The 285,516-nt window shown below is 46.2% G+C and overlaps 7 protein-coding genes, 2 non-coding genes and 1 pseudogene across 40 annotated transcripts; 2 read left to right on the forward strand and 8 right to left on the reverse strand.

The window, feature by feature from the left end:
- Positions 1–43,852: 43,852 nt before the first annotated feature.
- RBPMS2 (RNA binding protein, mRNA processing factor 2) lies at positions 43,853–91,317 on the forward strand. Of its 5 annotated transcripts, none has more exons than XR_009558525.2 (9): positions 43,853–44,334; positions 76,169–76,246; positions 77,139–77,177; positions 78,143–78,205; positions 79,390–79,540; positions 80,490–80,635; positions 83,359–83,589; positions 87,855–87,922; positions 89,946–91,317. XR_009558525.2 is itself a non-coding variant. In XM_035131079.3 (8 exons), exons 1-7 carry the CDS (start codon positions 44,281–44,283, stop codon positions 87,915–87,917), a joined length of 594 nt encoding a protein of 197 aa, XP_034986970.1. In that variant the 5' UTR covers positions 43,853–44,280; the 3' UTR covers positions 87,918–87,922; positions 89,946–91,317. The 5 variants fall into 5 exon arrangements, 1 of the variants encoding a protein (XP_034986970.1); XR_015946922.1 differs by having other exon boundaries at positions 83,415–83,589; XR_015946923.1 differs by having other exon boundaries at positions 83,415–83,584.
- Positions 91,318–98,249: 6,932 nt separating this feature from the next.
- Positions 98,250–108,490, reverse strand: LOC118093172 (uncharacterized). Of its 7 annotated transcripts, XM_088657403.1 has the most exons (7): positions 108,353–108,490; positions 103,978–104,494; positions 103,669–103,795; positions 102,952–103,034; positions 102,561–102,687; positions 99,726–100,922; positions 98,250–99,464 (listed from the first exon to the last, which is right to left on the reverse strand). In XM_088657403.1, exons 2-7 carry the CDS (start codon positions 104,392–104,394, stop codon positions 99,448–99,450), a joined length of 1,968 nt encoding a protein of 655 aa, XP_088513529.1. In that variant the 5' UTR covers positions 104,395–104,494; positions 108,353–108,490; the 3' UTR covers positions 98,250–99,447. The 7 variants fall into 7 exon arrangements, with proteins under 7 accessions (XP_088513529.1, XP_088513530.1, XP_034987956.2 ...); XM_088657404.1 differs by lacking the exon at positions 98,250–99,464 and having other exon boundaries at positions 99,614–100,919; positions 103,684–103,795; XM_035132065.3 differs by lacking the exon at positions 98,250–99,464 and having other exon boundaries at positions 99,614–100,922; positions 103,684–103,795.
- Positions 108,491–111,330: 2,840 nt separating this feature from the next.
- LOC118092990 (protein ZBED8) lies at positions 111,331–128,086 on the reverse strand. Of its 2 annotated transcripts, XM_088657400.1 has the most exons (8): positions 127,739–128,086; positions 125,629–126,139; positions 125,291–125,408; positions 124,139–124,221; positions 123,403–123,529; positions 122,768–122,974; positions 112,959–113,007; positions 111,331–112,794 (listed from the first exon to the last, which is right to left on the reverse strand). In XM_088657400.1, exons 2-8 carry the CDS (start codon positions 126,058–126,060, stop codon positions 112,128–112,130), a joined length of 1,683 nt encoding a protein of 560 aa, XP_088513526.1. In that variant the 5' UTR covers positions 126,061–126,139; positions 127,739–128,086; the 3' UTR covers positions 111,331–112,127. The 2 variants fall into 2 exon arrangements, with proteins under 2 accessions (XP_088513526.1, XP_034987574.1); XM_035131683.3 differs by lacking the exons at positions 111,331–112,794; positions 112,959–113,007 and adding an exon at positions 115,649–122,028.
- A 2,158-nt stretch (positions 128,087–130,244) lies between these two features.
- Positions 130,245–135,837, reverse strand: RPS17 (ribosomal protein S17). The gene is made up of 5 exons (XM_035132100.3): positions 135,804–135,837; positions 134,119–134,270; positions 133,637–133,742; positions 130,825–130,890; positions 130,245–130,371 (listed from the first exon to the last, which is right to left on the reverse strand). The coding sequence occupies exons 1-5, from the start codon at positions 135,804–135,806 to the stop codon at positions 130,291–130,293; spliced, it is 408 nt and encodes a 135-aa protein (XP_034987991.1). The 5' UTR covers positions 135,807–135,837; the 3' UTR covers positions 130,245–130,290.
- On the reverse strand, positions 132,625–132,758 carry LOC118093328 (small nucleolar RNA SNORA71). The gene has a single exon (XR_004693619.1). It is a non-coding gene; the product is annotated as a small nucleolar RNA SNORA71 (small nucleolar RNA).
- Positions 133,882–134,013, reverse strand: LOC118093329 (small nucleolar RNA SNORA71). The gene has a single exon (XR_004693620.1). It is a non-coding gene; the product is annotated as a small nucleolar RNA SNORA71 (small nucleolar RNA).
- Positions 135,838–137,969: 2,132 nt separating the features above from the next.
- On the reverse strand, positions 137,970–143,850 carry LOC148683629 (uncharacterized). 2 transcript variants are annotated; one of them, XM_088657406.1, is made up of 5 exons: positions 143,698–143,850; positions 142,572–142,652; positions 141,636–141,754; positions 140,823–140,994; positions 137,970–139,265 (listed from the first exon to the last, which is right to left on the reverse strand). In XM_088657406.1, exons 1-5 carry the CDS (start codon positions 143,788–143,790, stop codon positions 138,747–138,749), a joined length of 984 nt encoding a protein of 327 aa, XP_088513532.1. In that variant the 5' UTR covers positions 143,791–143,850; the 3' UTR covers positions 137,970–138,746. The 2 variants fall into 2 exon arrangements, with proteins under 2 accessions (XP_088513532.1, XP_088513531.1); XM_088657405.1 differs by having other exon boundaries at positions 140,811–140,994.
- A 4,360-nt stretch (positions 143,851–148,210) lies between these two features.
- Positions 148,211–199,666, reverse strand: CPEB1 (cytoplasmic polyadenylation element binding protein 1). Of its 13 annotated transcripts, none has more exons than XM_088657415.1 (12): positions 199,510–199,666; positions 195,569–195,746; positions 187,535–187,723; positions 166,617–166,831; positions 163,581–163,827; positions 163,354–163,467; positions 158,770–158,859; positions 156,943–157,079; positions 154,763–154,961; positions 153,052–153,146; positions 151,473–151,553; positions 148,211–149,598 (listed from the first exon to the last, which is right to left on the reverse strand). In XM_088657415.1, the coding sequence occupies exons 2-12, from the start codon at positions 195,642–195,644 to the stop codon at positions 149,488–149,490; spliced, it is 1,554 nt and encodes a 517-aa protein (XP_088513541.1). In that variant the 5' UTR covers positions 195,645–195,746; positions 199,510–199,666; the 3' UTR covers positions 148,211–149,487. The 13 variants fall into 13 exon arrangements, with proteins under 13 accessions (XP_088513541.1, XP_088513540.1, XP_034988009.2 ...); XM_088657414.1 differs by having other exon boundaries at positions 158,755–158,859; positions 199,510–199,642; XM_035132118.3 differs by having other exon boundaries at positions 199,436–199,637.
- Positions 175,491–175,587, forward strand: LOC118093327 (U6 spliceosomal RNA; annotated as a pseudogene).
- A 7,281-nt stretch (positions 199,667–206,947) lies between the features above and the next one.
- Positions 206,948–268,775, reverse strand: AP3B2 (adaptor related protein complex 3 subunit beta 2). Of its 8 annotated transcripts, none has more exons than XM_088656608.1 (29): positions 268,315–268,552; positions 252,444–252,519; positions 250,886–250,960; positions 249,147–249,242; positions 247,311–247,471; positions 246,543–246,609; positions 245,266–245,448; positions 241,081–241,257; positions 239,151–239,248; positions 237,947–238,001; positions 237,599–237,670; positions 237,425–237,487; positions 235,605–235,737; positions 235,038–235,147; positions 234,735–234,911; positions 232,350–232,536; positions 231,613–231,731; positions 230,410–230,466; positions 228,450–228,561; positions 226,480–226,690; positions 225,033–225,204; positions 224,578–224,653; positions 219,433–219,539; positions 217,725–217,956; positions 216,388–216,472; positions 214,233–214,330; positions 213,504–213,527; positions 209,350–209,488; positions 206,948–207,550 (listed from the first exon to the last, which is right to left on the reverse strand). In XM_088656608.1, exons 1-29 carry the CDS (start codon positions 268,425–268,427, stop codon positions 207,400–207,402), a joined length of 3,426 nt encoding a protein of 1,141 aa, XP_088512734.1. In that variant the 5' UTR covers positions 268,428–268,552; the 3' UTR covers positions 206,948–207,399. The 8 variants fall into 8 exon arrangements, with proteins under 8 accessions (XP_088512734.1, XP_088512730.1, XP_088512735.1 ...); XM_088656604.1 differs by lacking the exon at positions 268,315–268,552 and adding an exon at positions 256,171–256,651; XM_088656609.1 differs by lacking the exon at positions 230,410–230,466 and having other exon boundaries at positions 268,315–268,748.
- Between the last annotated feature and the right edge of the window lie 16,741 nt (positions 268,776–285,516).

Here is a 285,516-nt window from a genome sequence, read left to right on the forward strand (position 1 = left end):
TAATTTTGCTTATTACAAATATTTGTAACCCCCTATATGGATGGCATGGCATAAAATGAATAGACGATGCAATGGTGGAAATACTGGAAAGTGTGGGATAACACTTGCTTTGATACAAGGCCATTTCTTTTGGAAGACAAGCTGGATTACACATACTGTAACTTGGAGAGTGAATCAGGGCCTCTTTACTTCATCTTAAAGTCTGGAGCAGTTCTTAGGGTAGGAGGTGTTTTTCCAGATGAATGTGGCTTCATTAAGAGACTCGGGCTGTGACCCCCATGTATCTCAATCTGTCCATACTTTTCCACTGCCCTCCCTCTCTCACCCAGCTTATCTAGGGAACTGAACCATCTCATGGCTATTGGTGGAGCCCCGTTGTGGTCTAAACCACTGAACCTCTTGGGCTTGCTGATTCGAAGATTGGCGGTTTGAATCCGTTTGACGGGGTAAGCTCCTGTTGCTCTGCCCCAGCTTCTGGGAGCCTAGCAGTTTGAAAGCACGCCAGTGCAAGTAGATAAATAGGTACCACTGCGGCAGAAAAGTAAACAGCATTTCCGTGCGCTTTGGTTTCCACCACGGGGTTCCATTGCGCCAGAAGCATTTTAGTCCTGCTGGCCACATGACCCGGAAAGCTGTCTGTGGACAAATGCCGGCTCCCTCGGCCTGAAAGAGAGATGAACGCCGCAACCCCATAGTCAGACTTAACCATCATCTAGGGGTCACTTTCCTTAAATTTTTTTTTTAAAAAAAACCTTTTATACATTCAAAGCAATATCATGCCACTTCAAACATTCATGGTTTCCCCCCAAGAATTATGGGTGAGGCCTGTAATTTGTTAAGGGTGCTAAGAGTTGTTAGAAGACCCCTCTTCCCCTCACAAAGCTACCATTCCCAGAGCAATTTATCAATCAATCCTTCTTCCTAGGGAACTCTGGGAATGGTAACACTATGAGGGGAATAGGGCTCTCCTAACGACTGGACCTAATGGTCAGGGGTCCCTTTACCTTTTTTAACACCTCTCAGCACCCTCAACAAACTACAGCTCCCAGAATTCTTTGGGGGAAGTGTCAGTGAGAGAGAATATATCCCCTAAGCTAGCCTGCTGCTCTAGGGCACAGTGAAGGCTGCTGTTCCATCACAAGGCTGTGGGGAGGAATTAGACTCAGTGTACCTTTAAACCAAAATCTATTAATTCACACTTTCTGAAGAAATACTCAAATTGAAACACAGCCATCTTTTGAAATCTGCACTTACCCAATTTTTGCAAATCCAGTTCCCCAACCAGTGTTTACAAAAATGCATCTATTAGGGGAAAGTGTGCATAAAATATACAACAATCCATTTTATTCGGGGGGAATGGCTTTCAAAAATATGTACATTTAGTAAAAACTGTGTATAAAAAATGGGTTTGTTGGGAGAAATCTGCACTAAAATGCTGATGATCTTTCATGAGGATCTTTTTTTTAATTACAAATTGCTGCAAAATGTGCAGAACTGAATTTAAGATGGGAAAAAAATGAGAAACAGAGAGCAATAAAACTTACAGATCTTCCTGTCCCTAATCCATCTCTATCTGTCCCTATCAGCCCAGGTGGCTTCTGTACCTAGAATGGGGACACCCACCCACACATACATACCATTATCTACTTTGGTTTAGATCAGAGGCAGATTTAGGGTAGCGCAACCGGTTTGATCACACTGGATGCAAAGCCTTGGAGGCACCCTAGGAGATGCCACAACTATTATTTAGAGTGTGAGAGATCAAGGTTGCTGCTGGAATTTGAGACCCCAAGGTCTGCCACTGGAGGTGTGGAACCTTTATGCCTTAGGGCAGGGGTAGGCAACCTAAGGCCCATGGGCCACAAGAGGCCCATGGGGGTCGTTTAACTGGGCCCCGAGCCGCTCCCGAACTGAGCCGCCCGCTCGGCAAGTCCCCGCGCGCTGCACTAGACTGGCGCAGCGCAGTGCGGGGACTCGCTTCCGCGGCACCGAAAACCGCGTCTGCACAGACGCAGGAAATCTGGAGAGCGTGCAATCCGGTCCATGGAGGGATCTCCGCTGGAGTGAACCGGCCCAGGTGAGGTAAACCTTGCTGACCCCTGCCTTAGGGTCAACTGTGGCTCTCTAAGTCTTGCTCCCCAAGCCACACCCACTCTTCCAGGCCACGCCCCTCAACAGCACCTTGCTTCCAATCATCCTTGAGGATTTTTGCCAGGCAGAAATGTGTCCTTGAACTCTGATAATTCTGCTTCCTTGTGTGGATAGAGAATACAGGGTGTGCATATGAGAGAGAGGGTGTGTGTGCATACCCTCCAACATTTCTCCAATGAAAATAGGGACGACCTATTCCATAATATTAATTTCATTATTTTTACCCCAGCCATCTGATTGGGTTGCCCCAGCCACTCTGGGCGGCTTCCAACAGATATAAAAACATAATAAATCAGAGCTGCTTTCAGATGGCTCAGGAATCAGATAGTTCCATACCCTCTAACATTTCTCTGATGAAAATAGAATGTTCTAACTGGAACATTCCTGGATCAAATCAGAAACCGGGGCGGCTTCTTCTGTAAATCTGGGACTGTCCCTGGAAAATAGGGACACTTGAAGAGTCTCTCTGTGTTTGTTGAAACTACCCTACTGTAGCCTACTAAGGTAAAATTTGCATTCTCCTCTGCCCACTTTTGTCTCTGGCCCCAAACACCATGGGAACACTGCCTAGAAGGGAGCATGGCACTCTGGTGAAAAAAATAATGTTCCAATCCCTGTCCCTGCTTTAGGCAGCAAATGTCTTGTTTCAGCTCCAAAGAGAAATGGTTGCGCTTGTGGATCTTAGTTTGGAAGAAGAGCAAAAGGCAGCATGTGCCTCTCCCCCCCCCCTTCTGCCTTGGACCCAGCATCACATCCCATCATCTCAACTTGAGCAGAGACCGGAGAGCCTGCTCAATATTTCATGACGCGTCTCCTGGCGGCCTTCGTAAGTCACATTCCCTCTCCCTGCCACTCTGCATTTCTTTCCATGCCCTTGCTCCTCTCGGCAGCAGGAGAACCAGGGAGGGGGTGGTTGGAGGCTGTGCGCCCACGTACCTTTAAAGCACATTCCTCCTCCATCCGCCCAGAGAATCCCAGGAACGTTGTTGATCCCTCAAAGAACTACATTTCCCAGCAACCTTGGCAAACTATTGTTCCCAGGAATGGGGGGGGGGTGTACGCATTTGCTTGCTTGGGATGTGCTTCAAAGGTTTGTTGTGTACACAGCCACAGTTTAACAAGGATGGAGCTCTATGAATATTAGGAGTAGACCGCTCCCCCCCCACGCCTCCCTTGTTAAGATACTGTACTAGCATTTTTCAACAACGGGGCTGGGTTGGAAGTTAGATCAGAACAGGGGTCAGCAAACTTTTTCAGCAGGGAGCCTGTCCACTGTCTCTCAGACCTGGGGGGGGGGGACTATATTTTTTTTGGGGGGATGAACAAATTCATATGCCCCACAAATACAGTCATACCTCGGTTTAAGTACGCTTTGGCTTGAGTACTTTCAGTTTAAGTACTCTGTGGACCTGTCTGGAACAGATTAATCCACTTTCCATTACTTTCAATGGGAAAGGTCGCTTCAGGGTAAGTACACTTCGGGTTAAGTACAGACTTCCGGAACCAATTGTGTACTTAAACCGAGGTACCACTGTAACCTAGAGATGCATTTTAAATAAAAGGACACATTCTACTCATGTAAAAACACGCTGATTCCCGGACCGTCCATGGGCCAGATTTAGAAGGCGATTGGGCCAGATCCGGCCCCCCGGCCTTAGTTTGCCTCCCCTTGGATCAGAACCTACTGGTAGATCACTGGGTGATCTGTTGCGGATAGGTAAGGTTCTCTGACTCCGACAACTAAAAGCTTTCCCCCACCCCACCCCCAAAATTAGGCTGCTCGGGGAAAATTAGGAACATAGATAGCTTCTGTATACTGAGTCAGATCATGGCTGCATCTAGGTGAGTACTGCCTACCCCATGTGTGGGGAACTTCTGGCTTGTGGGCCAATTTGGCCTGGGATGCCATTTTCTCCAAACCACCCCCACTTGCCCCCATCCCCCAAATGTCATATATGATGTTGTTATAAGAAATTTAAGGTCTTAGATATGTAATAAATGTTCATAAATGTACCAAGCAAACACGTACATAAATATATAAACCACATGTCTGAAACCCCACAGAAAAAGTCCTGAAACCATTTTGTCCCTCCCAAATTGACCTCAAATATTTCTCTGCAAGGTCGAAGGAAAATGGAAAAGCCTCCCCATTGTCTTTTTGTTCACAAATCCTGTCTTAAGGGTATGTCTGTGTATGAATAGGGTGAGCCTGTGACCTGGCTCAGGAACTAAGTATTTATCATTACAAAAAGACTGGCCAGGCTCCCCAGGTAATCCAGTCAAGTGACCATTAACAGGTAACCTGCCAGACAGGAGATAAACACTCAGATTTCTGTTGTAGACCACCTTTTCTGTGATGTAAGTATGATGTATCTGGGGGTGGTCTTGGACTCCAGGGCGGGCAATTTAAAATGTCTCTATTAGGGCTTGCATACCTTTGTTCTGGGTCCTCCTCCTCTCTCCTGTGTGGGTGGGGGGGGAGCACCCTGTTGCAACAGCTTTAATAAAGATCAGGCTTACTAGCTGCTTTGCTTCTCAATATTCTCTGGCTGGCCTCTGTTATTTTCTCCTACCAATGGAGAACCTACAAAGGACTCTATAAGGGCTCTTGTGTACCCCATAAGGGAATAAGGGCCGATTTTGTTTACAACAATGTCAGGTGTAGGGCAGGTAGAGACTTGACTGCACTGCACAGCTGATCACAGCAGAAAGGAGTGTTGAAGTCACTGCTGGATCAAGCCTCCTAAGATCAGCTTTGCAACCAAGTTCTGCGAGGGGTAGGCTGCAGTTGCAAGGATTTTTTTATGAGGGAAGCCATGTGCTTTAAATGTATAGCGTGTACAGAGCTAGAATGTTGACCTGTTGGGAAAACAATCCAGGTACAGCAAATGTCCCATATGTTACTTGCAAAGCAGCCATAGTTAACCAACCAGTTTTTCAGAATTCCTTAAAGAAAGTGGAGTTTGCAGTCCATATTTTCAAGGATGGGTTGTTGTTTTTTTGCCTCTGAAGCAGCCAACCAAGGATTTAATCACCAGTCATTAAGACAAATATAGTGGATTACGTAGGCATACCAAGATAATGAGGTTTGTTATTTTGATGGCATCCATCATCTTGATGAGGTCAACATAGTGATGAGCAACCCACAGGACAGTGGCACCATAGTTCTTTAACCACAGAGGATTATGAATCAAACAGAACGATCCACGTACACTTACTGCTCACTTTGCCACAAAAATTACACACCCACCCTGATATGCATCTGGGATGTTATGTATCCTATATTATAGTCCTGTATTTGAATGAGTCCTGCCTGGTCCAACTCAGCTTTAAAGATAAAGCATCCTAAAAAGGAGAACCAGAAACTTGAAGTTGTCCAGAGAATGAACAGGCACACAGTTCACCTCTTTGCAGTTTCCTCCACTACAGTGAGATATATTGCATTACTATTGAGATTCTAGCAATTAGTTCTAAAATTGCATCTCTGCATCTACACTTTTTATGCAAGCTGGTGTCTCCTTTTGCCTTCTTCCTTGGCAATGTGGTGTAACCCACTGGAGTCATTGCAACAGACTGAAGCTGCTCCAGCCTCAACCAGCAGAGGGGAGCAATGCATTTGTCCCTACTGTACTTAGATCACTGATGGATGGGTAAAGAAGGCTGAGTTCTGTTTGGATGTGGAAGCCAGGCACTAAAAAGTGCTTTTGAATCAAGTATGATTTGCTTTTAAAAATATGAAACACAGAAGACTTGATGATGATATATAAGAGACTATAACAAAACAGAGCGAAACATCAGACATGTCTTTGACATCTGACATCTTTGACATCTGACAGGAGGGCGTTCCACAAGGCGGGGCGCCACTACCAAGAAGGCCCTCTGCCTGGTTCTCTGTAACTTCACTTCTCACACTGGGGGGAACTGCCAAAAGGCCCTCAGAACTGGACCTCAGTGTCCAGGCTGAACAATGGGGGTGTGTGGTTGATGCTCCTTCAGGTATATAGGGCTTTGTCCATTTAGGACTTTAACAGTTAGCATCAACACTTTGAATTGTGCTCAAAAATGTCCTGGGAGCCAGTGTAGTTCTTTTAGGACTGGCATATGTGTGTATACTAGTTTAGCTGTGGTATTTAATAGACTTATCGAATCATAGAGTTGGAAAAGTACCCCTAAGTGTCATCTAGTCCAACCCCCTGCAATGCAAGAATCTCAACTAAAGCATCCATGACAGACGGCCATCCAACCTCTACTTAAAAACGTCCAATGAAGGAGAGTCCACAACCTCCTGAGGGAGACCATTCCACTGTCAAACGCCTCTTACTGTCAGAAAGTTCTTCCTGGTGTTTAGTCGGAATCTCCTTTTTGCAACTTGAAGCCATTGGTCCAAGTCCTACCCTCCAGAGCAAGAGAAAACAAGCTTGCTCCATCATCTATGTGACAGCCCTTGAGATATTTGAAGATGGCTATCATATCTCCTCCCAGTCTGCTCTTTTCCAAGCTAAACATACCCAGCTCCTCATAAGTCTTGGTTTCCAGACCCTTGATCATCTGACATTTGTGCTACGTACACCCAAAAAGACATCAGAGGAGTCATAAAAACCCTTTGGTGCAATTTTTGGAGAGGGCAGCTTATCTCCATAAATTGCATCTACTTGCTGTAGAAAGTGCTTGGAATAATAACCACATTTAAAAATTTAATTTTGGTGGTGGGATCCTTCTTTGACAGACAATGCTTCAGGAACATAGGAAGCTACCTTAGATAATTGATCCATCTAGCTCAGTATTGTCTACAAAGATGGGCATCAAATCTCCAGAGTTGAAGTTATTTAGCTATATTACTTATAACTATAACATTTAATCATATTTCTTTTTAATAAAAATAGGTGTTTGTAAGTCATTCCACTGCCTTTGCACTCACTTACCAGAACACTGGAAGGTAGTGTTGTGGATCAAGCATTACCAAGTTTGGAGTTTTTGCCTATGGTTCCATTCCTGTCCCATTTTTCTTGCAAATTTCTTTTGTTCTAAATAAAATGGAGATGGGGAGAATAGCATATGCAAATTTTATCCACACCTGTGTCTTCTCTTTTTGCAATGAACATACGGGAATCAACCCTAGCTGCCAATCACTTCCTTTAAAGTAGCGTAAACTTACTGGCTTGAGGAGGATGAGGTCCTGCCCTGTCCCATAATCCCACTGCAGCAACCCTTGTTAAACATTACTTTCTTGTGTGGGAATAACATTTGGATTTGCTTGTGTTTTTGTTTCCTGCTTCCTATGCCATTCATTAACTTACAATCACATGCCTGGAAAGACAGGCTCTATGCCACCAGGCTAACCAAAGGTACTGTCTGCTTCCGTATGCAGAGGTCATAATCCTGGCACAGAGATACCTGTGGGCAAGTTAGCACCGTTCCTGTTGTAATCTGGTGCTGTAATTGCTGCCAGTAACAAAAGACCTGCATCCAGAAGATGAGGACACCATCCTGGGAGGCTCCCTAAGGTCAAATCACCAAGTGGTCACTTTGCAATGCTTTGCCTGGGATGTTTACTGCCTGTCTGCCTTCTAGCTCACCTGTAGCCAACTTCTGTGCCACTTTGGTCTCTAAGCTCTGGGGTCTTTACAGACTCTGGGTACCGCTTTTGGAGGATCACAAGCAGGGCGTCCCAGAAGCATTTGGTTGGCAAGAATCCTAGACAAGGCAGGCGTTTGGTTTGATCCAAGTCCAACTATGTAGTTTGTGGGGAGATCGCAATAAAGAACACAGCGGGAGACAGAATGTGGATCCAGAAGGTTGCCCAGAATGAAAGCAGGCGCCCCCTTTTATTGTAAAGTTTCAGAACTGTCAATGATTAACTAGAGGTACATTCTTCATCCAATGACAATTGGTCAAGCCCCAAAGAGGTGGTGTTCTTGCATAGGTCACATCCTGCCAACACCCCAAAAACCCACCATAAGGCAAGTCCCTGTTTCTCACGTTCACCATGATCATGCCTCTGTCACCTGCCCACTCCTCAAACATCCCCCTCCTCTCTAACTCGTGATCCTTGGGGTTTTTCCACCACTCTGCCATTCTCTCATTGTCTTTCTCCTCACCTGGGTCTGACCCTTCAGGTTTGGACTAGCCTCCCCTGTTCTAACCTGCTCTAACTGGTTCCATCAGGATCCTCCCAACTCTGGCCAGTCCAGTAGTGACCTGCTGCCCTCTAATGTCCCCCTGACCCAACTTGCAGATGCGTGTTTGTGCATACTGACGTACAGGAAGGTTTGCCAGCACTGTATGTTGTGTTTGATAGCTGAGGGTTTTGATAGCTAGCTTTTTATCTGATGCGGTTTGCCGACATCAATCTAAAATAACTGCTACAGTAGTTACATTATGTCCAAATATAGAAGAATAAATAGTATTATACATGCCCCAGTCTCCAGGTGGTAAGAGATCTCAGGTGTTCCAGTACGTACTTGGGGTTGGGGTTCCTATAACCTCCAACATTTCTCCAATGAAAATAGGGGTGTCCTATTCCATTATTATTATTATTATTATTATTATTATTATTATTATTATTATTATTATTACTACTACTACTACTACCACCACAGTGGTACTTTGGTTCTCAAATGCCTTGGTTAACGCCAAAAACCCAGAAGTAAGTGTTCCAGTTTTTGAATGATTTCAGAAGCCGAACGTCCGATGTGGTTGTCAGCTATTGTTTCCGGTGCGCCTGCACCAATCAGAATCTGCACCTTGCTTTTCAAATGTTTCGGAAGTCAAACAGACTTCAGGAACGGATTAAGTTTGGCACTTTTGTTTTTGCTATTTATTTTGCATTTTTGTTTTTGAGGCTTTTTCGGTAAATTTGTTTTTGTCACTGTGTGGATCCCAGTTCAGCTACTGATTGATTGATTGATTGATTGATTGTGTGACTGCGGAAATGGATAAAAGCCCCCCCATCCAAACAATGACTATCATCAGTGCAGGTAAGAAAATTTTTTAATTTTTATCATCTACAACACTGTCTTATTTATTTTATAATACAGTACATTGATTATTGCTTTCATTTTATGGATCAATGGTCTCAATAGGTAGGAAAATCCATGTTAAATTGCTGTTTTACGGGTTGCTTTTAAAAGTCTGGAATGGATTAATCCGTTTTGCATTACTTTCTATTAAAAAGTGTGCCTTGGTTTTTGAACGTTTTGGTTTTGGAACAGACTTCCAGAATAGATTAAGTTTGAGAACCAAGGTACCACTGTATTATTATTCTATTTATACCCCACCCATCTGACTGGGTTGCCCCGGCCACTCTGGGCAGCTTCCAACATACATAAAAACATAATAAGACATTAAAGATTTTTTTTAAAAAACTTCCCTATACTGTATAGGATTGCCTTCAGATGGCTTGGGGGTTGGAGAACTCCATACCTTCCAACATTTCTCCAATGAAAATAGGGGTGTCTTATTCCAGGATCAATTCAGAAACTGGGACGGCTTCTGTAAATCCGGGACTGTCCCTGGAAATCAGCCTTTTCTGTGATCTAAGTTTTATTTACAAAAATTTATCAACTGAGAATAAGATGGGACAGTTCACTTCATTAACACTCATACAGATCGTGCTCCCCACTCCCCCAGGTTTCTCGGAATGAGTCCTAATGCCATACTCCTGGATCCAGCACTGAAACTCTCTTGTCTCTTTCAGTGGTGCCAACTTGAATAAAATATTGTGGGGGCCCAGGTAAGCCTCGGCCCACATAGTCACATGATGCAGTGCACACACCCCATTTGAATGGGAATGCAAATGAACTTTGTGATGGGCTGGCCCTCTCAAATATTTTATTGTGGGGGTCGAAGTCCCCATGGCTCCTATGGTCTTTTTCCAGCTTCAGCCCCTGAAATGACTGTCCTATGGTTTCTTTCAGACACGGGCCTCTTGCAGTTTATCACCTCCAGCCAGTCTCCAACTATTCGTTTCTGTGCCAACTCATTGCACCAGCTTACATTACAAAGCAGATATGCAACAGACCTGGCTAGGCTATTGACTTAAGATTGATTTGACCTCTTTAGCAGTCTCTTTTTTTCTCCAGCATCTAGTGTTGCAGTTGAAGAACCCGCAGCACTGATTATTGTGCATATGTAATTCAACATCACCCTTGGACATCTTCCATTCCTTTTGATCGAGTGAATGACTTTCAGAAGTTGCTGGATCCGTGTGCAAAATCACTGATTTGCAACTGTCAGCCTTCACAATGAAGAAGTGCTGGCTCCACCTACTGAGGCTGCCCGCTGGATCCGGAGAGGGCTTTCTGTTCCAATTGAGCCCTCCTTCAGCAAGAAGGACTTCCCTGAACTCTGGCCTCTCCAGACTGATATTTGAGCTCCACTCTTACGGAGTTTGCAGCCCAAGCCCTGCACAGAACTCTCTAGGTTGTCACTGAAGCCTCACCTCCACACTGCTCAGGCTGTTGCATAAAATAGAACAGGTGTGGTTCTATATTATTGGCCATTCTTGGATCTTGAATTCTGGCTTGCTCCTTCATCCTGCCTCCTGGTTCATCCTTTGGTCCTGATTACTACTGACTTTGTCCCACAGTTCACACCACTGACAATGTCCCAGCCTGGTCAATGGCATCCCACTAATGTGCATGTTTCCTTAAGATGATATCAGTGGCTACTTTTATTGTTGCAGGTACACATCAAACCCCTGTGTTTATAGAAGGAGAAAGATTTTGATTGCTAGAGGCTTGAGGAAAAACAAATGAGTTGGCCAATGCATTCTTGACAAATGTAGTACAGCAGGAAAACAGTTGCAAAAGGCATTAGAGTACAAATTGATGATGATGATGATTTTTAAAAAATAAATGTTTTAAAATGTCACAAAATGGTACACAAGGGGTGCAGGTGTTATGGGTCAGAAGACATTTCTGACTGTCTTCTGACCCATAAGACATTCAAGTGCAACTGGAGCTTTGTTGTTGCTGTTGTTTAGTCGTTTAGTTGTGTCCAACTCTTTGTGACCCCATGGACCAGAGCACACCAGGCACTCCTGTCTTCCACTGCCTCCTGCAGTTTGGTCACTCATGTTGGTGGCTTCAAGAACACTGTCCAACCATCTCATCCTCTGTCGTCCCCTTCTCCTTGTGCCCTCCATCTTTCCCAACATCAGGGTCTTTTCCAGGGAGTCTTCTCTTCTCATGAGGTGGCCAAAGTATTGGAGCCTCAACTTCAGGATCTATCCTTCCAGTGAGCATTCAGGGCTGATTTCCTTCAGAATGGATAGGTTTGATCTTCTTGCAGTCCATGGGACTCTCAAGAGTCTCCTCCAGCACCATAATTCAAAAGCATCAATTCTTTGGTGATCAGCCTTCTTTATGGTCCAGCTCTCACTTCCATACATCACTACAGGGAAAACCATACCTTTAACTATACGGACCTTTGTTGGCAAGGTGATGTCTCTGCTTTTTAAGATGCTGTCTAGGTTTGTCATTGCTTTTTCCCCAAGAAGCAGGCGTCTTTTAATTTCGTGACTGCTGTCACCATCTGCAGTGATCATGGAACCCAAGAAAGATCACGGAACCCAAGAAACTGGAGCTTTAGGTTTGCACAATTAAAGTGGATTGAAATCCTCCATTGCCCACTTTTAAATCCACTTTTTAAAAAGAGAACAAGACTTTTTGCAGTTAGGAAAGTGCCAGGGAAATGCACTGAAAAGTGAAATGAACTGATGATTAATGGGATGATGTATAAACACCTCACAAGCAAATAATGAATGATCCTGCAAACAAAACAGATTGAATGCTCATTAAAGACAAGACATAGTCTGACCCCTGAATAAGATATGTATAAGCAGATGCTCAATAAACAGATAATCTGCGGGACTTATTGGATTGTGTTATTTGTTATCCATGATGTTACAGGCACTGTCCAGCACCTGCCCACAATGTTCATGCAACCACATTCCACACAATTCTCAACAGGTGTAGAATTTTTTTTTGATAGTTTGAGCACCAGGAAAATGCGATATTCCCAAATCAGAAGGGCTTCCTTGAGTGTAGACTAGTTCGTCTTTTTCCCTGCAACAAATGAGAAACAATTCTGTGTGTTTCACTTTGTCTGAAAAGGCCCTTTTTTCTTTTTCTTTTATATATATATATACTTTTCATCCCCTTTTTAAAATGCCTAAGCACCGATAAGAAGCCTCAGAAGGTACTTCGGCGACAAGCTTAAGGATTAACTTACGCAGGCTGTGCAATGATCTTTCACTCAGAGAGCAAGTCCTGGGGCTGGTAGGCAAGTGAAGAGGGTGAGCCTGGAAAGGTAGGAGGCCTGTTCCTTTAACTGTACCAGCTGGAGAAAATTCCAGGCTCTGGGAATGCAGCTTTCGCTCAGTGAGGCGAAGGAGCTGGGAGCAGGGTCTAAGTGCTTTGTGGCTGCTGGATGCTGATGGGATGTGATGGCTGCAGCCAGGCGTGCAGGTGGAGATTGCACTCGGCTGCTGCCTCTGGGATGGGGGTGGGGAGAGGTGAGCCTCAAAAAGCAGTGGAGATGGCAGATGCTACAGAGGGAATGGCAGCATTCTCTGGCAGGCACCTGCAAAGGGCACCTGCTCCTTCCCCTCTGGCAGCAGCCAAATGAGGGCTTTGCAGGCCATTGTTCATCGGCTGGAAGGGAGAGGGGAGAAATTCTATTAAGGTTTGCTTTTAAATGCAAACCTGCTAAATTTGCACATTCCAAAAACATGCAGACTGAAAAATCCTTTGAAATGTGGCCTTCTCCAAATGTTGCAGTGCAGTGTCCCAGTTTTGTAATGCATACAAAAATGCACATGCTAGGGTAAAGTGTGCATAAAAAGTCATATATTAGTGGAAACAGCAGGCAAACCTGTATTATATTATGGGATATTGTTGTGTGCACAACACACATTTTAATCACATGACTTGGTGCCCTCAGTCAATGAGAACACCTGGTTCCTCCTTTCCTCAAGATAAAGCCTCTTGTGAGGAAGTGGGAACTGTAACTTACCCAGCCACAAGAAGCTACAATCGCCAGCGCCTTTAACAAACTACAGTTCCCAGGATTCTTGGAGCTGAGGTCAAGTGTTTGAACTGTATGGTGCGTATGCAGTCTTTCTTTGGACTTTTCCAAGACCCAAGCAGAAGAAACAGAGGGCTGTGACCCAACAGCTCAGTCAGTAGAGCATGAGACTGTTGATCTCAGGGTTGTGGGTTCGAGTCCAACATTGGGCAAAAGATTCCTGCATTGCAGGGGGTTGGGCTAGATGGCCCTTTGTGGCACCTCCCAACTCTACAGTTCTATGAAACCAATGTTAGGCTTACAGAGCAGACCTACTGGCGTTAATGAGGCTATGTTTGTCACTTCCATTAATCTAAATGGGCCTGAGTAGGCCTGACATTAGCTGCAACCCAGGTTCTCTACCTTAGCATGGAGAGACACAGCACCTTTCATTGGCTGCTGCTCTGAAAGTGCTGCATCCTCCATACGCCAGCTGAGGAACCAAGGGTGCACAAAGGCAATATCTGAGCTGCAACCTCCAGTGGATTTGCAAGGTGCTTTGCTTTGTGCTGTGTCTTCTAGTCAGAGCCAGGCTGAAGGAGAGGACAAAAAAGAGGTGACTCCCATGTGGTGAGCTAGAGATTGTCTTGCAGCAGCAACAGCAGCAGCAGCAGCAGCAGCACTCTAAACCAGCCCCGTCTGTGAAATCAGCCATCCCAGCGAGCCTAGGGACCCCACCCCACTCCCTCCTGCAGAAGGACTAAATCAATCATTTCAGTCCTCCTGTTCTGCCAATAGGGATGGAAGAACCAGTGAAGGCAGTGAATGTCCTGTGTGAGTGCCTGGAGGCGGTTGGAGGATGGATGGCGGCTAACAGATTGAGGTTGAATCCTGACAAGACAGAAGTACTGTTTTTGGGGGACAGGGGGCGGGCGGGTGGGTGGGACTCCCTGGTCCTGAATGGGATAACTGTGCCCCTGAAGGACCAGGTGTGCAGCCTGGGAGTCATTTTGGACTCACAGCTGTCCATGGAGTCACAGGTTAATTCTGTGTCCAGGGCGGCTGTCTACCAGCTCCATCTAGTACACAGGCTGAGACCCTACCTGCCTGCAGACTGTCTCACCATAGTGGTGCATGCTCTAATTATCTCCCGCTTGGACTACTGCAATGCGCTCTACGTGGGGCTACCTTTGAAGGTGACCCGGAAATTGCAATTAATCCAGAATGCGGCAGCTAGACTGGTGGCTGGGAGCGGCCGCCGAGACCACATAACACCGGTCCTAAGAGACCTACATTGGCTCCCAGTACGTTTCCGAGCACAATTCAAAGTGTTGGTGCTGACCTTTAAAGCCCTAAACGGCCTCGGTCCTATATACCTGAAGGAGTGTCTCCACCCCCATCGTTCTGCCCGGACACTGAGATCCAGTGCCGAGGGCCTTCTGGTGGTTCCCTCAGTGCGAGAAGCAAAGCTACAGGGAACCAGGCAGAGGGCCTTCTTGGTAGTGGCGCCCGCCCTGTGGAACGCCCTCCCATCGGAGGTCAAGGAGATAAACAACTACCTGACATTTAGAAAATACCTAAAGGCAGCCCTGTTTAGGGAAGTTTTTAATCTGTGATATTTGATGTATTTTAATGTTTGTTGGAAGCAGCCCAGAGTGGTGGGGGAAACCCAGCCAGATGGTCAGGGTATAAATTAATAATAATAATAATAATAATAATAATAGAAATTGGATCCAGGTTGTATTTAAGGGTGAATTTATCTAGTCTACATTTTCAAGAAGAAGAAGAATGTGAATCAAAATACAGCTATACCTGTATTTCAGAATTCACCCCTCTCTGAATTTTGAGTTCTCCAGCCAAGAAATGAGTGCAAAAATGCATATGCTCATGTTAAGCATGCATATAAGCATATCTATTATTGAAAACAGCATACCAAAATGTGGGGAAGGTTACACTGGTCAGAACTGCTTGCAAAAATAAATGTGTTTTCTAAGGCAAATTCACACTAAAAGGCTGGTGAACTTTCACAGGGACTTGCAAAAAAACCAATAATTTGCAAATGGCTGCGGCAAGGCAGAGAACGGAATTTAGAAAAATGAGAAACCGAGAAAATCTGTAATTGACAGATTTGTCCAGCTATAGCTACCAGGCAGCAGTGAGCTTCAGCCGTGTGGAACTGGCTTCATGCACTGATTAAATGAGACCCCCACAATTCCTACTTTCCCCATGATAAGCCCCTGGAGAGGAATTGGAGCAGATCCACTGCTGTACCAGCACAGTTGAGGGGATGCTGAGGGCCCATCAGCCATTGACAGGAGAGCTGAGACAATGCAGGCATGGCTGAAGTGAGAAGCGGGCCTTTTATGGAAAGGAAGGCCCTGGCAGGAACCTTTATCTGCCCCTGTCCCCCAGGGAATGCAGCCCACTCCGCTTTCTGCTGCTGCCAGATAGGGCTATAGAGATGGCCCCTGGAACTTCCTTTCTCCTCAGCTGCCTGCAGCAACTGTGTAGTCAAACAGGGAGAGGGACTCGGCCTCTGCTGAACTCTGGGGCCTGCAGGAATATTTTTGGGGCAGCAGCAGGTTGGCAAAGTAAATACTCTGAATAAATAAATAAACAAACACAACTTTTATCAGATAACTTTTATAACATTCATTGGATTGTTTTCTATGGGGCAGCGATCACATTTTCACCAGGGAAGACCTGAAGGAAAGACTTAGAGCCCCACACGGACTGGGGCTCCATTGTTGGGTGTATTCTGCAACGCATTCTTGAAGCAATAATTCTGCATTAGCGGAGGATTGATTCTGCTTTACTTCGTTCTGGGATGCTTCCCCATTGCAACCCCATTATTGCTGTCCGGCAGGGCTATAGCGCAATGAAAACAAGGGAAAAAATGAACTGGAACATTTGTGAGTGTAAAAAGTTACAGAAATTCAGCAGGAAGTTGCAGGGCGTGGTGTAGATACATTTTATGAATCTACATAAAATGGTGGCGCTGTGGGTTAAACCACTGAGCCTAGGGCTTGCTGATCAGAAGGTCGGTGGTTCGAATCCCTGTGACGGGGTGAGCTCCCGTTGCTTGGTCCCAGCTCCTGCCAACCTAGCAGTTCGAAAGCACGTCAAAAATGCAAGTAGATAAATAGGAACCACTACAGCGGGAAGGTAAACGGCATTTCCATGTGCTGCTCTGGTTTGCCAGAAGCGGCTTTGTCATGCTGGCCACATGACCTGGAAGCTATACGCCGGCTCCCTTGGCCAATAATGCGAGATGAGCGCGCAACCCTAGAGTCGGTCACGACTGGACCTAATGGTCAGGGGTCCCTTTACCTTTTTAAGAAAAGAAATTCAGGGGCGAGGGCAGCTGCTTGCCTTGACACACACATAGCAGACTCTCCAACTGTCCCTATTTTCCAGGGACAGTCCTGGATATACAGAAGCTGTCCTGGTTTCTGATTTGTTCCTGGAATGTGGCTTCTAGAAGCTGTCAGCATATAACAGCGACCACAGCCCAGGAAACGGCTTCAACTAGGCGGCTAAACCAGGCTAGGGTAGCCAATGAGTCTCAAACCTCGGTGAGTTAGGAACTTCTCCTGAATGCAAAGACAGGCTCTGGCAGATCGAGCGGACAAGACCAATAGTGTGTCCAGTGGTCAAGAAGGCAGTTTCTGCATGTGCTGTAGAGGGAAAGGAGGTGTAGATGGGTGTCAGGAAACAATGGAGTGCACTTCAGGGGGTGAGGTCAAACTGCTGCATTAGCAACACCAAAGTGACCTCCCTGGGGCACAAGCCTGGGCGGGCAGGGTGTTTGAAGGTCCAGGGGTGCCCAGACAACAAGGCTTCATAGATGTGGTCCAAAGAATAAAAGGAGCACTGAAATATACTCGGAGTCGAGCAAGCACCAATATAAACAAAGCTGACATCAAGCCCTACATATATTAAGGAAAACAGAAACATCGTCACCTACTCTCACCCCCATCTACCCTCCCATCCCCTTTCCACCTCGTTTCCCCTCTTTCTTCTTAGTGTCTTAACAAATGAAACGGATTTGCAAAAATGATACATGTTAAAATATGAGTGACACTGCACACACCTTTGTAATTCAAGAAATCTTTAATAAAAATATTTTTTTAAAAAAAGATGTGGTCCAAAGGAAAACAGAGCAATACCTTTGGCATACGCTTGGCTGCAGGAGTTACCAGAAAGAGGTGTACAAGGTGCCATCCAACCATCTTATGGACTTCATTCTGGATTTGTGTAGGGTTTACAGTTTACACCTTAGCTTTTTCTTCTCTCTAAGATAACCCACAAGGCAGCAGAGGTTTGCAATCAGAGTTTTCCTGATTGCAAGGTTCACGAGCCCCACAGCCCCTCACCACATGCAGAAACCGCCTTCTTGAACCCACTGTTGGTCTCATTCACTCAGTCCACCGGAGCATGGAAGATAGAATGCTCATCTAGCAAAAGGGTATTTGTTCTGATCTAGCAGTGTTTATCTTAAGTGATGCTCTCAGATGCCCCTGTTGCCAAAGAACCTGCATCACACCACGTTAGACTGCTCATCTAGCCCCTGTATTGCTTTCTCTGACTGGTAGCAGCTTTCCAGGGTCTCAGTGAGAGTCGCTTCTCCACCACCTGCCTGTCTGAACCTTTTAACTGGAGATGTCAGGGACTTTCTGCGTGTAAAGCGTGTGGTCCATTAGTGAGCTATGAGCCCTTCTCCTGCTAAGGCAATCCTCCCCAAATTATGAACAAGCAAAACCACATCAAGTCCGGAAGCATGAAACACACCGCCCCCCCCCCAAACAAAAACCTTTTATGGTATATGGGGCATGCATATGCCCAACTCAAAACGCATGGAGCAGTGTTGAAAGTGTGATAGTGGAATAACTGCCCCCAGTACTGTCATGACCACAAACCATTATGAATGCACAAGAGAAAGGACATCGGGAGGTGCCCCCCAAGTGTGGAAGCCCCAAACAGGGAGGCAGCAACATCACCTTCCAGCCATTTTAGGCACACAGCAGAATGAAGGAATCCTAGGCTGTGTTGGCTGTGGTGGGAAGTTTAATCTTGGTGAATGTTCAGGTTGCATTTGCGAGAAGAAGCCTTTGCATCATCTGGCTGGATTTGCAGAGATATGTGGCTTGTGAAATATTCATCGTATCTCTCTACTCGGGACATGAAATGGCTCTAAATTACTCTAAATATTTCATTGTCGGGGCCGGGGATACAATCTCATCACTTGAGGGCTGACACGCAAAAGCAGTGTGCGATGTGTGTGTCCTAAAGGCATAAGCTATATTGGCTGCCTCAGAACGGCCTCAGCCTCTCTTGTGCAGTTGGGCATGGGTAAGCTGAGATTCTTATGGGAGAAGACAGGGGCATTATGGGAGAATTTGGTGAGGAGGGAGCACCTGCCAGGTGTTGTAGAAGGCCAGGCACCTTTCCCTTTCACCATTCTCCTTCTCTCCATAGTCTCATCTTTTCAAACTCCATCCTTTCATTTCCTCCTCCTCCCCCTCCCCTCCTCCCTCATCTCTCCCCTCGCCCAGTGCCGAGCAGCTCTTGTTAACGCGTTGTGAAAGGAACATTCCTGGACCCATGTCTTGTTGAAAGCAATTCTCCACCACATTAAATGTGTAGGATCTGCAAGATGCCCTGAACAACCAAGTTTATTTCCAGGGCTGAGGAGGGCCAACACGCTGTGCTTAACAGTGACTGCAGCACGATCTCTGGGTTTATACAAGCCATACATTTAAATCCTCACAAGAATCCTGAGAACTGAGGTTTGATAAGGGTGCTGGGAATTGTAGCTCTGTGAGGGGTGAACTGCAGCTCCCAGGATTCTTGGTGTGTGGTTGGATGTGCTTTAAATATATGGTGTGTATGCAGCCTAAGGCTGTGATCCTAACCCCATTTCTGTGAGATTAAGCCAGGCTTCCTCAACCTCGGCCCTCCAGATGTTTTTGGCCTACAACTCCCATGATCCCTAGCTAGCAGGAGGTGATGGAAATTGTAGTCTCAAAACACCTGGAGGGCCGAGGTTGAGGAAGCCCTACTGAATTCTATAGGACTTATTTCTGAGTAGACATTGTTAGGATTTGTGTATTTTATTTCCTCTAGAGCAGTGGTTCCCAACAGGTGGTCCGGGGACCCCCAGGGGTCCGCGAGCTATGCCAGAGGGGTCTGCAAGATGCTATTAGAATAAAAAATATATTAAATATATTTCGTATGATAACAGATATTTTGTTTTGGCCGCTTCCTGCATGAGCAGAGTCTAGCGCAAAACTAGAATTAGATAGAGGCAGTAGTTCTGCTGTATGCCGTTAGGTGGTGCTTTACAAACACTACTGTTTTGCAAAGAGGCAGCGCACGCATTCTACTAACGCTCACCTCCCCAAGATGCTTTGCGCGCGTCGGCTTCATTTGTGCGCTACTGCGCAGGTACACTGTCTTCTCCATTCCCCTCCCTCCTCCCTGGCGCACGCTGCCTCTTTGCAAAACTCTTAATTTGGCTCTCACTTTTTAATTTTAGGATTAGGAATTAATGGGGGTCCTTGTCACAATAGCGGCTCGATGAGGGGTCCTCAAGAAAATTTTGTTGGGAACCCCTGCTCTAGAGCAGGGGTGGGGACTCTGGGTCTAGGGATGGATGGATGTATCAATTTCTGATTCCCTCTGTTTCTCATTTTTACAAACCTTAAATTCAGTTCTCCACATTTCCACCATTAGATTAGGGGATACAGCTCTGAAAAAAAAAGATATTGGGCAAAACTGCATGTTAACACCTGTATGTTAGGAGAAATTTCCCTTAAAATGCTGATATATTTTCAATGATGTATCAGTGGTATTTGACACCTGTAAAAGTAGCAAAAATGTATAGAACTGCTTCTAATGTTTGCTGGAAATGTAAGGAGAAAAAAGGCACCTTCTACCATATGTTTTGGATGTGCAAGATAACTAAAGCATTCTGGGAAATGATTTACAATGAGTTGAAAAAAATGTTTAAAATGGAATAATGTGATTGAGGCCTGCAGCACTTTCTCAAAACTTGTCCAGAAATGTTGTCAGCCCCTCATCTACACCAGTGTCCCTCAACTTTGGGTCCCCAGATGATGCTGTACTACAATTCCCATCCTCCCCAGCCAGCTTAGTCAATAGTCAAGGATGATAGGAGTTGTAGTCTAGCAACAAGTTTGAGAAGCACAGCTCTGCACTGACTGGCAGAGTCTTTCCTATATCTCAGGTGGGAGTCCTTCCGAGCCCTACCTGAAGATGCTAGAGATTGAACCCGAGACCAGCTGCTCTGTCACTGAGTTTCTGTCCACTGGGCTGCAGTCACCAACAAATAAATTAAAACTCATTGGATAAGGTGGTTTTTTAATGTGTCATGTTATGTGACAGACATAACTATAGGAGGATCTACTTTGGGATCTGGTTTTTGCTTCTAGTGGGTCCTTTGGTTAGTTTAGCCCAAGGTTTCCCAAACCAGGGTCTCTAGCTGTTTTTGGACTACAATTCCCATCATCCCTGACCACTGGTCCTGCTAGCTAGGGATGATGGGAGTTGTAGTCCAAAAACAGCTGGAGCCCCTGGTTTGGGAAACCCTGGTTTAGCCTCAAGGTTTAGGAACAAGTTAAGCACAAACTCATACCTGCCATTGAGCAAACAGCTGTGTCTTTTCCTTCTTGTAAGAAGTTGGCAAGGCTGCCACCCTAGACAGGAGCTGGCAGTCTGTTTTGCAGGGCAGGAAAGTCCTAACAGGTTAAGGCCAAGAGAAAACTTTTCCTAGCCTAGTAAGGCTCTGGCTTGCTCTGTGAGTTCCCCCAACGCAGGCTCCCTCCCTAGAGACCTGGGCTGCTGCTGCGCTCTCCCTTCTGTCTCTTGGGCTTTACTATTTAAGGCAAATCTCTCCAGGCTCTCAACCCATCTCCATCCTTCTTTTTAAAAATAACTTGCTGGGAATAAACAGCTCAGAGCACAAGTCTATAAATCAGGTATTCCCAGGCTGCACCCAGCCAAAGCACAAGGAAAAAGTGGGGAGCAATGGTCTCCAAAACGAGAAAGGATACCCATGCTTCCACCAGTCCTAATTAGGATTGTCTTAACTGGACAGGTAAAGCCAGTTCAATGGCTATACTTCTATGTTGGGTGAGGTTTTGCCTGTTGAATTTCTGCCTGTTCCATGGCACTTAAATGCCCAGCTGGCCTAGCTGCAGGGCAGTGGGGGGCAGGGGCAGGCCAGTTCTAAATTGGGTTGGGATTCACTTAGGACTGACCTCATCCATTTTATTTCTGGGCCATGGGCACATTTGAGTTTTGGAGTGAGCACCATGGATGCCCCTCCCCTCTGGTTGTCACTGTCCTGAATTACACCCACCTGAAGATCACACCCGCCACTTACCCAAAGGATCTGGGTAAGATTTGGATCTAGCGGAATTATTATGAACCTTTAAAAGCCCACAGAGCTGGAAGAGGAAGTGGGGAAAGAGCATCCCTTTCCCAGCTTCCTCCTTCACCTCTAGGCATTTTCCAGAAAAGGAAAAGGCAGCCACTCTCACCGCTTCGTGACAAAAGAGGCAAGTGCAGGCTACTCCTAGGCTCCTTGGGCACTAGGGAAAGGCCTCGTGGACTTTCCACGTTGGTGACCCCTGGCGTAGGGTGAGAGCTCAACTCAGAACACAGATTGGGTTTCTTGGGTTTCTCCATTGTGACGAGCAGGTTTACATATCACCAGACAGCAGCCATTACATTATGTCTGTGACAGAGCGGGGAAGAGAAGGGAAGCAGGGCCATTAGCTTGGTGGAAATGCATGATTATATGCATTTCCATGAGAAACCCCTGAAAAATCCCCTTTCCCCTGGTTGTGCCCCAAGAATAAGCCCCACATGGTGTAGGAAATGGTTAGAAGAGCTGGTTGTGGGAACAGGGGTGGGGAGGAGGAAAGGATCAGCACCCACTTTCTGCCCTGTGTTTTTTTCACCTTCAATACCGGTAACTCATTTCCCAACTTTATACCATCTTGGCTTGGCCCAAGTCCTAAGTTACACAAGCGCTTATTGTATCTTTACTTACTATCTTGATTACAAGAAGCTCCCATGTTGTGCTCATAATAACCCTGTGAGGTATAGTTACAGGTAGGTAGCCGTGTTGGTCTGAGTCGAAGCAAAATAAAAAAATTCCTTCAGTAGCACCTTAAAGACCAACTAAGTTTTTATTTTGGTATGAGCTTTCGTGTGCATGCACAGTTCTTCAGATACACTTGAAACAGAAGTCAGTCCCTTATGTATATACAGAGGGTGGGGGTGGGTGGGAATGGGTGATGGGCTGATGGGAGTGGTAAACCTGTAGATGGCTGTTAACGACTGCTGATGACTGCAATTGGTCCTGCGGGGGAAAAGCAAGGGCTGAGGCGCTAAAGAAAGCTTGATCATGCATAATGAGATAAGAATCCAATGTCTTTGTTCATCCCAGGTGGCTCCATGGTTTTAAGCTTGGTAATGAGTTCCAATTCAGAAACTTCTCTTTCCAGTCTGTTCCTGTGAGGTATGTCAGGCTGAAAAATGGAGACCGATTCAAGCTTCATGGCTGAGCAGGGAGCTGAACCTGGGTCTGCCAGCTCTACTCTGATTTTCTAACCATTGCACCACATTGATTCATCATGTTAGACCAGGGTTGAGTAACCTAGGTGGTTCTCCAGATGTTGCTGGACTTCCAACTCCTACCAGATTAAACCAGCTACAGGTAGGTAGCCGTGTTGGTCTGACGTAGTCAAACCAAAATTTAAAAAAATCCTTCCAGTAGCACCTTAGAGACCAACTAAGTTTGTCACGAAAGTTCATACCTATGACAAACTTAGTTGGTCTCTAAGGTGCTACTGGAAGGATTTTTTATATATACATTGTTCAGATTAAACCAGCACACCCAATGGCAAGGGATGATGGGAGCTGCAGGCCAGCACTGTCTGGAGGTCCACAGGTTCTGCACTCCTGAGTTAAACCCTCAGAGGCAAGTGGTGGCAGTTGCACACTGTCATGGACTGGTTGGACAGAAGAATGATGGGAAGAACCAGCTGAGGAACCACCAAGGGAAGAAGACTCAGAGCTCGGGGAGTGGTGGTGGGATGATGATGAGTGGTCAGAGGGAGAAGACTGGGAAGAGGAGATGTCAGAAGCTGAAGGGGTAACAGAGCTTAGTGAGCAGGGAGAGTCTGTGGCAGAGAGAAGTCCAGAATCAGAGGCAGAAGCTGAAGCAGGAGCATGGGGTGAGAGAGGTCAAAAGGCAGTAATGAATTAGGCTGGTAAAAAAATCACAGGTGTCTCTCCTTCCTGCTGCGACAAGCTCGCCTCACCCCTGGTCTTCCAGAACCAGAAGAGACATGAAAAAGGTGGAGGAAAGTTAGGTTAAACACAGGCACAATCTCTGCTTGCTTGGAAAAGGGGGGAGGGGGGACTTAGATGGCTGTGAGGAGGTGAGGTCTTTCAGTCTTGGCAACTAATTTTCATGGAGTAAGACCACTGGGAGTGAGCTGCTCTGCTCAATAGGCGGCCTGACACACAACCAAGTCTGTGGCAATTGTGTTTTTGCTAAGAGTTAACTTCAATTCTGAACTGTGTGATTACTGACCTGCACGCTCCTGTGACACATGCCTAGGATACAGCCACATAAACCTTTGCAGCCAGTATAAACAACATTTGCCTCTACAAGAGTGCCCTTGGAATGAACTCCCTGGTGGAACAGAGATAGAAAACCTGGGTGGAATCTAGACACCCATTAAAAAAAACCACTGTGAAAATGCTTTTTAAAAAACGTTTTGAAAAAAATATATTGAATTTGCCATAGCTCACCATCGCCATCTAGTGTCACATTTGTATAAGGCACTTTACAACACACACAAAAATTTTATTTGAAGCTGTATAGCTGAGTCCCTGGTGTCAGAATTGATAAGCCACATGGAGGAAAGTTCATTCAGCAGGACGCGAAGCCCATGTGGGTTTTCAGTTCTGACATCATGCTTCCCACATGTTTTCTTTCACTCTCTCGGGAACCAATCTGAGAGCATTCTCATAGAGGAGAAGATTTTATTGGAAAAGACCTGAGCCTCTAGAACCATCACCCACGACATTGTGTCGTGCTCTCCCTGCCCCAAACAATGGGAGGTTCCAAGCAGCCTTGGCAGGTCTGTTTCCTTTGGAGGAATGAGATCACTGGGAAACGGATGCTGGTTTTATAAGCATCTGTTTATTTATTAATGTATGGATTGGACAGGCATGACAGGGGCACAGAAAGCAGCTCAGAGGGAAGATGGTGCAAGGCCTGAACAAGTCCCCTGTTTGCACCATGACTCAGCCACAGGTAGCTGCTGTGCGGGAATCAAAGCCAGAAAACAAGCCAGGAAGCGGGAAATGCTTCACTGCCCAGACCAGGGGTGAGTACATATTGGGAGATAATGTGCATTGGATGCTGGGTGCAGGCACCTTTTCGGGGTGCTGACTGTATACCAAACCTCATCCCTATCCAACCCTATTTGCCAATCTAAAGTGCCTTCTGCTGGGACAGTTATAATCTGTTTCATGCTAAGAATGCACTTCTCAAGCATCTGCCGCAAACATGTGTACACACAGAGAGTGCTTTCTCAAGTCACCTCCTATTGGGAGAGGCCTGCTGCCATGGCAGGGCTGTGCCACGCCCCCCTCACCATGTTTAACATCTATGTGAAAGAAATAGGTAAAACAGGAAGCAGTGCAGTAACTTAGCCACCCCTTTATATATATATGTATATCATCTGTATATCAACACACTAGTTTCCAGCCACAATCTTTGGAAAACTGTTTCTTAGCCAGTTCTTGATCCATAAGAGGACTCAAGGATGCATTCAGATGTGCAGATTATTGCATTAGTTTTTCTGATTATGATGCTGGTGCTTCTGTCCCAGATTCTAATGTTCCTTTTGCACTGCATTACATGTTGCACTATGGAACTGTGGCTTTTTGAGCAATATACTCCCATGTCTAGCTAAATTTTAAATCTGAAAATAGTTTTTTTTTTCCTGCAAGCAAATAACATGGAAATTAGCACTTAACTTCCGATAGATTTCCAGAAGTGGCTTTCATATCATGTGAAAGATCACATAAAATGTGAACAACCATCAGGTGAAGGAATGTTTGGGAAATGGAATAAAGTGTTTGTCTGAATGCAGCCTAAACCTGTACAGAGACAACAAATTCAGCTAACTGGGTCCTGGTGTTCATAACTGGTGTTCCTTGAACGCCCCAGCAAAATAGGATATGTGATGGATGGAAGCATTTGTAGCCAACAACCAAGCCTTCTTCTTGGTTGAAAACCAGCCTTCACAAGCTCAAGTAGCCCAACCTTTGACTGGAAATCTGGATCTTCAGAGTCAGTTGCAGGCTGCCTAAACTGTAGCAGCTGTTCTTGCACTGCCCCCACCCTGGCAAAAGATGCTCATTCAGTCTCCCTGAAATGTTCTCGAGTTTTCTGGCTCAATGGTGGATTTACATGAACCTGTGACCTGGAGACTTTGTATTCAGTGGAGCCCAGGTATGGTTATTTAATTCTCCTCCTCAAAGATGCTGCAGTAAAGTGGATCACACCTAATCTTCTTCTTGGTTACTGGCCTTCCTTGAGGAGCTAAAGCAGGTGTTTTGGGACCCCCAGAAAATAGAAGCCAACCACTGCATCTAGTGAGCTCGCCAACCAACAGGGCTGGTATTACACTGCGCCAGGGCCTTCTGTCTATGTGCACAGGATTTAGAGTGGAATGAGACTGGCCTTGCTGATCAGTGTCAGGATCCCATCAGAGATGGGTTAGCCTGGCTGGACATATCTTACCAGACTTAATTAATTGCCATCTATGCATTGTGCCACAACTGCACTGTAATGGGTCTGATAGTTCCATCAGGACTTGGCAGCAGAGGAACAGGGGGAGCAGAGGCTGGAAGGCTGGCACTCAGAGATGGCGGTCCCCCCCTTGTGATTCTAGATGTTGGAGAGGGGGAAGCAGATCTGCCATCCATCTCTCCTGCGGGAGGCCTTTCTCCAGACAGGTGAGGAGCTGGAGGTGGCAGCAGCAGAGCTGGAGGCGGAGGGGCAGGACACAGTCTTGTCACTAAGGACCAGGTGCTGCCTTTGTGAGTGGGATCAGACACACACACCCAGTTGGAGCTTGGCAGGAAGAGCATGTCAACTGTTGAGACATCTTCGCAGCTTCCATTCAATTCTGAACCTCTAGCCTTACTCGTGTACCTTGGAATCAAGACTTCTGGACCTTGTGCTTGCTGCTGAGCCTGTACCGCTATTAGCCTGAGTAAAGATCTCTGGCTGACTTTCAAGTGTGACCCACTGTCATTGGGTTTGGGGATAGGAACATCACACACACGTGTGACATGTATCCCGGGCCAACAATTAGGGTCGATAAAAATCCATTTTAGCTTCCCTTCAAGCCTAACGGAGGGGCTGATCTTCCTGGTGACTGCAGTTGGGAACACAAGAGTTAACTGTTGCTCCCCAGCTACAATCTCCAGGATGATTACACAAACACACACACAGCACAAGAATTAGGCTTGGGAAAAGCCTTCTATCATAACCAGCAGAAGCTTCATTGGAGCCTAATTGCAGTGTGTGTGTGCTTTTGTGTGTGTGTGTGTGTGTGTGTGTGTGTGTGTGTGTGTGTGTGTGTGATGCAACAGTAGAGTTTGTGGCATAGCTGTCAAGCTCTCCCTTTCTTAAAGGGAAATTCCCTTATGCTGAATAGGCTTCCTTGCGAGAAAAGGGAAAACTTGACAGCTATAGTTTGTGGTGGAGGGCACAACTGGGGAAGGGTGAGTAAGTAAGAGTGTAAATCCTTCCCTCTTAAATTGCCCCTAAACAGCAATCAGGCATGAGAACAGCCTCTACTTCAAGCCTAGCTTCAGCACAGAGGGAGTTGCAGTCAGGACCCTCTGAGCACTGGGGAAGGCAGGCACCAGTCACTAGCCATCCCATAGTCTATGCCAGCCTTTGTCAAACTGCTGCCCTCCAGATGTTTAGACTACAACTCCTATCAGATGCCCCCAGCCAGCACAACTGTCCGAAACATCTGGAGGGAGCCACGTTTGCAAAGCCTGGTCTAAACCGATACTGCCCTGTGGCTGCCTCTTGGTCCAGAGAGAGCACCTGCCCTCTGCAGCAGTTTTTGGGGTCCAACATATTCTCATCAAAGCCCCATCTCCTCCTCCCCACCTGGCTTAATCTCTCTGCTTATCCCTACCCCCAACCACCCCGGTTCCTCTTAGTGGGATTTCTAGGACAACCTCTTCCAGAACGATGGCTCGTTTCGCTCTCATCTCCCCCAATTTGTTAATCCCCTTGTTAGCCACATGACTGAGGTGAGGCCTTCAAAGTTCAAAAGGATACTGTACGGTGTCCATTACGGATCGGATTGCATCTCTTCAAGAGAATCGTGAACTTCTCCAAGGCGAGCACAGGAGGAGGGAGCCTGGCAACCAACTTCAGACACCCCTATTCTAGACTGACGCATAGAGAGGGGCCTGATGGATGGAGTTGGGGCCCATTACGTGGGGTTCAGGGTGTAGGGGAGCCATTTGGCCTGAAGCTGGAAGGGGACCACAAATTTTGACACTTGTTAATTTTTTGGCATTTGATAAGTTTCCCAACTTGCTTTTTTTTTTGCTCACAAGACCAAAATGTGTGACACACTCTGTCAGCTTAAGAGTTTCAAATTTAAGGAAAAAAGAAATGTGATTTAGTAACCGGCATAATATTTGTTGACTGATATAGATTTTGTCCTGTTAAAGACTTCATGTTCATAAATATTAATAAAAATATATTGGTTCTCATGGCACAAGATTAGACCATGATGGATGTGTCCTCTCCTATCAGCTGATTATATAAACAAAGCTCTTGCCCTTTTTTTGTTTCATGTGTCTTTTTATGGCTATGGACCTTTCTGGACCAATACTGGACACACATGCATAAACAGAGTATCCCGTGAGTGTGAGAGCTATAAGCTATAAGCATGCAGAGGGAACTCTATGCAACATCCTGACTTCGGAAGCCCCCCATGGTTGAGAATTCATAAGAACAATGTAAGAACATCTAAGGAGAGTCCTGGTGGATCAGGCCAATGGTCCTTCTGGTCATTCATCCTCTTCTTAGAATGGCCAACCAAATACCAATGCGAATTTACACTCAGCTCTGGTTGGGCTGAGTTCCAGCATTTTGGTGTGTGTTTGATATGCTTGCTTGGTTCTACCGAAATTTGTCTGCAGTGAAGAATCATTATTGTACTAATAATTATTCATATGCTGCCCATCTGACTGGGTTGCTCCACCCACTCTTGGAGGCTTCCGACAAAGCCACAGTAAAACACCAAACATTAAAAACTTCCCTAAACTTGCTATTTTCCTATTATTGACGTCCTACATTGTTTATTTGCTACTAATTTTTTTATTAATCATCTGCCACACACATCTCAAGGTGATGTACAAATTGCAAAATACTGTAAGTAAACAAATAGCTTTAACAACAGTTAAATGTCATACAAAAAAATAACAGCAGATACATTTAAGAAAAATACAAAACCGATATCCCTTTGACAGAGACCTTCTCACCTAGCTGGGAAAACATGTGTCTTCTGTTGTTTCTGGAAAACACAGGAAGTGAGGTTCTTATATTTACATTTCTCCAGAATTTCCATAACCCTCTGACAGTAACTCTAAGCGCCCTTATTAATGTGACTGAAATAGTTTGCGATAGATTTATATAATGTAACATGTAATGGTATTCTGTATTCTCAGTGTTTGAGTGGAATTCCCTCTCTGCAGGCTGAGGTCTCATGGTTTCCTGATATTCACTGGAGCAAACTGTGAAGAGAAGTAGGGGTGTCTACAGACCCATGTGTCAATGTGACCACGGGCAGAGTTTGTGATCCCACTCTTTGGTTGTCTTTAGCAGTGCTGCACTATGTCATTTTAGACTCTGGGCTTAATGGTTTTACAGGCCTCTCCTTTAGATAGTAATGGGTATTCGTTTGCTTCAAAAGGCAGCTAGCTCTACAACATTTGGGGGCCCTCCTGCCTAGTGAGAGCCTGGAGCCCCCTGGAAAGTCCTACCCCAACAGTAGAGATGGGCAAATCTGTCAGTCTCGGTTTCTCTCGGTTTCTCATTTTTTCCAATCTTAAATCCAGTTCTCATTTCTCAAGCATCAGCTTGCGGTTTATTTATTTTTAAGGTCCTCGTGAGATTTTACCAGCGTTTTACTGAAATTTTCTCTGAACTTGCACATATTTGCATGCATTTTTGTCTAATGCACACATTTCTAAAAACGTTTTCCCTATTATAATGCATTTTGTATCTTATTGTCACGAATATATGCATTTTTATGCACACTTGGTGTGTGCATTTTTTTCCTGTACTTGCAATTTAGTTAAAGAACTGGATTGCAAAATCTGGAGAAGTGCAAATGTCCATGTGATTTAGGTAGGATAGTCAGATTTTTAACTGAACCCGGTTCCTTTCCCACCTCACCCCTACCTGATAGCACCTCTGGGCTAGGAAGCTGGCACAAAGTGTGAGGCTGCCAAAGAGAAGCATTCATTAATCTTTCCATGGCATGAAACCCAGAGGGAACAGAGGTGGAGACTCAACCTTGATGAATATGCTACAATGCTAGCCAGGACGGAGTCTGTGGGAGGCGGAGAAGGACAGATCTGGAGATCATCAGCTCCACATTGTCACCACAGAAGTGCTATGTGATGAAGTGGAGGCTCATGTTATCAGAGAGTAACCGCTAATAGCATGGCTGTCAGGGCAGGAAGGAATGCCGCCAAGTGGTACCAGGACCAAGAAGCTCCCCCTGCCATTTATAGAGGCAACCAGTTTCCTATATAAGCCTTTCGGCTAGGGTTTCCTCTCTTATGAAATGAGCTTTGGGCCCCTGTGCGATATTATCTCGGTTTGTTAAGGGTGCTAGGAACTGTAGCTCAGTAAGGGGTAAACTACAGTTCCCAAGATTCTTGGGCAGCGGGAAGCCATGACTGTCAAAGTGGCATAAATGTGTTTTACATGTATGGTGCAGATATGACTATGCAGAACAGTGGAGTTCTGACTTTTGGTCCCCCGCATTCCCTGCTCCCTCTAACTTTGACTCCCTGGTCTGTATAGTATAGTCCACTCCCCTTCCCTGGGGGGGGGGCGATGTTGCGGATTGGCATCCAGGACCCCCCCCCCCGGTGACTCAACTGGAGGGTGGAGTGATGCCATCTCCGGCCGTCCAATTGGCACGGCTTGGGGCATGCCCACAGGCTGTTTAAGGTTAGGCATTGGATATAAGCCTTTGTTTATAGGAGGGGAGGTTGTAGGCTCCACCTGCCCCTCCTTGATAAGGGTATCCTGTTAAAGGGATCCAGGGGTGTGGAACCTGTCCGGAGCCTGGTTGTGGGCTAGGACCATGCCGCGACCCATCGGGGACCCTGGAAGTGCCCCAATTTGATGTATGTCCCCCTACTGGTGGTTTACCCTTAGTGTGACTCCCTGCAGATGGGCAGGAGTCGGGATATAGCCTGGTTTCACCCAATGCCTAAGCCAAACCGCTCACATCTGTAACCAATAAAGTTGTGGCCTATTTTAGCCCATGAACCTAAAATATTTGTGTCCATGTGTGTTTATTATAAGGGAACTACGGGCCCCTGGGCCATGTCATGCAATTTGTGCTTGTCTATACAAGGGACCCAGGTGGCGCTGTGGTTAAACCACTAAGCCTAGGGCTTGCTGATCAGAAGGTCGGTGGTTCGAATCCCTGCGACGGGGTGAGCTCCCATTGCTTGGTCCCAGCTCCTGCCAACCTAGCAGTTCGGAAGCACGTCAAAATGCAAGTAGATAAATAGGAACGGCTACAGCGGGAAGGTAAACGGCGTTTCAGTGTGCTGCTCTGGTTCGCTGGCCACATGACCTGGAAGCTATACGCCGGCTCCCTCGGCCAATAATGCGAGATGAGCGCGCAACCCCAGAGTCGGTCACGACTGGACCTAATGGTCAGGGGTCCCTTTACCTTTACCTTTATACAATTCACCCTAGTATATGTGGCTCAGCAGGTACATTAAACAATTGGCTCTTCCCCCTTTAACCACCATTTTCCACATGGCTCTAGCTGATATTTTGAAGTTCTCATAAAAAGGAAAGTAGATCCTGCAAACCTCAATTCTTCTCATGCCTACATTAGATCACACATTCCAGCTACCAATGTTGCTCTTACGTTCATTGTAACAGATGCAGGAAATCTAAGAAAGAAAGAAAGAAAGAAAGAAAGAAAGAAAGAAAGAAAGAAAGAAAGAAAGAAAGAAAGAAAGAAAGAAAGAAAGAACATCTTAAGCATCACAGTTGTGAAAACACCCTAAGACATGGCCTAGGGCACTTCCAGAAGACCTGCTTATTGAGCATCCATTTGTTTGCAGAGAGATTCAATGACGTTGGCTGTTTAATTATTTGTGATTTGTTTGCAGGGAGGTTAGATGATATCACACCAAAGCAAGTGTTATCCCACCATTCCCACTGCATTTCTCACCACTTTCCTTATCACAGTAGAGTGCTGTACAGTATTTTGAGAAAGTGGGTTTGTTGTGCAAAAACTCCCGACAAACAATAATTGTGCAACCTGAATTTCTGGTGTGTGATTGAACCCCAACACCTGAAAACAGTGGTGGTTTGGAAACATCCGTAATAAATCCCAAGCCTCCTTTCAGCCATCAGTATCACTAACATGAATTCATTTTCCAATGCAGAGTTTGCATTGGCCGGCTGTGGGAAAGCACCTGGGATGCTGAATGCTGCCCTGGTCTCAAGACAGAATGAAGGAGCACCTTAGCAAAACTGTTAGTCTTTTTTTCTACCAAATATCAAGGATAGTAGTCGGAAGTGAGAATTTTCTAGTGGAAAAATCAGATGGAAGTCAGATTTCCCACATCTTAATTGCTCTTTTCCCGCATCTTACTGCTCTCTCTGGAGAGGGAGAAGGAATAATATCCCCTGGTTTTCTACAAGGTTTCCTGTGAGAAAAAGCATTTTATGATGGGAAACATCTAAAGGGGATTCCACTCCCCCTTTCCTCGACCTTTCCGTAACAAGAGTCTTCCCACTCCCACTCCAGACCAGCATTAGAAATGCCGTCCTTTCCTCCTCCTTGCTTTCTCAGCCAAAGTGCTGCTGGAGAGAGATTAAGGGAGCTTCTTCAGGTTCTACCCTAGGTGAGCAAGCTGCAAAATGTCATCAGGAGGAGGTCTGAGGGAAGACAGCCGTGTCTGCAAACACTCAAAACATGTCTGAGATGTGTGTGTATGGGGAGAGGGGCAGTTGGTGTGGAAGGGAGCTGTTGCTGGTTCTGCTCTTGCTGGTTCCACCTACTTTAAAGAGAGAGAGAGAGAGAAATGCTTACGGTTCTCATCCAAAGGTCACCTACTTGGAAGTACGGTAAGTCCCACTGAAACCAGTAGGACTTACTTCAGAGGAGGGATGAACGGATCTGTCCATTTTGGTTCTCTTCATTTCCCAGTCCTTAAATTCTGCAGCATTTTAAATTGAAAAAGAACATCTTCACAAAGATTCTTCCGTGTTTCAGTGTGAATATTCCCTAACAAACACCTCCTTGTATGCAGTTTTGACCAATGTACACAGTTTTTTCAAGCAGTTTCCCCTAGTATATTGCATTCCTGGGTACTATTTTCACTAATATCTTCATTTTTATGCACATTCCCCAAATAAATGCATTTTGGTAAATACTGTTTGGTTGGAGAGCTGCATTGCAAAATTGGGGCAAGTGTGAATTTCAGGGACGGCTGTGTTTCGCTTGGCATATCGTTTTGAAAAGTGCAAATATGACAGGTCCGGACTTAACTGCAAACTGAATTGAATTTCACCTCCATTCCCAACACTGGCCGCAACCTGAGAGCCACTGGGTGCAGAAATTCCCTCTTAAGCTACCATAAGCCATGAGAGCAGCATATCTATTCTAAACAAATGCTGCTGCTATCAGGAAGAGCTTGAAATACCCATAAAAGCAGATTTGTGTGATGCCTTAAAGTATCTGAGATAAGCCACTTCTTCCTGGCTTAAAATTGGCCTCCAAGGAAGGTGAATGGAAGGGTTTGTGGGGGCTGAAATTTTTAGCAAAACAGTCAGTAAAATCCCAGAGGTAAAGAAATATGTAACTGAAGCATGGACTCAGATGGGCATTTAGGCTTCCCCCCTGCTTTTTGCTGAGCTTGCAAGGGGGAAAAGTACTCCCTGACCATGTGCAGAGTGCACCCCCTCACCATGTCATTGCACTTGGCCTCCATCCACACAGAGGGTCAGCTCTAGATAACACTGGCCCCCAGCAGCCCCCCTCCCCTGCTGCCCATGATTTTAAGTTTGTCTTCAAATTAGGAATATTATTTGTTTGTGTAGCTGAAGCCATTACAATACATACACACACACACACACACACACACACACACACACACACAACCAGTGCTTTTTTCTTTAAAATGTTTAGGGGTACTCTCCTTTTGAGTCAAGCAAACCATCATGTTATAGTTCAAATCGGGGGAAATAAATACAGCAAATGGACAAAAGTGCAAAGATTCACAAAATGTTTAGGGGTGTGCGTACTCCTGCGTCCCCCCCCCCCGAAAAAAGCACTGCATAAAACAAAATACATTACACAGTTAAAATAATTATTAAGACCAGGCATTCTGTCAGATAATGGTTTGCTCCCCTGAAGAATTTAACTTATCATCCCCACAAACTTTTCTCCTTAAGACTGCTGGTCTAAAGGCAAAACAAGCCACCAGGAAAGAGAAAATGGTTATTATTGGGAATATTCTTGGCTCAAATGGTCATGAGCTGATCCAGTTTGATTTAACTAGACTGACAGCTGGAACCAGAACTGCAGCTGAAGCATTTGATTTTTTAAAAAATTATCGGGTTTCATTAAACTAGCGGCGTTGCTTAATGAGGTAAGTTGAGCTAGAGAGAATCCAGTGGTTTTAAATGCTGGAGGTGATTGGAATGTCTGGGTTATGTCCAAATTAGTCATACTCAGAGTAGACTCACTGAAATTAATAAGCACACCTAACTTAGGTCTGCTCTGAGTAAACACTTATTGAACACAAACCACTATGCTTAATATACATACACTTGAAAAACACATTTTATAGAACTAACCTGAAAACACAAATAAAATATCTGAGGTCATATTGTAGCAAAAATGGAGCGGCGATTTTAAACACACACACACACAGAGTGCCACAAATGAATGAGTTTGGAAATTAGCCTAAATTCCATCTGCCCTATGCATTTAAAGCGATATCATGCCGCTTTAAACAGTCATGGCTTTCCCCGGAGAATCCTGGGAACTGCTGTTTGCTAAGGGTGCTGAGAGACCCCCATTCCCCTCACATAGCCACAGTTTCCTGAATGGTCTAACAATCAGTCCCTCTCCCTAAGGAACTCTGGAAATTGTAGCTCTGTGGGAGGGAAATGAAGCTGACAGTGGTTGACAAGTAAGAGTGGAAGAATGGGAAGAACCAGTAACCATATAGCCATTGAAGGGTTAACTCGGACATAGGATGACCATTGGGCCATCTAGCTCAATGCTGTTTGCTCTGACTGGCAGCGGCTCTGCAGTGGTTTAAAGCTGGGAGTTTCACTTTGATTACTCGGAGCCTTCTCTTGTTTTCACCCTGAACTCTCGAAATCATCATCAGCATTTTCCAAGGGGTGACAGCAAAAAAAATAGATGTTTGCAAACTGAGTGTTAACTTTGGTCGGATTTGTATTGCAGAACATCAGGCCTGAATGCTGGCATCTCTAGGGTTGAGTAGCTCCACACACAAAAAACAAACAAAAACCGAAACAAACAAAAAACAGGGTAAGTGTGCAACATTTTTCTGCCTAAATAGATTTGAGCATGGCTTCCCTCCTACACAGGCAGCCCCCAGTAGCTCTTCTGGCCTAACCTCTTGCTCCTTCCTCTCTCTGCTGCAATTTGTTTGTTGAGCTGTTTGCCTGCCTGACTGCTTGCCCTTCCACCTTCCCAGACATACAAAAAACATCCTCTCTGACCCTCACTCTGAGTTGTCTATACAGTACTGCACTAGGCTTGTGTGGATCTGCTGTGCAAGACTGCAAACACTGTCTTCCTTCTAGAAGCAAACCCCAGCTCCTGATTCTGTCTGGATTCAGTTCACCCAAGGCCCCGATCAGAGGAGTCCAGGCGACCTATTTATTGAGTCTCCATTGTGATTTGCTTGCACAAAGCTTATGCGGAGCTTAGATTAAATTAGTCTTCATTGAGCATTCATTTTGACTTGTTTGCTGTGTTGATCCTGATTTGCTTGTGGGATATTCATACGTCTTCACGTTCGTTCGTTCATCCCATACTTTTTCGTGCATTTCCCTGCCACTTTCCAAACTGCAAACATCTGATATTTTTGTAAAGTGGATTTGTTGTCGTAAAATTCATTTAAATGTCACAAATTGACAGTATGCATTTGAATTCTGGTCCCAAACACCCCCAAGGACTAGACTGCACTAGCCTCCGTATGCATAGTAAGGGACTCCATGTAAGTGTGTCATGCAGGCATGCCCAGAGAAACACTGTGACAGCACTGTGCTGTGCTCTTTTCCCAAGAAGAAATGGGGTGGGGGTGGGGGGTTAAGGCTGTGCAAAGGCCCGTCTGGAATGGAACATTCAGCTTTGGGGCTGGGCTGTGGCCAGTCTGTGCTGTATTTCCCAAAGGAGGATATCCTGCTCCTGTCACCGGGACCCATCTGGCAGGTGCAATATACACAACATGTTAGGATGTGCCGTCATCTCCCAAAGCAGGAATAAAGAGTTCAGGTAACAATTCGTTGTGTGTGTGTGTGTGTGTTATGCACAGTTCAATCATTCCACAAAATAAGCGAGTGAAATGTGACAGCTATCCCTAGCTACTAGCCCTGGAAAAGTGGTGATAGGGGGTCATCAAATTCTGCAGGTACAGGGGACCTCTGGTCCTCCAGATGTTGCTGGACTACAACTCCCATCATCCTTGGCCACCATCCTGCTTGCTGGGGCTGTTGGGGAATGCAACATCTGGAGGGCCAAGTTTCCCCACATCTGATGTACTGGAAAGTTCTTCTGTGAAATCAACATGAGTTGTGTTCTTGCGCAGTTGTGCTCTTGGGACAGTTGTGTTCTTGCACAGCTCCTCTTCATTTCTAAGACTTGCATGCTGGATAATTTTCTGCTCGATTATTATGCCCTAACACTTAATTCAAGCCAAGCCTGAGCTTCATCAACTTCCAGCACCGATGCTCATCTTTGGCACACACTTTGGGGGGTTTTTACAGATGTGGTTTTACAGTGTGGATCAGTCCCCAGTATTTCTTTTCTCTCTAAATAAAATAATCCCCAGAGCTGCCAATTTGGCACACGGCAGAAAACAAAAGACAGTGTGACAAAAGGCAGTACAGGAAAAAGAATGAGAAACCAGGAATTAATATTAAGCAGAATTTTTAAGGGACCCAGGTGGCGCTGTGGGTTAAACCACAGTGTCTAGGGCTTGCTGATCAGAAGGTCGGCGGTTCGAATCCCTGCGACGGGGTGAGCTCCCGTTGCTCGGTCCCAGCTCCTGCCCACCTAGCAGTTCGAAAGCACATCAAAGTGCAAGTAGATAAATAGGGACCGCTACAGCGGGAAGGTAAACGGTGTTTCCGTGTGCTGCTCTGGTTCGCCAGAAGCAGCTTTGTCATGCTGGCCACATGACCCAGAAGCTGTCTGCGGACAAACGCCGGCTCCCTTGGCCTATTGAGCGAGATGAACGCCGCAACCCCAGAGTCGGACACGACTGGACCTGATGGTCAGGGGGCCCTTTACCTTTAGCATTTTTTTTAACAACAACAACAACTGGGTATTGTGTGTGTATATGTGCACCTTTTGTCATTTTTGTGGTTAATTTATTTGTATGAGTGCACACTTGTGAGTTCTTTCGTGTGAAGGCTTGGATGGATTACTTTCAGTGCATGACGACAACCACATAAAAATATGTGGTAATGCCAGAATTCTAAGCCATCACGTGCGAATGTCAGTGTGTCTGTATTATCTGCCTATGGTTATATACTGTGACAATGAGCAAAAGTGATCTTCCTCAGCTTCAGCATCCCACCAGCTTTCTCTGCTAGATTGGGCACTGGGTAGGCCAGGCAGCATTCTTCAGAGCGTTGTGCATGAAATTTGGCTCAGGAATCCTTCTGTTGCTGACTGTTACTGCATAATCATTCATTTTATTTTATTTAACAAAATGTGTATGCCACTTATAACTGTAAATAAAAGCACTAAGCAGTTTCTTGTACTCATATTAAAATTTTAGGAAACTTGTTGGACTCAGCGTTATGAGATTCAAAACGAACAAGAAGTCCTCACATACAGGGCATATACGATCTGCGGAACTCCCTGTTACAGGATGCAGTGACTGATTGCCATAATTATAAATGGTGGTTTGTTTGTTTGTTTTAAAGAGAGAAGTACACACAGCACAAAGCAATACATAGTGTAACAATAGCTGTATTCTCTGTTTTATTGAATTTGTATGCAGTTATTTTCCTGCATTTTCAATTAAAAGAAAAAAAGAAAAGGGGAGGAACAGGACTGAAAGGTGAAAGAATGTTATACAGAAAACCAAATTAAAATTTAAAAAGAGAAGTAAAGTTATCAGTTCAAAGGAGTTCTATTATAGCTACCAACAAAGACTATTAATTAGGGTTCACATTCACTGGTTCCAGTGGTCCGAGGTAGGGAACCTATTTCCCCACCAGATGTTTCTGGACACCAACATCTAAACTCCCTGACAATGGCTATACTCGCTGATGGGAGATGCTGCCGGCATTCAGAGGTCAGAGGTCTCACACCGCTGCAACGAATTCTCGTGTGTAGATAAATGTGCATTGGTTCAGTGTAACATTTTAAGGGAATGTAGCCTTTAAAGGTAAAGGGACCCCTGACCATTAGGTCCAGTCGTGACCAACTCTGGGGTTGTGGCGCTCATCTCGCTTTATTGGCCGAGGGAGCCGGTGTCATGTGGCCAGCATGACTTCTGGCGAACCAGAGCAGCACATGGAAACGCTGTTTACCTTCCCGCCGGAGCGGTACCTATTTATCTACTTGAACTCTGACGTGCTTTCGAACTGCTAGGAGGGCAGGAGCTGGGACCGAATAACGGGAGCTCACCCCGTCGCGGGGATTCAAACCCCCGACCTTCTGATCGGCAAGCCCTAGGCTCTGTGGTTTAACCCACAGCACCCCACACCTGCCTGTTTGAGCCTTGAAACAGCAAGGAATATAAGCATGACCCTGTGAGTTGTTATATATTCCTACGCCCTGAGACACAAGGCAAGATGGACTGGATCTCTGCTTTCCCACATAGTATAAGGGGTAACAAGCCCAGATTTGTGCCAGAATCAATGCAGACTTAACAGGGACATCTAGTAATGACAGCACATAGCTAGATGAGAAATCTTCATCCACACAATCAAACGCCTCTCTGGTCTCATTTAGGTTTTGTGCTGGGGAGCGAAAGGCAGGACCAGGGTAGGGGAGGAAAATTAATGGTGGGTTCATTCGGGTCTGGATTCCCTGAGAAGATACCTGTACGCTGGTTGCTTTCTGGGAAGGGGGTAATAGGAATGGGCAGTGGTGAAATTTGTATCCTGTGTTTTGTGGCAGCAAAGAGGCCTCCCCCCGCCCCAGTGAAAAAAACCCTCCTCCTCAAACAAGCAGGAAGAGGAATGGAGCACCTCTCACAAACTCCTTTACATGGGTGAGAGATGTGGACCAGAGGGATGCTGAGCAGACAAGCACCTCCACACAAGTAGTCGTGTCCTGTCCCCCCTGATATTTGTCCTTTTGTCCTGAAATCTAAAGCATGGGGGAAAGCTCCCACCAGCACTGCAGAAATGCATTTTACCCCATCTGTGGATGCAGGGCCAGACCAAGACATTGTGCCACCTGAGGCAAACCACAAAAACGGCACACACACACCCTGCCAGGGAAGAAGCAGAGAGTGAAGGAACAAGCGGGGATCAAATCAACTTTACCCAGCAACTGAACAGGGAATCAAAGGCCGTCACAGGGGGAAAGGGGCCCACTCAGAAGAATCACACCAGGTGGGTGCCAGAGCGCAGCAGGCCCCACCATTTCCTCTCCAGGGGTGGGGAGACCAGCTGTACAGTACTGCCTCCTATTCACCAAGAGGCAGCTGTGAAGGCAGCATAGGGGGTTTCCAAGGAGAGTGGGCAAAGGGGCAATGCGTCCCTTGGAGGCCGAATCAGCCTCCCTTGTGGGTCCTGCCACCCGAGGCCATCGCCTCACCTTGCCTCAAGGGGGGGCAGCCCTCTGTGAATGCTATTCAGTGCTAGTCCTACTCAGAGTAGAACCGCTGAAGGTAGGTTCTAACTAACTTAGGTTCATTCGTTCCAAAGGGTCTGGTCTGAGTAGGACTTAGATCTGAGTCCCTACAGCCCCCCACCCCCGCAGGTAATACGTTTCCAGACAGCAGCAGGAAATTAGGTACTAAAGTTGAATCTACAGGTAGTCTAGTTTCCCTCCTGCCAACACACACAAACAGGGCTGGGTTTGGTTTGATGAGGCCCTAAGCTACTGAAGGTAATGGGGCCCTTTATATGTCCAGCTGTCCTTTGTCAACAACAAATTGTCACTGTTTTTTGTGTTGAATATATGCTATATGGCAGGGGCCAGCAAACTTTTTCAGCAGGGGGACGGTCCACTGTCCCTCAGACCTTGTGGGGGGCTGGACTATATTTGGGGGGGGGATGAAAGAATTCCTATGCCCCACAAATAACCCAGAGATGCATTTTAAATAAAAGGACTCATTCTACTCATGTAAAAACATGCTGATTCCCGGACCGTCCGCGGGCCAGATTTAGAAGGCGATTGAGCCGCATCCAGCCCCCGGGCCTTAGTTTGGGGACCCCTGCTATATGGTAATTTATGGACCTAATAGGTATCTAAAGCCATTTGCACATAACAAAATATGTATTCTATCAAGTAATTGTTGAACTGAAATACAATTAAGTGTATTAATAGTGAAATACAATTAAGAAGAAGTATATTAATAGTGAAATAATTATTAAGCTCTAACTTAAAATGATTTTCTATTCATAACAAACTAATAATGCAAACACATGCAACCATTCCACGCAGAATGTAGGCACCCTATATATTGAAATGAGCAAACCAGTGATATTTTAGGGAGCAGGCTAGCAGACAGGGCCCATTACTTACATCATAGGAGCCTACACAACACAAAACACTGTTGCTGTATGTAGGTTTTTTATCTTATCTTTTGGAAATGTACATCCATGGTTTTTTCCCTTTATTTTTTTTTGGGGGGGGTGCCAAGAGAGTGGGCCCCTAAGGTATAGCTTGTTTAGTTTATACGTAAATCTGGCATTGCACACAAACCTTGGGAAGGGAAAAAAACCTGGGTCCTCCACATGTTTACTCAGACGTAAACTTCACTGTGTTCATCGTGGCTTAAGCTGCGGTAAGTTTTGCATACCATGGCAGCGACCTTCTCGCCTGTTTACCCGCCCGGCCCCCCGTCAAGCAAACGTCGGTTGGGACGGGACACACACATTCCACAAAAAATAGACGAAAGAACGGAGAGGGAAACTTTGAAAATTCTAATACATCCCTTTAAGCGGGTGAGGAGGTGGATGGAGAAATAAAATTGTATCCAGGAAGATAAATATATCGCGATCCTAACGCGTTCATTACGGCCGCAGTAAGTCTTTTCCGACATGCAGCCGACACAGCGAGTCACAATCCTCGCATCCACGTAGCGGTGCTGCATGTGAAACTACGGCAGTGGTTCTGAGCATGTACAGAGTGCCTTTCCCTTTCCGCCCGAGGAACCGCTGCAGGCAGCCACTGACAACAACGAAGCGCCGATGACAAGGCAGAGCATCTGCTTCAGGGAATAAATAGTTCGGCCACTCGGATGGTTCCCCCCCCTTTAACCATTGGTAATGCTGGCTGTGGGGCTGGTGGGAGCAACTGCAGGGCCACCGCTGGTTCCCCAGCCCTGGTTTTCACAAGCAGTCTGCATAAAAGTTATCCAGGCCTGAAGCATGCCAGCCCACGTGTACGTATTTATTATATACGTGTTTATGTGTACGTCTGAAAGCTTTTCCCACGAAGAAAGCAGGAGTCCCTCGCTTTAAAATAGCACTTCATGGGAAAAGCTGGGAGTGCTTGTTGCCATGTTTTCTATGTAAAGTTATTTATTTGCTTTGTTTTCGTGGAGGAACATGCAGACGTCTGCAACCCCCCCCCCCGCGGCCATTTCCGCCGTTGCCTAAAAAGTTGCGACCCAGGAATAGAGCTGTGCTGCTTGATTCTGCTGATTGCATGATTTGCACATCCCAAAAGTTGGGGAAGCGGGTCGCCGTGCGCCTTCCTCAGCCCATGGAGGAATCGGATTCGGCGGCGTGCGGAGCCCTTTCCCACCCACACTCCTATTCCACGCTTCTTCTTCTTCGTCTTTGGCGATCACTCGTAGCCGAGTAAGATTAACATGGACCACTTATTCCACGCAACGCCTCGTTTACTACTGCACTTTCAGAAAAGCCCGAGCCCCCACCCCTAACTCCCTCCCAGGACCCCAACGCACCACCCCGAGCTTCTGCAGTGGCTGGGCTTCATCACACGTCGTCGAGGCAGCTGGGGGGGGGGGGTCGGCCGAGGCTTGATGCATCGCAGGGACCTGAGCAGACGCATCTAAGTAAACGGAACAGGTCAAACGACGAGAAGGGCGGAAGGATGAGCCCCGCCGGAGATCTGGGATTTGGGGGGGCGCTCGGGGGGCGTGGACTGGTTGACCTTCAGCGCCCGCTGTACACTTCCGACGTTTTGGCGTTCTTCTTGTTGTTGTTCCAATTGATTTTTTTAGTGTTTTCAAAAACATATAATTAATTCAAATTTAATACAATTGCAAAAGTTGCCTTTTAATAGTTTTATACTTCTGTTGCATTTATATCCTTCCTTTTTCTCCAAAAAGTTCGAGGCGGCGTACATGTTTCTCCCCCCTACGAGATGGGGTTAGGCTGAAAGGAAGGGCGTGACAGACAACAAAGTCACACACACACACACACACACACACACACACACACACCCCAGCGCGCTTCGTGGCTGAGTGGTGATTTGAACCCTAGGCTCCCCCAGGTTGGATGGCTACCTGTCATGGATTATTTAGTTGAGATTTCTGAGTTGCAGGGACTAGATGACCCTCGGGGTCCCTTGGATTCCCTGATTCTACAAGCTCCCTAAACACAAGTTTGGTCCATGTCGCCTCCGCGCCTCCCACCTCGCCCCTCATTTCGCTGCGGCACTTGGATTGCTCGTGCTCTGGCGGCCCTCGAACAAAACATTGGAGAAAGACGGTGTGCCCCCCCCCCCGCTACGCCCATGTACACACGTGTTGTTGTTGTTGTTGTTGTTAATTTTATGCAGCCTTGTTGCTTTACATTTAAAAGTTCGAATTCTAACATGTACATTAAATACTTCGACGGAATGCACCAATGGAATGCGGGGGAGAAGGGCGCCCTCCAACTTCCTTCCAGGGGGAGTTCTCGGGGCGCCTGTAAATCCACTCTCAAATAGGGTTGTGGAGCGGTTGTCTAAAAATGCCCGCCGGACCCCTGAGAAAGGGCAGTTCTCTGCCTCCACCCCGAAAACCAGAAGAGTCCCTTGTCCCGTCCTGCTCCCTCAGCTCCTACTATCAGAAGCCCAGTGATTTTAATTGAGACATTTAAATACTCTTAGAGAGGGGGAGGGGGCTGCTCTTTAGACGGCACTCGCTTTGCGTTACTTTAAAACGTGTTTTACCGCTGTCGCCTTTTGGGTAGGGCGCGTGTGTTTGTGAATTTCTTCTGTTTGTTCGACTGTGGGGGCGGGGCGTCTTAGACGGTCTGCCCCAAAGCCCTGACGGGCCCTCACTTGGTACGGACTGGCCTTCTACAAAGCGCTTTGCACAGGAGAACGAACTAACTAACTGCCTGCCTGCCTGCCTGCCTGCCCAACTCCTAAGGACCTCGCTCCCCCCCCCCCCATAAAATATTTGACGGGGCTGCCCTCCCAAAGTTGATGTGCCAATCAAACGGTGTGCCTGTGCTGCGTCTTGTGATCGATTATGCGGGGCGGTGCTTACCTGCATCCCCGCCCCCGCATATTGTATTCAAGTTGGCACCCAGGCTACCTGCCCACCTGAGGGGGTCCCCAGCGCTGGGAGTGGGCACTTGGCTCGCCCCCTCGGGGAAAGGAAACTCCTCTCGGGAGATGGGAGGGGCAGAAAGAAAGAAGCGCGCGCGAGCCCTTTAAGAAAGTTCAATCAGGCGAGTTCATCAAAGTTTAAAAAGTTTCGCGGAGGAAGGAGCAAAGGGGGGAGAGAGAGTGAGGGAAGGAGAGGGAAAAATGGACACCCGTCGAGGGCCGAAGAAAGTTTGCAGCCGGCGGCGGCCGGGATTGGCTCGCGAGTTCCCCTGGCGACGGTGATGCAGGGCGAGGGGCTGGGCTGGCTGCCCCGCCCCGCCCCGGCCGGGCGGGCACTCCCTGTGGGTGCGCGCAATTGAAGAGCTGAGGCGAGAAGCGCGGGCTGCGCGGGGCCCGGCAGCAGCTGCAGCTCGTTGGCCCCCTTCGCCGCTCATTGGCCGGCGGCGCGAGCCAGCTGGATGTGAGCCTGGGGCGCGTCAAATAAGCCGCACTTCCCCCCGCGCCCACCTGCACAGCACCAGCGCACGTCGGGACCCCTTCCTTGTCCTCAGACACCCCTCGGGCACCTACCTACCTGCCTCCCCCCTGTCCCCGGCTCGCACCAGGCACCTGCCCCACCTTATCCCCGCTTAAGGCAGACCCTCGCCCTCTCCGCTCCCCTCTGAGGGGAGAATAAAAGGGGGAAGAAGGAGGAGGAGGAGGCGCAAAAGAAAGGAGAAAGGCGAGGCAGCCGCCCAGGACCAGCACGCGAGCCCCCCTGCCTTGCTTTCCTCGGACTTGCCCTGCACCCACCATGAGCAACCTGCCCAAGGAGAATGAGCACAGCAGCAACAGCCTCGAGGAAGAGGTAGGGTCTTTTCGGGGGGAGAGCTCCGTCGGGGATGCGCCTTTCTTTGGGTTGGCCAAGGTCTGCGGGCTCGGAGGGGGGAAAAGGCTGGGCTGTGCATGGTGAGGAGGGCGGCGGGTTTGCCCTGAAGTTTTCCTCTTGTGTGCGTGCTCTTTCCCTGGGCCAGAGAAATTGCCTCTTGCTCCCTTTTTGTGGTTTCTTGACTTTGCGAGCAAAAGGCCTATGGCCGTTTTCTGGGCTGGGTGAAAGTTTGTTTTAAAATGCATCCGCTATGGGAGTGGTGAAACAGGAATGCATCCCTTTTCCCCTAGTCTTCCTAGGGAGGAGTGCTGTTGGTTCTTGAAGCCTCTCCTTTGTGCAGGCAGCTGGTGGTGGCGACTGCTGCCTATGGGTGGCTTTACTGGAAAAAAAATGGAGGGTTTCCGAAAGCCTTCTCCTCCTGTCTGCCACCTCCTTAGTTAACCTGTGGCCTCCTTACTTAACCTGTGGTCCTTCCCTTTAACTAGTAGCAGGAAGCCCAAACCTACTGAGCAAACAGCCTTTGGAGCACCAAACCTGCACTTGCTACTCATAAAACCCTGCAATGCCCGTTAAGACTAGACGCTGCATGGGCGTCTCTGCTGATTTAGAGCTTGGCTTTGGACCTTGGCGTAGCTTGGAAGAAGCAGATGGATGCTTGGCTCTCCTCCTCCTCCTCCACATCTAGGTGTTCCTTGGTTCCTCTTGTGTAGTCACAATCCAGATGCAGTAGCGTATATTTTTAAATTTTATGAACATATTATAACAAAAATTAAAAAGAACATCCCAAACTAACAAAGCAGGTCACTTCTGCGAACTTTAGAAATTTGAGTCATGCCTATATCCAAGTCTTAAATTCCTAGTTTGGAACTGGGGAAACTTTGGAAACAACCATCCTACCTAACATTTTAATTCCAAGCAAAAGGGCCAAGGAATGGCTGTCTGGTACCTTGTGGCTTCTGGACTTGGCTTGCAATGGAGAACCTGTCATTGGCTTCCCTTCTACTTGCTCCCATCTTCCATCCAGTCTTCTCCATTTCTTGTCTGCATCACCACCGCCTTGTGAAGATGACTGTATGTCCTTGACTGGCTATCATAGATCTGAGCAGGTCACACAGACACCTCATTAGGTAGTGCAGGTTCCCTGTGAAAATTCCTTTTTGTGGCACACTCAAGCATTTGTAGTTTTCTATACCTGTTTGTACAAAGTAAGTAGCTGTAGTATGAGCCATATCAAGCCAATTATATATATGTATTAGGACCCGGTTGCCTCCATTTTGCGTGCGTGGCTCTTGAAATGCCAAGAAACATCAATTCCCCTTGGGCTGCTGCAGTCGATTACTTGTCTTCCTCCCCACCCCCACCCCTCTGAAAAATAGCTGTGTAGGTTTCTTGGCGCAGAATGGCGGCCATTCTGGTCCTAAACCCTTCCAAACATTGTAAAAACTGTACATTCTTAGTATGTGCACAGAAGAAATGGGAATAACCTATTGCTAATACAGTACTTTGCTTGTGCCTGCAATCTAAGAAGGTTGGTGGCTCTCCCCCCCCCCCCAAAAAAAACCCCTTATTGAACCTATTATGTGATATGTCTCATTTGGGTTGGCTGCCCTTTGATGTTCTCTCATAGACTAGTTAACCCAGTGTCTTAATTCTATTGAAATAGCTGCATGCTTATATATGGTTTGGAGGGCTCTGGGACCAATTTGCCGGCAAAGCCTCAAAGGTTCATGACAGGCTGCTTCTAACACTTTCTGTATCTTAGCTGCCTTACTTGTGTGTACAGGAGGCAGAAATGCCCCCCTTTGTCCACGGGCAGCAGGTCATTGCTAAGCCTCAAGGTGTTTATGGAGGGCCACAGAACAGTAATATGATGGATTGGGCTGGAGCTTGTTAAAAACATCAGCCAGAATAGTCCATTGCATCTGGGATTGGAGGATGTGCTCAAGCCTTCAGTTTCCATTGTAAATGAACTGGTCTGACTTGGTGGCATGTCCTAGATTAGAACTTGCAAATCACCAAATAAACGCCTGGCAGTTCAGAGGTTTTTTGCTAGGCCAACCATGTAGGAGGCACAATTCTGATTGTATGCATTTTGTGTTAACACCATTTCTAGTTCTGTAGTCTTAGGTACTTTAAAGCAGGGAATGGGCTGGATGGAAATAGTAGCTGCCTGTCCAAAGTCAGCAACTGGCCAATTTCTAGCATATTGCTTAGTGTCTGCTGGTATACTGGGATTCAAGCAAAAAATGTGTAGTAGGTGGATGTTGATGTCATTTTATTTTGCCTTCAGTATATAAAAGATGGCAGCTATGAAATACATGAACTGTACGAACTTAAACAAGTAGCAAAAGTTATAAATATAAATTTATAACTTTTTTTGGCATGAAATAGGTTAAATGAAGTGATGAATAAAATGTGCGGTTATATTATGTCATTGTGGACTTGTCCAGTCATTCAAGTGAGACTTTGGAAAGTTCTCCGTAAATCTGAAGTGGTTTTTGCCTGCCTTCTCCAGTATACAGTATTAAGTGGGCTTTAATCTCATTCAGAAAGGCATTTGTGTATTGCCGTGACTATGCATTAAAATTTAACTTAATCTAGATTGCCATGAGCATGTAGTCCTGCTTTTCAAATTTAACACATTAGAGGGCACAGGGGTTGTAATAAAATTTAAGTGGACCAAATACTTAACCCATCCCTGCAATAAACTTAGCATGTGTGATTCTCTAAGGGAAGGTCTCTGTGTATTTGCATTGCCTGCCAAAGATGCCAGGTTCAATCCCCAGTATCTCTAGGTTGGCCTGGGAAGAGACCCATTTTGAAATCATGGAAAGGCACTGCCAGTTGCTGCAGACAATACTGAGCTTGATGGCAGCTTGCTTTGTTTCTTACATAGTTAATTTTGGGCGGAGAAGGTAGTTGAGCATTCTCAGGCACATTAACAGATCAGAATATGGTATACTGTTATGTGCCCTGTAATCCCCGTTCCTATTGCTAAGAAATTCAGTAGTTCTGATTGAGCTGCTCCTAAAGGTGTGGAATTCAGAGGTCAACATTTATATATTTGAGAATGTTTTTCTGCATTTAAGTACAAAGTATGTTTAAACATACTTAGTGATAGTTTACTTGGCGCAACATACAATCAGGGTTTAACTTGATTTATCTGGAAGGAAAAGTAGTATGAATGTATGACTGATGCTATGATTGAGATCAGTGCTATTTCAATATACGTGCTGTGTGTTCACCATGTTTTATTTATTTTTATTTCACAGGGGGTTCCAAATGCTGTCAAGTATATCGGTAGTAGCTTTTCTGGTTCTCCAATAGTGCAAATTGTGGACAAGTGATGTAGTGTGTAACCGCTGGGGGTTTGTATCTGTAAACTGAGGGGAAACGGATTAGCTAAAGGAGTTCTCCGCAGTTACTGATGAACAAGTGGAATTATGTGGACATGCTCACCAAAGAAGATATTTGTGTGCTTGTTTTCTGAAGTGCACTACAAGTGTATTTACATATACTGGTATGTGGGTCTCATTTCTGGTCGCAAATGTTATGCAGGGACCCTCCCTGCCTGTTGTACTGCATCTTTAAATCCTTCTCCCCCACCTTGCTGCAGAGATTCTGCATCTGTCATTGAAGGCATGCAACTGCCCCTCCCTGGCTATGCAGTTAAATTCTCCAAATGGTGCTGGTCTGACTCTTAACTACATGATGAAATATGGGAAGATTGGCTGTGCCGTCACCCTGCCCTTCTGGTTGGCTGCTGTGGGAGGCAGGGTGCTAGACGGGATCGGCCTCTGGTCTAATGCAGCAATACTCATGTTCTCTGGATGCAAGTGGGAACCTGGTGGCCTCCAGATGTTGTTGGACTCGATTCCTCCCAACCAGTATGGCTAGTAGTCAAAGGTGAGAGGAGTTGTATGGTCCAGTAGGACTGGGAGTGCTACAGTTCCTCACCCCTAGAGTACAGAGGAAGGATATGTTTTTGTTGTTTGTTGTTTTTAATGTGATAGGTGGAAGCCTGGAACTCCAAGAAGCCTTCATGAATAGGGAAGGACTAATTCAGACTTCAGATAACATGGTCACCTTAGATGGAATTGCATGAATAATTCCAGGAAGGGTTGGATGAACCACAATGCTCAATGTTTCAGATAAGGCTGCAATCCAAACCCCACATACCTGGGAGTAAGCACCATTGAATTCAGCAGGACTGACGTCTTTAGGATTATGCCCTAAGGTGTTATAAGGTTGAGGCCCTTCCCTATAAGGCAAGGGTCTCCAGTGGGCAGCAGTGGGCGTGCCATTACCCTCCACACACACACGCATGATGCCCACAGAAGGTCTTTGTAAATACCACTTCAAGAATTCCCAATGCTCAAGAGATTGTTGCTTTTCCTTCTTGCTTGGACTGGCTCAGCTTCTTACACCGAATGTCTCTTTAAGCACACCAACATTTATCTTGATGACTTAAGTGGAAGCCATCAATCCATCTGTCCTGAACAGAGGAGAGTTTCAGAGAGGCTCTCTCTGAAAGTGCCTTTTGCCTGTTCATGGAACAGCTGGTCGTGTGTATGTGTACGGGGGCACAATTTTTTGTTTTGGCAGCCATTTTATATTATGCCACACCTTTTCCCCCACTGCAGCCATTTTGGGGTCTGCTGCTCACTGCCCTTTCTCAAGGTTCCAGATGTCCCCACTGGCCCCCAAATAGTTGGCATCTCCTGCTGTAGTGGGAACACAGTTTTCTATGTAATAGGAAGGTCTTTCTCCCTGTATGTATTGGGGGCAGGGGTGCACCGCTCATAAGGGTGGCTTTCTTCCACCTCATAGTGGAAATGACCTTGTTACACTAGACTTTTTTACACCCTGCAGAGCCAAGTGGGCACACAGAGGTTTATCTGCTATAATGCGAAGCCTAGTGAAACCAATTTGAGGCCTATAATCTGGTTTGGTGGAGCTCCTCCCCCTGGAAAAAGATATACGTACAGTGGAACCTCGGTTTATGAACACCTCGGTTTATGAATTTTCAGTTTATGAACTCTGCGGACCCATCTGGAACGGATTAATTCATTTTCCATTACTTTCAATGGGAAAGTTTGCTTCAGTTTATGAACGCTTCAGTTTATGAACAGACTTCCGGAACCAATTACACCCATGCTTCAGTTTATGAACGCTTCAGTTTAAGTACTCTGCGGACCCGTCTGGAACGGATTAATCCACTTTCCATTACTTTCAATGGGAAAGTTCGCTTCAGTTTATGAACGCTTACTCCGCGGACCGTCTGGAACGGATTAATTCATTTTCCATTACTTTCAATGGGAAAGTTTGCTTCAGTTTATGAACGCTTCAGTTTATGAACAGACTTCCGGAACCAATTGTGTTCATAAACCGAGGTACCACTGTATAATAAACAGTAATACCAAATGATGTTCTGATTGTCCAAATAATACATTCTTAATTGCCCTATACTTACCGTTTGCTGTATTTGCAGCTCTTAAAGGGACTTGGCCAGGTAAATATATATCTATTTTCCATTCTCCCAGGAAACAACAATCTACAAGTGAAACAAACAGTTGGCGAGGGAGCTAAATCCTTTGCCTGTAGAAAAACTCCTTCCATGGAAAGAACTTTGGGGTGGAGGTACCTAGGTTGCTTGTTCTTGCTATACAAAGGTTCTCGGGGAACCTGAAGGACTTCGGGTCAGATCCACACCATACATTTAAAGCACTGACTCCCCCTGCAACAATCCTGGAACCATAGCTCCCACCACCTCCTGCAATTCCCAGTACCTTTAAACTAAAGTTCCCAGGATTCAGGGGGGGGGGTCGTGCGCTTTAAGTGTGTATTGGATGTGCTTTATATGTATGGTGTAGTGGAAATATTGTGGTGTATTATTCATTTTTAAATTTGTTTATAGCCTTATACCCATAGGTCACGGGGTGGTTCACAATTATGGCTTTTGTAGACCAGAGTATCTGATGGAGTGGACTTTAGTACCTTCTACAGATGCCTCTTTATTTATTTCATTATTAATTTCCCACCCTTTGTTTTAAGGTCCCAGGGTGGGTTACAACAATTGAAATACAATATTAAACTCCAAAGCAGTTTGAAATCACAGAAGTAAGGTGGGTACCTGTAGTAGAAGTTTGTAACTTAACAAGTGGAAAGGGCTTTGTCAGCATTGTTAGCCCTGGTTTTGGAATATTATTATTATTATCTTTACTATTTATACCCTCCCTAAATAGGTTTCCCTGGAGGTTGTGTTGCAAACCTTTTGGCCTTGACCAGAAAATCATCTGCACCCACACATGTGAACTTGAAAGTTTTAAGCAGCTTTGTCTGTTATTGTAACTTGTAGTATAATACGAGTCACTGTACTGTACCACCCTGAAATCCTAACTGGAGGATGATGGGTGGTATATAAATGAATCAATTAACGCATCATTTTTATTTGCAAGTCAACATCCTATTGCACCCCGTGCAGCAGTATCTATTGTCCATGAATTTATTGTGGTACAGAATGCCAAGTCTCTAAAAGGAGCCCATAGTATGCTTCCTCCTGTGGAAAAGCTGCTCACTTTTTGCTTTCTACAGGAGGAGGAGAAAGGGAATAGGAGAATTGAGAGAAGGGACTCGTGACTATGAGGGACTGGGGAAAGGGAGAAGACAGCTCTGTCCACTGGGCTGTGTCCTTCCCATTCCAGGAAGATGCTTACACACCAGAAAAGGTTATACCTTCTGAAGTTGGGACAGCGACAGTCTCCCACTGCAGGGAACAGGCAGAAATGGAACCCTCTGTCCGAAAGCACCTCTAGGCATCGTGTCATGGTGACATTTTCTGGTGCATAGGCTGCAGCAGAAGAGTTGCTGGACCCTGAACATCTTTCAAATGCAATGTTGGGGCTAACTTAGAGGCAAGTCTATTGTTTCCAGTTCTTGTGTAGCTAGCAGACATTCAGAAACACAAGTGATGCCACCTCAGGTTTGTAGCCCAACCTCTGTTTAACAAACTCACGGAAGCATACATGGAGCTATCACAGTTCATCGTAGCCAACGTAATGGAGGTTAGTCTTGGCAAGGGTAACCTTCCTATATAGCAGTTTAGGCTGAAATCCTAACCATGCTATCCTGGAATTAAGTCCCATTGAATTCAGTAGGGCAGGGCAACAGGGATAGGAAACCTTTTTCATCCAGAGGGCCGCATTCCTTTCTGGGCAACCTTTTAGGGACCACATGTCTGCTGTGGGTGGGGCCAGAGCCAAAGTGAACTGAGCAACAAATGTGAGTTTTATTTTTGCACAGTGCACTAGATTCTAGACAAACTTGTCCACCCTTTTCTGTTACCCATCCAGACAAGCAAGAAGTAATGTTGAGCAGGGCAAGGGGGGTGCCGCCAGGGGGGTGCCGTGCCTGCTGCAGCGGCACTGTGCCCGCCTGCCGCGGTGAGAAACGGGGCGGGGGCGCCGGAGCGATCATCGCACCACGGCGCCCGGGCACCCGACATGCTTAAGACGGCCCTGATGCTGAGGTCTAATCCTCTTCAAAAACCACCCAAGTTCCAGTGTTACACGAGAGGGAGAAATACTTTTCTCTATCCGCTTCCCCCCTGCCACACATAATTTTAAAAATTTCTATCTTGTTGCCCCTTACTCAAACTTTCCCTAAACTAGAAAGTCCCAGGAGCTGCAACCTTTCCTTATAGGGTGCTGTTCCATCTGCATAGTAAGTGGGTTGCCCTTTTTCTGAACCTTTTCCAACTCTACATTATCCTTTTAGAGGGGTAGAAACCAGAACTGTACAATATAGAGTATTCCAAATGTGACAAATGTAAAACAATAGATTTGTTTAATGGCACTATATCTGCTCAGGGGGAGGGTGGCCTGGGAAGGTTCTGAGGGCGAAATAGAGGGGTTTGGGGGGGCCACATTTTGCCCCCGGATCTGAGATTCCTCTCTCCTGCCCCTGCTAACACAATGCCATTGTTTCTTGGTATAGACCATACTTGTCCTAGGTTCTGACCTCAGTGTGGCTTCCAGCCCTTGGCATGGCTTGATCTCATTGAATATCAGCTAATGCATGATCCCTGTTCTCGGTATACAGCCAGGCTCTGACAAGCCTCTGACTCTTGCCATTTCCCTTCAAAGAGCTCACTGAAGTGTCCTGTTCATGCTGACATGATGTGGATCCAGCCAGATGGGTTGGATTCCGTGTAAAATGAAGCATGTGGCTGGCTGCAGGCTGCTGCTGCAGCAGCAACAGCATACATGATGCTTTTAATGGCATTTAATAATTAAGACCTGGATCCCGTCTGCAAAGAGCTTTCAGCGTTAAACTGCAGTGGTAGGAGACCACCATGCAATGAGGGGAGAAATATAGGCCATGGAAGAAATGAAGGAAGAAAGGAGAGCAAATGCATGTTGTGTCCTTCTAGGCTTTGTTTCAGCTGGGATGAGAGTTTAGGTTTGTGGAAAAGCCACATTTCCAGGAGAGATTTGAAAGGAGGCAGGTGACCTTGGAGCAGGCATCCCCAAACTGTGGCCCTCCAGATGTTTTGGCCTACAACTCCCATGATCCCTAGCTAACAGGACCAGTGGTCAGGGATGATGGGGATTGTAGTCTGAAACATCTGGAGGGCCGAAGTTTGGGGATGCCTGCCTTAGAGTATAAGTGGCATCCCATTATGCTGTGACTCCCAACTCCTTCAGATGCGTATCTTATGGTTGTGTGAAAGGTGGACATGTGCTGAGAACTGGGTGTGATGCAAAGTTCTGCATGCTTCCGCTATGCATAGAGTCAGTGACATCATGGCTTCACCTCAGTGGTGTCGCATGGGGAGGGGGGGACATAGGGGCAGTGTTTTTGAGGGATGCATTTTGCTCCTCGCGCTGCCCTGGCAGCCCCGCGCCAATTTGCAATGGCAGCTGCTTTTTGCTGGTGAGTGAGCCTGCCCGGACCTGGTTCAAGTGGCAGAAAGAAGCCGGGGCTCCCACTCTCTGGCTGCTGCTTTCTCTTTGCTGCAGTAAATGCAATCTAGAGACTACCAACATCATAATTGGATAACATCAGTTTGTTTCATAACGGGTAACACTCCCAGGGCCGATTGGCATGTTCCTTGTTCCAGTTTTGTGGGTACGCGAGTCATCCTTCTGCATACATAGATCAAAAAACGGTGTACGGAATGGTAGCACACAATTGCTAACACCTGCGATTCACTGGAACACACAGATCTCAGGCTGCTGGGAATCTCGTGAGTTCATACTTAAATGTATTGTATTGGAGGCCGGTGGGCTCTACATTTGTGAAACATATATGTAGAGCTTCTATTTTAACCCACTCCTATGCCCCCTCAAAGCTGTCACCCTGAGGCTTCTGGCGGTGCTCCTGGCCACAAGGGTGCTGGCTTTGCTTCCATGTGTGGACGTGGCTGTCCATTCACCAACCGAGCCCCTATGCGCACCCTGGCGTGCACCTCCACCCCAGCTGGGGGATAGGGAGCGCAACACTTGCCTCACCCCAGACGTCGGCAACCTATGCTATGCTGCTGCTTCACCTTTGGGTCATTGTAAGCAGAGGTGTGTGAATCATCCCTCATGGGGTGTATTCACCATTTTAAGTTGCCAGGTTTTGAGCTTGGTTTTGCTGTTGAGTTCCTTGTTAAACCCATGTCAGGGGTAAGGCCTAATTATGCTTGCCGGGCCTCTCCCTATTTGGTCCAAATCAGCTGATTGGCAGTACCTGCCAAATGGTCTGCAATATCTGTTAACCAGCTGATAGTCAGGTGCTGCTAAGTCCCCCACCCCGCAAAGCACCGTCACGTGGAGCGCTTTGAAAGAGACTCTTCAAATGTGGGACAGAACAGTCTTGTGATGTCATGGTGATGTCAGGTGACTGACAGCTAGATAGCCATGCCTCCTGTCAAACGTGGCCCACAAGGGGCAGAGGAGATAACTCTCTGGCTTGATGACCAGTTCCAGTTCCCCACTCTGCTCATAAGGGCAGAAGAGCTGAACCCATGCTCTTTAGAAAAGGAACAAGCTTTGAGCTTGTGAGCACTGTGAGTAGTGACGGTGTGAAGCTATTTTGCGCCCTAGGCAAGGCTAACTGCACCCACCAAGAGAAATTGCTAGCTTCAATTTTCAAAAACAGTTGTCTTGTAGAAAAATATATATCAGAAATGAACAGCTATAAGAAAAAATAAATCTGCATAAAACTGTGCCCCTCAAAGGTCAGAGTACTGTGCCCTTCTGAGATCTGTGCCCTTGGTGGCTGCCCAGTTGGCTTAATGGCAGCACCTGCCCTGTGGGTGAGGTTCTAGCGACCAGTGGCAAAGTTACTTAATTTTAGACTTGGGGCTTTATGGTCAAGCAGTGGGGATGGGGAGCACTCTAGGTTAGGATGTATAAAACTTGCTTCAAAACACTGCTGCATTTGGGTTGAGTGGGGACTGAGACGTCTGCTTCAAAGTGCTTGACCAGGCACGGTCCAGCAGAAGATTCACCTTTTAGCAGGGCCTGAGCACATTCTGAAATTTGGTGTGAAGGGCAGCAGCATCTCAAAATCTCTGCTTTTACTCCTGAAGCGCAATGTCTAGCAGTTATGGTTGAGAAGAGAGGCTTGGAATGTTTCTGGGTGATGGCAGCTGTAGCATCTCAAAAGGGACATCATTGCCTTGCATGCTTGCTCTGCTTGTTTTATGCAGGTCATGGAATTTGGCTTTCTCTTGGCGCAGAATATTATGTAATCTGCGTATGTACTGATGCATTGCGCACAGCTTTGCCTTGGGAAAAGTTAGAAGCCTTGACATAGTGCAGGGTGTTGCATGTTAAGCCCCGCTGCCCAAATTAATTTTACCAGATTCCTCTTTGCTTCAGAACTGTTGGATTTTACCACTACCATAAGTTAAAACACAATGAAAGGAATCCACTGCCCACTTCAGGGAACTCATAGTATGGACAAAGACAACAGGTTGACTTGCAAGAGAGACAATATTCCCCACTCACAATGCTCTTTGGCTTCCAAATGAAAGTGTCTTCTATGGACTTGCTGCCATTTGCTCTGCAAAGCTCAGTATTGTCTGTGTCTATAAACATCTATCTGATTTCTTAACTGCAGATGCTGTGAATTGAATCTGGAACCTTTTACATACTAAGCTCATGCTCTGCTCAGTGCAGAACAGCCATAGCTCCATCATTCATGCATCCCTATATGGACAAGTTGTGGTTTGAAGTTTATACATCATATTGTGTGTGAGAGAGAGAGAGTGGGGGTGGGGGAGATACTTACAATATATTGCAATGAAAGGAGGAGTGGATTACCTAGGGGTGAAGGCTAGTCCAAAGATGCATCTGATGACATCAGTGTTCAAAGGTAGCCAGGCACCAGGCGTGTTTTACTACTGACATGGGTCCAGTTGTAACTACGTGGAGATTTCTCGATGCCAGGATGGCAGCCACAGTTTTAAAACATCTGTCTTAGTCCATAGTTAATACTGTTTCCACTTCCCCTATGTGTGTTTCTCCTTCTTGCCTACTGGAACAAGTGAATTGTTGTAAGAGCAAGCTACCGTCAAGCAATGTAGTTGAGATCATAGAATCATAGCGTTGGGAGAGACCCCCAAGGTCATCTAACCCAACCCCCTGGTGAATACACAATCCATTTTGACGACCATAATCCAGGTTTAAGGTGCCGTTGGGTGCCTAGCTTATATATATGAGTTTCTAACACTGGGTGGCATGATTGTAGCTCAGAGGTTAGAGCAGGCATCCCCAAACAGCGGCCCTCCAGATGTTTTGGCCTACAACTCCCATGATCCTTAGCTAAGAGGACCAGTGGTCAGGGATGATGGGAATTGTAGTCCAAAACATCTGGAGGGCCGAAGTTTGGGGATGCCTGGGTTAGAGCATCTGCTTTGCATGCAGAAGGTATTGAGCTCAATCCACAGCATCTCCAGTTTGGGCTTGGAAAGAACCCCTGGTGAGTCACAGCCAGTCAGTATAGACAGCACTGAGAGAGATGAAGCGATGGTCCGGCTCTGTATAAGGCAGCTTCCTTCCTATGCTCTTCCCATTACCCTGTGCTGTGAGGAAAAGATATATGTGGACCCAATACCTAGATTGGCTCTTGCATCTTGATAGCCATGTATCGACCATGTGCCATTCTTCTAGGCCAAACAGTGGAACGTGAAGTACACAGGCTCCATGGCTAGTCCTTGTTGACCTCTGATGGATGCTTGCTCCTGTTGGTCTACAGTGCTTATCTTTACACTTATAGCTGTTGAGCTGGCTCTCCAGGCATTGCATTCTTGGGATATATTGGTGGCAAATGCCTTCCTGTTATGGGATTGTTGCCTGTTGTATTGCATCTGGAGGACAAGCGTGTTTGTGGGGACCTTCAATGTGTGCCAAATGTGCAGGTGTTCCTAGTGCTTTTTTAAAAAACAAACAAACCATCAACTCTTCATGAGAACAGTTCTAATTGTTCAGACCTCGAATCCATAGGCAAACCATGTTTCAACAGCTTATTGTTTAACCAAACAAATCCATTAAATCAAAAGGTGTGCCTCTTATGACTAGTCGGGTGTTTCCTTTTGTAAGAATGCTAGAACTTAGGAGTTGAGAGAAATTGTTTTCATCGCAGAGATCTCACAACTAACTTTGCAACTGGATCACAATTCTTTGGCTCCAAACTTTGCAACTGGATCACAATTCTAGGCAAGAGCCTAGCTGAAATAATTGCTGTCTGCTTGAAAACAGAGCTTGAATCCACGTTTCCCTGTGGTTTACTAGCAAGGTTGGGAAGGAGAATAGGTATGGGTGAAACCTCTCTCCCTTTATGCCAGACAATAGGTGCACACCTTTCAGATTTGCTGAGAGTTGCTTGTTCATTTTGACTAACTCAAAAGCTGTGTTATATTCACTACAGAGAAGCACCCATTTCTTTTTCAGTGGTTTTTTGTCTGTAACACCACATTCCTTTATCTCGGCTCCCAAAAACCCCTTTCCAAACCCCATCAGTTTAAGCCGAATTAATTGGTATTTTAATCGGGTTATTATTGGGAAAATATTGGAAAACAAATAAATTATTTGTTGGGGTGTGTGTGTCCCAGGTCTTCCATATGGCTTTGAATACAAGAAGAGTCACAATCACATACATTGTAGTTCGTTAAGGGTTGCTGGGAATTGTACCTCTGGGTGAGTAAACTACAGTGTCTAGAATTCTCTGAGAGAAAGATTGTGCTTTGAAGTTATAGTGTAGGCACAGCCCGAGAGCTATTGAGGTTTGGATTTGAATGCAGCTTACTTCAGCATCTTCTGTTCATTCTTGGAAGAGCCATTCTTCATGTTCAAAATCTCCCCTTGTCAGGTCAGTGATTTCCCCCATCCACATTCTGGTTTTAATTGCAATAGCTAGACCTGCTGTGATTTGGAAAAACAAGGATGGTTGTCCAACTTGCCCACCACCTCTGCAGAACTCTGTTTTGCTGCTGTTGCCTAAGGGTGGCGCTGTGGGTTAAACCACTGAGCCCTAGGGATTGCCAATCAGAAGGTCAGCGGTTCGAATCCGCGTGACAGGGTGAGCTCCCATTGCTCAGTCCCAGCTCCTGCCAACCTAGCAGTTCGAAAGTATGTCAAAGTGCAAGTAGATAAATAGGTACCGCTACAGCAGGAAGGTAAACGGCGTTTCCGTGCGCTGCTCTGGTTCACCAGAAGTCGCTTAGTCATGCTGGCCACATGACCCGGAAGCTATACACCGGCTCCCTCAGCCAATAACACGAGATGAGTGCAACAACCCCAGAGTCGGTCACGACTGGACCTAACGGTCAGGGGTCCCTTTACCTCTACATTTTTAAGGCCACATTAATACCGTACATTTCAAGCACTATGATACAGCAGGGGCAGAATTTGCTTCTGAGCTTGGACAAAAATTGGCAAAAAATATTTACTACTTTCACAACAATTGGTTTTTATTTATTATTTTGTGCCCCTCTTGACTCTGTGCCCTGTACAAGGGAACCGCTTGCACCACCCTAAATCTGGCGCTGGGTACAGCTTTAAACAGTCATGGCTTCTCCTAAAGATTTCTGGGAGCTGTGATTTGTTAAGGGTACTGAAATTTGTACAGAGACCCCTATTTCCCTCCACAGAGCTAGAGTTATTTGTGGAGCCTTGACGGTTTAAAGTGGTACCATAATGATTTAAGTGTATTGTGTGAATGTGGCCTTGGTAACAGCAACAGGTGGGCAAGGCTTGAGTGTAAAACATTAACCAAATTAACTGTTTCTTCCTCAACTTGGTGAAGTAAACAAAGCAGAGCCACCCTTGGCCTTGCTTACTAGTTTCAACTTTGAAAAGTCACACCTTACAGGAAGGAATCACCATTAGTCTGGTGATGTGTATGACTGACTCTGAAGCTAATGTATCTTGGGTCAAATCCACAGCATACATTTAAAGCATTTTTATACCACTTTAACACATGGCTCCCTCCCGCCATGTCCTGGGAAATATAGTTTAAGGGTGCCGGGAAACATAAAGTTCTGTGAGGGGCCTCCTAAGAGCTCTCAGCATCCTTAACAAAATACAGTTCCCAGGGATTCTTTGGGGAAAACCATGACTTGCCCTGAACGTGGAATGCTTTAAATCTTTTTTATATTAATAATTGGTACACATACAGAATTTTGTTAACTGGTTTTTATATATAAATGGACTCCTATGGGGAGAAGGGCAGTCTTTAAATTTAATAATAGTTGTAAATTCATGACCTTCCCTAGATACTGGGCTACAGTTCCCATTACCCCCCCCCCCATTGGCCATGCTGGAGGGGGCTATTGGGAGTTACAGTCCAACACCTTTGGAGGACTCAAGGTTGGGAAAGGCTGCAACAGGGCACAGCAAATCCAAACAAGGCACCGCTGACCCGAAATACAAAGCTCTTGGCTTTGGACATGTGGTTTGGCTTGACTAGGAGTGAGGCTCAAATCTGTAATCCAGAGCAGTGAGTGGTCTAACAGCAGCTGGAGACTGGGGTTTAATTTACCCAAAGCCGCCTTACCAGCTGATAGGAGTCTCATCCAAAGGTTCTACATAGTTCAGATGAGTATCTTGCTTTTGCCACTAGCCTCTTGCCCCATTCTAGAATGCAGCTTGGATGCAGGCGCAATATGCAAGCAAGCTTCCATTTGCTCTTATTTTCCTTCCCTCTCCACTTGTCTGCAAATGATGACCATGTATGGAGAAGGCATGAGCCAGAAAGGGCATGTAACTCCCTGCCAAGGGCTCTGTTTAAAACTGATAAAGCCGTATGATCAGAAGTTCCTTCTGTTGTTCCGATGTTCAGTGTAAAAGCACAGCACCCTGGGAGACCCAGCCAATGGGGGCATCTTCTTAAAGCAGTCCCTGTGGGGTAGGTGACACTAACCTGATGGCAAGGCTTGTGCCGATCTCTGGACTCTTTTATTGGAGGGGGGAGAGAATCCCAGAAGGACATCCCTCACTTGATCAGTTTAAGGCAGGGGTAGGCAACCTAAGGCCCGTGGGCCAGATGCGGCCCAATTGCCTTTGCAATCCGGCCCACGGACGGTCCAGGAATCAGTGTGTTTTTACATGAGTAGAATGTGTCCTTTTATTTAAAACTAGCTGACCCGGCCACGCGTTGCTGTGGTTCTTTCCTGTGATCCCCCCCATCACGATCCATGACGTATCCTGCCCCTCCTCCCTCCACCCCAGCTCATCCCTGTGTTTCCGTAGGATACCCTTCCCTCTGTTGTCCCTGGGGAGTGTTGGCCCCTCCCCCTGCATCTCCATACCTTGGCCCCCACCCTCAAAAAGGAACTGTCAGTTTCTGGGTTCCATTTCCCAGTATTTACTTTTGTCTGAGCCCTCTGTTGTCCCCTCCCCCCTGTATCTCCATACATTGGCCCCTGCACACGCATCGTGAACATTTCTATATGTTTAGATTAAGGATCGGGGGTGATGATGTGCCCTGAGACCCAGAGAACTACTTAAAGAATCCCAACCCGGGGAGGGGGGGCAAATAGCGAAGCCCCACAGCCCTGTAGCAACAGACAGGCCCAGACAGAAGGAGGGGGATCATATGGGCCACTTGGCACGGGCCTCCGAATCCAAAGCGGGCCTCGGTCAGCATATTCACAATCAGTAAAATGAAAAAAGTAACAAAAGGGTTAAAAACAGGGACACATTATCTTATCTACCTGGCCCAGGCCTCTGTCTGGCCCTGCAAGGGCCTGGCAACAGAAGGTGTGTTCTAAAGTACCCGAGTTCAGTTCCATAAAAAAACCCAGGAAGTGGCATGGGGAAGGTAGGAAATTGTAAATGGGGGGGGGTGCACTGCAAATATCTGAGGACTTAAACTGGGGAGAGAAAGTGAATGGTTGTTTTTTAAAAATAATAAAAAAAAGACACAGAGGCTTACAATCAGTTGTTTCTCCTAAAATAAGACATACCCATAAAATAAGTCATATTTATTTTTGTCTTGTGGATTTTTTTGCGGTAGTGGTGCTAAATTGTAAAGTAAAAACCCCTTGCCGTGCCCCCAAGTGTGTTGCTGTGGGTTATCCCCCTCCCCAGGCCTAGTGGAGGCCTGTCAGCCTGTCAGGGGCCTAAAACAAAGGCCTAGATAAAATGGCTGCCTTGGTGTATTTCAGTTGCTTGGTTGATGATGTTGTCATTTGGTTTGTGGGTGTGGCTTAGATTTCTCTGGAAGGGAGGGGGTGGAGGAGGGTACTACGCCACTTGAGGGCGCTGTTTGACTTGGTAGAAAAGCAGGTCTGCACCTGGGCAGGTGTGCGATTTGAGGGATTTTTGCCCCCAACAACGCTCTAGGAGTGGCCTGGATCGTTGTGTCAAAATTTCAGGACGATCGGTCAAGCGGTTACGGAGAAAAGTGTCGAACGGAATTTCACGATTTTTACATTTTTATATATATAGATGCATCTCTGAGTTATTTGTGGGGCATAGGAATTCGTTCATCCCCCCGCCCAATATAGTCGGCCCACCACATGGTCTGCCCATGGCTGAAAAAGGTTGCTGACCTTTTAAGGATACACTCTGATGGAGGCAGGAAAATGGTGCTCCCTCTGGAATTTGCTTCCCTGAAGTGACCACTACGAAAACCAGAAGCTGCCTTACGACGATTCAGACCATTGTTCGAAGTAGCTCAATACTGTGCACCCTGCCTGAGACTGGTACTGTACTCAGGTAGGCCAGGGTTTCAGACCAAGGGTCTCTCCCAGGCCTACCTGAAGATGCCCGGGATCAGACATGGGACCTGCAAGGCATGTATCTTAACCCCTTCTTTTATGGTGGACACTTGAGTGCTCTTATCCCTTTATGTGCAGGCAGCCCTCAAAAGGCAAGAGACCTCAGTGCTCCCGGGGTGATCTTACTTCGGCTCCAGATTAATCCCTTTAATCATGTAAATACATTTGGTCAAAGCAGTTTGCTGTATGGGGGTGATCATATAAACAAGCTGCAGCATGTGTAGCTGTGAATTTAAAAAGTGTCTCCTGACCTAAATCCTTTTCATGCTCAAAGTGCAATACAGTGGTACCTCCACTTACGAATAACTCTACTTACGAATGTTTCTACTTACGAACGGAGCTCCGTCCGCCATCTTGGATGTGGTTTAGATAGGATTTTTTCTACTTAAGAATTTTTAGATAGGGTTGCTTCGACTTATGAATTTTTTCTCCCAATGCATTCCTATGGGATTCAACTTACAATTTTTTTTTTGACTTACGAATGTGCGTTCGGAACGCATTAAATTTGTAAGTAGAGGTACCACTGTAGTACTAATGACCGACAATCATGCTGCTTTCCTTTTCTTTAAAAATCTAGGCTGAATTCTGTTCTTGTAGGGTCATCTAAATGGCAGTTTCAACATATAAAGGTTTATTTTCCCCAACCTGCAGACCACCAGATGTTGGGACACCCAACTCCAGTCAGCCCCAGCCAGGTTAACTAATGGTTGGAGCTGACGGGAGTGGTAGTCTCTGATCGCTTCCAGACAACCTGTTTCGTTCAGCGTTCATCTTGATTTGTTGCACAAAATTTGTGGGAAGATTAGATGATGATGAGTCAAGCAAATTCACGCACTTTCCAGTGCATTTCCCTTATTACAAAAAGTTTTGTTTGTGGAGGGCGGGGGGTAATGGTTTGTTGCACAAGAATTTCAAATCTGCTTCAATTGCACAACCTAAATTTCCCAGTGGGATTGTCACTATTTTGGAGTGGGATTCAGTCTTGAGGCACCCAAAGACATCAGGGTGTACTAGGTTGAGTTTGGCTGCTTCCTGGCAAGAGCTTGGCTCTAGACTTCTGCTGGATAACCTTTCCTGGAACTTCCCCTGATCAGCTTATTTTAGGGCAGAATATAAATGCCAGATGGTCTCTGCTAGTTAAAGCTTGCAAGAGTCCTGGGTTTCTGGTAAAGCTCACAAACAGGAAGGGGTTAGCTGAGATACCTCAAGTGTTCATGACTTAATTTTGTAGCTTGCTCCATCCCATCCCAAAGATGGATAATGGCAGTGTCTCTTTTCATAGTGTGTGTCATTTATCAGGAAAATGAGAGGGTGGTCTCCCCCCCACCCTGTGGGTCTGTCCACCAAATGAAGACTTCTGAGTTTAGAGAAGCTTTTGACTTATCAGTACAGCTGATATATATTCATTATCGCCTGGGTTGTTTTTTTATGTGGTGACCTTTTTCAGATTGGTTTTTTTCCTGTATTCCTCTTTTATTTTCCTATGGGTGTGTAAAAGGTAAAGGTAAAGGGACCCCTGACCATTAGGTCCAGTCGTGACCGACTCTGGGGTTGCGCACTCATCTCGCATTATTGGCCGAGGGAGCCGGCGTATAGCTTCCAGTTCATGTGGCCAGCATGACAAAGCCGCTTCTGGCAAACCAGAGCAGCACATGGAAACGCCGTTTACCTTCCCGCTGTAGCGGTTTCTATTTATCTACTTGCATTTTGACGTGCTTTCGAACTGCTAGGTTGGCAGGAGCTGGGACCAAGCAACGGGAGCGCACCCTGTCACAGGGATTCGAACCGCCGACCTTCTGATCAGCAAGCCCTAGGCTCAGTGCTTTAACCCACAGCGCCACCTGGATCCCACCCTATGGGTGTGTACCATACCTTTAAAGCACATCCTTTCCCTCCTGGAATTCTGGACATGGTAGTTTATTAAAGGTTGCTGGGCATTTTAATTAGGTGACAGGCAAACTGCAGTACCCAGAATTATTTGAAGGAAAGAATGTGTGTTTTGAATGTGCTTTAAATGCATAGCATGTGCACAGCCTAAATAAATTGTTTGCTGCCTTGAGTGTCATTGGTGGGAAAACAGGCTATATATTGTAAGAAATCTTCCCCAGTTTTTACAAGATAGGGTTGCCATATTACAAAAAGTGAAAATCCAGACACAACAGTTGTTGAGCTTTTTTGAGCAACATCTAGACTTCGGATTTCGGTTGCTATATATCTGGATTTTCCCACCTGGACACTGCTTCCAATGGCCATATTCCAGCTATGCCCAGGATATTCCAGAGGTGTGGCAACTCTAGGTTATAGCACATCAGCACTACAGGCAGAGGGATGTTTGATGGCATGCTTTTTGATCTAAAAAGAGTTAATAGAAAACTAGCTTGGATAGGAAGCTGGGCTAGAACATTTCCTTTGACGGGGTTGGAGGCAAGTTGCCATGTGAGCTCGCATCTGTATCCTGAAGATGTGAAGCCTGAGCCAGGTAACATATTTACTACCTTAGGAACACAAGAAGGGCTGTTGAGTACAGTGTGCTACTTCAACATACAAAATCTGATAGTTATTTTCATGTTACTTTCCATCTTGCGTTGTATGATTATTGTCTGGGTTGTTCTTTGTTTTCTATACCATTGAGATGCATGTTCCTTTTTCAGTAGGAGATGACTTTATCTTCAGCTTCAAAACTTGAAACTGTCCTCTTTAAAGGGTTGCTCTGTCAAATTCATTATTTGTTAATCATTGTACTTGTCAGTTTTTCTTAAAGCAACTCAAAGTTCTGTTCTGAAAATGAGAAAGGGAGAGCAGAGACCTTGAATTTGCCTATCAGTCACCACTTGGGCAGTAGACTTAGTTTCATCAATTGGCCATGATGACTGGGGTTGACTGGAGTTTAACAGTATCTAGAGAGCATCAGGTCCCCCACTGTTGTTACATAGGACTGGGAAGAAGCATTTTGCTTGTTTGGTGCTTGCTGTGACTTAGATGAGGTGGGCCACCTAATATGATCAGGATAAAGCTCTAAGCTTGACAGAAATCTTGTTAAATCCTGAAAGAAGCTGCTGGTCTTCATATGCGGCATGCAAAATGTTTGCAGAGGTTGGGCTGGGATTTGGTTGAGAATAAAGTAGCATAGGTAGCTTTCAAGGAGCAGCAGGATCTCCTTACCGCAAAGTCAAGACTTGTGCAGCATGGCTGGGGGAACCTGTGGAACCCCAGATCTCATTGAGCTATAACTCCTAAGGGAACAGCTGTGACTCGGTAGTAGAGCATCTGCTTTGCATGCAGAAGGTCCCGGGATCAATCTCCAGAGGGAATTCTGCTTGAGACCCTGGAGAAGCCACTTCAAGTCAGTGTTGACAGTCCTGAGCTAGATGAGCCCTGTGGTCTCATTCAGTATAAGGCCACTTCCTATGTTCCCATCACCTCTGGACAATGGCAATGCTGGCTGTAGCTGGTGGGAGTTATGCCCTCCAGATGTGACAAAACTCACAAATTCCCCATCCCTTGCGTATAAAGGTTATAGAACTCAAGAGCAGAGAAGCTTGGAGCTTCCTCTAAAAAGCTAACAGATCTTCTTAAGCAGCCTAGATCTCTCAAATGCGCAAATAATTGTTCTTGCCGTGGACACAAAAGCCCTGCAGAACATCTGACACACTTAACTAATTTACGTAGCCTGTTCCTGGTTAATCTTTTGAGCATATTTGGACCAAGTTGTGTTGAGCTCTGACAGACAACAAGATGAAGGGTAATATTAGGGCTAAATGTTGCTAATGTCCCGGTATTAACTAACTTTTTATTCTTTTTGGATTAACCAATTCTTTTGCCTTGAGCAACTCACACCTGTGCTGCTATTGCTACTGTTTTGGGATGGGCATAAGCCAATTCATGAGGATAATGATGATGTTCTCTTCTTCCCCCATACCCAGAAAGCACTCATATTGTCTGGTTGCAAAAATATTGTAAAAAAATAATATGGTGACAAATAGGGATGGAAAGATCTGTCCCTTTTGGTTTGTTCAGTTTCTCTCTCATTTTTCCAGTCTTCAGTTCAGTCAGTTCTTCACATTTTGCAGAAGTTTGCAGAATTCTTCATGAAAATTAATCAGCAGTTGACTGCAGCTTTCTCCTAACAAATACATTTTTACGTTGTTGGGTTTTTTTTTACACATTTCGGTAAGCAGTTTCCCGTAATGTATTTTTGCATGTTATTTTAATCAGCGTGCTCGTTTTTATGCACACTTCATCCTAACGTGTGTTTTTTTTAATAAACACACTTCACAATAAAATTTGGCTAAGTGCGAATTTCAAAGGATAGCAGTGTTTTGGTTCACATATTGTTTTAGAAAGTGTGAGTTGAATGGGTTTTGCTTTAAACGAGACTGGAACCAATTTTCTCCCTCATCTCTAGTGACAAAGAAGCAGATGGCTTGGGGAGAGTTGGAGCAACCAACCTCCCTTCCAAGCAACTAAAGACTCGCCCACACTTCCGCTTGACCCGCTGCTTCCCCCCCAGGAAACCCTGCTCTTTGCTGCTGAATCGGAGCAAATATCAATCAGGATTTTTGTACTAAAGAGCAGGTTTTCTGGGGAAAAGTGGCAGGCCAAAGGCAAAACCGCTTGGACCCATGCCTAGAGAAAATGGGACAAGAGGAAAACCACTTGGGACCTGTGCTTCCTAGGCACGAGACAAGCGAAAGTGTGGATGAGCCATGCAGTCACAGCCCCCACCCTAATATATATCTATAACCCCCCCACTTTGACTATTTATCTCTTAATACCCTCTGCTGCAATAATCCAGTCTCTTTATTCTGTTATACAATCCTGCAGGGGAAGTACGTAGCTGAGTGAGTATGAGTTTTAAGAAAGCAAAGGAACACATTGTCTATATGGTTTTACTGTGAGCACTATAGTTGCGCTTCCTGGTGCAAAGTATAAATTCCTGGCACTAGATGCAAGCGGCCCTGGTCATAGGATATCTTGGCCAATGTGCTTCCTGCTCCTCCATGTCAGAGCCAGTGTTGGCCTTAACTTTCCTAGTGGCTTGGAGCACACACTTCCTGTTGCAGTCATAGTGGTTAAGCATGGGTGCTAGAATAGTCTTTCTTCCTTGTAGCGGGAGGAAGTGTTTGAAAGACAAGCTGCATCAAACCATTTCCACCCCCACCTTCCAAGGAGCCAAGGGAGCATGCTGCCGTCTCCTCCCCGCTTTCACTGCTGGATGCCTCATAGCTGGGCATACCTCTTTATGAAACAGCCTCTGCTCCACCAGTGGGGTCCTGCACTCACTCAGGGAGCCCAAAATTGGCATGTTCTCATAGGGTGGCCTTTCTCAAACGTGGCTTCCCAGATGTTGGACTACCACTCTCATGATCCATATAGCCTGCAGGGATGATGGGAGTGGTAGTAGTCCAACATCTGGGAACCCATGGTTGAGAGAGGATGTTCTAGGGCAGACATCCCCAGACTTCGGCCCTCCAGATGTTTTGGACTACAATTCCCATCATCCCTGACCACTGGTCCTCTTAGCTAGGAATCATGGGAGTTGTAGGCCAAAACATCCGGAGGGCCGCAGTTTGGGGATGCCTGTTCTAGGGCAAGTGTGTCCAAACTTTTTTCAAAGAGGGCCATATTTGATGAAGTGAACATGCGTGAGGGCCGACCAAAGTTCTTGAGCTTTTTTTTAGGATTGAAGCTGTTGAGCTTCTTTTGGGGTCCCCCCCCCAAAGTTGTTGAGCTTTTTTTAAGGATTTAATACGATTTTACCCCAGGAAATAAACTGCCACAGGGGCCGGATTTAACCAAACGGCGGGCCACACTTTGGACATGCCTGTTCTAGGGTGTCGAGTGCAGGGGACGGGTGGTTACCTCTGTCTCGGTCTGCCACTCTCAGCCAGAAAGTGTTAAAATGTGATTCATGGCTGGTTGCACAAAAAGCCAAGACTGTTGCAAGTCATAAAGGCAGAATGTGTAGAGTGCAGCATACTTGGCTCCCTGTGCACCAGTAGGAAATATGGGAAGCTGGCCCATAGCAGAGGTGGGGAAAAGCAGATGTATAATCAGTGTCTGCTTTTTCCCTTCCTGTAAGTACCTTTAAGATTGATGCTCAGTACTACTAAATAGGACCATCAATACTGCCGCTGAACCAGGGCATTGTGTATAAGGATCACCTGTCCTGGGTTGGTAAGATCTGTCTGTATAAAACCTGATTTATCTTTCAGATCCTTCAGCATTAAGATCTGGGGGCATAGTTGATGGTTTCCCAGTGGCACTGGCAACCAAACCTGTGAGCTGGAATTTCCCTGCTCCTATCCTGCAGTCCCTCCAAGGAGCCAGTTCTGAACCAGGCTTGACACTTCTCATCAGTCTTGCAGTTCAGTGATATTTCATGGGCTCCATTAGAATCTCTGCTTTAGAGCTGGGCTTGAAAAACCATCATTGGTTATCTGCTGCTGCATATGAACTTGCTCTGCAGAGGAAGATCCTTTGTGTTCATATAGGACACAACTCTGCTGCACGGCGGGGGATAGAAAACATAGGAAGCTGCTTTATTCAGAGTTGGATCATTGTTCCAGCTTGGTAATGTCTACACAGATGGGATCTCCTGGGATTTAGGTGGTTCTGGGCAAGACTCTGGTCTTGAGAGATGCCAGGGGTTGAACCTGTTACTTCAAGTATAAAGCATGTGTTATAGCTCTTGAAAGATGAGCATTATAATTCTTGGTCTGGATATACATACTCCGTAGACCAGGGGTCAGCAAGGTTTACCTCGCCTGGGCCAGTTCGCTCCAGCGGAGATCCTTCCATGGGCCGGACCGTGAGTGCGCGGGGGCCGCGATTTCCGGCGTCTGAGCATGTGCAGATGCGATTTCCGGCACTGCGGAAGCAAGTCCTCACGCCGCGCCAGTTTAGCGCAGTGGGCGGGGACTCGCTGAGTGGGCAGCTCATTTCGGGGGCAGCTCGTGGGCCAGTGAAGAAGAAGAAGAAGAAGAAGAAGAAGAAGAAGAAGAAGAAGAAGAAGAAGAAGGGGGATTTTGGATTTGACATCCCACTTTATCACTACCCGAAGGAGTCTCAAAGCGCTAACAATCTCCTTTCCCTTCTTCCCCCACAACAGACACCCTGTGAGGTGGGTGGGGCTGAGAGACTTCAGAGAAGTGTGACTAGGTCACCCAGCAGCTGCATGTGGAGGAGCAGAGACGCGAACCCAAACCTGGTTTCCCATATTATGAGTCTACCGCTCTTAACCACTACACCACACCGACTCCCGTGGGCCACTTATGGCCCATGGACCTTAGGTTGCCTACCCCTGTTGTAGACACAGCAGCCACTATTTCTCTGCAGCTAGGGAAATGGAGCAGTTTTGTAGAAGCTGCATCTATGCTCTGTTTGGCAGCAGTGGAAAGGCCCTTGGGCCACCTAGAGGCAATTCTTAACATTCACCAGGGGAGTGCTTGCTAGGAGCACTGCCAGATTTGAGGGGCCTCTTGCCCTCTGCATGCTGAACTGCCCTAGTTGCTTTGCTCCCCTCACCACCATAAGCTTACCAGTCAGTGTCAGGTGAAGGGTCCCATTTTCTTGAACCTTTAGAAGGCATCAGGTAGGCCAGAGAAATGAAGATGGTCCAGCCTGCCATTTCATTAAAAGACCCAACTTGTTTGATTAACAGCTAAACAAGCATGTTCCACTCTGATTAAGCAGGACTTAAATGCATCTGCTATTCTCTCCAGGACTGGTAGTTTAGGAATATGCTATTAGCAGCTAATCTTCTTGAAGGTTCCAAATGTTCTCCTTCCTACAACTCCCCCTTCCCCTCCGCAAGTGCTCTTTGTGTGTGTTTTGATATTGCTCAGTGCCTTATAAGTCCTGGTGTTTAAATCTGACTGCTGCAGCACAGCATTCCATCTGGCTAGCGTCAAGGGGCTCCAGCTGCATCTTATCCTGCGTCTCTCGGGATCGACCTGACAGAAGGCTCTGGAGAGCAAAAGATTGCTCTCCGGAGCCTTGATTCGTTGTGACCAGGAATGGCTTATTGCTGGCTGTGCCCAAGCTCTGCCCCAGATAAAACAGGATTGGAGAGTGTGCTGCTTTTGCCTGGTTCCAAGTCTTAAGAAGGTACAACGTCTACATTGTGTTTAACTGATGCTGTCAACTCCCAACAGTTCTTCAGCAAAATGTCTGGTATACCATTCAGTCTGGGTGAGCCATGAGATCCCTTGGCAGTACAGGCTGCCATTTTCTGCCCCCTAGGACATAGGCAACCAGTAAAAACCTCTGTGCTCTACAGCAGGGGACGGGATGGGACGGGACTGGGGACCAGTGGCCATCCAGATGTTGCTAATGCTCCCAGCTCCCATCAGCCCCATGCAGCATGGCCACTGGTCAGGGATGATGGTAGTTGGAGAGTGGCTGCTTTTTATTGGCAGAATCTCCCAGATTTGGTCTGTGGCTTCTTAGTTGACCATAAGCTTAACGTGAGTCAACAGTGTGATGCAGCAGCAAAAAAAGCTGAGGCCCAGGGGTCAGTAAACTTTCAGCAGGGGGCTGTTCCATTGTCCCTCAGACCTTGTGGGGGAGGGGGTGGACTATATTTTTTTGGGGGAAATGAACAAATTCCCATGCCCCACAAATAACACAGAGATACATTTTTTTTAAGCGCACATTCTACTCATGTAAAAACACAGATTCCTGGACCATCTGCGGGCCAGATTTAGAAGGTGATTGGGCTGGATCCAGCCCCCGGGCCTTAGTTTGCCTCCCCATGGCTAAGGCTATTCTAGGCTGCATCAACAGAAGTTTAGTGTCCTCATTAAAGGAAGTAATAGTACAGCGCTATTCAGCCTTAGGCCACACCTGGAGATACTGTGTCGAGTGCTGGACACCACAATTTAAGGAGGATACAGTCATACCTCGGTTTGCGACCCCCTCTGTTTGTGACTGCTTTGGTTTCCGACCACCGCGGACCCGGACGTGTTTACATCCGGGTTCCACGGTGCTCGGATGCGCAGAAGTGCTCTATCGGTGCTTCATGCACGCGCAGAAGCGTGCACCGGGGAGCAACCGATTCGGGGAGCAACCGGCTCCGCGGAATGGATTGCGGTCGCAAACTGAGGTATGACTGTATTGATAAGCTGGAATGGGTGCAGAGGAGGAGGCAACAAAGATGATAAAGGGTCTGGAAACCAAGCCTTAGGAGGAATGGTTGAAGAGTTGGGTATGTTTAGCTTGGAAACAATGAGACTTCGAAGGGCTCAGGGCAGTTTTGAGCAGGTCGCATGCTCTGGCGCTGAGGGGCGGAGATCGCTCCGGCGCCCCCGCCCTCGCAGGGCGCAGCATGGCTTTCGCGCGGCTTTGCTGCGCAGCGCTCTGCCTACCAGCCCCGCACCACCAGGACTCTACCTAGAGCCGGCCCTGGAAGGGCTGTCACATAGAAGTTGGAGCAAGCTTGTTTTCACCTGCTCTGGAGGGCAAATCTGCACCTTCCAAAACAACATGAGAACCAAAACACAGCCACCTTTGGAAATTTTGCACTGATCTGAATTTTGCAATGCAGTTCTCAAACCTAACAGTGTTTATAAAAATGCATATTAGGAGAAAAAGATGCATCAAAAGGGATACATTAGTGAAAATAACATTTGAGAATGTTTTTCAAGTGATTTCCTGTGCAGTCTTGTTATTTTCGCTAATGTATTCCTTTTTATGCACCCTTTTGTTTTTGTTTCTTAGGAGAAATTAAAATGCTGGTAGATTTTCATGAGGGCTTTGTTGCAGAAATGTAGAGAGCTGAATATAAGATTGGAAAAATGAGAAACTGGGAGAATTGAAATTGACAGATCTTTCCATTTCTACTTCCATCCATACCTGGAGATGCTAGGGGTTGAACTTGGGACCTTGAATCTACACGAAAAGCAGATGTTCTACCACTGAGCTGCTCTTGCTTCTACTGCATTGTGATCCTGTTCTTGTATTATTCTACAGATTGTTTCCTAACACTGAGGGAAGATGCAGTAGATGTGTGAGCAGTTGGGCCGATTTAAGCTACTATATTCTTTGATTTTAAAGGCTTATTTTTATTCTGGACCTGGAATCTGCTCTGTGGGACAGGCTACCAGCTCTACAGCGGCCCGTTAAGCCAAGAACACCATGTGTGCCTTTGATGAGACAGAATATGTGCCGCCTCCTGCCTCCCAAAAATAGATTCAACGGTGTAGAAGGTTCAGTTGTATATAATAGATCACTCTTCAATTAGTTTCCAGAGTGTACTTAAAAGTAATTTTAGACTGTGGACTTTTTGCAGGCCCTTCTCTTTAGATGCCAGTGTGTATTGTTACTTCAAAATGTGGCAGGCTAGACCTTCTGGACTTCTGCCCTGATGGCACCACTGCCAAATTTTAAATCCTCTGCACCAGAATTAAAGAATTTCCTTTGCTGCTGCAGCTAACTGTGTGCTGCGCAGAACACAGTAGTAGGTGTTTGTTCCCAGAGGTCTTGGCCTACTTACAGTAACCTCGCGAACCCCCCACTTGTTTCTGACCATCGCAGCCTCACCCCGCTAGCGACACAGCCTAACCTGGGAGTTGCAAGGAAATCGGTGGAAAACAGCAGAGTAGACCCGACTGGTAGATTTAAGTAATGACATTGAAGGCTAGTTTGTAGCTTGTACGAAAGAGACAGTTGTGGCATTGACTACTGCATCAGCTGGGTTCCAGTGTACAGTGCTGCAAATGCATTAAGAAGGGTCCTTGCAGTGCAAAGAGCCTCCATGTGGGGGAATGGAGCGTGTCCTAACCTAGCCTTTTCCCTGAAACGTTACATTTTTATATGCAAGGAATATTTTTATTTGTAGGACTCCTTTGCCTCGAGGTCACTGGCCAAACATACTTACCACCTTGCTGAGAACTAAGCCAAGGTTTTGTCTTGGAAAACAGTGCACCTTTTGCTCTACAAACTCTTTGCAGTACCTTGGCAGATATTGAAGGACATCTCTTTATGCTTAAAGTTTGCTGCTTGAATTGCACTGTGTCTGCTCCGCAATACAGGTTGGGTAACTTTAGAGTCTGACATGGGTGGTCTTGAAGACCCCCATCTAAAGAAGGGAAATGTTTATTACTTTACCCATCCCTGCATTGTTTTGATGGGGGGCTGTTGAGTTGAGTCCTTGGCCAAATCCGTACTGTACATTTGAAGCTCTGTGATACTCCTTTAGCCATCATGGCATCCTCCAAAGAATCCAGGGAACTGTAGTCTGTTATGGGTGCTCTAGAACATGTGTGTGTATAAGAGAGAGAGAGAGAGAGAGAGAGAGCGCATTATTCTGCACATTAATGGCAAACTCCTTCTCCAAGTGTGAATTCTTATGTAACTAAAGTGGCATTGTCCATGCACAAGTAGGAATTGTTAGTCATGTGGCCAGCATGACTAAACCACTTCTGGTGCAACGGAACACCGTGACAAGTGCTAGAGTGCATGGAAACGCTCGGCACCTATATAAATATGGATATTTGTTGTTGTTGTTGTTATTACGACCCCTTGGCTCACTTCCTATGGGGGGAACCATCTACACCACCCTAAATCCAGCACTGATATTGACCTACCAGTACCTTAAGATCTACTTCGGAGGTTCTGTTGAGATGCCAGCCTGTAATAAAAGTTAGGACAATGAAATAGAGATAACAGGGTTTCTTCAGCAGTGTGCTGCAACAATGTAATCCAGTTCCAAGTGAGGTTGGAGAAGCCCCAACTCTCACTAATTTTAAACAGACCTTGGGGTCTTATTAAGAGATATACATTGGGTTGTAGCTAGCTGTTTTACTTGGAGTAGACCCACCAAAATCTATGAAGACTACCTTACAGCTGTTCGTTTCAGTAGGTTTACTCTGAGAAGGAATAGCCCTGGATGTTGTGTTTAATCTCATCTTCCACTGAATGACATGCTGGTCTGTGCACCTTATATGGAAAGAATATTTTAAATATTCTGTTGGGATTTTGTGAATTTGTATGGCATACTGTTTTAAACTTTGAAATTACCTGTCATCTGGAAATGCCAGGGTGGTTTACAAAACATTAAACAAAGTAAATTAATAAAACAGAATTAAAAAGGTACAACACGAAAAGAACTATAAAATTCATTTGGCAAGATGTGCAGCAGGAATTTGGAATAATCATAAAACTTCGGGCAATATGATCAATGCCACCAGTGGCCTGGATAGAATGGTTGTGTGTTAATGATAATTAAATTAAAAACAAAAGGTGGGGAGTCATAAAATGGCACCCACAAGGATTATAGTACAGTACACAGAAAAACCCCACAATGCACCCAAGAGCAAGTCAACTGCAATTCTACTTACAGTTGTCTAGAAACGGAGTTGGGCTCTTGCATCCTTCCTCCTCACTACTGTATAGGAAGAAAGTTGCTGCTGAACTAGGCTGTCTTATGTTAGTTTTAAAGGAGCATCTCCCTGATCTGCCACCTCCGTCTTTCCCTAGAAAGTATGAGGGTTTGGGTTGCACTGTCAAGCAGATGTATTCAAATATGATTCTGTCTTGATTGGTCACTGCTCTTGTTCTAGCAAGTTTGGGCACTGTGGGAATAGAGCATGGGTAGGCAAACTAAGGCCTTGGGGGCCGGATCTGGCCCAATGCCTTCTAAATCCGGCCCGTGAACGGTCTGGGAATCAGCATGTTTTTACATGAGTGGAATGTGTCCTTTTATTTAAAATGCATCTCTGGGTTATTTGTGGGACATAGGAATTCGTTCAATTCCCCCCCCAAAATATAGTCTGGCCCCCCACAAGGTCTGAGGGACAGTGGGCCGGCCCCTGCTGAAAAAGTTTGCTGACCCCTGGAATAGAGCATACCAGACTGAGATTTAGTCTGCAGGACATCTATCACAGGTTACCTCTAAAGAGGCCTGGTGCAGCTGTTTCAGACAAAGGATGCTCATTTCTTCAACATTGCCATCTCCCAGAGAGCAAAGCAAGATTTGTACATGTTGAGCCTAGTTTGTACTAGGTCACTTTAGAGGCCAGGTGCTTTTAATTCAGCATGATCCTTCCGAGCAATCAGGGGGTCAGAAGTAACATGGACAGTATGTGTCATTCTGGATGCCTGAGTTGCCACAAAAACGAAAACTGCTTGGTCATCTAAGGCCAGCTTTGTTTCTGGATCTGGAAATATTGCTGCAATAGGAACTGGTGGTCCCCCCTGAAGGAGGAACAAGTTGTTTTGACAAGATATTGGTGTAATTTGAAGCAAATTTCACTGCTATATCAGGACAGAAATTAAAATAACTAAGTTATCAAACTTGTGGCTCTAGTTTTATTTAAAGTGGGCTTTTATTTATGAAGCACTTCCAGTGAGGCCACCCCAAATCAATTTACAACATAATGAAAACATAGAGAACAGTCATATATAAAAACTGTTAAAACAAATGAACATATAAAAACAGTTTTATAAGGTAATTATATGCATAAAACCAGTTTAAAACAACAGCAGTAAATACATAAAATCAGTTCAAATTCAGAGAAATATCAGCTGGGATAAAGGTTGTTGACCCCTGATTTAGAAGGTTTGTTGAAAGAGGAACGTATTTTTCAGGAACCAAAAGGCAATAGAAAAGGTCCCTGCCTGATGGATGTCTGATATGGGATGCATTTAAGGGCCAAATAATAATTATATTATTCTTTTAAAAAATCTTAATACCCATGAATGACTTTAACAAAATATTTAGTAAGGGAAAGAATTCAGACACTAGTACTTTTTAAAAAACCGGGTTCATTGCTAAGTACAAAAGTGAAAAATCGCATCTAAGGCTTGAAGTTACATTTCTAGTTGACTTTGATTAAACCACATTTCAAAAAAGCCAACTGGCAAACTGCTGCAGAAAATGTTTTACATCTCTCCATCCTCTGCCCAGTTTCAGGGATCTATTGCTCTATATACATATGCAGGTATCTAGTCTATACTGTACAAAAAAACGAAAAACAAACATCTAATCAAATAATCCTACCTGCTCTCCAGCTAGAAATGGGACAGAAATTCAATAACATTTAAGGCAAATTTATCAAATTAAGATTTTGTGAAACAATATGAGAACCAAAACACTGCCGTCCTTCCAAATTTGCACTTTTCCAAATTTTGTTTGAGAATAAGGTGTACTTTGTGATTTGAAAATATGGCTTTCTTGAGCGAAAATTGTGTACAAAAAAATGTGTGTTGGAAGAAATTGACCTGAAAATGCTGAATTTTCATGAGAGCTAAAAAAAAAAATTAAAAAATCAAATTGCTGCAGTAATGTGGAGAACTGAATTGAAGATTTTTTTAAAAAAAATGAGAGAACCAAAACTGACAGATCCTTCCAATTGGACAGTCTCCCAGTCAACAGTGGCTATTAACTCTCTTGAATATTCTTCACAGAATGATTGTATTCCTGGATTTGTCAGTCATATGACTTAGCACTTGAACCTTGGACTGTGACTAATAAGATACCCAGTGATGTGGTACAGTGATCTCTAAACCTGCTTGGCATTGTTCCACCTCTTCTAGGTGCGGACACTTTTTGTCAGTGGCCTTCCTGTGGACATCAAGCCCAGGGAGCTTTACCTGCTTTTCCGGCCATTCAAGGTAAGTAGGAGCACACGCATCCCGACAAGCAATTATGTCCTTAGTCTATTGATATGGCAGCCTTGTGCCTTGTTGGCTATAGAGAAGAATCATAAAGTTGGTTCAAGGTCACCAGGGAGCATGGCTTCAACCCCAGATTCACCACCACCCCTCCAACTCCCAGCCCCCCAAAGTCATAGAATTGGAAGGAGCCTCAGAGCCAATCCAACTCTGATGCAGAAAATACTTCTTGAGCATCCCTGACCAGCTAACAAACCACCTTCCTGGATGAATGGGCCAATGGTCTGATCCAGTGTAGGAATCTCCCTTTGTTCTTAAGTGTGTAGCTGCTATTAGTAGCTAATGGAATTAATATTTGGGGATGGCAACATGCCGGGTTCAGGTAGAACAGGCATCCCCAAACTGCGGCCCTCCAGATGTTTTGGCCTACAACTCCCATGATTCCTAGATAACAGGACCAGTGGTCAGGGAAGATGGGAATTGTAGTCCAAAACATCTGGAGGGCCGAAGTTTGGGGATGCCTGAGGTAGAATGTCCTCTGCCCAGCATTTCTTAGTTAGCTGGCTTTTAGTGGCAGGATTAGGAAAGGGCTCTGCTTGAACCCCTGAAGGAACTGTTGCCAGTCAGACAATATCAGGCTAGATGTAGCAATGACTTGACTCCATATAAAGCAGTTTCATAGGGTGGAAGGGCATAGCCCATCTGTGGTGGGGATGGTGGTGACGGGGCGGAAATGTTTCTAACATAGTAAGTACGTCTTAATGTTAACTCGATTTTCAGGGCTGCAAAAGTATTCCTGGCACTTTGTTTAAGGGCCCTGGCCTGGCCTTGCATCCTTTTCTTTCCCTTTTAAGGAATCCAATAACTAACTTGCTGGCTTCTCTCTTCTCAGGGTTATGAAGGATCGCTGATCAAGCTAACATCAAAACAGGTAATGCCTCCCTCTGTCCTCATTCTGGCAGCTTCCCAGTACTGCCCTTAACTGCTTAAACTGTGGATCAGATGCCCTAATTAGGAAGAGGGAGGGGGGTTGCAACCCTAGGATTACAGTAAAGCGATGAGCAATAGCACACACTCAAATATAGCTAGGGCTGCTTTTATCCCACCTAGAGCCCCTGTCTGAAGGCTGTTCAGTTCTAACTGTGCTGCTTGCACTGGCTGACACTTTCTGATGGTCTGCATATTGCATGTTTTGTGTGTGCCCCTGTACATAGTTTTCCTTTCCCTACAAAAGTGCAGACATTGCTTTATTGTAGAGATAAGGAGACTATGGCTGGAGTCTGGGTATGGCTGGATTCCAGGCTCCCATCAGCCCCAGGGATGATGGAGTCCAGCCCAATGATCTGGAGTGTGCCACAGGCTCCCCATCTCTGCTGCACTAGCTAACAAAAGCACCCACATGTGGCAACAGGGCAAAGCAGCAAACCTTACCTTAAGGTGTCCTTTGTGCTGCTGAATACCCTGTCGGATGCACCCAAAGCTGCCTCCAGTGCAATGAACAAGCTGGGCTCTGGCCTCAGAAACAGCAGGTTCTTCACATCTCCCATCCCTTGGAATGGAAGCTTGGTAGGCTGGAAGGCATAGAACAGGCATCCCCAAACTGCGGCCCTCCAGATGTTTTGGCCTACAACTCCCATGATCCCTAGCTAAGAGGACCAGTGGTCAGGGATGATGGGAATTGTAGTCCAAAACATCTGGAGGGCCGAAGTTTGAGGATGCCTGGCATAGAAGAACTTGCTGGGGCACCAGGTCCCTTGCCAGGCTACCACCTCTGTGAAGGGCACCTGGAAAGGAAACTTCCACCAGCAGCAGCTGTATTCAGCAGTGTGGCTAGATCAGTTAGTTCCAAGCACACATCATGCACATGTTCTTTAAACCATGTGTTCTTTTCCCTAGCCGGTTGGCTTTGTTACCTTCGACAGCCGGTCTGGTGCGGAAGCTGCAAAGAATGCATTGAATGTGAGTATTGAGGACCATGCAGTTCAGGTACTTGCACAGCCCAACAGCCAGAATGACGTGGGCTCAGCACGCAATTCCATCCCATCTCATGTCCGGTAACTTCATTGAAAGAAAGTGCTGGTAGACCTTCAGCTACTTGGGACTCATACCAATAACTATTATAACACATACTTGCAAACTTTGCAAGTTCTCCTTACCATGTGGCAGAATGATGCTCAAAGCAAGCTAATCTGGAGTTGGAGCACTTCAGGGCATTAGTGAGCTGTGTGGGTTAACTGTGCGTTGCACCAGTTAATCCCAGATAACATGGCTGCCATGTGTTTTCTGCCCTTCAAGGCAGGACCGGCCCAAGGCATTTTGGCACCTGAGGCAGACCCCCAAATGGTGCCTCCTCCCCTCCATGAGGGAAGAAGGGGTGAGAGAATATCTACGTTGGGAACGGGGGGGGGGAGGATTGACATCGGGATCTGCTGTGTATGTGGATCCTACCACCTGAGGCAGTTGCCCCACCTTGCCTCATGGGTGGGCCGGCACTGCTTCAAGGGAAAACCTAGGAATCTGTGGCATCTGCTGAGATGCACGGAAAGGTCTTCTTTTCCTGTCTCTCACTTGGAAGCTATTTAATGCAGGACTAGCTTGCGCAGTGGGGTGGAGTCGCAGCAATACCCTCCCAAGAGCAGAGTTGCTTCTGCTTGCCAGGAGGGAGAAGGGACAGGCTTCCATCCTCATAGTCCCAACTTCACTGCCACTTTGTCCCAGGCTGCTGTGGCTCTCTCCCCACCCCCAGCAGGCAAGCAGCTGATGATGAAATGAGCTGGGAGCACAGCTTGCAAGGACCAAACATACACAACCACTCATATGGACCGCAAAGGCCAATTGATGCTCTGTTGTGTGTGCTGCTTGCTGGGAGCCTTCAAAAACTCTTGACGGCAGTCTGAAACATTAGGCTCTGTTCCTGCTACCAATACTGCTACATACGTGGACCCAGCCTGATCCCTGGGAAAGGCACACAGACAACTTCTCCTTCCCAAGCTTTTGCACTGTCAAGAAAGCACATTTTCTGTATTGGTCTTGCACATTTTATGTACCACTCATCAGCCAAATTGTGTTCCAGCGTGGTTTCCAAGAAGATTGACTGCATGGCTTTTATTCCATTCTGTTCTTTCTCTCTTCTGCCACTGCAGGGCATCCGCTTTGACCCGGAGAATCCCCAGACGTTGCGGTTAGAGTTTGCTAAGGCCAACACCAAGATGGCAAAAAGCAAGCTGATGGCCACACCGAATCCCACGAACCTCCACCCTGCCCTGGGAGCACACTTCATTGCACGGGACCCTTGTGAGGAATATTGTGGAGCAGGGGGAGGGGTACAGGCCTGCGCTGGGGGGTTTGGTATCCTAGATCAGCCTTTCCTAACCATGGGTCGCCACATGTTGTGGAACTACAACTCCTGTCGGCCCCAGCCAGCATGGCCCCAGTTGTCTGGGATGATGGGAATCGTAGTCCAACATTATCTGAGTGGTTGGGAAAGGCTGCTTTAGATGATGGTGCAGGCTGCCATTTCCTGCTTTTACTGAGGGTTGCCTCACAAATGGTAGCAAATGTCTTCCCCAAGTGAACGCTGATGGGGTCAGCTGTAGCTCCTTTGGGAAGCAAAACTTTTGTATTAATTGATAATAGCATCTGTATACAAAAAAAAAGGTGTCGAAGGGGCTTAAAACGCAAGGAGGTTAAAATCTATGTATGCCTTGGTATGAATGTGGCAGCTATGCCTATGCACAACTCTCTTGTTTTTGTTGTGTGTTTAAACCCATGTGAAGCAACCCTTAGCAAAACACCTACATCTGCTGCACATGGAGGGGACAGTATCTGAAAGAATTGGAGCCCAACCTCCCAGTGCAGCTGGGCCCAGCTCCCATTAGCCCCACCCAGTGTGACCAGTGATGGAAGCTGGAGTGCAGAAGCACCTGGAAGCAAACAGGCCAGGGGGGACGGCTGCCCTAGATTCATCCCTCGTCTTTGAGTGTGGGGTAGGAGGCACCTGTGTGCACACACCTCTGTGAGATGCTTGAACAGGGCTGTTTGGATGGATGGGTACCACTGGGTGGAAGCCCTTTGGTCCTGAGCTGGACTTATGAGATGTGGAGCAGGTGTGTGTATTTGCATCTTAACCTTGCTGCTCTTTCCGCCAGAGGTGCTGCTGCCCCTACACAACCCAGCCTGCTTGGTTTATTTTCCTCTCTCCATCCATGTCTTGAGTGACGTGCTGTTGCTCCCTCATGTCTAGATGACCTGACTGGAGCAACCCTGATCCCAGCATCTCCAGAGGCATGGGCTCCCTACCCACTCTACACCACGGAGTTAACCCCTGCCATCCCACATGCTGCTTTCACATACCCAGCTGCTGCCGCTGCTGCTGCACTTCATGCTCAGGTGAGTCCATAATGCCGCCACCCCCCCTTTTTTTTGATGAGCAGGAATCTGTCTCCTTCCCCCTCCAGCTCCAACAGAATAGCCTGCACCTTGATCCTGTCGTTGCAACTGCAGGGATATGCAGGACCTGGAGCCTGTTTGGGGTTTGATAAGGTTACTAAATTGCCCTCCGCTGCTCACCCAGACAATACGTACTGGCTTGCTTTGGGAATCAGCGGAGAAGGACCAAGTACCAGGAGAGCCCAATTTGGTGACAGAGGAGCTGTCTCAAAGGAAAAGCTATCCCTTAGAGAATCCTGTACCCTAAGCCCTTCAACTGCTAGTAGTCTACAAGAGTGGCAGATCTGCATTAAAATAGGTGGTCTAGTCCAGGCATCCCCAAACTGCGGCCCTCCAGATGTCCTCGCCTACAACTCCCATGATCCCAAGCTAACAGGACCAGTGGTCAGGGAAGATGGGAATTGTAGTCCAAAACATCTGGAGGGCCGAAGTTTGGGGATGCCTGCTCTAGTCCCTCTCAGTGCAGTGGTAGGGAAGGGGAAGAAGACTTGTGTTGGTCTGCTATGTAGAGTTCATGAAAAGGACCTGGCCTAGAATTTGAAAGCATTGAAGTGAGGAAGATGAGATGCAGATAGAAACACTGAAAGGACTGGGAAGTGTTTTGCTGTGTTGCTGTACTGCTGGAGGCTGTCCCAATAAGGACTACATAGTGCAGAGAGCCAAAGCCCTCTATCTTTGTCCAAGCTAATGGCTTGCATTCGATTGAATTAGTATAGCCTCTTTGATAAAGGGGAAATAGATGTCAGCCTTTTTGCTCTACAGTCTCCCGATGCTCTTGCATTGCCTCCCATAGAATAGCATAGCACCCTGTCTCTTTTCTCCCTCCATAAGGGATCCCAAAATCTAGGGGAATTCTAGAATGCATTGCTTTACACAGGCCAAATCCCCTCCATGTGACTCTTTAATGTGCTTGCGCCTCCCTAGTGTGCAACTCTTTCTGTGTGTGTGATGTTTCTACACCAAGTGTGTCAAAATTTATGATCTCTAATATAATAAATGCATTTGACTACATTGTATGGCTTGTGCAGGCAGTGTGTTCAAAAGTTGAGTGCCTCCTGACTGGGAGAATCCTGTGCCTGATGCAGGATATCAGCCAGGGACAGTGTTGGATGTGATGCTTCGCTACTCCTGCAAAAGGGGGAGCTCAGAACAGTGGTGTTTTCCCCTCACCCCTTCTATCCACTTGGGTAGATCATTTCCCTGGAATGAACCCAGCAACTCGTCCTTTGAAATGAATGAATGTGTTACTCATAAAGCTTTTATAGAGTTAAACATTACTTCGCCCCTCCTTACTAAACAACTGTCAGCACAGCATTCCACCGAATACATGAGACTGGAAGACTAGTGTGTGAATGCTAAGGATGGGAGAAGTTTGCTGACAGCTGTTGGAAGGAAGCCTAACCAGGAGATACTTGCTAAGCCCTTCTGCCTATGTAGTTAAAGCAGCCAGATGAGGTGTTTTGTTGCAGTTCCACGTAACACAACAAGGGTGAATACTGTAGTCTCCCCAAAGTGATGCATCTTTGTTGGGGACAATAAAGACCCTCTCTCTTAAATGCTTGCTCCCATCTCTGGCAGCTTATGGGGCATTTTTCTAACAACTGTATCATCGTCTGTCTTAGTCACAAGTCAAATCCCAGGCAGCCAGGAATCTTATAGTGAATGATGAGATGTTGTTTCAAGACTTACCTGTGTCCGAGCTCTCTATTTTTTTCACCCTGGAGCTTTCCTCACAAAACCCCACTTTTTAGCACTCAATTGGAGCAAATTTCAATTTGGGTTTTCCACAGAGTGCTGTTTGTTCCAGTTGAGCTTTAAAGAGCAGTTTTTTGCAGGGGAAGCTCCAGAGTAAAAAAGTGGGTCACTCAGACATGGAGCTTTAACACACTGACCATGCCTGGAACAAGTGGAGGAAAGTAAAATGCAGTTAAGCCCCATCTAGACACCAGATTGATCCACTTTCTGCTGCCGCTAAGGACAAACACAGCCAATTCGGAAAGAATTTGTCCTTGCACTGAACACATGCACCCTTCCAGTGCAATCGCCATGGAGGCACTTGTAAGTCCTCCCATTCCTTTGCTTTCAGCTCAACCCTAGTCAGAATTGCTCCTGGGCTGTGGGAAAGAGTTATGCAGAGAAGCTGCTTTGTAGAAAGGTACATGAAAAGTGGGAAACTGCCAATGACTACAGACTTGCTGGAGTGTCTCCAGTACCAATGTTTCCCTCTACTAAAACACACCACTTCATTTCTGGGGTGGGAAACCTGTGGCCACATCCCCACAGGTGGTTGTGCTGCAAGTCAAGTCACCCCTGAACATTTGCCTTGCTGGCTGGGGCTGATGGGAGTTTGAGTTCATTAACTTCTGGCAGACCACAGGTTCTCCACTCCCTCCTTAGCCGAATGAACTAACAAATGACAATGCAAGAAATGTTCCTCTGTAGCCCTTCTTGCAGCCCAAGAAGAAAAGAGCCTCTAGACGGGTTGTTCTAGTGGTTTGAACAGAGATGACTACGGATTCTGTGTTGGCCCCCGAATGCTGATTCCACCCACCCCCTTCCCCATCCCACCAAATCTCCTGGCAGGACATTTCTACAATGCTGCAGGTTGTCATGATTAGTGGCAGCTGCCAACAAAATGCCTCTTGCCCCCTTCCCCCCCCAAGGGGCTCCCACAGCGGCCAACTGGTGGTTGAAATGATCCCTCCTTTGATGTCTTCAGTGACCTGCTGCCAGGATGCCTACGCAGGCCAGCCCTGAAGCTCAAGGCTGGCCCTGGAGGTGTGGGACACCATAGTTCTGGCTTGCCCCTGCTAGAGTGGAGTGGCTGTACAACAGCTTCATTCCTAGAAGCCTTTAAGGATGGTGGGTCCCGTCTCTGGAAAAAGGCTGGTAAGGTAAACATCATCTCTCTGCCATTTTGGGCACAACGGGGTTTTCCGCAAGCTTCTTTTTTTTATTATTTTTCTGCCCCCATCTCTTCCTTGGCAAGCCAGTGCATGGGCCTCCACGCTATCCACCCACCAAAAGCCCAGGCAGGATGAAATGCCAGGTATTTCTCTAACCCACCTATTGCCAACTTGGCACACATGACATGGCACCACAGCATGGCACCCCTTGTGTTGAAAGTGGCCCCACTGAGCAGGGATGGATTGGTCCTGCCTGTGGGAGGGGAGGAGCCTCAGCGGGTGGCAGGCCTGCCACACGGTGCTGTTGAGCGGGGTGGGGCTCCCTGCCACCTTTTTGCACTCACCACAGTCACGTGGTGGGAGGGGGGTTGAGATTGTAGTTGTAGCAGCAGCACACACGGATTTAATTTCCCCCGCACAGCCAACTGGTGCACACACACACATCAGTCACGCTATGGACTCTGTCAAGGAAGGGAGGACCCATCCTTGACAGGAGTCCAGAATATCCTTCTTCACACTTTCCAAATGTAAAAAAAATTCTGATTTCCTTTAATATAATTTTGTTCTTTTACTCCTTCACTCCAGTCTGATACGGTTGCTGCCTATGTCATGTCATAGAACTTCATAGGAAAGGGAAGATGTTGGAGAGGGTGGAAGTAGGGTTGGACAAATTGGTTAATTGTGGTTTCTCCTGTTTTTCCAGTCTTAAATCTGAGTTCACATTTCCGCATCAGTGCAATTTTTATATATATATAAAAAGGGAATTTATCCTAATATATACATTTTTAATCCAATTTGCATACTGCACATCTTGAAAACCATTTCCCTTATTAATAATAATAATAATGCATTTTTGTTCATATGTTTTCACAGATACATGTACTCTTGTGCACATTTTACCCCATTTTGTACATGTTGCTTAGCTGAGGAGCTGAATTGCAGACTTCGGAGAAGTGGAAGTTTTGAAGCATTGCTGAATTTCAGTTCCCATATTGTTTCAAGGGAGCATGAGTTACGAAAGTTAGGCTTCAAATGCTAGCTGAACTGAATTCTCTCCCTTCCCTAGGTGGAAATAAGGGCTGCAGTGTTTACTAAACCAAAGGGTTATGGTGATCTGACATGCAGATTTTTGAAACTTCACAGATTTCATAAGAACTCACATTAGAGGATGAGAGCAACAGTCTTATACGACATCTCCCTTTATCATGCGATACCTCTAAAGGTGATGCAGGCATCTTTTTTAAAAAGTGTGCTGCTTCACAGTTGCTTACTCATGTGCAAGTGTGATCAATTGAGTAGAGTCATGTATCCCTCATGATATGGACTGTTAGCCACAGTCCATATGTATCCTGTATCTTCCCTGTCATTGCATATTGAATAATTGTGTTTTGATGTGTGTCCCCCCACCAAGCCAGCTATGGTCCAAATTGAGAAAAAAAACATCTTAGCTGCCTTTTTGAAGCTGGTAATATGTACACAGCCCATATATAGAAGCAGCTGGCTTACTAAAGAGACTCTGGAGAGAACCGCCCATTCCGCCAATGCTCTCAGTCTGGTCAACAGAGATCTCAAAGCAGCCACCAGATACACAATTGTCATCTTAGCACAGACATAGAGCCAGCCTCTTGCCCTTCCATTGGGTTGTATGTGGACCTTGGGCAGCTGCATCTCTCCTGGCAGGATCCTGCAGATCTAGTGACTGGGGGTTTTCTTTCCAGGGTTAAAGAGCACTGCACAGCCCGGCCAGGGAAACTTCCTGTTTCCACTCAGTTGTTGAGCAGAAGGAACAAAACTAATTCCAGATGTGCGGGGGAGATGGATGTAGGAATCTGGGAAATGCTTTAGCTACAGCTTGGGAGTGGTGGGAGTTTGTGGAAGGGCAGAAATACAAAACATGACAATCCTGCTGGCTATCAGGTGGGAGAACTAAATGCAACTTTTAACTTACAGGGAAGGATAATGGTAAGAAAAAATTGAGGTTGGCAGGCTTGCTGCAGAGCAAGCCATACTGACAGACTGTGCAGATGTTGGAGGGAGTAAGAAGTCCAGTCCCCCAGATGTTAATATTGGCAGCAGATTTTTCATATAAATTATAGTGTATCTGGTAGTACCAGTACAAAGGTGTGTTAATCCTCCTGAACAACTTTTATATTACATCACATCCACAATGTATATTTGAAGCACTCTTACATCACTCTTAACTGTTATGGCTTCCCCTGAAGAAACCTAGGAACTGTAGTTGTTGAGGGTAGTGGGAATTGTAGTTCTGTGGGGGGGGGGGTCACCCAAGTCTTGACACCCATAACAGACTTCAGTTCCCAGGATTCTTTGGGGGAAGCCATTATTGTTACAGTGGGTATAATTTAAGAGTACTTAAAATGTATGTTGTGGATATAGCCTAAGTTGCGAAAGGTCTTTAAGCAGAGGCTGCTGAATGCTCTAGCTCTGGATTCCTAGCGTTAAAATGGGAGTTGGACCTTCAAGGACTCCCCTGCAACTGCATTATTGGGTGGAGCACATATATTACTAATTATATTCACATTGGTCTTACTATTATGCCTTAGGAGGAGGGCAAAGGTCCAATTGCAACTGCCTTCATGAATCCTCAAAGGTCTGTTCCTCTTGGTTCCTGTGCAGTGATAAATTCCATTTGCTTTAGCTTGGGGATGGGCAACATGCGGCCGCTCAGATGTCCTAGGCTGCCCCAGCTATCATGGCCCAATTGTCAGGGATGATGGGAATTGTAATCCGGCAATGACTGGATGCCCACAGGTCCCCCATTGTTGCTTTTTCAGGTCATGGTTGTTGGGTTACTTCTGGACCAAACGCTGCTGCAGCAGTCCAGATGTTACCTCTTCTCCCCTGTTAAGTTGCCCTAGTCCCAAAACTTCTCAGCATTTTGCAGGTGTCAAAATAGGGGCTCATGTACATTTGATACCTCACTATTCTCACACAAAGGGTCCCTGCGCACAAGCCTCGCACACTACCGCACATTTTCAGGCTCCTTTTTCTGCTTGCTTTATTTTTTTACTCTGAAGCAGCCTCCTCTGCACCGAATTCTGGAGTAGGTGTGTCTCGTGTGCAAGAGAAGGCTATCTGCAACAGTTTAGTCATTGTAATAAACGTTGTAAGTTTTTTTTTTATTTTGTTTTTTAACAGAACTTTAAAAACCACCACATCTTACTCTACCAGTGGTTGTACTTGTAAAATAGCTGCAACTTGAAATGTGGCTGGTCATGTTGACTAGGTGGTTAAGTTGTTTGGGAAGCAGGAGAGGTTGGAAGGGATCTATTTTTAAAATCTCAAATAGGAACATTTATTTACCAGAGACTTGGTTCCAGACGAGAAGAACCAGCTCTGATAAATGTGGACAGTTGGAGCATGTGATGGTTGTGATGGCAAGGAACAGCCAAGGAGTAAAACATCATCTGGGACCCAGGTGGAGCTGTGGTTAAACCACTGAGCCTAGGGCTTGCTGATCAGAAGGTCGGCGGTTCGAATCCCTGTGACGGGGTGAGCTCCCGTTGCTTGGTCCCAGCTCCTGCCAACCTAGCAGTTCGAAAGCACGTCAAAATGCAAGTAGATAAATAGGAACCGCTACAGCGGGAAGGTAAACAGCATTTCCGTGTGCCGCTCTGGTTTGCCAGAAGCGGCTTTGTCATGCTGGCCACATGACCTGGAAGCTATACGCTGGCTCCCTCGGCCAATAATGCGAGATGAGCGCGCAACCCCAGAGTCGGTCACGACTGGACCTAATGGTCAGGGGTCCCTTTACCTTTAAAGCATCATTGCAGAGTTGTAATATGGGGCAGGAAAGTGGCACGTGAGTTGTAGGGTGACTCTTAAGACAGCCATTGTTGCCACTATGTCATTTTTGTGGCAAAATCTACAGCCCTGCCGGTCATTCATCAAACGTGGCCTCCAAGGCATAAACTTCCCTAGAACTAGGAGTTGAGAAAAGATGTATCAGTTGCCTTGGAGGGGTAGGAGCAGAGAAGACATTATGGGACCTTACTAATGTTACAGGCTTAGCAAGCTTGAGTATGTCTCCCTGTGTCAATTATTCAGAAGGTTGAAGGGAGCAATACATGCTGCCAGAAAAGAGTGGCAGTCCTGTTTTCCAGAGGATCTTGAGGAATAATGAGCAACCTAAGAGAAGTAGCTTACGTAGAGTTTTTGGGAGCACTACTTTACCTGCCTTGGATGCACTGACATTTTCCCCTCCTCTATCATACTCTGTCATTCTCTTCTAGATGCGCTGGTATCCTCCCTCTGAAGCTACCCAGCAAGGATGGAAGTCTCGTCAGTTCTGTTAGTTTTAGTGAGTATCTGGCTTGGATGACTTGGCTCAAAATCTCATATTAGAAAGTGGGGATCGGATAGTTGGACACCCCGTATAATGAACTTTGTTAGATAAACCAGACACTGGGCATAACAGTTTTAAATTGGCAGCAGAGCCGGCCCTACTATTAGGCCGAGTGAGTGAGGCTGCTGCCTCAGGTGGTAGATGCATGGAAATATATGGTGCAGGAGACAGGGAGACATGGAATCAACCAACAAGTCAAATACATTCTCTTGAGCTGGTGACAGTAATGCAGCCTGGCCAGCCTCCTCCCATTGTCAGACAATTGGGAAAAGCCCCCAACAATGCAAGCAAGCAGAGACAGCTCGTCAGAGCTACACTTCCAGAGCTACACTACAGCCTTAATGTAACTCTGGAATTGGAGGGTTACATATTATTGCCCACACATGGGAATACCAGTGAAAGCAAGACTCCCGCATGGCAGGTCCCACTGCCCCCCTTCAGTCATAATGTTCAGAAGCACCTGTCATGTGAACAATGTGATTAATGCTGGCTGATGTTGCAGGTGCTTCTAGATGTTATGGCATGAAGTGGGAGAGGTGGCACACTCCCTGGTTAGGGGGGTATTGTCTTTTTCTTACTGTGTTATCTATTTTGTTTATGTTGCAAACCACCGTGTGATCCTTGGATGAAGGGCGGTATATAAATTTACTAAATAGCGACAATAGTAATGTTACTCTTTAGGTTAGACCAGGCACCCCCAAACTTCGGCCCTCCAGATGTTTTGGACTACAATTCCCATCATCCCTGACCACTGGTCCTGTAAGCTAGGGATCATAGGAGTTGTAGGCCAAAACATCTGGAGGGCCGCAGTTTGGGGATGCCTGGGGTAGACCCTTGGGGTCTGGGGTAGAGGATTCTGTCCTGGTTACAGTGTTTGAAGTAAGGTTCAACTGCTGGTCTTCAGTAGGTAAAATGGATGAGGTAGGAGCCTTTTGTCTGCCCTAATAATAAATAAATAAATAAATAAATAAATAAATAAATAAATAAAATTATTTGTATCCCACCCTCCCTGGTGAAAGCCGGGCTCAGAGCGGCTAACAAGTAAAAATAGCACAGTGTACATAAAATCACACAATTAATTAAAATACATTCTAAAATCAATTCAGAATCAAATTAATGGCAGCCATTGGGTTACAGTTCTATGAGGATTACAGAAGGAGAGAGGGGGTCAGACTGTGCTTTGTCCAAAGGCCTGGCAGAAGAGCTCTGTCTTGCAGGCCCTGCAGAAAGATGCCAAGTCCCGCAGGGCTCTAGTCTCTTGTGATAGAGCATTCCACCAGATCGGGGCCACGGCCAAAAAAGCCCTGGCTCTGGTCGAGGCCAGCCTAACCTCCCTGTGGCTCGGGATCTCCAAGATGTTTTTATTTGAAGACCGTAAGGTCCTCCATGGGACATACCAGGAGAGGTGGTCCCATAGGTATGAGGGTCCTAGGCTGTATAGGGCATTAAAGGTTAAAACCACCACCTTAAACCTGATCCTGTACTCCACTGGGAGCCAGTGGCAGCTGGTATAGCACTGGGTGAATGTGATCCCGCAGCGAGGACCCCGTAAGGAGTCTTGCCACGGCATTCTGCACCTGCTGGAGTTCCTGGGTCGGTCTCAAGGGCATCCCCACATAGAATGAGTTACAATAATGGAGGTGATCACAGTGGCTAGGTCAGGGCGAGAGAGGTAGGAGCCAACTGCTTAGTGACTGCTGTTTATTCTAAAACTCATGTAAGGCCCATGAGCTTAGGTTACGTCCACCAATTATCGTATTTTAACACAGTTTTGACTGGTGTTCCCTGTAAGGAGATGCCTCCATTTATAATTCGGTCACTACACTACAGATCTCATATTTTTTTTGAAGTCTGGTCTCCTCTCTGGGCAAACAAGCAATGATAAGGGAGGATGGGGGTGGAAGCTACCCTCCTTGCATCATAGTGGGGCTTAGATGAAGGGTGTTCTCAGCAATGCTCTCTCCCTTGCTTTTTCAAGAGCTGCCTCTTGGTCCACGTTTCCCCCCTTTGTCTCTCCATGGAGTGATGTGCCAGGGATGAAGTTATCTGGATCGCTGGAAACCTTCCTTCCAAGCCCTTCCTGTGGGCACCAGCAAGGTGCTCAACTGCAGTAACTTGTCCTTCTTGTGAACAAAGATGTGGGCTTTCCTGTCCAGGACTGTGAACATAAACTGCCCACCCCCTCACCCAACTCAGTGGACTCTGCATGGTCTGTGTTCTCTCTTGCCTTCCTTCCTGCCTGCCTGCCTGTCTTGCCCTCCACTAACTCATACCAAACTTCCATTTCTGAGTTTCTCCTCCTGCTACGCTGAGGCCCAGTTGGAGAGACTCAGTTTTGGTGACAGACCCTTTTTCTCTTTTCTCTTCTCGTTTTTTTTCTGGTTTCCAGCTGGGTTCCTGGCACAAAAACGTGGTCTAGCTGTGTGTACAGTGCAATATCCAGGGCCTTCTTATCCTAAACATTGTTTATGCAGTTCCGCTGGAGGAAGTGAAAGACAATCAGTTTTGCATGTTTTCTGGCATGAATTTAAAACACTTTAACTTGGGTGTGTGCGTGTGTGAGTGTGCAAAGCTTGTTTTTGTTCTAGCATTTGTGTAACCATAGCAACGGGTCTTGGCCTAGCTATTGATCACTGAAGTTTTTCATCTTGCTTCTGTGAAGACTTTGCTTCTGGAAAACACTATCCTAGTTTTTGCCCTCCCCCCCAAAAAAAAAATCCCCTTGGCTTTCTTTTTCCTCCAGTTTTCCCTTTCCAATTTCTGCTTTGACTAGAATTTGAAAAAGAAAAAAAAAGTTTCTTCTCAAAAGTACAATGCACTGGGTTTCTTGTCCATTTGCCCTTCTCCAGTTAAAAGTCAGGGTTGTTTTTGTGTTTGTTTTCAGTCAGACTTCTATATATAGAACAGCTGTAAAATATTTAACCTTTTTTTCCACATCCCTCTGATTGGAGAGAATCCAGTCTTGCCAAATAATCAGCCATCCTTATGGGAATACCGAACAAAGATGTACGAGTATTTTTGTACCATGTGTAATAAGGAAGTATTTATGCATCATAAAAGATTTTGTGGTTTTTGTGCAATTAATTATTATTAAAGAGAAACTGTAATCTGTATGATAAGTTAAATGTTTAGTTAAAAGCTTGAAGAGAAAAAGACTTTTTCTGTAACTGATTCAGTCAGGCATAGTAACAAGAAGTTGTGCAATTTTCGTTAACATTTTATTGCTTGGTATTTGGAAGTGCTTTAAGTATTATTGGACCATGGCTGTCTCGCTTGTATTAAGATTCTTGAGAAATAAGTTGCTATATCCTATGAGAATGTGAAACTGGATAATATATGAATTGTACTCAGTGGTGTGTTGACTCTTTAGTGCGGTGGGGGCAGGGGTGGAATGTGGTTATTGACTTATAGTGCTCACAAGCCTGTCCTGTTTTGGAAATGTGGCATGGGGTTACATTTGTGCCACACCTTCAAAGTTCTATCCTACCACTTTAGCACCCATAACTTCTCGCAAAGAATGCTGGGAAGTGTAGTTTAAGGGTGCTGAGAGTTGCCAGAAGACTCCTATGCAAAGTGACAATCAGACCCTCTTCCCAGGGAGCTCTATGAATTGTAGCTCTGAAGGGAACAGCGTCTCCTGACAACTCTCAGCACCCTTAACAAACTACATTTCCAAGGAATCTTGGAAGGCATGACTATTAAATGTATATATGTATGCTGGATGTTGTGCATCTGTCTCCCTCACCCCTCATTCCTCATCCTCACTGTGGTGGTACACCTCTGAGTAGGACAGACTTGCTAGGCCACGGAGGGAAGCATACAGCAGAGGCAATTTGGACAGGAACATGTGTCGATATCACACCCTCCAACATTTCTCAGATGAAAATAGGGACATTCTATTCTGCATCGGTATCACTGCTTGAGCATTTCTCCTGGTCAAGCGCAAATGTTATTAGAGGAAACGCACAAAACGGCAGTATGTTCAGCACATAAATCTTTCTGTCCCTATCTCTAGGAACTGAAGCTGTGTACCTCTGAACTACCAGTTGCTGGAAATGCCCTGCTTGTGAGCTTCCTTTTGGCACAAAAGGATGCTGGACTAAATAGACATTTGGTCTTGCTGATTTGGTGGTCTGTGCTACACCATTTCAGACTCTGCTTGTGTGACTCAATGCCCCTTGTATCAGAGTCCTGTCATGTAGAAAACTGCTGTGTTATAGGGGGAAAGTCCCTAGTTTTTGATATGGAGAGAATTTTACATGGGGTAACACCTAGATCCAGGCTTAGGCGCTTTGTTGAGAACTGGGCCTCACTTCTGCATGGTTGGAACGTAGCCAGCCTCCACCTGCCTGCCAAAACATCTACCTAACAGCCATCCAGTGAGTGGCTCTGGCTCTCGGCTTCTTCCTTCATCTCTGTGTTGCCTTTGTAGTACTCAGCAGGGAAAATGATGGGGACTAAACTGGAATTAGTTGCCTCTGCCTGTTGTTGGCTCTGGTTCCACGTGCCGTTCGGGCTCCTTGTCTTCTGCCCTGGCAGTCTGAATGGACACTTAACCACCGCAGAGCCTAGCCATATGATAAATTCTCATACCTGCCCTTTCCTTGAATGAATCCCACTTTTGTGTTTTATAGCCGCCTGACACGTCCCCAGTCATCTGCTGTCCCTGTCCTCTTTGCTTTGTGGTGTGCTTGCATCGAAGCCCAAGCTGCCATGACCAAGGGCCTCCTCTCTTACGCTGCCCACCAATTTGGCACCTCTGGAGGGGTGAATGGTCTTCCCTTTTTGCCTGCTGTGTGGATGCACCTGTTCCATTAGAGGGGCAAGATGCTCCGCCGTCACCAAAAGGCAGGGACTGTTTTCATGAATAAATGATAAGTAAACCGTTCATGTTGAAACGACTGCTCAGCCAAGCGACATTCTCCCCAGCACCAAATAACTCTTCCCCTTCCCCCTTCCTGCAGTGCAGGTGTCTCCCTAGTGGGCAGGACTAGGGAGGGGAGGTTGCAGGCAGGGTGGAGGTGTTTCCGCAAATGCAGGTAAAACTACACGGCCCCTTTCCCAAATCCATACACGGAGAAGAAAGCACAAAGCAGACATTGTCTCTTCCAGATACAAACTATTTCAACATTCAAACCCAGACATCTATGTATTCTCCATGTTATCGGAAGCATCGGTCACTGGATTCTTCTGGCTGTGTTTGATGAGACCTGGGCTTGCAACCCTGCTGTCTGGTGTAGGCTGGCTGATCTTGACTTTGGCTGTATTCCTTCTTGGCTGCTGGGAGGTGGCCTCTCCATCTGCCCCCTTACCCTTGCTGCTGTTGGCAGAGTCCCTGCCATAGGCACAGGGTGTAAAAAATCACCTTTCTGACTATGGGAAGATGGCGACATAGCACTGCTATTGCAGCGAAATCAGGCATGGAAAAAGCTTCCTGTCCTCCTCGCACCATGGCACAAAGCCACACAATTTTTTATTTTATTTTTTTGCCTTTCATCCTCTCCTTGCCCTCCCTCTGGACGTTTCAATTACCTGGATTGTGTAAAATGTAGTAATAATTTCTAATTTCTACTGTGGTAAAGTGGCTTTTTCTTTTCAGGGGGCACTGCCCATACAACTCCTGCTTGACAGGTTTCCTGCTTGGCAGGGGGTTGGACTGGATGGCCCTTGTGGTTTCTTCCAATTCTATGATTCCTTGCCAAGGGCCCCTAGTTAAACCTCTCTCTAACTTTTGGTTATCTTCTCCACATTCCCTACCCTTTTGCTAAATCTGAAGCCAGAGGGACATCATTGCTTATGAGAGGAAGGCAAGGCAGCAATTGGAGCAAAAATCCCAAGTCGTATCTAAGAACAGGCCCTTTTCTGGCAAAGACCTTCCATGATCTGTGTGTAAGCAAACAGAAGGGAAATTATTAATATATCTCAAGGCAGTTGACAACATAAAATGCAATATAAAAGCACAAAATGCATAATAAAAATAGGAACCAAAAAACAACACACAGCCCAATAACCCCTTCCACAAACATATTCAAAAGAAGTATATGGTGCTACTCAGCCAAAAGCCTGATTGAAGAGGAATGTTTTTCGCCTAGTGACTAAAGGTGCATAATGAAGGTACTAGCCAAACCTCCCTGGGGAGAGCATTTCACAAAGGGGCAGCCACTGCAGAACAGACCCGTTTTCATGTTGCAGGGTCTGAATAGGTTCATATGGAGAAGCAGTCCTTGAGGTATTGCAATCCTGAGCCATAATTGACTTGCCACCTGCCATCTTACAGTGCTAGGCTTTTGCCAGAAAGGCAAAAAATATTTTTTTCTGAGTGGTGATGGTCTTCTTCTTGGAGCTAGAGCAACGTGTCTAGCTTTTGGTTTCACTTGATCTTGTGTGTCAGTGAGGGACATCCAATGATGACTAGGGATGATGATGGTGATGATTTATTGCATTTATATCTCACTTTTCCTCCAAAGAGCTCAAGCAACATCTGGAAGGCCAAGGGTTCCCCACACCTGCTCCAGATTATTTGGGCATGAGAACATTTTTTAAAAAAAATGAAAGTACAAACCATGGAACATGGAGGTCTCCATTTATTCTGCCTGTGTTATGAAATAAGGGCTATATTGGAAGGAGTGAACTATAGTCTGTGGGTCACCTTTCCTGACAAAGCTCCTTCAAGAAATCGACTTGGCTGCCCTTTGGTTTCTAGGAAGCTGTCCTGTACCTGGCATGTGTTATTAGTCTCAGCATTGCCTGCATTGAGTGGTGGCAGCACTCTGGAGTATGACAGGTATTTTCCCCAGCCTTACCTGTTGATGCTAGCAGTAGTCAAATGGGGGACATTTGCAGTTGGAACATGTTATGTACTAGAGCCAAGCCCATCCCATATATGCAAGACAACTTATGCCAGCTGGTGGCGCTGTGCTCTAAACCAGTGGTCCTCAACCCCCGGGCCACGGACCGGTACCGGTCCGTGGATCAATTGGTACCGGTCCGCCCAAGGAACATTAAATACAATTAAATTAAAATTATTAAATCAAAACAATCTAAATAAAATATAAATAATCAATGCCCCCCCCCTCAGCGGGCCACGAAACAATCAACGCCCCCCCTCAGCGGGCCGCAGTAAAATTATCAAACGTTGACTGGTCCGCGGCGATAAAAAGGTTGGGGAGCACTGCTCTAAACCACTGAGCCTCTTGGGCTTGCCGATCAGGTCAGCGGTCTGAATCCCCGCAACAGGGTGAGTTCCCATTGCTCTGTCCCAGCTCCTGCCAACCTAGCAGTTCGAAAGCATGCCAGTGCAAGTAGATAAATAGATACCGATGTGGCAGGAAGGTAAACAGTGTTTCCGTGCACTCTGGTTTCCATCGCGTCGGAAGCAGTTTTAGTCCTGCTGGCCACATGACCCGGAAAGCTGTCTGTGGACAAACGCCAGCTCCCTCGGCCTGAAAGCAAGATGAGCACCACAACCCCATCATAGTCTTTGACTGGACTTAACCATCCAGGGGTCCTTTACCTTTTACCCTTACCAGCTTCTTTGCCCATCTAGGCATTGTCTGCAGACTCTTAAGCAACAACAGCTCTTCAGGGTCTTGGGCAGAAATCTCCTATACCTGCTCCCTTGTGCTTTTAACTGAAGGTGCCTAGAGCATATGTTCTTCTGCTGAGCAATGGTTACACCCTCTGTCCCTTCACACAGGTGGGGTACCTGTGGCTGTTGTTGAACTCCAGTTGCCATCACTGAATCAGCTAGCACAGCTGGAGGTCAAGGATGATAGGTGTTGTAGACCAGGCACCCCCAAACTTCGGCCCTCCAGATGTTTTGGACTACAATTCCCATCATCCCTGACCACTAGTCCTGTTAGCTACGGATCATGGGAGTTGTAGGCCAAAACATCTGGAGGGCCAAAGTTTGGGGGTGCCTGTTGTAGACGCACGATACCTGGAGGGCCACAGGTTCCCTATCCCTGAAAATGTTGCCTCCCACTTCCTTTCTTTTTACTCCAGTGGCTTCTCTCCCCACAAGCACCTGCTCAGTCTCTGCATTGATTCCTGCTGAATCGTTTCCCCCTCCGCTCCTGTCTGTCAAAACCAGCCACAGTACTCAGCTTTGCTCACCTAAGCGTGAATGACCCCTGGGGACCACTAGAGCCAACCGTGGGAGCACCCTGCCCTCTGAATTATAGACGAGATTGTTTAAATCCTGCATTAACATGGGCTGAGCATGAATAATTCACACGCCCCGTGCTTGCAAAGGGGTCTTGCGCATGTGCGCACACATCCTTCATAATAATCAAAGTAGGTCATAGCAGCAGCAGAAGCTCACTGCAATAAACCTGTGTGTGTGTGTGTCTGTCTGTCTTTCTGTCTGTGTGTGTATATGCACACACGCAGCTATGTTGACAGGCAGAGCAGATTCTGTCTTAATCTGGTGTGTTCATAACCAGCTTGTTGGGAGGCAAACTCCATATAGCACAATGGGTGTCTGTTTTTGAAGACAGAATCTCCCCCTTCTAAAAACAGACACAACATGGTCAGCTGTAAGTTGTTATTCCCTTAAACCAGGGTTGGGGAAAATTTTGGGGTCAAGGGCCATATCGCCCCATGGGGAGCTTTCTGGGAGCCACATTCTAGTGGTGAGCCAGAGGCATGAGTTGGCAGAGCAATGATCTTTCCAGAGGAGGAAGAAGGACTCTAGGACCCTGTCAGAGGCGTTATGCCTCCTTCCCAAAGCCCAGCTCCTTGCTTAGCCCGCTTTGGGAAGGTGGCAGGAGGGCTGGGTTAGATTTCAAATATGGTCTCGCTCCCACCCACCACTGGTGTGACAAGACAGTGTGCTGCCCGGGGGCTCCATGTCGAATAACTACTCTGGCCCATCATAGCTGTAGCCAGGATTCTTGTTGGGTGGGGCAAAAAGATCATGTGTAAAAATACACCCCCCCAAAGCGGACATTACAGAGGGCTGGCTTTTGTTAGGGGGAGACAAACTTTTGCGGGGGGGGCGCAAAACCTCAGTTAATTGAGTCTTTTAAATGCTTTTCAATCATTTTTTAGGATTTGGGATGCACTGCTCCCCTCAGGCTATGCCCATGCAGCCCACTTGGTATGAAAAGTTGGCCGCCCTGATGAAGGCATTTTGGTTTTCCTGGTTTTACGAGAATTCTGAACATGGCTATGGCACCATCTAGGGGAAAGTCTCAGTTCAGCAATCCAAGAACTAAGAAGTACCGTATGTTGTTAAATGAAGGCCTGAGTAGTGGGTAGTGGGGGCATGAGAGGTGGTGTGTGTGTGTGTATACACAAACATACACACATGCGTATAGAAGGCTTGCCGATTGGAAGGTAGGCAGTTCGAATTCCCATGACACAGTTAACTCGCATTGCTCTGTCCCAGCTCCTGCCAACCTAGCAGTTCGAAAGCATGCCAGTGCAAGTGGATAAATAGGTAGTGCTCCAGCGGGAAGGTAAATGGCGTATCTGTGCACTCTGGTTTCCGTCACAGTGTTCCATTGTGCCAGAAGCAGTTTAGTCCTGCTAGCCACATTACCTGGAAAGCTGTCTGTGGACAAACGGTGGCTCTCTCGGCCTGAAAAGCGAGATGAGTGTTGCAACCCCATAGTTGCCTTTGACTGGACTTAACCGTCCAGGTGTCCTTTACATTTTTTACCTTTACACATGTACAAGCATATTATCAAATAGTAATGAACACAACTGTCTCTTTCTCACTCTTCTGATCTTAAAATTCAGTTCTGCAACGTTTATGCAGCAATTTCCAAATGTCCGTGTAAGCCCCATTATGAAGGCCTCGATTGGGCCTCAAGTTGAGAAACGTCATTAAACTGCATGGGAATGCAGCCTTTTTTCAAAGGAGAAAAACAAATCCCCTGGATTTTGCTCAAGTAAGAGCTGTTCGACAATGGAATTTGCTGCCAAGGAGTGTGGAGTCTCCTTCTTTGGAGGTCTTTAAGCAGAGACTTGACAGCCATCTGTCAGGAATGCTTTGATGGTGTTTCCTGCTTGGCAGGGGGTTGGACTGGATGGTCCTCGTGGTCTCTTCCAACTCTAGGGTTCTATGCTAGTAATAAAATAAGAACTGCAACCTCCAATTCATTTTGCTGCCTGGGAATACCTGTGGCCTATAGGTCATTATGTATATAAAAGGAAAAAGACAAGGTTGTTGTCCCTTCTCTACTTCTTTATACATTCTAGCTCTGGAAACATTAGCAATTACAGTAAGAGAATAAAATAAAAAGAGGTGCAAAGATGAACAGAAATTGGGAGGGACTCATATTCTTATGTTTAATATATAGTTTTAACATTTACAGAACCTATACGATCTTTAACAGAATTAGTGAAACTTGCAACTGAATCTGGATGTTTAGTGTAATATGCATTGAATAAAGTAAAAGCAGAAAATATGGATATAAATGGCAGCAGATTCCAGGAAAAAAAAGATTATAGGGTATCTGTGGTGGTGATCTGATCCCATAAGATTAACAAATAAGAGCAACACACACACACACACACACACACACACACACACACACACACAACACACACACACACACAAACAAACAAATGGCAACTGGAAATCTTAAAAAACAATGTGAGAAGCTGTATCTGTTTCAGGCCAAATTGCCTGAAGATTTTTCACTTCATTTCAACATTTATCAACTGAGATACTGACTCAGCAAATTAACAAATGATAAGTGTCTTATCAAAAATTGTTTAGAACAAGAAAAAGCCAAGAAATAAAGTGGAGAAATGTGCGGGATAAAAAGAAAAAAAAGCTGTCATCTGTATTGCGTTATATTATGTATTGCAAATTGCATTAATTGGATCACTGAGCAAATTGACACTGCAGAGATCAATCCAATCTCTGCCCAGGGAGAAGCAGCTTATGCCACCACCTTATTTGAAGCCTTGCAGTTTATACTAGCCAGGGTGATGATGGGTATACCTTCTCCTTTTTCTGTCACAGAAGAGATGTCCACATCAGGCCCCTTTCTGGGAGCTGGACCAGGCATAATAGCCATTTCCTTGAGATGATGGTGGCATTGCCTCTGCTCTGCTCTCTGTGCCTACAGCAGGGACCTCCATAGTGGTGGGACCCTGTCAGCCCACAGGAACATCTACTGGATCCTAACCTTCACCAGAAGTGTAGGCCAGGGGTTAGGATCACAACCTAAGACATTTTACAACATTTGAAGAATTAATTATGAAGACTGGTACTAACAGATCATCAAAAATCTACAAGTTGCTCTTAAAATAGGATAGTGGGCCAGAAAAAGTTAACAGATTAAATGGTAAAATGGGCTCAAAGTATTGGGGGGGGGGAATCCCACAGGACACATGGGAAATTTTGTGGCACAGAGTCCATAAATGTTATTTGAACATGGTGATAGGGAGACTTGTTAGACAAATATACTAATACTGTTTTATGTGCTTATAAGGGATAATGCATAATCCTACAGTTCTTGTTTTCAGAACTGACTTGTATCTGAAAAAAAGGAACATAAAAAGCTATTTTCAGTTTCAATTCCTTGTGGACACATCTGTATACATAATTACTTCCTAATCTCTCTCTCTCTCTCATATATATAGGGTACAAAAATAGGGCTCCTGTGACATTCACTTATACAACGCTTCTCAAGTTTAAAATATTGGCTTTATTGATATTAATCTTGTTCCATACTCAAAGAATGTCTATTGGTTTCTCCCTTGAGTGAGCCCTGTGATACTTAATGAAACTCTTTCTTACCCTGAGAGCTAGGGACAGGGGATCTGGGGCCTTCCAAATGTTGTTGGTCTACAACCCCCATCATCGGTGACTGTTGGCCATGATGGCTGGCGCTGGCGGAAGTTGGGGGTACAACATCTGAATTGCCGCAGGCTCCCCACCCCTGCTTGATGCATCTGCGTGGCTTCTCCCTCGTGTGAGTTCTTTGGTGAGAGGTGAGGCTTTTCCTCACACTGAAGCTCTTTCCACACTCCAAACATTTGTAAGGTTTCTCCCCTGTGTGAGTTCTTTGGTGAGTAGTGAGACTTGTGCTCAAACGGAAGCTCTTTCCACACTCCAAACATTTGTAAGGTTTCTCCCCTGTGTGTATTCTTTGATGAGAAGTGAGGCTTGGTCTGACCCGGAAGCTCTTTCCGCACTCCAAGCACTGATATGGTTTCTCCCCTGTGTGAATTCTTTGATGGTACATGAGGGCCGAACTCTGACTGAATCTCATTCCACACTCCAAGCACCGATACGGTTTCTCGCCAGTGTGATTTCTTTGATGGTATGTGAGGGATGAATTATGACTAAAGCTCATGTCACACTCCAGACATTTATATGGTTTCTCCCCCGTATGAATTCTTTTGTGTTTACTTAGGTATGAGCTCTGGCCAAAGCTGCGACCGCACTCCAGGCATTTATACGGTTTCTCCCTTGTGTGAGTCCTTAAATGACAAGTCAGGCTGGTGCTCGAACGGAAGCCCTTCCCACACTCCAAGCATTTATATGGTTTCTCCCCTGTGTGGATTCTCTGATGAGAAGCGAGGTCATTCCTCTGACTGAAGCTCTTCCCACAATCCAAGCATTCATGCGGTTTCTCCCCTCTGTGGATTTTTAGATGGGAAGTGAGGTGAAAGTTCTGCCTGAAACTCTTTCCACACTGCAAGCATTTGTATGGCTTCTCCCCTGTGTGCATTTTTTGGTGCCTATTGAGTTGTGACCTCCAACCAAAGTTCTTCCCGCACTCCTGGCATTTAAATGGTTGCTCCTCTGCGTGGATTTTGCCACGAGCTTCACGGTTTGGGTTCGAATCAGATCTGTTTGGAGACACAGGACAGTTGCTGGTTTTGTTTCTTTCCTCTTGGGTTGCAATTTCATAGCAGCCACTGGCTTTTGAAGCGAAGGACTGACTCTCACGCAGTGCTCCCTCATTCTCCATATCTTGGATGTCACCTTCTAGAACAAAAACAGGGAACTGATAAGAATCTGAGTTAGGCCAGGAGTCTCATATCACCCAAACATGTCAGATAACTCTTCTGATAAAAGAAGAGCTGAAAATACTTAGGTGGGAGGCAGTTCTTTTCCAACCTCTTCTATCTAGTATTGACTGACTGCTGGTGTGGTGTAGAACAAGGGGTGGGGAACAGTATACTGGCCATTGGGCCTGATTCTTGCCTGCCCTTCTCATGGGCTTTAAATGAATAGTGCAGATGGGAACCTTGAGGGAGACTACGAGACTGTATAAACTCATCAGAAAAATATCCACAAGTCTTTTGAAGCACCAGAGGCCAGTGTGTTGGACTGTTTCATATTCAAGCCACATTGGATTTTGAGATGGTCCAAATGTGGCCGAGGCAGACTCATATCTATTTTGTGGCGAATGTACAGCTTGATTTTTTACTAGCTAATCTGTAATGTGGATGGTGGCAACGAAAGACACTTCCCCACTCCTGTTACAAGATAAGATATCTTTATTGTCATTGTCCCCTTGCGGGACAAATTACTCGGTTGCTACATCCACTCAGATAAAGCATTCCGCATAATCCAAAATTACAAAACCTAATTAAAAACAGTAAATATAATACAAATAACAAGTAAAATAAGATGACTTCAAAGTCCAGGTTTTCCATTTAAGGCCAAAATCGCTCTAGAGAAGAAACTGTTCCTGAGGTGGGAAAACCTTTTCCAGATCGAGTGTCGCATTCTCTTCTGGGCAGCATGCCGGTGGTGGGCGGAGCCAGAGGCAAAAGTGGGTGGAGCAAACAATGTAAATTTGACCTGGTTTCTACACAGAGACTCACACATCCTTCTCCGCCCTCCATCCAGGCAAGAGGTATTATCAGAGTTCAAGGACACATTCCGGCCAGGCAAAAACACCTGTGGCACAAAGAGGGTCCAGTGAGGTGCATGGTCTGAGGAGAGCTCTGGAGCCAGACAGAGAGGTCTAGAGGGCTGCATTTGCCCCCTGACCTGAAGTTCCCCACCCCCTTACATTATACCCTCAATTATTTTGTGCAGCAGAGCTTCCTCAGCAGCGACACCAAAGCTGTGCAACCTGTTCCCTAGGGACATATGACTCCCTCCTCTCTCTTTTTTACTGTTGACTTTTAGGCAGTAAACAATGACAATGTGGTTCTGTTAGGCTAATGCAATTCTAGAATGGCTCTGGTCTATATTTCATTTATTACGGCCCCACTGTCCAATGACCTGATGTTGACCAAAAAGTTGTTTCCACTATGCTGTGGTTTTAACATTGCGTATTCATGTCTAATCAATTGCAGGTGTCAATGCAACAAAATTTTTGTTCCCCAGTGATCCCCTTTGTGATTTCAGTTAAATGGAAATGCAGGATATCAATGCTTTAGTAAATAAAAATACTGGTATGTCCCACTAGACCGGGTGAAGGGGAGCTGAGATGCTGAATGGCAAGAACTGTGCCAAAACATGTTAAGAAATGGAAAGAGGTGTTTTCATCATCTAGGGGCTCTTAACTCTCATCAGCCTTGCCCATATTGACTTGGGCTGATGGGAGTTATGAGTCCAAAAACGTCTGCAGAGCCACAAATTCCCCAGCCTTGAACTAGGCAGCCTTACCAAGAGAGGCAACGAGTGCACAGCTCTCCTCCATGACTTGCTTGTGCAGAGCTCTCTGGTCAGGATTCAGCAGAGCCCACTCTTCTTTAGAGAAATTCAAAGCTACCTCCTCAAAGGTCACCAGGCCCTGAAAGAAAAAGAAAACATTTCCTCCTCATAGATAAGACAGAAATATCCAAAAGGCCAGTTATGGCAGAGGTGCAGTGGGGAAGATGTCTATTATCTTGCAGGATTTACATCTTTCACGAGTTGCATTCATAGATTTCCTAGTGGACAGCTTTGAGAGACACAAACAGAAAGAGAAAGATTCATCAAGGTCCAGAAATGTGACCAGGGGGAACAGAGAAAACCAAGCTTCTCCTTTTGTCTCTGCAGGGAGTCTTGCCCCTACCTGTTTAGGTCGCACAGAAGCCATTTCCCATCTACCACAAAGTCGAGATGGCTGAGCATGTTTTTCTGGCACCATTCCATTATCTATAAAAACACACACACAAAGAAAGATAGTGGGAAGCTAGTAGAATAAGCAATGCATGTCCAAGTACACATGGGCATTACAAAGGCCTGCTTCCCACATCGTGATAGGCCAAACCATGGTGTGATGCAAATGGGCAGGAGGCACTGATTATAACATAGTTCCTCTGCAGAGAGCTAAACTAGGAACCAAAGTTTGGACGCCATGCTAAGCCAAGCCACGGCTGAGCTCACCTCAGTGGACCACAGCAGCAAAACGACCAGAGAGAAGCAAAGCAATCATGATCTCCCCAACTACCAGCCTCATACTGTGTCAGGTGTGGGGAACCTTTGTTCTTCCAATTGTTGCTGCACTACAAATCCCATCATCCTTGGCTATTAGCCATGCACCATCCAGAAGTCCTAAGGTTCTCCAGAGCTGCACTAAGCCATGGCTTGGATTAGCGAAACATGTAAGCAAGGCCCATATATTTTCCACTGAATGGATTTTGGATGTCGGCACCCATTTCAGTTGTTGGGGGTGGGGTGGAGCTCTTGGCTGCAATCAAAATATCGTCAAAAACTTGAGGCACGCTAGGGATTTCTTGCATAATAAATAGGGGCAGACCCAATTGAATTATGCCCCATTAATCCTTACACTGTAAGGTGGTACCTCTGTTGGTCTCCTGCATGACCCCTCTTCCTGGTGGACTGTGTCTGATATCTGATGGAGCCTCCTCTGTCTCGGGGAACCCAGAGCCCACTTCTGCAAGCAGTTCCAGCTCCTGAAACAGCAATGAGAAGCAAAGACACAGAACAGGAGAAGGCTTAGAAAAAGTATGATCAGAAGCAAAGGTTTGGGGTCATCCCTCCTTGGATGATTTCCCAAAAGAGATAAGACAATTAGTGGGGAGTTTTAGAGTCTCCTCTCTCACATTCCTGAACTGCCAGGATGAAATGCCCTCACCTGCTGCTCTTTCTGCTGCTTATCTGCTTGACTGAGGAGAAAACCTTCTGCCAGGGCCACTGCCTGGGAACTGGTCTCGGCTCCACATTCTCTGACCCAGCGCTCCATCTCCGCTGGAAGGATGGTCAGGAACTGCTCCAGGATCACCAAGTCCAGAATCTGACTCTTTGTGCGCTGCTCCGGCTTCAGCCATAGGCGGCAAAGATGGTGGAGCTGGCTGCAAACCTCTCTGGGCCCCTTGTCATCCTGGTAGCGATACCGCCGGAAGCGTTGGCACCATACAACTGAGCTACTTGTGTCCTCTCCCGGGGTCTTCTGCACCACCGTTCTTCCCCAGGATCCCCCACTGCTCCTATTCCTGATGGCATTGAGGCGGCCTCTTCCTTCTTTGGGGCCGGCTAAATCCTTCTTGCCCATCTTGGATTGGTGCTCCTCTTCCTGCAAGAGGATTGCTTTTCCCTCCTCCCAGTTTTTGCCTTGAGGTAAAGATGGCCCTAATTGGTGCCGTTACCAAGGCCTGCAAAGCCAAGACATCATTCTGTAAGTGCATTATTACTTTGCCAAGGCAGGGAGATTTCCCATAAGCTCAGGAGCAACCATGTCTTGTACCAAAACGAAAGGCAGTGAATGCATATTGTGAGACACAGGCTGGGATGAGGAAGAATTCCTTCACTTGAGGGCTATAGATTAAAGCCCTCATTCTGACTGAGGTTCAAAAGGTGCAGAACCTGTTGCACTAGTCCAGCTGCCAACCGGTAATACTTCTACTGGTAGGAAGAAAGGGAGGTGGAAAGGGGAGGCTGAGATTTTTAAATGAACATCTTGAGAGGAGGTTCTTGCACTTAGATTAAAGCATTGAGGGCCAGAAGATGGAGCGTTCCCCGCTTCCTCCCACCTTGGACCTTTCTGTGGTGGCAATAGTCTCTCCATTTGACTAGGGCTGCTAAGGGGTGTGGCTGAGGAAGGGGTGTGGTCTGGGGTGAGTCCTGAGGGCCATAGAGAGGCCACATTTGGCTCCCCACTTCTGACGCATTGAAGTATCCTGTTCACAACAGTAGCCAGACACCGCTCCCAAACTTTTGTGTCCATCAGGAATGGGGAGTTTTCTCTCCCTCTCCTGTTTTCCTCTCAATGTCTTTCTCCCCATTTCTTTTAATTATTTCACCGCACGCTTCTGCGGCCCATCCCCACCCCCTTCCCCAGCACAATGTCGCCACGTGAAGCAACGCATAAATGAACACAAGACTGGGACAAAGGAAGGAGAGTTGGCACCTGGTCAAGGGAGGCACTAATTCTAACAGAAGTACAGCTATCATTAATTGATTCAAGTTAGAATGGGGAGGGGGGTCCTGGATGGGCCAGCTGCCCTGCTGTGAAATGGGGCAAGGGTCTTGCTTGCTCTTCTCAGGCCTTCTATGTCCCGAACCTCCAAACACAACTCAATGTGGTGTACTGGTAAGAGCACTGGACTAGCACCTGAGAGCCCAGGGTCCAAACGCAGCCATATAAATCTCACTGGGTGGCCTTGGGGCCAGTCCTTGTCTCTCAAGCTAACCTACCCCACAGGGTTTATTTTATTTATATAACACCCTTCACCTGAAGATCACGCGGTAGTTCACAAAATAAAAGTACGAAAAACAACAACCACACAAAATGCATAATAAAACAAGAACAGAACCAAACCAATAAGCCTCTCCCACAAGCACATTCAAAAGCCACAGATTATTTAATTAGCCAAAGGCCTGAGAGAAGAGGAATGTGTTTTCCCAGTACCTTAAGATATGTAACCGAAGACATCAGATTAGCTTCCCTGGGGAGAGCATCCTAAAAGAGGGAAACCAGTGTAGAAAAAGCCCTTTCCCATGTTGCTGCCCTCCAGATCTCTCTGGACTTCAGATTATGATCACAGGATCTGGGGAAGTTCCTTTGGGGAGAGGCAGTCCTTGAAGTACCGTGTTTCCCACATTTTAAGACACCGTCTTATAATGATTTTACTCAAGAAAATAAGCCTATGGCTTATTTTCGGGGGGTGTCTTAGTGGTTCCTGCCTCCTCCTGCCGCGGCCGGCGTTGCTGCTGCTGGGCTGGCAGCACCCTGCGAAGTCAGGAGAAGCCGGCCAGACCGCTGGGGGGTTTAGAAAAAACGTCCGGAGCGCGTCCCAATGGCAGTGCTCCTCCTCACCTAATGGCAGTGCTCCTCATGTGCCGCAAAAGCCACTAAACAACTGGGGGGGGTAGAAAGGCAGCCAGAGCGCAGCCCGATAGCAGCGCTCCTCACGCACCACAAAAAGGACACAGAAAGCTGCCGGACAGGGGGCTAAAAAGCAGTGAAGCAACGGCCACAGCTTTAAATGGCTCGCAACGCCCCCCTCGCCGTCGCTAGGGCTGCCGAGGCTGGATCGTGCCTTTCATCCCGCGCCTGCGCTGCGCGCCGGATTTTGCCCAATCCATCGGGGAGCAGGGAGCGCTCAGAATCTGGCAAGGGGGGTCTCTCTTCCCATTCGGGCACCTGAGCATTGCCGCTTGAAAGGCTGGAGGCTCTCGGCAAGGTGGTCTAGAGGAGCGATCGCGGAGCGCTCCTCTCTGCAGCTGCCGGTTGCGGTGGCCGGCGGCAGACAAAAAAAAAAAAGAGGCCAGGCTGCTGCGCTCCGCCCAGCGCTGCAGGGCGCTCCGAGCGCTTGGCGCTGCGGAGCGCTCCTCTTTGCAGCTGCCGGTTGCGGTGGCGGGCGGCAGACAAAAAAAAAAAAAAGAGGCCAGGCTGCTGCGCTCCGCCCAGCGCTGCAGGGCGCTCCGAGCGCTTGGCGCTGCGGAGCGCTCCTCTTTGCAGCTGCCGGTTGCGGTGGCGGGCGGCAGACAAAAAAAAAAAGAGGCCAGGCAGCTGCGCTCCGCCCAGCGCTGCAGGGCGCTCCGAGCGCTTGGCGCTGCGGAGCGCTCCTCTTTGCAGCTGCCGGTTCCGGTGGCGGGGCGGCAGGCAAAAAAGAAAAAAAAGAGGCCAGGCCGCTGCGCTCCGCCTGGCGCTGCGGAGCGCTCCGCTCTGCAGCCGCCAGTTCCGGTAGCGGGGCGGCAGGCTGCCTCGGGCAGGGAAAAAAAGAGAAGCTAGGCTGCTGGCTCGGGCGCGCGGAGCACCCCGAGCCTCTGAGAGCCAGCAGGACGAGGAGGAGGCTTGCCGGGTCGTCGCACAGCAGCGCGCGCGGAGCGCCCCGAGCCTCCGGCAGCCAGCAGCAGCAACAACAATCCCAGAGGCTCGGGGCGCTCCGCGCGCGCTGCTGAGCGACGACCCGGCAAGCCTCCTCCTCGTTCTGCTGGCTCTCAGAGGCTTGGGGTGCTCCGCGCACACTGCTGGATGCCGACCTGGCAAGCCGCCTCCTGCTCTTGCCGGCTCCCAGAGGCTCGGGGCACTGCACCATGCCTCAGCCCCCACAGCACTGAGCGCGCCTCCTTCGCCTCCTCTTCCCTCAGCGGTCTCGCTCCTCGGAGGTATGGCTTATTTTCGGGGTATGGCTTGTATTTCCTGAACGCTTAAAATCCTGCTATGGCTTATATAATGACTACGTCTTAAAATAGGGGAAACACGGTATTGCAGTCCTGAGCTGTTTTAAGTTTTTATAGGTCAGAACCAGGACTTTGAATTGGGCCCAGGAACGGTGGCAGCTAGTGCAGTTGAGCCAGGATCAGTGTAATATGCTCCAACCGGCTGTTCAAAAGACATCTGAAGGCTGCCCTGTCCAGGGAAGTTTTTAATGGTTGATGTTTTATTGTGTTTTTAATATTTTGTTGGGAGCTGCCCAGAGTGGCTGGGGCAACCCAGTCAGATGGGCAGCTAATAATATTAATATTAACAACAACAACAACAACAACAACAACAACAACAGCAACAATAGCAGCAACAACAACAACAACAACAACAATAGCAACAATAGCAACAACAACAACAACAACAACAACAATAGCAACAATAGCAACAACAACAACAACAACAACAATAGCAGCAGCCCCAGTGAGCAACCCAGCTGCCGAATTCTGCGCAGCTGAAATTTCTGAGCCGCTTTCAGAGCCAGCCCTACGTATGATGCGTTGCAGCAGCCACAGATTCATTGAGAGTTGGAAGAGACACGGAGGGTCGTCTAGTGCAACCCACTGCAATACAGGAATCCAGCCCACAGCCATCGCTGCAGAGAGGGCGGTCCATGTACTCCACCTTGCGCTCCTTGGTGGAAAGGTGGAATATAACAGCAATCAAGCAAAGGAAGCCTTCTCTCTGCAGGGTTTGAGCCTGGGCACCTTTTCCAGAATCAGGACCCCCCTACTCACTCACCCACCGTTCCCTGTAGCCCCTAGGCTCCCCTTTCCCCAAACGCACAAGGGCGGAGGCTCACCAGATCGCAGAAGGAAGGAGGCGCCGCTGCAGCGCCTACGGAAGCCAAGGGGCCACTTTCCGCTCCTGGAAGAAACAGGGCAGGAAGAGGCGTCCATGGGTGGGGCTGGCTTTGCTCCAGGGTTCACTTCCTCCCTTCCCCCCCCATAAAATAAATTCTCTCTAGGAATCCGACTCGATTCATTTAACCCAGTGTTTCCCAAATTTGGGTCTCGAACTGTTTTTGGACTGTTCCCGTCATCCCCGACCACTGGTCCTGCTAGCTAGGGATGATGGGAGTTGTAGTCCAAAAATCAGCTGGTGACCCAAGTTTGGGAAACCCGGATTTAACCCTTTGAGTGCCCCGCAACAAATCCTCTCCGTGGAGCATCCAAAACGCAAGCAAGCAATGCGCGCTGGGCAGGTGGTGCTTCTTGATGCGCACCAGGCGGGGAGTCCGATAGGAACCTGGAGAGGCGCCGCCGCGTTTCTTTTATCGTTATTTCCCGTGCCGGTTGCCCTTCCTGAACGCCCTTGCTATCCCGCAACCCACGTGGGGGAATGGGGCGTTTGGCTTGTGCAAGGCGATGGAGGGAGGAGATGCATGCAGCAGGCTGAGATGGTGGGTGGAAGCAGGGCTGGCCCACCCGTGAGGCAAAATGAGGCAAGCTCTTCTGGCAGCAGGATCCAGAGAGGCAGCAGATTCCGATGCACATCATAGAATTGGGACCCTGAGGATCATCTAGTCCTGCCCCCTGCAATGCAGGAATATGCAGAGATTTTGCACCCTTCCCGTGTTGCTGATGTAGATCTTCAATTACCCCGCCATTTTGTGGTTCATTTCAGGGTGCCAAAATGTACTGGTGTAGGTGGGACCCTTTTCTCGCTACTTAGTGCAGTCCAAGGCAACTGAGACTCCGTTGTTCAGTCCTCAGGCAAGCCTGGCCCTGCCAAAGTTTCCCATAGTGGAGTGTGAGAGGAGACAGAGGGATAAAGTTGTCTTAACGCCCAATTTGCGCTGAACCTTACAAGCAGCATCATAGAGGTTCCAACTATTGAGGAGTGGCAGACAAAAATGATGGATTATGCTGAATTGGCCAAGTTGACCTGTGCGATCCGAAATCAGGGAGAGAGAGTGGAGTAAATTCATTGACTATATGGAGAAAAATTGTACAGGTATAAAGACACTTGCAGGACTGAAATAAATCCTACAAATTGAGATTGAACTTGTAAAAGGAACTGCAAGACAGGAGTAAAACAACAAAGCCGTGTGAAGGAAGGGAGGGAGGTCTCAGCTCGATAGAGAAAAAAGAGATGAGATGAAAAAGTTATGATACAAATATTTGGTTTAATTGTTGTATGTGTTTGTTGTTTTGTTTTTGTATTAATTGGAAAATGAATTAAAAGTATTTTTTTAAAAAAACATTTCAAGCAGCATCATGGCACTTTAAACAGCCACGGCTTCCCCGCAAATAATCCTGGGGACTGTAATTAGTGCTGAGAGTTGGCAGGAGAACCCCCATATTCTCCTCAGAGAGCTAGTTCACAGAGTTAATTGGAATATGAGAGACTAGTCTCTGTATGAGGGTGAGCAGGAATACCTGCACAGTATTTGGAAAGAGGCTTCTCACTTTCCTTCCTGGGGCCTTTGGAAAGTCTCTGCTGCTAATTTAGGTGAGGATACAAGACAGCACAGTGAATTTAATTTGACTTAAAGAATTCCAGTTACCAATATAACCACTTACTATTCTGTTTATATTCTTGCCACCAATGAATAATATGGAGAAACAAAATCATAATGCACAGGTCTCTGACCTGAGGAGTTTACGGCCTAAATTATGACTGGGAGAAGGAATCCACAAAAGCAGCTGGGGTGGTGGTGGATCATGTTAGCCAGAGATGAAGATGGGAAATGCCTTTCAAATCTGTGTACATCTTGAACATCTTGAGCCTCTTCCTTTCTCCTGGCACGCACAGGTGGATGACAGAAACACAGTTTTAAAATGCACATTCATCTGGTCTAACTGAAGCCATGTAGGTAAGTGGATTTATAATAGCAGTTTGGCCTCACTGAGTTTTAAGTGTCTACGTCACCTGCATTGAGACAAAGATGAAAAATGTGAAGGAGTAAACCCTACACAAAATCAGAGTGGAATCCCTAAAATGGTTGGATTGTGACTTGTATGCCTCAGTTCAGCAACTCCAGCAGCCGCTTTATTTTGGACCACATCAGCAAGGCCAAGAGCAGGGTCTTGTTTTCTGGGCAGTCCAGGACATAACGCACACTGCCCAGACTCACACAGCAAAACCAAGTGCAGGAGGCAGCAGTCACGAATTACTGGTCTCTGCAGACACAGAGATGCGCCAATGGTTTGACTTCGCCCTGTGGATGTGCACTCCATTGTATCTTGAGACGGACAGAATCCAACATTTCATGTTAATAAGCAGATCAATGTTGGGATGTTTGTGCTATCAACACTGCTTTGTGAATTTTTACCAAAACAAATGTACATCTGGTTGGCCCCTGTAAGAACAGGATGGTGGACTAGATGGGCCTGGGGCCTAATCCAGCATTGCTTTTCTTGCGTTCTAATGAACAGGACTCTAGTCGTCCATAAGCCTTTTTGCCATCATAAATCTGTGGCCCTTTAAAGACCTGCACAACTCTTTGTTGGAGCTTCAGAATTCCAGCACAGCTGCCCCTTGTGATACAGGAGGGGGGAAGTGTTAGCTAAAGACAATTCCAGGTGCCTGCTTGTGTCTCTCCCAATAATAATAATAATTTATTATTTATACCCCGCCCATCTGGCTGGGTTTCCCCAGCCACTCTGGGCAGCTTCCAACAGAATACAGTGATGCCTCGCAAGACGAAATCAATTTGTTCCGCGAGTCATTTCGTATTGCGAAAATTTCGTCTTGCAAAGCACGGTTTCCCATAGGAATGCATTGAAATTTAATTAATGCGTTCCTGTGGGCAAAAAAAGTCCAAACAAATTCAAATTTGGTTTGCAAAGTGTTTATTAAGTGCTCTTTAAAGGCTTACATACTGTACAGAGGATTTCAAAAATTTCAAGCACAAAACTTCAACTTTTTAAACATGACAGAAAAACATTTAAAAATAACAAACATGAGGCAGGACCTAGCACAAAAGTCCCTGAAACTATTCAACTGCAATTTGAATGTTTTGTTTGTTTGTTTGTTTGTTTTGACCCAGGAGCACCTTTTGTGTCTGCAATTTTTAGTCCAACTTTCCATAAAACACCAGGGGAGATTAAATAATTCCTCCTTCTTTTTACACACCAAAAAACTCTGATAGCTACCATATTTTTCGCTCCATAGCATGCACCTGACCATAGGATGCACCTAGTTTTTAGAGGAAAAGAAAATTTATTTATTTTTGCTTTCTTTAATTGAGGCTCAACACTGAAACTGAACAGAAACAGTCCTTGGACTGTGCAAAACTCTTCAGAAAGTACATCTTTAAGGCATGTAAACAGGGACATCATACAGAAACTTTTTAAAATCACCAAAGGACTCTCTAAGGCTCTAGGGGACACTTTTACACAAACATTTTAAGGTGACCAAGTGAGGCTGAAGTGTCTCAACCTACAGGACCAGTCTTTTAAGTCAGGAAACTGGAGGCAGACAGAACTGTCTCCACATCACAGCAGCAGTCTTTTATGTTCCCAGAGCTGCGGAGGGTCATGATGAACCTCTCCATGGTCTGCTGCTTCAGCCGCCTTTTCAGCACCCCTCTGAAAGAGGACATGATCCTTGTATCAAACGTGATCGCAAGGTCACGTGCCAGAGCCTTGTCTGGATGGTGCCGCTGTGCTTAAGTCTGCACGTTTTTCCACTGCTGGCAGATGTCCTTCAGTTCCCGTGGAGGACAGCTGTTCCTCACTTGTCGCTTCTTCCTCTTCCACAACCTCCACGAACTCCGTGGCAAAGTCCTCAGCCGCAGGAACATCGGAACTGGCAGCCTCTCCATGCCTGACCACTCTGTGGATTCCAGATCTGGTTTTGAATCTTTCACACCAGCCTCTGCTTGCCTTGAAGACTTCTGGCTCGGCTGAGGTGCCCGGCTCCTGCTGTACGAGGTCTGCGTACAAGGCCTTGGCCTTCTCACAAATGGCAGCCTCAGTCACTGTGTCCCCTGCACGCTGCTTCTCTTCCATCCAGATGAGCAGCAACTTCTCCACCTCCTCCAGAACAGCTGGCCGGTTCTTCACGATCCTGGTGACTCCCTTGGCTACATCTGTCGCAAGGATCTTCTCCCTCATCTTCAGGATGGTCGCGATGGTGGATGGATTCCTCCCGTACTCCCTGGCGAGGTCTCTTACTCGCATGCCTCCGTCGTGCTTCTGGATGATCTCCTTCTTAATTTCTAGCGTAATCTTCTCCTTTGTCCTCTTCCCGGCCTCTGCAGGAGCCGCCTTCTTGGGACTCATGTCAGCACAGTTGCTAGGTTCGCAAAAACAAAAGGCAGTGCTTCACATCCGCTTCACACACACCTTCCCACCCCTGGCCAAACCTGCCCGGGACAAACAAGTGGCATAACAGCCCCCCCCTCCAAAAAAAAACACACACAGGAGAACAAATGCACATGGTGAAGCTAAGCTCCCTACCTTTCCACTGCTTGAGATGTCCCTGTGAAGAAGCTCCTTAAATCCTGGTCTGGAAAGACAGTTGCAAATGAGTTCCACAGATTCCCCAAACTGCTGGAAAAACTCCCCTAACCCCCCCAAAACAGCAGGCCAAAACTGCCCCCCCAAAATGTACCTCACCAGCTGGCCCCACAAAATGTACCTCAAACGCTGGCCACCACTTCCCAAAAGTTATGAAAAGTTCAAAGAAACTTACCTTACCTGCTGGTAGTAATTTCACCAAACCTCTGCAACTTACCAAAAAAGAAAACCCCCTACCCCCCCAGAAAAAATCCCAAACCCTCAAAATTTTGGATAATGTGGGGAAGATGCTCAGAACAGCTCACCAAATGGTGGCAAAAAAGTTCTGAAAACCTTCCAAAAAGCTTCCAAAAAGGCTTTGGTGAACTGCTCTGAACAGTTGACCAAAGACAGGGTTCGCCCACAGCACAGGCCACAGTTGCTCTTTGAAGTCAACCCTGGAACTGCACGTGGAGAAGTGAGCCCAGGCTGCATTGGGGAGGCTTTTTAAACCTCCAGGCACAATGCATCCTGGGTATTAACGGTTGTGCGATCCAAAACAAACAAACAAACAAAAGCAAAAAAATTGTCTTGTGAAGCACGGCCATAGAAAAATTCGTCTTGCGAGTCACCCAAAAAGAAAAATCGCAAAACATTTTCGTCTTGCAAGTTTTTCGTTGCGCGAGGCATTCGCCTTGCAAGGCATCACTGTATTTGGAAAGAGGCTTCTCACTTTCCTTCCTGGGGCCTTTGGAAAGTCTCCAGGCTAATCTGCTGCTAATTTAGGTGAGGATACAAGGCGGCACAGTGAATTTAATTCGACTTAAAGGATTCCAGTTACCAATATAACCACTTACTATTCTGTGCATATTCTTGCCACCAATGAATAATATGGAGAAACAAAATCATAACGCACAGGTCTATGACCTGGGGGGTTTACGGCCTAAATTTTGACTGGGAGGAAGAATCCACAAAAGCAGCTAAGGGTGGGATCAGGGTAGCCAGAGATGAAGATGGGAAATGCCTTTCAAATCTGTGTACATCTTGAACATCTTGAGCCTCTTCCTTTCTCCTGGCACGCACAGGTGGATGACAGAAACACAGTTTTAAAATGCACATTCATCCGGTCTAATTGGAGCCATGTAGGAAAGTGGATTTATAATAGCAGTTTGGCCTCACTGAGTTTTAAGTGTCTACATCACCTGCATTGAGACAAAGATGAAAAATGCGAAGGAGTAAACCCGACACAAAATCAGAGTGGAATCCCTAAAATGGTTGGATTGTGACTTGTATGCCTCAGTTCAGCAACTCCAGCACCCGCTTTCTTTTGGACCACGTCAGCAAGGCCAAGAGCAGGGTCTTGTTTTCTGGGCAGTCCAGGACATAACGCACACTGCCCAGACTCACACAGCAAAACCAAGTGCAGGAGGCAGCAGTTACGAGTTACCGGTCTCTGCAGACACAGAGATGCGCCAATGGTTTGACTTCGCCCTGTGGATGTGCGCTCCATTGTATCTTGAGATGGACAGAATCCAACTTTTCATGTTAATGAGCAGATCAATGTTGGTATGTTTGTGCTATCAACACTGCTTTGTGAATTTTTACCAAAACAAATGTGCACATCTTCGATGTAATTGTCACAATGTGCACCTTGTTGCGTATTCATATCATCTCGCTCTTCCCATCATGTATGGATGTATGTGTTCCTGTTACTTGAGGAAAACACCCCGTGCATCTGATGAGGGATAAGGCTTTCAGTGGCTACTACCCACAATGGCTATGTTCTGCGTCCACAGTCAGAGGCATGTCTCAGAATGTCGGTTGCTTGGAATCACAAGATGCAAGAGCTCCTCCTTCTCCTCAGCGCCTGCTTGCAGGCTTCCCACAGGCATCTGGTTGGCCCCTGTAAGAACAGGATGGTGGACTAGATGGGCCTGGGGCCTAATCCAGCATTGCTTTTCTTGCGTTCTAATGAACAGGACTCTAGTCGTCCATAAGCCTTTTTGCCATCATAAATCTGTGGCCCTTTAAAGACCTGCACAACTCTTTGTTGGAGCTTCAGAATTCCAGCACAGCTGCCCCTTGTGAAACAGGAGGGGGGAAGTGGTAGCTAAAGACAATTCCAGGTGCCTGCTTGTGTCTCTCCCCATAATAATAATAATTTTTTATTTATACCCTGCTCATCTGGCTGGGTTTCCCCAGCCACTTTGGTTGGCTCCCAACAGAATATTAAAAACACAACAAAACATCAAACATGAAAAACTTCCCTAAACAGGGTTTCTGTCAGATATAATAATAACAATAACAACAATAACAATAACAATTTATTATTTGTACCCTGTCCATCTGGCTGGGTTTCCCCAGCCACTCTGGGTGGCTTCCAACAAATTTTTTAAAATACATTAAAATGTCACACATTAAAAACTTCCCTGAACAGGGCTGCCTTTAGATGTCTTCTAAAGGTCAGATAGTTGTTTATTTCCTGTAACCCCACTTCTCACAGGGAGGTAACGGCCAGAAGGCCCTCAGAGCTGGACCCCAGTGTCCGAGCTGAACAATGGGGGTAGAGACGCTCCTTCAAGAGGGCCATTTTTAAAGTTAACCACTAGCAGCGTGAAAAGGGTTTGAAAACACAATGGAAGCCAGTAAAGTTCTTTCAGTATTTTCATTTATTTAGTTTAAATGGTTTCTTTTATTTCAACAGGTATACAGCACTGAGTAAGAGAAAAAAGGAGAAGGGAGGAAAAACAAGACGAAGCAACTAAAATGGTAAGTATACATAAAAGCGAACGAGCAGTATGTACAGGGATTACAATAAAGGGACTGCAGCGTAAAACATGTTCATAACAAAGCTAGCAGGGTATGAAAGCATTTGCTAAGATACATAGTGAAAAGGTAAGTAGCCTGGTTAAAAATTATTTCCAGATAAACTCATACTTAGCAGGGACCATATTAAAATGTGGGCAATTATTGACTTAGGTCATGAAAGTCCACCAAACAGCTGCATAATCTTCTGGTTTCATAGTACAGCCCAATGCAAAACTGTTGAGTTGGTGAGTTTTTCCGTAAGCGCAATATGCGTTGCTTTTTAAAGCCAATTTTCATGTGCAATGCTTGAACCATCTTTCTATCCCTGGGCAACCACAAATCTGACGGCCACCGGCAGGTAAAGGGCCAACAGTTTCAATCCAATCGAAGAAGTGTTGTCTCTAAATATAGGAAGGAGGCACTAAGCCAGGTCCACTTGTGCTACAAGTACCAATGATGGTGCCAATTTCTACCGTTACCACAGACCAAAAGGTGCAAACTGGACAGGCAGGGTCACCAGAGGTGCCAGAAAGTCCCTAAAGTCCCACAATTGCACCAACACAGTGTCTAATTCCCGAGTTTTGTGTGTTTGACTTCTATGAATGACCACCATGAAATTCTCTCCGATAAAGTTCATTCAATAGTGGCAAGATTATTTTCCTGCTGACCGGTCAGTCAATAACTTGGTGTATGTGTCTACCTGCAAGTTAAGTCTCCAGCGCTTAAAAATATATGGGGGGGGGGAAGGTGCCTGTACTCACCATGAAGTTGTTACATACACTGCCACTTAGTGTAACGTTTGGGGGGGGGGGGAAGGTGCCAGTACTGTGCACCCTTGCTTACCCCCCAGAAAAAAAGCACTGGTCAGTGCTTTGAACTGGAGTACAAAGTTCAGGTATGAATGGCAGAATCCACATACTATATATTTTACAAGGCACCTAATATTTACTAAGTTCTCTCTGTTCTTGTTCCTGGGAAATGAGGGGGTGGCCACATCTGGATTCCTTTTTTTTTAACAAGCACCTTTTTTTGAAGCTTTTTCTTGATAACTTGAGATCTATCCTGCACCCTTCTTCCCCAAATAGCCTCCATATTGCACTATGTAAGGATGCTCTTTATAGTGTTATGTGTAAAATCAGTCCTCCGGTTTCCAGCCAGACTAAACTAGCTACAGTAAGCAGATTACACTTCAGTTTTCCCAGCGGTGCAGTTTACCTGTTAGTTTCCAGGTTCAATATAAAAGGTCGGGGCCAAATATATACTACAATGCTACCAGAGTCCAGTAAAGGTACAGAATCGGGGTGTAAAACAGACCTTCTGGAGATTCTCAAAGTCCTTCTTTAAAAAGCAGCAAGTTTCTCGCGTTTATGACTTAGACAACGTGTTTGAAAGTGGGTGGCCAATGCCTGCTGAAATATATTCTCAGCAATCAATCAATCAATCATTTATTATATTTGAAAGGGAGACAACTTCTGTGCCCTGCTATGTTCCATGAAAAGCCCAGAGAGCAATTTTATAAGTCCATGCAACTGCCTCCTGCTGGGAGAAGGTACTCTGAAATGGCATTACGGTTTTTTGCTCTCAAAATAGTTTCCCTTTTTGCAGTAACCTAGGGTTCTGACAAGGGACCCAGGTGGCGCTGTGGGTTAAACCACTGAGCCTAGGGCTTGCTGATCAGAAGGTCAGCGGTTCGAATCCCTGTGACAGGGTGAGCTCCCGTTGCTCGGTCCCAGCTCCTGCCAACCTAGCAGTTTGAAAGCACGTCAAAAATGCAAGTAGATAAATAGGAACCGCTACAGCGGGAAGGTAAACGGTGTTTCCGTGTGCTGCTCTGGTTCGCCAGAAGTGGCTTTGTCATGCTGGCCACATGACCTGGAAGCTATACGCCGGCTCCCTCGGCCAATAATACGAGATGAGCGCGCAACCCGAGTCAGTCACGACTGGACCTAATGGTCAGGGGTCCCTTTACCTTACCTTTAGGGTTCTGACAAGAGTAGTTAAGAATCCTCTAACCCTATGCTGAATATTGTGTAACCTTTTCGTATAAAATCAGAGAACCGCGCCCCACCCCCAGTTAAGTTTCCCTTTTCATAGGCTTATAAATGAGCAGATAGATCTCTTTCACATTTTTGAAGGTGTTTATCTTTGCAAGTTTACCAGTTTTATTCCAAAGTGCCTGTAGCCTGTGGTGACAGATGATTTTGGGAGAAGACTTTTACAAATGGTTTAACAATAACATTTTTAAAATAGGAAAAAGATTTTTAAAAAGTGGTGGTGGGCACTGAATTACAGTGGTACCTCGGGTTAAGAACTTACGTAATTCATTCTGGAGGTCCGTTCTTAACCTGAAACTGTTCTTAACCTGAGGTACCACTTTAGCGAATGGGGCCTCTCACTGCCGCTGCGCTACCAAAGCATGATTTCTGTTCTCATCCAGAAGCAGAGTTCTTAACCTGAGGTACTATTTCTGGGTTAGCGGAGTCTGTAACCTGAAGCGTTTGTAACCTGAAGCATTTGTAACCCGAGGTACCTCTGTACAGCTACACATCCACTTGATTTGAGCTTGGTTTCTTGTGTTTACAGCATTTTTGAATAAACAAAACAAGTAGAATCAGACTGCACAGGGAATTCCTCAGCAGGAGCGTTAGAAACTCACGATATATAAACTAGGTATCAAATGGATCCTTAAGCCAAGGTTACAAAGGCCAAAACAGAATGTCTAGTTGCAATTTTGGGGCAAGACAGCTCCAAATTCCTATTTTTCAAGCGATTAACTGACTGTGATTGATTCTCAGTTAAACATCTGGCTAGTTCAGATGACAACCTTGAGCTAGGTTAAGAATTTTGAATCATTAAAGAAGAAAAGCCACTTGATCCAGGGACAGTCCACATATATATTGGCCTATTCCTACTTCTTTTTCTTAATGGCGACACGGACCATTCATAACATAGGGATATTCTTCACAAATGTGATGGGTGGGGAAGTGAAAACAGATCCAAGGATTCCCAGGCATGCACCTCCAGGTGGTGGAGACGTCAGGCCCCATCCTGATGCCCAGGCATCTTCACTTGGTTATAAGTGGCCAATAGTCAGGTGCAAAATGCGCATGGCACCTGGCTAATTTCAAACACTGCTCAGCAGTAAATGAAGTGTAGCAAAAATAGCATAAACCGAAAGGATTCATTGATGTTTATGGCAAATATTTCTCTAGCCCTACTGAAGTTATTTGGGCTTCCATATCCTTAGCCCAATGTGAAGAGAAGGCAAGCAGCGTAATAATGATACAAAAAGCAAAAAGATAGCTGTGTTATCCCATAAGAAACATTCCCAAAAGTTCTCTAACTGCTGGATTTTGTATTTTCAAAAATGGGGAACCAGTCACGTGTGTTTCTTTACCCTAGCATCTCTTGGTGTCACCTAAAACATACATAGCAGCTGAGGAAGCTTATTCGAATAAGACTACAACCTCCTCCCATGCCCCACTTAGACCTCACCAGCTCTAAACATTGAAAGCAGTATCATGGCACTTTAAACAACCATGGCTTCCCTCAAAGAATCCTGGGAAGTGGAGCTGGTTAAGGCTGCTGGGAATTCGTAGGAGACCCCTATTCCTCTCAAAGAGCTACTGTTTTCAGAGTGGTCCAACAGCTGGTTCCTCTTCCCAAGGAACTTTGGGAATTGTAGTTATGTGAGGGGATTAGGAGTCTCTGGGCAACTCTCAAAACACTTCCGAGTTTATTAGCTACAACTCCAAGGATTCTTTGGCAAGCTGTGACTCTGTAAAGTGGCATAGTATCGCTTTAAATGTACAGTTGTACCTTGAATCTCGAATGCCTTGGCTCCCGAACGATCAAAACCCGAAAGTGATTGTTCTGGTTTTGTACGTTCTTTTGGAAGCCGAACATCCGACATTGCTTCCGCGGCTTCCGATTGCGTGCAGGAAGCTCCTGCAGCCAAACAGAAGTCACACTTTGGTTTTCAAACGTTTTGGAAGTCGAATGGACTTCCAGAACGGATTCCATTTCACTTCCAAGGTGCGACTGTATAGTGTAGATGGGGGCTGAGACCAATGCAGTCTTTGGGACACTAAGCTAGCTCCCCACCCGCTTCGCTTAACACTCAAGTGTGGTGAAGCATTCCGGAGAACTCAAAAGCTCGCTCGCCATTTTTAAGGACATTTTGGTTATACCTGGGCTGAGTTACTGCAACAATATACACCCACGGTCACAAGTAAAATGATGTATTTAAGAGTGATATATCAGTTAAAAGGAACACAGCATAGAAAAGAACAGAAGCCACTGAAAATAACCCAATCAAAGCTAATGATGAACGCAAAGCAACCACACCTCACATAAATTGTGCCACTGCTCCAAGACTAATGGGATGCCTGGCACTGCATGTCATCTGCAAGCTTGCTATAATTGGGGGTGTACGACGAGATGGCTGCTCGCAAACAGTCATCCAGATGCTTAGGCGTCAGCCGTGTTCTGTTTTTTGACTTGATAAATTTTCTAGCAGAGAAAAGGGAGTCACACGGATAAGCTGACCCAAAGTAAGAGTTTACCTTTGCAGCAGTCTTTTTCAACAAAGGGAACTTCTGAGAACCAACCTGATTCCAAAAGTTGTCGTGGCCTGAATGAGATTTCAAAACCAAGTCATTCTGCAAGTCCACGATCTCCAGCTCTATTTCCTCCAGCCCAGCTTGGCAGAGTTCTGCAATGGCCATGGCGGTCACTGTGACATCGATGGTGTCGAATGGGTTTGCAAAAAAGGACACGACAGGCTCGATGTCAATGAGCTGCTCAAACTGAGTAAGGAACTGCTCCTCCAGGATCTCCAGGTAGCCCACAAATGGCGCACCGTTGAAGTCGTCCTCTCCAATGGCTTGCTTCATTGACGGGAAGTAAAGGAGCGATTTCCTCTCCAAGTGTGACTTCCACAACCTCAGTTTATCTTTGAAGGCATTGACTGCAGTGACCATCCCAGAAATATGCTTGTCTTTACCCTGAAGCTCAAAGTTCAAAATGTTCAGTTTCTGCATCAAATCAGCAAGGAAAGCCAAGTCCATTAACCAAAACCTGTCGTCAAGTTGCTCAACATACTGATCTTTAGACCTAAAAAACTCCTTAATTTCTTCAATCAGGTTTAAGAATCTGGCCAGAACTTTCCCTTTACTCAGCCACCTGCCTTCAGTGTGCAAAAGGAGATCATTGTGCTCAGCATCCACATCCTCCAGAAGCGCTTTATAAAGCCTGTGTTTTGAGGAGACGGCCCGGATAGAGTTTATTATCTTTTTAACCACATCCATTATGTGTTTAAACCGGAGTACTTTAGCACATAATGCTTCCTGGTGAACGATGCAGTGATATGAAACAAACTTGGGAAAAGATTCGTCCTGCTGGCACTGGGCAATAAACCCACCAATGCAGCCTGTTGCTGCTCCCTCGTCGGTGGTGATAGATGACAATTTGTGAAGAGGCAAATTTATTTCCATGGCAAAATCTTTGAAAGTCTGAAATATATTCTCACCTCTTGTTTTCCCTTTCAGAGGTAGTATTCTGAGTAGCTCTTCTATTACAGAAAGATCACTCAAAACCATTCTCGCAACAACTGCCATCTGAGACGGGTCTGTTATATCTGTCGATTCGTTAAACTGAAGTGCGAACCAAAGGCAATTCTGAAGGTCACTTTGCAATTGATAATCCAAGTCTCTGGATATGGACTCAATTCTTCTTGTGATGGTGTTTCCAGACAGCTGCAATTTTTGAATCGCTGCAAGTATTTCTTTTTTATTAGGGAAACCTTCGAACATGGAGTCACCGGCAGTCAAAAATATCTCTTTCAACAAGTCCCCGTCCACAAACGGCTTTTTCCTCTTTGCAAGCAAGCTTGCAATTTTAAAAGACGCCATTGTATTATTCTTGGATTGCACCACAGGCCTGGTGGCTGGTGTCGATGGAATCTCCAATTTAGATTTCATTTCATGGACCTTTTTTTTCCGAAGTTCAGAATCCAGGGGATACTCTTTTGCAAAACTGCTGTGGTTCCTTTCGTAGTGTCTCTGGACATTGTGCTTCTTTGAGACTGCAACGGTCGAGGAGCAGACTAAGCAGACACACTTGCCATTCAGATCCACAAAGCAATACCTCTCTTCCCACTCCTTGTTGAAAAAGTAAGTCCTTTGTCTTTTAACGGTCGGCGGCTCACTTATTTTAATAACAGCTAGTATAGCAGGGGGAGGAAAAGAAGAGAACTTCAGTTCAGCTACTACTCACACGTCTGGCCAATTTTTTTTTTAAAAAAAGCAAGAGTAAATTAGTGTCAGAGTAACTGATATAAGAGCAAATCAAGTCTCTAGAAAACCGTCAGTCACCAAAGCCAAAGAAATAAACGACTCTATGAAAAAGCAAATAACTCTACAAAAACAACACACCCAGGAAATCAGAGTCCAAATTCTAATGCTGCCATGGGGTCCACTTTGGCTGTGGCTCTCACACGCACCAGTGGTGGTTGGTGCCCACTGAGATTGGTAGGGGGGAAGGCAGAAGGGCCAAGAGTAGGTGGAGCCAGAGCCAATGACAGGCAGAACCAATTAGTTCTAGTTTTGTCCCCATCCTCCTCTCTGCTGTGTTCTACAAGGAGAAGACTGAGCCTAAGGAGGAAGAAGCTGATAGGCAGAGCAGCTGCCTGGACTGAGTGAGAGTACAGAAAGCAGGCAGGGTAGACGGAGGTTGGCCAAGACGGAGCAGAGAACCTTGTGGGTACCACCCACACCCCACTACTCTGGAGCATGTATACGTTTCCTCCCCTGTGAAGATTATTTGCCTGGGTAGTGAGCTACATACTCACAGTTATGTTCTTTCCACACTCCTGTATTTTAAATCATTTCTCTCCTGTGCAGATTTTGCGACAAACTTCAGGATTTTAGAATTTTAACTCCACACACACATACGGCACTTACGCTTTTCGCTTCTTTTCCTTATTTTCCCAATTTTCCCTTGGACTGTGATTTCATGATAGTCGCCGTCTTCAGAAACGGGGGATTTAGTTCTCCTTTTATGGTTTATTTCCGTTTTCCTTTTCTGCTCTTCGCTCTTTTTGCACCGCCCTCTCTCCGGCGACATCCCTCGCGGTTCTCCTTTACTCTCCACTTCCCATCTTTCACCTCCTGGAATAAAGGCAGGAAAGGGATAAGCAAGTTTAAGAAATGGGCCCCAAAAATAATTGAGCTACAATTAGCCATTGTGATAAAGGACTAAAATATTAGGTGGGCGATAGCTCCTTGCATTTAGTGACAGCTGCCATGATATAGCTGGACTAAGATCATGGAGACCAGGGTTCAGCTGCCAGCTAACCAGATGACCTTGGATCAAACACTGGTTAAGGCAGCCTTTGCCAACCTGGTGCCCTCCAGATGTTTGGAACTGCAACCCATCAGCTGTGCTGCCTGGACTGATGGCAACTGTAGTCCAAAACATCTGGATGGAGCCAGGTGGGTAAAGGCTGGGTTAAAGGTTGGGCCATCAGGTTAGGCGCAAATGTTATTTTGCGTTTGTAAACAGGTCTCATTATCAACCGGGGAAGAAGAAACATTACCTAGAGGGGCCATGATCCCACAGCTCTTCATCATGAGCTGCCTGTGCACAGCTCTCTGTTCTGGATCCAGCAAAGTCCGCTCCTCCTTAGAAAGGTACATAGGAGCCCCCTTCAAGGTCGCCAGATCCTGGGGGGAGAAAGATAAGAACCTTTCCTTCTTAGGAATATAACAAGAGATATTATCTTTCAGCAAAAGCTAAAAGGCAAGTTCAGGGGAAGTAACTGGGCATTTTGTGCAAAATTCAAACCGTCACTGAGTGGCATCCACAGATGTAAAGGGGGACATGACAGCGGTTTAAAATGATGCACAGAGTGGAGACAGTGGAGGGAGCGAAGTTTTTTTCTCCCTGTCCCATAACACTACAACTTGCGGCCATCCAATGTAGCTGAATGTAAATTCAGGACAAAAGAGAGCACTTATTCTCACAGCAGAAGATGCAGCCAACTGGATAGGTTTTAAAAGGGTTAGATGAGTCCGTGGAGGACAAAGCCTATCAATGGCACGTTCAGCCTCCTCTCTGAAGGCAGTATTGCTCTGGGTACCAGTTGTTGGGCATCACAAGCGGGGAGAGCGCTGCTGTGCTCACGTCCTGCTTTTGGGCGAATGTGAGAGCAGGTGCTAGATTAGATGAATCCAGCCGGGCTCTTCTTACGCCCATGAGAGATTTGTGACAGGACAGAGGCACACAGTCCGTCTTAAATCAACTTCCTCAACAATCCTTTCCCCCCCCCCTACCTTATCAGGTTGCCCAGAAGCCGTTTCTCGTCCACCGCACAGAAGAGATGGCTGAGCACGTATTCCTGGAAGCATTCCATAGCCTGTAAGAGACAAGGTGGTGGGAAGCCAGTTGCACATGATGGGAGAACCTGTGGTCCTCCAGGTGTTATTGGGCTCCAAAACCCATCATCCCTGGCTATTGGCCCTGCTGGCTTGGGAGCTGTAGTCAGGCAACATCTGGAAGGCCACCCACATCACTGCAGTAACATATCATTGCTTCAGAGATTTAAGTGTTGCATGTCGAAGCACACATTAGTGTTACAAAATGTCTTGTCAGAATACATTTCCCATTTTATATTTAATTTGGGTGAAAACGCTCTTCCCCATTTCCATCTTGGGCACAAATCAAAGTGCTGGCAAAGTCTTCCAAGTACGGAGCACGAGCACATTTTTTTAAAAATTATGGCAAAAGACTGGAGATTTGGAAGACCCAGGGAGGTACAAAAACAGCCCACAGATTTCTTTCTTTTTTCTTTTTTAATTTTTTTTTTAGTTTAAAAAAGCCTTTATTTCTCTCTCTTAAAAGCATTACATAAGAAATCATCATACACAACAAAAGCGCAAAATAACACAAAATAAACTTGAAAAATGAAAGCAAAATTACAACTTATATATACAAATTATATATATACAATAATTCTAACACAAAAGAATAATTGAAATGGAAAAAAGAAAAAGAAAAATAATAATTTAAGTAATAGCAGACATAAAGATATGAAAGCAAGAAGAAATTAGAAAAACATAAAAAAAATATATATTGAGAAAAGGGTCATGGGACGTGATATGTCTCCAGGAGACGCATGTCTCAAGGAAGCATGAAAGAATTCTTGGAAATAAAAAGCTAGGAGAAGGCTATGTTTCATTGGATAAAAGAAGGAAGAGAGGGGTAATTACATATGTTAAGAGAAATATAAAAGCAGAAAAGTTGTTCCAGGATGATGAAGGGAGGATTGTGGGGGTGAAGCTACATGTGCCAGGGGGAAATGTGATCATAATAAATGTGTACGCACCAAATGGATGCAAAACTAATTTCTTTAGAAAATTGGAAGAACAAACAGCCCACAGATTTCTTAACATCCTCAGTAGGGAAGACCAAGTTCAAATCCATACCTTGCCAGCTGGTCCCACCGTCACCCTCTGGCATGATCCCCTTTCGTAGCGGGCTGTGTTTAGTGTCTGGTGAAGTCTTCTCTGCCTCGGAGAAATCAGCACCAAACAGCCCCTGCCCCTGAAAAAATCAACAAGATCCAAAACACTGACTTGGAAGAAGACTAGGGAGAAGGTATTGACTAGAGAGAAAAGGAGTGATCAGAAGCAAAGGCCTTGGGATTGCGGACATCCCTCCTTGGATGATTTCCCCAAAGAGCTGGGCAATTAGTGGGGAGTTTTAAGATATCCTCCCTCACATTCCTGGGCCCCCCCGAACTACTGGGATGAAGTGCCCTCACCTGCTGCTCTTCCTGCTTCTTCTCTTCTGCCTGAGTCAGGAGGAAAATCTCTGCCAGGGCCACTGCCTGGGAACTGGTCTCTGCTCCACATTCTCTGACCCAGCGCTCCATCTCCGGTGGAAGGATGGTCAGGAACTGCTCCAGGATCACCAAGTCCAGGATCTGAATCTTCGTATGCTGTTCTGGCTTCAGCCACTGGTGGCAAAGGTCATGAAGGCGGTTGCAAACTTCCCGGGGGCCCTCGGCATCTTGGTAGCGGAACTGCTTGAAGCGCTGGTGCTGCACATCCGCTCTGAGCAAGTTCTCGCTCAGAGTCTTCTGCATGGTTTTCTCCCAGGATTCCCCGCTGCTCCCAATCTTTATGTTTTCAGGGCTCCTTCCTGATTCAGAGGCAGCAGAGTCTTGCTCTTCCATCTTGGAAGCCTCCAGCATTAGCGAAGGCTTGCTTCTTTTGCCTGCCAGCTTTTTGTCTCAAGGCAGAGATGTCCCTAACTAGTGGTGTTGCCAAGGCCTGCAAAGCCAAGACATCCTTCTGTTAAGTCCATTAATGCCCCAGGCAAGGAAGGAAGATTTCCCCCCAACAAATATGGATGATTCCTGCTTACCAACATGGACTCATCCCAGAAGGAAAAGCAGTGGATGCCTTTTGCTGGAACCCTGAACCTCCTTCACCCACTTTCCTCCCTCTGGTAACCCCTTTTCCTCACTGCCTTGTTCTCCTTAAGCTTAAACTACTCTTAAACTACTGTGAAAATAGTTTAAATTAAGGCTGCTGCTTGATGGTCGAAGGGTTGTTGCTGTTTTATCAGAAACTTGGGGAAACTTAAGTTGCCTTACCTTTTCAAAATTAAATTATTATTATTATTATTATTATTATTATTATTATTATTATTTTGTCTGGGGATGCTGGAACAGATATACACACAATGCCTGAACCAAAAATCCACCTAGATCTGTAATCAATAAAGTTGTGGCCATTTCTAATCCAGATCATTGTCTGCTTGAGTTTATTAAACACATTTAGCTCCTGCCTGGGGGTGAGAGTGGGGTGGCACTGTGACTGGGGCCACAACAAACAAACTTCGTGGTGAGTTCCCTCACCCTTTCTCCAGAAAAAAAGCACTGGATGGGTGTTACTGCACTTTATTAATTACAGTATCTGCCTATTTGTCCAATGGAGCTTACAGAAAACTGCCCATTTCTAAGGAAAACTCATTTTATTTTCTCTATTTTTATATTTGGAGAACAATGTAAAACAAAGTAACATTTCTCTGGTACACTGGCAGGGTACATGCAGGTTCTCATTCTTGCGTCGCTGAGAACTGCCTCGTGAGAGCAGGAGCAAAGGTTTGCACAGGAAAGTAACCAATTCCCAGCAGTGGAATCCTCAAGCTCTGCACCCCGCAGCAACCGAGACCGACCATAGAATTGTAGAGTTGGAAGGGACCCCGAGGGTCATCTAGCCCAACCCCCTGCAGTTCTGGAATCTTTCAAACCCACGACCCTGAAAGTAAGTATCGCACGCTCTACCGACTGGGCTATCTCTTCCCTCTTGTTTTCAGCCTCTCCCTTTAAAGGAAATAGCGTCCTCTTTTTTTAAAAAAATGCCCCCTGCAGCACTGCAACCCCCCCCCCCGGCAGCACCGCTCTGCAAAAAATGCACCGGAGGCGAGGATTGTTCGGTCGTCAAAGGGGGTCGCTCATTCTAATCGAAGCACAGGCATATATAATCGAAGAACCAGGACCGTTCGTTTTGCTCCAGTTTTTAAAAATCGCCGAATTCAAGAGGCCTGCTTGTTTTTGCAGAGGACGATTGAAAGCGGATTCCCCAATACTGCGAGGAGGGGGGAATCTGTTGTCCAGGCGCCCTTTCTCTGGTGCGAAACAGAGAGCTAGGCTCGCCTCGCCCTTCCCAGCTCTGCAAAGGACCCCTCCCAGTTTGTAAGCGACCCACATTTCTTGCGCCTTTTTTCTCCTCTCACTGGCTGGGCTCTGGGCCAAGTATCTCCCCCTGGGGTCTTCCCGCCCCACTCATCACTTTCCCTCCCTCTCTCTCCTTTGCAAGCCTCACGGGGTTCCCCTTCGCCCAGATACACCCAACGCCTCTCACCAAATCGCCCGATGCAGCTCTCGGGAAAGACAAAGGCCGCTCTCTCTCCCCCAATGGTGGATCCGGGAGGGGAACGGGCTTCGTGGGGACGGGCATTGGATATGGAGGACGCCCCTCCTCTTCCCTCTCCCTCTCCGCCCCCCTCCAAAAAAATAAATAAATCAACTCTCCACTCTAGGAATCGAGCTCCGTCGAGCTAACCCTTAGAAGGCTGTGCGGCACGATCCTTCCTCTGCGCGCATTTAGTGGTGGACGGACAGGAAGCGAGCGCGCGCGCTGCCTTTCCACCTCCACCACCCCCGGCCACTCTGCAGCGTGCGCGGCGCAAAATGGTTGCTCCTCTGCCTCTCTTGGTTTGCAAGGAGGAAGCTGGCAGTGCAAAATACAGGACTGGGTGGGGCGATTCCCCCTCCTCCATCTCGCGCAAAAGTGACTTCAAAGTGATACAGAAAAAATAGAGGTGGTTGGCTTTTGCTGCCCAACTCCCCAAGGGACTGAGCCTCCCCCCCCCAGTCCATGATCGGTCAGAGATGAATGGAGGCAGGGTGCAGTGAAAGCAAGGCAGATCTATATTTTTCTGTTGCAACAGAGTTCCCTCCCCTCCTTGCCAGGAGGCAAGAGACCCTAAACCAAGAAACATCTCTTTTAAGGGTTTGCATTTTGGCGTGGAGAAGCACATCCCCTCCACAAACAGTCAGAAATTAATCACACCTAAGGTGGGGTTCCAGGGTGGGGTTCCAGAAGGTGGGGTTCCAGAAATTAATCACACCTAAGGTGGGGTTCCAGAAATTAATCACACCTAAGGTGGGGTTTTATCTTGTTAAAATATTTAATTGTAGCCATGTCTAGCTCTTGTGATGGGACCCAGGTGGCGCTGTTGGTTAAACCACTGAGCCTAAGGCTTGTTGATCAGAAGGTCAGCGGTTCGAATCCGTGACAGGGTGAGCTCCCGTTGCTCGGTCCCAGCTCCTGCCAACCTAGCAGTTCGAAAGCACATCAAAATGCAAGTAGATAAATAGGAACTGCTACAGCGGGAAGGTAAACGGCGTTTCCATGTGCTGCTCTGGTTTGCCAGAAGCGGCTTTGTCATGCTGGCCACATGACCTGGAAGCTATACGCCGGCTCCCTCGGCCAATAATGCGAGATGAGCCCACAACCCCAGTCGGTCACGACTGGACCTAATGGTCAGGGGTCCCTTTACCTTTAAGGTGGGGTTACTGTGACTCAGGCAGGTCAAGGAGTGATATTCTTGAGGGTTTAGCAAGTTTTACATAGTTCCAGACAGTTTACACAAAGCGTATCAGGATGCTGTCAGACATCCCTCAACGCAGAGCATCTGGGCGAACAGATACAATGGAGGCTCATAGATAGAAGAGAGGGGTCCCTTCAGGAACTTCCTTTTTGCTACCTGCCTACGTGTTCTCAGGCAAGGGGGATTAAGGAGGCAGAGGAAATACTGAGTCTTTAGGAGAGCCAAGACATGGTATATGTGTTTACCTTGTGCAATCATCAACATTTAAAAATTGATCTGTGTAGAGCTGAAAACGTACAAAATGTAGTTTGGAAATTATTCATATTCTAACTGTATCTTTACCGCTCTAGTCAATAATCTCATCTTCAAGTGTTATCTGCTTGTATTCTTTAGTACATCTCAGATACTTCATGTGTCTTCTCCTTAGTTTTTTCAAGAAATCACTTGGGAGAAGATCCTGACTACCAGTAGGTATTGTCCATGCTAAACATAAAATTTCTACACCCCCCAACCAAAAGCTGCAGTTCTCCAAAAATTTATCGAGTTACATATATTTTGCCTTTTAATGTGAGCATTCATGAAGCAGCCTACCACTGGCCTTGTAGAATTCTGTCCCATCATCCCTTGAATCATGCATGCTGGGGCTGATGGGAATTTGAATCCAACATCTGGAGAACCAAAAGCCCCCAAGCACTGGCACAATGAACACATCCATATGGCAAAGCTACAATGAACACAGGAAACTGCCTCCCACAAGGTTTACCACTGGTCCAAGACAAAAGCAGCTGAGACACATCTTGACTGACCAGCTTGTGAACCTTCTACCCTTCCTCTATTAAATTAGTTCTTGTGTTACATAAAGCCTCCAAGATTCAGCTGTAAGTCCAGTGGGCCTCGTCCGTTTTGACACTGCAGAACACTTTTTGGCTTTTTTCTGTGACACAAAACTGTTTCTCACAGAATGGAGCACACCACATACCATGCCACTGTTCTGGGTATGTAGTAATCTCTGATCTGATCCTCCACTAATTTAAGGGGGAAGCATTCGCTACACATTCACCTTCCTAAATGCCCCTCATAGTCAATCCAGCTACATACAGCACAACTGTGTGGTTAGTAGTTTGTGCATGAAAAACCCTCTTTTCATGGGTCCCGTAAGCCTGGGTTAAGAATGTCTACGGCAGAGCCACTCCGCACAGTATTGTATCAAACTTAAACGATGCAAATGCCACGCACAAGAACACAAGTCAGGGCTTTGTTTCTATATATTTATTTTAAAAGTGAAAATTCGGCAATGGCTTCAGATGGCGCCTCTTGGGGTTTTGAAGTTCATCCCTACAGTAGGCTGTGTGACCTGCAGGTTGGATAGGCTGCCGAAGTCCTGGAAGAAACACAGAACAGGGAACACTTAGCAAAGACACACCAAGCAGATTTCAGTGTTGATAAATGAAGAGTGCATGCTCTCATCCTGACTAGCTGCAGAAATAATGTCATTTAACTTTTGAAGCTAACCTAAAAGGTGCACAAAACTGACACAATAAACTACAGCTCTTTGTATTTGTGGAGAACACAATAATGATCTCCCAAGCAGTCTGGCTTAGCCAACAAGATCCAATGACCCATTTAGCACTGCAGCATTCAAGAAAAATGCCCCCAATAGTACTTTGAATACTGCTGCCTGGCAGTACCAAGAGTACTTTTTTAGTAGTCTTGGTACTAAAAAAACACACGCACAGAGAACATTGCATTGACAGTGATTCTCAAGAAGTAGCTAGCTGACTGTTAGAAGAGCAGTTCCTATTGGGAGCTGTGCCAATCCCCTTGCCCCACTCACCAGAAGCTTCAACATCTCCTTGGTATCAGGGTCCACTTCAATGATCTCCTGATCCAGGGCAGAGACCTGATGGGGCAAGAGGTTAGATTTGGTTTAAATAGTGGTCAACAGACTATAAACACAATTCACACCAGGACAACACAGCACATGTATGTGATACAAACATTATACCAGACAATGGTTCCGTAGTCTGCTTGAGGCCACTACTAATGACCGGCTTAAAAGAAAAAATGGAGGAGGAGCAGCCCAAAACAGTGTGCCAATAGCAATATCAAAATATACACCAGTCCACAAATATTATGACACTGGAGTGGATTTCTCTGGTATGGGAATGGGCTCTGTACAATCATATCCCAACTTTACAGTCAAAGTTTTCATTCTGGTGCCATCAGTCACACTAATCCCTTAATTTACTAAGGGAACACATTTTAGGATTGTAACATATATACTGTATGACAATTTCCCTCCATCTATGTACAGTCACCATTCATTAAGTGCATTGTGACACCAACAAAGGTTGTAAGCAGATAAATTCATGCATAACATGCCAGTAGTACCAAATTAGATGGAGCTACAGTCAAAACTTCCAAGATTTGGGCTGCCTTGCACCATCTTCTGCAACTTTCAGAAGAAAATAAAAATTCCTAAAAGGAGCAGAATCTTCTTGACAAAAGCCTATCACCAGCAGCTACAGAGCTCTAAGGATAGATCAGGAAAGGGAAGTGATAGGAGACAGCACTTGGCCATCACACACAAACATGGCGACTGGGAAAGTATTTCATAGTTCATCAAAGTAACCCGAAGGGCTATTTCTATTGCTCCAATACCAAGCATACACAAGAATCACCCATGAAAACTGCTCAAGTTTTAATAACCTAGGCTTATATTTACCAAAATACTAATTAGAAACATCAGACAATGACACATTTGAAATAACATGATTTTACATAAACAGAGGAGCCAGTGTGAGAACAGCATTCTTCAGTACATGGAAGCAAATTACTGGGCAGGAAACACACACCAGACACTCCTCACATTTCACTTTCCCAACTGCATCCTAAATAGGTGGATAATCCACCAGAAACAACACTAAGTCCCCAGAAAGTGACACCAGTCTTGAGTCTTTCCAAAAGTACGATACCAAAGGTCTGTCGATTACAGGCCTCTTGGATCTTGCTTTTTTAGCCAGAACAATGGTAAACATCTCATAAAACTTCTTCATGCTACATTTTTAACAAGGCTAAGCTTGTATTGGCTATTCTCAATAGGATCAATAAATATGCTGCTTTAAACTGAAAAGGCAAGTTGTGAATGAACAAAAAGCCATTGGTCTTGTTCCTACAAACATTCATAAGAATGTCAACCAATGCCAATGCCAGAGCAAGGGAGAAACTAGCCCATTTCTCCTATGCAGCTTAAGTGAAAAGCCACATTAATCAGATGGGTAGTGCCTAAACGAAAGTGAAATGGCAGCCTGTATTCAGTCCTAGTCAACTAGGGTTCTGGCCTAGAATTAGGTTAAAAGCAGTCAGAAGAGACACTGACATTGAAAGTTATTAGAAAAGAAATGGAGTGTTTTACTGAGAGGTTGTGTACATAAGCTGTTTTGCTCTGATGCTTCTCTGCAAAGAGATTACCAGCCACTAGTTTTGAAAATCAGGAGTAAGGTTTTTGTCATGACACAGGTAGATAAAGTCCAGCAAAATTGCCCCTATAACTAAGAGGCATTAAAACAAAAAAACAGCATTTGAGAAGTCTCAAGCAGTGAACACCACACTACTGCATTAAGCACACAAAAATTGTCTGAAAAGCTCAGGGTTTGGAAGGGATGTAAACAAGCCCCACAAACACGGGAAATGCTTTCAGGAATTCTCTGCCTGCAGTATCAATGATCAGGCCACAAGCAACAGGCCACAATCACTTTCGATGCAGGTTTGTCAGTCCTTCTCAATGTCAGTGAACAACCACAGCATATCCTAGCGACTGGACACAAGCTGCTGAGTGCCATAGCTAAAGCTTCCATGCTACTCCACCTGCTAAGTTACCTGATGCTACAGAGCTGAGGGGAAGCACATTCTCGCCTCTGCCAGCAGCCAGGTGATCTAGGCTAGGGCCAACCAGACAGCTGCACCCCCCCCCCCGGCTTCCAGAAAGATCATAGCAAAGGGAGATCAACCTACTCCCATCCATTTGCCAGTGAAGAAGCAACTGTTCTGAGGCTTGCTTTCCTCTTTCCTCTCCATTCCTTTTGTAATATTTATATTAACTACGTAGACAGGGACTGTCTCAGTTAATAATGTAAGTACAGCATTTAGAAAATGGTAGGAACTTTGTAAGTGTTATATAAGATTATAGACAGCCTTTATTAGACTAGGTTCTATATACTCTTACCTAAATGTGCCCAATTCTCAAGGACCAACTCAGACAACAATATGTAATGCTAGTTTCAGATCCAAGTATGCCATCCTAGTGCCCATCACCCTTTTGAGGCATTCCTAGCTGGCTTTCAGCATTACATTCATGTATATTTCAAAGTTGCAGCGCAAAGTATGTCTAACAATGTCACCTGTGACCTGGTTTGTTACAACACTGGGAGATCGTAGTTGAGCCAGCAATAAGGCCACCCAGGTGAATGCTGCATTTCTTAGAGAGCACGTACAGTATGCCAAGTGTACTGGACCAAGAATGTCAAAATAATACATGCAACTTCTCAAAGCATGCAAAAATAGGAGACACAATAGATTCCTTGCTATCTGAAGAGAGTGGAGAATCTATGCACTGCAAGTAACTCATCTGAGCTTCTAAAACCTACCTCAGGGACATAGTTGTCTCTTCTTTCTCTTTCCTCTTCCTGCAGTTTGATGGAGATGCCCCTAACTGGTCCTCTTTGAATGCGTTTCATCAAATGGGTAACATACCTGCAAAGAGAGGGGTGTCTGGTTAAGTTTGACTGTGACTCTCTCAAGTCCCATTAAGGAAAAACAAAAGACACACACAAGAAATAATCTTCCACCCCTGTTCTAACCTTCTGGCTAATTAAGGAGAAGCCCATAGGAGTGTATGAGAAGCTCAGGGTTTGATAGGGATGAGAATTAACCCTCCAAACACGGGAAATGCTATCAAGAATTCTCTTCCTGCACTATCAATGACCAGGCCACAAACAAGACCAAAATCACTTTCGATGCAGGTTGTTAAGGTGTTTATAGCTCACTGGAACCTCCCCAGAGCAGTTGGCTGTAAGATTTCCATTGTGTCACCTAGCATGTGCTAGGAGGTCAGAACCAAACAACGTACCCAGCAACTTTATTGCGCAGCTTTTTGCTAGGGATGATGGCGATCTCCTCACATACTCGCTTGTTTGTGTGGAAGTCATTCCCAAGACGGGTATAGTATTTTTCAATTATGACCCGGGCAGCCTTTTTCACCGTCTTTGTGCGCACTCGTCCCTGGGAGGGTCAAAGGACAAAAAAAGCAAAATCAGCAAGATGCAACAGAATGACTACAGCACAATAAATTTTGCAAGGGGTTTAAAATCTTCAGCGTGTCCTTTCCGGCAAAGAGTGGAAGAATCCCCAGGCAGCTTCCCTCTCAATGGTCCTATTGACACAGACTCACGTCCCGAACATAGTGCACTGGAAACAAATAGGGAGCAGGGACAATATGGCAGATGTGTGCAGCCTTATCTCAAAAGGGTTCAGAAAAGGTGACATCGGTAGAAACAGTCCCTTTGAGGCAGTCTTTCCCAACCTGGGGCTCTCAGATGTTTTTGGCTACAACATCCATCAGCTCCAATCAGCATGGCCAAACACCAGAGATCATGGTGCAATCCAAAACACCTGGAGAGGATGGGACTTAAGAAGAACATGCTACGGCTTCACATTCACAACTTTTTGACTGATGTTTTAAAACAACTTCTGTCAGGAGTTCATGCAACTGCATTTAATAGTTAATGACTATCTTGTTTATGTGGCATACGTTGCACTGTGCTACATACAAACATTATGCCTTGTGTCACTGCTTAGGCCATGGTTTGGCAAAGATGAGACAGAAGCTTCTAAACTTGGGGAGCAGCTTCAGTAACTCATACAGCAAAGGGTCAGCACTACCCATGCATGGCCAGAAAACATAAAAAAGCACCACTACCCCCAGGCACAGCAGGGAAAAGGTCTCAAGCTAGCTGCAGGAAAGTCCCTGCCCAGCCTTAAATTGTCCACAAATCCAGATGGGCCACATCCAAATGAAAGGGTGAACAAACCTTAGGTGCTTTGGCAAGGGGAGGGGAAGAGCCAGGGTGGGCTACTTTTCAATAGCATTTTTAATGGTCGGGCAGCTAAGGCCGAGGAAGACTTGAGGTGAGAATACCGTATTTAAAAGACACACTCCGGACACTTTTCTCCTCTGGAGAAAATCCTCTGGAACCTTTTCCTGAGACGCATATACACATGCTGCCCCATCACGCCGAAGAGAAACTTGATTCTGCCGGATTTCTCACCGTCTGACAGGTGCTAGGGAAGCAGGACGCCCCAAGGTCCAGAAAGAGAAGGCGGCCGCCCTATACTCGGCTCCTTCCCAACCCTTTCTTCCCTTTTCTCTCCCATCGCGAGTGAACAAAGGCCTACGAACAGGGTGCACGGAACGCCTTCGCCGCCATGACAGAACCCGATCTCCCTCTGGAACTCACAGCTGCCGCCCCGCACCCCCCGCTCTGCTCCTAAATGCATGCAAGGCCTGGCCGGCCTAACTACGGCCTTGGAGCCTTCACTCAAGGAATGCAGCCATCTCTATACCGGAAGAAACAGGGCACCCCCACCCCGCCAAGTCGGGTTCAGCCCGCAGGGACAAGAAGCGGGGGCTTAGCCTCTGGACTACCGACCGGGCGACCTGCAGCCCCCTCCGCTGGTGCTAGTTCCACCCCGCATTCCCTTCCCAATGACCCCCCGGCGGCGGATGGCTTCGGATTCCGCCGCCCTCCTGCTCACCATGTCGACGGCGGCCGGTCCAAAAGAAAGCAAAGCATGCCGGGAAGAGAGCTATAAAGCGCTGGGGGCTAGAAGGACCAACCAAGGGAAACGACGCCGCGCGTCTCCTCAGCGCCGCCTAGCGGCACGGAGGGAGCTTTTTACAGGCCGGCGAGATATAGAGGGAGAGAGGGTCGGGGCGTTCTGCAGCAAACCTTCACTTCCGGCTCATGTTGGACGAAGTTGACTGAAGTCGTAAGGAATCCATTCAGATTAAAATGCCCGCTTTGCGTTGCGGTAATTGAAATCGCTCGCTGTTATCTGATTATCTGTTATCTGATTTCGTTTATTACTTAAGATATTTATTACTTAAGAAAGGTCCGTTTCCCGCTTAATCATCGAATCATATAACACTGTAGAGTTGGAAGGGACACCCCGGGGTCATCTAGTCCAAACCCATGCAATGCAGGAATCCTGCCCACAGCCGTCCCTGGGTGGGCTCGAACCACCAACCAGACACACTGTACCACTGTGAGCATTTGCAAATGGATTAGTTTACTTCAAGCAGAGCCTGCCCAAGGCATTTTGGCACCTGAAGCGAGCCCCAAAATAGCTCCCCTCGCCTGCCAGGGAAGAAGGGGTGCTTGAAGATCTACATCAGGAGCAAGGGGTGGGGAATAAAGATACACATCGGGATCATGCTGCCCCTGTGGATCCTGTCACCTGAGGCAGTTGCCTCGCCTTGCCTCATGGCTGGGTCTGCCCAGACTGCAGATGAACTACAACTCCCATCAGCCCTGGCTAGCACAGTCAATTGTTAGGGCTGGTGGGAGTTGCAGTCTTAACACCATCTGGCGAGCTGCACGTCTCCCAGTGCTGTAGTAAAGGTAAAGGGACCCCTGACCATTAGGTCCAGTTGTGACCGACTCTGGGGTTGCAACGCTCATCTCGCGTTATTGGCCGAGGGAGCCGGCGTACAGCTTCTGGGTCATGTGCCCAGCATGACTAGCCACTTCTGGTGAACCAGAGCAGCACACGGAAACACCATTTACCTTCCCACCGGAGCAGTACCTATTTATCTACTTGCACTTTGACACGCTTTCGAACTGCTAGGAGGGCAGGAGCTGGGACCGAACAACAGGAGCTCACCCCGTCGCGGGGATTCAAACTGCTGACCTGATCGGCAAGCCCTAGGCTCTGTGGTTTAACCCACAGCGCCACCCACGTCCCAGTGCTGTTTTAACTGCCCCTTAATAGATTTACTGCCTCTCTTTAGCTGTTGGATGCATCTCCACCTCCTGACAATTTGGTTGTCACTAGACATTTAAATGAACAGGAGCCCAATGGGGGCGGGAGAGGGGGTGGCAAATCACCCCCATCTAACATAATTTCAGTTTTAGGAGTACTGTACACGCTTATTTCAAAGCCTTGCAATAAAATCTAAAATCTGCCATCCTTTACAGCCTTGACAAGATGATTAGTTTATTCAGTTAATTAGTCACTCGGTTTATCAGTATCAGCCCAGTTACTCTTGTTCTCTGGGCAGTACATGAAAATATATATTTCAAAAACAATTTCAAACGTGTGTGTGTGTGTGTGTGTGTGTTTCTACTAATTTTCCTACTCATATTGAAATACTGCCCCTCAATGAGGCCAAACTTCAGTTCACTATATATAATACGCACACACACACACACACACACACACAATTCTATAAAGCAGCATTAAAACATGTTAATGTGGCAAAGGGTTTAGGGTGTTTGGTTAGCCCCTGGAAGGAAAGGGTTAAAATGGTGATCTTCATCCAGTCACTACCTAGCATACCTAGATAAAATGAGGAGCATACCCTCCAACATTTCTCTGGTGAAAATAGGGACATTCTGAAGAAAAGTGGGGCATTCCAGGATCAAATCATAACCTGGGACAGCTTCTCTAAATGAGGGACCTCCCTGGAAAATAGGGGCACTTAGAGGGTCTGGAGGAGGGAGAACCTTGAGCTCTGTGGAGCAGAGAAATAATAAATAAAATTTTATTTAAAATAAAATAAAGAAAGGCTTCTTTTTTTTTCCAGGGCAAAAAGAGTTCCGTTGTTCTTTACCCTACTGCTGGGCAGTAGATGTCCAAAACATTTTTTGTAAATTATTTCCCCCCACTTGATTCTTTTAGCCATAGGCTGTACCAGCAATGTTAAACCATTAGACTTTTTATTCATTCAATCAACCATTCCATCTATATAAGAATAAAATTCTTCCAAGGTGGCTCACAATACCAATAAAGTCACCAAACAAACAAACAAATCCACCACAAACATGCATGATTAAAATGTAAAACACAGTCAATGTAAGATGAGAAATAAAGTATTTACTCTATATCTAAAGACTACAAGACAGGTTGACTTGACTGAATTCCTTGGGAAGGATGCCACACAATTCTGGAGGCACCACCACCCAGAAGGCCCTGACCTGCTATCAGCCAACCTAATTTATATTACTGACAGACAGAAGAGCTTCTGAAGCGGATATTAGGGGCTGGGCACATTCATATGTCCAGCTGTATTTGATATCTGGAGGCCAGAGGTTGACGAAGGCACATGGAAGCTGCTTTATACTTGGCCACACTACTTTCTGATCTTGTGCAGTATCGCTTAGTTTGACCGGTAGAGGCTTTCCAGGGTCATCATAAGAGACGGGGTTTCCCCATCACCTTTCAATGGAAGATATCATGGACTTAACCAGGAACCTTCTGGATGCAAAGCACGTGCGCTGTCACTGAGCAACAGGCCAGAGCTGCTTTCATGCACCTTGGCCAAAGAATTTCATCAAAGCTTTGCAGAGGAGATGGAGAATCTGCTCAGTAACTCACCTGATGTACCACTCAGGATATTTCCCGAGTGGTGTCTTATAGACACTCCCAGAGGGTGGCTTTCCCTTCAAACGGGGGAGCCCTCTCAGTCCTACAGCATAGTTAAATGTTTTTAGTGGATGAAAATGCTGTCTTCTTCTCCAAGTCCCCTGAAGCAGGCATCAGGCTGGTCTCCAAAGGTCCGAGGCTCCCCCTTAAGCGTAAAGAGGTGCGAGGTTTGCTGCTGATCATCATTGCTTCACCTCTGGGCTTTTCAAGAGAACCTCCCCCTGCCAAATGCGTCCTGACCAACGAACCATCAGCATGCCTGGGGCAGAAGCCTCCAGATGCAATATTGGCCAGCAGAGAAGTCTCTTTGCTGAGTTTCCCAGCCCAAGCCTCAGACTGGGATAGCACATCTCTTTTTCCCAAAGAGAAAGGTGAGCATGTGGTGGCTGTTATCTCCTCTTCTTGGGTGGACTGACTCCCACTTCCCCATAAGCTCTTGCCCATTATGCTGTGATTCTTGCTGCTGAAAGGTTCACAGGTTCTGCTGGGGTTTATGCTGGGGCTTCTCCTGCCAGAGGCTGAAACGGGAATATGGTTGTTCTGGGTTGCCTGTCTCCTTATCCCATTCTTTGCCTAGGAAACACAATGCTGATTGTTAGGCACTTCTTAGGCGTGCAGATGAGACAGAAATGGTGGGCTAGTTTTATAAATGGACTGAAGTTTTCACTGTCACCAAAGAAAACCAAATACCTTGGTGGCAAGGAAGAGCAGTGTGTTGCTGTCAAAGTTTTACTGTAATTTAAGAGTTGCATTCTTTAGCTCTGCTTCGCCAATTAATTGGCGGCTCTAAGCACACTTTGGTCCCATCCACTTTTGGGGCACTCCCACCACAGCCATGCAGGGAACAGAGCCCTTTTTGCAGCAAAGCAGTATCTAACTTAACAATAATAAATAACTGATTGAAAATGAATGGTATGTCAGTATGATAAAGAACAAGGTGCAGTGATCCTGTTAATTATACCTCCCCACTCCTGCCATTTAATTGCTGCTGTGACATTGTGAATTTACTATTTGGTTTTGCTATTTAGTAAAGATTGATCATGAGTTCAACTGCCAACTTCTGTTCTGAGACTACTCAAAGTACATACGCATGTAATGCAACTGGAGCAGCATCCCATAATGAGAGCATTGCCACATTGGCACTAAGGCAAAGACATAAGTGGCGTGTTCTCTTGCTGTAGATGTTTACACATTGCCTAATAATGTATATTAAGTTACCCCACCCTTAATATACTTTTAACTCACCTTTAAATTAATAGATCCAGGTATCGTATCTGAAGAAGTGTGCATGCACACGAAAGCTTATACCCAGAACAAACTTAGTTGGTCTCTAAGGTGCTACTGGACAATTTTAAAACTATTTATTTATTTATTTTACTATAAATTCATGTCACTGTGATGGTGAACTCCTAGTTATTCTTTGTAATGGGGTAATACAGGGGTGCAGAAACCAAATCAAGGAAAAATTTTAAGGTGGCCGCAGACCAGCATAAATAGAACTAAAAATGAAATTGAAACATTAGATCAGCCTTCTTCTAATCTTACATTCTGGTGTGGGGCAACCACCCCAATCTGATATGTGTTATTTATAGGAATAAAAAGCATGCTGGCCATAAGAGTGGGGGAGAAAATCAAGATCTGCTAATACACTACCTTGATCACTAGGATCCTCTGATGGGGCAATGCAGGTGGTTCCCCACAACCCTGAGTTTCAGTTGGCCTTCACTAGGAACCAAGCCTTTAGCATGGCAGCCCCTGCCCTGTGAAACTCCCTACCTGTAGAGGTTAGGCAGGAAATGCCCCTGCCTTCTTTTAAAGCTGTATTTTTTTTTTAGGCAGGCCTTCACAATACATATTTTTTTCTTTTTAACCTATTGCTGTTTCATTGCTGTTTCAATTATGTTTTACAGAAATTTATTGCTTGATCTTCCTGCATTTTATGTTGTAAGCCACCTTGATATATTTTATGAAAGTGCGGGTTAGAACTCTTCAAATAAATAGAAATAAATAAACAAGTATTTGTTGGCCCCTAGGCTAGTGTCTATTAATAGGAGGGGACTGTAGATGGATTTTCCTCCCTCCACTTTCCACAACCGGTGCAAATCCAACTCTTATTACCTGGCAGCTCACCATGCCACGGGGGTAGCGGGCAATGCTGCTTCTGATTAGCTGCTGCTTGTGCCAGTCTTGCTGCCAGTGTTCCTGAGCAAGTTCTGACCTCCTTCCTTCCAGACGTTTCGCCAGCTCTTGGTTCTCCCAGTAGATGCGTGCAAGATCACGCTGCCGCTTTCCCCAATTTAAGCTGTATGAGGAAGAGCAGATCACAGGGGAGGGGGTGGTCTTCTTTTAAAGAAGGAAAGGAGGAGCTGTGGACCTCCAGAGCTCCAACTCTCATCAACCCCTGCCAACATAGCCAGTGGCCAGCGATGATGGGATGATGGGAGATGGAGTCCAAAAGCGTACAGAGATCCACAGCTTCCTCATTCCATCTTGAAACCCTTTATTCTAGATCTAGGTTTATTGCATTGTGTCTGGCCCTCTTTGAGCCACAGCCAGCCCCAAATGATCTGAATTCAGATGGCATTTGCCTCCACCCCCTTGCTGGAAATAGCTTACTGATGTCAGGTGGTGTTATTTCCCCTTCCACTATCAGACTAGAACTTGGATCCCTCTGGCATCTCTGCTGAACCTACCTTAGTCACTTTTAAACCAGGGTTTGGGAAACTTCTTTTGTTAAGGACTCCCATTTTCTCATGGGTGACCTGCCGGGGACCACATGCTGATGGTGGGCAGGGAGAGGGCTATAGGTGTGCAAGACTTGTCCTCATCCTCGTCCTCCTCTCCCCCACCCCTTTCCCTCTTCCTTGTCCCCCCACTCACCCACAATACTTGTCTGAGGGCCACTAGTTGCCCATACCTAATTTAAACCCACTACTTACAGACCTGTGAATGCAATAGAAGTTCCAGTTGTCCACCCGTCCCTGCGACTGCTTGATGCGCCTAAGTTTGGCAGAATGTAAGAGGTTTTCCTGGTCCCGGACAGCTTGGCGCTCTCTTTCCAGCTGAAAACACACCACATGAGAGGCTGATGACAATTTAATTTTCCATCTGGAGATTTATTTGGCTGAGCCAAATATATGTCAGCCCAACTATTGCATTCAGTTCTGGAGTGCAGAAGACCACCTTTCATTTATTAGACTAATACTATGATTTGTGATTGCCCCATCAAGTTTACAACAGGGACCCAGGTGGCGCTGTGGTTAAACCACTGAGCCATAGCTGCCAAGTTATCCCTTTTTTTAAGGGAAATTCCATTATGCTGAATAGGCTTCCTCGCGAGAAAAGGGAAAACTTGGCAGCTATGCACTGAGCCTAGGGCTTGCTGATCAGAAGGTTGGCGGTTCGAATCCCCGCGACGGGGTGAGCTCCCGTTGCTCGGTCCCAGCTCCTGCCAACCTAGCAGTTCGAAAGCACGTCAAAATGCAGGTAGATAAATAGCACGTCAAAATGCAGGTAGATAAATAGGAACCGCTACAGCGGGAAGGTAAATGGCGTTTCCATGTGCTGCTCTGGTTTGCCAGAAGCGGCTTTGTCATGCTGGCCACATGACCTGGAAGCTATACGCGGCTCCCTCAGCCAATAATGCGAGATGAGCGTGCAACCCCAGAGTTGGTCACGACTGGACCTAATGGTCAGGGGTCCCTTTACCTGTACCATCAAGTTTACAGTATATGTCTAGTAGATCTTGAAATTATTTGTTTGCATATGCAAGGGCCAGTTATCCCAAGATATCCCCAACCCTCTTGGATATAAACTTCTGAATTGTGACTGCATAAACAAGCCCTCATTGAGCATCCAGTTCAGTTCATTCCACAATACCTGGAGTTTCTTCAAATTCACCTGAAGATGCAAAGGTGTAGGTGGGGCTTTTGTGTTGATCACAGGAACTGCTAGTTCCACCTGCAAGGTTGGGAGAGTGTCAGGAATAACTGAAGCTAATGATCTGGATTCATGCTGTTTCTTGAATTTCTTTGACCGGTCAGTTTAGATATGATGATAGCATTGTTACAGCTCACAAGAGCTAGACATGGCTACAATTAAATATTTTAACAAGAAGATACCCAGATCTATCATGTCAGCAAATCAGGCTCAAAGATAGGATGACAGGAAGCTGTGTTATGCCAAGTAACTAGACCATTGGTATTACCCAAACTGTGGCTTCAAACAGGAATCTTCTCCCAGTCCTGTTTGGAACTGCTGGGGATTCTCCTGCAAGCGTTTAGGTACAAACAGCAACAAAACCCGTGAATGACTCATTCTGGGGCTATTTAATTGCACCCTGCCATGGGGTCACCCTTTGAGTCATCCCTTGGGAGAGCTGCAGGAGTTTGGAAAGCTCATCTTGGAAGATTTTTTTTTGGCATTTCATCCAAGTCCAGCTTCCTGAGACCCAGGGTGAGAGTCTGGTGATTTAAGCCACTCTGACATTTCTAAAGGAGAAGTGGAACAGAAGAAAGCATAATGACAAGGCTGCAACATTTAATAATTTCATTATCAAGTAAAACATATCCCCAGTTAACTGAGCAGCAGATTTCAACCACTTTATTTTTTTTATTTTAACAAAGTACAAGTTATTGTAAATACAGCTGACAGAGAGCTCTACCTTCCAAGAGGCATCCCTTCCTGCAAGGGGAGAGGAGAAATGTTTCTTCTGCATTTACACCTGCTGCAAAGTAGCCTCTAAAACAGATGGCTCTCCATATGTCGCTGGACTCCACCTCCCACCAACCCCCCAGTGAGTATGGCCAATGTTCAGGGATGATGGGAGCTGTAGTCTTAACAGCATCTCAAGCGCCCACAGGTTCTCTTCCTTAAAAGTCTTTACCTGTGTACCTGCCCACCACCCCACCCCACTCCCTACAGCTTGCTTTGGGGGTACAAGTGAGGAATATGCCAGCTGTCATAAGACACCCCAACAATATCCCTTTTGTAGTCTATAGTGTACCTTCCTGCAGTGCTCCTGATAACTGGCTTTATCCCATTTCTCCTGCAGGTACCTGTTGGTTGCTGGTAGGAGAGGCTGGTAGGCTCGGTACATGCCTGACACAAAGCCTTGTATACAGTAACCCGCTGACAGCACTGAAGACAAATGGCTGGAGTGACCCAGCTGGGAAGGAGGCAGGCAGCTCCACTGGGTCCTAACCTCCACCTGTTCTCTGGGATAGTTGATGCTTCAAATGGCAGGAACCCTGCACAACTGAAAACAGAGCATGCCTTCTTTTTCATAGGCCTTATGACAAGCTGGTGGCTTGGTCCACAAGCTTTGTTCAGGGTGGTCCAGGGCATGTCCCTTTTAAACAAGAATGTTGATTTTAAATTGTATTCAAATTGTTTATTTCTTATATTGTGTTTCATTGCCTTAGCATTTGAATTCCTTGAATGAAGCGAACTGGTTCTAAAGTGCAGAGAGGTTTGGCCAGCTAGATGCCTATCGGGAACCCACAAACAGGACCGGAGGACAAGGGCTCTCTCCTCCTGGGGTTTCCAGCAACTTGTATTGAGAAGCTTTACTGGCTCCAACCATGGAGGCACAGCATAGTCTTCATAGCTAGCCTTATGCTACAGGAATTTGTCTGATCCTATTTTAAGGCTGTCCAAGTTGGTGTCCATCACTGATTTCTGTGGGACTGACTTCCAACATTCAGGTACATTAGCTGTCCACAGGTACGTGTTATGAGATAAACTTTTCTCTATCCACTTTATGTCTATGCCATGCAGAATTTTATAAACTTCTATCATGTCAACTTTTTTTTTTTGCTTTTTCTCAAAATGTTATATGTGGGGCTGCCTCTGAAGATGGTTCGGAAACTTCAGCTAGTGCGGAATTTGGTGGCCAAGCTGCTCACTGGGGCAAGATATCTTGAGCATATTATACCGATCGCGGTCTGACTGTACTGGCTGCCAATTTGCTTCTGGGCCCAATTACATGTGGTGGTTTTGACCTCTTAAAGCCTTAAATGGCCCAGGACTGCAATACTTCCAAGGACTGCCCCTCTAAACTGACCCAGACCCCCAATCACCATGTCAGGCCCTTATCTTGTGTGCCTCCTCCATGAGAGGTCTGGAGGGTGGCAACATGAGAACGGGGCCTTCTCTGCAGTGGCTCCGTTTGTGGAATGCCCTCTCCCCAGGGAGGTTCCCCTGGAACCTTCATTATATACACCTTTAGGCACCAGGCAAAAACGTTCCTCTTTGACCAGGCTTTTGGCTAACATCATACAGTATATCTTTTTAAATGTGTTTGTGGGACGGGCTTGGGAGAGGAGGCAATTGTTTTGTTTTTATTATGTATATTGCATTTATATATTGTATTTTTATGCTGTGAACTGCCCTGACATCTAGAGGAAGGGCAATATACAAATTTAATGAATAATGGTCGTCGTCGTCGTAGTAGTAACAAAAGGTCCCAAATGCTACCACCTTTCTTCATAGGGGGGGGGGGTTTACTCCATCCTCCTGATTTTGGCTACCCCTTTCTGAACACACTTCAACTCTACAATATCTTTTGAAGTGAGGTGACTAGAATTGTACAGTGTTTTCAAAATGGGGTCAACACTAGATTTGCACGGCAACATTGTGATTTTATTTTGATTTTCAACCCCCCCCCCCCAATTCCCAGCATGGAATTCACCTTTTTCACAGTTGCTGCACATAAGACGTGCTGAATGCCAGCTGGATATGGTTGTTTGTACATTGTTGACAGCTTTTGAAGCACTACATTCACCTAGAAAACTGCTCCTATTCTTAAGTACTGTAGTCTCCAGAAGCAGAAATGGGATCACACTTCCATCACATCCTGACATGGCAGCCAACAATTAGGATGTCATGAAACAGTAGCATTGGGATGGCTTTGTTTTCTTTATATTACAAAGCCCTACTGAAATTGTATTAAAAATTGTCCGGCTTGTTCTGAGCAAAGCCACTCTTTTTAATTGCTCTTTTTGTGTATGACTGGCCCCAGAGAACACGGATTAAAATTAACTTTTGTCTGGGATGACAGTTGTTTATTTGCCAAATGTAAATTCACTTATCTTAATGTCTCATCCGTTTCTTTGATGTGCTGAGAGAAAGAAGCTACATATGAAACTAGGATTTGAACCAATACATAATTTGAGGCTTTGCTGCTATGGAAATTATGTTGCCTTGTCTACCTGACAGTGGCAATCTGGTCAACTCTGGCTCAGGAAACCACATGGTTTGCAAGATCACATGCCTCCCCAAAACATACTTTCCAATTTTTGCCCCAAGCTTCTTCCTCCCTACTGTGTTCTGTAATGGCAACATTCAGATGAAAGTTCCACCTGTACTATAATTTTGAAGCATTAAACAGTCATGGCTTCACCCAAAGAATCCTGAGTTTAACAGTACCAAGAGTGAGGGTGCCCTGTTTTCCTCACAGACATAGAATCGCAGACTGGTTTAACAATCAAAACCTCTTCCCGGGGAATTCTGGGAACTGTAGCTTTCGGAGAGAAATGGGGGGTCTGCTAACAATGCTCAGCTCAACCACATGCGGTTCCCAGGATCCTTTGCAGGAAGCCATGCCTGTTCAAAGTGGTGCAATGCTGCTTCAGAGAGAATGGTTTCACAGAACAAAGGTCTGTTTTCACAAGAGCAAGGATGCCAGGGAAGGAGCCAATCACCACACAGAGCAGGCTTCCTCTACAGAGGACGTGACAGCTGGCCTCCTCCACAGGCTCCACCGTCAGCCTCTCCCAGGGTGATACTGCAAAGCCAGGTGTCATCACCATGGAGCATTCCTGGGCTTCATTCATTATTCACATGCAACTCGGGTGGAAACTTGATGCCTTGGCTGGTCTAATAATCCGCAGGGAACAATGCAAGCCTTTGAAAGGGAACATAGGCAAGAAAAGGCAGAGGCTGCTTCAGTGCACCCACCCGCCATGTAAATAGATTCTGGTTGCTTTTGTACTAGGCCCTTTCCTCTAGAATTGCCAGCCTTTGTTCACTTTCAATTTTCCATTTGAGAACTCAGATGATGACTGTTGCCAAATCGTTTGGGGGTAAAGCACTACAGAGGCATGGCAGCTCTTGTGCATTTTAAATTTCCTGTTGGCATGGTTTGTTCAATGCATTGCTTCTTGCTGAGTATGGTAGTGGGGTTACTGCAGCAGCAGTGTTTCTGAATGGCTCCCTGAACACTGTCCCTTAATTTACAGTAGGATAGTTTCTGTGGCAGGGGGAGGAGACGGGAAAGAATCCCTTCAAATGAAGTGAAAGAAGAGAATGCTATTTTCCCATAAAGGTGTGGGGGGGGGGAGATGTGTTTTTTTAATTAAAAAAATAACCCTCCTATATAAACTGCCAGTGTAATGAAAGGGTATTCAAGGGACCACTTGAATTACAATAATTTGCATCAGGAATCCCACCATGATGCTCAACAGGAAGCAATAAAATAAGCAGTACAGTGGTACCTCTACTTACAAATTTAATGCGTTCCGAATGCACATTCGTAAGTCGAAAAAAATTGTAAGTCGAATCCCATAGGAATGCATTGGGAGAAAAAATCCGTAAGTCGAAGCAACCCTATCTAAAAATTCGTAATTAGAAAAAATCCTATCTAAACCGCATCCAAGATGGCAGACGGAGCTCCGTTCGTAAGTAGAAACATTCGTAAGTAGAGGTACCACAGTACTGACAAACAGGAAGCATTCAATTAACATTGGACAGGACCTTTTGCTGAATGGGACTTGATTGCTCATAAGCATCAGAAAGGATCTTTGCCATGGTGAAGTGCATCATATTAAGGTGCAGTGGAGAAAGCCCAGCTCATTACAGTATTACAGTGCTAAAGGTCTCCCCAACAACCTGGTTTGATTACTCCAACTACTATAGGGACCAGCTGGGAGGTTATGATGAAATGAGACATCCCAAGTACGGTCATACCTCTACATCTGAATGCTTTGACTTCCGAAGGTTTCGACTTCTGAAGTCGACACACCCCGGAAGTGTTGGCGCATGCGCAGAAGCGCGAAATTGCGCTTGGCGCATGCGCCGACCGCACGCTTCGACATCCGGAAACCTCGACTTACGAAGACGGCTGTGGAACGGATCGTCTTCGTAAGTCGAGGTACCACTGTAGTGTATTTCCAGTGAGGAGGATGTAGCAAGGCACTTTAGGGAGGCTCAAACACTGCTTGCCATCTGTGTGCTGTGATGCTGTGAGAACAAGATGCTGGACAAGGTAGGTCACTGGCCTGATATAGCAGGCTTTTATGTTCTCACAGTGACCAGCCAGAAGTCTGTGGGAAACTCTCAAGCAGGACTGGAGAACAAGTGTCCCCCTCCCCTATTAACGTCATGTTTCTCTGTATCAAAAATGCAAAAAAGAAAAAAAGTGGCTTGTTTTGCTCTGTTAAAAAGCCTGTTTGGAAGCTTCCAAGACACACGCATTCTCTCACATGCACACCTTCAAAGGAAAAAAGGGCACCTGAGGATTTGCTGCAACGTGTTTATTATGTGCCAAGAACGACATCACAGCTTTACTCCACGCATCTGTAGGAGAGTGCAGTCTTGCCTGCATGTACAACAATGAGGTAGAGACTTCACATACTGCTTCACAAAACCCCACAAAGAGCAGCTGGAATATGCAACATCAGCTCAGCAGGAAGAAGGGAGAACTTAGGACACTGGTTCTTTGGCACACAGCTTCCAAAAGAGGGGAAATAATAAAACAAAATCAAAACTTCAACTCCCAGCACAATCTATGGGCTGTGCTGCTGGCTTGACTACATTCCTTAAGGGTACCTCTTGTTTCCTCAGGACAGAAAAGGGCTCCTACTAAAGCACAGCCCTTTAAACCAGCTTAGTTATAAAAAGAAAATTGAAGTCTTGGAACTTTGTGATTAAAAACCTTTATCAAGCCCCCTTAGTGCAACTTAAAGTGCAACGAACTATATACAGCAGCTCGAAGTTCCGTTTATCCGGTCCAGTTTCAAAATCCAAAAATCCTATCCTTCTGGGTTGCAAATACTGCTATTCACAACTGGTAAACTTCATTTTTTTTTTAACTTAACAGCTCCCAGACACAAGTTGCAATGATGTTAAAAGCTGCCAGGAAAGAAAAAAATCTCGTCTCAAACGACTTAAAAACCATTTCAAGAGTGTAAAAAGGAACTGGTAAAAATCCTGGAGCGTAAAATATGAAATATGATTTGGTTTAAGTGAAGAACAAAGTCTCCTTGTTGTTATAGTAAAAAACTCCAGCTGAACAATTTGTGTATTCCGTTCAGATGGGGGGGTTAAATGAATGGAAAGGCACTGTATGGCAACTGCAAAAAAACGGAGCCAATGAGACCTGCATTATTACCATCAGTATTGCAAGGAAGATAAAAAAGGGCCCTTGATAAATAAGAAACCGAGGCGAAGGCATCTGCATTAAACACCTTCTCAACACATGGTCCTTGGCGCTTCTCAGCAGCAACAAGGAACCAAAGTCTGGGAACTGCAGAATCATTTGAGGGGCCCTCCCCTCTGAAATAATCCCCAAACAAACCCCCGACAAAAAAAAATTCACTGTGCATTAGTGCAGAAACAAATAAAGACCAGCAAGTGCAAACGTGAAGGCAAGATTCCCCGTTAGTCCTTCCGACGGGCACCCCAAGCCTGGGTGTGGCACCGGCAAACATCTCCGGGCTCTCTTCCGGTGGCGGGTGAACAGGAGAACTTCCTCCTGCAGCGACTGCAGTGGCTCCTGGTATCTCCCAGCTCTGCTCTAGCTGGAGTCTCTGTTCTTCTGGTTGCGCATCAGTGGGCGGTGGTGATGCAACATCTCAACGGAATGTTTCCAATGCCAGCAGGAGCGACAGAAGTACTTGAAGCAGACCTATGCAAAGGGGTGGGTGGGAGGAGAGAGAGGGATCAAGAAGCATCAGCCTGGCTCCATGAGATGCTCTGACATGCAGCAGGAACATGTAAGATTATAGAATTTTGCTTACACACACACCAATCTCTGGTTGGTATGCCTACAAGGTTACCTTATTATTCTGGAATGCAATTTATCAAGAGATATCAGATAATTAGATAATTAGAGCATATTCAAAAATCTCTTCAGTTATCCCTACTAAATAATAATAATAATAATAATAATAATAATAATAATAATAATAATAATTTATTTATACCCCGCCCATCTGGCTAGGTTTCCCCAGCCACTCTGTGTGGCTTCCAACAGAAGTATTAAAATCCAATAATTTATTAAACATTAAAAGCTTCCCTAAACAGGGCTGCCTTCAGATGTCCTCTAAAAGCCTGGTAGTTGTTTTTCTCTTTGACATCTGGTGGGAGAGCGTTCCACAGGGCGGGTGCCACTACTGAGAAGGCCCTCTGCCTGGTCCTTGTAACTTGGCTTCTCGCAGCGAGGGAACTGCCAGAAGGCCCTCGGCACTGGACCTCAGTGTCCGGGCAGAATGATGGACAGATGCTATGAAGGCATTTTGCCAAAAGGAAGTTCTGACATGGTGCTACCCACTGCCAGGATCTCTATAGCACCACAACAGAATGGTTGAAACACCTGAATATCCTGGATTATAGATAGGCTACCTTTCCAAACCTATCTAGGAGAAGGATAACTCTGATCCTAAACCTGTGCTGCCTTGCGGGAGAAGAAAAGGCAAAGGAGTAAACCCTACACCAGGCATCCCCAGACTTCGGCCCTCCAGATGTTTTGGACTACAATCCCCATCATCCCTGACCATTGGGTCCTGTTAGCTAGGGATCATGGGAGTTGTAGGCCAAAACATCTGGAGAGCCGCAGTTTGGGGATGGCTGCCCTACACATATCCAGAGTGGAACCTCTAAGGTGGTTGGATTGCACCTTGAACGCTTCCTTCTGGTAACTGCTGCAGCAATGCTGGTGCCAAATGCATTGCTCTGCTTTTCTTTGGACCGTATCAGGGGGCCTTGCCCTGGGCTGCCCATATGACCTCCAGACACACCGCCCAGGCTTGCGCCCCGGGGGAGATCACTTTGGTGCTGCTTATGCAGCGGTCTGACTTCACCCCTGGAGGTGCACTCCATTGTCTCTTGAGACGGATGCAAACAACTCCCAATAGCCCCATCAAGCATGGGCCAATGGTCAGGGATGATGGGAGCTGCGCTTCAACAACACCTGGAGGGCCAGAAGTTCCCCACACCTGCTAGACACGGACGCCAAAAGCTTGCCTCCTACCATCACAAAACAAAAAGTTTGGGCTGGGAGTTAGCTAGACATCCAGCTCTTCATCCATGAAAAACCTGCCAAGAAGTTGAAAAGAGGTTGCCCTTGGGCAAGTGGAGACTGTTCTCATCTACGTTAGTCGTCCTTCGGAATATCTGAAGCTGCCTTATACAGTGTTGGATGATTCGTCTTTCTGTGAGAGGGACTCTTCCCCAGTCCTACCTGGAGATGCCAGGGATTGAACTAGAGACCTTTGGGCATGCATGCATGCAATGCAGATACGCTACCACTAAGCCACAGCCCTTTCCCACCCTAATCAAAGAGAACACAGGACACCAATGACAGCTGTTTCACCTGCGCAACAGAGCAGCTTCCACTCACTCCAAAGACGGTGAAAATGGGCAAACATTTTAAAAAGGGGCAAAGGGAATGGAGCCCTTGAGAAGTTTGTTCTGTGCACTACAGGAGAGTGGGTGGGGTAGGAAATGCTGCTCCTTCAACCAGGTCTAAGGTGGGTGGGGAAAAAAACCCAAGAGCCTTACCTGGTCTCTGCAGAAGAAGGGACCTGGTTGAGACCTGCAGACTTGACACATGGCATCTTCCAGGTATGGATCAATCTGAACCTGCCCCAGAGGTAAGGAAAGGAAATTAAAGCCAGATAACACACTGGCCCAGAGAGAGGGAGGGAGGTCAGGGGACGAGGCAGCACAGCTGGAGTTCACAGTGCAATCTTAATGGTGAGAGGAGGAAAGAAGAAATGGGGGCATGCACTTCGGGGGAAACAAGCAGGAGCAAAGGCTGAAAGAGTTCTGAGTCTCCTGCGAAAGCAGCTCCCAGGGCTTGATGTTGAGGAAGACCAGTGCTACTGTCACGATTCATCTGGCTAAAGCTTTGCTTTCATTTCCTCCACTGGAGAAGTCTGCACCTTTCCCCAGAAGAGGACCACAGGGGTAGTGGTCTCTGCACGGAACATGAAAATCAACTAGGTGCAGCCTCGCAGAATATGTATCCCCCCCCCCTACCATGAGTGAATGGCTTGTTTCTGAGGCACTAAAACCAGTTTGGAGACTGACTGGCAGACTTGCTTCAGTAACTGCGTAAGGAGAAAAAGACCGCCCTTTCCCAGCATATTTGGAACACAGAAAGCTGCCGGAGTCAGATACATGGTGGTCCATCAAGATCGCAATTGCCTACAATGACTGGCAGCAGCTCTCCAGGGTCCCTCCCAGGTGATTGAACCTCAAACCTTCTGCACGCAAGGCAGATGTTCTACCACTGCGCCACAGCCCTTGCCTCTTCTACTCCCACCATTTCTTTGCTCAAACAGGGTTTTCTGCAGACTCAAGCTACAAAGGCTGCTCCTGAAGGAGAAAAAACACTCTTTTTGGTGCCTGTTATGTGAAAAACCGGCTGTGCTTACTTGAGGCTAATGCACCCTTTTTTGAGGCCTTATTACAGTGCGGCTGCTTTGGTAAGATTTTAATCAGGGTCAAAGGGCAACGTTTTGAAGCTTAGCTTCCTTTACACGGCTATTCTCTGTGATCTTAAATTATGAAAGGGATGCTTTATATATAAGGAATTTCTTGAAATAAATGCCTTTACAAGCTTGCTAGCGTGGATATAAATATATTATGAAACATGTTTGATGTATTTATGACTGTTTCTGATGCACCTATATATTGATCTGTTTACTGTTCTCACGAGCTGCTTAAGAGCACACTTTGGAAAACCAGCATATAATAAGCTTGATGATGCTAAGATTCCTGGAATATCCAACCTCCTTTGCAATGCTGGAAGAAGATCTATGCCAGGAAGAGGCAGTACTGAGATAGGTGAACCAGTGGCCCAACTCTTCATGCCTTATATCTGCTATTTCTTTCCAGCTCCCTGCTTGCTTACTGAAATCAGTATTTATAGGGGAAGAAGTCCTACTAGCTTAATTCCTATTCACACCCCAGCTCTAGTGAGCCCTTGCCCTCTGCTGATGTCCCCCAGGATATATATTTTATCCCACCTAGAATCTCTGTTCTAGTTCTAGGGACTATATAGCAGCACCCACTTTCGGGATCCCTGCCGATAAGCACACCACAGGAGCTTGTCTTTTCCTTTTGCGCATCTCACCTTTTTTGTAAACTTGGTTGTTTTTATCTCCACAAACGCAGCACTCACTGCTTTCAGATAGCTGCGCTGGTTGTTGAAGGTGACACGGCCAGATCCTGAAACAAAACCCAGCCCATTAGTGCAGTGCACAGCTCCAAGGAAAGATCCTGGTACATATCTATCTACCAGCATAGTAATGCAAGACTTATGAGTCAGCACGAACGTGACTTGCTTGCCAAGGTCTACCACAGCAGGAAGGGAGAGGGGGTTCAGAGGTTAATGGAGGGGAGGGATGCTTGAGGAATTCAATCTTCGCAAATTCCTATACGGAACGTCCTGATCTGCAACCCACAGACTAATGTGTAGATTGGAACCTAGCCACCCAACAGATTTCACACGACAGCAGCAAGGCGACCCGTTTTTCCACTTTATTCTCACAACCAAGCGGAGATTTGAACCAGAGTCTTCCAAGTCCTAGCTCTTAAGCGCTCCATCACTCTTTTTAAAGTGATATACAGACTTCTTCAACAGTGCAGATTAATGTGGAAAAAGAAGGAAAATATGGGAAAACACACAAGAAAGTGACACCGGCCCGAAATAGTCAGATTTGTCTATTTCCAGTAGCAGCCTGCTGCCTATTCATCTTGACAAACTATACTCAAGAGACTTCTAGTGCTGAATGGACGGTTCAAAGCCTTTTTAACTTGAAGCCAAAATAACGCTGTATAGATTTATAGCAAGGGAAGCTAATCTGTGACCCTCCAGTTATTGTTAAGATTTCAACTCCCACCAGATCCAGCCAGCGTGGCCAATTGTCAGGGATGATGAGAGCCGTCAAGTCAAACATAATCTGGAATGGCAAAAGTTAGCCACCCCTGATTTATACCTTCACCATCCTGATAAGCTGAGGCAGAGATCAAAAGCTACAAAGCCGGCAAGTCTTTGGCCGGAACAGCCTACCCAGAGGGAAACAGTTCAGTTTAAAGGGCTGTTATCCAGCGTTCTCTGTCCACTCGCACTAGCGGGTAGCCGAGTTTTAATGCTGCGCAATGGAGGAATCAAATGCAGCGGCTGCGCTAGCATAAACTCATTGCCTTGCAGAATGTGCAATCTGCTGTGAAACAAACTTAACAACCTTCTCATGCACTGTCTTGCAGAACACCATCCGGAAGCCACAAAATACTGCCAGTGGAACAAGGGAACCACCAAGTGTCTTTAACTTAGCACTACGTGGGATACAACTCAAAGTGACCACGAACCTTTCCCCCAATCATGCTATCCAGCAGTAATATGCCACCCAGTGCAAGGCCATTTGATACCCTCCCCACAACCCTTGTGGCACCGGCTTAAGCCAGGCTTTGGGAAGGAGGCGTGAGACTCTGGCAGGGTCCAAAAGCCTGGTAAGCACTTGCCCAGCTTTGGGAAGGAGGTAAGAGGACTCGAGGATCTAGGACCCTGCCGGAGCCCTCATTCCTCTTTCCCAAAGCTGGACAAGCACTTACTGGGCGTTGAGAAGGCACCCTTTTCAGCTGCGCATCTGGTGTGACCACACCACTCGCATTGCCCTAAAACTGTCTCTGTATCCAGGGTCTTCAACTTAGCCATTCAACACCACTTTCATTTACAAGGTACCATCTGTACCTATTTTTGGACAAGAGAAATCATGGTAAGGTACCACCAAAAGGCCCAGAAACCAAGAGAATATGAATGGTCGTCGATTAGCCTCACTTACCAATAGGGTACTTGTGCTTGTCAGTGTCGATACCTGCATACACGACGCCAGCAAACAGGTCATTGAGGATCCCTGCTAAAGCTTCGGCATTCAGCATCCCATGAAGAGCTCCCACGAAGACCGTTTTGCCAGGGTCAAGCCTCTGGGTGGGGCTGCGCACAAAGTTGCTGTCTGCCAGGACCCATGGGATCACTTGTACCTGAAGTCACCCGAGAGAAAACTGTGTTCAAGTTGAGTCCACAAGCCACATATCCTCCCCCTTTGAAAAACAAACCTACCAACTTATTTTTAAGTGCACCTTAAATGGTCTTCCCATGTCCTTATGCCAAGTCTACTTCAACCATTGTAACCTTCCAAACCGCTGAGTCAACACACAGATGGCTGCTCTTACATTCAGACTATCTGACTTTTGTACAACTGGCCTTTGGGTCAAAGGTGTCCTGTTGGGATCTGAGCTATTAGAGACACCAACTAAGCTCATGGGAATTGTAGTCAAAACCCATGTTGCGGAAGGCATAATGCCTAGTTCTGGGCACCACAATTTAAGAAGGATGTCGACAAGCTGGAACATGAGCCGAGGATGGCAGTAGGAGCTGTTCAACATGGGAATGGTCTCCCTTGGGAGGTTGTGGACTCTCCTTCATTGGAGGTATTTAAGCAGAGGTTGGATGGCCATCGGTCATGGATACTTTAGCCGAGATTCCTGCATTGCAGGAGGTTGGACTAGATGACCATTGGGATCCCTTCAAACTCTATTATTCAGTGTTTCTATGGAAGCCAGGAGATGGCTAAAGAATAGTTCTTTTATTCCACTTCCCAATTCTGGTATACTTTGGTTCGCTACTCTATTTTAACTGAATATTGTGTCCTGTTAACAAGGAGGCTGCAGTCTCCTTTCCGTTCAGTTCCTCTATGTAAAAGCGTATTCTGCCTTACGGACTGCATTAATTACGCATTCCCTGTGAACAGCAGGGTTGGCATGACCCAGTGATAACATATGCTTGCACCATGGAAACAATACTTTGCAAGCAGTACATTTATGCAACACTTGCCCAGATTATAGTAGAGCCAAGATATGTGACTGAAGCAGCAACGCAAAATGTAGTCGTAGCCAAAATCCTACGTGCACTGTCCAAACTTGTCTCACAAGGGTCACGTCATCTAAATTGTGCATCCCACTTGAACACGTGAATTCAACTAGGGACATAGGTAACTTGTTATAGATGTGTGGTGCTAGTATCTTAGGGATGGTTTGTTTAGCAGAACACAACCTTGCCCTTAATTTGGGACATGCAAATAAAACACAGAAGGGTGACTGAGCACCCTGCTGGTGTGTTTGCAGTAGATAATAATTTTATTATTTGCAACCTGCTCATCTGACTGGGTTACCCCAGCCACTCTGGGTGGCTTCCAACAAAATATAAAACACAGTGAGACATCAAACATTAAAAAACTTCCCTATATAGGGCTGCCTGGAGATGTCTTCTAAATAAATAAAAATATTTATCTTTTGTGGTTGGTTGTCTGCACATATCCAGCCATCTCTCTGCAACCATAGGCACTAGAAACAATATTTAAAGAAGCTATTTTCAAGATGATACTATCCAATACATTCAGAACACCCCCACCACTGGCAATGTCACAGGGCAGGAAAGCAGAAGCCAACCAGCAATGGGATGCATTTTTCATGGTGTTACTGCTTGCGCAGCTATCCTTCAACAACAAAGACCTCTTACTGGAGAAGATCAATGAGGAGCCTTGCTGCCAATTCTGTCAACACAGAGTCACAAGCAACCTCTTCCAGCATCTATCACACTCCACAACGCATTACCCATCCCCCTGACCCACTGGCAACACAAACCATGTGCTTAGAGACCTTCAGAACTAGCACTTTTCCAAATGCACCACTCTCTATCCCTATCCCTCTTCCTTTCTAGCTAAAAGCTGCATGTGTTTGGAGTCAACAACCAGGCAACATATGGCACAATCAGCCTTTGTGCAAACTGGGAGCAAATCCACCCATCACTGAGGGTAGCTGCCTATGCAGAAGTCACCCTGGAGAATGAGGGGCCGCTGCCAGTGCTTCAAAGGCAATACATGGCTCCTAAATAAAGCAATGCGAGGTTATAGCCACCCACCTGGGCGCTTTGTTTGGACTGCACAGCGGCACATCCTCTCACCTCTTTGCAGCGCATCCTGCGGCTGGACATCTTGAAATAGTACTCGCTCAGGCCACTGGGACTCAGCACATCGCGGGAGCAGTTCTGAAGCAGAGCACGCACAGATTTCTCCGATTCAAACACTAGATATGCATAGCCTTGGGTGGAAGACAAGAAATTTACTTACAAAGTAGGGTACAAGCATGTTCCCTTCTTCCCTAGGGAGTATTTTTGCAGTGCAGTCTGTATTAAGAATTGCCCAGTTGTACTCAATGACCTGACTTAGTTCAACAGCGACCAGTTTGATATTTTGGGGATGCTTAAGAGCAATGCCACTCTCCCGCCTGCATGCTGGTTAATCAGGCAGGCTGCCTCTGAACATCGAGGCTCCATTTACATATATCAGTGGCTGATGAGCCCTCTTCTCAATGCTTTGGAGAGTGCAGGATCAGAGAAAGATAACCTTTTGTCTATATACCACTTTCACAAATACATAGCAGGTAATTTCCACCACTGCATAGAGATGGGGGGAAATAATGATATTAGGCTTGCAATGTACAGAATCTCATTCCTTTTCACCGCTTCCATTAATGGAAGATGGAAGAGTTGGGTCAACTGAGCAATTCTTAGGCACAGCAGAGATTGAAATCCTCTACTCCAGACCGTCGCATTTGCCAGAGACACAATTTTCTCCCCATTAAGTACTCAAATGGTGCACAAAGACTGCGGTGCCAAGTGATCCAGGGTGCTTGCAAACCATAAGAAGTGAGCTTTTTCGTTTTGCTAACACAGTGCTATTTCTAGACCCTGTTCTGAGCTAACAGTCCCTGTGGGTGGGATAGCCAGGGTGGGATGGCTAAGCCGGGGAAACCACTGGTATGTCCAACTTCCCATGGCAGGTAGTTGGGGAGAGAGAAGAGAATATACTTATCAATGTACTTTTCTCAAAAAAGAGGCCTTGCTATTCCAAGCAGGAGATTGAGATTCCCCGCCCTTGGCAAAAAGGAGTGTGCACACACTAGCACTGGACAGACTCAGCACTTAATTGTGTACTTTAAATCAACAGAGGTGTATGGGATACACCGGTGTGCCTGTGCACATGCCCAATTAATGTGCACAAGCTGAGCGGTAGCAGTCATAGCTCTGTCTAAAGGCAGCTCCCTCTGCCCTAACAGCACCCACTTCCTTCCAAGTACAGCCACCACCACCCTTCTTGGGACCTGTTAGATGATCTAGACGTCATTCCTAACTACTGGGCATCCCTATGGGTCATCCTGGCTAAACCGATGAGAGTTGCAGCCTGCAACATCTGGGAATGCACCTGAACTGCCCAATGAGGGAGGAACGGTGCCAAAATTGGAGAGAGGTGGAAGGGGGGAAAAAAACCTAGCATGGAAGTACTCCAGGTTTCTAAAGGCTGAACATTAGGGCTGATGCATCTTGAACAACAGAAGACAAGTCACTTCCCCAAATGCCTTAATGGCAAAGAAAGGTTTCCTGCTTGGCTCAGCAGTAATTCAACCCTTAATACAACGGACTGGGGAGAATGTCAACGGCAGCTGCGGCTTCCTCAGCACAAATAAACACAAAGCTCTGTTCTTTTCCCTGTGTCCTGTGTGACTGCCACCGTGTGAACACCGCTGTGTGCAGCCCCTCACCCCGAAAGAGCTGGCAGATTATATTAACGGAAAGAACCTGTGCACCAGAGTGAGGCCTGTAACCCTACGGTGCTCTACCCGTCCGGTCTCCACCATGCAGCCATGCCAGCCCAGCAGCCCTCAGTGCTCTCTATACGTAGCATGGATAAAAAGGTTCCTACCATGTCTGTATTACCTTTAGGCATATTACCTTTGGGAGGGTAGCGGGGGTGCTTGCTATCCTTACCAGGCCACTCCACTCTCAGCGAGCCAAATACACGGAAAGTGCTGATCAGACCCGCTGCACAAATGAGAGATTTAGTTTACAGGGGTAAGAGAGAAGAAGAACAGTTTGGATTTGATATCCCGCTTTATCACTACCCGAAGGAGTCTCAAAGCGGCTAACAATCTCCTTTCCCTTCCTCCCCCACAACAAGCACTCTGTGAGGTGTGTGAGGCTGAGAGACTTCAGACGTGTGACTAGCCCAAGGTCACCCAGCAGCTGCATGTGGAGGAGCGGAGACGCGAACCCGGTTCCCCAGATTACGAGTCTACCGCTCTTAACCACTACACCACACTGGCTCCTGTGCATGGAGTTATGCTTTGGGCATATATATAAATTATAAACATACAGCAATGTAATTAAATAAAACTTCCCCATGGCTCCATCGAACGTTGCATCAATAACGGTTGGCTAACAGATGCGGGTGGCGCTGTGGTCTACTCTAAACCACTGAACCTAGGGCTTGCCAAACAGAAGGACGGCGGTTTGAACCCCCACGATGGGGTGAACTCCCGTTGCTCAGTCCCAGCTTCTGCCCACCTAGCAGTTCAAAAGCACGTCAAGTGCAAGTAGATAAATAGGTACTGCTCCGGCAGGAAGGTAAACAGCATTACCGTGCACTGCTCTGGTTTTGCCAGAAGCGGCTTAGTCATGCTGGCCACATGACCTGGAAAAACTCTGCGGAAAAATGTTGGCTCCCTCGGCCAGTGAAGTGAGATGAGCGCCGCAACCCCAGAGTCATCCGCAACTGGACCTAATGGACCTTTACCTTTAACAGACACATGGGAGGGACAAGCACAGGGGAAAGTTTCCTGGCCAGCACAGAACCTCAACGGAGGAAAATTATGAACTTACCACCACTGGTAGGTGTGTTACTTTAGGGGATGGAACTTAATTTTTGCAAATTTCTTCAGTGAGGGGTCTTAAAAATATGTTTTGGGATTTAAGGAATTCAAATTTGATATTTTTGTGACCGGACAACATTTAGCTTGGCAAGTCAACGTTGGACGAAGAAGCAAATGAACTGCTTTCAGAGAACCAGAGAATTGTAAATTTTACCTTCTGAAAATGTTATCATTTGGCATTAACTGACAACTAATGATGATTATATACAACATAACCGCAAGTACTTGATTTCCATGCTATTTAACTTGCCAAGCAAAACTAAATTGTATTAATTTAACCAAAATCTCTTTTGAAATCCCAAGCTGTGTTACAACTTTTTAGCACCCCTCATTTTTGGAATGTGAGCTGGAGGTTAAAACGAGGAGAGAGGCAGATTCCCGGCCGCCCCCTTGGAATGTCCTGATTGGATGCGCCAAGGGAGTGCCACGGCCAGGAGCCAGGCAATGGGCTGGGGGAATGGCAACCATCCCCCCCCCCAACGTGTCGGCCTCGTGGGCCCACAACCTCCACTCCTCCTTACGGCGGAATGGACTTTTGAACTTCTGTACTCCATATCCAACCCAAATGCTATTCACTACTCCTGATAGGCATTTTCTGCCTTCTCATGTAATGACACTTGAATCATTCCCCTTTTTTGTGCAATTCAGAACAGCAGCTCTGATATTTTAAGTGGCATTCTGTGAAACACATAATAGCAATTATGTGGGGGACTCCACCGTTAGTGTCTTAATTATTTGCAGAGCCCACACACTCAATGTGAACCTATCTTTATCCTGACTTCCCTTGTAAAGCAGCCTGGGGAAGCCACAGATTGAGGATTTTTCTTGATATTATCTGAGACTGACTGGCCTGAGTTTGCCCAGCAAGCTTCTTGTCCAGCAGAGGCTTAAATCTGGCTGTCACCAAGCCAAGTCCAATGTTCTATTCACCACAATTCACCATCTCATGCTCAGAGCATAAACAGCACACTATGTCTCTGTTCAAGGCCACAGACCAAGGAAGACGAATACAAGAATATACTTCAATGCATGAAGCTGGCTTGTATGGCCTATTTCAACTGGCACTGGCTCTCTGGCAAAAGTCTTTCCTATGCCAAATAATGACCTGCTGTGTGCAAAGCGAAGAGGCTTAACACTGAGCTGTGGGTCTCTCCTATGATTGGTGAACTGCTTCTGGAATTCATGTGGTTCCAGAAACATGTGGTGCTTTTTGGTGTGTGTGTGTTTCTGTGCTTTGTTCTGCTTTGCAGCAATTTTCATGCTGATGTTTATAAATGTTGCATCATTTTTGGTATTTTTGGGTATGCTGCTGGGCGGCGGGGGGTGGGTAGCTTTGCAAAAAATAAAAAAGTAGCTTCTAAATTAAATAATTGTATAATTGTATAGCTGGAAGGGACACTGAGGTCACCTAGTCCAATACTCTGCTGTGCAGCAATCTTTTGCCCAACATGGGGCTCTCTTGCACCACTGAGCTATCTCCAGGTTTTCAGATAAGCAACACAATACTTTACACTGAAAGCCCACTAACTTTAAGAATAGCTAGGCTGAGCAAACAATTGATAACAGAGGCAGCTGTACTAGCTAGCATTATCAATAGACCAGCTCCAAGAGCAGTCGAGCTGCATAGGCCACATCCCTTGAGGCTGTAGACTTGGTATGGAGAGCCTGATGTTGCCGCACTAAAAATCCCTTCATCCCTGGCCTCTGTGCTCATGCTGGCTGGGGCCAAAAGGAGTTGAGTTTCCAACACTACCTGGAGGGTCAAGGCTTCCCCACCCATGCCCTGGCGCCCTCGAATAAGAGGCAGATCAAGTCAGGATGAGTTGTTCTGAGGACAGACTGTGGAAACCCCTTAATCTTGCTCTGAAACATTAACAACCACCTTCAGACCAGGAATGGGAAACCTGTCTCTCTCAAGACATTGCTAACCACAGCTTCCATCATCGCTGACCAGTGGCTATGACGGCCACTGTGGATGGGAGTTTTAGTTCAGCAACATGAACTAAATGCATGTGCTTGTCGTCTGAGACTCTTCTGTGTGTCCCCCATTCCAGAGAGGTTCGGAGGGTGGCAACAAAACAATGGGCCTTTTCTGTGGTGGCTCCCCGATTGTGGAATGCTCTCCTCAGAAAGGCTTGCCTGGTGCTATCAGTGCATGTCTTTAAGATACCAGGCAAAAACATTCTTCTTTACCCAGGCCTATGGCTATTAAATAACCTATGGTCTGTGAAAGTGTGGGGAAGTGGGAATTGGAAAACTGAAGATATACCCGCGGTGGACGATTGGCAGATGAAGCTGACAGAATTCATGGAACTGTCCGAGCTGACTGGGAAACTCCAGGACCAGGGGGAAGAATCGGTGAAAGAAGATTGGAAGAAATTGAAAGTTTATTTAGAAAAGAATTGTAAGATTAGCAGCAGTGAGCTAAAGACTTGGAAGTAAAAGGAGGTTGTAGAAGAGTGTCAGTTAAGTTCATTATGTATTAAGATTTAGTTAAGTGTTATTATTGTATTGAATTTTAAGATTTAATTAGAATAGAATTGTATTTTGAGATAAGTATAAGAGATTTATAGTACTGATAAGTTATTAAGAGTATTAATAGGTTTAGATAATTATTTAAAAGGTTGGAATCAAGATTTGGAAAGTACTAAGGACCCAGGTGGCGCTGTAGGTTAAACCACAGAGTCTAGGGCTTGCTGATCAGAAGGTCGGCGGTTCAAATCCCTGCAATGGGGTGAGCTCCCGTTGCTCGGTCCCAGCTCCTGCCAACCTAACAGTTTGAAAGCACATCAAAGTGCAAGTAGATAAATAGGGACCGCTCTGGCGGGAAGGTAAACAGCGTTTCCGTGCGCTGCTCTGGTTCGCCAGAAGCAGCTTTGTCATGCTGGCCACATGACCTGGAAGCTGTCTGCGGACAAACGCTGGCTCCCTCGGCCTATAGAGCGAGATGAGCGCCGCAACCCCAGAGTCGGACACGACTGGACCTGATGGTCAGGGGCCCCTTTACCTAAGGAAGTAATACAAAGAAACGCAGTTGGGAGGGAATGGAGGAAGTCGATAAAGATACGTGATATAAGATTGATTTGACATTCTTTTTTACTGTAATGTTGGTATTTTGTTATGTTGTGTATGTTCTGTGTTTTCTTTTTTCTGTTGTGGTCATATATATATATATATATATATATATATATATATATATATATGAAAGTGTGGGGAAGTGGACTGTTATTGTAATTATTATTTTATTATAATTATTTTACTATTAGGCTATCTGTCGTTATGTTTTTCAATATGTTTTTATCATTGATGTTCTGCAACCTTTTTTTTAATGTTGTACACCACCCTGAAATCTTCTGATAGAGGGCAGTATATAAACTGAATTAACAACATCATCATCTGGAGAGCAGCAGGTTAACCAAGCCCTGCTTTAGACAAACCGGAGGGACAGTCTCTACAGTGTTTTAGTCTTTAGCTAAACATCCCCTGTAAATGAGGAACAAAGGTCACAAAGAGACAGTTATAATCGCACCTTAATGAAGTGGGGTGGGGGAAAGAGCTAGAGGAGGCCAGTTCCTTCACTCCACAACCTGCCTTAGCAGTTACTTGCCTTCTGTGATATCCCAGGGGACTCCTCCTAAGAACACCTTGCAGGAGTAGATTGGATTCTTGTAGTTTCGGGGTGGGAGCTGCCCGCTCCATGTGCAGGTTGCCTCGTTCACAGCTGAAGACAAGAACCAAAAGAGAGAAGCTTTGTCTAAGAGCCAAAGAGCATTCATCTTGCACCCAACTCTCCCCCGTGCCAATCTCCCCATGCAAGGCCAGGCTCCGGCTCACCCGCTGCCTGCTTGTGAAGCCTGGCTTCCCTTTCGATACTGAACGGGTCGTCCAGGGAGTCTGGGAGGACCCAGGAAGGCCAGGAAGACGCTCCAGACCATTGCTTGGGTATGCTGGCTGGGGTGGAAGTAACTGAAGCAAGAGTAGCTTGATCTTGATCCAGGTGGGATCCTGCTCCACTTAAGGAATCCCTGGGAATGCCACCAAGAGGCAGGAATGACATAGGCGGGGAGATCCGGAGATTCGACTGCAAGAGAAACATGTTAAGAAACACAGTTTGAAGGAACCAAGTACATATAATTTCAATGCAGCGGTTAATCTAAAGCGTCCTAAGATCCCTCATCTCTCTCAGATTCTATGATCCCACCTCAACCAAAGGGTAGGAAAGCTACAATTACGAATTCAGGTTACTTAACAAAAGCAAGGGGGTTTGAACCATTTCAAACTATGAAAGGATATTTTGCAGACTTTACTATGTACCAAAGGTGATAGAACCTCATGGACGCCTCATATATTTTCTCAGCTTAATATAATGAAAGTGTAAGTAATGTCTCGAATGGTAGGTGGGGGAGTCTGTTTCAGTCTTCAAGGTAAAGAATTAAATTACCAGAAGATTATCCACAATGAAAGTACTAAATGACCCTAATGGATCATCCAAATGTGCAATTTAAGGCAATCTAATGGGTTGAATGCTAGAAAATTTCTGCTTTTGTCTACAGCATGCTTCTATTCCTCGTGTCTCTATGCAAACCACAGTAAAAGGAAGCCGTGTTTAGGGAAGCTTTTAATGTTTAATAGATTATTGTATTTTAATACTTCTGTTGGAAGCTGCCCAGAGTGGCTGGGGAAACCCAGCCAGATGGGCAGGGTATAAATAATAATAATTATTATTATTAAAAGATGCTTAAGAACCCAGAAGCAAGGTTGCAACATTTTCTTCCAAGCTTTTTCTCCCCATCCTGACTCAAACTGCTATGCATCTATTCTTTATTTCAGAGCCAAAATGAATATTTTTTAAAAATATGGCTTTTAGCTGATATTGTATGCTTGTATTTTATCTTGTCAAGTGAACTCTAAGACTTCTTTGTATAAAGTGACAAGCAAATGCTGCTAATCATAAATAATAATAATAATGGGCAAGAATTCCAAATCGGTGTTACCATGGCAGGCATAATTAACTGTATTTTGGCAGCTGCCAGGTTCATTAAACTATATGCAGCTTATATCTACATGCAACAAGAATAGGCTCATTAAATGCAAGCTTCCAGTTCTACATATATGGCTGGCTAAGGCCCTGCACATGAAACAAGCAACGTTCATGTTAACAGCTTATTGCAATGTCTCTTGTCAGACCTATGACAAAAGTGGCAGTGCTTGGTATTAGGCTAGTAAACCTGTTTTACAAAGCCCTGGACAACTTGGGTCCAGGACACCTTAAATGATGCTGCCCTCTGAGCCCTTATCTCCCAGACTGATCACTGAAATCATTCCGAGGAGCACCGTTAGCTGTAACTTGTGTTACAGAGGTACAACTGGACGGGCATTTAGTGTTGTCGGTCCCATGCTGTGGAACACTTCCAGCAGAAATTTGGGAGGCAATCTTTGCTTTGGACTTCTTGGAGACGTCTTTATGTCGGCCAGAGCTGTGGTTATTTAAAATTTTCTTGCATAACTGGTCATTTTGATTATTCTTTTGTGTTACTTTTAACGGTTTCTGTGTTGCTGTAAAGTGCCCTCATGTTTTGTGAGAGGGTGGCTTATAAATACTTTTATCAACTACATACAATAAATAAGGGGGGCAAAAAGTCTTCAGCACAGAATTCTACAACTCTCTACACAGTTAAGAAAGCTACATTTCTAGCTTCAGGAAAGGCTTCAGATGAAGGCAGTGACAACCAACAGCTCAGAAGCCTGTTTGTAAAAAGGAGGGTAAGCTTAACAGCAAGTCAAAAAGAAGGATGATCTTCTGTATCCATTTCAGTCTCTGTACTCCTACTAACCCGCTAAATGATGAATTTCCTTGTCCTTACTCTGCTCCCTAAAGAAAAGCGATTTGATGAATTCTATCACCAGAAGTCCATCCAAAAAAAGTGTTGCATTTCACAACCTGTTTATTTTGCAGCAGTTACAAAATACAGTCGTACCTTGGGTTGTCAAACGCCTTAGTTGTTGAACAAATTGGCTTGCAAGCAATCAAAACCTGGAAGTGAGTGTTCCGGTTTCTGAACGTTTTTTTGGAAGCCGAAAGTCCGATGCAGCTTCCGATTGGCTGCAGGAGCTTCCTGCAGCCAATCAGAAGCCGCACTTTGATTTCTGAACGTTTTGGAAGTCGAACGGACTTCCGGAACGGATTCTGTTTGACTTCTAAGGTACAACTGTACATCCTGCCTCCTGCCCAACTTTCAGATCTTCTATTCCTTCTTAAAGCTATTTTGCCCTAACCAATAAATTTAGTGCAGAAAAAATATCCCTTCCGACTTTGCAATGAGCAGGAAACAAAGTGTTGTGGTGTATCTTGCACAAGACCAACAGATCAATGATCACTAGACCCAGCAGAACGTGCAACGCTCATTTATATTGTGAGCAGATCAGGGTCTAGCAGTTTTGCAGTCACAGGTTATTTCCCCAGGAATACAATCTGAAGCAGGACTCTGATGTTGGTGCCATTTTGCTTGAAAAAGCTATAGTTTGGGGAAGCAGAATAGCTTAAATCAGGCACCCCCAAACAAACTGCGGCCCTCCAGATATTTTGGCCTACAACTCCCATGATCCCTAGCTAAGAGGACCAGTGGTCAGGGATGATGGGAACTGTAGTCCAAAACATCTGGAGGGCCAAAGTTTGGGGATGCCTGGCTTAAATCCACCCGCAGCTGCTTGAGTATTCTCCCATTTCCTAGCGACTGGATGGGGAGTCCACAGCCAGACCATTTTGCCATCAAATCAATTCAGAATTTCAGAGTTTCTGCACACCTGCAGTACCCACTTACCTTGCCACAACCTCCCCGCCACAAGGGTACAACCTCCCCAGCAACTTACAAGAAAGTCTGAGAGATGGTCAGAACCAGAGCTGAATCCACTGGTGTCAGAGTCTGAGGGGCTGCTGGAGCGTGAATACAGGAACGAACGGGTGTTGTCCAGGCGGGAACCCCTCAAAGGGTTCGGAAGGGTATCAGTCAGCTCAGAGCCAATGGGATCCATTGTCAGGAAATTCACAGGGGGCTTCCCCAGGGGATTGCTAAACACGCTAAGAACTGCAAAAGAGACAAAGTGATGCTTTAGGTACTCTTCAGCCCTAGTACCCTCTGTTCCCCTTCAATCAGATGGTTTGCTCTCAAAAAGAAAAGAAAAATCAATTTGGGGAAAAGAACTCCTTGAGGATTATAAATCACCATCCATTGCTGTGTCAGGGAACAAAAGGACTGCCCACAAAGATCTGTGCTAAGTGCTCCAATGCAGATGCCCACCTATACCAAGCACACTGGCATCAGCTCTTCTGAGTGAAAATAAATAAATGGTGATGTGTCCAAGCTTTCATTTGCTGTTCCGCGACCCCTGCTGCTCCACCAACTACTGCATGCAGGATCCTGCCATCTGTGGCTTTGTACACAAAGACCATTTATGAGATGCCGCATGAACATCTCAGGCAGGGACATCAGAAGGTGGATCCACTGGTCCCATGAACATGTTTTGCTCTCGAGGAGTACAACATGCCAGACAAAGCTGTAAGCAGAGGCAACATGCAAGTTATGCATGATCTCAAATACGGTACTTCAGCGATATGGGACCTCCCAAATATAATTGTCAAGGCTGCCTCGTTTTTTTCATCTCACTGTGCACACAGACTACATTAAACCGTGTGTTCTGCTTACACCAGGGCCTGTAAGCAGAGCCACTGTCATCAATAATGCTTTCGGCTCAAAGCAGTTTACACAAAGGACATTATCCAAGACAGTGGCTCAGCTTGTTGTGTGCTCCCCTCGCAGATAAACCTCACCCAGTCCCCTCCAACACGCCACTGGACTCTCTATAGTTACACACAAGCAAATGGGCGAATCACCATACACAGAAAGATTGTGTTGCTTTGAGAAGCAGAAGCAAGAGCTCTGCCAAGATGTTGGCATTTTCCTTGCCTACATCTTGATTGGGCTTCTATGTTTGTATTTTCAAGTAGAATAGCTAGAGGCTTTACTCACAGTGAAGAGTAAGAAAAGAACCTGTGTTATGCTAAGCTGGCAAGTAGGCACGTGGGCACGCTTACGGAGATTAAGAGAATTGTACCTTACCTTTTTAAAAAGAAAAGTTGCCGGCCCTCATGATTTCAAGCATGCACTTGAACACATGCAGAATCCTTTGTTGTTGCAATATTCAGCAAGTGGAGCTCTGAGCTCTTTATGACTACTCTCCTTAGTTCTTCACCCCAGGTAAATCACCTTAGCAAGGATGCTCATTTATTAGCACTCAAGTTTTAGGGAACTTAAAACACAAATGTGAAAATGCCAACATGTATTCACTATAAATAGCCTAAATTAAAAGAGTCTTGGGCTCTCCTAATTCATTAATTCACATTCTTGTCTAGTTCAGATGTCATATATGTCCCTGAGTAAACAAAGTCCCTACACAGTCTTCTGTAATTAAAATAAATAAATATTTATACCCCACCCATCTGGCTGCGTTTCCCCAGCCACTCTGGGTGGCTTCCAACAGAAGTATTAAAATACAACAATTTATTAAACATTAAAAGCTTCCCTAAACAGGTTCAGATGTCCTCTAAAAATCTGGTAGACAAAATGGATAAATACATTTTTATCCATGTTATCTATCATCTTTATGTCTAGCTTAACACTGCAGAGGCAGCACTGGCATATTGTGCTGGCAGCAGTTTCTCACTCGCAACAGATGGAAGATTATGCTGTCTGAGGGGCTGCTTACACAACTCATGAGTAACCTCGCTGCAGAACGTGTAACAGGTAAAGTCAACCTGCTAGCATTCTATTTGCATGATTTATTATGGGTTCCAATCTTGAAGTATGGGTATCAAATGTGGATTTCCTTAACACAGAAATCTCAGCAAGAATTGAGCTCAGCCAGGTGATTCCTGGCTCTTACAGAAACTTAAGGCAAACCTGATGGGAGAGAGACAGACCTGCAAAGATTAGCTGTGCACTGGTGCCTGTGGTTCTTGCTTTGATGAGTCTTAAGGGACGGTAACTGTGCAACTGGGTGTCAATTGATTATTTATATCTGTATACTAATGCAACATGTTTTACCTCTGTGTTAGGCTCCCTGCCCTGCTGAACAGCTTGTTTGAACATAAGAAACCCAACCGGTGAAGAGCTTCATATTCTAATGCCTTCTCCTCCATCATACCAGCACTGAACACCCTTGTCCAAGCAATCTGATGGTGGGAACAGCAAGACAGAAGGGCTAAGTGGTTAGAGCATCTGCTTGGAAAGCAGAAGGCCCCAGGTTCAATCTCCAGTATTTCCAGGGACAGCTGGGAAGGACTCCTGCCTGAAGCTCTGGGCAGCTGCTGCCAGTGTAGAAAATACTGAGCTAGACGGAGCAATGATCTGATTCAGCATAATGTAGTTTCCTATAATGCAAAGGTGGCTTGGAGGGAAGCTGACGCTATCTCAGAGAACCATCTTGTTTGGGATGCTTATTGCTCCTATGAAAATTAACTGGCGTCTCCTCACCAATGTTGGCTTCATAGCAAACGAAACTCTGCCTGAATTTAATTTGTCCCATTTTTAGAACAGATTCAGGTAAGATGGTATTCAATTTTAACAGAATGGGACGAGACACTGTCCAGAAGACATGAAGCAGTACGATGCTCCTGTTTATTGTAATTACTTTTATACCGCCCTTCAATTATATTCTAGGGTTGCTTACAAAAAAGAAGAAGTGTAAAATCCATCTAAGCTATAAGCCACAAAGTCATGAAGAAGCTAAGAACAGTAAGCAGGATTAAAATTACATTGGAAAAGATTGGGAATGTAACTGTTCAAAGGTCCTTTTACCTGAAATCAAAAGGGCAATGGGTGTCAGTGGCCTCCTCTTGGGTATCTACCTGCCTCACCTCAGGTGGAAGCTTACTCACACCATCTTTGGTTCAAGCATTAAGCAAACATCAACTGAATGCTTCTTTAACTACAGAGGACCAGATACTAACACCACCCACGCAGAGAGCAGATTCTCAGAACTCTACAGCAACAGCAATATTCTGCCTCAGAAGCTTCACAGCTCAATGTTCCGGCTTCATGGTGGGCCTGCAATCCTGCCAATTTCTAGATCAGGCATCCCCAAACTTCGGCCCCCCAGATGTTTTGGACTACAATTCCCATCATCCCTGATTACTGGTCCTCTTAGCTAGGGATCATGGGAGTTGTAGGCCAAAACATCTGGAGGGCCGCAGTTTGGGGATGCCTGTTCTAGATGCAAGGGTTCTAAAGCAAGGTGGCCTCCTATATGAAAAAAGCCTTTCAATAGTATAACAACAAGGGGTAGTGTGGGGTGTGTGTGTGTGGGAAACCAAGGCCCTCCTAATTCTGTGAGTTGTTTCCAAAAATCGGCCAGCCAGAATGTCAAAAGGAGCTTCCAAGCACCTTGGACAGAAGGGGCAGGAATACTGTCACACAGCAAGAATCTAGAGATACCGAGTTATCGTATTCTGGTTGAGAGAGGTTGCACACAGGGTCAATCTCCATTCTGCTTTGATAGCCTAGATGGCTATCTTCATGGAGAGGTTACACTACTTGAACAATCGCTTCCAATCCATGTGGACATCATAAATTCCCTGTTGAGACAGACACGAGGTACACTTCCACCCACAGCAGCAGCAGGGGGCCTCCTCCTGTAGCACTCACAGAGCGAATGTCTCCTGGTGTTTGATATGTGTTTTTGCTGTCCAAATTAGGACATATCTCTGCTTCAACAGATCCACAAAGACCAGAAGACCCTTGAAGATGGCTCTCAACTCCCAACTAGTTGTGTGGATTTATATGCTCTATTGCCCTTGCAGAAAGCTAGAGTGGCATGTTTCCTACCAACTAGGGATGGGCAATATCTGGTTTTCAACGTTGTGAAACAAATTGTTTGCTTTTTAAAATTCTATTGTTACCCACCCCTGCCAAGATATCTAGTAGATTTGCCAAATGTTAAAATGAGAACAGCCTTCACACAGGCAAGACTAAATGACCTTCCGTTAGCAGATTGGATGGGCTGACACAAAGGAGTTCCTAAGGAGGACAGAGTTTGCAGCTGCAATTCTGTGTCATAACTCATGTACTCCTTGAATGCGCTTTTTATAATGACCTTAGAAACAAATTACATCCACCCATTGTTAAGATCGCAGAAGGGAAGGACGTCTCTTGCAAAGCCATTTTTTGTTGTCTGATGTAAAGAGGTATATAACCTTTAGAACATCCAAATTTCTTACCGAGGCTTTACAAATTCATGTCATAAAACTTAAAAGGGGGAATGGGAAATGATTTACCCTGTAAAGGTTGGGGAGTAGAAATGTAAACCACTGTTATTATCACCAGTATTCTTGTTATTATGTGTGTAATGGCTGCTTAGTAAACACAATAAATTGAACTGAACTGAACATTGTGATATAGCACCAGGTAAACATTGCAATATACTGATATATCACAATGTCTGAAATAAGGAGGAAGGAAAAAATAAGGTGGGAAGGGAGTATCAGCCAAGTGTCTATTCCTGCATGTGGACTTCAAACCAGTTTCGAATGGAACATTGCTCAGCCCTAGCTAAGAGCAATGTTCTCCTACAGAACCTTCTTTGCATTTTCTTTTGGTATTGGTGGCAATTGCTCTCTCGCTCTCTCATATATATATCCCAGTTGTCCAATCACTGAATAAGAGGTGTGTATTTTAGCGTGGGTGGCGCTGTGGTCTAAACCACTGAGCCTAGGGCTTGCCGATCAGAAGGTCGGTGGTTCGAATCCCTCCGACGAGGTGAGCTCTCGTTGCTCAGTCCCAGCTCCTGCCCACCTAGCAGTTCAAAAGCACGTCAAAGTGCAAGTAGATAAATAGGTAGCCAACCGCTCCGGCAGGAAAGTAAACAGCGTTTCTGTGTGCTGCTCTGGTTCACCAGAAGTAGCTTAGTCATGCTGGCCACATAACCCGGAAAAACTGTCTGCAGACAAACGCCGGCTCCCTCGGCCAGTAAAGCGAGATGAGCGCAGCAACCCCAGAGTCGTTCGTGACTGGACTTAACTGTCAGGGGTCCTTTACCTTTTTATTTTAGTTTATTGCCGGTTTTAGTTTTTTCAAAGTTTTAAATTGTTGTTAATTCCTTTTTTTTGTTCTATCTTTTTAGCTTACCTGCTTTGAGGGTATAAAAAAAGAAAACTATCAATAAATCACAAAATAATACTAACAATTTATGCCTCAACACCCTCCAACATGCCCCCAAAGGACCAAGAACCATTAACCCAGCTCTCCTATTAGAGGCAGTGAAGACTGGGAACTGGTAGGAAGATTCCCTTCCTTTCCTGATGTTCACAGTAAACACCTTCTCGAGTTAACCACATATTCTGCTGGCTCCATTCCTCAGCTGACCAAGAAACTACCTCCTTTATTCCCCTTGCAGCTAATAATTTTGAAAGCCTCTATCGTGCCCTTTCTTCAGTTATATATTTTCCTAGTCTAACAAGTCCCAGATGCTTTACATCTCAGTGTTAAGGTGTACTAATCCCTTGATAACTTTCACCTGCCATTTTCTATATGTTTTCAAGCTCTATCTCCTTTGAGATGGTGCTGTTAGAACTTTTGCACAAAATTTTCAATGTAGCTGCACCCAAGGATTTGGGATAGCACTAATAAGCTTATAGTTTTATTATCCGTATTTTTTCCTACTAATTCCTTAACACTGTATTTGCCCTGTTCACAGCAACAGTACATTGAGACAAACTTTTCCGTTTGCTCTCCACAAAGCTCAAGTTCCCTTTTCCGAGTAGCTTCTTCAAAATCAGAACAGCATCAGCATGTACCGTACTGGCCCGAATATAAGCCACACCCACAAATAAGCTGCAAATCTTTAAAATTCGGTGGATTGGGGAGCCATGGGCTTGGGAGCCACGGGCGTTGTTGCCCCACACTCCCAGGCTGTTCTGGGTGGGGGAGAGGAGCCCGCAAATATAAATTGCACTTGACTTTTCACAATTGAAATTGGGGGGGGGGGGAGTGCGGCTTATATTCAGGCCAATACGGTATATATGATTTTTGGTTTTCCATGTGCTCACAACCAGTTCTGCAATTTCATTGTCTACTTGCCCAGGTTGGAAAGATCCTTCTGGAGCTCTTCAGCCTGTTGTTTCACTATACTGAATAGTCTGTGGTAGTCAAGTGCACAAATTACATCAGGGTTCACCTAACTCCAGATTATTTATAAGTAGATTACACAGCATTGCTCCAAATAAATTATTTCTTATTCTTTTTCCCTAGTGGGAGAGATCCATTGTTTTATTTCCCCTAATTCAGAAGAAAGTATGTATGCTTATTTATTTCTAACTTTTATTTCCTATTTCCAGTTGGTATCTGTACTGCATCTGAATTGATTTTATATATGCATTATTGTTGTTTTAAATATGTAAATAAAACATATAAAACAGTTTTTAAAATCGGTTTTTAATATATGCAGTTCTTAGAAAACATTGCTTTAGAATTATTTTAAAATGATGCAAGCTGACTTGAGAGCTCACTGGACTGAAAGGTGGCATGCAAATGTTTAAATAAGTATTAAAAATAAATAGCAGTTTATTTTAAAGTACCTGGGGACTTACACTCCTGCCAAACTTCTACATATAAGAGCCAATTAGCAAATATTCACTATGGGGCAGACGTAAGGACAGAGAAGGAACATTTTTCTCCATTCAAGTCCATAGGAGAGGGAAAACACAATTTGTACGGAACCCCAGTACAGGCCTGAATAAAAGCTTCTCCCAAAGATATCTTAAGACTTTCTCAACTGGATCCTTTTATCATTCAGCAACAAACATGGCCAAATGGAATGGAAGCAAGGAAACTGGTTTGAGCCAGTGGCACAGCTTAATCAATGTAATGCTTTAATTGCAAAGACCTGACAGCTCAATCTTAGTGAGGAAACGTTCTGCCTCTTATTGCAGTATTGCCAGCCTGAGAACAAAACTATGTGAAGCAGACAGCACTCCCAATAGTGTACCACACAAGCTAGTGACAACTGACTGCAATGGGACCCAAACAACTGATAAAGGAAGATACAATTTACTGGGATGTGTCTTGGTATGCTCATATGCTTGCCACATACAGCACAACACACAATGACAACTTTTAAAACTGCTTTTCCCCAGACCGTCGCCTAGGAAAGTTAATATTCATGAAGTGGTACCTTGGTTCTCAAACTTAATCCGTTCTGGAAGTCTCTTCCAAAACCAAGTGCACTTTCCCATAGAAAGTAATGCAAAATGGATGAATCCATTCCAGACTTTTAAAAACAACCCCTAAAACAGCAATTTAACATGAATTTTACTATCTAACGAGACCATTGATCCATAAAATGAAAGCAATAAACAATGTACTGCAGTCACACAACCAATCAGTAGCTGAACTGGGTTCCACACAGTTACAAAAACAAAGAGCTGCAAAAACAAAAACGCAAAATAAATAGCAAAAAAAGAGACAGACCTCAGTGTAACACTGAAAATGGAAGTATGGCACTCAAATTGGAAGTGTAACACTCACGTTCGACTTCTGAAAAAGGTTCACAAACCGGAACACTTACTTCCGGGTTTGCAGTGTTTAGGTTCCAAGGCGTTGAGAACCAAGGTACCACTGTATCTAGGAAGACTGATGCCCTTAAGGTTCAGAATCAACACCAAAGAACGCAGCAAGGAGTCAGAGACTGAACTGCACACGATTTTGTGAGTGCTATCTGCAAAATAAGCTTGAAGAAAAACACAAAGGAAAGGCCAAATACAGTCTCTCTGGCGTAAGGAGAAAGAGGGCCGCCTTAGGTGGTCTTAATCCAGCACAGCTCACTCCAGAATGGCATCACCAAAGGAGAGGAATTAAGCAACTATTCCTATAATTCCATTGCACTGTCCAAGAACTGCCACTCCCAAGCTGGCAGCAGCCCAAACATCGTCACTTGTGACTCAGCTGTTCTATTAAGCACTGGAGAGACCCTCTCTATGGAATAATCTGGTGGTACTTTTATTTTTCTATACCAGATCAATAAGCACAGAGAAGGACAAGCTTCCCTCTTTCGAGGAGTAAATCGACTCCAAGGATTCAGAGGCCAGACAGCATACTGGCTCTCCATCCTCTGAAAGAGGACAGCATACGATAGGAAAGTCTCACAGCTGTTAACACTTGTGTTCCCACACCTCTCATAAGAGCATATAGCAAAAATATGCAAAAATACTTCTGAGCAAGGAAATAAAAAAAAGGGAGGGGCAGTTCCCTGGGACCCATTGTAAAATCAGCTAGGGCTGTATAAACATTGCAGAGGTAAATTCACAACAAAGGTAATTATTTCTCTCAATTTGGATCGAAGCTGTTTTTTTGGGGGGGGGGAAACGCACCAAAATGCAGTATTCCATAGGAAACGACAAGATAGATACAGAACAGATATGGATTGTGGCTAATGTCAAAGCAGGAGCACACTGGCTGCAGAGTAAACAGGAATGTATACACAGCCCAAGGGTGCATTAAAAAAAAACTACCCAAGCCTGACATAGGTGGGGTGGGAAGCTTAGGAAATGCAGACGTGGGAAAATGTTTTACACTAACACACACACCCCATCCTCTGTACAAAGGTCTCTGCAGAAATAAGCCCCACAGGCTTCGAATGGGGCTTACTCCAGAGCAAGTGTTGCAGCCTTAAGGCTACTGCACAATGGCTGCTTGGATGCTCACTTTAGCAGCATATACTACTAAAGCTGAGAAGATTATAATGGCCTCTGCACAAGGATGACGTGCAAATTCGTGAAGCATTCCATCTATAAAAAAAGGTTGCTTGGGAACTTTGAAGCTTTCTTGGTGGTGGCACCCCAATTAAGGGACTCGCTCCTTGCAAATAGATCGGGCGGTTATCTGCATGCATTTTGGACACCAGCTGAAAGCAGCTCTGTGTGCAGGTGGATGCTAAACATTAATGCTGAGCCTTTGCTGTTTTAGTACTACAAAAAGCCTCCCAAGGGTTGATTATGTATTGCTGGCTGTGTTTGTGTGGACAGACGGAGTCCCTCAAACCCCAGGCGACCCCTGAGCGGAATAATGACTCGAGACAACTTGCTATAGGATTAAAATTGGCGACGACAACCTCTCGGCATATGGCCAATGCCTCCCCTCAAGACCCCTTTAACGGGGAACCCTGATATCAATGCTGCAAAGGGGGGCGTGGGTCACCACTTCAGGGTGGTCCCTCCCCTTACTTGGCAACGCCTCCCCTGGCAGGATTGGGCGGTTGACTGAGGTAGGCGAAGACCCCAGATATCCTGCCTGGGGAGGATGAAGCCAGTCCTGAACTACCAGGTGCCGCACTGGGATCTAGGGGGCTGTGCGCAAGCACGCAAAAGTCGCCCCCCCCCCATTTGATGTGGGGAGCGGTCATTGGTGTTTCACTTCAAGTTCTGCACCCAGCTCTGGGATTGCCTGTGGCAATAAAGAACAGCCAACAATATAATTTTAAACAAATGTCTACACGGAGCTCCCTTGTCACAGGGAACAATGTGCGATATTGACCAAATCCAATTCCCTTTTAAATGTGCTGTGGGAGAGGGATTATTGGTTTGTTGTTCTTATTTTTACTATGCATTTGGGTTTTTTTAAATATTGTAACTTTATGTTGTGAACTGCCCTGGATCTGCAGGTAAAGGGTGGTATACAATTTTTTAAAAATAAGATAATAATAGTAATAGTACTGTAATAGTAATAGTAATAATAATACTTTCCCTACATTCAATGCTTTTACAAACAAAAAGCAAACTCAATAGCTACTAACCACAATGACTAGGTTCTGCATCCACTGTCAATAAGGTATTACGTCCCTGAATGCCAGATGGTGCGTTCATCTCCAGCTTGCAGGCTTTCCACAAACATCTGGTTGGTCACTGTGAGAATAGGATGCTGGACTAGATGGGTCTCTGAACTGGTCCAGCAGGCTACGTTCTTAACTAGGAAGGGCGACTTGGAATCTGTACAAAGCCAGCAACATGTGGGGAGGAAATTGAATGGGAATTCAGAGAGAAGAGCTCCTAGTTTATACAGCATGGGGCTATGATGGGCCTTCCAGGCTGTTGTGGGGGCTTTCCTCACCATGTGTATTCTACAACATGGATCACATCCACAGCACACATTTGAAGCACTCTTGTAATAATTTTAACAGCCATGGCTTCCCCCAAAGAACAATGGGAACTGTAGTTTAAGGATGCTGGGACCTGTAGCTCTCTAAAACTGCCACAGGGGCATAACAAAAACAGCCCTGAAATTCTGCAAACATTTGTGGAATGAAATGTTATGGGATTTCAGTATCAAGTTACACGATATGCCCTGAGTGGAAGTGAAGCAGTTGTTAAAAGGTAAAGGTAAAGGACCCCTGACAGTGAGTCGCAGACAACTCTGGGGTTGCGGCACTCATCTCACTTTACAGGCCGAGGGAGTCGGCATTTGTCCGCAGACAGTTTTTCCAGGTCATGTGGCCAGCATGACTAAGCTGCTTCTGGTGCAATGGAACACTGAAACCAGAGCAGCGCACAGAAATGCCGTTTACCTTCCCGCCAGAGCAGTACCTATTTATCTACTTCCACTTTTTGGCGTGCTTTCAAACTCTAGGTTGGCAGGAGCTGGGACTGAGCAACAGGAGCTCACCCCATCGTGGGGATTCGAACTGCTGACCTTCTGATTGGCAAGCCCAAGAAGCTCAGTGGTTTAGACCACAGCGCCACCTGGTCCCTTAGAAGCAGTTGTTACCACCCCTGAAACTTTTCCAGACACAAACGGTATTGAAAACAAGATCACATTATTACCACCTCAGCAGCATCATGAGCACAAATAATCATGAATGCAGAGTAAACAGGGATATCTGAAGGGGCTCTGAATGTTTTTAACCCCTCCTTCATTACACACGACTACTACTAAAAGTACTATCATTACAACATTCCATATGGAGTGTTAAGAAACAGGACTAACTGTACTGGCAACCCTAGAGAAGTGTACTGTACACAGCCATTCGCGCTCCACACCAACCTTTCATATCTTAGGCCAGGAAATCCCTATTTAGCACCAAGTTAGTCAATTTAAAGGCAGCTTAGACAACACACTCCAAGTTTCAAACACAGTATTTGAGTTTTTGTACAACCTAAATTTCTATCATAAGCAGCATTACTGATCTGGAAAAAAAGGGCAAATCTCTATACTGCGCCACAATAAATCCATCCTGTGAAAAAATTTTTTGCCTACTGCTGAAAAAACAAAGAAAATTCCGCAAATGCTAATAGCACGCTGCTAATATATCTTGCAAATTAAGTCCAGGAGCTTGCTTTTTGACTGAATTATGCTCTGCCTGGAAATCAAATCTTGAATGAATTGCACATTAGCAAGGGTAAGCACACCATTCTTCCATATCACAAAAGCCAAATTGCATTCAAGGATACAGGAAGCAGATTTAAGGGGGGGAAATCTTCATGATCTGAGGCTATGTACCAACAGCATGAAGTTGTGTTTTTTTAAAAGGTTTGAGGTACAAGAAAGCAAGTTTGCTAAAGTTGAAAGCAGGCTTAACTTTACCATAAAGCTATTCTTGAATAATTAAGGCATTGGTTGTACTTGTAGGAAGTGGCAGAATGGTAGGGTGGGTTGTATCACTTTTAAAAAATCCAGAAAGCAACAAGCGTTTCCCTGCTATATTTTTGCCATGAGTTAACATGGAGGGGTGGTCAAAACTAGACTCCCCAGAAGTAGAACAGTTCGTTCAGCTACATATCTAGCAATAGTTTAGTTAGGCCATGACAAAACAATTGCATAGTTCAGCGTTTCTCAACCGCTGTTCCGCGGCACACTAGTGTGCCGCGAGACGCTGGCTGGTGTGTCGCGACGTGCGGCGACGAGAAGGGCGATTTGCATTGTCACGTGCCTGGCGGCTGCCAATAAACAGCACTGACCCGCCGGAAAGCAATATTTCTCCTCCTCTTTCCCAAAGCTCAGTGCAAACGAGCCTGGCGGCCGCCAAAACACAACACTAACCCGCCGGAAAGCAATATTTGGCAAGTGTTTCTTACAGTCATAATTATAATATAGGGCGGCACAAAGTTAAATTTTTTAACTTTTTTAATGGTGGTGTGCCTCGTGATTTTTTTCACGGAACAAGTGTGCCGTGGCCCAAAAAAGGTTGAGAAACACTGGCATAGTTAAGTGGACCTCTTGACTAGGCCTCAAAGGACTCGGGAGTGGAAAAAGTACAGAGAAACACAATATTGTTACCACCCAAATTCATGCTGCTGCAAATTGTTTGGATCCATAAGTCAAAGGCAGAAATACAAGTGATGATAGCATGGCGGCCAAGGTTTTTGCACAACACAACCTCTAGCTCCTCTTGCTTCTTACTTATTTCAGATTCCTCCATCTTCTAAAGCGGGGAGGGGGCAGGGGGGAGAAGGTCTATGTTTGCAACTACACCATTTGTTTTACTGTACCACTGATTGTTTTTATTGTTTTTTGCCTGCTTCTCATAAACTGGCAAAACCAAAGAGATGCTGGGTTTATTAAAGTTCAGCAACTTGTAGCTTCTGGAGAAGGTGCGAGGATAATATGCTCACCTGCAGCATGTTACACCTACAGCATATTTTACAGTAATCTTAGTCACAAGGTTATCCATACTTCCCTGTCCAGGAACAGTTGTAGTTGGTGCACCAAGCAAAGCTGCTAATGAACCACAAATGGTCACCAGGGCTTCTAGTGACAGCAATGGATTTGGGTCCGAGCCGACCAAACTGTTACCCAGGGCAGGTAAACAACCCAATTCCGAGAGCTAGAAACCACCCATAAATAAAAATCATTTTAAAATGGTAGGCGCTGCAGCAATCTAAAGGAGGTACCTGGCACATCTCGTGATGCTGTTATGCTAAAGCATTGCAAGGCTGGAGTACTTCTTTCAACAAGATTCCCATTCACAACGACACTGATAAATTGTATTACTCGTTTTAGCCAGGCCATTTGCTATTTCTGGGTTTGAACCTCTTTCTCCCATTGTTGCTCCAACTGAAATTGTGCGTTTCTGTGACCTTTACACACGATGTGGCTGCGGACATTGCATTGCCATGATGCAGAATGCAGGGAAATTGGAGAAGCTGTGGATGACTGTTGCCATACCAATAAGGTATCCTTGAGCTCAGAAATGATTGGCAAGTAGAATACAAGTTGCCAAATTAGGAAATATTCTTAGTACAGTGGTACCTCGACAACCGAATGCTTCGACTTCCGAAGTCGACAACCCCGGGAGTCTTTTCGCCACGCATGCGTTCTGCACCTGCACAAAGCAGCGCGCGCGGTCGGCGCATGAGCAGAAGCGCAAAAGCGCACTTCACGCACAAGCGGCGCTTCAACAACCGACAGGGTGGATAAAAATCAACGATTTTTTTTAAAAAAAATTAAAAAATCGGATTTTTAAAATTTAAATTGGATTTTTTAGATTTAAATCGATTTTTTGATTTAAATTGGATTTTTTAAAATAAAATGCTTTTTGAGGAAAATATATTACCACCCAAAGGTGCTTCCATCATGAAATGAAGATTAGTTTTTTAATTATGTAGAATAAGGTTGGATATGCCAACCTAGCAGTTCGAAAGCACGTCAAAATGCAAGTTTCCATGTGCTGCTCTGGTTTGCCAGAAGCGGCTTTGTCATGCTGCCCACATGACCTGGAAGCTATACGCCAGCTCCCTCTCTTCCAGAGGTTTTTGTAAGATTATTGGGCAGTTTCTCTGTCTACAAGATATCACAGGTGCTTGGTTTACTTTTGCAGTTCTCAAAACTGAATTTGACTCAACAGAGATCACATGCCTCTTCTTCCCAGCAAAAATGTTATAACATGAACAGAGTTGAGAAAAAGACCTTAATCCTATTGTTCTACAAACCTATGAATACAGAAACAACCCCTTCAGTGCTAAGTTTCAAGAAGTTCAGTGAATAGAATAGAAACAATATTTTTCTGATTGTTTGGAGTGGACAGTATTTAAGTTTTTCATGTGTAGGCTGGGCTGACAGTCTAAGTTTCTTAATATATATTGTTTTTGTTTAGCCAAATTAGTTAACAAACATGGATGTTTGTTTAAGCAAATAACATATGCTGTAATGTTATTGTTTCAGTTGAATAAATCTATTTAAATTGTTATTATTAAGGTAATGATTATTTTTCTCCTTCCTAAGTACAACAGTAAAGTTGTCCAAATATGAATAACCCATTAAACTGGGGATAAAAAACTAATATGAAAAGTTGTTATTCTAAAAATCTTCATCTACTTGCATATTAAAGTTATACCAGCAAGAATTAGTCTTTATGTAGAAAACTACAGTATGATTTAAATCAAGCCTTACTGACTAGTGATTTAAATCGTGATTTAAATCAGTTTGATTTAAATCAAATCCACCCTGACAACCGAAGACTTTGATTTACGAAGATGGCCGCGGAACAGATCGTCTTCGTAAGTCGAGGTACCACTGTATACTGGAGTAAGAGGGGATGGTGTCAGCATCCCACTTCCAAAACTGGGCGTCTAGGTCTTCTGTATACCCAGCTGCCCATTCCCATTCTGCTAGAATTTGTCTTATGCCAATGTCACATCCATGCTATACATTTAAAGCATTCATATACCTCTGGTACAGTCATGTTGTTGTTGTTTAGTCGTGTCCGACTCTTCGTGACCCCATGGACCAGAGCACGCCAGGCACTCCTGTCTTCCACTGCCTCCCGCAGTTTGGTCAGACTCATGTTCGTAGCTTCGAGAACACTGTCCAACCATCTTACCTGAGCCAGACCATTTATCCCCCTATTATCTACTCTTAACTTGGCAATGGCCTGGTAAAGTTATATACAGGACTTCTTTCTCTTAACTGGGTATGCCAGGGAATTGAACCTAGGAAACTTCTACATGCAATGCATGTGGTCTACACCAGTGAGCTATGGCTCTGGACAGGGGCCAGGGGCTGGGGCAGTTAACTCAACTGTTGGCTCAGCAACTTGCCTCCCTTTCCTACTGTGTTCTGGTTAGCCCTTGCCAGCATTGCTGCCTTTCTTCCTTGCTATCTGGTCTTAACTGCAATGCAAATGTCTGCACCCTCTTGAGGATTTGCTCTCAGACCACTTCAGTCAAACTCTGGAGGGTTGGCTGGTCAAGTTGCTTCATCTCCTATCAAACTTTCAACCAGTGGCTAAGTCCTAGCGGTCCCTACCCTAGCTCCCAACAGGCAGTAGTACTTGACACTCTACAGCCATGGCCTCTCCACCACAACCAAGATGCCACAACTACATTCTGCTTAAACCAGTGTTTCCCAAACTTGGGTCTCCAGCTATTTTTGGACTACAACTCCCATCAGCCCTAGCTAGCAAGACCAGTGGTCAGGGATGATAATAATAATAATAATAAAATTTTATTTATACCCCGCCCTCCCCAGTCAAAAACCGGGCTCAGGGCGGCTGATGGGAATTGCAGCCCAAAAACAGCTAGAGACCAAAGTCTGGGAAACATTTGATTTAAACCATAGGCTTCCAGTACAGTTCGGTACAGTTCCAGGACACGGGTGGCGCTGTGGTCTAAACCACAGAGCCTAGGGCAGAGGTCGGCAACCTCCGGCCCATAGGCCGGATCTGGCCCACAGAGGCCTTTTAACCAGCTCACGAGCTGCCCGCTCACCGAGCCGCCCGGCAAGTCCCCCGTGCGCTGCGCTAAACCGGTGCAGCACGGCGCAGGGTCTCGTCGAGTGGTGCCGGAAATGGCACCTGCGCACACAGATACCAGAAACCGTGTCTGCACATGTCCAGGCGTCGAAAACTGCTTTTGCGCAGTTGTGATTTTCAGCTTCCGGGCATGCGCAGAAGCACGTTCTGGCGCCGCGGACATGTGCAGACGTGATTTCTGGCATCGCGCTGCACATGTCCGGCCCACGGACAATTGTCCGTGGGAATGATCCAGCCCATGCCCAGAAAACCTTGCCAACCCCTGCCCCTGGCCTAGGGCTTGCCGATCAGAAGGTCAGCAGTTCAAATCCCCACGACAGGGTGAGCTTCCGTTGCTTGGTCCCTGCTCCTACCAACCTAGCAGTTTGAAAGCACGTCAAAGTGCAGTAGATAAATAGGTATCACTCCAGTAGGAAGGTAAATGGTGTTTCCGTGCGCTGCTCTGGTTCGCCAGAAGTGGCTCTTAGTCATGCTGGCCATATGACCCGGAAGCTGTCTGCGGACAAACGCCAGCTCCCTCGGCCAGTAAAGCAAGCTGAGCACCGCAACCCCAGAGTGGTCCGCGACTGGACTTAACGGTTAGCGGTCCCTTTACTATGTGCCATTCCCTGCAACTAAATATACAAGACAAAGGTGGTCACAGAGCCCAGCTGATAAATCTGCAACAGAGGAATCACTTTCCTTACCTGGTGAAATAGAAGGCTGTGGACTATATACTTCAATGAAAGCAGCACCGCTGTAAACAATGCTTAATAAAGCTACAGATCACACAGTCTTTACCACTCTGGATGGTGAGAGCGAGTCATAGAGGAGCTGCATGCCGATTTAAAGGAATCACAGCAGTAAGTACATGCTTGGATTCAGAACTCATCAGTAGTCAAACACTGGCACTTCAAGAGTGCAGATCAGCAATAGTATTTTTAGCATGATTGCGAACTTTTTGCACTTTCAGCCAGCTCCCTGTAGATTTGTACAGCTGAGTCATTATAGAAGCTTCCAAACTGCTCAGAACCAATGGCATAGTCTGGTACTTGGCAGGGCTTGTCCCTCCCAACCTACAGGCTGGGGCCTTGAGACAAATCTGGGCAATGCTGCAGTCCTGGTGTCCAGCACTTCACCAAGATGCCAGCTGCTGCACCAAGACATGGCGAAGGAAATCTGCCTGCTGGAAATCTGACTCTTGACAAAGCACCCAGTCTTCGCTTACTAAAGCAGCCAACTCAAGGAGATTTCTTCCTTTGCTGAATGATGCACTTGGGAAGGCCATCTACATTGCTACTTACTTTTTGAAAACATGTCTGGAACTGTTATGTACTAGGCTTGGATCCTGGAGAACCAATGCCAGCCCATGCAGAGGATACTAAACTGCATGGACCAACAGTATGACTCAGTATAAAGTTGCTTCCTATGTTGTTCCTAGGCTTCACTGTTCTTAATTTTGAACTCCTTCTCCAAAATAGGCTTTTCCATACATAGGCAAAATCAGCTCTCTCCTGCTGTTCCTCTGGCTCTGCAGAGTCATTGCAAAGCAGAAGAAACAATACAATAAGGGGCAAGGGAGGCTAAAACAGTGAACATGCAATGGCAGAGTTTTGCATGGGAATGCAGACACCCACTGCTTCTTCCTTGCTGTTCAGCCACTTCCAACACGTGGCTTTTTGTTTTTGCTCAAGGTGGTGGTGGGGAGGCCACCCAGCTCAAGCACAATTCTGTGCTTCGATTGAGAATCAAAGTGGTATGTGATTCAGAGCTGACTTAAGACCACAAGACGACAACACACCCATCGTTCAGTTTTTGCAGAGGAGTTAATGTAGCTGCATGCACCAAAAGCCACACAATATTGCCAACTTGGGCCTGCTGTCAGCCTTTCCACCAGAGTACCTGTCCCCTTTCGCTGAAAGATTCTCAAAAAATCCAATGCCCTTCTTTATCCGCTAATGCTCTATTTCACAGAATCACAGAATTGTAGAGCTGGAAGGCACAACAAGGATCATCTAGTCCAACCCCCTGCAGTGTAGGAATCTTTCACCTAACATGGGGCTCGAACCCACAACCCTGAGATTAAGAGTCTCATCCTCTACCAACTGAGCTATGTAGATTTCAATTTTTTTCCTTTTTATTATGGACTGTTTATGTAATTATTGCTTATTGTAGGATGAAAGGTGGGGCTAGCTGTTTTTTTTAAAAAGAAAAATAAGTGCTTATACACACACAGGATGGAACACCCTGAATGTTATACAATCCCTGCCCTCTACTTCAACAAGGTGGGTTAATAGATGTGTGGATGTTGCCACTTGTCTTATTTCTAATATGACTTTCTCACATTGGGTATGGCCTGAAAATCTCTTGCTATGCATATTGTCTGTTGAACCTTAGCTACAAATTCAGGCCCTACATTGGCACTGGTTAACTCAGGCATCCCCAAACTTCAGCCCTCCAGATGTTTTGGACTACAATTCCCATCTTCCCCGACCGCTGGTCCTGTTAGCTAGGGATCATGGGAGTTGTAGGCCAAAACATCTGGAGGGCCGCAGTTTGGGCATGCCTGGGTTAACTTAATGGATTTATTTAACAGGTTACATACATAGCTCGTTGGCAGCACTCCTAACACAGACCTATGCAGAACATCTTCTGGCCTTAGGGATGGGAGTATAGGAGTCACAAAGCTCGGCTGTACACTTCGGAGACCAATGTGCAGTTAATTTACTGTGTCCACATGTACAACACATGATGCCCAGATTGAACTGGGGCTTGGGCCCATATGCAATGCTATTTCTGCCCTAAGTCTCTTTTCTGCCCTAAATATGCTCCCAATGCCAATGGGACCGTTCTGCATTGCAAGAATGCCTCTAAATTGCACGCTCATAGTCAATGGAAACTGTTATCTAGGTTGGTGAAATTTTAACTTCTGTGGCCAGAGCAAACCGTGGGTATCAGAGCAAATTTCTGCCATGGGCAGAATTTGACAAAGTTTTGCATTACTGGAAAGAGACTCGAGCAGGATTTGCTTTTCTTGTCGGGGCTCCCATCCGACGGAAGTTATTTTTGCAGCAGTATCTTGCAGCTGGTTGCAGTGCAGTTAAGAAGTACTGTAGTCATATATTGCTGCAATACAATTGAGACTAGTGCAGCGGCTCTACAGTACAGAAATAAGTTACGGAACATGCTCTGTTCAGGTAGTTGCCTAGGCAGATCCGGTTAATGCTGGCCCTCGTTGAGGCCTTCATGATCACATGCACTCTGTCTGGAAATCCTTACTGATATCTTACCCCTTCACACATTGCCTCCCTGACTTGTATAGTCAAAGTGGCACAGCACACACAGTTTTTATAGACTGCTACAGTTGAACAAGTGCCAATACTGCCCCACCTTAAGATGTCTGCACCAAGCTCTTGCCCCAGCCCACTGCGCCCATTATTCTATTGCAATACAAGCAAGGCTCTTAAAAGCACAATATATGCCTAGCAGAGTTAATGGCTGCGTTTACAGGTCTCTTTGGGAATCAGTTTGGTAGGGCAGACGTCCTTTGAGCAACCAACATCTTCCACTAATGCAGCCCTGCATTAGTTTTCCTACAGAAACTAGTTGTATTAATGCAACACATCTGTTGCCAAAATGAGCACAGCCCAAAAGGACAACAGTGGAGGAACTAAAGTACTTCCCTGACAAGCAACTTTTGCAACCAAGACTAATAACATAAATGGGCCTTCTGCATGTGGTTTCAAGCCCACCTGTCCCACTTCCTGGGAACACCCACCTGTCCCCCCCCCATTACACGAGCAGGAAAGGTACACAAGCCTTTCTTGCTAGAAGTTTGCAGAACCACTCAGAAGCTATTTAAGATGCTGATGCCAAAAAGCATTTACAACAGCCTGACTGGACCAGCAAAAATACTGCTGAAACATCATACTGATTTGTCCTGCCAGCCATCAAAGCCAGTGGTAGTTTCCAAGGCTTTAACAGGATAAAAATGTATTTTGGTTTCTTCTGCAAAAAGCCAATACAACGCACATTCTCAAAGAACTGTACTGAGTATCATTGTAAACCTTGAGAAGCCCAGCTGAGCAAAAGCAGAATAGTTTTCAGAGGGCAGTGACTAGACTATTTTGGGTTTCTTTTACTTAGCTTGGCTTCTCAAAGTTTCATCTTCCTGACTCATCACATGCTGGTAAATCACAGAAACTCTGCAGTAGGAGAGGACAACACTCGGAAGAAACAGGTGCAAATGCTTGGCTTCCCCATGAAGGAAAACTTCCAAAGGCTAATGGAATGTGAGAGTTTAGTGCAATCACATCCAACCAGAGATACTATCCTAACCTGGTAGATCGGTAATCTCACAAGTGGAATAGAGGCATCTCTCACAGGCCCTTGACCCAGGAAGAGCTACCACCAACCGCCTAGAGTCAAGATTTGGGCATCTGCTAATGAGCCTCTTTTCTACACCCCCTGCAGGGGGCAGCTTCAACTGCTGTGGGAACTTCTGGTGGGTTGAAAAGCACAGTAAAAAAAAACAGTCTAAATAAATACAATTAAAACTCCTTGCAGTCATCCCACGTTGCAACAGCCTGAAATATTACAACAGCCCACGATTCAAAGCCACTTTGGGGAGCACAACTTTAGTCCTCCAACCAGCTGGCTCTACAGGAGCATCACAGAAAACACTACTACTCTCTCTCTCTCTCTCTCTCTCTCTCTGCCCCCACCCAATATTTACCATTGCATTCTCAATGCAGTATCAGGTTTAGAAACTTATCACACCCTATTATTAGTGGGGGCGGGAGGGACAGCTACAGTTCTCCTTCCCCAAAAGGTCTCACTTAGTGCCCCAAACCACTATATTACTCTTGAGGGAATGGATGCCTTAGTAAAACAAAACAAAACAACAACAATAATAATGTTAAGAAAGAAGCTGTCGGTAATAATCAGAAGCTGGTGACAAAGCTGGGGGGAAAAGCAAAGCAATCCGGCAACTGTTGCTGTGCGTCAGCAGAGTCACTCACCAGACTGCAGGCTAGGCTGGGCTGCAGCATCCGAATCCTGGGAGCTCCATGGCCTGTCCCACCCTGGCTGGCTGAGAGACTGCAGTCCAAGGCACAGGTCAGTGGTGTCTGGGAGACCCCGCGGAGACTCCTGCACAGAAGGTGGGAAGAGCATTCTGCTTGCTGCCACTCCCTTGGAGTCCTGGAAGTCTGCTCAGACAGGGGGGGGGGGAGAGAAAAGAAAATACACAAATAAAAATACACGCACGCACGAGCTCGGGAGTTTAGGAGTTTTGCAGAGGGCAAAGCCCAAACCAGATCTCACGATATTCAGCAGCTATTATTTCTACAGATAGTGATGACACGGAGGGGTGGCGGGGAGGAGAGGAGCAGAGCACCAGATGGCCTGTGCCCAGACCCACGTCCACCCTCCTATCCCGCCGGCACTAGTGACTGGGCCGGCATGTGATCAGGCTCTGCTGATGCTTACCGTTCTGCCAGAGACGTCACTCGGCCATGCAATATAGCCACATCTTCGCTTACATGATAGAGGTGGAGAGCAAGCCTGCCCATGGGAGCCGAGGCAGCATGCAGGAGGGGAGAAGAGGCGACACAGTTAAACAGGGAGCTGTAGCTTAGCTCTGAGCCGAGCAGGGAGGTGGCTAGAGGCAGCAGCCACCCCCCTCGGTTAAAGCAGAGCAGCAGAGGCAGCAGCAGCAGCACAGCCGCGGAGGCAGTGTGTGAGTGTGTGTGTGTGAGAGAGTGAGTGTGTGTGTGTGTGAGAGAGAGATCACACTGTTGGCTTGGTGCTTTCCAGCTCCCCTGGCCCCGCCTCCCCACCCACAACCCCCCCACAACCCTTTCGTCCTGGAATGTTTCCAGCTGCTGGCGCAAGCCCTGGAAGCAGCAAAATGCAAAGCTTCACAATTCTGCTAGCATAGTCTGTTTGCTTTAAACTTGGCTATTGTGCGCCCTCACAGTCTCTGCATTGTTTACCGCTATGGGTAACCTTCAGATAAAAGAAAGATCCTGAGCTACACATTGGAAGGTGCATGCACACTTAAGGGGTAGTGGTAACAGAGCCTGACATTTAAACGGAGCTAAGGTTAAAGTCAGCATCCCCTTGCCTTAATAATAATAATAATAATAATAATAATAATAATAATAATAATAGCTATTTGGGGGGGCAGCCACACCCAAAGCATAACCTGTCACTACACTGCTTTCCCATCTCAAAAAAAACCTCCAAAATAAATGGCACAGGGCTGTAGGAGGAAAACGCAGTAATGTTTTGCAAGTCTCCAAATTCCAGCATAATGCAGAACAGGGTGGGAGCCAGACCAGAGAACCTTGTCTCCTTTGAAGCTCCAGTCATAAGGTGTTCCAGCAGTAACATCACTGCCACCCACTTGAGATTTAACAGCTGGAACAAACACCACAGAGCACAGCTACCTGTGCCAACCTCTGGAATTGCTAAGAAATGGCAGTTTCATTCTCGATTTAGACCAGACACGCTGCCTGAAACCCTAAAGGGGAGCTACGAAGCGGCCACATTTTTAGTGCAGAATCAGGAGGAGATGAGAGGAGGATCTTCGAGGATGCAAAATTGGCTTCTTATGAAATCATCCAGGGTTGGGTTTTTTTGGGGGGGGGGACAGTCAGTTATCACTAAACCAACCGTCATTTTTCATAGTCAAGTATTACATGAAGTTAACACCCCGCTTATGTAGTAGGCAGCTTGCATTTTATGCACCATCACCTGATAAAATCCTTCCTCTCCAGCCCAGCAAGAATCTCTACACACAAAAGGACCCCTCCAATTCAGGGATAAGGCATTCGCTGCCTTGCATCATAACCACAACTCAGATTTTGAAAAACTAAGCTGCATTACACTTGTTTGGAGTTTTATTGTAAACGAAATTTGCAACAGTTGGAGTTGCCTGTAGGATGCAAAATGAAAACCAACGGTTGCTCGATCCCAGTATTCCTGACATTTATAGTTAACTATTCATGCATAACTTTGTTAGCTGTTGATAACTGATTACAGTAAGTTTAGAATAGTCCTTTGTTTTTTGTTGGTCTCCCCCAGCTGTGGAATTCTTTTCTCTTCCCCTTCAGAAGCTTTTTAAAAAAACTGATAGAAGAATAGTTAAAACATTGCAATTTAGGTTGTCATTTGTTGGCTAAGATTAAACTGGAGAGATGTTATTGTAAATGGATCATATTGCATGTTTCCATTTTTTTAAAAGAGTGTGCTCTGAAAGTTTTGGGATAGAAGTGAATGCAAATTTAGGCTAGGAAGTCCTATTCTGGAACTCATGGGATTTTATAAAAGCTATGACTTAAACATGCATGCTAGCTGGGTAGAGTTTTGATTGGGGGGGGGCTTGGATCAGTTGAGTGGCTGAATTGTACATGCCTTTAGAGTGCTTATTGGAAGCACAGAACACTGATTAAGGATTCTCTATTAGACACAGCAGAGGTCTAAGTACATTAATTAAAAAATCTGCACAAAGTGACATTTGATGGGCAATATTGTTTGATAAATTTCTTACAGGAGGGAGAAAAGGGAACACAATTCCTTGTTATCTAGGTTTAGAATATGCCTAATAAACTATATGCTGCAACAGCAATGTTTAAAATGAGAAAATTGCTTGGGAAGGGCAGATTGTAAAGTCCCCACACCCTGGAGGGCAGAAGAAGAAGGGACCCGAAGGAGTCTCAAAGCAGCTAACATTCTCCTTTCCCTTCCTCCCCCACAACAAAGACTCTGTGAGGTGAGTGAGGCTGAGAGACTTCAAAGAAGTGTGACTAGCCCAAGGTCACCCAGCAGCTGCATGTGGAGGAGAGGGGATGCGAACCCAGTTCACCAGATTACGAGTCTACCACTCTTAACCACAACACCACACTGGCTCTCTCAGTATTTAGCCATGTGATTTCGCCAAACCACAGCCCAGAGGTGAATGTGCTCAGAAGAACATCTGAATCTGCTCACAGTCTGGATAATTTTAAAAAGTCGTTTGTGGCTGTATTAGGATGCCACAAATGTTGCACACTTTGCACTGGACTGACCAGCGTTCAACATGACTTGGAGAATTTGTATCTGATGGAACTTCAACATAAGGCTCCAAGTTTGAGAGTGAAACTGGTAATTACCTAAAAACTGGAGAATAGACTTAGTAGTGTGTTTGCTGCAGGTCCATGCAGGCACAGCGGAAAAACCCACAGAATACCACAGCAGCACACAACTGTTTCCTAGGAGTTTCAGTTTTTAGCAAGAAAGCAGCAGTCTCGTGGTTGCCAAGATATTCTTGAATGTGTGGGCAATGTCTGAAGTCTCAGAGCCAGAGGAAATGCTGAACAAAATTTATACTACTCCTGGGAAAAGAGAGTAAGGCAGGGCTTGGGTGCCCTCACATGGCTTTCCAACTTTCTCGTGGTAGCAGAACTATGACAACTGCAAAGTACTGATGCAAACTTGCACTGATATCATTCACACAGTTCATAGTTGTCCGATTATATCACTTGCAGTTGTATCAAATTTACTGCTAAATGAAAGTTGCTAAATGGTAGATTTGCTGCACTGGCAGAACGTCATTGCACAAGGGAAAATTACGTGCACTACCAAAGATGGCTGTGCAATGGATTGCACAAATGTTTCACAACCGTGTTGGATTCCTTGGTTGTGCAACCTTTAAACTCTGCCATCTCCTACAACCCTAGGTTATGTCCACACGAAACATGATTTGTGTTAGTTACAGGTAGGTAGCCGTGTTGGTCTGAGTCGAAACAAAATAATAAAATTCCTTCAGTGGCACCTTAAAGACCAACTAAGTTTTTATTTTGGTATGAGCTTTCGTGTGCATACTCTCTGATGAAGTGTGCATACACACGAAAGCTCATACCAAAATAAAAACTTAGTTGGTCTTTAAGGTGCTACTGAAGGAATGATTTGTGTTAATAGCCTTACGGGGTAATCCTATGCATGTCTGCTCAAAGACCCAATGAGTTCAGTATATTCCAAAGACTAGCTGTTTTCATGCAGGAACCTTTTGAGCTATGTCTGCACATAAGTGCTATACTGTACTGCAAGTGTAATATACAAACCTATTCTAGAGCTATACTCTCAAGAACAAAGCTACATTCTATTCTAGAGCTATACTCTCAAGAACAAAGCATATATTTGTGAATGCTCACTCAACATGATCTCATTTGCGGGAATAATATTCCTTTAATCTGAAATCCTGTTAAACATTAATACTATTCTCAGAAAGGAGTAAAACTTAAATCTTTTTAACAAGTGCCAGCCCAATCTTCATTATCCGAGGGAAAATCTCAATCAGCTAGGTAAAGCTACTAAATTGGGATTCTACGACTTTTTCTAAACCTAGAACTCACCCTAAAACTTCATATTTACTTTTGGCAATGTAAGGGCCACCTTGTTTTTCCACCTACAAAGGAATCAGCATGTTCCACCAAAGGATAGAGGACAGACACCTAGGCATTTGCACAGGCAATACTAATACTAATAATTTATTATTTATACCCCGCCCATCTGGTTGGGTTTCCCCAGCCACTCTGGGCAGCTTCCAACAAAAGATTTAAAATACATTAAAACATCAGTCATTAAAAACTTCCCTAAACAGGGCAGCCTTCAGATGTCTTCTAAACGTCTCATAGTTGTCTATTTCTTTGTCATCTGATGGGAGGGCGTTCCACAGGGCAGGTGCCACTACTGAGAAGGCCCTCTGCCTGGTTCCCTGTAACTGCTATTTTATGTTTGAGTGCTTTGCTTCCCAAGAGGTCTATGTTTTCCATTGTCCATATTTATGAAAACCTGGACAAACATCAGTTATTCCAAACACAGTAAACCAGTTATTCTAAAACAAGCTGCTCAGTCAGTAGAGCATCAGACTTTTAATCTCAGGGTAGTGGGTTCAAACCCTTCCAAGTCTATGATTCCTGTGTAGTACCACAGAAGGATGCAGGGAGGACAGCATGCCAGTCTACAGGAAACCAGGCTTCTTCTTATAACATGAAAACTATGTGTTTGTGATATCCCATGAATGCTTAGTGGCTAAGTTTGTGGGCTGAGATGTTTGAAACTCAAGCTTAAATCTCTGCTCAGCTAGGAAGCTTACTGTGTGGGCCTTGGGCACGTAACTCTTACCTGCCAGCCAATAAATGGGTGTTGCAAGCACTAAGCAAATGGGAGTTGTGTGCCCAAAACATCAGAATGGCACCAGATTGGTGAATGCGGCCTTAAGGGGTCCACTTGCCATGCTCATTTTCAGCCTGCCTGAAACATGATGGTCTCTCTAAAGTAGTCAAGATCTAGGGGAGAGGCTCTCTTAGAAATTAACCTGGCATGAGCTTTGGAAGCAATCCCCACCCACTTCTATGATTTTCAGATCGCAGGCTGAATAGTCCTATAAGCATTTACATCAACAGGAGCAGATGGTATTCCCCAGATGTCTGCAGGAGATCAAGTGATATTGCTATGAGAATGATGCCAGGTTATAAATCCTTCAGAGGCTCATGGCAGAGAAGGCAGTGCCACTGGGAGTAGCAATTAGTATGACTGGAAACAGTGGGTAGATGCAGCCAATAAATTTCACCAAGTCATGCCCACATGCTTGATGAGATGCCGCCTGAGCAGAACCAGTCAAATGCTTTATTTTTTGAAAGAAGGCTCAGCTCCTGCAAAGCTGTTAATTCAACCTGCCAAGAAGTAATCCTCTTAAAATATTCAAAAGACCTTGTTAGCCCAGGTCTGAATTGCACAATCTGAATTTAACTTTCATCAAAAAGGTCTGGAGATGGCTATGAGCAGAGATCTAAGGCTCCATCAACAGTTTTTAATTGCTGTTTTACTGACCCAGGATCAGCATTTTCGGCCGAATGCACTTTAAAGCTTAACTTTTCAAGGTCACAAAACTGCACATAAATTACTACTGCGGATGCGTGATGCATGGTGATGGGGTACAGTTCTATGTGCTCGTAATACCACCATTAGTTAGAAGACATCATTCCCACGTTATAGTCACGTGTTTCAAGGTTAAGGCTGACCCAACAACAAATCCATACATCCCCATGAAATCTGGTATGTAATGAATGCTCTGCAAAGATGGGTTCTTTCCAGCATTCAAGACCCTGTCTATTCTCTCTTTCTAGGTGGGTTTTTTGTTCTGTCCTGCAGCAGTGAAGAACCTTTGGCCCGTGGGCCAAATTCTTTTTTATGTTGTTTATTTAAGATTATATCACACCCTTCTTCCCAAAGGGGCCCAGAGCAGCAAACAAAAGGTGAAAAAACAATAAAAGCATATTAGAAGGCATCCTAATATGGTCAGCAAGGCAGGCTTTCTTTATTTTCAAACCATGCACACCTGAGATCATGTGTTACATCAAGTGTGGAGCAGGGAAAGCCGTGACGAAAACGAAACAACCATGAACTCGAAGTACACTCTAAATTGATCCTTGGTTAGTGAGTGTTGCTGTTAAGTGCCAATAAGCTTACTAGGATCCTACTGTATTACAGAATTCCTGATCAGGAACTATATGCAGCCAATCCCTGCCAGAGGTAGGGCTTGCTGTCAACATCAATCAGCTGATGGGCATCAACAGCAAACCCTACAGGGAAACAATTCCTTTGCCAGCATGGTTTGATTTCAACACACCTGGGCGCAAGTAGTATATATAAACTTGGGAAAAGAAAACACTTCACCTGGCATTGCAGTGACATCAGCTAATAAAACAGGTGGGCTTCCCCACCTACCTGTTGAAGTGGCCTGGAACTTGTGTGCAGATTAAATGCAAATAATCTCCAAATCAAAAGGACCTAAACAGCACACAGTCCATTATCTGTGTCTTAAAATAGGATTTGCTATGGATAATTCACAGCCATCTGGATATTTATGATCTACCGTGTTTCTCATATTATAAGACATGTCTTATATTTATTTTTTCCTCAAAAAAACACACTATGGCTTATTTTCAAGGGATGTCTTATTTTTTTCCTCCTCCTCCTGCCGCAGCCGGCATTGCTGCTGCGCCTATCACTATGCCTTATTTTCGGGGTATGGCTTATATTCCTTGAATGCTTAAAAATCCTGCTATGGCTTATTTTATGGGTATGTCTTAAAATATGAGAAACAGGGTAACGTGTGAACCCAAGAAGGCCCACTGCCTCCATTTCCCCCAAAAAATAATGCAGGTGGAAAGCCAATTGCTTTACTTATACAGCAAGGATGGGGGATTTTAGCTAAATGAGCACCCAGGGTAGAGCTTACATATATTTCACTACTTGTGGAGCATTTTGTTTCTCTCTAAATACTATTACCAACTTTGGGCTCAAGCTTCAGGAGATTTAAAAATTCCTGGCTGCTTCCTGCATACAAATCCTCAAGGCTGCAGAACAAGACTCATCATTTTCATAGGCTTGCTCACTATCCTTGGATTAGTGTCTTCTTCATTTGCTATCTGTAGATTTAAGGACTAATTTAACACTGACTTGCCTGTTATACTAGCACATTCAAGAAAAGAGCACTTCGGCTACACAACTACAATGTAAACTGAAGCTTTTCTAATTTTACAAAAATTATTTATGCCTGCTATTCTGATTGACTATGTTTTGCACTGCTCATTACAATCACAAAATGAAAGCAAATGTGTGCTTTCCAACCTCATCAGACAGGGTCAATGTTTAGCCATTTAGAAGCATTGGATAGTAACACTTGTTTTATTTTAATGATGGTGCACTTTGGCTTGTGTTTTAATACAACAGCCTTTACCAATGGAATGGGTCTGGTCATGCAGCAGAAAGTAGGGAACAGTGTGCTTGGGAACTTGAAGTTTACCCACTGTATCAGGAATATAATCCTCATCTGACTCTGCCAGCTGTTCCTCCAGATCACACACATTGCTACCAACTTATTTGCTAGCTATTTAAACCATCAAGGAAACTTGCACATTGACTGTAAATATTACAACTCCATAGAAGCCTGCAGACTTCTATGCCCCTTATGTTAAAATATTATAATCAACTCATTAAGTTACCTGATAACAGATCTCTCCTTTCCTTTGCAATGGGTGTTGTGCAGACTCCCTTGAAGTCAAGTGAGTTCCCCAGCATGCTGTTTATTTGTCGGAAAATCTCTGCATTGCTGCACGTGGTCAAAGCTGGAACATCAGAGTTGTCCCAGCAATCTTTTATGGTCCTTCCAATACTGTCCTTCTGGAAACAAAAGCAACTGTATTAGCACCATAGAAGGGAGGGGAACCTTAGGTCAGGGAGCCTGAATGCAGTCCTCCATGCCTCTCCATTTGGTCACTGAGTGCTTGTTCAAATTTGGACTACTCTGGTGTAATTTGAATAGAGGGGAAAGAGTAGTGTACAACTCTTTGATCTTTCCCATTCATAATAGTAGATGCTCACTTTTGTGTGTTACCCCTGGCTTTTGGCGTGTTGATTCTATGCTAATTAAGTACAGTGGTACCTACCTCGGGTTATGTACTTAATTGGTTCTGGAAGTCCGTATTTAACCTGAAGCAAACTTTCCCATTGAAAGTAATGGAGAGTGGATTAATCCGTTCCAGACGGGTCCACGGAGTAATTAAATTGAAAGTACTCAACCTGAAGTGTACTTAACCCGAGGTATGACTGTATTGACAGTGCAGGAATAAAGATAGCTGTAGACACACCTCAATTTCTTTTTTAATCCCTACCCAGGAACTGCGCAAAAGCACATAGGCAACTGTAAGTTCTCAGCATACATTTTTGCAGTTTTCCGGTTTTGTACAAATTCAAGGGAATGTGCCAGAATGTGCAAAATCCGAGGCAGAATTTTTTAATTTGGTTTGCTGGTGCAGTTTTCTGGTTTTGGTACAAGTGTTTGGAATCAAGGGGAGGGGAATATTGCTCCATTAAGGAATGCACAGGAAACAGGTACCAGAATGGCTGGAAAAGGAATGAGAGCATTGAGGAGGAGTAGGCGTGGAAATAAGTACCAGAATGTGACAATGGATCCACCCACCCCAAAACTCTGAAACAATCTGCAAGCCTAAATGGAGAGGGCTGGATTGTTCCTGTACTGATTTATCCCTGAATTTGCAGAGGAAAGGCATTGAGACTGCTGTTTGAGAGTAACACCATGGGGAGACTATGCAAATTAAATTGAAACACAAACGACTGCAAACACACAATAAACTCTGCTGCAGACAGGCTCCAAGACACTCTGCCCTGTACCAGTCACCAGCCTCACACAACATCCTCAAGTGCTTTTGTCTGACAAAGGTTATCCTTGAGCTGCCACCTTGTCTGCCTCTTGCTTGCCTGAATAGAGAGGTGTGAACGTAGAAAAGCATATTTTGACTTTTGTATGGCTGGAATATAGCCCACTGGACAAAGGCAGGAGTCATAAAAAAATAGTTGGTCTCTAAGGTGCTACTGGAAGGAATTTTTTTATTTTGTTTTGACTACGGCAGACCAACCTACGGTACCTGTAACTAGGAGTCATAACCTTTGCTTTGCCCATTTTTGCCTCCAGCTCTGCCTGCCACTAGGCTTGTCCCATACCCCTCAAAGGGCATGCAATGCTTGGGCTGAAATAGATTACCCAGCTTGGAACGGCAGAATCAAAGTGAAGCTACAAGCAACAACTTAAACTGAACGCTTTCAGAATGTGCTTAATGTGTCAGCCACCACAGCTTTGGAATCAAAACTATTTGCACCACACAATGGTAATAAACCAAATGCTTAGCATACTCTCAAGTTAGCACTTCCAAGTTTGTGTGAGTGGGTGATTCAGAGCTAGGGTCATTTTCACTTCCTGACAATCTAGTCTTTTCATACCATTAATCAAATGATTCTAGTGTCGTCTACTCCACCAAGCGAGCCTGCTCAAGGCTTCATCCTCCACACCAACACAGGCACACATATATATGTTTTCAGATATTGCCTGGAGACATGAGGATTGGGGCTTGACTGCTTAAAGTGCATCATATTAATAAAGCAGTGGCTACAGATCTAAACTCACACCCCGTAACTCTTGCAACGGTTTCTCAACTTCTGAGACTGTGCTTGAGTCTCCAAAGCCTTCTGCACCATGAGGATTAGAACGCTTAATGAAATCAGGACTCGCAATGTTGAATTCTAGCTTATACTAGAACACACTGCTGCAGCTACTGTGTGGTAATCAGCAAGCAGCACAACCACCAGCAAGGAATAAACCTAAACACAGCACAGTCCTTAAAGTATCTGTACTATCACAGAACACACCACAAACAGCTGTTCTAGAGTCAACAGCTAATGAAAACAACTGACTGAGTTTCAGGCAATTGACGTGAGGATAACACCATCTAGCAAGTATTATTCCTGACTCCACCACCCCTGTTCCTTAAGTTTAGGGCCAACAATGAAATACAAAATCAGTTAAGCTATCCAGCCTTAAAAAAACCTGGTATATGCAGTACACAAGCTATTTATGCATTATCAATTCAAGTATCCTCTCCAGTTACAATTTCCAACAACCCTAAAACTACAGTGCCCAGAATCCTTTGAGGTAAAGAACATGCCTCAAACGAAGTCCTTTCTCTTTGCTGGGGAGTTTGAGCTACTTCTGAATTTCTAGTCTTAGCGTCCACTAACTCACCTCCAAGGAACTCATTCTTTCTCTACTAGCAGAAAATGTATTTTTTCCACCATGGTACAAACTGAAACTGAGCGTTGGGTAGAAAAGTACTTCGAAGGAAAAGAAGCCCTCCCCCACGAAACAGAATAAAATAACTGAAAAGCCAAGCAGATTTCAGTTAGTGGGTCAGAACCAGGGCTTTTTTTCCCCCGGCAGGAATTCACAAGAGCTCAGCTCCGGCACCTCAGGCGAGCTCCATTACCATTGTAAGAGAACAAGGGAAGCGCCGTTCATGTTGAGTCCCGGCACCGCTTTTTCTATAATAGCACTGGCCAGAACCCATACAAGCAATACCACCATTATTATCATTTTGCTGTGTTAAAAACTTTTGTAACGAAAGAAGCAGAAAATGGTGAGGAAAGATGTGCAATTTATTGCACGTGCGAAGACTTTCTACTCAGTCCCACTGAGTTCAATGGCCCGTATTCCCAGTAATTTGTGCACAGGTTTGCAATCTAGTAGCGTGCTCCTAACGACGCCTACTCAGAAGTAAGTCCTGCTGAATTAAATGGGTCATACTCCTAGGTAACTGGGGGTTAGGATTGTAGCCTAATAGGGGAGAAAACGGGGCAGGGGGGGGGGAGGTTGGGAAACAGAAAAGCGGGTGGGGCAAGAGAAGCGGAGAGCCAGCTAAAGAAAAACGAAACCAACGGGAGAAACGCAGCCCGGCGCGGATGCGCACATTAAAAAAGGGAGGCGCCCACGTTCCTCGGCGTTAAGAGCAACTTCACTTTTTAGAAAGCAAAGCCCATGGGTACACGAAGCGAAGTAGGGAAGCGGAGACAAGAGGGAGTGTTTGCCGCTCCTATGCGTCCCCCTCTGTACTGCCCTTTTATGTGCTTACCCTAATAGTCAACATTCACGCTAAAGGTCGTGTAAACGCCGCCGCGCCTCGCTAAGGGTCCCCTGGGACTCCCAAACCGAAACGAAACATCTGCACGCGGCTGGGGCGGAGAGCCAGAAGCCACGCGCGGCTCGAGCACGTGAGAAAGCTACAGCTGGGGAAGCCAGTCCCGCCCCGGCCCCCTTCCTAGGCAGGCGAGGCAAGGAGGCCGCGTCCTCCCGCGCTGCAAAACCCTTCGGGGGACACCGCCCTCCGCAGCTCTCTGCCCACCCGCCGTGGTCGCCGAGGTTTTTGGGTTTTTTTGCAGCCCACGCTTTGAGCCGCTCGCTGCGCCGCCGTTGCTTCGCCCTCCTTTCCCCCCCTCCTGTCTCGGTCCAGCCTCGGACTCACCGGGACTGTAAAAGCCATCGCAAGGCAACCTTCTCGGAAACCCCGCGCGAGCGCCGCACGCGGGAAACTTATACCTGCGCGCCCGCGTGGCTCCTGCTCCCCTCCTCCTCCACGGGGCGGGGGGAAAGGCGCTAATTAGGGGGTTGTTGTTAAAAACAGAAAAGCAAAGCCCCGCGCGCTCTTCCCCGGGGGATCGGGCGAAGCGTCGCCGGGTCTGCCCCACCCTCGCGTGCAGGAGTTTGCAAACGCTCCCTGCCCGCCAGAAGGGAGTAGCTTTCAGCACAGGAGGCCGGCTAATTATTAATCAGCCGTTTGCCTCGGTGCCTCGCGTATACTTGGCGCGCTCGAATAGCCACACAAAACTTAAATTAGATTTATTTTTAAATGCGCAACGCCATCCATAGAAATGCACCAAGGCTATCAAGCTATTTTTTTTGGGGGGGGGGGACAACACATGCATGTATGCCTTATTCCGCTGCTGCCGGCCTCCCCACCCGGTGCAAGGCGGTTTGCACGACAAATTTGCAACAGCTGAGGATGCGCACCTCGCTGATTCGGGAGCAAGACCCGCTGGATTCAGTAGGCCTTACCTCTGAGTAGAGGCTGCGCTGTCAAAATCTTAAAACGCCTTGCCAAGAGGCCTCCCAAACAGACGCCAAACAGATAAACAGCTATGTGTTGTTGTTTTTAAAGACACCTGAAGGCAACTCAAGGAAGCTGTGTGTTGTTTTTACTGTTATTTTTGTTGCCAGCTGCCCAGAGTGGCTGGGGCAACCCAGTTAGATGGGAAGCATATAAATAATAGAATTATTATGAGGAAGCTCCTGTTTTTACTAATTTTTTTGTTGGGAGCTACCCAGAGTGGCTGGGGCAACCCAGTCAGATTGGTAGTATATAAATAATAAAAGTATATAAATAATAAAATTTATTATTATGAGGAAGCCTCTGCACACGGGGGCCACAGCTGTGGCATCCTCCCAATAGCCAGCTAGATCCCTCTGGGAAACACACAGGAACAGTGCTTGGGGGGGGGGGGCGGGACGCAGGAGTACGCATAAACATTTTGTGAATCTAACAGGTGAAGAAACTAAAATTCTTAAAAAATTTAGTTTCTTCTCTAGCATGGTGAATCGTCAGTTCCGTTGCTACCCCCGATGTCCATTTACTGTATTTAGTTTTCCCGATTTGAACTATAACATTGTGATTTTCTTGAGTCAAAATGAGAGTAACCCAAACATTTATTTATTTTTAGAAAAAAGTGTTGCGTGGGACATAAGAGTAACAGTATGCTTCCCCTTTATCCCCCCCCCCCCAAGCAACCAGTAATCAGAGGCAAAGAATCTCCTGCTGTGGAGGTAAACATTGGCTTCCTCCTCCTCCAGCAATTTATCTAATGCCCTTCTGAAGCCATCCAAGTTGGAGGCTATTACTACTCTGTGGAAGTACTGTATGTGTTGTGTGTTGAAAAAGTGCTCCCTTCATCTCCTTTGTGCAGTGTGAACACCCAACCTCACAATCCATATACACCTCTGTTCATAGGAGCCAACTCCTGGGGGCCGATAAATAAAATATTTGAGGGGGCTGGGCCCCTGCAAAGTTGATGGGCATTGCCAATCAAAAATTTGTATGTGTGTGTGTGTGTGCTGTATTATGCGATCAGTTATGCGGGGTGGGGTTTACTTGCACTCCCCCCTCAATATTTTATTCAAGATGGCACCCCTGCTTCTGTTGGTGGGCGATAAAAGATGGGTCTCATCCTGTTTATTGTTCAAGGGCATTGTGATTTCAGCTGCAGTCCGGCAAACTTCCTCGGGGTCTCTCGCCTGATATTTCTTCTCCCATCTCCATTTTTATGGCATATGGTATGCCATAAAATTAGAAGTGTATTTTTGGAGGTGTTCTTGGCATCTATCAGCTGTGCCGCCTTGAATAAAATATTAAGAGTGGCCCGATAAGCCCTGCCCTGCACAATCAACCACATGATCACACACACCATTTGAATGGCCATGCCCATTAACTTTTAGGGAGGGAGGCCCCCAAAAAAATTATTGGGGGGCAAAGGGACCTCAGCCCCTAGGAGCTGGCTCCTATGGCATCAATGGTTAAAAAAGAAGTGTGCATGCACACGAAAGCTCATACCAAAATAAAAACTTAGTTGGTCTTTAAGGTGCTACTGAAGGAATTTTATTATTTTACTTATAAACCAGTTAACCATCAAGGGGTGTAATGGAAAGTTGGCACAGTTAATTCCATAATTTGCTAGACTTTTGGGGAGTTTATTATTTTTCAGTTTTAATACAACTGCATAAATCAGCTTGCAGCCTAAAAGCCCGGTGTCTCTGGAAGTCGTCCTCTCCCCAAAACCAAGGCAACTCCAACTAATACAATGCTGGCAGTAGCAACCTAGAGTCTCAGGCAGAGGCTTGCACTTTACCTGCTACCTGCCCTGCCCCTTTTTCTTAACTTTGTAAGATCTAAGCCTAAAACCATCTACATGCAAAGCCTGTGCTATACAGTGGAATCTCGGTTTATGAATTTTCAGTTTACGAACGCCGCGGACCCATCTAGAACGGATTAATTCACTTTCCATTACTTTCAATGGGAAAGTTCGCTTCAGTTTATGAACGCTTCAGTTTATGAACAGACTTCCGGAACCAATTGTGTTCATAAACTGAGGTACCACTGTACCACTAAGATGTGTCCTAGGCCAGTGTTTCTCAACCTTTTTTGGGCCAAGGCACACTTGTTCCATGAAAAAAATCACGAGGCACACCACCATTTAAAAAGTTAAAAAAATTAACTCTGTGCTGCCCTATATTGACTATATAATTATGACTAAGAAACACTTGCCAATTGCTGTGTTGGTTGCAATCTCCTGTAATAAGGCTTCACAAGCCGCTGATTTCTCTGCCAGCACAATCCTTTGCTCAGCAAGTTTCAGGTTGAGCTCATCCAGCCAGCTTCTTTAAGTTTGTCTAAAACCACCCTCCCGTGGTGGTGGCTGTTGAAAGCTGCGCTCGCCCCGCGTCGTGACCCGGTCGGCTTCCTTTCCGGCGGGAAAGTGTTGGTGACAACGCAAATCGCCCTTCTCGTCGCCGCACGTCGCGGCACACCAGCCAGCGTCTCGCGGCACACTAGTGTGCCGCGGAACAGCGGTTGAGAAACGCTGTCCTAGGCACAGAGCTCTCTCTCTCTCACACACACACAATTCAGTATAAGGTAAGAGGAAAATAACCACCCAAGCTTATTAGAAAACTACTGTAGTGGTTCAGCATAAATGGGCAAACGTCTAAGCTGGCATCATTGCTCGCCCTGTTCTGCTGAGCTGCACTAGCTCTAAGCAGGGCCCATGGGATAGCTGTACCTAACCGTTCATTGCTCCTGGCCTCCCCCCAGGTCAGAGAGTACTAAAAATGTTTTAAGAGCCTCAAAGGACCAGCCTTCCTTGCCTGCAGTGTTCTGGTGTCTCTCTCCTTCTGCAGCCAGTATCGTGCCCTCCAGGGATAATCATAGCAAGTGTCTGCTAGGGCTGGAATGGTTAGGTCAGCTTTCCTCATTGGACATGCTGGTTGCAGCTGATGGGAACTGCATCTGGTGGGCACCAGTTTGAGGAAGGCTAGGTTAGTTGAATAGTCAGTTTGATGAGTTTTTTAAAAAATCCTTTGAAAGACTTAAGCACGTGCCCCATTTAACCGAGAAGCATATTTTATATTTTTAATACTAGCGCAGACTAAAGCTGCAGATCTTTGAAGCATTCTCCCTTCTCTCACAACAGAAGCAATGTCTCTTCTAAGAAGATAATGCCAGCTACAAGACTATGCACAGTATCATCATAATTTCTGTATACTGTACTGCGGACAAGAAAGTCCTGGGTAGTATGCTCAGAGTACAACTGAGATGCAACGGCAAGAGGCATTTCTGCCTTATGGAGGGCACTGCCGTTGTTACAAGAGAAGAACGGTTTAATGACTTATTTGCTCGTGGCCTTCCTTTTGGCAGATACTTATGTATCTGCCTTCTTGACTAAGTCTCAAAGGACCTGGGAGTGGGAGAAAGGGCAGAGCAGCATAATTTTGTCATCCTCCAATTCACGCTGCTTCAAATCCGTTGGGATCCCAGATTGAAAGGCATCAATGCAGGTGATGATGGCACTGATTCTGCATTTAACCAACAAGCACACTTGGAACTTCTTGTTGGAAAGGTTTCCCCCCAAAATGTTGCGGAGTACAGTGAGCCCTGAGTGCTCACTGGAAGGACAGATCATGAAGCTGAGGCTCCAATACTTTGGCCACCTCATGAGAAGAGAAGACTCCCTGGAAAAGACCCTGATGTTGGGAAAGATTGAGGGCACTAGGAAAAGGGGACAACAGAGGACGAGATGGTTGGACAGTGTCCTCGAAGCTACAAACATTAGTCTGACCAAACTGCGGGAGGCAGTGGAAGACAGGAGTGCCTGGCATGCTATGGTCCATGGGGTCACGAAGAGTCGGACACAACTAAACGACTAAACAACAACAACAACAACAACAACAACAGACCACCTTCCGGTATTTGGCCAAGGAATGCCGCCAGGGATTCTGCCAAGCATATCCCTCCTGCAACATGGTAGCCAACATTTTTGCACAACAACTTCTGAAGCATGTGAAAGAAACTGGCCTGTGTTTGGAAACACACCAGTTCAAGAAATAAACTGACACATGAAAGAGCTTGTTTCAATCTGGGCAAACCTGCAGTTTATAGAAGTCCATGGTATATATTATGATAAATATGGGAAACAGAAGCTCATAGTGATAGCCTAGAACAGCGGTCTCCAAAGGGTGTGGCAGGAGAGGACAGAAAGCATGGCAAGAAGATTCAAAGCCAATCAGTATTGTATTTTGGGAATGATTCATGTTCTTATGTAGCTGCATTGTTCTATACCTTCTGGGTGTCCCATGATCATATTATAAAGTAGTTGTGTTCTATGTTATAAATCAAGTACTGCTAGTTGTTGTTTATTTTTGTTTTCCAATATATTTTCTATAAATAAAAAAATTGGTGTGGTGCAAGCAAGTTTTTATTCTGAAAGTGTGGCCCAGAGAAAAAACTTGGTTAACTACTGGCTTAGAAAGAGGGACTGATTAAATTTCATGTAGTATTCATGAGTTTTGTTCCCCCTCCCCTCTTTTCCTCAGTTCTTGTTATAGAAATGAGTGCTTTATATCTGGTTGATGCTGTGGAGAACTGGAAAAAAAAATTGTAAAACTATTATGTTGATGGTTCCTTAAAAAATTTTTTTGCCTGCTCCTCATGAACTGGCAAAACCAAAAAGATGCTAGTTTCCTTATAAATGGAGCTAACAAAAATGTCAAAAAATAAATTCAGCTTGTCATTTTTGCCTGAATAAATTATACTTTTAATATATTGGACACGATAATTCTATGGTAAAGTTATATGTGGCCGCCAGAACCATATAACACCGGTCCTGAGAGATCTGCATTTGCTCCCAGTACGTTTCCGAGCACAATTCAAAGTGTTGGTGCTGACCTTTAAAGCCCTAAATGGCCTTGGTCCAGTATACCTGAAGGAGCGTCCACCCTCATCTTTCAGCCCTGACACTGAGGTCCAACGCCGAGGACCTTCTAGTGGTTCCCTCATTGCGAGAAGTGAAGTTACAAGGAACTCGACAGAGGGCCTTCTCGGTAGTAGTGCCCGCCCTGTGGAACACCCTCCCATCAGATATCAAGGAAATAAGCAGCTATCCTATTTTTAAAAGACATCTGAAGGCAGCCCTGTTTAGGGAAGTTTTTAATATTTAATGCTGTATTGTTTTTAACACTCGATTGGGAGCCGCCCAGAGTGGCTGGGGAAACTCAGCCAGATGGGCGGGGTATAAATAATAAATTATTATTATTGTTGGGATTCTGGAAAGCAAGGAGTTAATAACACTCTCAAGTCGTTCTTATTCTCTGGGTGCCAGCCCACTGCAGCTACATGCTGATTGCTGTGTAGTCATAAATCATGCTGTAAAGAGAATGTACTTTCACTTTGAGTTTGAGTGGAGAGAATGAGATGAGAGAGCTAGGAGGCAGGAGATCTGTGGAGGAGTGTTTAGAGATAAGAGCGCTGCTAACATGCAGCTAAGTTCAGTTGGTTTTACTATTTTATGTTAAGCTTCTGTAAATAAAGTTATGTTAGTTTAGAAGCTACTGTGTGCTTTATTTCTTGAAGACAACGACTGCTATCCGATTTCCATTTGCGCCATTACTCTGCTGGGTCCGAGAAGAGGAGGAATTTTAACAGACAGCTGGGAGTGTGCTGGGCGCCATTATAGGTTGGCGGCGTGGGTCCGCGAGTGTTTTATGACCCACTAATGAACTTAGTGGGTCACTAATGAATAAGGGACCCAGGTGGCGCTGTGGTTAAACCACTGAGCCTAGGGCTTGCTGATCAGAAGGTCGGCGGTTCGAATCCCTGTGACGGAGTGAGCTCCCGTTGCTTGGTCCCAGCTCCTGGCAACCTAGCAGTTCGAAAGCACGTCAAAATGCAAGTAGATAAATAGGAACCGCTACAGCGGGAAGGTAAACGGCGTTTCCATGTGCTGCTCTGGTTTGGCAGAAGCGGCTTTGTCATACTGGCCACATGACCTGGAAGCTATACGACAGCTCCCTCGGCCAATAATGCGAGATGAGCGCGCAACCCCAGAGTCGGTCACGACTGGACCTAATGGTCAGGGGTCCCTTTACCTTTACCTTTTAATGAACTTTATAGCACCACGATCATAAATACTTCAAGAATTATTACTTTTTGTTCCTAAAGTAAAAAGTGACCTTTGATACGTAAAAAGTGTTTTGTTTTAAATATCCCCCCCCCAAAAAAGTGTTCATTCCCCAAGATTAAAATAAAAATTAAAAAAACCTACATGGCTTCAAAATATCCAGAAATGTTACATCTCTGTGCTGAATAAATAATGTCAACTGGAGGAACCCCAACTGAGTTGCAGCTCAAGTTCAAGTTGTCCATTGTCATAAAGAAATAGTAAGAGTAGAAATGGGAACTGATTCTTACTTCATTTTTGCAAATATGGTAATTTTTTTTAAAAAACAAAACCCATCATTTTGGGTATTTGAATAATGGAATAGCAACATGATGATTCAGGCAGATATGTCTGCATATGTATCAATATTTTAGGGGCACCGATTGTGTTTTAAAAATACTATGGCAGTTGTTAGATCAACAGAAATCTCAGTCTTCATATACATGTGCTTTCTCGCCCTTCTGATCTACATTGGATGAGCCTTGGAGAAGGTTGTAGTGGGGAAAGAGCAGGCACCCCCAAACTTCGGCCCTCCAGATGTTTTGGGCTACAATTCCCATCATCCCTGACCACTGGTCCTGCTAGCTAGGGATTCATGGGAGTTGTAGGCCAAGACATCTGGAGGGCTGCAGCTTGGGGATGCCTGGGAAAGAGCAACAAAAGGAGATGTCTTAGGTCTCACTTTTGCCACCATACAGATGAGCCAGGAAACAGAATTTGCAATTCCAGGAAGAATTTTTATTGAACGATCTCTGCCCATAATAAATAGAGCCATAGAACAGAAAAACGGGGAGGAGACTCACTGCACAACAAGGATGGCAGAGTCACAGGGCATCTTCAGCATCCCAACAACCCCTGTTTCAGCCTTTTGTAACCTGGTGCCCTCCAGAGGTTTGGGGAGTTGTACTCCAAAAACTCTAGTGTGCACCAGGTTGCAAAAGGCTTCCCTAGTTTGTTGCTGAGCTAGTGTCTCTTGTCCACATCAGAGGCTGCACCTTATTTTCTACCGTTGATTGTTTCCCATTACCTTATCTCAGCTTTGACCTATATTTTACATAAGGACAGGGAGACACAACAAGCTGGGTTGAGGGAGACAGATGGCTGAGCCCAAGAAGGAAGGACAGCTGGATGACTGAAGTGGGTGTGACGAGAGAAGGAAGCATTCTGGTCACTGCGTCAAGGAGTGAATAATGTCCTTTACTAGCATGGTGCTAATCAACATCTTCTCGCTGTTGATAGTGAGCTGTGCCACGCTGCCCGCCTTCTTCTCCAGCATGATGAGGATGAGACTTCCACTGCTAACTGTCTTGGCGGCGAACCTGTTCAGAGGAAAACAACCCAACAAGAAGGTGACTACACGTCACAAGGTTTAGTATGGTACAGTAGTTAGAGCAGTGTTCCTCAAACTTGGGTCTCTAGCTGTTTTTGGACTATAATTTCCATCACCCCTGACCACTGGTGCTGTGAGCCAGGCATGATGGGAGCTGTAGTCCAAAAATAGCTACAAGTTTGGGAAACCCTGTTAGTGCAATTTCCCCAGCCTAGTTTCATGTAGTTGCTTTGGACTGCAACTCCCATCAGCCCCAGCCAGCATGGGTTGGGAGAAGTAGTTCAAAACAACTGCAGGGCACCAGGTTGGGGAAGGGAAGTTCAATTCCCCACTGTGAGTCCTGGAAGACCTGCTCCCTGCCTTGCAGGCCTTTCTCCACCTGACTTTGGAAGGAGGTGCCCTGATTGATTCCAGCAAACACACAAAAAACCCCTGAGGTTGCTGAAGGGGTCACAGACCATCTCAGCTGTCTCTTAGTGCAGATGCAGGTTGTTGAGCCTGAGCTTCCATTGCTGCCACCATTGGCAGGATCGACAGCAATGGCAGCAGCTATACTCTACGCTTATGATAATATTTTATTCTTTTGTTAGTTGTGCTGTTTTAAATGTGCATTTTATATTTACCTTGCTTTAGCAATGTTTTCATTTCCCCCCACTTAACTCTGCTGTGTTAAATGTGCATTCTGTAGCTGACTTCCTTTGTAATGTACTATTTTGAAATCTTGTAAGTTAATAATTTAGTTTCCTGTTAATTATGTTGCTTTGTTTGCTTTATATTTGGTTTTCTTCAGTAATGTTTTATTCTGCATTTTTATTTGATGTTTTAATTGGTTGTAAACTGCTTTGAGATTTTTTTCTTAAAAATATAAAGCCATATAGAAATGAAATTATTATTAATAATAATCCCTCCCTCACATCCCCAGTATGTTTGCATTTTTATTGGGCTGTTTATACCTAAAGAACATTTGCCCAAAAGAAGACGTCAAAAGATCCACTGTGCCTTTCTTTAGTTTGGCCTTTGGTTTCCACCAAGAAGAAGCCCCAAAAAGAATAGCACATAAAAGCGGTTTGAAACCTGAGGAATGAGTCTAGATTTTATGTCTATGCAGAAAATGCTAGGACAATAGAGATTACAGTCCCTAGAGAGGTACGAAATGCTAAGAGACTATAGAGAGGGTGGTGTTGCTAGGAAGCAAAGATCAATCCACTTCCTCTCTCAAGGGCAACCAGCTCTAGACTTTAAGCGCCCTAAGATATTCTTACACTAAAGGCTGCTAGATCCAGAATTCAGGGGGGGGGAATGGAATGCTGATGTTGCAAAACTTCAGACCTGTGAGGCTCTGAAATGTTACAATTAGGGGGAGATTTGCTCAACACTAGGTAGACAGTAATTTAATTGCCACAGCTTTAACGTGTGGCATTGTTAAGAGTCCTGGCTTTGTGTAGCTTCCACATTTCCTTTGTTCCATCAAAGTCTGGAAGTACAGCTGCAAATTTGTGGGCATCAAGGGCAAGTATTTGAGAACAGAACCAGTAATAGAAGTTGTCAGACATCCAGATGGGGATTGGAAGTGACCCAAGAAAGCAAATATGGGGTTAGGACAGGGATGGAAAAATGGAGGCCCACCATGTGTTGTTGGACTACAGTTCCCATCAGCCCCAGCCATTATGGCCAATGATGAGGAATGATGGGAGTTGTAGTCCAGCAACCTCTGGCAGGCCACAACCCTCACTATTTAGAAGAAGCAGAGACAACATTGATCTTAGCATATGGCAGCCATCTCCTCACCGATACTCCTTATCTGAGCCACAAGGCACACGGCTAACGTTGGCTGCAGATGTCACCTGTTGCACAATCACGTGGTCACTCTGGCATTTGTCAGGTAGAGTCAACTTCTCTGTGATTTCACTCATCCCTGTTAGCTTCCCTGGAGGACAGAAGGTAGAAAAGGGGGAAAAAAGAACAGTAGACATCTGGATGGAGACAAATTCATCAAATGGCAGTGTATGACTTGGGAGGAAAGGGTCCAGATTTCCATGGCTGTCTAAGATGCAAACCAATTTAGAATGGGAGATCTGTGCTATGCATAGCTTCCTGTCAGCTCCCACTTTGGGTTGCATATGCAGCTCTGGAATTCCCATGCCCTAAAAACATTTGATAGTGTCAACTGAAGGATTTGAATTTCGCCACCCCATGTCTGCTTCTATCCTTGAGATCTGCAAGTCAAACGTCTCCAACTATTCATTATTATTTTTCTGGGCAACTCCACCCTATAGGATACCCTGCCCATGCCTCCAATGACAAAGGCATCAATGCAAATATCTGAAGCATACACATTTTCCTGTTGCAGCTTGCCCATGTTCTTAGGCCTGGAGGGGAGGCCCTTCTTGTCATTCCACCACCAAGAGAAGGGCATTACACTATATGGAGTTATGGAATAGGGTAGGGGAAGCCAACATGGCGTCCTGCAGATGTTGTTGGACTACAACTCCCATCAGCCCTGACCATTGGCTGTGCTGGCTGAGGCTGATGGGAGTTGGGAATCCAATAACACCTGGGGGCAGCAGCAGTGTTAGAGGCCTTCATGAACAGTGGCAGCACTATTTGTTGTGTTGTACCTTCCCAGTGTAGGTAGTTATCTGGACTTGCTTAATAAGGATGGCCCTGATCCTGAATATTTTGCCTAAACCTGTCCATATTCAACCTCTTACTTCTTATTGGATTGGGATTATTGTTGTCTACACTACAGATGGGTTCACTGACCACAGTTAGAACCAGATCTGCATTCAAAACCCTAAATCAGGCATCCCCAAACTGCGGCCCTCCAGATGTTTTGGCCTACAACTCCCATGAACCCTAGCTAACAGGACCAGTGATCGGGGAAGATGGGAATTGTAGTCCAAAACAACTGGAGGGCCAAAGCTTGGGGATGCCTGCCCTAAATCTAGGATTTGAACGCAGGCTTCCAAGGCAGAGCCAAGTGGAAAGATTTTCTGGACTGAATCACTTCAGACTGCAAATGTGGGAGGAGGATGTTGCATGATCAAAAGTTTCCATAGGAAAAAAAAGGGAGAATGTCAAGCGGAAAGCTAGGCTAAATAGTTCTCCCTGCCATGCTAGTTTTCTACAGGCAGGGTGGGGTGGGGTTTTTTTGGTTTTGGTTTTAAATATGCCTGAAGTTGCATTCAAACATGTAATGCAACACCTGCAGTCCTATGTGATACTTGTTGGGAAAAGATTTGCAAGTTGATTCTGATGAATATCAAACCGACCTTTGGTTTTGCAATACAATTGGGTGGTTACACTCCACTGTGAATAGCAATTCCTATTTATTTTATTTATTTGCCAACGCATCTTATAGGCTTGCGGGACAGACTTAAGAGCTTCTGATTGCTGCAGAGAGAGCTTACAAGATCCAGAGTTCAGGGCAATTCTAGTTTGACACACCCTACCCTGGTCTATCCAGGATCTAAATGAGTCCCCATTGTAGCTTAGCTGAACAAGAGGTACTGATGGGGGCTATCTGAAGAGAAGACATGAGATCGGTGTGTGTTGTAATATCTATATAAGCCAAGAGTTTCCAAATGGAAGTGTATGTGTCCAAGGGGAGGGTATAGGTGTATTTTCGTGTGTGCTCTTTAATCTTCAGGAAAGGACCCTCTCCCCACCCTACAGGATTATATTTCTAGCGTTCTTACGAACAGCCATTCCAAGCAAGTAGGCTTTGGGTTAATTGTCCCAGAAAGCCCCCTGCTTGCAGAAAGTGGTGTGCAGCTTGGAGTGTTATTAGAGGCAGTGGTGCCTGGATGCTGGGTGTTAACATGCCGAAAAGGCTGCCTTGCTGGACCATGCGCAGGGAGTTTCGTCAGCCGACGGGATGCCAGGTGCTCTGCCAAGGTAAAAGGTGAAGGGAAGACAAAAAAGGGCTCAGGAGCAGGTCCACCTCTCTGCTGGTCTCTGTCGGTTGAGGAGCAGCATGCAAAAGTACATGCAACTCTACTGCAGAGACAGAAAACCTAGTGAACCAACAGAAACTTGTGGGCATTGGTGTCCTTACCAAAGCTTCAATGCCAAAACCTTTCCCTGAGAGCCTAGCAAACTGAGTTCTGAGGATGCTCCCTAGGTTGCAGTAACAGCTTGCCTGTTTGCCAGGGCCTATATATCCTTAGCCTCTGGGCTGGCTCCTAAATCAGAACAACATCCCCCTGATGCAAGGACAGCTGTGTGGGAGTGCCTGTGCTTTTGGATCTTGGCCCCTGTCCAGTTTTGATGATGCATCTTCCTCTAGCTCAAGACCAAGAATCTGTGGCCCTTAAGTCCAACACTATTCAGCTCTAGCCAGCATGGGGTGACGGGAGACTCCAGCCTTAGTCCCCCCTTTATTCTTGTCTGCTGCACTGGAATTCACCTTACTTCTGCCCAACTTGGATTGAGAGTCAGATCCTTTGGGTCCTCCCAACAAAGTTATTAAAGACCCAAGAACACCCCTTGCTTTTGGGTCAATACTTGGAAACTTAGCCCTGGGCCAATATGTCATCCATCTTCTGTTGGAGTCTATCTCATAAACTCCTCATAAACTCAGTAAACAAAGCTTAAAAATAGCCACCACCCTGGTATCTGGCACGCCTTCATAGGTTACACCAAACCGTAAGAACTTAAAACCAATTAGCTAATCAATATTAATTAATAACTGCTAACTTTACTGTCCTATTGCTGTGCATAGTGTCAATGTACAGCTGACACCCAACATCTGGGCAGTAGCTTCCTTAAAATTTGATATGGTGTAGAAATTATAATCATCCTTGCAAAGTTGAAAATAAAATTTTTGAAATAAATAAATGAATAAAATAAATAAATAATTTATAGCTCACCCATCTGGCTGGGTTTCCTCAGCCACTCTGGGCGGCTCCCAACAGAATATTAAAAACATGATAAAACATCAAACATTAAAAATTCCCCTAAACAGGGCTGCCTTCAGATCTTTTCTAAAAGTCAGATAGATGTTTATTTCTTTGACATCTGATGGGAGGGCGTTCCACAGGGCAGGCGCCACTACTGAGAAAGAGTTGCTAGTCTCCTAAATCAGACTTCATCCAGCTGGTGCCCTCCAGATATTGTTGGACTACAACTCTCATCAACCCCAGGGGGCTGATGGGAGTTGTAGTCCAACAATCTCTAGAAGGCACCAGGTTGGCAAAGTCTTTCCTAAATGTTTCCCCATGTGTATTGACATCTGTAATAGGCTGGGGTGGGGGAGACCCAACAATTACTCCCTTCAAACAAGTTTTTATACAACACTGGGTTAGCGGAGTTTGTAACCTGAAGCGTTTGTAACCCAAGGTACAACTGTAGTTACATGGAAACAATTCTTACTTGCTGGGGTGACAAAGAGCCTGCCAGGAAATCCTTTATTGCACTAGCAAGCTAGAAAGGTTACATCCTCCTGACCTCTATTCAGGCCCGGCTCTAGATGCAGTCCCGGTGGCACAGTCCCAGTGGCGCGCGGAAGCCATGCTGCGCACTGCAAGGGCAGGGGCACCGGAGCGATCTCCGCGCCTCAGTGCCAAGGCGCCCGACCTGCTCGAGACGGCCCTGCCTCTATTACCCTGTTTGCGACCTATTAACGGAGTTTGGTAGGTGGGGGTATGGAGAAAAGGGTCAAGGGATCGGGAAAGTAGCAGGAGAAATAGGGTGTGTCTACAGTGCAAATTGCACCAGGCTAAGGTTAGGAGAAGGATGTGTGTGTCTGCGGTGAAAGCAGTGCTAATTAAAGGCTCTGCAGCTAGTGGGTTGGGAAGAGTCCCCAGGGTAGAAGCAGGGCTATTACTACGGCTAGAAAAGGAGAGAAACTACCTAGTGGAAGCAGTGCTAGCACTACGGCTAGAAGGAGCAGACAGCAGCTGCAGCATCCACAGGAAGTAGCTACCTGTGCTGGAACTTACCCACACCCATCCTTAACAGTTGCTCTAAAGAAAAAGAAGAAGCAAGAATGCACAAGGCAGCGGAGGAGAACAAAACACATGATTAGCGTCAGCTGCCAACACGGCCCCCAACCAAAAGTGCTCCCCCCATAGCCACGGCCAGCCCGAGCAGGTGATGGCAGCTCTTGAATGGATGAGAGCAGGGCCAAGAACTATGTGGGTCTCTCTCCCATTTCTCTCTTGCTGGCCAGTTACACCCGGAGAAAAAATTCATTGGAAATCACAGGAGTTGGGAAACTCTCTCACACCCACAAAAAGAGAAGCATGGTCTGCATGCAAAATGCAGCACAATCCTATATATGTTTACTTGGAAGTAAGGCCCACTATGCCCAGTGGGGCTTACTCCCAGGAACATGTGAATAAGATCGCATCCTTGATGTAGCAGGAAAACAGCCATGACAATTTTGAGTCTGGTAGCCTTTTTGTAGGGGGAAAGCGCCCCACAGATGCCTATACTAGGGCGAGGCAGTGGGGGAGGGGAGGGAAGCCCGAATGGCCGAGGGCAATTCTCCCCATCTAGTATGATCTCGCTTCTCTTACAGGGCAGAGTGGGCCAACAGAGAAGAGGGCTGTGCAATCCAGTCTTCATTACCAAGCTCTGGGTTTGGAGCTTGCTGTCGAGAATCTGCCCTGCTTCCTTTTACAGCTGGGGGTTTTTTGGGGGGGGGGAAGAGGAGAAATAACACTTACCTTGCTCCTTTTTGAATTCGTTCTCGCTCATGAAGACAGGAGCCATGAGCTCCCCCACTGGGGGCTGGATGGACACATAGAACTGGCGTGTGTGTGTGCTGGAAACAGAAAGAGAACAGGCAAGATGAGCTAACACAGGCATCCCCAAACTTCGGCCCTCCAGATGTTTTGGACTACAATTCCCATCATCCCTGACCACTGGTCCTGTTAGCTAGGGATCATGGGAGTTGTAGACCAAAACATCTGGAGGGCCGCAGTTTGGGGATGCCTGAGCTAACACAAAGGGAAAAGCTTGGCTTCACCAATAATTCACCAAGAACAACAGGACAGTTCCTTAAGACCACTATAATCTATCCTGCAGCTATTATACCCTCGGCTAGTTATCTTACCTTTCCTACCCATAAGGATGGCTCAGAGAAGGCTAGTCCTTTAGGGCAAATGGGACACTGGCCCAATAACCTCAAACCCCCCCCCCATCTGCCTGCCTTTTTACTTGCAACCAGTCCAACAGGTGGGCACTGCCTGTCAGTTCCTTCCTTAGTCTCAATGTTGCCCTTATAGACCATGGCAGGGAAGAGGAGGGAGGGCAAAACTTAGAATTAACTGGCTCTGTCTGTCATTGGATTGTATCCAGTATTAGACCTATTCAGAGTAGACCCAATTAAATTAATGGACACGTCTAAATCAGGTCCTTTAATTCAAATGGGTCTACTCTGAGTTGGAGTTTGTTGGATGCAACCCACTCCAGTCTCAGCAGCCACTGATATGGCCATGTTCCCAGTCTTCTGTCCTTGGATGGTCTTCCTCTGTCTTCCTGGGATCGTTTTAAAATCTTACTTTCAAACACTTGTATTTTGTTCCCATTTATCTTTTTTTAACTTCAAATTGCTCTTCTATTGCTCTGCATAGCAATCTCTAACTTAAATCAAAATGTTGTGTCTGTGGTCTCACACATCTATCCATTTTTGGTGGCAGCTCCTTAAATGTGGAACTCATTGCCTCTATGTATTTGCATGAGTCAGTCTCCCTCCCACTCTATAAGAAGCAGATAACAGATATGTTATCTGTTTTTGCAGCCTCCTCCTAATCTGCAGATTGTATGTGTGTGTGTGTGTATATATATATATATATATATATATATATATATATATATATATTAAAGAAAGTAAAACCAAAGCATATCACAGTGTCAGTTTGCATTTCTTGGTATGGAAAGTATTGATCTGATGTGCAGCTATCTTTTCTATTCTAAGTAATTCAAGAGGGTTCTGGAAGCTTCCCTGTGTGAAAGAAACTGGTGCAATTTGGAAGTTTCTGGCTGAAACATAAGTTTCCATTCTGCCTAGAAACAAGGTGCAGGTTCATGATGTTTGGGTTATTCCTTCAGAGAAGCTGAGTACTGCTGGCTTAAACTGGTTCTGTTATCTCTTTCTGTCAAGGACATGCTGACTATAATAATAAGGCCAAAAGGAGCCTGGGTTTCACTTTCTATCTCTCTTTCCTTCTGGTGTGGTGTTCTGTACATAGTATGCTTAGTGTTAAGGTTTTAATCTTATTGTAAGTTATTGCAAGTTTCAGTTAAGTCTACTGCAACTGGATTTTTTTATGGACAGTGCCAATCATGACTCTATTGGATTTGTGACTATTATGCTCATTTGCCTTCAGGAGCAGTAAAGCTCTGCTGGATGAAGTATTAATTGCCTCTGGTCTATTTTGGGGGAATCCTGCAACGTGTTTAAGTTTTTACTCTGTTAACTATACATTGGAATCTGCTCTGGATCAATATGAGTAGAATTCATGACATGCAGACCATTGACTAAAGTGACCTGCAGGGAGCTCTCTCATACACCCCCACCTGCTGCAAACAAACAAACAAACAAACAAACAAGTAGAAGTATAAATATTATTATTATTTAGTAGCAGCAACATACAGCTTATAGCACAGAAAGGATCGACCTATCAGTGAGGTAGCAAGGACAAGATAGACATGAAGCTGGCGGAGAGAATGGCAAAATATTGCTGTATATGGAGTTATTGTACTCTTGAAAGCAGAGCAAAGCTCCTGCTATTCTGTTATGGAGTAGATGCTTTGGTCTGCTCATTGCTGAGAACACAGCCATTGCTTTGTACAAAATGAAGGAGAAGAGGTACTCACCAGAGCTGGAAGCTGGCTGCCTGGGTCGAGTCACAAAAGTCTATGCCCATAGCAACACTGACTGTTTCACCAGGTGCCAGAGACTCTGCAAGCCCAGGAGAAAAGGACCCGAATGAGATGCTGGGGTGACCGTTGCCCCCAGCTTGCACCTTGCACCAGGAGGCTCCAAAGTACCTTAGGGTGGGTTCAACCACCCCTCCAGTTTCATTAAGCAATACATGTTGGACCTGCGTCAAAAAAGTCTGGGTACTCCATTCCAAACCCCATTTCCACTCAAATGTCAGTCAATGCTTTCTATGGCTACTGAATGCGCTGAGTCATCACTAGGCTGATTTTTGAGGATCAGCCCCACCACCACTTTATGGATTTCCCCCCTAGTGGGTTTTGGGGTGGGGTGGCACTTCTGAAAACTTCTGGTTTCCTGCAAGTCTGCAGATATTTCCCTCTGGTGCGATGGCACTCACACCTAAACTTTAGATACAGTGCCAATATTGCTGTTCCAAATGGCCCAACTCTTGTGCTGTTGCGATTCTTTTCCCCAAGCCAAACAGCAGTGGTTCTAACCACAAGAGAGACAATCAGACTAGTGCATGGTGTAGTGGTTAAAGTGTTGAACTAGGATCAGAGTTTAAACCCCCATTCAGCCACAAAGCTCAGTGAGTGACTTTGGGCCCATCAGTTTCTTTCTTTCTCTCTTCTCTCTCCCACACACCTCACAGGGTTGTTGTGAGGATAAAAATGAGAGACAGAACCATGAGAAACACATAAGCTACCTCAAGTTCCCTGGAGAATAGGCAGGATATAAATGGAATAAAATACATAAATAAGCATCAGCTAGGCTTGCTGATACTAGTGATGCGGGTGGCACTGTAGGGACGTGGGTGGTGCTGTGGTCTAAACCACAGGGCCTAGGGCTTGCCGATCAGAAGGTCGGCAGTTCGAATCCCCGCGACGGGGTGAGCTCCTGTTGCTCGGTCCCTGCTCCTGCCAACCTAGCAGTTCAAAAGCATGTTGAAGTGCAAGTAGATAAATAGGTACCACTCTGGTGGGAAGGTAAACGGCGTTTTCGTGTGCTGCTCTGGTTCACCAGAAGTGGCTAGTCATGCTGGCCACATGACCTGGAAGCTTTACGCCAGCTCCCTCGGCCAATAGAGTGAGAAGAGCGCCGCAACCCCAGAGTCGGTCACGACTGGACCTAATGGTCAGGGGTCCCTTTACCTTTACCTAGGCTTGCTAGGGGGTAGGTAACATTCTCAAACCCAACTGACTACCCCAGGAGCCAGCGAAAAGCAAGAATTCAAAGCGCATGCATGTACGCATGCTCACATAGATCCTACCAATCTCCTTGAACTCCTGGACACGCATCCCTGAGAGTAGCTTGGGCTCATTCACATGGATGTTCTTCACCTCAGCAGCGGTGTTATTGGAGATCTGAATCTGCACAGCCACCATACGGGAATCAGGGGTGAAAGGCTGTCGGCTGAAGTAATACTCGACAGACAGCCCCTCTCCCGTCATGCGATGCAGCAGCTCATGCGTCTTTACTGCACCAAACCCAGGACTGATCATCTGCAAAGCAGGAGAGGAAAGAAGGAAGAAATGGGGAGATTCAGGCAGGCTGGCAATGCGACGAGGAGAGGCAGGATGGAAGGAGGAAGCCCAAGAAGGAACCAGAGGCTCCTTCCTAAATTCCCTTAGGAAAAAAACCAGATATTTTAATAGCTTCTATTTTGGTTGGAAAAGTCGCCTTCCATACAAAAATGGGTTAATGATTTGTACTCCCTCTCCTTATCTGAAGTAGCACCGTATCAACATAAGCACAATTAACAGAAATACAAGAAGCATTTGGTCAGCCTTTCTTGAAATTTATGCATCACAGTTGGCCAGTGGTTTATATGGTCAAAACATCATATTCCCCTTTCCTACATTCCGTTTTTATTCTTTTGTTTGCATGCTACTTTATTCTTTGTATAAATGTATAATAAAATGTATAAAGTTAGAAATCAAAATCTGGGAACATCCGATACAGTTCTCACTGGAAGGCAGCATGGCATCTGCCAAAGCACAGCACAGCCGTGGCCAATCATGTGTCTTGCACAGGAACACAAGGAGCTGCCATATACTGAGCCATATCATTGGCCCATCTAGTTTTTTATCTACACTAACTGGCAGTGGCTCACTAGGGTTTCCCAGCCCAGAGACTTTCCTAGCTCAGTTGGGAGATGCCAAATATTGAACTCAGGACCTTCTGTTTACAAAATGTGCACTCTTATAAGTGAGCTATAAAGTTCCTATATAGTTTATACTAGCCACTTCAGATCTTGGACAGCACACCTGGGAGGCTTATTTTCCTGACAAAGACAGCTAAGGAAATTTACCACAGGGCCTCTAGCTTTCCCCAGCCACATAATTGTCAGGTCCTGCACCCTAAAAACCTCATTTAAGGTCCTATCAACAAAAAAGAACCATTGTGGAATAGGGCAGTACTGTATCCAACTAACTCATTCCATCAGTGCAAGGATTTCCACTTGTGCAAGAGGGCTGTCCCTCACTTTCCTATGTTCCCCGTACACACACCCCAAATCTGCTCTAAAGGATTGGGAGGATCCATGGAAGATATTCAGAGGGTGGTTGGGAGTGGGGAAGGAGAGGGAGAGCTGCCAGAACATTCATGTAGCATTATGTTAGTGCTTTGTTCAAATTTGCACTGAACTGTGATGCTCACTGGATGCCCTAGGGCCTAGGCCAGGCTTCCTCAACCTCGGCCCTCCAGATATTTTGAGACTACAATTCCCATCATCCCTGACCACTGGTCCTGCTAGCTAGGGATCATGGGAGTTGTAGGCAAAAAACATCTGGATGACTGAGGTTGAGGAAGCCTGGCCTAGGCCATCATACTCTCTAGGCCAAATCTGCCTCACAGGTTTGTTGTCAAACAGATGGAAGAAAGAATCATGCATTTTGCGAGCTTCTTGGAGGAAAGAGAAGATCTAAAAAGGTAGACAGATAAATAGAGAGATATATAAATAAATTGAGATCACTTACAGCAGCTGCTAGAGAAGTGTCAGTCAGGGTGAGCCCCTCGAGGTCGGTCACTAGGCTGGTGGAAACTGCGGGGCTGGAGGCAACTGACTGTGGGGGAGGGGGTGTGACTGTGGGGCAGAGAAGCAGGAAACAAAGGCGTTGATAAACTTCTAGATCCGCACTTTTCACAATTTGGGTTGGGAGGAGAGAATGGCAAGTCAACAAGACCTGCTCTATGGGGAAAAAGTGCTTAGAGTTAGATGCAAGCACGTGCACATACACACACAAACACAAACAGGGGTATACAGTCATACCTCGGTTTAAGTACGCTTCGGTTTGAGTACTCTCAGTTTAAGTACTCCGCGGACCCGTCTGGAACAGATTAATCCACTTTCCATTACTTTCAATGGGAAAGTTCACTTCAGGTTAAGTACGCTTCAGGTTAAGTACGGACTTCCAGAACCAATTACATTCATACTTCGGGTTACGTATGCTTCAGGTTGAGTACTCCGCGGACTCGTCTGGAATGGATTAATCCACTTTTCATTACTTTCAATGGGAAAGTTCACTTCAGGTTAAGTACGCTTCAGTTGAAGTACTCCATGGACCATCTGGAACAGATTAATCCACTTTCCATTACTTTCAATGGGAAAGTTCGCTTCAGGTTAAGTACAGACTTCTGGAACCAATTGTGTACTTAAACCAAGGTACCACTGTACAAAAAATGTCTCTCCAGCACCATGGACAGATCACCTGCTCTATGGCAACCTGTAAAGCAGTCGTTCCAAAACTTTGGCCAGGGCACAGAACATGAATTTAAGCATGGGTCCCCATGAGGCTCCAGTATGCTGCTGTGTAACAGTTGTCTCTCTCTACCAGGAGTCACTGAATGATCCAGTTGCAGACAGACCTGCTAAGCATAATTTGACCTCAGAAGAAGTCATCACCTGCTGCATCTCTGCAAAGACAGGCTTCCTCCCAGTGTCAAAGGAAACAGAGTGAATTCACAGCAGGTGACCTTCTTTGAAAGCAATCATTCAGACCCATCTTAGGACAACACAGGAACTTGTTGCCTTATAGCAGGGGTGGCCAACTCCCAAGAGACTGTGATCTACTTTCAGAATTAAAATCTGGCGTGGGGTTTGGCTCTAAGTTAGCTTTTTTAGGGAGAAGGAAAGGGGGGTGACCAGATTTGGTAACCTTTTTGGGGGGAGCACTGCCCAAATACTTTTCTTACAGGGGACAACAGAAACTTTTAGAGCTTTCTTGGGAGAGAGTTGCATAAAAGCACTCACAAAACTGTATGCCGCACGAACTCCTTTACCCACTCCATTAACCTACCTATCAAGATTTCTTAAAAAATACATGCCTTCATCCATTCTTAATGTGACACCTGCATCACCATTTTGGTAACCAACTGTTCGATATCAGGCAAGTACTGTGTCAGGGCCAGCTTCAGGGAATCCTTAAGATGCTCATCTGTCATGTTTGAACGTTGCATACTCTTTGTCATTTTTAAATATGAAAATGCAGATTCACACAAATAAGTAGAACCAAAACATGAGTGTAAAATTTCACTGCATCTTCTCAAATTTGGAAATTTCTGCCTGGGCACAAACTTCCAAAACAATTCTTCTTCTGCACGGGCCCTCAGAAAAATGTCATTTTTCAGAGTTAATACCTCATTTTCAAAGCTATTTTCCACAATGAGTAATTTGTACTGATAATGACAGCAATTTTTTAAATGTCCAAATCAGATTTGAATGGAAATGACACGTACTCTACAATTAATTCAATTTTTTGGAAGTCACCAAATCTTTTTTCTAACTCCAGAATAACAGAACCAATTTCAGCCACATACTTCTCTGTTTGAAAAACAAAGTCAGGATTTTTTCCCCAGATGGTCCTGCATATTAGGAAAGTGATCAAAAATTTTGGTTGTAAGGTCAGCCATCATTAGCTTAAATTTTGTTTTGTAGGATGAAACTATTTTAATCATGTCGTCGCCAATGCATTTACCTTTACCTTGTAGCTCAAGGTTCATATCACTAAGTTTACCTGTGAAATCAGGAAGGAAAGCCAGATCAAACAACCACTCATCATCTTTTTTAGGGGGGGGGACCCCAAAGTTGTTGACTTTTTAAGGAAAGGTTCCCCCGAGTTGTTGACCTTTTTTTAGGGAGCTGACACCACACTTACACATTATCTCTGCTTGGGAAAAGAAAACCTCAATATTTAAGCTACATAGAAGGTCTACCCTTTGAGTAGTGATTTTAAAAAGAAAGAAACAGAAGACACAACATATACATGCAGTTTATTCTATCTCATTTTCTGAACTACTGCTATCATTTTCCATTTTCTCTTCCTCTTCCTTTTTGTCATTTTTCTCATGGACTTCTAAAAAACTGCTTTGGAGCAAAATGGGGAAAAAACTGTTTTTCCTCCCATTTTTCCCGCCCCCCCCAGGCCCTCATATACGGTAGGCCCTGTTCTAAGAGCTGCATTTTATAGTACTCACTTTATAGTACTCACTTTAGTGTTTTAAGCCCTAAATAACTTAGGCTTCACATAGCTGAAAGACCTTACAGGTGCAGAACCTCACAGGTGTTAAGATCAGCAGAGGGGGAGCTCTTGGGAGTTTCACAGCCCTCGGAATTTGGGAGGGGAGGTGGCCCAGATTGTATTCTCTGTGGAATCCCCTAAATTGTGGAATTCCCTCCTCACAGTTATGTGTTTGGCTTCTTCACTATTCAGTTTTTGGCAAAAGATGAAGATGAACCTCTCCACCTTTGAGATGTGTTTTTTCAGGGCCCACTCTATTCCTTTGATTGCTAACTGTTTTGAATTTTGAATTGTAACCCAATCTGGGACATGTTGGTAAAGGGTGTGTAATTAATGAAGATGAGTACAACAACAACAACAACATCAATGTGAAATAGTAGAAATTGCTTTAGGTATGTGCATACTTTTTTTTGTCACTAACACTAGTAATCAAGAGGAAAGGAGAGCAAATTTTTCAAGTTCAGAGGTCATCATGATTTCCAGCACTTATTTCCGCCCTGATACCTATGGCTGTTGTTTGGTGGTGATGGGGAGCTGGGAGGTAGTTTATTCCCATGAAAGCAAATGTGCTGACGTGTGGGGCTGGTATATACCAGGTTTCCCTGCCCCTTTGAGCCACTGGGAGCCAGCTAGGAGCACCCATCTCTCTCCCCCCCAAGCTGGGAGCCAGCTAGGAGCACCTATCTTCCCCCCCCCAAAGCACCCATCCACCCCTCTCTCTTTCTCCCCCTTTGAGCCACTGGGAGCCAGCTAGGAGCACCCATCTCTCTCCCCCCCAAGCTGGGAGCCAGCTAGGAGACCCATCTCTCTCCCCCCCAAGCTGGGAGCCAGCTAGGAGACCCATCACTCCCCCACCCCCAGCTGGGAGCTAGCTAGGGGCACCCATCCACCTGTCTCTCTCTCTCTCTTTCTCCCACCCACCCCCCAGCTGGGAGGCAGCTAGAGCTCCCGCTTTCCTCCAGCTACTCACTCAGGCCCTGCTATGTCCTGAGGAAAGCAGAGCCATCCCACGCACGCACGCAAACTCACACACACCCCTCCCTCTCTGCCGGCATGAGGGAGGAGTAGCCGGGGAGCTCTAGGCAGGCAAGAGGGACGGGGAGCAATCCAGCCATTCTGTGCAATGCACTAACACAGTCACACACATACTGGTAAGCTCTGTATCGGAAAGAGGGAAGGGGCTCTCCCTGCAATTGCCCATGGTTATTGAGTTTTTTGTGGGGGAGAGACAAGAGTTCTTGAGGGTTTTTTTTTAGGGGGAGAGCTCTTTCTTTTCTTTTAGGCTGGCAGTCACTAAGGAACCCGCAATCTACCCAGGATCTACCAGAAACGTCCTGGGGATCTACCGGTAGATCGCGATCTACATGTTGGCCATGCCTGCCTTATAGCAAGTTGGATCATTGGTCCATCTAGCTCAGCTCCCTTTCCAAGGATTTCCAAGAAGAATGTTTCCAGCCCTAACCTACCTGGGGATGCTGAGGATTAAATCTGGGGTCTTCTCTCACCAGAGAACTACACCCCTTTCCCAAATTAGATGAGGCATGCATGCATTTAATTTGTCTGCTTTTGTTCTTCTAAAAATAGTTATTATGACACTTTCCCCCACCCCCAAATAAGGATCAGAGCTGCAGGTGTGTCAAGCCTGTTGCCCACACTGAGTCCTTGATGCAAACCTCTCCACTTCCCAGCTGCTATTTAACGCAGGAGTTTTGGGTGTCAATAGCTAATCCAGTTTCAGCTTACTTGGTCTACAGGCCATGGAAACCAAACACAGCATAAGCTTTATCAAGAGAGCCTCAGCAGTGAGAAAGACAAAATATACCTGCACACAAGTTGTACCTTTTAAAAGCAAAATATGACAAAACCCACTAATAAGCAGAAATAGTTTTTTAAAAACACGTTTTTGACTAAAGCAAGATCCTTGGCTGCATTTTCTGTAATCTTAGGATTCGAATCCACCATTAAAGTAGAAATGATTTCCCCAAGTGCAGAAGGGGTCAACTGCAACATTTGCCCTGAGCAATGTCAGGGGAAGGGGAAGATTTTTGCTGGGACCATGGTATGACGGGAATAGGTTAAGCCCAGTGTTTCTCAAACTTGGGTACCTAGTTGTGTTTAGACTACATCTCTCATCATCTGTACCTAGTCAGGGATGATGGGAGTTGTAGTCCAAAGACAGCTGGGGACCCAAGTTTGAGAAACACTGGGTTAAGCTCCTGAACATGCCCTGTGATTCTGACCATGAGTGTTCATTTATTTTATTGTTTACATACCACTGACAGGGCAAAATGGCTTCTAAGAGGTTTACAACTATGAAGTGAATTATTAAAATACTATGTTAAATACAGTCTAAATACTCAGTAATGAAAATAGTGCTAATTCTTGAAACCAGTGGCACCAGGCGAACTTTTAGGCCCCATCCACACTGTATGTTGAAAGCAGTATCATTACGCTTTTGAGAATCATGGTTTCCTCCAGAAAATCCTGAGAACTGTAATTTGTTAAGGGAGCTAAGAGTTTTCAGGAGACCCCTATGCCCCTCAAAGAGCTACAATTCCCAGTGTTTCCTGGGAAGGGGGAAACTGTTAAGGGGGTAAGACTTACAGTCATCTAGGTCGAGCAGGGAAATCTCTTTTACCCCTTTCTTGGGGGCTTTTGGAGCAGGTTTGCTGCTAGGAGGCTGAAAGACAAGACAGAGGAAAAATTAGAAAAGCGTTAACTTTGTGTTTTCCGCATTGGCACAGCCAGTGCTAAACCCAGTCAATTCTGCCAGGCACGGCACTCTTCATACTCTTCTGTGTCACACACCACTTGAAGGCAACATATTATATACTACTAAAAGTCAACTCTGATTCTTTGAGTGCCAGTCCTTATACAGCCATAACAGCACCATCCAGGCACAAGAGGGAGGCATGAACAGGCTTGGGGGAACAAATCACTCTTTAGAAAGGGACAAGCCCATAAAATTGCCCAATTGAGGACTGACCAAGCTTAGTGGCTGCACCAGAAGACATCGCTGGCAGATTTCATGACCCTGCGCCATTCTTCTGCCCACTCACCGTCCTTTTCTTTTTCACTTCCTTCTCCAAGTGGGGTTCCTCTGCTTCGGAGCCAGAATCGGACTCCGACGAGCTGCTCTGGGATGCACTGCCCTCCTCAGACGAGGATTCTGGGCCCCTTTTCATGGCCAGCACCTTTTTATTGCTCTGCTCTTCCTCCTCATCCTCCTCACTGGTGTTATTAGAAAGGAAAAAAAAAACAAGCCAATTGAGGCTTAGGCTGCATGCACTCCATATATTTAAAGCACATGAATCCTGGGATCTGCAGTTTACCCCTCACAGCGCCCTTAACCAACTAAGTCACATGCTTTAAGGGTATGGCATGTGTGCAGCCAGCCTTAAGCAGCTTCTCTGGGGCCTCCTGCTTCTTGGGGTGCAGCTGGGGGTTGTGGATTCTGCTGATCTGCATACTGCAATGTCATTGATCCAAATTCTCCAGCAATTCACTCAGCAGCTAGTGCATGCTTGTACGGATCTCTTCCCAGTTAGTTGCTCAGTTGCTAATGCTCAACATGAACAAAGGTTTGTGTGTTTTCTAACCATACCAACCCATAGGAGAGCATTGGTACCACCCACCTGCAGTCTGGAATGGTACACTCCCCTTTACCAACTCACTCTTCAATGTCCTTATTCTACTAGGTGCATAGATCAGTCTGCATGTCTGTACTTGTGTACACACACACACACACACACACACACACACACACACCACATATGTGTGCAGGCATGCAGTGTCTGCTCAAGACATTCTGCCGCCTGAGGCCTAAGAGAAGATGGCACTAGACGACAGGGGACCATCCACCTGTCAATCTTCTGACACCACGATGACATCAGGTGACCAAAGGATGTGTGGTCCCACCCACCTGTCCAAGCTGACCTGCGTCAAAGCAGAGCACTACAGAGCTGCACTCTCTGCTCATTGGCTGATAAGGAGAGAGTGCAATCCTGCTGGCTGTAAGGATCTGCTTCACCAGTGTGCCCTCTGTAGCGAATGTTCTGCCAAAGTGCCATGCAGCAGGATTGAACCCCATCCCTCTTGGCCATCATCCGACATCACCCAATGTAATCAGCTGATGGACAAGTGGGTATGGTTTGGGGGAAATGGCCTTGGAGGCAAACTTGCACCCCCTGGTGAGCCAAGATTGATCAGTGGACCAGAGGTTCCTCACCCCTGCGCTAATAGAATGGCTTTCTTGGATATGGCTCTGTCTGTCTGTCTGGAACTTTTATTTTATTTTATTTGGACACAGCATGCCCTTAGAAATGGGTGTTCAAAACTGCCTCTTTTCATCTGCATCTAATGCCATATAATTAGTTGAGTTTATATGCTGCCTTTCCACAGTGAGCTGTACCCAAAGTGGCTTAGAACATCCACTTCTGATAAAAAATACCCCAAAAAACCCCCTGCTTTGTGTATGTCGAGGGTAGAGAGTAATTCCTTTCGTACCTTCCAGCATTCTCTAGGGATCTTCTCCTTAGAGCCTCCTTTCTCTTCTTCTTCTTCTTTTCCTCCTCCTCCTCCTCCTCCTCTTCCAACTGGTCCCCACTCTCCTCCTCCGCCTCTTGCTCCTCGTCTTCCTCCTCCTCTTCTTCACTGCCAGAACCAGACCCACTCTCACTGCCGCTTTCACTTTCAGACCCACTCACCGTCTCAGGCTCTGGCAAAAAAAAGGAAGAGAGAAAAAGAGAGGGAGGAGACCCACAATTACAAACACACATGCAACCGAGAGCCAGTGTGGTGTAGTGGCTAAGAGCGGTAGACTCATAATCCGGGGAACCGGGTTCGATTCCCCACTCCTCCACATGCAGGTGACCTTGGGCTAGTCACACTTCTCTGAAGTCTCTCAGCCTCACTCACCTCACAGAGTGTTTGTTGTGGGGGAGGAAGGGAAAGGAGAATGTTAGCCGCTTTGAGACTCCTTCGGGTAGTGATAAAGCGGGATATCAAATCCAAACTCTGCATGGAAGTCATTCACATCCTTGTAGACACTGCAGCTGAAGTGCACCTTGTGTTAGAGCACCACTGCAGCAATAGCTGGTGCCCGTTGAGACTGGTGGGCTGGTTGGAAGGCAGGGTGGTGTCAGGACCAATGGCAGGCAGAGCCAATTGATTCTAGCAAGGGGAAGATGACAGGCAGGGCCACCCCCTGGACTCATGGGCGTACCCAGGATCAAAACTAGGGGGGGGCAAGGGGAGGGGCCAAGGCACGGAAGGGGAGGGGCCACAAAGTGGGCGGGAACGGCGAACTCGCTCTCCGCCGGGCTGTGCCCCTCCCTAGAAGCAGGGCTGGTGGGCGGAGGCGGAGCCCAGCCCAGCGGAGCGCGAGTTCAGCGTTCCCGCCCGCCCCGCCGCGCTCTCTGGTTCCCCGCCGCGCTTGGCCTTGCCAGAGGGCGCGACGGGGAGCTGGAGGGAGGGCGCAGCGCGGCGGGCAGGAACGGCGAACTCGCGCTCCGCCGGGCTGTGCTCCGCCTCTGCCCACCAGCCCTGCTTCTAGAGTAGGGCAGCTGCCCTAACTTGCCCCGTGGTGGGTACGCCCTTGCCTGGACTAGCTGTAAATAGGTAGGTGGGGGCTAGCTGAGGGCAGACTGAGGTTGGTGGGGCATTGCCCCCACTTGCTCTAATGGACCTGCACTACTATGGGCCATCCTACTGGCAACTGGCCTGCATCTTCAGTGGCTCAGGTGCCCAGCTCCTTTCCTTGGTCTTCCTTATACCAAGTTGGACTTTTGGGTTCACATAGTTCAGTGCATGGAACAGTAGCAGGCTCTCCAAGGTTTCAGGCAAGGGATTGAACCTGTGACCATTTGCATGCAAAGCCATGTGCTCTACCACTGAGCTACATCCCTTCCCTTTAAGAGTGGAGCCCAATATGGTATGTGTTGCCCACATGCAGAAGCTGTGGTGATTTTCAGAATTCCAAACTTCTTGCATGTCAGAGCTGCTGGTTTAAGCTTGATCACCCACTTCCACTGATAGGCAACACACAAGACAGTATGAAATAAAGTGTGGGAAGTGCTTGCATTTGACTGAAGAAAACTGCACCCTCTAGTGTTTGTGTGCTGGTGGTGTTTCACTATTACAAACTAGTGAAAACTGCTGGAACACAGCAAGCTACCTTATAGCAGATCAGATGGATTCATCTAGCTAGTTCATCACTGCCAGCTCTCCATAGTCTCAGATACAGGTCTTCACTATCACCTGCTCTCTTGTCTCTTTTAAACTCGAATCTGAAGAATCTGAAGAAGTGTGCATGCACACGAAAGCTCATACCAATGACAAACTTAGTTGGTCTCTAAGGTGCTGCTGGAAGGAATTTTTTTATTTTGTTTAAACTCGAATATGTCAGACTGAAACTGGGACCTTCTGCATGCAAAGCAAGTATTCTAACCCTGAGCAATGGCCCCTTCTCCTCTCACCACTGTCAGCAGATTCTGTTGCCCCGGACTCTCCCTCTGAATCAGAATAGAAGGGCTTCTCAACTTTCTCCTTCCTCTTCTCGCGGCTAGTGCACTTGGTCCATTCTGGAACCTGGCCAGAGCAGAGAAAGAGAGAGAGGGGCATTTCACTACACAGAAGTGAGCACATTAAAAAGGCCTGCATGTGAATAAAACGGGACCAGAAAGAACAGCCCGGAAGAATGAGAGACTTAGATCCACATCATACCAAAGGGAGTTAATTTTTTTTCCTGCATCAGACAAAATGAAAAATAAGTGTGCAATGTCATACTTCAGCATGCAATGTGCTTATTTGCTGCAATTGAAGGCTGGTTGTTTAATGCCATGTGTGCACAAGGTGAAACAGAGACACATGCAGTTGTTGCACATTAGGAGTGCACATGGCATATGATGTGCCCTTTCTACATGGCGTTGATATCCATGTAGGAATATAGCCTTCTATGGAGCAGCCTTCAGAAGGGTGAGCCAAGATGAGTCAAGGTTTTAGGAATCCTGCTTGATGCACTCAAAGTGCATATGGCTCTATGGCAGGAAATTCACAGGTTGAGCCAGCTAGTCCCACTCATGGATAGCAACTGCAGTAACTTTGCCACAACTGCAGTTGTTTCCAGGGAGAAGCCTGTTGTTTGTGCTAGCATTTGCAGTGAGAGCACAAATCCAATTCATGAATGCACAGTGTGGTTTGTGATACACCTGGGTTTTTGCTATTTTATATTTTTATTGATTTACTGTACTTGTGTATTGACTGCAGCTTTACTATATTTTATTTTCTCTTAATCTGTTCACTCTTCGAGGGCCTTCGCTAAAAAGTGGTATGTCAATGGACTGATAGTGATGATAATATCCGGGCGGGAATCACTGCAGCAAAGCACAGCCTGTCCAGGTTCTGGTGCAATACAGGAACTTGCATATAACACCAAGATCAAAGTAATACGTCTCCTGTGACTGACTGCAGCTCTCCAAAATCTTCCTCATGACATGAAACATGACCCTTTTAACAGGAAATGGCAAGGACTAAATCTGGTTCATTCTGCACAGAAAGTTAGAGCCTTTCCCTAAGGCTTACTCTGGTGAGATGGCCGGAAGAAGACACGCGTGCATGTACCTAGAGGTTCTGCATCCTATCTTGCCTCCATTCTAGAGCAGCAAACATGAATTGATTCTATTTTCTCCTCACAACAACCTAGTGAGGTAGGTTCCATCTAAGGGAAGGAAGCTGTAGCAAGTTCCATGGTTGAGTAAGGCCTTGAAATGAGTCTACCCTGCCCCCCACCCCGCTCCCTGCTGATCTACACCCAGTACTGGACCATATATCACCTCACCCTGCCGGCTCACACTTCTGGAGATGGCAGAACTGTTTGAAATCCTCAAGGCCAGGCATCCCCAAACTGCGGCCCTCCAGATGTTTTGGCCTACAACTCCCATGATCCCTAGCTAGCAGGACCAGTGGCCAGGGAAGATGGGAATTGTAGTCCAAAACATCTGGAGGGCCGAAGTTTGGGGATGCCTGCTCAAATGCAGCTTAGCTGTTCAACTGCTTCCTTAAAATTGGGTTAGATTTGCACTGGGGTAAAACCAAAACAGTTCTGCAGCAAATAAATAAATAAATGCACACACATCATGGAAGTCACCATCTCAGAAAAAGCATTCCCTCCCGGGTGAGAGAGAACATGAGAATACCTTTGCTAAGATTGTGTTTGCCACCTGCAGTTTTTGAAAGGGGTAATTTTTAGCTGACCAAAAGGCATTAGTCCTAACTGGTCAATTAAAGGTTAGTTAGAACACACTGCACACACAGTCAGAGCTACAGGGTAGAGAAGAAAACTGGAGGAGGAGGAGGTGGAGGAGGAGGAAGGAAGGAAGGAAGGAAGGAAATAGCAGCATGAGAGCAAGAGGGCAAGAGCATCACAGCAAACACCACCTCTATCCGCTCGCCCAGCAGCCCAATGTTGCTTTCCATGGGGCCGATTGACTCTTCCTGGGGGGGGGGCAAAAAAGCAGGGGTTTGGGTAAGATTCACAAGAGCTGGATCAAGCTAAAGGCCATCAAGCCCAGCATCCTGTTCTCACAATGGCCAACCAGATGCCTGTGGCAGCCGTGATGAACCCTCCAGATGTTCCTGAACTACAACTCCCATTCACCATTGGCCATGCCTGCTGGGGTGGATGGGAGTTGCAGTTCAGCAACTTCTGGAGGGCCGCCAATGGTTCCCTACCCTTGGCCTATGGGACGTCCACAATCAGAGTGGCCCACACTCAAGGGCCTTCACGGTGGTGGGGTCCTCCCTGTGGAACGCCCTCCCATCAGATGTCAAACAGATTAACAACTATTTGACTTTTAGAAGACATCTGAAGGCATGTTTTCCATGGTTAGTGCTTGATTGTGTTTTTAATATTTTGTTGAGATCCACCCAGAGTGGCTGGGGGGGGGGGCAGCAGCAACAACAACTTTTTTCAGTTAGAACTCACTAGAACTCAGTTCTGTCACCTTTCAAGTGGGCACATTGCCATTCTAAGAGAACAAAGGAGGCATTCATGGCGAGTTCCAGCACCTCTTTTTCAAGAAAAATTGTACTACTACTACTAGTAGTAGTAAGGTAAAGGTAAAGGGACCCCTGACCATTAGGTCCAGTCGTGACTGACTCTGGGGTTGCGCGCTCATCTCGCATTATTGGCCGAGGGAGCCGGCGTATAGCTTCCAGGTCATGTGGCCAGCATGACAAAGCCACTTCTGGCAAACCAGAGCAGCACATGGAAACGCCATTTACCTTCCCGCTGTAGCGGTTCCTATTTATCTACTTGCATTTTGATGTGCTTTCGAACTGCAGGAGCTGGGACCGAGCAACGGGAGCTCACCCCGTCACAGGGATTCGAACCGCTGACCTTCTGATCAGCAAGCCCTAGGCTCAGTGGTTTAACCCACAGCGCCACCTGGGTCCCCTACTACTACTAGTACTACTACTAATATAACCATTGTAAGGAAGGCAGGGCAGTTAGGACCATTGCCTTGGCAGCCATTGTAAGCAAGGAGTGGTGACTCCCTTTCGGGTGCAAATCGATTTCACAATGTTTCTCAGAGAAACGCCAGCTTTCCCATGACTCCTGGGCAGAGGGGAAGCCAATACCTCCACGTTGCGCACAGATGGGTCGGGAGCTTCGCTGGGCCAGTCTGGGAGCTCCTGGTAGCCTACAGCCTTGGCATTGAGGAGGTGCGAAAGCGAGCCCAGCTGGAAGTGGTCACGGTCTGCAAGGAGCAGCAAAGCATCAGCATCCACACAGGCCCACCCAACAGCGCCCCCTCCCCACCACCTGTTACCCTTCGTTAGGCAGAGTGATTATTTGAGTAAAGCAAGTGGAGCCCAGAGAGAACATAAATCCTGATAATACTTTAAACTGGTCAAAAGCAGTATAAAATGCGAGGAGAAACAAACAGAGGGGGGTTCATTTTATTTACAGGCCTTATTCATAGCATGGAGATGTTCAACAACCACACTTACAGGGGGGAAACTCCCACAGAACTACACAACCAATCAGAGCACAAGTTACCTCAGCAAGAATCATGCCGGTTGCTAGGCAACACCACCCCTCTTGGTTGGCTAAAAAATTATTTTTTATAATTGATTTTCAATTTAATATATTTCAATCATTTTACAATCATTTTGAAACTCGACTTCCTTTCCCCTCTTTTTGCAGTTCCTTAATTTTTTATATTTTCTGCATATTCCAAATTAACTTACTCATTTATTCATCTACAGGTTAATTCTGAATGAGAATCGATTTCTCCCTGCTGTGCTACCAACAACACAGCCTTGACCTGTTCCCTCGACTGCTCCTCCTCCTTTTATATGTGGCACCTGCCTACCTTTGAAAGAGGACTCCAAGATTGGGGCGGGCTTTTGGGCCAGGAAGAGCTTCTTGGCATACTTGCTGAGGGCCCCACTCTTCTCGGTGGGCACAATGAGCTGGCGGATGAAGCGGGCACGGTCCCGGATGTCGTAATTCTGGTCGTACTTGGCCAGGTTCAGCACATACTGGGTCAGCAGCTTGCTCTGTGGCAGAAAAGACCGCATTGCGCCTGACAAAGAGTTGGGCAAGCCAGTGGCCTCCCCGACAGTCTCTTAGGCCAGAGGCAGAAAACAAACCAATACAGAACTACAGCAAAAAGGGTGCTTTATTGCGTATTTTAATTATGAATATTAAAATTTTAATGTTGGTGAGACTGGGTTTTTTTTTACCTTGCAAATGGCTTAGAAGTCTATTTCGGCATTAAGAAGTATGTTAAAATAAAACAGAGGCATAACAGAATATGGCACTCAAGTCCATCCTTGCACCTACGAGGCATGTCCTTTGCCTCTTGCTCCCCCCACAACACAAACACAAGTCAGTCCACAGTCGGATCACTTTTTTGGTGTCCAAATAAATTGGCACAGGTGCCTTAGATACACTAATTTCAATGGGTCTACTACGAACTTAGCTCAGAGGTGGGGAATCTCAGACCTGGGAGCCAAATGTGGCCCTCCAAGCCTCTCTAACTGGCCCTTGGAACATTGCCCAGGACACACCCTCCTCATGTGTATTCCCTCATGTATCCCTGTACAGTGGTACCTCAGGTTACAAACACCTCAAGTTACAGACTCCGCTAACCCGGAAGTACAGTCATACCTCTAGATACGAATGCTGCGGGTTGCGTACAACACGGGTTACGTACGCACCGAACCCGGAAGTAACGGAACGGGTTACTTCCGGGTTTGGCGATTTGTGCATGCACAGACGTGCCGAATGATGTCATGTGCATGCAGAGAAGCGCCAAATCGCGCGGGGAGCATGCACAGATTCGGCGCTTCAGGTTAAGTACTGCTCTGGATGCGTGCGGGGCTCCGGAATGGATCCCATTCGCATCCAGAGGTACCACTGTAGTACCTCGGGTTCAGAACTTTACCTCAGGATGAGAACAGAAATTGCGCGCCGTTGGCACAGCGGCAATGAGAGGCCCCATTGAGCTAAAGTGTTGCCTCCGGTTAAGAACAGTTTCAGGTTAAGAACGGACCTCCAGAACTAATTAAGTTCGTAACCAGAGGTACCACTGTACTTGAACACTACTTCTTGATTGCCTGGAAGGAGTGGTTTGTGTGTGTGTGTGTAGAAACCAACCTGCTGTACAAGGGTAACATTTACATGTGTTGTTCCACCCACTCTGGCATGCAGCCCTCAGAAGGATATGCAGAAGGGAATACGGCCCTCAGGATGAAAAAGATTCCTCATCTCTAACTTAACTGGATAGCACCCTTTGTTTCCATGGTTATCTCCAAAAAGCGCCTCACAGCATTTATATAAAAATATATGAATGCCTTTCAAAAACCAGCACCATTCTGAAGCTTCAGTTCTTGTTCTTGTTTCTCTGTGTTTGGCGCAACCCCCCTTTTGGGGGGAGCTGGGAGAGAGGAGGAGCGGCCCAGTGGAAACAAACAGACCGAAGATAGGACCTTCTTGGTGACAGCCCCCACTGATTGTGGGTTGCCCTTCTTATGGAACTCACTTGGGACCTACTTTTTGGTGCCACATTATTTTCCTGTGTTTTTGCACAAATTATATTTTAATGCCACTCTTTGCTGTTTTTACGGCTACTGGATGTGTGAGTTTTCATTATTTCTATCACTCACATTCAGTTGCTAGAGAATTGGGAAATCTATTTATGTCCAGAAAGGTGGGAGAGAGATGTTCTGAAATAATACATAAATAACACATACATGTGTTAAGACTTAACTGGCTGGGGCTTGTTTCGGAGCTGCGCTCCAGAGGTGCTTGGAGCATCTCAGAAGCACAGTGGCAAAATGCGTCCCAGACTTCATCTCTGACTCTGGAGAGTTGAACTGCCCATGTCAGTTAAGACTCTGTGGCCTGCCCACCCACCCCTCCCTCTCTCAGACACCTTTGTCCTCTATCCAGGCAAGCAAAAGACATTATAGGATTCCAGGAAGGCAAAACACTCAATGCGTATGTGAAGCAAGGCCACTGGAGAGTTTCGAGGGCCAAGTAGAGGCTTGGAGGGCCACATTTGCCCCAGCCCCAAATCCAAAGTTTCTCTGCCTTGAGATGATTAACACTTTCAGCACAAAACCAGAGTTACAGTATATTAAAGAGTCTTAAATATGTGCCCTTGGCATCCAGAGAGCAATCCTACCCTCCCCGGTAATTGCATTCAACGGGAAAGCTGCCACTCCTATTTAATCCTCAGAAAGATCTTTACCTGCTTGGAGTTGGTCAGGTAAAGCTTAGCTGCCAAGTTGATGACCTGGAGCTTCACAATATCCTCCTCACTGGTGAAGGACTTGGCCATCTTACGCAGCACATCTGGGGCAATCTTGGGCACATGCTCACAGTACTCGCCGATCAGCCATAAGATGCTGGCACGAGCCATGGGTACCTATGCACATGAAACAGCACTGCATCTCCTCTTGAGATCCCCGGAACAGCATTTCCCACTCCATCCCCCTTTCCTCATCAGAACCCACCCACCAGGAGAGCATCTTCTGCCAACTCAGGCCCCCACCTGGATGTTGTCGGTCAGCTTTGCCATGTGCTTGATGATCTCGCTGTGCTGAGACGGCTGCATCTGCAGGAGTTTCTTAATGACAACCACAGACTCGGCCACAACCAGCTCTAAGTAAAGGGTGACAGGATGAGGAAAGGGTTAAGGCTGTATGCAAAGATGCTCAACCTGCCTCTCATCTCCCCAGTGGCCATGTTCCTTTTGTAGAATTGCAGAGCTGAAAGGGACCACAAAGAGCATGTGGTCCAACCCCCTGCTGACGCTGGAAATCCACTCCGACAGGAACCCCGATAGGTGGCCTTCCAGCCTCCGATTAAAAACTTCCAACAAAAGCAACCAAGTTTGTAGATCTCATGACTGTGCCCTGGGCAATCTCAAGGGTGAGTAGCTCATCTCACAGCCATAAGGTAGAGCTTTAGTGCTCCACATAGTTCTGCTCCAACAAAAATTTCACAAACTATATGCCAACATGTATACTAAGAATCGAGCTCTTGCGCTCAAGCCACCACCCTCTGGACCACACGCCCCTATTTTCCTAGCTATACCACACTGAAAAAGGGTTCTCACCATCTCGGTTGGACAGCAGCTGCACAAGGCCATTGAGACATGTGTCACGCACTTTGCCAATGTTGGTGGCGCAACGGCCAATGGCCTGGATGGTGGCTGCCACGAAGTCTTTATCCATGCTCCGGATGTAAGTCTGTGGGAACAAAAAGACACAAGAAGCTATCTGGGAATGCCCCTACGGAGATGGGTGTGTCTGGACCTGGGCCATGTGGGCTGCATGCTAGCCCCCAGATGCACCATAATTATAACGGAAAGGACCATAGCTCAGTGGCAAACTCATTTTGTGCATGCAGAACCTCCCTAGCATCAGGTGAGGGAGAATATCCTAGCCTGAGACCTTGGAGCACGACTGCTAGTCGGAAGCCTGCTGTGATTTGAGGGTATGGCCATTCGCCTTCAAAGCAATCTCGGTGCCACACCCACGTTCACTGCAGGACATGCACACTTCCTGGGATCAGTTTCAGTTGATGCACCTGGTGAGGTGCACAAGTTTCATGTCACCCAGGAAAGGGTCTCCTCGAACCCTTCCCCTCTTGGCTTATTAAAGCTTGCTAAGCGGGCATGTCTGAGTAGACACAGAGTGTGGCCAATGCATCCTTGTGGGAGGAAGTGGTCCTGGCCATCCTGAAAGAGGGGGTGATCCAACCACTTTTGAAAAAGCTTGTGACAAATACTGCCCGGTCCACAAATGCCAGCTTTTCAGAGGAGGTGATCAAGAAGGTTGTGGCGTAGTAATTGCAGGTGCCCTTAGAAGCAACAGATTTTCTTGAACCTTTTCACTCTGGGTTCAGGTCAGGTTATGGGGCTGAATCGGCCCGAATGCGATGACCTTTATTGGGAGACGAACAGGGAGAATGCAACCCTCTTTTTCTTGCTTGATCTCTCAGAGGAGCATTGCCCGTGGTACCCTTCTGAGCCGACTGAGAGGGGAGGGTATTGGAGGCATTCTTCCACAGTAGTTCTTCTCAAACAGCTGCACTAGCTGTCAATTTATTAATGGGCTAAGTTCAAGGTTTTATTATATATATATATATATATATATATATATATATATATATATATATGTAAGGCCCTTTGCGCTTGGGACCAATTTACTTAAGACAGCGCCTTGCCCCATGTGTGCCTAGTCCATTGCCTTGATCTGCAGAACCTGCACTTTTATGAGTGCCACACAACGCTCTTCCAGATTTGCAAGAAACTGATATTTGGAACTCCCTGCCTGTTGACATTAGCCAGGTGCCCTCACTTTATCTTTTAACTTTAACTTTTTTTAATTCAGCAAGATGACAAAGACATGTAATTTAGTTGTCCATCTTAGTTTTTGAAGTGTTAATTTAAGGGTAGATATATATATATATATATATATATATATATATATATATATATATATATATATTGTGGATTTTAACTGGTCACTGCCGGAATCAATACACTGGATCAGATGAACTCTCACAACCCATCCACAGTGTGCATTTAAAGCAGTATACCGCTTTTTAATGTACAGTGCAAATGGAGCCTTTGTGTAATGTAATTCTTGCATTTTAAAAATGGATGCCATAATATGGGCCAATGAATTCAGTGGCATTCAAACAAAAACCCAATTTAAAGTCAAATGCTCCATCTTAACTGGGTTACAGAATGTTGATGGCTTGTTTTGGGTGGGTGATGTGCTTTGACCTCCCTGTGGGTTAGGAACTAGGTTTTGTCGCCAGGGATGCTGGGAATTTAGCAAATACAGAGACATTCCTGGCTCTGCACATATTGCTCCAGCTCCAGCTCCTTTGCTAAGACCTTCCTCCAGCCCATTAGTCATGCTATACCTGGAACTCACGCAGGATGGTGGAGATGTTGGTCTCGTTTGCAAGGTTGGTCAGAACTTCCAGCTAGCAGGGCAGAAGAGAAAAAGGAGGAGTTACTCTAGGCGACAACAAAAAACAAAAAAGCTGTTATCTTCAGTGCAGCCTAGCACCCATCTATGGGTGCATCTCACACACCTTGAGGATCTTGATCTGGGTGGGGTCTGTGGATCTGATGTAGAAGCTTTTCAGGTATGGTTCAAACATTCCCTGCAGAAAGAAAGAAACAGGATCAGTAGCAGCAGCAGCAGCAGCATCCTTGGGGAAAATCCCATGGTGAGCTCTGGATTTACAGAAGGACCCAGAAACCCTCTCTTCAAGCCATCTGGGCTGCTCCCCATCACTGGTTCAAAGGCAGCCTGGTTCAAGCACAGCAGAAGCAGAAGCAGTAATGTGGCAGGCATCCAGAGTCCTGGCATTCCATGTCTCCCAGCCCAAGTGAATTCCCCCCCCAAAAAAAATTTCATAAAGGAAACAGGCACTCACCCTGCGCTTGATTGACATGGTGGCCACATTCTGAAGCACCACATACTGGACCTCACTGCCATAACAAGAGAGACAAGGACCTGTCAATGAGGCAGGAACACTGCAGGATTCATTGCCAAGCAGATGTAAAGATGACCACCTTTTTTTCTTTAAAGGTTTAAACAAATGCATGAAGCTCAGATCTGCCAATGGTCATGAAGAGACAAAACCAGGCCCTCTGTATTCAGAGAGGCAGTATGCCTCTGATTAGTGGCTGCATGGACAAACAATGAGGGAACACCTTTTCCCCCCAGCATCCTGTTCTCACAGTGGTCAACCAACTGCCTGTAGGAAACCTGCAGGCAGGACCCAAGCACTCTCCTCTCCCTGTGGTTTTCAGTCGCTGGTATTCAGAAACTTGACTGCCTCTGAAAAGCCACGAAAACCCCCAAGTTCAGGCAAGCCTTTGTGGTAATCCACAAAGCACATCTCCCTGAACCGGGCTAGCCTTTTGGACCACAACTCCCATGATCACCAACCATTAGTTATGCTGGCTGGCGCTGATGGAAGTTGGAGTTCAACAGCATTTGGGTCATAAGGCCCCAATCCTGCCCTAGGCAGTTGAGGGCACTATGGTTCATTACTATTACATTTATAGTGCACCTTCCTTTCAATGAGCTCAACGTGCTCTGCATTGTCTTCTTCCTCTCCATTTTACCTTCCATACAACCCTGCAAGGTTGAGTTAGAGGTTAGGCTGAGGGTCTGCAGCCAGCCAAGGTCACCTAGCAAGCTTCACTGTGGAGCGGGTATTTGAACTCTGGTCTCCCAGGTCCTAGTCCAACATCCCAACCACTACACCAAATTGGCAATGGAACTTTGGAATTGTAGCTCTGTATTGGTTTTGGACTGGCTCTGTTCCCTTGCCTGGCCGTTGACTCATCTCAACAGTTATATATCCAGCTATATTCTAGAAAAGGGCACAGGCTGGCTAGAACCCTGAATAGGAGTGTGCCACACTGCAATGTTTTGTTGCAGATCCCACATGTCCCTTGCAGACACAACAAACATAATGAACCGTAGTCAAGAGCTTAGCCGGTTTCCTAACCGCTCACAGAAATGCTCAGCTCTTCCCTGTCCTTGGGATGTTTCCAAGTGAAAGGGAGCAACTTCAGGAAAAGGAGAGGGGGGGGGAGAGACTAGAAGGAGGGGAGGTGTTTGCAGACCTGTGGCTCCGGAGGAGACGCACCAGTGCCTTAGCGATGACCCCAACTTCAGCCTTTGGAGCAAGGTGGAAGTAGAGCTGAGCAACGGACATCACTACCTGCAGAGAGAAAGGGTTTGTGCCACAAGGCCTTGGAAGCAAGGAAACGGGATTCATTTGTACTTGCTGCATCTACCAGAAAGACTGCCTGCCCCTGTATAGACCTGGAAGACCACTAAGATCATCTGGCCTGGAAATGGGCATTTTCTGCCATTGCCCCTGTACTGAGGGATGCCCTTCCCTCTGCTATAATTGAAGTTGCAACCACCTGCTGCTTCAGATGCCTTGTGAAGACTTCTCCTTTTGCTCAGGCTATCCCTGACCCACAGGATCAGACCCCGTTTTATGTGTCTGAATCTTCTGGATTTGCTTTATTCGCTACTACATACCTTGATAGGTCTTTATATTGCTGTTTTACTAGTTTTAGGTTTCATTTTTGCTTCAATGATATATTGCCTGTTCTTTTTTAGACTGCACACCGCTTAGAGGTCTTTGAAACATTAAGCCGGGTATGTACCGTGTTTCTCCTAAAATAAGACACGTCTTATATTTATTTTTCCTCCAAAAAAAAACACCACGGCTTATTTTCGGGGGATGTCTTATTTTTTTGAGCGGGAGCTGGCAACAGCATGCTGCGCCGAGCCCCGACCTGTTGAGAGCCGGCAGCAGCGCACCGCGCGGGTCCCGTTGAGAGCCGGGGAGCAGAAAATAAAAATGGCAAGGCTGCCCTTGTAACAAAGCACAATAATACCGTAATACTGCGGAGCTGCGGAGCTCAGCGGGGTTCCGGCCCTCCCATTTGCGTGCTGCTGGGGAGCAGAAGAAACGCCGTGATCCAAGGATCCAAACGCGTCGGCGGAGCAGGAAGCAGCCGCAGAGGAACCGGCAAGAGGCGGCTGCACGGGAGCCGCTTCGGGGAGCGCAGCGCAGCGCGAAGAGCCTGGTGAGAGGCAGCTGCGGCTGCAGGTGAAGCCCGGGATCTGCGTGGGCGACTGGGGACGAGCGCCCTGAGCGCTGCGGCAGTGGCAAAGAGGCGCCCGATCAGCTGAGAAGCGGGCTGATCGGGCGCCTCTTCGCTACCGCCGCAGCGCTCAGGGCGCTCGTCCCCAGTCGCCCACGCAGATCCCGGGCTTCACCTGCAGCCGCAGCTGCCTCTCACCAGGCTCTTCGCGCTGCGCTGCACTCCCCGAAGCGGCTCCCACCCCCGCAAAACACAGTGAGGCGGCCGTGGGGGAAGTGCCGAGAGCGCCCAGGAGCGCGGCTGCAGCGACGGTAATCCCAGGGGCTGCGGAGGTGGCTGTGGGCGCGCGCCAAGCCCCAAAGCACGGTGGCGGCGCTGGAGACAGCCACTGCGAGTGGCATGAAAAGAAGATGATCGCCAGCAAGCGCGCTGTTGCCTCTTGCCGGCTCTTCCGAAGGCGCTTAAATGCCTTCCTTTCCTTGCCAGACCTGCTCCCCCCCGGCTTATTTTCGGGGGATGTCTTATATTTATTCTACTAATGAAAAGCCTGACATGGCTTATTTTTGAGGACCGTCTTATTTTAGGAGAAACACTGTATGCTTTTAAGTGAATAAAATAAAACCCACCACCAGGTCATCTCTGCCGGGCCAAAGACATTTTGCCTCTTCCCCTCTTTTTTGGAAACTTTTATTACAGAGCGGCTGAGCATGCATAACATGCATCTATACATTGACATATGCAAATTGTATGCAAATCTGCACAGGGGATGGTGGGCTTTCCTCGCTTGCACTTGGGAAGAGATGGGTTGTCCTAACTTCCTCTTGCCTGCACCCATTTCAGAGATCGTAGTGGCAAGGGGCGCTGTCGTTCCCAAGGAACTCTGCCTCCCTGTAGGGGAAGCACTGGGGGTGCTAGAGAGGGTGGTTCTCACCGCAGCATTGCGACTTTGCAGCAGGGGCTTGGTGTTGCGCAGGAGCAGGCGGTGGTCGGGGTCCATGACGTATGGCTTGCGCTTCACCAAGGACGCCGGCTCCGCTTTGTCGTCCTTGGAGTCTTCCTCTTCGGAACCATAAAAAGCTTTCTCGGAGCTCTCTTCCAGGAGGGACTCCTGCCAGGCACAAGGGAAGGAGAGGAGGCTGTTAGGGTATTTTAGAGCAGTGTTTCTCAACCTTTTTTGGGCCACGGCACACTTGTTCCGTGAAAAAAATCACGAGGCACACCACCATTAAAAAAGTTTAAAAATTTAACTCTGTGCCGCCCTATATTATAATTATGACTGTAAGAAACACTTGCCAAATATTGCTTTCCGGCGGGTCATTGCTGTTTATTGGCGGCCGCCAGGCTCGTTTGCACTGAGTTTTGGGAAAGAGGAGGAGAAATATTGCTTTCCGGCGGGTTAGTGGTGCTTATTGGCGGCCGCCAGGCACGTGACAATGCAAATCGCCCTTCTCGTCGCCGCACGTCACGGCACACCAGCCAGCGTCTCGCGGCACACTAGTGTGCCGCGGAACAGTGATTAAGAAACACTGTTTTAGAGAAGAGGCCAGGTCAAAAACGGTTGCTTAACAGAGGGACAGCTTCATTGTAAAAATAACAGCCTGCAACAGCAGCACTGTCTCAGCTGGTATTTATTTATACCCCGCCCTCCCTGGCCAAGACCGGGCTCAGGGCAGCTAACATCAGGTATAAAAACAATTGATTAAAATACAACTTAAAAACAGGATTAAAACACAACTTAAAATGCAGCCTCATTTCAGTGGAAGCCCAGAATCAAATCAATTTGGGGGAAGAAAACGTCAAATCTTCACCAAGCCAACTATCCAGACTGGTCCTACGTGGGCCAGAAAAAAAAGGCAGGGAAGTCCCCAAATAGGGGTTCCATCACAGAAGGAAAAGGAAAGAGGGGGAGGGGATCAGGCTGATTCCAAGCCAAAGGCCAGGCGGAAAAACTGTGTCTTACAGGCCCTGCGGAAAGAAATCAGATCCCGCAGGGACCTGGTCTCATGAGGCAAGAGCGTTCCACCAGGCCAGAGCCAATGGGTGCAGGCAAGAGGAAGGTAGGGCAACCCCCTTACTGTACTTTTCCGTGTATTAGATGATGGTTTTTTTTACTCTAAAATAATGTTCAAAATTGGGTTCGTCTTATATACGGGTAGTACAGAAGGGGGACAGGCGATTGGTTGCAGCCATGAGCAGGAGCTTGTGAGCAGCGATTGGGTTGGTGACTGGTGGCTGCGGCAACGGCTGTTGTGGATTCGCTGCCACTGCGACAATTGGGTGTGCGATTTCCAGCTGCTATTTGCGAGTGGGCAGACACTTGGCAGTTTCAGCATCGTGTGTGTTATTGGCTGCGTTTTTCAGTTGTGTGAATGATTTTTGTTAGTCATCCCCCCAAAAAAATTATCCCCGTTTTCTTAAACTGGGGTTCCCAAAAATAGGGGGCGTCTTATACACTGGGGCATGTTATACAGGGAAAATACAAAAACTTTACATCACAGAGGCACCTGTGCGGATCGTGCCACTTTGCTTATTTATTTATTTATTTATTTACCGCCCCATTCCCAGAATATGGTGAACAGGGCACTGCATTTGGCTAGGGCTGAGAACCCTAAGTACTCTTCTTGGGCCACATCCTGTCACCAGGCATGCTCTGCACATTCGCATCCTTGGATTCCGATCATGGCTTTGTGGCTTGGACTGCATGGAGCCTAGCGAGGGGTATGTGGAAACTAGCCTCCCGCTAGTTAACCGCGTTGAGGCTTCTTACAACAAAGCAGTGTGTAAATTTTATGAGATAAATAAAAGACAAAAATAATACTGCACAAAGATGAATTCCTTGCTCTGCCTGCTTTTCCTTCTTGCCCCACCTGCCACTGATGTGTGGGGACCCTGGAAAGTTGTCCCAATGGGAATGTTATCCCCGGACTGACATAGGGCAATGTAGTACTGGGGGTGTGTGGAAACTCCCCCCCCCAACACACACACAATGCAGGGCAACTGACACAAAGGAACAGTCCATTGGGAGCTGTAGCCATATCTACTGGCAGATGAAGCCTGCAGCACAGTGTTGCTCCTTCTCTGCCATCCCATCCATTCTCCATCTCTTCCCCCTCTTAGGAACATAGGAAGATGCCTTATATAAAGTCAGACCTTTGGTCCTTCTAGCTCAGAACTGCCTACTGGGAGGCAAAGGATGAGCAAGTGAAATCCTCAATGATACACTGGGCCAGTGCCGGATTTACGCATAAGCTAAACAAGCTACAGTCATGCCTCGGTTTGAGTATTTTCAGTTTACGTACTCCGCGGACCTGTCTGGAACGGATTAATCCACTTTCCATTACTTTCAATGGGTAAGTACGCTTCAGGTTAAGTACAGCCTTCCGGAACCAATTGTGTTTGTAAACTGAGGTACCACTGTATACCTTAGGGCCCCACTCTCTTGGGCCCCCCCAAAAAAATTAAAGGAAAAAACACCTGGATACATTTCCAAAATGTAAGATAAAAAACAAATAAAATAAAATCTACATACATGTTTTGTGTTGTGTAGGCTCCTACGATGTAAGTAATGGGCCCCGCCTGCTAGCCTGCTCCCTAAAATATCACTGGTTTGCTATTTTTATTTCATGTTATAGCAAGTTTCTAGAGACTAGATTATGAGTCTTTGTAAATTGTGTTTTTAAAGGAACTTTTGTTATTGCCAAATGCCAATGTGTTTGCATTATTAAGTTTGTTATGAATTAAAATATCATTTTAAGTTAGAGCTTAATAATTATTTCACTATTAATATACTTCTTCTTAATTGTATTTCAGTTCAACAATTACTTTGATAAAATACATATTTTGTTATGTGCAAATGGCTGTAGATACCTATTAGGTCCATAAATTACCATATAGCATATATTCAATGCAAAAAAGCGACAATTTGTTGTTGACAAAGGACAGCTGGACATATAAAGGGCCCCATTACCTTCAGTATCTTAGGGCCTCATTAAACATAAATCCGACCCTGCACTGGGCAATAGATATTGGTCATAATATAGACATGGAAGCATGGGAACGATTGTGGAATACAGTATGTATATAAAATTTACAGCATGTTATAGTCTAAGAGAAAATTATGTGAAAATAATATATTGATGGAACCTAACACCGAGTAAATTGGCAAAAATGTATAAATCCAAATCAAATAAGTGTTGGAAATGTAAAGAGAAAGAAGGTTCTTTTTATCATATGTAGTGGTCTTGTAATAAGGTTAAAGCTTACTGGGAAATGATACCTAATGAATTGAAAAGGATGTTTAAAATAATGTTTGTAAAAAAAACAAAAACCCCAGAAGCTTTCCTTTTGGGAATTATAGGGACAGAACTACCCAAACTGTATAGAAATCTATTTATGTATGTGACTAGAGCGGCAAGAATGTTACTTGGCCAAAAATGGAAGAAGTTCCAGCAAAGGAAGAATGGATACAAAAACCTATGGAATATGCAGAAATGGTGAAAATAAGAAATCAAGATAACAAACGTTTTATAAAAGAATGGAAATGGTTTGTTGAATATTTACAAATAAACTGTAAACAGAATATTTACAAATAAACTATAAACATTGGCAGGATTATTGTAATAACCTGCAGTTTTATAAGAGCATATATTTAAAACAGATGAATAAATGAGCAAATTAATTTGGATATGCAGAAAATATTAAAAATAAACGTAAGGAGCAGCAGAAAGAGGGGGAAGGAAGTCAAGTTCTGAAATGTTAAAATGATCTAAAATTATTGAAATGCATAAAATTGAAAAATCATCATCATCATCATAAAAAGTACTGACTTCACTGACTGGAAGCACCTTTCCAGGCATTCAGGCAGGTGGTTCTCCCAGCCCTGCCTGGAAATCCCAGGGATTAGGGACCTTCTGCATGAAATGCTCTACCACTGAGCTATTAGCTTTCCCCCTAAAAAAATGTATCTTTGTATGGAAAATGCTACCTGCTGAATATAACCAAGGGCTGCACTTGTGGCCTTCTGAGCTACAACCTCCATGCCCCAGATTCAGGATAACTTATCTCCAGAACCTAGGCAGGCGAATGCACGGGCTTCTCTCCTATCTGCTCCACTCACGTTTTGGTTGGGGCTGAGGAACTGGGTGCGAGCATAACGCGTCAGCATGTTGATGATCACCACCTGGCCCCATTCCTCCACGTCAATCAGCAGGTTGCACAGCTTGCGGTAGTTCTTGTGGATGAGGTCAATGCGTTCGGGGCAGACCTCCTCAAAGGCCATCACGACACTGCCAGCCACCAGCTGGCCAAGGGAAACACAAAGAGGAGAAAAAGTTGTTTGTGTATGCCACTACTGCAGCCCGTGTTTCGTCCGCCCCAAAATGGAAAACGAGCGAGGTCCCAATCAAAGAAGAATGGCAACTTAAGCCGACGGAATATGCGCAACTTGCAGACTTCACATATAGAATAAGAGAACAAGAACAACATACGTTTAAAGAAGATTGGAAAACGTTTATTGAATATATGGGGAATAATTGTGTACAGCTGAAAATGCTGGCAGCATTAAGATAAATTCAGCAGTGTAAATAAGTTTTGATGGATGCAGGAATGGAATACTGAATGGTATAGTTTTTGTAAAATACGCAGGGATTTATGATATGTAAAATGAACCATGGAAAGAGAAGACGGGAAGTCATGGATATCTTAAGGATGTAAAATGAGTATTTTAAATTGTAAAACATAAAATTTAATTAAAAATTAAATATATAAAAAACAAAGAGGAGAAAATGAGGGGCACCAATGCAGAGGCTGTGTGGGGCTCATGCAGCCCCAAAAGGAGCAAGGTTTGCAGACCCAGGATCTGGGTCACTGAAACAAGGATCCCCCACCTGGCATGGCTCCAAATCAACAGTAAAAAAATAGGATGAATAGGCAAGGTGCAGCATCTTTGCACCTCACCCAGCCCTTCACAGGCTAAACTTTGCCAGCCTGCTTAGAAAATTCAGCAACAGCCTTAAGTACTGGGGAGATGGGAGTAGTTGGAGGAAAGAGATTCCAAAATAATAACAATTCCATGGGGTAGTTGATGGGTGGGTTAGTTGCAGGAAAATCTACAAAGGGAGTCTTGCAGCACCTTAAAAAACAACATATTTACTATGGTTTTCATGAACTAAACCAAGGAAAGGGAACCTGTAACTCTACAGTCTTTGTTGGGACTCCAACTCCCATCAGCCCCAGCCAGTAAAGAGTGATGGGAGTTGTAGTAGTATGTATGCCATAATAAATTGGTTGGTCTTTAAGGTGTGACAAGACCTTTGCTGGTTTTGGTGCTTTTTAAATCGACGTGTTCACCCCCACCCAAATAAAAAATGCTTCAGATATGACCCGCTTACTCACAGTTGTCTTATCTGACAGAAGCTTCTCGATGACCTCTATTAACTGGTCCTTTTGGTCTGAATCAAGGCTGAAAAGAAGAAAGACAAAAATCAGTGTCAATAAGTGTTATTATACACTTCAGTCACGAGGTGACACTCGATTTAGTTGTCTCTGGGGATGGAGGAAGGTGTATCCTATAGCCTGCTGGAGAGAAAATAATTGAGTTATCGTCTAGCTTTCCAACTCATAAGGTTGAAGCGCAGAAAGCAGGAATACCATGGTACACATATGTCTGCACAACAAAATTGTGTCTTTTACAGCCACAGCAGGCGATGTTACTCTCCAACAGTTTGACTTTACCCCCAAAGGCGTACTCTTCCATTGTCTCCTGAGACAGACGGGTGCCAACCAACCAAAGGTATCATAACTAGATTTTGCATGATGGCTCCTGAGATGAAGGAGCAGGTTTTCCTCTATGTTTGGATACAACTGGATGCCATGTTGATTCAGGAAGTCACACTGAATCATTAAAAACCCGCACCTGGTTTTGTTTGTTCGTTTACAATTCCTGAGCAACAGGAATTAGGAAGTTGCTAGCTAAGCAATAATGCAAAAGGAGCTTTAGGAAAAGGAAAAGGCACCGTGGAAATCCAGAACCCAAACTCAGCATGCTGCTTTTGCTTTGCAATAGCACAAATGAATGAAGGTTCTGCAAGTCTGTAAAGGCAGTCTGGGTTCCGGGGCCTTAAAAAGAGGCTAGAAGAAGTGAAAGGAGGAGGCTCCACTTACCTGTACAACTTGGGGATGGCATGAGCAGCCGTTTTGCGTACATAGGGGGACATGTCAGAAGCTGCCTCCTTGATGGCTAGCATCATGATGGGCACAATAATGGGCACACGGATGCTGGAGAGAACGCGGAGGGCGCTGGCTCGGATCAGCTGATTGGGATCCTGCGACAAAGAAGAGGTTTGCATCAGGCACTCAAGCCTAGCACACTTTTTCCACCAGGAAGGGGTTCAGGGTAACCTCCATCCCAATAAATGTACAGCCACTGTGGGGAACTCCTGGCTCTTCCGATGTTGCTCAGCTGCAATTCCCATCAACCTGTGGACACTGGCCATGCCTGCCGTGCCTGATGGGAGTTGTAGTTCAGCAGCAGCTGAAAGGTCAAAGGTTCCTCGACCCTGAGTCTCAACACCACCTGTTCCTGGGAGAGACACCTCCTTGTTTGGGAGGCAAAAGAATAAAACCACAAAGCTGTATTTTGCATAGCAATAGCTTGGTTTCTCCTCTTGCCGTCTCCTTACATTAGACCAGAAATGTGGAACCCTTGGCTGTCCCAATGAGCCTAAACTTAGGCAAGAGTGATTTTTGCATTTTTGTATGCTTGCTTTGCTGTTGTTCAGTTTTAAATCAATCATTTGTATCCTATGCATTGTGACCAATTGTGACGGCTTATAGCTTTTAGCAGTAAAATTTCATTCATTCTGTGGCAGAACATCTGCCCTGCATGCAGAAGGCCCATCTCTAGGTAGGGTTGAAAGAGAGTCTTGCCTGAAACCCTGGAGAGCCACAGCCTGTCAGTGTAGACAAAACTGAGTTAGATGAACCAAGAGTTGACTCAGTTTCTGTGTTTCTATATTCACAAGGAATTTTCTGAAGCTACATGGAAGCCAATTCAATGTAAAATAGCCCAGCACCATCAAGAAGACCCCTCCAGATCTTTTTCATGAGGTCTCTCCTTCTGTTCCTAAGTGTCATGTTTCCTTTGGTCAAACTCTGCCCTGCCTGGTTGATTTATATCCCAGCAGGAAACTTGAGCTTGTCAACTGAGACACAGACACCAGCTCCCAAGTCTCCTTTGGCAACGATGGTTGTAGAAGATTAAAACCCGACTCACAAAAAGAGCAGCATTTTAGGAAGCCTAGTTTGGCAATCTTGGCAAAGAGGAAATGTTATATTGCGGGGGGCGGGGAGGGGAGGTTACCCTCTGAAAACACAGAATAATCTAATGATCAAATTAGATGCGATGTTTGCCATGGAGCATGGCATTGTATAGCTGCCTTTTGTAAAAATGAAAACAAAACAATAGCTGGGAGCCGGGCAGCGATGACTGGCAGCCATTGGGAGAGGTGGGGCAAAAGGGAGGTCAACAGTAGATGGCGCTAGAGCCAATGACCAGCAGAATCAACTGATTCTAGTTTGGTCCCATTCTTCTTCCTGCTGAAGAGAACTACCGAGACTTAGAAAAGGGAAGCTGACAAGCACAGGCAATCCAGCTAACTCTCTAAATAACATTTGAAATTGACCTGTGTCTTGAGTTGCCCAGGTAGTAAGAGGGCAGGCAGGTAGGGGCTGGAGGAGGGCTGAGAGAGGTTAATGGGTCAATGCCCAATTCACCCAAATGGACCAGCCTCCACTGGAGGGGGAGCATGAAGCCTTTGCCCTGTCACACACCCAATCAAGCTCCCCATCTCTTGCTATTTGCAAGGTGGGAAACGCCCACTTTGGACCCCAGGAAGCAGTTTAAGAAGCCTGTCATATAGCCACTCCACCCTAGAGCAACTCTCAATGACAAAAGCAAACCTTAGACTCTGCCCCCCACCCAAAAAAACCCCATCCAACCTTGAGTCCTCTCTGGAAGGTAGAGATGGAGAGCAGGGCCAAATCTTGCTGTTCCTCCGCGTATCGGACCAGGTAAACATACACAAGCTTCTTCACCTGCCAGAGAAAGAGCATCCTTAGTTAGAACTTGCCTCCCCCACCCCCACCCCTCAAAAACCTCTACAATGAATGCTTTCTGAGTGATACCTTCCATTGGCCTGGAAAAGGGAGGGAACAGGAAAATAAGCAAAATCCACAATGGTCAAAGGTCAGGGATGATGGGAACTAAGTTCGAAAGCATCTGGAGGACAACAGTGTCCCACCCTCAGTTTAGCACGACGTGCAATGTATGAGCAATGTCCAGCCATGCAAAAAGCATCCAAGGAGAGTGGATTTCTCCCAGAATCCTATGTGCCACACTTTCCTCAAGACCATCTATTATAGTGCCTAAAGTGGTTGCACTTTGGAATTACTTTCGATGCCTAGTGGGAGAGTGGCTGGTCACCTTGTCTCTACAGTGACAGCAACGGCAAATGTTTCAAGTGAATAAAAAAGGAAGAAGTATTTTGTTTTAGAACAAAATACTTCTTCCTTATTTATTCACTTGAAACATTTATAGTGCCTTTTAGAGCCAATTTCCAAAAGGGTGCATAAAGATAAATAGAAGACAACTGAACCTCGGTCTACTTACATGCATTTTACATAGAAATATCTTAACAGAATACAAAAAGAAATTAAAACAATTAAAACCAGCAGAAGAAATAACTAAAGACAAAAGGGAAGGACCCCAATGGACTTCCTGTGAGATAGAGTTCTGGGGCTGCCACAAAGAAGGGTGGTCACCATAGCTGTCAAGTTTTCCCTTTTCTCGCGAGGAAGCCTATTCAGCATAAGGGAATTTCCCTTTTAAAAAGGGAGAATTTGACAGCTATGGTGGTCACTCTCCATGCAATATGAGATTTTAAGCAGAGACACATTTGTCAATCTTAAATGTTGGAGCGGGGGTGGGAAAGAGATGTTCCTTGAGGTAATCAGGACTCAGCCCTATATTAAATCTTAGTACATGATCTCAGCAATCTGTAAAACAACACTGTAAGGTACGGGTAAGCAAGCATTATAGATTGGACAGGAGTGGGGATGGGGAACTGGACCAGGGACTTCTTGGCTTGTTGCTCCCATTCCAGCCCATGACATTATATCACATGGAGTCTGTAGCCTTCAGATGTGGCTGGACTCCAGCTCCCATCAGCCCCAGCCAGCACGACCCATGGGAGCTGTAGTCCAGCAATATCTGAAGGGACACATGTTCCACATCCCTGCTATTCCAGCTCTAATTACCCAGCAACCTTTTCCCCAGGAAACCAGAGCAGTTCTCTGAGAGAGAGTCCCTCTGTTGCCCAGAAATCAATGCATTAAAGGTCTCATGTGGGTGGGATAGCTGTTCTCTAGTCACCCTAAATTGGGGAAAGTCTTATCTAGGGGAATCAGGAGTCCCTCCAGATGCTGCAGTGTACAACTCCCAAAATTCCATAATCACTGGCCACGCTGGCTTGGGCTGATGGAGTCCAACAATGTTCAGAGTGCCCCATGTTCTTCCAGACTATCCGTACAAGCTAAAAGCACCCACTGCGGACAAAGACCTGGAGAAACTGCCCCAGGCTGCTGCCATTGTCTGCAAGGGATTGTAAGATATTTTGCCTATTTTAGCATTGAGCAGCATATAAAAAGAAAGGAAAATAATAACAGCAGCAGCAGCTCACCTCTATATTCTTGCAAGCCACATTTTTTACCACAGCTGGGAAGAGATCGGATGCATTCTTGCCTCGTGCAATCATCTGGGAGAAGGAGAAACAGCAGTGGGGTAGCTAGTCAAGAAATCTGAACTAAGCACCCCCACTTTTAACTGGCCAGTTGCTACCACCCCTCCCATGTGTACACTGGTGCGCTGTCACTTCCAGTATCTTTATAGTAGGAAACACATCAAACTGCACATCACCCACTGCTATTCCTGACCTCCCAATTCCTGACCTCCCAAGATGTCCATTAAAACTGCAACGGTCAGGTGTTCTTCTCCAAGAGAGTGCAGAAGAGCTATACAGAGAGGATGAACCCCTTAAAATTCGGGGAAAGGGCTGGTTGCTGATGGGGCCTGGAAACTCAAAACAAAATGAGGAGTGGTGAGGAGTGGATTCTCCTTTGCTGAACCACAGGCGTGATGGCCACCTGTCACTTGAGTTACAAAACTCCTGCGCTTAGCTCGACCAGATGACTGTGGACAACTGTCAGCAACCTTAACAAACCACAGTTCCCAGGATTCTTTGGAGGAAGCTTTTGCTGTGTTAGCAGCACTGAAGTGACCTCTCTGGGACACAGGCCTGTGTATGGAGGTTCTGGGCTGCCCAGACAAGAAGTCCCCTCTCTCAGCCTCACTCTTGTGTTCCAAAGGAAAGCAAGGCAATACCTTTGGCTTGGCTGCAAGAGTCGCTGGAAGGAGGCGTACAAGGCACCATCCAACCCTCTTAGGGACTCCACTCTAGATTTGTGTAGGGTTTACTCCTTTAGCCTTTTATTCTCCCGTGGATTGGGGAAGCCATGACTGTTTAAAGTAGTAAGTTCCTGCTTTAAAAGCATAGCGAAGATGGTACAAATCGGGCCTTTGGACCTGTCATTATTCACTCAGTCAGCAAGTGTGCAAATGTGTGTTTTAAGTGAACAGCATCATGGGCCCTCCACAGCTGCGAATTACTTTTTAAAAAATGTTGCTAATATTTTGTCCGGTTTGACTCTCAGGATTGAGGCCTCAGATCAATTTTTTGGAGTATTGGGCGAGGCAGGGAGTGGTGCTCACAGCTGTGCACAAGGGACAGACAACCTATTAAGTGCCAGGGCAACGCTACAGGCATTAGTGCCAGGGCCTAATACAGCGGTACCTTGGTTGTCAAACTTAATCCATTCTAGAAGTCCGTTTAACTCCCGGAACCATTCAAAAACCAAGGCACAGCTTCTGATTGGCTGCAGGAGCTTCCTTCAGTCAAGCAGAAGCCGCGTTGAACGTTCAGCTTCCAAAAAAACATTCACAAACTGGAACACTTACTTTCGGGTTTGCGGCGTTCTAGAGCCGATTTGTTCGGGAGCTAAGCCATTCGAGAACCAAGGTACCACTGTAAAGGTGGATGGCAGGGCCCTTTGCCAAACACTGAGAGAGCATGCACAGCAAAGACTGTCAGCAGCAAAACTCGGTTGGTTGTTCCAGGTTTCACCCCAAGAGTACAATTCCCTATTCTCACGCCATAGCCAAGTTGCAAGAGGGGAACTTACTGCTACAATCCTCTTCATGGCCTCAAGCTTCAGAGAATCCTTGTTGCTGTCCAGCATCTCCTTCAGGTCATCATGTCTGCAAAACATACAGAAAAACCATGCCATGGGCACAGATACATTCCTAGACTAAAATGTGCCAAACACTGCAACATTTCTTCATGGGAGAATCACTCATTTTAGTTGCCATTTCTGAACCTTCTCAAACTCTACAATATCCTTTTTGAGGTGAGGCAACCAGAACTGTACACAATGTTCCAGTTGTGGTCGTGCCTTAGATTTGTATAATTGCGTTACGAGATTGAAAGTTTTATTTTCAATTCCTTTCCTAATGACCCCTAGCATGGAATCTGCCCTTTTCACATGAGGGTCAAAGAACAAAGTCTTTGGCAAAGCCAAGTTGAGAAAGGAAGCCCAGCTACGTCCACACATGAATGGGGGGCAGAGCTGCTGAGCCATATCCCCACTCCTCAGAGGACCACAGCTCACTAGCGTACACAGAGTTCCTCCAGACTCTGCTTCCCAGAGGAGGCCTCCCTTCCTCCAGTGGAGACTGAAGGAGCAAAGACACAAAGGGACAGAGGCACAGAGAGAAACTCGATCCTGGCAAACCACTTGCACAAAAGGAATCCAAACCCACAGCAGCCTGTGAAATATTTATCCCCCTTGGGAATTTATTCACAGCAGCATGAAAAAGAACCCGTGGCTCAGAGGCAGTTGCCACAGCAACATCAATGCCAGGCATTTCACAAATGTGTCCATGCCAGGCATTAAACTCCAAGCTGAGATCATTCATAGCCAGCTCAGTTGGCATCCTTAGGAGGAGGCTACAGGTTATCTCCCCAGCCATGGAGGAAGCATAATACTGGCCGGCCGGTAGGCCTCTGCTTCTGCCACATCCATGCAAAACCTTCCAGTTGCGTTGAAGTCTCTCTTTCTATATATGCCTCCAGTGGTACCATCAGGATAGGACTTTGGGACAGAAGATCAGAGGCCCACTCTGCAGAATGAGCAGAAGGACACACTTCAAACACAGCAGAGCTGGCTGCTCACATTTTGAAGCATGTAATACACATCACCATCTTAGCAGCACCACCCACCCACCCACCCACCCAATAGCACCATTAAGTCCAGGATCTAAAACAGTAGTGTGCAACCTCCAGCCTCATTGGAAGGCCATCCAGGTCAAACCATGTCCAGTCTAAAGCTGATTGTTGGTGCGCAGGGCTTTGCTAGAACTGCAATGGAGCTTGCAAAGCATTGTACAGTTTGATTTCAAACTTGGCCTGCCTGGGGTGGGCAGAGTCAGAGATAAGGATCCAGTCCCTCACCCTGGCCTAAAATTGCACCACTGCCTGCGGACCCCAAGTATTCCCTTTGGTGTCTGCTTTGGATGATCATAGGGAGCTTCCATCAGGCTTGCCAAAGCATCTCTCCACCCACCCCAATTCATCTTCAGCCATAAGAGCCAACCAAGCTGACAGAAGACAGGGGAATCCAAGTTGCTAAGGCATTCAGGGTCTGGATCCTTCCATGACACATTAAACAATACAAGAAGTCAATCACAGTGTTAAATGGGATTTGCTCCCATGTAAGCATCTTCAGAATTACAGTTTTAGACTGCAGTCCTAACCACCTCTACTCAGAAGTCAAGTTTTCATAGTAAGACTTACATTTGGGTAAGTGAGGTCAGCATATTGCAGCCTTGGTCAATGAATTAGCTTAATGTAATACATACAAAATATTCTGAACAACTAAAAAAAGTGTGCTCAGTTAACCAAAGAAGTTTTTTTTAAAAAAACACAACTCTGTTCATACAAGTACTAAGAAGAACTGCAGAAGGCACATGGCAACTTGCATTCCTTTTAGGTAACTTAAAGATTAGCCCTGCTGGATCAGAGCAAAAAAACACCAAAGACCCCAGCATCCTGCTCTCACCGTGATCAACCAGATATCTCTGGGAAGCCACTAAACAGGGCAAGAGTACAGCACAGCAGCACGCCCCACACTTGTGAAACACAGCAAGGGGCAATCAGAGCCATTAGTGGATAAACAGGAAAACCATTCTTGCAACACACTGCCTGCTGAATCAGACACATACACGGTGGTGCCGCAAAAAAGAAGAAGTGCTAGCACATTTGCAAAGCAAAGCAGTGTCTGGTATGGTTTCAGATTGGATGGGAACTACATGTTGAGATTCCTGCATTACAGGGAGTTGGACATCCTTGGGGTCCCTTTCAACTCTACAATTCTATAATTCTCCAATTCTAGGCTTTAAAAAGCCACAAAGTACACTCCCCCTCCCCTTATGTGCACATGGTTAATAGTATCAAAAAAACTGGTACGATGGACTTTTCAGTCTATAATTGGTTAAGGTGGCCTTGGTAATTATTGTATTCCCTGGGTTGACCCTCCAATTTAACAAAGCTGTTTTTAAAAAAATAAAAAAGTTTAATTTTGTTCTATCTCTCATCTCATTTACTATGTTATGTCAATCTCCATTATGACAACCTCTGTTTATAAGCAACAAATCTTAATTAATTTGTGCATTCAAAGCTCACACAATTAATTGATTAACATTACTTTACTGGGCGGGATAGCTCTAACTACCCCAAAATAGCTACTACACTGACAATTACTCTCCCCGAAGCATTCACAGAGTAGAAAGGAGGAATAACAGCCCAAACCTTTGCAAAAACATCTGAATACCGAAAAGGTGGTTGGCATGCTTTGACGCCATTGAGTTCAATGAGAGGTTAGCAATGGGAAGGGGGAAATCACTAGCCCACCAGACTTTGTTGGATTACAACACCCATCACTCCTGACTGTAGGCCATGCCAGCTGCGGTTGATGGGAGTTGAAGTCTAAGTCAAGTTCCCAGCCCCTGAATATATAGAAGTGCAACATAAAGGAAGAAAGGAATTAGTTTCCCAAGCTTGGGTCTCCATCTGTTTTTGGACTACAAATCCCATCATCCCTGACCACTGGTTCAGCTAGCTAGGGATGGTGGGAGTTGTAGTCCAAAAACAGCTGGAGAATCAAGCTTGGGAAACCCCACTTTAGAGGAAGGGTGGGGAGTCTCAGGGCCAATTTCAGCCCTCCAAGCTTTTCTACCTAGCTCTCAGAACTTCGTCCATGCCTCACTCACTCCTAAGCTTGCAGCCATCTCTGCATGGGCATAGTCAGGATATATTTTAGGGGGGAGGCATTATATGGGGGGGGCAGAACAGAGTTATCAGTGATGCAATTGGTTAGCTAGTTAAGTATTTTTATTTTATTTACTTGATTTGGGGGGGGCAGCTGCCCCCCTGCCTACGTCCATGCCTCTCTGGCTTGCTTCGCACCCTCCTTGAGTGTCTTCCCTCCTTGAGTGTCTTTGCCTGGCTGGAATGTGTCCTTGACCACTGATAAAAGCCTCTCGCTTGCCCAGATGGAGATTTTGAGAAGGGGGTGAGAGAGTGCATACAAACCAGCCTACAGAACAGAGATACAACTAACTTTCACTCTTGCCTTTGTCCCTGCCCCCCACATAGGCATGTGGCCCCTGGAAAGTTGCTCAGGTGGGAATGCAGCCTCCGGCTTCTAAAGGGCTCCCTACCCCTTGCAACCTCCTGGGGAGGAGCCTGCCTCCTCGCATCGCACCCTTCACAATGATGGCTACTGATAACCTTGCACGTTTAGCCGGAGAAGGCGCGGGGAACGGGCTCCCCGGGGCAGCAGCCCACCCTACCGTAGCGGCTGCGCAACGCTGCCGTCGAGGCTGCTCTCGTGTTGGGAGACCACGTCTTGCTCGGGCGCCTTGAGCTGCCTGGATTCATCGCCTTCCAACGTGCTGTACCAACTCTGTTGGGCGCCGTCGGGCACCAAGACGGGGCTTTTGGCCTCCTCGCCCGCCGCCCCCGCCTGCTGGGACTTCACCAAGTTGGCCGCGCTGGCAGGCAGCTGCTGCAGCAGCTTCTGCATCTCCGAAAGGGACGTGGGTCTGGAGCGGGTCCGCCTTTCAGCAGCGGGGAAATGGCCCCGGGAGAGCGGGCGACCCTAGACGGCTGAGCCAAGGTTTGCTTGGTGGGGGTGGGTGAGTCCCCACTCCCGTCGCTCCTTAGCTCCCAAGTCCCGAAACTCAGGGGGTCGCTGAAGCCGGAAAGCTGGCCAGGGAAAGCATGGTCCCACCTCCCCTGGCGTGCGCCCCCTCTATAGCTCAGCCTCCCTCTGCTCAGCCAGCCACGTTAGCACGTCCCCTGCCGCTGCCGCGCTCGCTGGGCTGGAGGCGGGTCTTCTTGCAGCTCCCAACCACTCCGACGACAGCCAGCCAGCGGCTCCGTCCCTCCCGCCGCCGCCTTCTCGCCTGAAACCAGACGCTGCAGCAGCAGCAGCAGCAGCCGATTCTTAGCCTCCCGCCCGGGACACAGAAGCGGCGGCGAAGGCAGGAGCAGCGCCACCTGGTGGCCGCATGCAGAAAAACCAGGCAACGCCCACGGGAATCCCTCGCTCCCAGCGGCCACGGGGAAGGAAGGCGTCGTGGGCAAGGAGCCCACAGTCTCCAGTGGTCGAAAAACCCAACCAATAGGATCGTTCGTTTCGTCTTTGTTTTTGTAAGGGGGGTGCATAGATAAAGTAGCTCAACTTAGAGATGGGGAGCAACCCTAGTACTGTACGTTGTTGTTTAGTCGTGTCCGACTCTTCTTGACCCCATGGACCAGAGCACGCCAGGCGCTCCTGTCTTCCACTGCCTCCCGCAGTTTGGTCAAACTCATGTTTGTAGCTTCGAGAACACTGTCCAACCATCTCGTCCTCTGTCGTCCCCTTCTCCTAGTGCCCTCAATCTTTCCCAACATCAGGGTCTTTTCCAGGGAGTCTTCTCTTCTCATGAGGTGGCCAAAGTATTGGAGCCTCAGCTTCAGGATCTGTCCTTCCAGTAAGCACTCAGGGCTGATTTCCTTCAGAATGGATAGGTTTGATCTTCTTGCAGTCCATGGGACTCTCAAGAGTCTCCTCCAGCACCATAATTCAAAAGCATCAATTCTTTGGCGATCAGCCTTCTTTATGGTCCAGCTCTCACTTCCATACATCGCTACTGGGAACTGTACACCTTTGTTCAAATGCCTGCTTTTCCAGAACTGCTCCCTGGATGAATTTTAGGCCAGTAATTCTCTTTCTGCCTTACATACCTCGCAGGGTTGTTGTGAGGATGAAATGTGGAGGCGACTTTTGCTTCTTGGAGGAAAGAAATGCAATGCATTTCAATAAGGTGGCTGCAATGTGACTGACTGTATGGTTTATTGCCATATTATGTATTCTATTGATGAAAGGCTGCCATAAATATTTTAAATAAGCAAAAGAATATTTATTGCATTCCTGGACCATCCATCCTCCAAACAGTTATCTACCCTCCACCCTGCCCATATTCCCCTTCCTGCGGAGATCTATAAAGGCAAGGCCACTCTCACCCCCCATCGCACTGGAAGTAAGAAGGCAGACAGGCAAGGCCTGGCTGGGGGAAGGCTGAGGTTGGTGAGGCATTGATGCTTTCAACCAGATGGAACACCCTCCACTGCCTTTCTCTAAGCCAGAGATGCCATCAGGGCAAGACTTTGGGTCAGAGCCCCACTCAGCAGAATTATGGGTTTACCACATTAAACCTAAGCACATGCCAGGACAGAGTCTCAAAGGTGTGCTCTCCCCAGCCCACATTCCCAGAATGTTTGCACTTCTGTCTCGGTGACATCCACACTGGCATTGCCATGTCCACAAAATGGAAGATGGCAGGATCCGCAAGGACGTGCTCTACGGGAAGCTGCCTTCAGACACCAGGCCTGTTGGCAGATCATCTCTGCGATGTCTGCAAATGTGACATGAAGGCTAGCAACATTAAGGCTGCCATATGAGAATCCCTTACGGACAATGGCAGTGCCTGGTGATGGAAAGTCAGATTATGCACCCACAGCAGCAACCAGAGGAGGAATGACCTCTGGGAAGAGCAGAGAGAGAGGCACAACCGAACATCATATTCTGCCCCAGCTGCAACAAAACATGTCTCTCCTATATCAGTCTCTACAGCCACAGAAGGTGCTGTAACCTTCCGACAATGTGACTTCACCCCCAAAGGCACAGTCCTCCATTGTCTCCCTAGAGACAGATGGATGCCAACAACAAAGGGTTTCTCCATAAAACTGTTAACTCCAGAGACTAAAGTCAATCATCTTCACCACTGTTCCAACCAGCATGCATTCAAACTTCGCAGGGAAGCAAATCAGCCCAGCCCTACTTAACAGTGCAATCCTAACTGTGTCCACTCAGGAGTCCTGTGGAATACAATGGAGCTTGCTCCCAGGTAAGCTGAGGGATGAGGATGTAAAAATGGGGAGGGGAAACCACCCAAATTCCCCCAGGCCTTCAATCTCTAAGTGTAAGCCTCAAGGCCAAACAGTGTGTGAACTTATTCTTGCAAGATCTTGATGTTACATTTGATGCAACACAGAATTTGCTGATAAGCGCCTTCCCTGATCACACTTCTCTTTGTTGGTGGATTGTTACATTTTTCTACATGTGCTGTTCTGCCCCATTCAACGTGATCAGCTTTTAGATCAGGCTTGGGGAACCAGAGGCCCTTCAGATGCTGTTGGGATTCCAGCTCTCATCATCCTTCAACATTGTCCATGGCAGCTGGGGCTGATGGGAGTTGGGGTCCAAGCAGCTGCTGGAGGGTCATAGGTTTCCCATTCTTGCTTTAGACACCCGCTCCCCCACCCCAACCTCCTCCATCAAGACACCCTATGGCTGCAATCCTAAACACACAATCAGGGAGTGAGTCCCACTGAAAACAGTAGGATTCACTTCTGGTTAGGGCATGCATAGGACTGGGCTCTGAATTTCCTCTCCAACAGCAGTGTAGGATTACTACATTTAGAAGTTTCTTATTGCTGCTACTCAAAGTGGAGATGGATGGCCAAGGGTATAACCCCAAATGCATGGAATCTTGCATGGAGAAGAGGACGAAACACATTGTGAAATTCTCTACCGTAGTTTTATTCGTATTAAATGTTATGTAAGCCTATATATGACCGAAGCTGACTTCAGAGGACTTCGTGCAAAACAGCAGCCATTAAAAAACATTTCTGCGTTGCTGGGGGGGGGTTGGACTAGATGACCCTTGTGGTCCCTTCTGACTCTGCAATTCTATTATTCCTCTCTTGTACTCAAAGGGCAGGGAACACTGCCATCTTGCGGCCATCCTTTAGAAGTGCAGAGGGTAAGGGAGGAACCACAGCCCAGAGATAGAGCATGTGCCTTTGCATGCAGAAGGTCTTAGTTTCAATCCTTGGTAAAGAATCAAGTCATGGGAAATGAGCTGTGCCTGGATCAGGGAGAGCTGCTGCCAGTGAGTGCAGGCAAGGTTGGACTAGGTGGGTGAATAGCCCCACCTAGTGAAAGGCATCAAAAGTCTCAATCTGTCTTAACAATACTGTACTACTAATAATTTTATTATTTATACCTCGCCCATCTGGCTGGGTTTCCGCAGCCACTCTGGGCAGCTTACAACATATCTAAAAATATAATAAACACATCAGTCCTTAAAAACTTCCCTAAACAGGGTGGCCTTCAGATGTCTTCTAAAAGTCCGATAGTTGTTTATTTCCTTAACATCTGAAGGGAGGGTGTTCCACAGGACAGGCACCACTACCAAGAAGGCCCTCTGCCTAGTTCCCTGTAACTTTGCTACTCACAGTGATAGAACCAGCAGAAGACCCTTGGAGCTGAACCTCAGTGTCCAGGCTGAGCGATGTGGGTGGTGACGCTCCTTCAGGTATACTGGGCCGAGGACGTTCAGGGCTTTAAAGGTCAGCACCAACACTAATTGTGCTCGGAAACGTACTGGGAGCCAGTGAAGATCCTTTAGGACCAGTGTTATATGGTCCCGGCGGTCTTATCCAAAGGAAACGAAACCTTCCAGAACTGCACCATGTCTGTCTTCTCACTGGCTAAGTAAGTGCCTCTGAGCACGTGCAGAGCTGTGGGAAGGATTCCTGTACTGCAGGGGTCTCTTCCACCTCTAAAATTCTATGATGCCACCACCAAGCTCTGACCCTTCCCCATTATATCTGCTGTGGCTCTCCAGGGTCTCAGACAGAGGTCTTTCCCCTGCCACCATCTAGCTGTTCTAGCTAGCGATGCCACGAATTGAGCTGGATGCCTCTACTTCTCTGTATGCCAAGGAATCCAAATGCATGCTCTCAGAGCTGATATACTTACTACCATCTGCAGGCACAAGCTGCAACCTCCCCCCCTCCCCAACACTACTATGTGATGGCTCCTTGCCTCCTCCATGTGTGATCTGTTGCACATAATGTTGCTTACTACATGAAACCTCTGCATCATGTGGCAAGTTTCAACTATGGCCATCTCTGGCAGTAGTGTAATAGCAGCATTATCTATCCCAGTCCCAGGTGGGGGGTGGGGTGGGGGACAGAAAATCCAACACACGCATAACTGCATTGTCCCTTCCAGTTACCTTGTCTGGAACCCTGCTAGCTAGTGAGAGAACAGCACAGACCTCCACATTATCAGCCCACAACATCCTGGGGGAGTGCCCTAATATTATGACAGTTAGCTGTTCATTGATGATTTTACAGTCCTTCAGCAGCATCCAAAGCTTTTATCTCAATCTGCAGCTCATAGGTCCTGAAAGACCTACATTAGCTCCCAGTATGTTTCCGAGCACAATTCAAAGCTTTGCTGCTGACCTTTAAAGCCCTAAATGGCCTCAGCCCAGTATCCCTGAAGGAGCGTCTCCACCCCCATAATTCAGCCCTGACACTGAGGTCCAGCTCTGAGGGCCTTCTGGCGATTCCTCATTGTGAGAAGTGAGATTACAGGAACCAGACAGAGGGTCTTCTCGGTAGTGGCACCCGCCCTGTGGAACGCCTTCCCATCAGATGTCAAGGAAATAAACAACTATCTGACTTTTAGAAGACATCTGAAGGCAGCCCTGTTTAAGGAAGTTTTTAATGTTTGATGTTTTATCGTGTTTTTAATATTTTGTTTAGAGCCGCCCAGAGTGGCTGGGCAAACCCAGCCAGATGGGTGGAGTATAAATAAATTATTATTACCATATTATTATTATTATTATTATTATTATTATTATTAATTATTATTATTATTATTATTATTATTAAGCAACAGCCTCCAAAGTTAATCAGATAAAGTGGAGGGGGGCCAAAACGCACACACAAAGATACACACCACGCTGCAGAAAATCCCACTTCCATAACAGAAGCTCAGTTTCCTTGCTGAAATGCGAAGGGAAGGGGTGGAGAAGGAGAAAACTTCCTGTCATTTTGCTGATGTGGAACAAGCAGGCAAATCAAATCAAGGGGCGCTTTCTCGAAGCAGTGAGCTGTCCAATGTACCAGAAGCAGCTCTTACCAGAACCATGGAAGTGGTTAGTCTGTCCTTGCAGCTGCAGGCTCCGAGGAATAATATGAAATGCTGTGAAACAAGAACTTGGGAGGCAGAACCACCAAGAGGGTGAATCTGGATTTTTGAATAAGGAACACACAAAGTCTTGCAGCAGCCAGCAGCATAACACTGATTGGGACTGATGTGAGTTGGAATCCAGCAACCTCTGTTCCAAGGGTGGCAGGAAGCCTGCAGAGCTGGTTGCCCCACCCTGTAGCTCCCAGAAGCCAAATACATTCTGCAAAAGCACCACTAATTTAGATGTCAACTATGGAGCACACAGCATTCTATCAAGATTGTTTGAAAACAAATGTTAATACTTATCAGGCAGCATAATTCCAGAAAGTCTCTATAGTACGACAAAGAGGGTTTCCATAATAGCAGACACAACATGCCCTCCTATTCATCTGGTCATCTAAAATTCCCTGAATCAGCTTTAACAGCAGAGCATCTCAAAGACAAAAATGCTCCCGGATGCAACTTTTTATTATAAAGTAGGTGTGGGAAACTTTCTCCAGGCGTTGCTGAACTATAACTCCCATCACCATCCCCTAGTCAGCATGGCTAAGGATCATGGGCATTGTAGTCTAGCACCACCCAGAGGACCAAAGGTTCCCCACACCCAGAAGCAGTTGCGGATGAGACAGAGCTACAACTGCCAACATTGCAATTGCAGCCCTCAAACACAAATCCCCTAAATAAGAAGTACCACTTCCGTAAGGCGTTACCTCTTAAATCTGCCTATTGCAGATTTAAACAACAGCCAGGGGAAGAGTCTTCACTCAAAGGTTGAGCATGTGATTTGCATGCAGAAAGTGCCAGGTTCAATCCCTCCCATCTCCATGGAAGGCTGAGAAGGATTTCTGTCTGAACCCCTGGAAAACTGTTGCCACTCAGCTCTTGAGGGTGAGATTAAACATTTCATGTGACCTGCTGCAGCAGACAGCATCCCTGGGTTGACATCTCTTTTGAGGGTTGGGTTTTTTTTTTGTAATGTGTAGGATTGTGTTTTTTCTCCAGAAGCAGGCAGTGGTGCCTAGTGGAAGGTGAATTTGGTCCTTAGCCTGTTCTGGATGGGCTTGCACTCTCTCCGAAGGAACAGCTTTGCAGTCTGGGTGTAGTCCTCAATCCAGATTGCCTTTTACCGGTTTCAACTTGTATGGCCAGCTGCGACCTTTTCGGGGCAGGGATAACATGACCAGTCATTCAGGCATTGGCAATCTCAACACTGCATTATTGCAATGCACTCTGAGTGGAGCTGCTCTTAAAGTTGGTCTGGCAACTGCAGCTGATGCAGAATGCAGCAGCTTGCTTGCTGAGCAGAGCTAATTTCTGCCAGCATATAGCATAAATGTTAAAAGAACTACTCTGCCTGTCAATATGTTACTGTGCCATGTTTAAGGTTCTGCTTTTCATTTATAAAGCCCCAACAATTCAGGGCCAGGATACCTAAAAGGTCGCCTTCTCCCTGTCATCCCATTTGGTCAAAGCATTCAACACTCTGGCTTCATTGTAGGCATTAGTCAGGTGGCAACAAATTGTGGTTTCAGGGAATTCTTAAAGCCTTTCTGTGTACCCAGGGGTTCCTGGTTTGTATAGATGAGCAGCAAATGCCCCCAGTTGCTGTGCAATCCATTGCAATCTATTTCATTGTATTTTATGCTGTTTTTATATTTCGGTTATTGTAGTTCTGGGTAGGGCTTTAAAGAAGAAAATCCATATGGCATCTTGCATTTTCCAAGACCTATATGGTGTCATAGGGCACTGCCATAAATGTAAAGCATGGATGGGGAACCTCAGGCCTGGAGGCCAAATACAGCCCTTTTGCCTGGCCCCTGAAACTCCCTCCAAGCCACAATCCCTGCTGGTCCTGCTTCATACCCAACATGTTTTTGCCTGGCTGGAACATGTCATTGAACTCTGATAATGCTTCTTTCCTCTTCAGATGGAGTCTGAAGAGGTTTTTTTGTGTGTGGAAACTAGTCTACTTTAGGAAGCTAAAATGCACATTTGTTGCTCTCCGCACTTTTGCCCCTAGCCCCACCCACTACCAGCCTGTGACTCTCAGATTGTTGCCCAGAAGGAAATGGAGTCCTCAGGATAAAAAAAAAAGTTACCTGTCCCAGTTTTAAAGGACCATATGTTTACAGTGCACTGTCTGTTGCTCATCCTGCATGAGAGCATAGGAATATACCTCTCCCTGGTGTTGGAAAACACTTACACCATCTTTTTGTACTGGCTGTGGGCAACCCTTGACATGGGTCCCCAGTGCCGCTCATCACATAGAATAATAGAATTGTAGAGTTGGAAGGGACCCTGAGGGTAATCTAGTCCAACCTCCTGCAATGCAAGAATCTCATCATGTTTAAAGGTAAAGGGACCCCTGACCATTAGGTCCAGTCGTGACCGACTCTGGGGTTGTGCGCTCATCTCGCATTATTGGCCGAGGGAACCGGCGTACAGCTTCTGGGTTATGTGGCCAGCATGACAAAGCCGCTTCTGGCGAACCAGAGCAGCACACGGAAACGCCATTTACCTTCCCGCTGTAGTGGTCCCTATTTATCTACTTGCACTTTGATGTGCTTTCGAACTGCTAGGTTGGCAGGAGCTGGACCGAGCAATGGGAGCTCACCCCGTCACAGGGATTCGAACCACCAACCTTCTGATCAGCAAGCCCTAGGCTCTGTGGTTTAACCCACAGCGCCACCTGCGTCCCCATCATGTTTAGAATACACAAATGCTGCATATCCTGAGCATGCCAACTTTCCGCAACTTTTGAGTTCAAAGAATCCCGAGAGAACCCCAGGTCAAGTTCAGCCAGAAAAGCACAAACTGTAACCCCTTCTGTCAGGAATGGGGAACCTCACTGGGCCAGGTTTGCTGGGGGTTGATGGGAGTTGTAGTTAAAATGCTCACGTCTGATCTAGAGTGTTAGCAACTAGACAACCACCTTGAGTGTAAAGATTGCAAGTGAATAGCAGAGACCCAATTACCCACAAGCTCATTTGCCTGGAAGGCTTGATTCAGGTTAATAGTTTCTCCCCATAACATCCATTAGCTTCTGCTAGAATCATGCTCTAAGAACCAAGGAAAACCCATTTCAACCATGGCGGAGGTTATTTTTTAAGCTGCTCTACAAGCCAGCTTTTATCCAAGTCAGCTGTGTACATGCCAACCCCCTGGGCTGGACTCAGTACAGGCCAGTTTCTGCCACTACCTCCAAATGCTCAAACTGCAGTTGTGATTGGGTGCCCAAAGCCAATCCATGATGAGTTAAGTAGGGCTGGGCAATATTTGGTTTTCAACATTGTGATGTATCACCAGCTAAACACTGCAATATACTGATATACCATGATGTCTGAAATAAGGATGGAGCTATATAGAGGCACTAGCCGGCATCACGGCTTTTCCTGCATCGTGATTTTTGCCAGTGCCTGCTCTTGTGATTCGCTGCCCCTTGCAGATGGCAGGGAAGAACTGAGCTGGCAGAGTTAACAAGGGCTGCAGGAATCTAGAAAAGCGCCAGCTGCACGGTCTTTCCCACATTGTGATTTTTGCATAGCACATACACACACATCATGATTCACGATATATTTCCAGGTCAAAAATTATAAAACTGATATCACAAACAGACCAGTTTTGGACAATATATAAATATTTTGCCCAACTCTAGAGTTAAGGACATGGCATCTGCATGCACATGATAGTTAAACTCAATGGCTGTAAAGAGGCAAGTCAGCATATTGGGGAATGGGCCACCTTTTTCCCAGCGAAGGTTCACATTCCCTTAGGGGTAACCTAGGGGACGGGCATGCAGGCTGGTGGTGGGCAGGTGAGAAGCCTGGGATGGGTGAAGCCAGGGTCAGAAGTGGTCCTGGCCCCTTCTCTGCTCTCATTCTGCCACCTTGTTTCTCTTTTGATCACCTCCATTTCTCTTGCTTTCTGCTACTACCACCCTCTCTCTCATCCTCCCCACCCAGCAGACTGCCAGAGGAAGAACAGATGACTCTTGCCAGGCATCTGCACAGAGAATTTACACACACCCAGGGCTTTAAGACTCAACCTATGGCTGCACGTTGCCTGGCCCTGCCAAACAGGCTTACTGAAACCTACAGTAATGCCAGTGTCATGTGAGTCTAGTGAGTCCTCAGGAGAGTCCAGTGGGATGCAAATTCCTCAGCCAACTCTCACTGGCCAAACTATTTTATAGTTACTGCTTTTATTCCTCGGGCATCGCTTAGGTCTGCATCCACAAAGCTTCAAGAACAAGGCATAATAATATTATTATAATAATTTATTATTTATACCCCGCCCATCTGGCTGGGTTTCCCCAGCCACTCTGGGCGGCTTCCAGCAGAAAAATGAAATAAAATAATCTATTAAACATTAAAAGCCTCCCTAAACAGGGCTGCCTTCAGATGTCTTCTAAAAAAAAGTCAGCATAACTTACAGGCAGCTGTAAGTTATATATGGCTATACTTTGGGCTGGTCCAATAAAGGTCTAACTTCAGAGGGCATCTGGTCTCCTAAGGTGCAGCAGTGCCACGAAGCTTTGGCAGTCAGACCTGATGGAAGGTGACAGCCAGAGGGAAGCAATTCCACCTGACTGCACCAGAGCCAGTCTCTTGCTCCTGGGTGCCCACCTAGCCAATGGAAGGCCATAACCCATTCAAAGACCAAGGCCACATCCACACTGCACATTTAAAGCAATTTGATTCCACTTTAAACATTCATGGATTCCCCCAAGGAGTCATGGGAACTATAGTTTATTAAGGGCACCGGAAGCTGTTAGAAGACCCCTAATCCCACACAGAGCTACAGAGTGGTTTCTTCCCAGGGAACTCTGGGAATTGTAGCTCTTTGGGCAGAATAGGGGACCTATTTGTTAAGGAGTGCCCTTAACAAACTACGGTACAGTTCCCAGGACTCTTTGGGAGAAGCCATGAGTGTTTAAAGTAGTATCATAGAGCTGCAAGTCTATGGTGTGGATGCGGCACAAATGTAGGTGGGGCCAACCTCCCTTGACCTAAACTGAGAAAAATTCCCCCCAACTGAACTCGCACTGCAGCATATTAGCATATTAGTGTGGCTGAAATCATTGCCACAAGCCATCATGTAACAGCCTAACAATAGATTTTAGGCCACCTCTGTAAGGGTTAGGAAACTTGGAAACAGATCTTAGTGTCACGGATTTGGAAAGGACCCTCAGACGTTCATTTAGTTCCGCACCCTGCTCAATGCAGCATCTTAAGAAACAAACCCTGTGGAACAAGAGTGGGTTGCTTGTGCTGCTCCATATGTCCTTGGGCTACAACTCCCAATATCTGTGAGCCACAAAAATTCCTCAGAAAAGAGCACCCCTGAGCATGAACAAAGAGCACCTGTCCACAAGAACAATCTCACTCCAACACCCCACATACCAAGAAATAAGGAGCCAGGTCTCATCCTGCCAGAGGCTGCCAATTTCCCCTGGGATTGGTAGCCTGGAAAAAAGGGAGGCCAGCAGTAGGGGGCACCAGAGGGGCAGCGCGAGAGGCCAGGGGGACCCTGGGCCCACATTTTTGAGGGGCACAAACAAGCACGACAGGCAGGAGCCCTGGCAGCTGAGGCACGGTGACAGGCGGGTCAGTCCAGTGGGCAGGTGGAGGGAGGGAGCAGGCGGGGAGGCAGTTGTAGGGCGGCTCCGTTCACCCTCTTTGCATCCCCCGCCACCCCAGTCCACCAGAGGGAGGAACACTTGCCCACGCGGGACGCCGGCAACCCCCGCTACGGCGCTGGGTAGCCAATGGCAGGCGGAGCCCAGGTGGTTTCTAATCTTGTCTCCCTCTATCGCTACCTCCCTCCTAAGCTCCGCAGGGGGCAACCCCCAGCCTTAAAGCTGACAGCTGGTGCCACGCCCTGGTGGTTAAGTAAGAAGGCCGGCCGGCGGCAGGTGGCCCCCCCCCCGCGGTAGCAACCCGACAGGTGCGGCCCAAAGAGTCCCGGCTCTTCCTCCCTCCGGCAAAATCTTTATGAGGCTGGAAGGCAGGGGAAGCTTTCCGGGCCCACGTCGCCCGGTGCCAGCCTTGCCTGGGCGCAGGTGGCGGGCTCAGGTTGGCTCAGAGCCTCTCGCGTCATCCCCGGGATGGAGGGAGAAGCGGAGAGAGAGAAATCTGGGCCATCCATAACAAAGGCCAAGCGAATCGCCAAGCGGGAGCGAGAGCGCGCGCGCGGGGCTGTGGATGGACCCGGGGCCGGCGGAAAGCCCTGTCTTTGGCCGCAGCACGAAGGGAGCAATCCTGACCCCCCCCCCGTCCAAGGCAGCCATGGTTGCTTCCTTCCCCCCAAAAAAATAAAATAAAGAGGGTAGGGAGAAACAGGTTCACTTCCCCACACGCAGCCTGTGATCGGGTGGGAGGCGCCCCCCCGACAGCCCCACCTTTTGTAATCCGAGGAGAAGATCCCTCCACTGGCCGGATCGTGCCCATATTCGGGCTCCCCCAGACTGGAGGAGCCACCTTTCTCCTCGTTGTAAGCTTGGCCGGCGGACATGGCTGCGAGGAGGAAAGCTGGGCTGGCTGGAGCGCCTTATGGCGGTGGGGGGACTGGAGGGGGGGCGATGGCAGCCCCGACGGCGGGTCCGGGATGCGGCTGCGGCTGCGGCTGATGTCAGTGTCATGTGGGAGCGGCTGGTGCAGCCAGGATTGGGCACGCCTCCCCCGGCCCTTAAAGAGACACGACCCCGCCGCCCACGCCGAGGGGAGAGGCTGGGGGGGAGGGGGAGCGAGCGGGAGGGGGGATTCCTTTTCCGGTGCTCGCTCATTCCATTTTTAAAACCTATGCCGCCTTTTGGCCCTCAAGTCGATGTACAATAAAAGAGAAGGCAACGGCTCCGCCCTCAAAGCACCCCGTTTAAACCGTCACAGAGTTGAAACGAAATACAGTATTAAAGCATCCACACCTGATATCTGAAGCACGTAGTTCCCCCTTCTCCCAAGGATCCTGGGAACTGTAGTTTGTTAAGGGTGGTGGGAATTGCAGCTCTGTAAGAAGTAAACTACAGTTCCCAGGATTCTTTTTGTGTGTGTGTGTGTGTTTAAATGGGTGTGACCCTTAAATGAAAATAAATGCTATTAGCCAAGCGAAATAAAGATAAGTTTGCTGTCTGCCTAAAAGTAATCAGGGATGGGGCCAGTACAACCTCCCTAGAGGAGAGGTTTTCAACCTTTTTGGGTCCACGGCTCCCTTGACCAACTACATTCTTTCTGAGGCACCCCTGTGGGGCTCAGGAGCCCAGCTATGTCACCCCTTCCCTGCAGAGCTGGCAGCCTCTCACCCTTTTTCAACCACCCTCCCTTTGGGAGTGTTCCCTCAGCCTCTTCTCCTCTCCCCTCTCCTTGGGAGTCCTCCAGGCAGCCGCTGCTGCCTCCTGGTCTCTGAGCTGCTCCCACCCCAGAAGCCCCACCCCAAAGAGGTGCCTCCCATTTGTCTGTGGAGATTATAGCCAGGGCTGCTGCAAAAAAAAAACATCTGTGCAAGCCTTTGAGAGGCAGAAACTGAGAGGGCACCAGAAGAGGGAGGGAAGGAAAGAAAGAGGGACAGAGCCAGTGACACCCCTGACCATCATTCAAGGCACCCCGGGGTGCCACAGCACATGGGTTGAAAACCACTGCCCTAGAGGCAGAGGTGGATTATGGGGAGTGCGACTTCTTTCCCCGCAATGGGTGCTGAACAGAGAGGGTGTGTGCCGCAACAATGACCACAGAAGGTGAGAGGCCCCTCAAAAACCACAGAAGGTGAGAGGCAGGGGGGTGGGGTGCTGAATTTTAGCGCTGCACACGGTGCTGCTGGAATTTTAAAGCTCAAAGTCTGCCACTGGTAGAGGAAATTCCATACTGGAATGCTGCCATGGAAATGGCCCTGCCACCTCACACTAACATCAACCAAACCTCTTTGCTAATAGGACACACTGCAGGCCCCCAAAAGCAGACCAGACCAGGCATAAAAGATGCGCAAAACTCCTTGTCTGGTCCTTCTTCGTTGCATAAGGAAGTTTTTGCTTTCAGCAAGGCTCCTGGCAATTTAAGGGACTACCTGTCAAGCAGAAATGTAACAGGTGCAGCAGTGTGTCACTCTTGCAAAGGCAAGACAGCTTTCACTCTGGATTTCTGCCTGCCACATACAGCTGTTAAGAAAAGCAGCTGTGCTTTTTTTCCTGCTTTCCAGGAAAAAAATGGTATCTCACCTGCCTGGTTTGATTGTGCCAGGGTGAAGGGGAAAGGAAGGGGGTTTTTTCATGCCAAAAAGGGTGCTTTTTCCATGAGGAGGCTGCAAGGCTACATGAGGAAGCTACACCTCCTCCCACAGAATTAAAGTCTTACAATACCTGAGATTGGGGGTGGGAAGTCTTTTTCACCCCAAGGACCACATTCACCTCTGAGCAACTTTCCAGGGCAGGCATAGGCAAACTCGGCCCTCCAGATGTTTTGGGACTACAACTTCCATCATCCCTAGCTAACAGAAGCAGTGGTCAGAGATGATGGGAATTGTAGATGATGGGTCAAAGTTGATGGGGAAGCATCTGGAGGGCCGTGTTTGCTTATGCCTGTTCCAGGGGTCACATGCCTGTGGTGGGTGGAGTCAGAGGCAAAAGTGAATGAAGCAACAAATTCTATTTTTTGTATAGTAGGTTAGTTTCTACACACACAACTTTCTATCTCCCATCCAGGCAACTGAGCAGCATTGTCAAAATTGAAGAACACGGGGGGGGCACTTGTAGAGAAGGGCCCATAAGATGGGTGGCTGAGAACAGGGTTTGTGCTGATGGGTGAGCCTCAAAAAGCATCAGAAAGACAAGAAGCACTGCCCGGTGCCCATGGTGGGGTGGAAGGCAAGGTGCCCAACAGTAGGTTGCTCCACCCCTGAGTGATGCCACTCCTTAACTAATCGCTCTGGCTCACTCCTAAGATTTCTTTCCTGCATAAGCAACATGCACACATAGTTTTCCATGGAAATAGAAACCTTCTGTTGGTCCCCGTCTGAAAGAAAATTTCCCTGGGAGTGCATGTACAATGCAAGGACATTCATTGTGGCAATTACCATCATAAACAGCAGGGGGCGCTGTGCATTGTTCCCACATTGGCTGATTGCATTTCCGGGGGAGGGGGGGGGGTTTCACAACCCTAAGATCAGTGGACTTTACCAGGTCTACAAGTTTCAAGTCCCACCCTGCTCGCCTAAGTTAGGGTAGTTAGTGCCGCTTGTAAATTTGCCTTCATGCCTAGGAGAACGGTGTTCCTGACAGCTGTCAAGTTCTGCACTGGAGAAGAGAAGGATTCTTGTTTCTGGAATCTAGCTTTTTTTTTAAAAAAATTCATTGTTACATTTATTTCCTGCCTTTCCAACAAGGAGCAAAAGGTGGCACCCTGTTTACTCTCACAACACCCCCCCCCCTAGAAGATAGGCGAGGCTGAATGATGGTGACAGACAGTCATCCCAAGAGTTTCATGGCTTAGGGAAGATTTGAATGCTGGTCTCCCAGGCAGTTGTGGGTGGCGGGAGCAAGGGAGTGCAGCTCAATATCTTTTTCTTTCTTTTTTTGCAAAGCAGAATCAATGGCATGATGCTCCGTTGCAGAGTGAGGGAAGCTGCAGGGCTTTCCTTGCTCCCGCAAATGAATGAGGTGATAAAGAAGCTTTCAAGTTCGTTTTGTGACAGCTTATCAGACATGGTGGAAATCAGAGGAGGAGAAGGATAGTCAAGGTTTGATGCAAAATTGCCTTTCATTTTCCTTTCCTTTTTTTGATGCGGGATTCCTACTACACACTAGCAGTTCAAAAGGCAACACTTCTTTGCAAGACGGTTAAAAGCTCAAGGTTGCATTTCAACAGTCCGGAGATCTTTTGTTAAAAGTAGCTCCATGTCTTTTGCAAAGTTGGGACCTGCATAGTCAGAAGTAAGCACCCCTGAGTTCAATGGAGCTTACTCCTAGAAAGCTTTGCACAGGATTGAAGCCATGCTGCTCTTAATAAATTGGACATTAGCCTATGTAATGCTGCCCAGTGCTGTGTGTGTGTGTGTGTGTGTGTGTGTGTGTGTGTGTGCAATAATGGGGCAACACAGCTGCCTGCATTCATGGACGGCTCTCTGACGTGTGACTGTGATGAGCTCCTGCCCTTCAAAATTTACCACTACATCATTGATTCTAGCTTCAAAACAACAGCCACAAAGCAGATCCTGTTAGTCTAAATTTTGCCTGGCCCTGTCCTGAGGCTCAAAAATGGGCAAATACCCCGCCCCTGCTTGGTCTAAGTAGAACTAAGTGCATAAGTAGTAAGTTGGAGCAGGGCAAAGTAGGAATAATAGAAGGGACCACACAGGTCATCTAGTCCAACCCCCTGCAATGCAGGAATTATTTTGACCAATTTGGGGTTCGAACCCATGATCCTGAGATTATGAGTCTCGTGCTATACCAAATGATCTGCCTTGTATCAAATTAGACTATTGGACTATCCAGCTCAGCATTGTTTATGCCAGGAGTTCCCAGAGGAGAGGAGTGCAGAAAGAAAATAAACCATGGTGCGCCTGCAGCAGCACAACCAAACGCCTCCATCTGCCCCAGCTGCAAAAAACCTTGTCTCTCCCGCATCGGCCTCTACAGCCTCAGCAGACACTGCAACCTTCCAACAGTATGACTTCACCCACAAAGCTCACTCCTCCATTGTCTCCTGAGACAGACAGACGCCAACAAGAAGAGGAATGTGCTGCTCAGCAGTCACTGCTGTTGACCACCAAGTGGTCTGTGTGGACCACACTTTGGGAAGCCCTAGTCCACACTGTCTGTTAGCAGCTCACCGGGCACTCCAACAGGATGCTTCCCAGTTCTTCCTGTCAGAATTTGAACCCGGGACCTTCTGCTCACAAAGCTCCACCACCAGAGGCACCATCTCCTTAAGCACGTGGGGGCAGAGATGACGTCCTGACATTGCTCTGCACCCGGCCTCAACAATACCCCCCTGGCGCCTTAAAAAAACACACCATTGTGGTGGCCCACAGTGCTTTGCAGCGGCGTCGCAAGCCCCCCCTGGTACCGGGGGCGGCACCCCACCCCTTGGTGCATAGCGTCCCTCCATAGTGATGTGTTGCGTAGTGACGAAGCACGTCACTACAGAGGGACTCTGTGCACGCGCGCTACAGAGCAGGTTTGGCTGCAGCGGTGCTGGAGCTCCACCACCGTCAAACTGTGAGCAAGCCACAGCGCGGAGCGAGTTTTACAGGGCCGCAGCTTGCTCGGCTCGTGCTTTGATTCTTTCTGCTCAGGCGAGGCGAGGGGAGGGCGCATGCGGCGACCGTCGGTGGAGGTGTCGAGGGGCCGCAGCGCTGCCCCCCGCAGAGTGGAGCCCGGGGTGCCCCGCCCCCTATTGCGATGCCCCTGGTGCTTTGTCCCCCTGGAGCAGGCACCTATGTCCCCCACTGAGCTGCACCACCCCCGAAGCACTTAATAACACGCCCATCGAAAGGCCACCTGTCTGTCCCTTCCATCTCCTGGGACTGAAGATGGCACAGTGCAAACACTAAGGGAGGCCCAGGTCATCTTGTCAAGAGAGGAGCCTCGCAGCCAGGCTGACACTTGCCTTCAAAGATTAGGTTTGGATGACACCAGGTCATGCTTGGGACATCATGAAACTTTAATTCCAAGCACTGCAAGCATCACTGGAGCCTTTGTCTGACCTGGCAGCCACTGATCCCAGGAGTGGCAGGAGCAGAGCTGACAGCACTCGTCCTCAGCCCTCTGTCATTCCCTTATCACGGAGTGCAGGAGACACCATTGATCATGCCAGGAGAGCATGCTTCTGCCGCAGAGCAAGGTGAATAAAGGGAAAAGGATCCCAGCAATCAAGGAGACCTAATTATCTATGAAACAGGAGCCAGGTGACATGCAGCTTAGCTGAGGGTGACAGAGGGCACGACCGTCCTTCAGAGCAGAAAGGACAAGGCTGCGTATGACCTTTGGCAAATATCGCTGGCTGGAGGATGCACCAGTTTCATAGACTCATAAACTGTAGAGTTGGAAGAGACCTAGAAGGGACATCTAGTCCAATCCCCTGCAATGCAGGAATCTCCACTAGATACGATAGGGTACAGTTATAAATATATCTAGAGCAGGGTTTCCCAAACTTGGGTCTCCAGCTCTTTTCGGACTATGATTCCCATCATACCTGACCACTGGTCCTGCTAGCTAGGGATGATGGGAGTTGTAGTAAAAAACAACAACAGCTGGAAACAGTTTGGGAAACACTGATCTAGAACATAGGATCTCTACTGGATCAGGCTGAAACCCCATCTAGTCCAGTCCCTTATTCTCACAGTGGCGAACCAGGTGGCTATGGAAAGCCCATATCCAGGACCTGAGCACAACAGTACTCTCCTTTCCAGCAATTCCCAACAACTTCCTCCAACAGTGAAAGGAGAATATAGCCATCATGGCTAATAGCCATTGGTAGCTTTATAGCCAATGATCTAAAATATAAGGGCCTGGTTGAATTAAAAAGGGGTGTTGCATCGTTTCCTAAAGACCTGCAGGAAAGACTGTGCCATGTCTTGTTGGCAATGAATGCTAGGTATTTGGCCATTAAGGCAACAATGTGGGGGGGGGCATCCCCAATAAAATCATGCTCCCAGTTCTAGGCTATTCTTAGCATGGCTTCCTCCACAATGGAAGGTGGGGTGGCCACAGCCCTTCCACATGCAGTGGTGTAGCAAGGGTGGGTGATGGGGGCGGGTCGCCCCGGGTGCCACCCTGGAGGGGGGTGACACTCAGCGCCCCCACTGGGGAACTTTTTCTTTTTTTCTGTTGCACGTGATTTTTCAACTGTTCTTATATGTTATTGCAATGCTGATTTCATATCTGAAGTCAGGTTTGTTCTGTAAGGTCTAGGTTTGTTTTTCAATTCATGTTTTTCACTTTTCGCCAGAGCCAGAGCCAGAGCCGCGTGGGGGGGGTGACAAAAAAATTCCACACAGGGTACCACCTGGGCTTGCTACGCCTCTGTCCACATGAAACAATTGGGAAATAATTTATAATGAATTGGGGGGAAAAGGTTTAAAAGCACACACACACACCAAAAAACAGAGCTCTTTTTGTTGGGTATAATTCAGATGGAAATTTCTAGGTGTCCACAAAGGTTATTTATGTATGCCGCTACTGCAGCCTGTGTTTATTTAAAATATGCAGGGATTTATGTTATGCAAAATGAACCATGGAAGGAGAAGAAGGGAAGTCATCAATATTTTAAGGTTGGTTAAATGAATATTCTAAATTGTAAAACAGAAAATTTAATATAAATTATTTTAAAAAGAAACAAAGGGATGCAGGTCACACAAATGAGGAATTTTGGGAAAACTTTTAAGACCATACGTCCAAAGCATATTCTATGACCCCTGAAATAATTCTGAGCACTGTAGTTTGCTCCTCGTAGAGTCACAATTCCCAGCAATGCTTAGTAAACTACAATGCCCAGAATTCTCCGAGGGAAAGATTGTGCCTTGAATGTGCTCTAAAGGTATTGTGCGTACACAGCACAGCCTAACAAAACAGAACTTAAAGTAGGAAGTGTTTTTCAAGGACAAAGATATAACCCTGACAAGGCAGAGTCTGAACCTTGCCGCCCCCGCCCCCCCTTCCCCCTGCTCTCTGAACCGCACGCCAGGGCACCAGCAGGGCCAAGCTGTGATTTTTGAAACAGCTGACAGGGGTGTCTCCTTGTAATTAGTAAATTAGTAATTAAATTTTCTCTGCCTGCTGGAGGAGCCAGTTCGGAAGTTTTAGGCTCCTTAATCCCGCAGCATCTGCCCCAGAGTCTGTCACAAATATCAGCCGTGACCCCACCACCGTGCTGCATTTAACATTTGCTCCTTAGCCTCAGCGTTAGATTATGTAGGTCTGCAATGCTCAGGCACCTGGAGGAGATGCCTTCCCTAACAGATGGGTTGCTCAGGGCTCAAGGAAACCACCAAAGAGGCCTCATCTTCTTTGGCCCAGCACTGGATGGCAGGAGAGATGTATGGTTTTTTGTAAATAAATTTTTATTGATTTTACAATTTGTAACTGTAATTTGTAATTTATCACCTGTTCTTCCTCTGGCAGTCTGCTGGGTGGGGAGGATGAGAGAGAAGGTGGTAGCAGCAGAAAGCAAGAGAAATGGGTGTGATCAAGAGAGAAAGAGGGTGGCAGAATGAGAGCAGAGAAGGGGGCCAGCACCATTTCTGACTCTGGCTTCACCCATCCCATGCTTCTCACCTGCCCACCACCAGCCTGCATGCCCGCTCCCCAGGTTACCCCTAAGGGAATGTGGGCCTTCGCTGGGAAAAAGTGGCCCGTTGCCTCTTTACAGCTATTGAGTTTAACTATCATGTGCATGCAGATGCCATGTGCTTAACTCTAGGGCATAGCTCCCAAGTCTCCCGTTTTTCACGGGAAACCCCCGTATTTTAAACCACAGTGGTACCTCTACTTACGAATAACTCTACTTACGAATGTTTCTACTTAAGAATTGAGCTCCGTCCGCCATCTTGGATGCGATTTAGATAGGATTTTTTCTACTTACGAATTTTTTTCTCCCAATGCATTCCTATGGGATTCAACTTACAAATTTTTTCGACTTACAAATGTGTGTTTGGAACGCATTAAATTCGTAAGTAGAGGTACCACTGCATTTCCCTCTGGCAGCCCAGATTGGAAAAAAATCCTGTAAATCCCCCGGATTTCCTACTTGCCAGGGATGCTCCATTTTGGGTGCTGGTGCTGCCCGATTTCCGGTGCCCAGATATGGGTAGCGCGGCACCGGAAGTTGCTTGTCCGGACATGCGTAGAAACGACTTCCGGTGCCGCTCCGCCCATGTCTGGGCACCGGAAATCGGGCAGTGCTGGCACCGCTGGCTATAAATAATAAAATCATCATCATCATCATTATTTTGGGTGCCTGCTAAAAACATTTTTGTTTAGGTAAGTCTATCCAGATATTTAGAAAGTTGCTGAGAGTTTTAATCTGTTTTTAGTTTATTGTTATGTCAACTTTTCAAAAGCCTTAAATTATAGTTGTTACTAATTTCATTGTTGTTTTTAATTTTGTGTAAGCTGCTTTGAGGGTTTTTTTGTTTTTATGTATATACTCAAGTGGTGTATAAATTTTAAGAAGTAGAAAAATAAATGAAAGCCTGGGCAAAGAACCAGGGCTTTTCCAGATTACCTGTTGAGTAAGCATTCATCCTGATTTGCGGGAACAAAGCTTGCATAGAAATTAGATTATATCCAATCTTTATTGAGCATTTGTTCTGATTTGTTTGCAGGGAGGTTATAGGACAATGAGTGTTCGTCTGTTATTCATCCCAATTTGTTTACAGGATGTTACATGTCTTCCTTTATGTCACTTGTTCATCCCACATTTGTCAATATGTTCCCCCATCATTTTACGCTCAGGAAAGCATCTCTGCCACTACTTGGTCGGAGCAGAAGACAGCTAAGGCCTTCACAAGCCGTCTTCCCTCATATTTACTATCTACTCAGGCCCATGCACAGTGGCGGAGTAATTTTTTCCAGGCTCCCCATAGTCTGGACCTCTGAAGCATATTTTCGATGTCTCATTCCTGCTCTTCTTCTTGTTTTCCTGTTTTCCACATTCCAATCTTATCACTTTAAAGTTCTTCATCCCTGGCTCTGCGATTCTCAATCATGTCCAAAATCATATATCCTTACATTCATTGAGCATAGCTTTATTTAAAAATGTCTATTTTTCCAACTTGTCTGGCAGTGCAGCTTCTCCTTCCTCATTCCAATCTCCGACCCAGGCTGTTATCCAAATCTTCATTTGAAGTTTAATGACGCAGCAACTCCCATATTATTAAGTTGTTGTTAAGTTATTCCCCTCCGGGCTGTTGTCCAAATGTGTCTAGGACAAAATGCAAGTGCGAGCATCTCTGCTCACAGTTAGGTTCAGGGCTGGCTCTAGGTAGACCCCCAGTGGTGCGGTGCGCCAGGGTGCCGGGCCGGTAGGCAGGGTGCCGCGCGGCAAAGCCGTGCGGAAACCATGCTGCGCCCTGCGAGGGCGGGGGCGCCGGAGCAATCTCCACCCCTCAGCACCAGGGCGCGCGACCTGCTCAAGACTGCCCTGGTTAGATTCCTTTTAAAAGGCACAAGGGCACCATTGGTTACTGTTGTATCTCATCTCATGTCTGTCCTCGCCCTGTAATGTGAGGTGATGGTGCTCATAGATTGATATAAGTGCCGTGGGTGCCAGGACAAAATAATGGCTTCCATGAGCTACTCCCAGACTTGAATATTGTCACCAAAACACACACACACACACACACACACACACACACACACACACACACAATGAATATGTTTATATATATTCATTCCGAGATGATTGGATTTGCTTCAGTTGATGATTATTGGCCTGGTGACAGATGGTGGCCATGCTAATCCCTTGCCCCCCCCCCCAAATCCCTACCCTAGAGCTGGCTTTTTACTGACTGAGCCGAGGTAAGATCAACCAGGGCACAAATTAGCCAAGTCAGCATGTAATGCAGAGCTGTACAAAGCTGTCCTAAGCAAAGGCGGCCTACTAGTTAGCACAGGAATTCAGAAGGCAGAATGGGAAGGAGGTCTTGCCGAGGGCTTGTTTACGTGATCATTTGTCCTGGGAAAAGGCCACCACCTTTGCTTCTGGCAGCACTTAGCACAGGGAACTTGTGGTCCTCCAGATGTTGCTAGACTACAACTCCCATCATGCCCGATCATAGGCTATGCTAGCTGGGGCTGATGGGAGCTGGAGTCCCATAACATATGGAGGGCCACAGATTCTGATTCCGATAAGCAAAAATTTACCCTGTAAGGTTTTCCTGCAACATGAAGATGCAACGATGGGAGAAGCTTCACCAACTGAATTTCTGCCTGTCTCAAAGCTGTTAAGAGTCACAACAGCCCTGCAAATAAACCATTGCTGGCGAACTTAACTGTTAATGCCGTATTTGCCTCTAAAGGTATTTGTTACAATTGTTAGAACCAATTATGTTTGAGAAAAGCGTTCACCGTGTTAGGCCTCCAAGCCATCATCTTGGCATTATTGGATGAAAAATACAGGATTGAGTGAGTTTATCAGCATTTATGGACAAAAATAAGTGGAAGGTCTGGTACATTATCTGCTCATGCTACCCACTACACGGAAACCAACAAAGATTTGTGGTATATTTGATCTTAGAAGCAAATCGTCAGATTTTTATGGATGCCTAGAAAGTCTGTTCAGAGAGAGTGGTCATATATAACGTGATGATGGAGACAAAATGATTCTTTAATCCTTGGTAATTGAAGTTCTTTTGAATGCATTTTATTGAGAATGTAAACATTCACCTCTGGGGGCGGTGAGGAACTTTGTTGCACTCAGATGTTATTGAACCACAACTCCTATGATTCCTGACTATTGGCCACACTGACTGTAGCCGATGGGAGATGGAGTTCAGCAACATCTGTAGGACCACAGCATCCCCATCTTTGTTTTAAATAGACATGCATAGGATGCTTAATACTGGCTGAATCGTGTCCACAGCACCTAGTGTTTTCTCACTGTTTGATTAAACATGGATGTCTATGACAGGCAAAGGGTGATATTGAGTGTGTGCAATATATTGCATTGAACAGAGATGTGCCAATGACCAAAGGTCCTCAGTGCATCCAACAAAATGCTGTAAAGAAAGTGGACACATTAAGGTTGTGTACATCCGCACATTTACACTACACCCACTGCTTAGGATTAAGGAAGTGGTGTACACAGGGTAACCGCAATCCGCATCTATCCCATCGTATTTTAAAACTAAATGTCAAGTTTTTACATGTTCTCCTCCCTCCCCAAACCAGCTTCAATCCAAGTTGGGGGGAAAGAAGGAAACAGCTGCATTCTCAGCTGGCAATGTATCCACAGCCTAGGGAATTGCTCTTTCCTTTCCCACCCCGCAGCCCTGGGGTCTTGACAGGATGGAGCAGGGAGTGAGGGGCTGTGGGTCTCTGGGTGTTCTAAATTATCTCAGAGTGCCTAAGCCCCATCAAAGGGATTGGAGGAGAGGAAGCTGACAGCTGATTCCTCCCTGAATTAACCCACCACCATCATTCTGCGAAGGGCAGGAAGGTGGCTGCGGCCGCAGATGGTGACTGTCGGGGATCTAGGTCAGGAGCAGTGCACAGGGGGGCCTAATTCTCATGGGAGGAGGTGAAGGGGGCACCCAGTTTACTGTGTCATAAGGCAGAGCTGCAGCTGGGACAGAGGTGGGTGGGTGGGTTGCAGAGAACAGGGCTGCCAAGAAGATGGGAGAAGTCGCAGTGCAAAATGGCCGGTTGGTCCTCCCATGGGCCATCAGAATCCTTGCAAAACGAATCAGACAAGCTTCCATCGGGGATGGCTCCATGAATGGTCCTTCACTACATTACAGAAAGAGGGATGCAGATAACTTGACCACCTGCATTGGACTTCAGCATGGAGCTCTGCCCTAATCAAAACTGGTAATGAGGTGCAGCGCTATCAAGAGCCAGGTATCTCGTGAAATTAAGCTGGTGTGTATATATAGAGCATCTCATTTGTTTCCGAAGTGCTGACACGAACACTTTGCCAAAGCTTGATCCTTCTTCCTCCTCCCTGCTATTTACCGCTACCTCCCCCCGCAATCACACACCTGGGTGTCCCTGATGATGATGTAACAGGTTATGACAGTAACACCAGCTCTGACAGCCTAGCACATTTTGAGATTTGAGAGCTTTGATAGTCTTATCTTCTTGTAAATAAACCCTGCTGCTGTTTGCAAGTGGGTGTACGGGGGGGGGGGGGTTTGCTGGTGACAAGGAAGGAGCAGCACAGCTCCCTGGCTCTGACTCACCTCTGACATGCCTTTGAGTTGGTGCATCTCAAAACACGGAATGCTAGGGACATGATCTGGCCACACTTAAGCATTTTTACAGCCCAATCTTAATAATAATAATAATAATAATAATAATAATAATAATAATAATAATAATATTTTATTTATATCTCACCCTCCCCAGTCAAAACTGGGCTCAGGGCGGCTAACAACAGTAAAATTACAATAAGACATAAAAGAAAGAAAAACAAATAATTAAAATACGGGTTAAAATACAATTTAATTTTAAAATATAAGATGGAACAGCTCCATCTTGCAGGCCCTGTGGAAAGATGTCAAATCCCGCAGGGCCCTGGTCTCCTGTGAGAGAGCGTTCCACCAAGTCGGGGCCAGTACCGAAAAGGCCCTGGCCCTAGTTGAGACCAGTCTAGCCACCTTATGACTTGAGATCTCCAAAATGTTGTTATTTGTGGACCTTATGGTCCTCCACGGGGCATACCAGGAGAGGCAGTCCCATAGGTACAAGGGTCCTAAGTTTTAAGTAGAACAGGGAACCTGTGGTGCCCTATAGCTTTTTGGACACCAGTTTATATCACCCAAGCCAGCATGCCAAATGGTCTGGGATCATGGATGTTGTAATCTAACATTTGGAGAATTATCTCATCAGCACTTCAAGATAGTAGGAAACACATATACGGTAGATAGATATAGATTCCTGAAGGAATGTTTGTTATCTGAATATTCAGATAAGGTATTCAAACTCCACTTGTCTGAGTAGAAGAGGTTTGGATATTTTTCATATTACATGATATTTGTTTGTTACCTGATTACAGCAGAAGATTGGATGGCCATCTGTCATGGATGCTTTAGTTGAGATTCCTGCATAGAAGGGGGTCGGGCTAGATGACCCTTGGGGATCCCTTCCAACTCTACATTTCTATGATTCTGTTATTTCTTTTGCTCTATATGAGGCTGGCTGGAACTATTGCCCCTTCTGGATCTATTTTAAGGTATTCACCAAAGAAGACTTCTAGTTGAAATGTGTCTGGCAGTTTTCATTAAGAGAGCTTATGGCTCTCAGTTGGGGGAAGGACATTATATGAACTAGTTGATTCATGTTTGTGGTTGATGACTGAGAAGTTTTTGATGTGGCATTTGGTTATTGTGTGTGTATGTATGTATGTATGTATGATTTTAACATACTATATTACATTTCGTGTATATGTTGTAAGTAGAATTCATGTTCGTTACCCTGACTTTTCTTTTGTTTGTTGGAACTGTTGGTCAGGATACTATTCCTCTCCCTTCTATTTGAGGAAGGAAGGATGAGAAAGACAACTGATGGTAGAGAGATGGCCACCCACCCACAAAACCACTACATTTTTATCCTATCTTTTCTCCAAGGTGGCATGATTCCCCCGCTGCACTTTATCCTCACAACAACTTTGTGAGGAAGGCCAGGCTGGATCATAGTGACTGGTCCAAAATCATCTTTCGAGTGTCACGGCTGAGTGAAGATTTGAGCATGGGCCTCCCCAGTTGTAGCCTGACTCTCTCATCTCTACACTGCAGGAATATAAAGAGACACTGGGAACAAGCAGCTTGGGTTAACCGAGTTAGATTTATCTGGGGGATTCCGCACACCCCTAATTATGTCACGAAATCAGTTTGCTTTGACTTGAGCCCCCATCTATTGTTGGACTATAACTCCCATCATCCCTCACTTTGGCTAAGGTGACTCAGGATGATGGGAGGTGTAGTCCAGCAAATATCTGTGAACCGAACCAAAAATGGAAGAGCACTCTGCTAATTTGTATGGAAATTGGAGCAGCAGCTGTCTGTATATTGACCAGGCTGCTCTGTGTACCCTAACCTCCATTCACCCTCCACTGTGCAGGAACCTTCATTCCGAAGCACAAGAGTGTGGCTGTGCTCTGTAAAACAAATCTGGAAACATGGGAAGGGCAGGGCACTCTTTCCAGCTAAAGCCCCTTTAAGCAACTAAGCCCTAGCGCTAAGGGGTTTTAGGAAGCATAACACAAAGTGGTAATTAAAGACCCCTCCAGGACCCTTCCCCCAAGCTCCCTCCATAAGCAATTAATTACCAACCCTTCCAGGAGGCAGAGGGGAAGTTAATGACTTCTCCATGTAATGAGAGATAATTCTACTCCAGTCATCCTGCCCTTCTTCACAGGCTGCCTGCTGTTGCCACAACCAAGTGGCACAGATCAGCCAGCTCTGGGAAGAAGGCTGGCCCGGGTTCAAGTGACCAGGGGTCTTGTGTTCAGGTCCAGGGGGTGGGGTGTGTCTGAAGGACCATGGCAAACTGGAGCACATCCAATACAACAACATCAGTCGTATCATGGAATGTATCTTCTCCATTAAGGGTGCACACAGAATCACAGAATACAATTGGAAGGGACCCTGAGGATCATCTAGTTCAACCCCTGCAATGCAAGAATATGCAACTGTCCCTTATGGGGATCAAACCTGCAACCTTGGTGCTAACAGCACCACCACTCTAACCAACTAAACTAGCTAGGCATGTCACAATGTTGTGATCTATGTCAGGGACTGAGTGTGGTTTTCCAGGCATCTCCACCTGGCCTGCAGGACTCCTCTCAGGTGCATCAGCCCTGCTATGCACCCTTCCATGTGCTCATTGGGTAACCTCTCTCATTCCTTTGGCTCATCCACAGGGGAAAATATCTTTCCCCACAAAGGGATCCACCAGGGAGCTATTCCAGGGTCACAAAAATAGATAGATAAATCTGGTTCTATGAGTATCATTTTTTGGTGTGCCACCTTGTGCATGTGTATGGGATGACACAAAAATAGGAATATTAAACAATATTCAAATATAATGGCCCAAGAGAACCAACACTGAAAGCAACTGATACATTCAACTCTCTGTTTCCCCCCTGCATGCCTTCACAAATAGGGCTCTGACATTGGTTCATGATTTATTGAGACTGAAAAACCCACAGCTTTCCATAAATAACGGAAAAAGAAGTGAACTCCTTGAGGTATCATCAGGGCTTTGTTCATTACATGCCTCTGCAAGAGGACTGACAGAGGAGAATTCATTGAGGCTTTCTCAATAGGGCTTGTATTAATGTGGGAATAGCTCAGTCTGGTGGAGCCTGCAGTGCAGAGGAACAAATAGCCAAACGTGTCTTGGACAGAGTTAGGTCAGGGAGTGGTTGAGTGGGATAATGGGAAGTGGTTGAGTGGGATAATCACATTGTCAATTAGGGTTATGATGGCTCTATTCTGTCCTTTCCCCCCAAATGTCAGGGCAACATATATAGGATTACCCCTTTCTGCCCTCACAACGACCCTATGAGGTAGGCTAGTTTGAGTGTCAGGCCCTGCCACCTTTCAGAGCTGGAAACCGATAAAACATCCTTATTAGTAGAGAACTGGATATTGGGCCTAGCAGGAGCGAGGAATAGGGGGGAACAGGGGACCTGTAGAGAACCCTTGAGATCACACCCCAAGATTGTACCCCACTCAGGGGAATGTGCAACATTGGGGGGGGGCTACTTGCCACAACTGAGCTCACCCCTGACAATGACTTCCTGGTCCCCAAGAAGAGTAATGTGCTGGAGCATGAACATGAAACAGAAGCTTGGCCCTGGCAGTGCAATGTTCATAGGACATTTCTTGTAGGAGGATCTTAGTTCTCCAGGAAGGGACAGGGCAACTAAGCTAAGAATTGAAACCCTTGGAAATGCTTGGAAGTTGCTGGTGGAATAATCTTTGTAGACATGTCCCTAGACCTGGGGAGCTTCTAGCCAGCTGCTTTCTTGCTCAGCATCAGATTCACAACGGTTGGTACCATGGACAGTTCCCTTGCTTGACTGAATGCCGAAATGGGAGATGGCAAGCATTGTTGTTGGCATCCGTCTCTGCCTTGAAAGACAATGGGGGTGAAGTCAAACTGCTGGAGAATCACAACACTTGCTGTGGCTGCAGAGACTGGTAATTTGTAAATGCCTCATGCGTTGTTTTTGCTGTGATAGCAACACTGAAGTGACCTCTCCGGGGGTCAAGTGTCAGGAGCTAGCTGGCAGAAAATCACACTGTTCAAGTTGGAGTTAACTTTTCATTCGCATATGAGCTGTAGAAAAAAAGCTTGCAATCAAGTAATAGATCTCCACCACAAATTTGATGTAGGTAGATACAAGCACATGCCTGGTATCCTTGGCTTTGCGGACAGTTATTCACATGAAGAAATTGGTGTGGATTGTGTATATCTGGGCTGAAATATGTGCATAATAAAGCCAGGCATTTTGCAGATTGTGAGTTTTTTGTTTTGTTTTACATTTTTTTCTTACATTTCTACACTAAATTCCACTCCAGGGCTCAAGGTCTTCCCCTGCTTTTTATCCTCACAACAACCTTGTGGGGTAGATTAGGCCCAGGCTCACCACAGTGAGCTTCATGACCGAGTAGGGAGTAGGGATTTGAACACAGGTCCTGCACTAACATAACACTACTACCACACCATGTTGGATTAACACACTGGTGTCCTAGATCTCTTAGATTGGAAATGTTATGGCGGCAGAATGGAGTTGGAACAACTTGGGGTGTGTGTGCAATAACTGAATGACTGCATTTCATGGCACCATGCCAGACAATTGTTTTGCACTAGTGCAATGTTCACAAGGGGGTAGCCATGTGAGTCTGGGCATCTCCTGAAGAGAGCGATCGCTGGGGGTTGGGGGAGGGA

The sequence above is a fragment of the Zootoca vivipara genome, chromosome 13, assembly GCF_965207765.1.
Source record: "Zootoca vivipara chromosome 13, rZooViv2.hap1.1, whole genome shotgun sequence".
In the NCBI taxonomy this organism is placed as follows: domain Eukaryota; kingdom Metazoa; phylum Chordata; class Lepidosauria; order Squamata; family Lacertidae; genus Zootoca; species Zootoca vivipara.

Bases quoted from the DNA above. Each gene is read 5' to 3' on its own strand.
- RBPMS2 (XM_035131079.3), top strand. From the start codon at position 44,281: ATGAGCAACCTGCCCAAGGAGAATGAGCACAGCAGCAACAGCCTCGAG. The intron at 44,335-76,168 runs GTAGGGTCTTTT...CACCTCTTCTAG, and splicing joins GCAACAGCCTCGAGGAAGAG to GTGCGGACACTTTTTGTCAG. The intron at 79,541-80,489 runs GTGAGGAATATT...CCTCATGTCTAG, and splicing joins CTTCATTGCACGGGACCCTT to ATGACCTGACTGGAGCAACC.
- LOC118093172 (XM_035132061.3), bottom strand. From the start codon at position 104,394: ATGGGCAAGAAGGATTTAGCCGGCCCCAAAGAAGGAAGAGGCCGCCTC. The intron at 102,688-102,951 runs GTAGGGGCAAGA...TTTTTCTTTCAG, and splicing joins CTTCTGTGCGACCTAAACAG to GGCCTGGTGACCTTTGAGGA. The intron at 100,923-102,560 runs GTAAGGCTGCCT...TTTTTGTTCTAG, and splicing joins TGCACTCGTTGCCTCTCTTG to AAGGTGACATCCAAGATATG.
- LOC118092990 (XM_035131683.3), bottom strand. From the start codon at position 126,060: ATGCTGGAGGCTTCCAAGATGGAAGAGCAAGACTCTGCTGCCTCTGAA. The intron at 125,409-125,628 runs GTGAGGGCACTT...TGATTTTTTCAG, and splicing joins AGAAGCAGGAAGAGCAGCAG to GGGCAGGGGCTGTTTGGTGC. The intron at 123,530-124,138 runs GTAGGGGGGGGG...TTCTCCCCCCAG, and splicing joins CTTCTGGGCAACCTGATAAG to GATCTGGCGACCTTGAAGGG.
- RPS17 (XM_035132100.3), bottom strand. The intron at 133,743-134,118 runs GTACGTTGTTTG...CTCTCTTTGCAG, and splicing joins CTGCGCAATAAAGTTGCTGG to GTATGTTACCCATTTGATGA. The intron at 130,891-133,636 runs GTAGGTTTTAGA...TTGCCCCATCAG, and splicing joins GAGACAACTATGTCCCTGAG to GTCTCTGCCCTGGATCAGGA.
- LOC148683629 (XM_088657405.1), bottom strand. From the start codon at position 143,790: ATGTACCGAGCCTACCAGCCTCTCCTACCAGCAACCAACAGGTACCTG. The intron at 142,653-143,697 runs GTACACTATAGA...CCAACCTTGCAG, and splicing joins ATCAGGAGCACTGCAGGAAG to GTGGAACTAGCAGTTCCTGT. The intron at 140,995-141,635 runs GTCTGTAAGTAG...TTCCTCATACAG, and splicing joins AACTTCTATTGCATTCACAG to CTTAAATTGGGGAAAGCGGC.
- CPEB1 (XM_088657407.1), bottom strand. The intron at 158,860-163,353 runs GCAAGTAACTGC...TCATTTGTGCAG, and splicing joins CCCCTGGGATATCACAGAAG to CGGGTCTGATCAGCACTTTC. The intron at 151,554-153,051 runs GTGAGATGCGCA...CCTCTGGGGCAG, and splicing joins CAACCAAGTTTACAAAAAAG to GTTCAGATTGATCCATACCT.
- AP3B2 (XM_088656604.1), bottom strand. From the start codon at position 256,403: ATGCAGAAGCTGCTGCAGCAGCTGCCTGCCAGCGCGGCCAACTTGGTG. The intron at 246,610-247,310 runs GTAAGTGGAGCC...TCTTCTTTTCAG, and splicing joins GCCATCCCCAAGTTGTACAG to CCTTGATTCAGACCAAAAGG. The intron at 225,205-226,479 runs GTACGAAAGGAA...TAATAACACCAG, and splicing joins TCCCTAGAGAATGCTGGAAG to TGAGGAGGATGAGGAGGAAG.